We start from the raw sequence: 246,132 nt of genomic DNA, 5'->3' as shown, positions 1-246,132 counted from the left end.
CAGAGAAGGGCAACAAAGTTGGTAAGGGGTTTGAAACACAAGCCCTATGAGGAGAGGCTGAGGGAGCTGGGGTTGCTTAGCCTGGAGAGGAGGAGTCTCAGGGGTGACCTTATTGCTCTCTACAACTACCTGAAGGGAAGTTGTAGACAGGCGGATGTTGGTCTCTTCTCCCAGACAGCCAGTACCAGAACAAGAGGACACAGTCTCAGGCTGCACCAGGAGAGGTTTAGGTTGGCTGTTAGGAAGACGTTCTATACAGAGAGAGTGATTGCCCACTGGAATGTGCTGCCCAAGGAGGTGGTGGAGTCACCATCATTGGAGGTCTTAAGGAGGAGACTTGATGGGGTGCTTGGTGCCATGGTTTAGTTGTTTAGGTGGGTTGGATTGGTTGATGGGTTGGATGCAATGATCTTGAAGGTCTCTTCCAACCTGGATTATTATTATTATTATTATTATTATTATTATTATTATTATTATTATTACTACTACTACTACTATTACTATTATTACTATTATTACTATTATTATTATTATTGAATCTAATGGTGCTACTGATGGCATCAGAATGGTTATAGTGAAAATGTGTTGAGTTTCAGGCTGGCTTGTTTCTCTAATATTCCAATAGGCTGTAAGTAGTCTAGAATTTGATTTGTTAGCTTTATCTCATATCAGACAGCACATCTGTTGGTTCTGTCATACAATGGAAGGAATCTTCACTCACTAGTTTTGCCACAACTGCACTAAATTCTGCAAAGTGTTCATTATATAAACCAGATAAAAATACAACAAAATGTTTCAGCAACATCAAGATTGACATAAAAAATTATCCATAATGTAAAAACAAAAAAAAAAGCCTTTTTTGTTTTTCCTTTCTCTCTGCCTTTTTTCTGAAATGTTGCCTAGGAAAAATTTTATACCCTTGCAAAGCAGCTGTGAATATCTGCATTGCCAAACAGCATACACAGAGAATTATGATGACAGAAAAAAATCCATTACCTGTTTGTGCTGTTTTAAACATGTAAGTGCTTCATTTGTTAAGGAGGTTAAAGACTATGTCCCAAAGGACATCGTTCCATGCTAGCCATGGAGTGCTCTTGAGTTAAAAGGCATAAATTTAATTGTTGGACTTGATGATTTGAAGGTCTTTTCCAACCAAAACAATTCTATGATTCCAAATTATGAAAAATGTGAGCTGAAGTGAAAGGACAACTGTGGCTAAAGACAAATCAGACTGAGCTGTCAAGTAGTCATTGTTTTGCATGTACATGTGCAGAGTTGCAGACCCTGTCCATGGTGAGAGCTGTTTATAGCACTACATAGTAGCAGAAGTGTTGTAAGTTATGGCATCCATGTCAGCTTTAGTTCTGGCCCTATTTCCTCATGTAAAAATTATAAACTTTGATAGATCTTATAAAAAAATACAGTGATTTTCAGTCTGTTTTCCTCAGTCTGTGGAAGAATTTCATAGACAATAATGTCAGATTAGATATTTTTATAGTGTTTCTACATACAAGCTATGATATAAGCACAAACCGAGAGAGACAATAAGGTGTCTAGACATGGTCCCTCTCTCTCCCCTGCTTCCTGCAGAAAGTCAGGATAATGTGGCAAAAGGAACAAATGGTACAGAACCATGCATGTCTGGTAAATGGCCTGTATCTGGGGTGAGGGTATGTGTACTGAACACAGCCTGGCAGAACCCCTTCTCATTGGGTAGCTATGTGCTGGTTTCAGTTCCCCTACTGGCCCAATTAATCTTGGGCAAGATTTACATACACGCTGATTTCTAGTTGCCTGTACCTTGCTGAAGCCTTGCTTAGCCTTGCTCATGCATTGCTCAGCCTTGCTCATGTCTTGCGTGCTTGAACCTGCTTGGATCTTGTCCGGCTTGAAGTTGCCTTGAGTTGCCTAGCCTCGAGTTGCCCAGTCCAGCGCCTTGGATATAGCTGCAAGCCTACACACCGCAAGGAAATGCTATATCCTTTCACAGCATGAGATTTCAAAATCAAAATTATTAGAAAATGGGAAAAGAAGTTAACATGTATTATACCAAAGGAAGTAAAAATTGTGCAAGGAAGTGTACGTCTTTGCTTATTTTTGCCTTTAATTGTTTTGATATCTTAAAGTGGGACACCAAAGAGGGACAGGTCACAAACCTGATAAGCCAAATGATGTATTTCTTATCACAACAGTCATTCGAATTAATTAGAGAAGTTACCTTGGCTATAAAAAAGCTATTTTAAATCTGCTTTAAAAAAAAAAAAATTCTCTCAATCTGTCTTTTACCAAGCAGTATTCAAATAAAAAATTAAACAGACAGCAATATAGATAAGACTGATCACAGTCCCCATTATGTGTTGCAAACCATATAAAAATTATAGTCTTACAGGAAGTAGTGTGGTTTTGTTTTTAAAGAGAATGAATAGGCAGGTATATAACAAATTCCTAGTAGAGAAGTCTGCTTTTGATTCACTTAGGGGCTGTAAATTTTAGGAATGAAAGGCAACAGGAACATAAGTAGATAAGGGTTTATTATTTATATTGTCTTTAAAAAATATTGCAGATTTGTAGGAAGAGATGTACAAAATATATCTCAAATAATATTTATCTCTCTCTTTGTTACAGATTCTATCTGGAAAATTGGAACTTGAAGTTGCTAACACTGCACAATGCTATAGAGTCTGCACAAGTCATTAAAACTGAATGTCACCTTGCTAGCTTCCTGTTGTGCTGTGGAACGATGATCAGGTGTATCCTATCACTACATCATTTGCTCTTCAAATATCTTGATGTATTTTCCAGCAGTCTAGAAACTACAGTAAAGAAGAGAAACATGGAATTGATTCCCATTTACTGGCATAGGAGAAAAAAAAAAAAAAAGAAATCCCAGTGTCCCAAGACAGAGAGTGCTGGTTTCATATTCTTTCTCCTTGGGTGTATTAATTCAGCTCTAAATGCTAACTACAAGCACTTTCCATGCTTCCTATGGCACAGCTACTCTAAACATCATACCAGAACTGTAACCAAGTCCTTTCTGATATACATTGATTAGTGCTACATGTCAGCTGGATCACATGTCAGCATGTCAGATGGATACACACTTAGACAAGAATGCAAACATATGGCAAAAGCAGAAATGAGGGTTGGAATCACCTGTAACTCCGTACTGTCTGGTTACGAATCAGTCCGCACTAGGCCACTGAAAAACCTGCCTCATGGCACTGATTCATAGCACAGGACACATGAGGATGCCACTCTGCATTCCTTTCAAAATAATCTTCACATATATTTAATTATCAATTACAAAGCGCACACAAACATACACACGCAAAAGTACGTGCTGTGGGCTACATTTTTTGGATGAGACTGTCTTCTAGGAAAACAAATAGTGTTAAAAAAGAATTTTATTATTGCAACTAAACAGAGAATTAATATTGATGCTTACTTATGAAAAAATACAGTTTGCATGGAGCATATCTGAACTATCCATACCTTTCTCAAGTTGTTATCTTACCATGAAATTCATCCTTTCTAGCTCTGCAACAGTGCGGTATATCAAGCTTCAGAATTTGGTGTACAGGAACCTCTTTGATGTTCCATCTACTGAAATATCTCCTGCAGGAAAAGTATGTCCTGTGGTAAACTGCACACAATGATTTTCTCATTTATTGTCACAGCTTCTATTAATGTAGAGTTTATCTTCTCTTCAAGCAAAATGTTAGGTAGCCTATGAAAAAAACATTTAGCCATTTCCATTGCAGCATTTGAAGGATTTTCTAAAATCAAAGCTTTTAAATATAAGATTTTGTTTCATGTTTCCATTCTAAAATTGCTTAACGGGCTGAACAAAATATTTATTCATGAACAATTATTCTTCTTACAAACTTGCCATACATTCTTTTCTGTGAAGAATTATTCAGACAAGTCAGCTATAAAAACTGCCACAAATAAATGCAATATAGTTTTGTTTTGTGTAAGAACAAGTAGAACAGCCAACACACCTCACTCTCTTTAAAACTAAGGGGAAGTTTACATTTAAGAAGTAAATATGAAGCCTATAAAACTTTAGAGTTAAAAATTGATGGAAGATATATGTTTCTGAACCCTGCTCTGAAAGTCTAAAATTATGCATCAAAACATAAGCTAATGGAGAAATCTCCTTAATTCAGTCCTATATTATCATAGGCAACTGTATTATGCAGTCTCGCTATAGTAATTTTTTCCTTGTTCTAAACACTGTAAAATAACAATGTCTATATGCATACCTATAAATGCATAGCTGTTGGGACACTGTGGGCAGGCAAAAATATAAAAAGCAAAACTGAAATTTACTTCAAAATACAGGAATAAATTTTATTTGTTAATGAGGTATAGCATAATAATTTTTTAGACTAGAAATAAGTAAAGGTTCATGAATATGTTTTGATATTATTTCAGAATTAGAACAGAAATTTCATAACATCTTTGTAAGATAACTAGAATCACAACAAAGTTGCAGGCTTAAGCATAAAAGATATTTATTTGGGGGTGTAAACCATAATGTATCAGGAAATATTCATTAATTAGATGCTTTAAGTTATTAAGAGGCACATTTAAGAAAAAGTTTTAAGCAACTTTTCTCCCAAGATCTCACTTTTTACCACTGTTGTCAATCTTGGTTTTCCCTCTTAAGATTGTGAGTATTCAAGAGATCAGACCTTTGCTTTTTTGATCTTAATGGGGATATAATCATCTCAATGATGAAAATTCCCTCCTATTTTTTGTTAAAGTCTACCTTAGGTTTTCAGTAACAGCTCATGGCTGAATTGAGCAAAGATACTACACTCTGTCTAATCCCAGACTAATTTTATGATTGACACCATTGATATAGATGACAGCTTTAATTTTTGCTGTACAGTAATGGCTGTAAAAGGCAAGGACTGGGAATCAGAGGAGGATAAGCATAATGTGGGTAGTTTTATAAACACACTCAGCTCTGATGTAGAAGGAATATGTCCATCTTCATAAAATATTCACTGCATTTGATACATACCAGGGCGGAAAAATTGTCACATTGACGTATTTCTTACCAAAAGAAAAAGGTTTAAAACAGTCACCTGATGTGGTGACTAAGAAACTTCCTTTGATATAGTTATAGATGTTTTTATTAGAGAAACCTATACCACTCCTCCTGTATATGAATTTAGAATAACGGCTCTAGAATGCATCCAGCACTAGGTCTTTGCAATGACTAATTCTTGACAAGAAAAAAATAAAAGTCAAATAGTAAAAAACAAATCAAGTTATTTTCTACATTAGCTAACCAATTTCTTTGCCAGAAATTTCAGCAAAATCATATTTGGACATATTTTAACTAGCATTGTAAGTTAAAAGGTGGTGTCAGAGCCTTTTTCAACTTTCTCTCTTTTCTCCTATTTTTCACCCCTCCAATAATGAGAGGTATCCACTTTAATAAGACACAGATTAATTCAGAGTAGCAGTTCAAAACCACATTAATGCTTTTGCCAGGGTGTATTTCTACAGTTCACAGGCAGTGCCTTGACCACAAGACTCTCTCAGGTTCCTTATACCTTCTATTTTCCATGACTATGCCATCTCATAGGCTCACTGGAAAAGTGACATGTGATGCTGCTCACAGCATCCTATTAGAGTGGAAAAGCTGGACATCACTGCTTGGAGAATCTGGTTTCATTCAACCCAGATAGCAGTAATTGATGTTTCCTGTCAGTAAATCTTGCAGCAGCAAGTTAAGGGATGCTAATGAAATAGTTGTTTTAATGTGTCTTGGAGAACATTTTAATGTCCGGCTTCATTACTATCACACATGAAAACTTTGTTTTGATAAAAAATGGAAAGGAAATAACCATATTTCAGTTGATTCCTGTACATGTCTATTTCCAGCAATTCACGTTTCATTAGATATGCACTGAAAATCTCCACAAACATTGTCAATAGCTGAAGTTAGTTAGGTACTAAGTTTTTCCTCATTATAATGCCGTTAAGGATAGAAGTGTCCCTTAATGTGATTAATGGACTGATGAGAAATTTGTGATGAGTACTAATCCATTTCTGGTACTTGCACTTTTGGGTGGCCTTTACCTTTTTCTATCTTTCTGGGATCCTTGCCTTAAGAGTGAAAATAACATCACCTGGCCTCTGTAACTTGCAGCCTTGTAGAAGGAAGAATCAAGTACTGAACTGTCTGGCATCCCATTGAAAGCTTTTGTTAATGTTTAGTAAGCAAAGTTATCCCACTGATATGACTGCAAATCTATCACCTTACCTTGTGCCCATGGGAGGAAACTGTTTAATTAGGGGGAACAAAGTGCCTCTTTGCCTTGATTAACTGAGATCAAATTGATTGTGCAGATGCCAAAGACTAAGCAAAGGCCATGCTCAAAGAACTATATAGTAGAGGTTTCAACTTTTATTTTAAATCACCTCTGTGTTACTTCTTTCTCACTATGCAGTGGGTTTTCCAAGGTGTTTTTTAACCTCACATTAATTTAACACTCATTCTTATAGGTGCCTTTTCTTTTTTTTTTTTGTGCCTCTGGCTACTATTTTCTTTTTGCACTTGCAAGAGGCCTATTATAGCACAAAAAATGGACTCCAAAATGTGCAGTTCATATTGACAGCAAGATGCAGGTGGAGTTTCCAAAAATACCTCTTTGGTGAAATCTCACTGCCTCTAAGTAGGAACAGGATTGACACTGTGCCCTTTAGAAAATTCTGCATTATTTGTGATTACCATGGCAAATCTGACTCTTTACTCTCACAGCTGTAAACATGGGTCAGTCATGCTTGGGATGCTACTCAGAGTCTATGGGTACACAGGTGTGATTGCTGAAAGAGGCACTGTCAGAGACAATCCTCTAATTATTGAAATACTCTTTCATTACCCAGCAGAGTGTATATACTCTCAGCCTGATGCCTCCACTCAGATGCAGTTGCTTTGAATTGTTTTGCTTCTGTTTACTCAATTCATGAAGAGTTCTGAGTGTTTAGATTTTTAGAAGGATTTGTAAATGGATTTGTGTAAAGAAGAGCAAAGAAAGTATTCTGGCAATGGACAGTCATGGCCATTGGCAAAATTGATATTCATGCACTAGTTCTAGTTTCCAGAAAAGGTTTCCTTTTGTCACTATGCTGAAGATCTGGAACTGATTTGCATTCTCCTTTATGAGTAGCCTTAAAAATTGTCTAGCATTAGAAAGAAAAAAAGCTCAACATCACTTAGCAAAGTTAGCAAACATGACATTTTATAGACTGTTTCTAGACAATACCTCTGGGGAATCAGGACAGCAAAGATCTGTTCATAGAATCACAGAATCAACCAGGTTGAAAAAGACCTCAGAGATCATCGAGTCCAACCTGTCACCCAAGAGCTCATGACTACTAAACCATGGATTCAAGAGCCACATCCAATCCCTTTTTGAACACCTCCAGGGATGGTGACTCCACCACCTCCCTAGGCAGCCCATTCCAAGGGCTAACAACTTGCTCTATGAAGAATTTTCTCCTTACCTCGACCCTAAACTTCCCCTGGTGCAGTTTGAGACTGTGTCCTCTTGTTCTGTTTTCCTTTGAAAAGAAGACATTCACCAATGCAAAATCTTCAGTTTTACTTTTATGTATGATTCAACAGAAACTTTTATCTTTACCCTCAGTTATACCTCTAGTTCAGACAATATCTGTCACACATTAAAATAATTAAGGATTTAATTCTATAAGCCTGCCTCCTCCCTTTTTCTTGCCTCTTATGCTCACATCTACACACAAACATATACATATATGAGTGAATAAAAAGGGTACCATCAATTGCTGCATTATGCTCCAAGCATGGAACAAACTCAAGGTGACGTTTTCTGATCTGGGAATTAATGTCATCTTACTCAACTTCTAGACAGATAATGAATTTTATAGCATAAATTGAATGCCAGGCATTGTGCCTATACAGTACCTATTTATGTCAAGATGAGCCTTCTACTATAGCATATCAATGTTTCAACAGGAAAGAGGAGAAGAAACAATCCCTCCTTGCTTTCTCAAGATTGAGAGACAAGAGTTGAAAAGCAGATCAACCAAGAGTATTGAAAGAGCTAGGAGCAAGAAAAACATCTAAAGATGAATGGCTATAGAGAAATGTATGTCAGTGAAGGCAGACATTTGTATGATACCTTAGACCTTTCTTGGGGCTGAAAAATTTAGAATTTTTTACTCCTGTTTTCTAGTAAATAGTTATTTGGAAAAAAAATAATTAAATGTTCAGAATATGAACCACAGAAAAGAGATATTTCTGGCAACATTTAGTTGTACAAATAAAAGCTTAGGTGCAAGGCCTAGTTTTGCTAATTGTCTAAACCAATGACTACTTTTCCTGTGTAAGAAAGCTCTCTCTTTTTTCACATTTTTCTCCTAAACTTTTTACAGCAAATATAAAAACTGAATTTTTGCTATCACCAATATACCTGCAATTAAATTTGGTCATTAAAACTGAGCAGTCATGTGCAAAGATAAAGCTCTTGATGATAAGAGATGTTCTGCCTAGTGTTGATTTCTGTGGTTTATAAGAACAATAGTCCTACATATCAGAAGACTGGAGTTTTTTTATGGGCTACTTGCAACTTCCTTTAGAGTTTAACTTTTCCTCTGGTAAAGTCAGAAGCAACACTAACTGCAATCTCCTTTTGGTCTGAAGAAGGCAATTCCCCAAGTCTTCTACCCTGCCATGCATATTTCATGCACCGAAAGGCTGCAGATGTGTAAGGTAAGGAATCCATAAGGTATTATGTAATGTTTTTCAGGGCCATGCTACTATTCTTTTCTGTCACTGACTTACCACTGCTTGGGAAGTTCACCGAATGTTCTGCCCACCGCTCACAGATATCTTTGATTGCCTTCTAAAACATGTGAAATGAGCACTAGCCTGCTGAGAGACCAGGAACAGCTTTACAGAAAAGTAATTTTTCTTCAGAAAAGACACAGGGTATCCAGCAGTGGTCACATCAGCTGGTGCATCAGATATTTTCATTTAGTACTTTCTGTTCCTGAGATCTGAACCTACTTGATCTGAAATTCCAGCAAATATATAGGATAGAAAATCGCATCATTTAAGAAGGATTTTATTTACTTACCTGCAATAGCTTGAAATGATTTTAACTTGGGAAATATTTCTATGGGCAGGACCAGTTAATAATTTTTTCATTTTGTGTTTTGAATCTTGTTACATGATACTTAAAGGTATCAAATAAGATTCTGTCTCAAGAGCATTTGTACTGGTTTTCTCACACTGAGTAATCAGGTCTTGTTGACTTTTGGATGCTTGCTGTTAATTAAAAAAAAATAATTCCTCAGGTTTATCTTACAATGACAGATGGTTTGGTTAACAAATGTGGCAACAACACTAATGGTGTCATGTTCCTAGCACTTGGTACCCCAGGGCACACTGTACACAGCAATGTTGAGTGTTACAGATCTATGTGGCTGTAATCACATTTTCTCTATTTTTTCTGATTATGAGAACAACATGCCACAGTCCATTTTAAAAGGTCTATGGTTTCTGAGCACTCCCTGTTCACAGGGGAGTTTCCTTTTCTTCAGTGACACCACAAAACAAAAGCAGCAGAGAGTTACTGAAAATGGTGCTTTTATAAATCTGGAGAAAGAGTGCACAAGCATGTATCTTGCACTGTCTCTCCTCTAGTACAACACTTCAGGGTCTCTTCTCTCACTCCTTGCAAATTCATTCATCAGTCTCAATAGCACATCATTTCCCAAATAAGCAGTCTCTTCCTCAGACATGTCTACAGAATAAGTATAGGAAGTAGATAAAGAGAGAAAATGGCATGAAGTGATTCCCAACCATCCTAGGTTTACCAGAAAAGGCCAGGGAAAAAACAAAAACCTTTACAAAGTAAATGGTAAAAGGCTAAATAAGACTGTGAAAAGGTGAGTTTGAGGATAAACAGATGGGCAGTTACAATGAATTAATTACAAAACATGGATTTGAAAGACATTACATAACAGTTGATAGTTGCCCTTAGCCATTTTCAAATGGTTTGCTTTAAACAGATTTTGCTTAATAAAAGGAAAAAGAAGCCTGTAACACAGAAAAGGTTTTCTAGTCTAGATTCTTAAAGTCAGCTTTGAAAGGATTGCTTTGAGAAAAGCTCTAGTTTTCCCCCTTCCCTTCCTTTTCCCTTCTTCCCCTTCCCCTCTCCCTTCCCTTTCCAAACCACATTGTTATTTTTTACTTTTCAAGACTCAGTGACCAAGAGGCAAAAGACTGCAGAAGGCCTTATAAAAACAGAAACATAGACACCACTGCATTTTTGTTCATCTTTCCAAAGAATGCCTACTGGGTCTACTTACAAGACGGAATCAGTGACATGGGTAATACAAAACAACCTCCAGACTATGTAACACTGTACAAAAGAAGCTCTTTTTCTACTACCGGCTACCATCTCTTACATTTAATTCCATTTCATAATCCTGTGAATTGAAGAAGTGAGTGAGGTCAGGTGCTTTTATGCCAGTCTCCCTCAGACTGAGTTTTGGAATACGAAAAAATCTGATCCTAAGCTATAAAATATGTTTCTTCAGGTATCTTCTGCCTGGCTCTCTCATGACAGTTTTCTGCAAAAGTCCACTTTGAGGAGATGGACTAGTGGAGTAATTTATTAAATAGGTTTTCATTGCATCTAGGAAATATTGCCAGTGTCACTTAATCCCATATTTCCTAGTCTTGAACAAACTTTACCTGAGGTACATACCAGCAGTAGAAAAGTAATGAAAAGAATAATTCACTCATTGACATTTCAGATTCTCTATATTCACTGATTCCACAATGCCAAAGTATTGCCCTAGAAAATAAAAAGAAAAGAAAGTCATATATGGAGCTGGCTGTTGTTTTCTGAACTGTTGCTGTCCTCCCACTGTGTGCCTGAAGGAGGAATGGTTACCTGATAACCATTCCTGCAGCTGAAAGTGGTTAAAGTTCAAAACAGGCATATTGTACCACCACAGGAAGAAATGGTTCTCTCTGTTTACTGCCCTTCATCTTTCCATCCAAAGTGAAATCCTACAGATGCTATAAAGAAAAGTTTGATAAATTAAAATTCATTTGAGCCATTTGCTAAAGTAGAACAGAAATCTAAATCTACCCTGGTTCATAGGAAAATGCAGGGAAATATCTCGGGAACTGAGCCCATACGTCTACAATGGCATACATTTCTCTCATTTTGACTAATATTAGCCTCTCTCTGTCCTCTCTAACTCAAAGCTACTTAAGTAAAAGTCCAACACTTCATATTTCTCATTTAGTAAGAAACAGGAAATATCTTAGCATATTGACAACCAATTTTCTTTCACACAAGAGAACATATGGTAAAATACGCAAAGAAATGTCCTACAGTGTTTGCCAGTAAGCTGCAATTCCAATAGTATTTGCTAGTTTTGTTTCTAAAACTAGTCTGCCAAACACTTAACAGTTTGATAGAATGTCTATTGTTATCTTTGTTTTCATCTGTTGAATGGTATTAAAAGATGCTAAATGAGGTATTGAGGGATTTCATAATATTACTCTTCAAATTGCTGCAAAGGCTACAGTAATTCATTTGGCGGTAAACAGTGGGGCTGGTTCATGAGACAGGCATTTTAGCTTGTCAGGGACAAAAGTTCTGCTGTTCCTCATCCCTTTTACTTTCTCAACAACACTGAGCTGCATGTACTAAATTTACAATTGCACCTTCCAAAACATTTGGATTCTAACAGATCAAATTTTCTTGGAAGCAATTTAAAGAAAGAACTATAAATACCCCCATCACAGTCTCTTCCAATGTTACTCATTGAAACATTTTGGTTGGAAAAGATCTTTAAGATCATCAAATTCGACCACTATATAACTCTGCCAAGCCTGGTACTAATCCATGTCCTTAGTACCACATCTCTTCAGTTTTTAAAACCTTCAGGGATGGTGATTCAACCACCTCCTTGGTGAACCTATTCTAGTGTTTGATAACCCTTCAATTTCTAATATCCAATCTAACCCTCTTCTGGTGCAATTTAAGGCCATTTTCTCTTACATTAGCACTTGTTATTAGGGTAAAGAGAGCAACACCCACCTCACTACAACTTTGTTTTGGGTAGTTGTAAAGAGTGATAAAGTCTTCCGGAGCCTCCTCTTCTCCAGACTTAACAACCACAACTGCAGGATCCAGAACTTGGCCTTGTCTGAATATCATAAAATTGGCCTCAGCCCATCAAACCAGCCTGTCCAGACCCCTCTGTAAAGCCTTCCTATCCTCAAGTAGATCAACAATCTATCCCTGTTTAGTGTTGGGAATACTTTTTTCCCTCCCAAGAGACCTACTAGCTCTAGCAAATCTTTCAGGTTACAGAAAATGTTATTCTGTTCTCTTAAAAATAAAACAAACAAGGAAAGAAAGGTAGGGGTTAAGGACATTTTTGCCATTTACTTGTTATTTCAGGAGCTAGAGGTTCATGAAAGGATCTGAAAGTTCTAGAGTCTTCTTTCTTAAAAAAAAAAGTGTTTCATCACCATAGAGCCATGAAACATATTTTTCTTTCTTTCACTCAGAAAACGGAATTTCTGCCATGGAAAAAAGCCACAGTTTAAATCCAGATGTTGGCAGGTGAAAAGGAAGGGGCATTTCTTTCCCCTTTGTTACCCTTGGCAAAGAAATTAAATTACTATTTGAGCAGCATCGCAGCAGCGTGTTGCATCTTTCACACTTACCAGAGCCATAAACCTTGTGGCTGAAGAGAGTCACTTTTTTCTTCATAAAACATCTGACTTTCTCTGACAAAGATCATGACAGATCAGTGACTGAAATGGGATTGTAAATAAGCCCTGCTATGCATGTTGGGTTATATTTCTATTTTGTAACATTCAACACTAAGCAATGTCTTCCTTTTGTTGCATGCAGCTGTGAGATAGTTTCTCAGAAGAGTTTTTCCTGACTAAATATCTGAAATAAACAGTAAATACTGTTGTACCATTATGCAAAGACATGCAAAGTGGTCAGGTACTCAAAAGTACAACAGCATAGCCCTTTAAAAACCTTTTAGAGAGCTTACTTTCATCTATACAACATGAAAACAAAATCAATTCTGCTTAAAATAGCATAAGTGATCTAGTAATTGAAGCAATTTTTACAATACAGCTTGTGCAGTGACAGGAGAAAATGCAAGATATTTTTTATTTTCTAGAAAATGGCTCAAAGGCAGAGAGAGCATAGCCCTTTGAGACTTGCAATAATGTGCCACAAGGGCAATAGCCATGTTACAGAAAATATAACAGATGGTTGTATGGTTGCCTTATTCTTAGGTACAGGTTACTGAGCAGTTGCCTTTAGGGATTAATATTATCCCCACCCCTCCCACCCCGCCCCAGCCTTCTTCTAGACCATGGTGTAGCTTTGTGCATATGACATTTATAAAACAAATGTAAAACAACATAGGGAAATAAATAAAATTTGAAACAGCAAATTTGAGTTTGATGTGATTTCAGTGTTGCTGGTATAGACTGAAACAGCCTTATGCAATAAAGTACCCTATATCTATCCCACATTACTTTGAGCTTATACTATTATAGTTCAAAAAGCAGGTATGTAAAACCTGTTATAAACCCTCCATTTGCTTTGCCAGAAAGTTCAGATGTGTTTTGTAGGTTGTCACCAAACTGGAATGTGATGATTGCATAAAAGTACTGGCACATACATTTTGTAGGAAAAAGATTAAATAATATCATCTATACAAGTTTATATTTCAACTTTCTCAATTTATTATGATTATTATCTAAATCAATTTTTTCATCTAATGGCTTGGAGGTGTTTTGTTTGTTTGTTTCCTAGCAGAAGGCAACTGTGTTATGTTAAAAAAAAACCACCCCAAACCCAAACAGAGCAGAAGTGAGATTAACGGATTTTTTTAAGTCCAAAGGGGTCTGTATAAACCTTTAATCTTAACTGAATAAAACAGATTCCTTGAATCTCTGCCTGAAGTTCAAATCCCCTCCGATCTACTCAAGCATGCAGCAGCCTGCCTTGTCTACAAGTAGCTGCGTGGAGGGAATCATTTGCAGTCTGTGGCAACCCATTTCAGCAGCCACCTCCTCGCAACTATTAACATTAAGCAAGACAGAGTTCATATTGCTGGAGCTTCTGGTCATCAATCCTTACAGTTTTAACTAATTATTTACAGAACCTAACACTTGTATTTCCCCAGGGGCAAACTTGTGAAGTGTGATCCTTCTCAACCTATGAGTTGCTGCAAGTGCTGATGGAACACGTTATGGAGGAGTTCAGGCTCATTCATTCTACAGATCACTGTATGCTTGGGCTGACAGTACAGCAAGGCCCACAATGTCCTGAAGTTCATGGTTGGATATCTCAGACACATTGCTGTAGTCATCTTAATATTTCACTCTCTGTACAATCATAATTTATATACGTGGGTTGTTCGGCCAAAATACCACTCTGAGACTGTGAGCCACTAACTATTCTTCAAAATCCCCTTCAGAAACAGAATCACAGAATCACCAAGGTTGGAAGAGACCTTAAAGATCATCAAGTCCAAACTCATCTGCTTATGACACAAGATTCCATCCAGCCTGTATATCACAGCCATTCTTGTTTGTTCCCCACAGCTGTACATTTGCTTATATTAAAATTCTTTAACATTTTGGGTCTGGCTAAGCAGGGGACTGTGGCCTGCCTACTTCACTATTTACCATTCCAGCAGTCTTTGTGTCATTTGCAGAACTTCAGTGTTCTTTGCAAAAACATAACAAAGTACATAAACCCCAAAAATAATTAATAAGGGTCTTCAATAACAAAGAATTATTAGAGGGTAAAATAATAGATGCCCACAAGTTTGAGACTATACTAAATATTCATCTGTGATCCATAAAAACTAATTTGTAATCTCATCAGTTATGAATGCTACATTGAGAAAGTCACTCCATAATCAGTCACAGGATTCTTCATGTTCCCCTCAACAAAAATCAATATTTGACTGACCTGTCTATAATCAGGTTATGGTATTATCTTTCTGAAATGTTGTTTCAAAAGTGTTTTCTTTTAGTAAAAACATTATGAGTTGTCTAAAGTTCATAAAGCTGTTTTCTTAAACTGCAGACTTTATTGTTAACTTATACAGATATTGATACAATTCCTTCTGAAGACTGAATCTTTAAAAAATTTACTGTCTCTCAAGGTTCAAGAAGAACAAAGTGTTTAGTATCTTTTATACAGATGAATACATGAACCATTGTGAGAGGAATGATAGACCCACACAGAGGGTGATGTGGGACTGGAGTGGAAACTGTCAGCAACTGCAGTCCTGAAAAAAACCACCATGTACTTCTCTATACATTTTGTTATTTGCAGGTGCTTCAAGTCCTCATGGAATGATCCTCACACACCAGATTGAGTAAATCAGTATCTGTCTCATTGTTTAGCTTGGGGCTGAATCCAGAAACCAGAAAATTATCTTAAAACGCTAAATATAAAAGACCTAAACTTCCCCAGAAACTGCCATATTCCCCCTGAAAATTCTGTTCCGTGGGTGAAACCTGTAGAAATGCGAGTCTTCTCACACTAAGAATTACCCTTAAATGACAGATGCTATGACAGAGCTGGGAACTGAAAAGGAATTTCTGGTTTCCAGGTAATTTTTATTACTGCATAACTGTATCTTTCCCCTGTATAACTCAAATTGTTAGTGGATGCTTTGTGCAGGCTTCCAAAGTGTGCTGTGGGCTTTCATTCTATGCTGCTGTTTTTTCTCCCTCTTATTGGTGACCATTTTCTAAGTAGCTTTTTTGTTTGTTTGTTTTTTAATTGGAGGTCTTCCAAAAAACTATCTTTACTTGTGTCTTTGTTTGTTTCCATATGAATTAGTTACTGCTTGGGATTTTTTTGCACCTGCTGAAGTGAAAAACACAAACAGGTGCAAGGAGAAGGTGAGTTGTCTGAAGGTTAGTTCAAGTATGTTATGGAAACACCATAAACAAAATTCTCTGCTGTCTTTACATCCTGTATAAGCTCAGAGACCATCTTTACTGATTTTCCTGAAGCTGCCCAACCAAACAGTAATACATTCTGTGCTTTTATAAGTTGTGTCATTGAAAAGCACTTCAGGGCAGCAGGTGTACTAATGTAACAGAGAAGAGCGTTGCTCATTAACTTCAGTGGTTTAAGTCAGGATAAGATTTAGCCCTAGAGCATTATCTTCTAATCTTTAGATGAAAGCAGGAAAAGCTACTTATGATAACACCAGTATACAGAAACAGATGCCAGCTGCTGACCACAAAATAAGTCTTTGATATATCAAAAAAAGGGACTACTTTCCAGAAATTCCTAACAACTATCACTTTTGAGCACTTATCTTATGTCCAGCTACTGGCATGAGCCCAAATACACAATTTCCCCCCCCCCCCATTCTGTGTTATGTCTAAACTCTAACCTTTCTCACTTCAGACTGCACACAGATAAATAATTTCCTGCACTGACAGATTATTTTTCAAACTGATCTTATTTAAGAAGTGTCATTGAACTTCAGAAGGTGAATATAGCTTCAGTATCAAGAATTTCAACAGCCTATTCTGCAGACACTACTGTTGATTCTTTACAGCTTGTGTTTGAGCTAACAAATCCCAAAAAGAAAGTAAGCAGAGGAAAAGTACATTTCTTCTTCAGACACTCTCTCACATACAAGCCCTTCTTTTGTGTTTTTCCTTCAGTATTTTGGTGAAAGAGATGGAGAATAAAAAACACAATCCAGCAACCATTATAAATATTTCATCTGTATTTATGGGAAAAAATACCAACTTCCTGTGCACACAAACCCCTGAGAAGCTACTTTGAGGTACTTTGTCAAACAGTATATTGATGGAAACATAGAGGTGAAGTGCACCTACACAAGAAGTTTAGTTCATACTGTCCTGGGACACACACGAGCAGAATTACTAATAGCTGAATGCATATCACCATATTCCTTTTAATGTTATGAACTTTGCAGCTGTCATAGACTGTGGTGTTTCCTTACCAAATTCAGAAAAAGCAGCCATTCATTTCAGTACATGTTTTATTTCCAGACTACAATTTTAATTTTTCCTTTCCACAAACCCAGAGGCTGTCAGCATATGAAAAAGCTACCATGCTAGAAGCAGCAGATGAAACTCTCCACTCTGTGGAGACTCAACACAAGTAGGGCTGTTCTGACTTAGCACAAGAGTGAAACCCACTATTTTGTTTTTTCAGTTACTGTTGAAAAACAAGCAATTAAAACCTCATGCTTGTTGGCTTGGCATGTTTACAAGGAAGCTCATAAAGACCTTCTAGCAAGAGCACATTCAGAAGAGCACCAAGCAAGTTACTCACTATAAACAAATAGAGTCAGGGATGAGATTTGAAGTGCTCATGTATCTTGTAAGTTAAGGACAGAGATTTCAATCACATTTACAATTATTCTGCTTTCCTTTAATATGTCTATGTACTAGAAGGTAATAGGATGGTGACAAAACAGACTAAATGCTTTCCTGTACTTCTCAAGTAAGACACTAAAACTGGCAAAAATACATTTGCTAGAGGTTCTGTTTTCAAAAACCACCCCTTAGATAGCCTGTGCAATTACTGACTGTTAATGGCAGCCAAGCAATTACTTTTGTATATTTAAATACAACACAGTTGTCAAGGATTTTCATCAGCAATACAGTAACCTGTAAAGACAAGAGCCACAACAGGAGTAAGGTTCAGTGTGACATAGACATGTATTTCTCTGTGTTTTTCTATATGTCTCCCAGGCAAGTACTGCCTCATGTATGCACCAAGACAAAGTAGAATTTGAGAAGAGGCAGAGCCCTGGAGAACCATGCCATCAATAGTGAGCAACTGCTATCAGTAACAAATTAATTACATAAAACATGGATCCAGGGGAAACAGCTTCTGAATACTAGGACAAAACCTGCTTGGCAAAATTAAGTTTTATGCCTGTCATATTTGGGAAAGTAAGCCTCAGACTATCTAGATAGATGCCATCTTTCCTGTTACTACAAGGAACCATACAGACCACCAGCTCTGACATTTCTGCTGAGAACTATTTTTTCCCAGTACACCATGGTTAAGTTGGCCTTTAAAATGAGTTACAAGTATCTAAGCCAGAAATATGCCAAAATGGCAGTTAAGGAAGTTCAGAGGAAAAGAAAAAGTTGTTATGCCTGTCAGTCTCAGACAGAGGAGTGTTATGAATGCAGGTACCTAGCAAATCAGTCATGGGAGAAAGTTAAGCACAAAGCAGCACTCTGTTTGAACTTCACAGTAAATCTGAATGTAGAGTATTGACTGTCCACTAGAAAAAAAAATTAGAAACTTTTTACTGAGAATATCAAAGAAATCATTACATGGTAAGCCCCAAAATGACAAGCTCAGGTAATTCTTCTGAAAACAAATTCTGGTAAAATTGTTCCTATGCATTTATAAATTTGTTGAAACAGAGTAAAATTTACAGCTACACCATGACTCCACCTTAAAATGTAACTGAGAAGCGAGGGATACAGCTTCAAAGTTTAAGTCTGAATAACTGAACAAAAAGTTCAGAAAACACCTATGATTTGTATTCCTTCACATTTATATCTGGACACACAATCTCTTTCAGATATTCTATTATCTCTGATTGGAAACAGAGGAGGTCAGAGCAATTAGTGATCATTTTTTATTGTTAGTTCATTATCTGTATAAAATGAGTTGAAGGTTTTATGTTAAACTAATGTAAATAGATGACCACAGAAAATTTAATTCAAGCAATCACATTGCTACTGACCTCAGTAAACCTTTCCAAATCCTTGTAACGACAGAGAATACAAAATCCTTTTACCCTGATGGTGTTTTTTCCAGATAAACACATTTGTACATCACATTTGGGATAGTAGGCCTCAGCCTATTAATCCCTTAGTGTCCGGGGGCTTTATACTTCATTTGCTACAAAACAGTTGGAGGAAAGGCCAGTTAACACTCCAAGGGGAAAACATCCAGAACCCCAGCAAGTCAGTATCTAGTAGATGTTCAGAGATAACTCATGTCAGATCTCCTAAAGAGATCTTCTCCATTAGAGAAGGTCAGTTAACTAGTCTCAAGAGTCCAGCCATGCATGAAGTTTGACTTGATGAGGCTTTCTTCCTTGTTTAAAAACAGAAAACTAAACAGAAGTGTAACTTACGTGGCAGTAACAGGAGGCACCCAGCCTAAACTGCCACAACAGGTCAGGGCCACTGCAGTAATCCATACCCACTTTGTATTGCAAGGAGAGAGAGAGAAAAAACAGTATAAATCTACATGTTTTAAAAGAGGGTGGCTAAGGAGATTTTGCTCTCCTAATGGCTTCTCTCTAGCGTCAGGAATGCACAAGTAGGCAATCATGTCCAGCTTATTACTATAACAGCAAGATGCTGGCAGTTCTTTTCGGTTCTCACTTCACACCCACACTGTAAAATTCTGAGCATGAAATAAACTGCCCTCCCACCTTTCTGTAAAACTTAAAATGGTAAAATGAGCATCAGGCCCTTTCAAAATGTTCAAATCAAAGTGCTTTAAATGATAAACAAATTAGACCATCTGGCTAAGGGAATTTAAATGATTTCCCACTCGCATTTGGCATTTAACTATAATTAGACCAATATATATGAAAGTTTTCACTAGATCAACAAAAATGCCATTACCCTCTTTGTCCTGCATGCCTGTCCTTGTGCACCACTGTACAGTCCCAAGGTACTTCTCCGCTGCTCCTTTACTGGCCACACTGTATTTTCACAAGAAGATGGAAAACTGAAATGAAAAATATTTTCTAAACCTGCTATTTGCTCCAAAGAGGAGTAGTATCAAGTTTCCAATGCAATGCAACTCCATCACCCCGCAAACAGAACTGTGTGGGGGATAAAAAAAACAGAGTACTCTTAGCAGTGGACAGTTAAGAACATCTGTAGTGTTGATTTATAGCTGAAGGGACACATGCAGCCCAGAAATAGCAACAGATAACAAATGTGGACCAAGCGTATTAATGTCAATTCTTTATTGGGTTTTATAGTGCAGCTACCTTGTCACAGTGGAAATGAATATAAATCCTGGAAGGTATATTCACTGCTTGGCTGTATGTATATTCTAGACATTGTACAGACTCACTGGTAACTTCATCACAGATTATTTATAAATTAACAAACAGTGATTTGTTATTTTTTTTAATCTCTTTTTAGGCCAGGTACTGTACTTTTTTTCCACCAATACAGGGGTAAAAATGTGAGAATTTGCTAATTATTATGTGTTTAGAGGATTAACTAGACAATAAAAGAACTAAGAAGTTTGCTCTCTTACCAGTCCAATAGCCACTCACCAAGCTACCATAGGCAGACCGAAGTTCAAGAATGGCATTTAAAACTCCCAATGTGAAAGAATTTGACCTTAAGATACATGCAGCACTTACCACACAAGGAACTTTACTGTTTGCAATATTTAGTCAATATGGCAAGACTTTTACTTCAGTTCTTTGCCAGACAAAAAATATCATTTATCAGATGATTAATTACTTGCAAATTGTGTAAAGGCTTCTGCATTTTGCTTCTGAATAAAAAAAACTGTAGAGAATAGGTAATAAAAACTGTAACATCCCATAGATCATTCTTTCCATTGGAAATAATACAAAGTTCTTTTATCCTTAAGCTGACACATCACATTGTAACTACAGACTTAATCAGAGATCTCGCAGCATGCTGACAGTCTCTCAGCCCCTGCTGTCACTAACAAACATGCCTGTTTCTGTCAAAAGCACTGAGCTACTCAAAGCATGATTCTCTTCATTGCTTAGCCATAATAACCTTTCTTTCCTGACAGCCAACATACAATAAATATTTAAGCTAATAATACAGACAGCAGCAAAATACCTCAGATGAAACCAAACCACAACAAAAAACACAAATGCTTTTCTTTGTACTAGCTAAGAATCTGCTATTGAGAGTCCCAGTGTCAAAAAAAAATGTGGAGAGGACTCCACTATTAATTGAAGTCTAAATATGGTCAGAGAACAGTTAACTGGGCAGTTAGTGCTTATGGTGTAAGTCAAGTCTATGACTCATAGGAGCAAACTGTAAAGTGTTTGGCCTTAGGATGTACCTTGTGCCAGCACTGACATTTCATTTATCCTTAGAAAACTGATAAAGAAAGCTTAGAAGGCAATGCTTTTTCTGCCAGTATTGCCAATATAAATGAAAGTTACCAAACCAGATATAAAATAGTAATGCAATTTCTACTACATAAAATTCAAGCTATCTGTAATGGTTTAAAGCAAAACAATTGGTTAACCTGCCTGCTCCCCCAACACAGAAGTGAGGGAAAAGTAACACACAAAAACTCAGGTTGAGATAAAGAGATAGGAACTTACTGAATAAATAACATAAATGCACAATTAGCTTAGCTAATAATCTAATTAATAACACAATGCAGGACTGCCTTAGCTTGGCCTATTTGCAAAAGAAGCACAGAGAAATACAGGCAAAAGAAAGCATAAAAGAAAACCAGTGAGCTAATCCACTCCCACTTGTCTTGCCACCGTCCAACACCCAAAAACCCAAGAACCCAAAAGCAGCAACCGGAGGAAAAAACTTCCATGTGACAATCTGAACTTCAAGCCCCATAATACTTTGCTCCAGCCAGCATTTTCATTTTTGAAGCTGGCATGAGGCAGAATGGTATGAATGTTCTCAGATTCGGTAAGAGCAGCAGAAACTAAAACTTGTTTGTTTCATTGAATCTTGCCAGGCAAGATCATGGAACAGGTCATCCTGAGTTCAATAACACAACACTTACAGGATGGCCAAGGGATCAGGCCTAGCCAGCATGGATTTAGGAAGGGCAGGTCCTGCCTGACCAACCTGATCTCCTTCTATGATCAGGTGACCCGCCTGGTGGATGTGGGGAGGCCTGTTGATGTAGTCTACCTGGACCTCAGCAAGGCCTTTGACACCGTCCCCCATAGCAAACTGCTGGCCAAGCTGTCAGCCCATGGCTTGGACGGGAGCACACTGCGATGGGTTAGGAACTGGCTGGAGGGCCGAGCCCAGAGAGTGGTGGTGAATGGTGCCACATCCAGCTGGCAACCAGTCACTAGTGGTGTGCCCCAAGGATCAGTGCTGGGCCCTGTGCTCTTTAACATCTTTATTGATGATCTGGATGAGGGCATTGAGTCCATCATCAGTAAATTTGCTGACGACACCAAGCTGGGGGCAAGAGTTGATCTGCTGGAGGGTAGAGAGGCTCTGCAGAGAGACCTGGACAGGCTGGACAGATGGGCAGAATCCAACGGCATGAGATTTAACACATCCAAATGCCGGGTTCTGCACATTGGCCACAACAACCCCATGCAGTGCTACAGGCTGGGGTCAGAGTGGCTAGAGAGCAGCCAGGCAGAGAGGGATCTGGGGGTGCTGGTTGATGGTAGGCTTAACATGAGCCTGCAGTGTGCCCAGGCAGCCAAGAGGGCCAATGGCATCCTGGCCTGCATCAAGAACAGTGTGGCCAGCAGGAGCAGGGAGGTCATTCTGCCCCTGTACACTGCACTGGTTAGGCCACACCTTGAGTACTGTGTCCAGTTCTGGGCCCCTCAGTTTAGGAAGGATGTTGACTTGCTGGAACGAGTCCAGAGAAGAGCAACAAAGTTGGTGAGGGGTTTGGAACACAAGCCCTATGAGGAGAGGCTGAGGGAGCTGGGGCTGCTTAGCCTGGAGAAGAGGAGACTTAGGGGTGACCTTATCACTCTCTACAACTACCTGAAGGGAGGTTGTAGACAGGCTGATGATGGTCTCTTCTCCCAGGCACCCAGTACCAGAACAAGAGGACACAGTCTCAGGCTGCGCCAGGGGAGGTTCAGGTTGGATGTTAGGAAGAAGTTCTATACAGAAAGAGTGATTGCGCTATGGAATGGGTTGCCCGGGGAGGTGGTGGAGTCGCCGTCATTGAAGGTGTTCAGAAGGAGACTTGACGGGGTGCTTGGTGCCATGGGTTAGCTGTTTGGGTGGGTTGGATTGGTTGATGGGTTGGACACGATGATCTTGAAGGTCTCTTCCAACCTGGTTTGGTTTATTCTAATAAAGGTTTATTCTAATAAAGGAATTACTCCTTAATTTTCAGTAAATCTGAGCATTGCAATTCCATATAATTTTTGGAAAGGCTCAACAATTAATCGGTGTCTGAAAATCTCCAAATTTACATCAGTATCTTTGTGTATTTTTAAGCATGTACATACATACATATATATGCACAATTATAATGAAAAAAACCAAGTGACAGTGGCACTACAGAAATGACTTTTTCAAATCAAGGGCTTCCTGCTGTAGTCACGTAAGGACATACCTTTGTGAAAATTTGTTGACATGACAGAAAGAAGGGAAGAGTTTCTAAATGGTTTAGTTAGTGATTTTATTACCAGCTTTTACCTTTATTTATTCTACCTGCTCCTGATTTCATGCATTTCTGCAATGCTGCAGTGGTTTTCAGTTTATTTGGTATCACGAAAAAAATCAGCACCATAACATTAATCCATAGACAAACATCTAATTTTTTTTTTAAAGGAAGCTTCAATTTCTTGCCTGGCTGTCCTTGTGAATGAGAAACAGTTCAAGCTTTTGTTGTGGCTGTTTTGCTTTTGGATCACAAAAATTCTCAAAAATTACCTGAATCTCCAATGTCACATTCTTCAGTATATTTACCTACCTTAACTCTTTCCAGAATTTATGATGGGTAACTTTACCACTCAGGGACTAAAGACAGTGAAATACTACAGTCGTCCAATGGAAGGCTATGAGGATGGTTAAGGGACTGGAGCATCTGTCTTACAGGGAAAGGCTGAGAGACCCTGGGGCTGTTTAGTCTGGAGAAGATAAGACTGAGAGGGGATCTTATTAATGTTTACAAAAATCTGAAGAGTATGTGTCAAGAAGAAGGGGGCAGGCACTTTTTAGTGGTGCTCTGTAATAGGATGAGGTGCAATGAGTAAAAACCGGAACACAGGAAGTTCCACCTTAACATGAGTTAAAATGTTTTTACCCTAAGGGTGATGGAGCACTGAAACAGGCTGCCCAGAGAGGTTGCAGAGTCTTCTCCTCTAAAGACATTCAAAATACCTGCATGCATTCCTGTATGGCCTGCTCTAGGTGATCTTGCTTTGGCAGAGGGGTTGGACTAAATGATCTCCAGAGGTCCTTTCCAACCTCTACTATTCTATGATTCCCTCCTCTTTCTGTGTAGTGGGAAATTTCCAGGGAAGAAAGAATATAAATTTCTTTTGTACTATTCTGCATGACCATTCATTTTAGAATGATCTCCACACTGCGATTCCATTAGGCTACACACATTATGAATTCTTTTTCTGTTTTTTAATTCTTCTAATAACACAAGTTTTAATGAATTTTTTCCTTTGTCATCTAATGACCATTTATCACATCAGAAAAAAATCTCACAACAGTACTTGCTACATCAGCCAATACAGACAACATTTTTTCTTTAGCTTCTTTATTTAAAATCAATCTTTATATCAGCTTATTTCAGTCATATGAAACTGTTCTTTGATAAAATTCCACTATATTAGAATGGTAAATTCTTAACTACTTTTATTTAAGAAAATAACACAAATATGCCCCACAAATTATGGCAGAGTTGGACAAGAAATCTCTTTCTTTACTGTGTAATGAAGACAATGTCATAAAAGTACATAGCAAAGCTATCAAAAATGCAAGAAAAAAAATACCAAAAAATAAAAGCTCCCTATGGATTTTTCACTAGTCAAAAATTCTTTACTGGAAATAAAACATTAATAATTGGCTTTATACAAATCAATACATATTTTAATAGGTGAAATATATCTGAAACGTGAATTCTTCCTGTTTCAAAATTTCAAACTATGCAAAAAGTCAAAATGATAGGCTATAATGTTCAAAGGTCAGTTACAAGAATCTTTATTTTGCAAACTATACAGAAACAGTAAAAAACAAAATGCATTTTACTTTTAAATATTATATAGGATAAATATTAAATTTAGTTTTTAAGGTGTAAAAATTAGTTAAAAGAAGAAACTGAGTTTTTCCTTATAATTAATGATGGGGAACCATGATCCAAATTTGAAACTATACAACCTCCAGTATTACATTATAACAGGTCATGTCAGTTTATTGTGGACAGTAAGCAGTAGATATGATATGAACAAAGACGGTGGAGTCCCAAAATGTCTACACAATTAATTAACATGCTAACATAAAGTGATTAAAGTAATTTTCTCTACAGTTAAATCTGAAGTGCTACTCTACACAATTAATTATAATCCAGTTCACATGGTAATTACATAACAATGAGGGGTGGGGGAATCAAAATAACCCATTTTTTTCATTCCAGCAGCAGTACCTATACTGGTATTAATTTGGTAACTGGGTGTGCTTAGCTATTGCCTAACATCTTATACTGATATACATGCTAAAACCTCTCTATATCTATTTTGCAAGGCACCTTTACAATACGTTCTCTAAGTTCCTGCACTAGTAGCAGAAAACATGAATTAAGATGCAAAACTGTTCCTGAATTAATTAAAGTATCATTTTACAGTTACTTAAAACTACTTTGGGGCAAGTGCCAATACTCTGAAAGATACTCATGTACAAAGGTAAATCGTAAGCAAGTTTTTTTCCCCATGTAAAATATTTCACGCTAATCTGATTAGAGGGAGATACAGAGAAACAACAAAGGGTGAAGCAGTTTTTGTGTAAATTCTATATACTGATATGAAACAAACAAACAGAAAAATAAGGTAGGACAAGAAAACCTTAAAATTACAGAACTCATGCTTGTCCACACTACTGCTTTTGAAAAAAAACCTTCCAATAACATAGCCATTTCCTAATAAAAACCAACTAAAAATGCATACACAATGGAGGACTTAGCTTTACTTTTCCTTCCTGACAGTTTTCCTCCATGCCTTTGCTTAATTAAAGATGGCGAGACTCTACTCATGCTCCAAGTTATTTCTTCTGTAACACACTTTTGATTAAATGGACAATTTTTAAAGCCCACAGGGCCTAAAGCACTGACAGAACTAAAGTTAAGCTACAGTATGTGCTCCGAACAGGATATGCACAGTTTCCAGTAAGGGCAAATAGAATTTTGTTGGAGTTTTAAAGAGCCTGGTTGTTTTTACAGTGCATTTGTACATTTATATGTTCAGTAACACATTAACATTATTTTCTTCAGGCTAGACTTCCAATGTGTTTTCTTCAGTGCAGAGGAATTTAAAAACTCAAAAGCACATAATATAATTATTCTTATTTAACAAAAAAAAATAATCTACGACTCCACTTGCAATGTTTGAAATAATCATAGAAAATATACTTGTTTGCTAGAATCTTTTTGATCCTGGAGAGCAAAGGGATTTTATGAAATGTCACCTTGTTGATTTAGAAAGGTACCATTTATGAGCCATCTAATATCATCAAATATATCCATCATCATCATCAATGTCATCATCTCCTTCATCTTCATCATCATCTTCAACTTCCTCTTCATCATTTATTATTTCATCTTCATCATCTTCCTCATCTGCCCATGCATGGAAATCGCCAGAGGCAAAATCACCTGAAGCCTCTACATCAATAGCTACAAAGGTATGATGACAGTTACAGAAAAGAAACGTAAGAGGCTATTTATAGCACAATATACATAAAGCATAAAAATAGCACACTGGAACATATAGTTTCAGGACAATTACTTATTTTAAACTACACACTGTGTTATAGAAATAAAACAAATACCACAAAACTTCTTTGTTGATATTTCTCAATATGAACAAAAGGAGATAAATTTTATGGATTTGAAGAACTCCAATAAGTGCCAGGAACAAAAGAAAGAGATTTAGGCCCAGAGATGATAATAAACACTACTAATAAAATACAGTCTGTTGTTCAATTCATATACATTATCTTGAACTAGCTAAAACTGTCCAATTATCTAGTAAGGATCTTGAATTAGGTGCACAACAGGCCTCAGCCTATTGTCAAATATTGTGTTCGGGCTATGTTCTTTTTGTTGCAGACAAACTGGAAAGGATTAATACAAGACTATTCTTTAAAAAATAGGAAAAGTGTTTTATTGCTAGTCTGTGTATTTGGGACATTAAATATGGGTGATGTGGGAATTCTTGGAAGAACTTGTACAGTTCTGCAGGGAAGGGGAAAAAAAAGAAGAGATTTAGTGTGCTAGGAATTTTTGGCAATCCCCTCAATATAAACTGAAAAAAATGTCAAACTGAAATCACTAGCATGCTGATTACCCAAAAGGATTTCATCAAACATTTTGGAGCTTTGTCTAATGCTCCTCTAGCTACTTAATTTTACTTAAGTTTATATACACTATGCCAAGCACATATATGAGGTCTATTAACAGCTGACAGTGACACAAGTTGCAAAAATATGATGCAACAGCTAGATCTAATTATGTATTTTTTTGTTTTGTTTCAAAATCTACGTAGTTGGGTCCTACATCTGCTCTGACTGAAGAAATTTAATCCAACAGGTCATCAAAGGGAACAGCACCTCTAAACTAAGTGCAAGAAAGGGTTCTTAACTTACCACATTCTGCTGCACCATTTGTTCTGGACCCTGTGACCTCATTGCCGTATCTGTCCACACACCAGCACTGCCCTAGGCTTCCGTGGCACTGACTTGGTTTGTAGTACCCATCTTCATCACATAATGGCACGTACTGTCCTGTGATATATAAACATTGAAAAAGAATATTAAAATCTGCCTCTTGGCCAATGGAACAACTATAGCACAATGTGATCACCTTTTGCTTTTTTCTCATCTGGATTCTACATCGACCGGTTTAAAGTTACTCAATTCGGTTAAGCAGAAATCGAGTGAACCAAATGCAGAAGGGAAAATAACACATCTTGGACTGACTTCAAGAAACGAAGTGACTAATCTACCTTTAAATTTTTAATTGATCCTGATACATATTCCTTTCTCCCTGGATGTCTCAGTCCAGATCTTTGCTGCATTCTGGAGAATGCACCCACCTCTGAATGGGATGTTCAATAATCAGCGGAGTACAAACAAGACTGAATAACAAGGGCCCAGGCTTCTACGACAAATGCAGTATCTGCTATAAGCCTTAGAGTCTACATTTATTTACTACATATTTTACAATCCATTTAGGTACCTATTAATATTTAATTACCCCACCACAGAAAACAACTGCAGTGTAACAGACCAATTTTATCAACAAAATACCTAGGCAAATTAATTCTCTAGCCAAAAGGGTTCCTCCTCACCAAGAATACAAAAGACACAATCAGGGACTTATTTTGTGAGGCAGTGATTTGGCTGAAGCAGAATAATCCATTGTTTTTCATTTGGAATGAAACGTTTGGAAAGAAAAATAAAATGCAGACAAACCACAGTGAACAGAAGATCCACATGAAAGTATTTTGAAGTGTACAGCAGTGGAAAGAAAACCTGCTTAGCAGAAATACAGTTTTGACTACTTTGAGCATTCCATTGCAGCTTCTATACAATGGCTAGTGGTAAAATGAAGATTTTACATTTCAGTAATATTGATACAATATAAACTGATTTACAACAAAGATTTCAATTATTTAAAGACTATTACAGGTAAAGGCTCAGCAGAGGTACTAATTTAGGAATGCCTTCGATTGTTCCCTCTATAACTGTAAAAAATGTACCTTCTATTAGGGTAATAAAAGAGACATAATATCTTTTGGTAGGTAAGGTAATATAGCTAAGTTTAATAGCTTTCCAAAATTTCATAAATTTTGTTGCTCAAATTTACTGCAGTCTATCTTTGTTGGATTAATATTGATTTTATGTTGCTGTTTCACTAGGGTTATTTATGTTAAGCAATAAAACCATCAAAAGAATGATCTATGGCTCACCTAGGAGTTTCCTTCCTCCTTGCTGCTTCTGAATGTTGCTGAGTTCTGTTTGGCAAGGTGGGTCTAAAAGCACATAAAAATGTTAAACAGATTACACTGTATCTGGGAAAGTAAGTATATGACTACATTTTCACAGTTTCCTACATTTTCAGGTCACTCTTAACTACTGATCTTAGCAAACACACACATCCTACATTAGCAGTCATAATATAAGCTCTGACATGAAAGAACTACAGCACCTTCCTTCAGCTTCAGAATGATGAATTAGAGCACTACCATGGATTTGTGGAAAGGCCACTCCCAGGTAACTGAACTGTAAGTGAGCATCTAGTCACTGGTTTGGAGTATTGAGGAATGCTAGACTCTATCACACTCTGTCAGTCTACAGAAACAGGAGTGTGACTGTGAAGCTTGACTTACTGATTTGTTAGAAACAGAACAGTTTTTTTAATTCTTTCCCTTTTGTCCTATTAGAAGACATGTTCATGTTTAGTATTTCATGTACTACAGTACTAAAATAAGAATTTTCTCCACTGAAGCCTGTAAGATTGATTCAACAGCAACAACTTAAGACTGAATCCCATGGTAAAAAGCCCCATGTTCAAACTGAGTTAAAAAACAATGGCCACTTTTTAGATGGCTCTAAGAGGAAGAATCATAGAATTGTTTTGGTTGGAAGAGACCTTTAAGATCATCGAGTCTAACTGTTATAGGTATTAAAATTCACTTCTCCATTCTTCAAAGTTATAGCTTACTCCAGTTCTGCATAACTTACTATTCTACTGTCTATAAAAGCAAGTCACAGTTTGTCCCATCCATGGGAAAGAAATAAGATATGGTTGTTTATACACTACTGCTGAATAAGTGAAAGAATCAAAGACAGTAATGTTCTTATCTCTGAACACTGATATTGTGTGCTACATTGGACTATTAGCACACAGGCATTTCTCATTCTGCATCAGGGTAGTATTACTCAGTTTACTCACATGTGTCCTTAGTTGATACTATTCCAAGGCAATATTCCAATAACATCTTGCTAAAATCACACCTTCTATTAATATTACATACATTTTCATTTTTAGCTGACTGATTATTTAGAATATCTTTTTGCTATGCAATTAACTCTGACTCCCTTCTGAAATATTGTGGAAACCATACTTTTCCCATACAGACAGACAGAAAATACCTTCTGAGCTAGTTTAAAGATAAACAAAATTGTTCTGGCTTACTGATGAAGCATACACATAGTCTATAAACCAGGCACTATGTAAGGTAAGGGGTAGCCAAAGATCACCATTTGAGTGGTGATACTCCAGAACACTCTTTCCTGAATTCTTTCTAAAAGAAACCAAGAGCGCTCATCCTTTCAGCCAGTTGGGAGCAGTCCAAGACAAACAAACGAACATAGTCAGGAAGACCTAGTATGTGGAGGTGCATTCCTCATGGAAATGTTCAAACTCTGGTGACAAATGCCTAGACAAACTGAGGATCAAAAACACATTTCTGGTAAACTCAGACTCCTGTCTGGCATAGTCTTGATATACCAATAGGCCTTGATATTATTGATGAGCTCTTAGCTAACAGTGTAAATAGAAACCAAAAGAAACCTTCCAAAGAGTATGTTGAAAAAGAAGAACTAGTCAGATAGGAAAAATACATTAATTTTGTTCTATGACAAAGCATCCTAAATTGGAAACACAGAGTTGTGCACAGGAGCACTACAAGAAAAAAAAAACAACATACAAAAACCAACACACAAACCCAAACAAATCACACTTCATTTACAGATCTTTGTCGATATAATTAGAAAAAGGAATACCATGAACCAAATGTTAATAAGGCAATATGAGAAAGTTACTTACCCCAAACTCTTGTCAGAAGCTAGGTCTTCAAGACTCATACTTAAATTTTTCTTCTCAGGATAAATGCAGCAAAAACTCTTAACGATAATAAATTACTCTGGTACTTAAAACTGTCAAAGAGAATGGCAGGCTAGAAGTTCAACCAACTCCTTTTGATCCACAGCATATCCTTTTTCCTCTCTTTCCAAATTATAATGCTTTCCTCCCTTTTCCAGTTAGTTCTTGAGTCTGGAAAAGCTTCCTTTGAAGCTTTTTTTTTAACTGGCCAACTTTTGGGAGTCTTGAGCCAAGGAGAAAAAATTCCTTTATGAAAAAAATCAGTGTAATGGCTTTCTTTGAAATAGAAATGAATCTGACATCAGTCTTTCTAATAATCTGAATGTAAGTAAGAGACTTAATTGCCCTCATCCTTAGTCTATTTCTGAAGATGTGTCAGGAATTTCTTTCTAACAATATCACTGCATTGTTATGAGTGATTATTCAACCACTTAGCAGCAGCCATCCATAGCTCTTCAGTGCTCAAAGCACTGATGTACACCAGAATACTGCACATATTGCATGTTATTAATACTGGCCCTTGAGACATCAATATTCAGTCATGTTAAGAGATGCTGCAAGGCTAGTACATTTAAGCTTTGTTTTATCAAAAAGAGGTATATGAACTGAGCAATAGGAGTAAAACTGGTAGATTTGACAAAGAGAATCCATGATTTGTTTAAGAGGCACAACTCAAGGAGCTGCTACCACACAGTAATCCTCCATATTTCACAGATTCTCCATTCCATCCAATAACAAAACAGTGATTTTTCCCATCTATAAAGTAGATAATATTTGGTAGAACCTCTAGATTCTGGCATATGGTCCACTGAAGATTAGTGGCTACCTGTGCTATTACAATTTTCTTGGACAACCAAGGCTTGGATGTGAGGGATTTGAAGCATTAATCAAATCATCTTGTCTAAGATGGTCTGATTTTAGCATCATAAGGATGTCTTCCAGCTTTGACAGACAGAAAATCCTGTAAGAAAATGGCATCTATAGAGTGCTGGACTAATGGGTCCATGCAGAGGCCTGCAGTAAATACTTAGGTGTTAAACATTAATATTTCCAGCATAATTGGGAATACTCTCCAAAGGCATGATGAAACAAAACCAAGACAGTAATAATAATGAAGTACTGGCAGAAAACCATTCAAACTATACCAAGTGTGAGACTGCAAGTGCTCCAGCATTTAGATCAGTACTTAAGTGCTAAACTACAGTTAAACAAACAAGAAAATTAATTCTGAAGATGGGCACTGAGGCACTTGCATGAATTATAGTTGAAACTAGAGGGCGATAGTGACCAAAGCATACAGGAAGACTTACGTAAGAGCACTGGCAAAGTGAAGATTTTGAAGTATAGCAGAAATGCATTCTATTATCTTGGATTTATCTCAGAAATATTAAACCACACCTAAAGCAGAATAAGGCCAAGGAAAACCATGCAGTAAACACCACTGAGCCCTGCATAAGCATTTAACAATTAGTCAAGGTGGACAACTACTACAAGATCATTATTTTGAGCACAAAAAGATCTGACGAGAATTCATAAGTTGCTTATACTGGCTAGTTTTGAGTAATGTGCAGTAAGAGGACTAGTTTACTGAAATGCATCAACAGAGACCTCAAGCAGAAAGAAGAAGAGTTGCACGTATTTGTCCCCTCCTGACAGTCTTGAACTATGAAGCTAAGACCAAAGAGCAAGACAGGCATCTCAGATAATGGCTCGAGTAAATACTATGTGTTTTTCAAAAGCACAATAGAATTTCTATCTAAGTATGATAAATACTGGTCACTAAATTTTGTAATCACATTGAACATAATAAAGCAACAGCAGTGCTACATGGCTTGAAGCATTGTTAACATCAACTTACTTAAGTAAAAAAAGAAAAAAAAGAAGCCACTGCATTTCTCTACTTAGTCATCTTTTTGCTATTAATAGAAAAAGACTTGTTAAAGCTCTCACTTAGATTCTTCAATCAGGTAAAACATAATGAAACAAAAACATGCTACATGGTTTAGCATAACACTGAAAATTATGAATAGAGAATGCAGCGGGTCACTAATAACTAGGGAATTAGGACTCAGTTGTGCAAGAGCTAATACTAAGATGTGACAAAAGAAGGCTATAAGTTTTTTTTTTCTTCCTTATACCTTCAAAAAGAAGACTACAAATTTTGCTGACAGCACTAATTTGGGTGGACTGCATATTTAACACGTAAGGATTGAGAAAAAACAACTGAGATTTCACCTCATACAACCAAAAAGGACATATCCTTTTTACTATCTGCTCTGTGGTATTGCACACTATCTAATCTGTTTTAAATCATCACCTTATCACAACAACATCATAAAGTCAGTGAGAGAAGAGTGAAGAGAAGTTTGATGATGTTGGATTTTTTCGTGCAGAGAATTAGTATCACAGAAAGCTGGATGTCAGATTTTGAGATTTTTGGGTACCATTAATATAATTCAGTAGGTTTAGATCAGTCTTCATACTACCCTTTAGACAAACAGTATTTATAGCACACAGAATAAAGAACTACTTGAAACTAATCCGTGGAAGTGCTTTCTTAATGCCCTGGTTATGCTGTACACACATAATATGGAACTGGTAGAAGAGGCAATTAATAGAAGAACCTTGGACCACACAGGCTGTACTTTCTCTACCAATTGAAAAGAATTGTGCTACCCTCCAAAGAGTAAGGGTATTTATATATTAAGCTGAAATTATTGTGGTGGCAGGTTTCTTTAAAGACAATTAAACAAAACATGTTATGTTCTTCTACTTTACTTCTGGGATGAGTAATTTGTCATTTACTAATTTTGTTATCAGCACACTCTGAGAGAAATATTGTTCTACTATAAAACAAACGGTGTCTTGAAAGATTAAATGTTAACTTTTAAACTATGAAGTTACAAAGACAAGAAGTATTCTATTTAATATCTATCTACAGCAGTACAGCTTTATTTTTGTTCCAATTTACAACTGGCAGATGTGAAATAATAAACTTTTATTTCCACAGAAGTCAGTCAAATGAACAATAATGGAAATTTATTACAGGAGTTTTAGGGGCACAAGTGAGATTTTCAGAAACACTGAATTGACTTTGCAAGCTTTCCACTAAATCAGGCTTTGCTTCTCTAGAGCAGTAGAAATTCGGGCCCTGTTTGCCATTTATTGTCCCTTTGAAAATCTCCCTCATGTTAAGAAAAATGAGGGGGCAATTCAGTCCAGTGCCGCCAATATTTAATGAGTAAGTTCTTTGATTCATTGAGACTAGTTTGATTACATAATTTATGTCTCTCTTAAATCAAAAACTGTTACATGATCCTCAGGGAAATAATGCTTATAGGTTCTGTTTGTTTATTTAACCAAATCACACCAGGGCATTAGAGGAGATTTATCTAGGTAGTAAAAATCAAATGGTTCTAGGTCCAAATGACCAGAAATGTCATCCATAATGTTCATTCAGTTATTTTAATAGGCTTGCAAAAAAGAATATTAAGATGCTCTACTTTAGCAATAAAAAAAATAAAATTCTATATTTTAGCCAAAGTAGATGGGGAAAGAAATAATTTACACAATTTCTTTTTCTTTATTTTGGTCTCTCTTCCCTGCATACATGGAAGTTGGTATGAGAAACAATATTGCTGTAAAAGCATTAGCTGCTGTTTTGCACACTCTTTAGAATCCTTGAATTTCTAGCAAGCCTTTCATTGATCATTTTTAAAAATCTTTTTCTTTTTTCTTCATTTTAGGTATTCACAACAGGTCAAAAACCTTAACACAAATTAAAGGTACAGCATTTAAGAGCTTGTAGTTCACTGTAATCCTAGCACAGTAAAAAAAATAATATTATAAAGCACTACAAAAAGGTCAGTCATATACATGCATATGCAGGTTGTTCTCGTCTTTTACCTTGCTGTCTTTGGAAGCAGTAGCACCACTCATTGTTAGATATCAAACTGTCCTTGTACGTGTCACAAGAGTTGAAGAACGCCCTAGTGCACGGCTCATTCTTGTCAAGGTAAATGCTTCCAAGCTCTGACTGGTCCAACAGCAGGTCATAGTTTGTATCAAGCCTGTTAAACATCCAGCCAAGGGAGTCTTTGCAAATTGGCAAAATGCTGGTATCAAATCCTAGGAGGAAAAAAAAAATAAAAATCATATAGCAGGAAAGATACAGCAGCTGCTGAGCTCAGCCACCACAACAAAATGCTGCATCATGGAAATTGCTCCAGTGGGTACAGTACCCATGCTATTAAAGTATTACTTAGAAGTTATTGTCAACTTCATTTTACAAATCATTAAATTAACCTGCTAAAAACCCACATCCCACTGTCAGTCTCAAAGCATTTAGAGATAGGAGTTTTCTTGTAAAACATTATACCTACAGCACATACATTATTTAGGCCAATAAATCCTTTACAGTGATTGCCAGGAAATATTTCTGCTGAGGAATTTTAATGATATTATAAATCAAAAGAATAAAGCTGAAGTGGTCTGCAATGTTTATACAACCAAGAAGTGACTAGATTCCAGATAAGTTGTTCAAATTAATTTTTTAATTCCTATAGCATACATTCAATTCTAGGAAAAAGGAACACAATACTCAGCTTCAGCAATGCCTTGAAAGTCATGATATTTTATCTTTATCTGATAACTTTACATCCTGGACAACAACATTGAAAAGATGATTGCTAAAAACAGCTGCCTGTATCAGGCCTACTAATACAGTTTGTATCTTCCTAAATTGTTACTTGGAAAAAGGGTTATCAATTATAGGCTGAGTTGATTATTCCTGTAGCCAGAGCTCAGACCTCACATTAGTTTCCCCTGTAAAGTATATGCAGACTTGCATATGGACATGGATGGGAAATTCAGAAACTGACGCGCCTCCTGGCTATGCTGAAGATGGGAATTGCATTCAGCAACCACATTTTTTCCTGCTCATCTGCTATGGGTCACACCACAGGCTTATGATGTATGTGGCCAGGCAGTTGGGCATACTTCTTAATATGAAACGAGACTTAGTGCTATTAAGTACTGTTCTTCAAAAAAAATTAAAGCTGAAACTGAGCACTGAAAAAAAAAAAGTTGATGAATATGGCTATAGAAAAGCTGACTTGAGAGCACAAAGGAATTTTCAATTTCTACTGCTCTTAAAAATCTAGCCTTCCTGCTGCTGTTCTGAAAAAAACTAAAAAAAAAAATAAAAAAAATGTTTCTATACTGCTAAAACAGATCATCATGGATGACTCAGCAATCAGACTTAGAAATCAGTGGCTTTTCCTTTAAATATATGTATAGGGATTTATTTAACATATGTTTCAATTTGAAACATTCAGGAAGGTTCAGCCACCTTAAAACATTCAGTCTAATGACAAAGTTTCATTGCAAAATTATTTACCCCTAAGGCTCTGTTCCTGAAGACATCTTAACACTTCCCAGATACTTTTCTTTTCTCTCCTAGTCGTGCTTTTAGATCCTCCACGAGACCTTTGATTTAAAAATGGGCTGATGTGGAACACTGTTTCTTATCCTGCCTTTTGTGTACTTTCATGAAGGTAGGAATTATGCTTGAGCTCACAAAATTTTCCTGAATTTGGCATTCTGGTCAGCTCACCAAACTGTAGGGTAAGTTGTAGAAAAAGAGTAACTATGAAGAGACAGATTTTAATCAATAGGATCCCATCTAGAATGGAATAGAAGATAAAAGCCACTTTTAAAGGTCTATTCAGAGATGGATCTTTTGGGGCAAAGTAGGCGATTGCAGGTAATGCATCTACATGTGGAATTTTAAGTGTTGATGGAGACATAATCACATTTGTAAGAACTAAAATGGAGCAGTCTGCTTTCTCCAGAACTACTACGCCACATAAAGGTCAACACCTCAGTTCTATGTCCACGTTTTAAACCCGTAAGAGGTTACCTTGGTAAAGTTCTTGGTTCAATTTTAAAGAACCTTAAAGGAACTGTTTAAACTTTGGATCATCAGAAATGCTTTCCCTCTGCAATAACTTTCTTCTTCTGCTATAATACTGGGTAAATAATACAGGTGTCACTCTTGAATGTATACTTGAGACATACTTGAGAAATGGAGTCAGTAAAGCACTTGAGTGCTTTTCACCTTTTCACAACTGTGACACAAAACAAAAAGCAGAAACTCAAGGGGGAAAATCAGTATAGTTGAGGGACAGTAATTTGTTCATGACAATTAAGTAGCAAGACATTATACCAAGGAGAGGAAAATTGCTGCTCTAAAAATCTGATATCTAAATTACAAAAGATTTTCTCTTTCTCTCATTTTAACCACTTACTTGAAATCTATTTCAACACACTATAATGAAATGAGCTCTTATGCAGCTATTTCTGAACACTGTCTAGAAAAATGTGACATACTAGTTTAAGCTTTTCCCCAGCCAAAACAATCACAAGGGAAATAATATTGCAAAATACACCCCTCCTCCATAGCTTACACATTAACATTCAAAACATTCCTCCAGAAGGCACCAGCAGAAATGTTTCTGTTTCTGATTATTTCTCAGGGGAGAATTTCAACTCTTAATAAATATAATCTGCTTTTCAAGTGAAACTGTTGTTTGGCTGCTTATTAAACTCCTAATAAATCCTGTACATTGAGGAAGCTAGCTTTTGACACTATGTGGCAGCCAATAGCATACATATGAGCCATACGTATGGGTCATATACTGCATTATATAAAAAAATGTTTATCTAATATTGCAGGAGACATCAACTGCACGACTCTTTCCAATACCAGTACATTGTCTGGTACAATAAAAGACAGTGACAAATCATACATGTGAATAAACAAAGGTGCACTCTGCTACAGTCCTGACTGCCTTCTAGATAGTAGCTTTTACTTGTTTAGCGTGCAAGATGCATAGCAACAAGGTTTCCACTTCTGATGGATTTGTCTAATATTTTGGCTATCAGAAATTTTTCTAACAGCATCTTACAGCTAAGGCCTCCTGTGCACAAGTTGGGAACAAGTTTTCCTTCCTCATGTACTTTTATTAGGACAGAGCTGAGCAGGAAAGACTAAAGAAAGGACTAAGCAGATGTGAATTCTTTGTGTCATATTTGCTGTTTACAAAAGTGCTGATCTAAGTGGACTCATCTGGCTGCATACTAGCTCATGAAAGAGACAGCACTAGACTTAACATTCTCTAAGTTGTAGTACATTCCTGCTTCCTGCTTGCTATTACTGCACACATAGGAGTGGAGCCTGGTAGGCCACGGGGAAGGCACCAAAGGTCATATGATCAACCTAGGATAACTGACTCTCATTCAAAACAAGATGTAGAACATTAAAATACAAAGCATGGCTGTAACATCCCTTCAACTCCTGTGGATATTTTAATCTTGGAAGTTCTGTTCCTTTCTGGAAGTGTTTGAGAGAATTTTAAATGGCATAAAAATAAAATAAAACAAAGATTAATCATATTGTTAGAGCCTATCAGTCTGCTAATACATTGATAGTTTAGATGAAATGTGTTCTGTGAGACATGAGACTGACAATATTATCAATAGGAATGGCTGTTATGGAAGATACCTGAGGAGGGAGAAATAAAAAAAACCACTACAGTAAACATGTTATGTCTTTGATTTTGTATAAGGATAATTACGTTAAAAAAAAATATGGGCTGCATCAAAAGAAGCATGGCCAGCAAGTTGAGGGAGGCAACTCTGCTGCTCTGCCCTGCTCTGGTGAGACCTCGCCGTAAGTACTCCAGCTCTGGAGTACTCAGCACAAGACACACATGAACATGTTGGAGTGGGTCCAGGAGGGCTGGAACACCTCTTCTATGAAGAAAAGCTGAGGTGGGGTTCTTCAGCCTGAAATAAAAAAGAAGCTGTGGGGAGATATTTTTAAGGCCTTTCAGTATGTGAAGGGGGCATATCAGAAAGATGGGGACAGCCTATTTATAACAGGACCTGTTGTGACAAAACAAGGGGTAATGGTTTTAACATAAAAGAGGGTAGGTTCAGACTGGATATAAGGAAGAATTTTCTTTCACAGTGAGGGTGGTGAAACACCAAAACAGTTTGCTGAGACAGGTGATTGGTGCTCTATCCTTTGAAATATTTCATACCAGGTTGGCCAAGGCTCTGAGAAACCTGCTCTAGTTGAAGGTCATGGCAGGAGAGTTGGACTAGATAATATTTAAAGGTCCCTTCCAACCCAAACTATTCTATAAGCCATAAGGAGATTCTCTATTACCCTTGACTTCTGGTCTTTCATATTCTAACATGACCAGGCACACAAATAATCTTCAGAAATGGACTGCCTGTTAGCTGAAATATTAGTGGGACTACAGTAGTTTTTGTGCTTTCCATTTGATGCACTACATCCCTAAACTTTAACAAAATTAATAGAGAAATACAGTAAGTGTTTTAAAAGATTTAAAAGAGGTATTTAAAAGTCTCGTTTAATCTTTCAGCTCTTTCCTTCTCCATTCACAAGGGAATAGTAATGGAAGTACTATTGTAGTGGGGGTGAATTATCCTTGCCCCTCTGTGTCATCTATTTAAAGCATAAATAACCTGAGAACAAGATTTAACTGTTCATATAGCATTCATAGCAATGATACTTCTAGATGTATGGAATCTGAATAGATCTTACCAAAAAGGGGATTTTGGAAACAAACCCCGATTAATTAACTGAAATATTCTGTTTGCAATACTAGTAAGACTCAGCTCTACAAAGAAGTATTAAGCAAAAATACATAACTCTTATAAAAGCACCTTACAGGCACCTATACAGGCACCTTACATTTTTTACTTGCTCTCAGCATATAGATGGCTCTAGCAAAACAACTTAAGCACTGTTGTTTAGTTTGCTTAGAAATAAATATTAATGATTGTATGAGTAAACATGTAGTATTTAATAGCTGAAACATCTATGAAAAGCATGAGCAAAGCACTTTATAAACTTGCACCACATCCACCCTGGTCAGAAGGACTGTGTCCAAGCCTTTTAATAAATCCTGGCCCAAGTACCACCAGCAAGACTGAAATATAAAAAATCCCAAATGCAAACAGACAACCAGAAAGGATGTCACAAATTGCTTTTTAAATTCAGACTGTTTTTTTCACTGAGGAAGGGACCCTATGACATGCATAAAGGACAGCCTGAGGGAAAGGGTGCCAGAAGAGATTTTTAACTCCCCAACCACAATGAACAACTCCAGGAACCTGCTAGAATAATTAGGACTCTGAAAAGGGAAGTTGCATTTAGGTGGCTTTTTGTTGTAGATGTTCTGTAGAGATTAGGTTTCATGCTCTAAGAATAAAGTTGTCATACAGGATTAAGAAGTTCTTGGCAAGATTAATTTCTAGGTACTCCTCCCAGACACCCCCCAAATAGGTACTGAACTCCTTGGTATAATTCAAAATTAGTGCACCTGATGGATCTTATGACTATGATTTTGATGACCAACTTGGAGGGACTTCAGAGTTACTTACCTCTTGAAGAACAGTTTAAAGGATTTTTTAATGGTATTAGAAAGGGTCAATAATCATGTTGAATGGTTATCACTACTTTTGTATCTTTGTGTGCTTAGACAGTGACCTAATATTTTATTCTAAACCACAGATGTGTTAATTTCTCATAAGATGCTCTGTTTTTTGTTGCTTCAAAGGAGAAATTTTGTATTTCACAAATGCACAGACCAGAAAAATACAGGTGCATTGATGAAACCAGTTCTTAAACAGTTTTTTGCATCAAATGAAAGAAAACTAAACCAGATTGTATATTTATTTGATCGCTTTCTGTCTATGGATTGATTGCCTTTTTGCAGTAGCATGCTAAAGTAATTCCATCACATAAATATTGGCAATTTATAAAAATGAGTAAATACTGCACAAGTAGGATCTTTTATATGTGAAAGCAAAGTTTTTCTCCACAATGAAGACCATATGTAATTTGAGCAACTGACCACAGCACTAAAACACAAGACCCTAAAGAGTTAGCATTCAAACGTTTTTGTGAAACACTGTGGGTTTTGCCAAGAAACTCTTTTTGAAGAGAAAAAGAAAATAACAAAATAGGACAAAAATATTATAGATAGGACAAGCTGACTGTCTCACATGTAACCATTTTCTACAGTTTCATCTGCTTTGTTTTAAAGAAAATAAACATGCCAAAGCCTTACATACGATCCTCATAAGACATGTTCTCCAGACCCTTCACCAGCTTTCAGCCAGCACATCAATGTCTGTCTTGTAGTGAGGACCCCAACACTGAACACAGCACACAAGGTGTGGCCTTACCAGTGCTGAGTACAGAGGCAGGCTAAAATAAATCCCAGATACTTAAAAATAATGAAGGAACTAAGGAAAGCAGTCAGTGGTGGCCAAGTTGTGTGAAACATATTCTGGAGGAATTAGTAGCTTTATGGCTTATGAAATCTAATTTGGCTCTCCTTCACAGTGGGATATCACTCTAGAAACTATTATTGTACACTTCAACCGATATTTTAAATAAGTCCTTTGATAATTACACTTTAAAACTAAAAAATTTTGCCCCCTAATGCTCCCACTTAATTAGCACTCCCAAGTCTTTACCAATTTGATGTATAACCTTGGAAGTTCCTTTTTTATTTACAAGTTTCTTTTAAATATGCTTTTCTGTACCAGTACCAATAGCAGTATCAACTAGCAAACATAGGTCAGATAATTACAGCACCTGTACATTATTTCTTAGGGCTACCCATTCAGCAACTCACTTTTCTCTGTGGAAAAATTGCTCAACTTGTTTCTTCCATTTTGTCTGCTTACACAGAAGCTCATTATCAAGCTGTATCAAATAATCAATTTGGCAGCATGAACAAATGAAAGAATTGTGAAGAGTAGCTGCCTCAAATTCTTATGTGCAAGACTCCGGTCAAATAACACTGAAAGTTCCAAGTCAATATGTTATACCAATACTAAGGCACAAATAAGAAATTAACTTCAGAAAAGCACACAAGTTTTTGTACACAGGCCTATTCGAAGCACATGAGAACAAGGTAAGTTTTAGCAACAGAAATTTAAAAGTACAGAAAAGTATCAAAAAGAACATCAAGTAAGACAAATGGAAATCTCTTACTGGTTCTTTCAGGCCTTTGAACAATTCTGGTCTTCTTGTTCTGAATTCCACTTTCATGAAGTGCCTTAAACCAGTCTCTCAACCTGTTTGCAACCTCCCTGAATTCCAAGTCACTGCACACTGAAAAATAAAACGTAGAGCTTTTTAATGCTTTTCTCCTGGGTGCTAAATAGTATTTTTCAAACCATGCTAAAAAAAAAGTAAAATACAATATAAAACAATATAACATATATAGTTCATAACTTTCTTTAAATTCATAAACATTATTTTCATTACTTAGTTATGCCTTCAAAACCCACTAGAAGTCCTCAGGAATTACACTTTGATGTAGAAAACAATTATGAAATTATATATATATATAAAAATTAAAAACATCCCTTGCAAGCTACTGCAAGCCACTATAAACAAGCTCTAGCACAGATATTTTCGTATCACATTATAGGTGAGGCTGTATGGCAGAGACACCTACAACAGTGTTTTTGACTTTCATTTCTATATTCACTAAGCCAATAGTAACAAAATCTCCACCAGAACAGGTCAGATGATGTGGTTTAGGCAGATAATGCAGGAACACCCAATTTGCTTTCCTATGCTGAAGCATGAGAAGAGGAAATAGGATTGACAGAGGAAGTAATTCAAGAATGTCCTGAAGTCTTATTTGATTAAATGTAGTTTTACAAGCCAACATTCATGAGCACCTTACTGCAAACAGGGCACCACACAGTCACTTGGCGATGGAAAGGATGGCTTCTTGGACCAGAAACAGCAAAACAACAGCATCTGTACATTAAGAGCAGCACAGAAGCTAATAATCTCCTAAAATCCTGAAAGTGTAAAAGCACTAAGAAAAAAAGATAGTGTCTCTTTGCTAATATGTATAAGAATAAACCAGATATTGCTGTTTCAGCATCTACTACTAGCCACCACCATGCCCAACAGCACTTAAATGACATTTTCTGTGCTCCTGTGTATTGCATTCCTTTCAAAATGGAAGGTACGTATGGCATAGCTTGGGCATGAGACATTTCATATCAGACCTCAGGTCTGGGACTTTCATCTGAATTGAACTTCTTACAATCTTTTTCCCAAACTTCACCTGGCAATTTAAATTATGTTGGTTTTTTTTTTCTGTCAAAACTAAGAATAATAATATTGTAATAATTTTAAGTTAATTTATTGATTTGTATGGCTTTATAATGGGAATAGATCCCATTTCAAAATCAAAGCAATGCAAAACAAATTAAAACTGTCATTCGCCTGTTTTGCATTCCTTAGCTGCTCAGGTTATGGAGTCAGCTCTTATATATGGCAGGTTAACTGTGGCAATGCATGTAAAACCCCTTCCTCCACTGTGGAGTAACTACATTTACTGTATTATTCATTTAAATAAACAGTGCATTTTCAGTTCATGACATTTGCAATATGCCAAGTAAAAGTAGATGTCTTTTATATGTGACATAGTAGAAGTGCACAAGAACTACGATAATCCAGACACTTAATAATTTACATGGACAAACTGTGCTCTCACCAAGGATTTAAAACATGAGTGTGTAACAATGTCTTGTATTTCAATATTTGAGTATCACAGGTTTTCTTTACCAAAGAAGCATCATAGAAAAAGATTTAAATGGTAGAAGCAGTGAGCAAATTAGAAATTCTTGCCATGAAAGTTCCCATCAATTATTTCATTTCCACAGGATACTTAAAATATGCTATAATTTTCAGTTGGTTAAATAACAACTAATCACCTAATTTGACTGCTGGAAAGTAAAAATATAGACTTTTTTTTTTTTTTTTTCCCCTGGTTGTCACTCTCCTAGCCCAACCCTCCCCCCCTTCCACTGTTTTGGAAAGTTCCATTGAGAAATTTAAGCTTCAGATTTTAGTATACTTACTATTTTCCATAATTATTTTCAATATATATCCATCTTAATAGTAAAATATCAGAATAATAATTAAAACCCCCATATGAATTTATTTTTCATTTTATGGCTCCTGTTAAGTGTTTTTGGCTGGAACTAATAAAGGTTAATTCCTCATCATCTGGTGTCAGTATTCATTCACTTCCATAGTTAGTGTTGCATATGGTCCTCTCTAAATATTGTCACATAATATTGTTTGAAACTTTTCAGAAACATAAAACAACCTGATGAAAATAATTCATTTTTTATATTATGATTGCTAGGGAAAAAAAGCCAGGACTATCTTGACATGAGAAATAAACTAATTTTTAGAAGAGCTTATTAGGACATGGTGTTTTACACTGGAGATTAACAAAGGAGAAAGCAGATTTACATTAAGTATGTACGAACACAGGGTATTGATATTAGCAGGGGCAAACAGATCCTTAATTAGTATAGCTATGTCTACAGTTAGAGATTAGCGTTTGAGCACCTTTGGTCCTAAACCTCCCATTTCCTACATTATGAGGTGCTTGGGACTACTTAAGCCAGACAGTTGCAGAAAAGCTACACACTCATTACCCCATCAGGGAAGACAGAGAATCAAAGCTTGACAGAGAGATTTTCTCAAAGGAAAAGACTGAATATTTTCGTAATGCCTAAAGACAGAACAGGTAGTAAACTCCCAATTTAGTCCAATCTCAACACAGACACATGTGCCGAAGTTTGACAGAAAAGAAGAACCACATGCACTTTCTCATACTCAGATAGAGCTTAGGGGGAAAGTTTGCCTTAAGAACTTAAGACATGTAGTGCAAACTTCCAGTAGACTACTGAATAATAAATATGGTGATAAAAGGGAAAAAAAAGGTTGTGATAGAGGAGAAGTAGTTCTGGAAACTTTTAGGAGGTGGTGATGGGCCTATTGGCTTTAATCTTAAGCAAGGTTAAATGAGATGTGGGTAGTGCTCACTGCTTTTAGACCTTTGGATAAACTACTCTCTCCTTTCCTCGCCCTTCCTAAAAAAATTCCGTGCTTTCTGCTTATTCTCTCAATTTCCCATGCTTCCTGCCCTAGAAAAGGCAGGGGCCCATGTCTGGATAACACACAGCCATTCTAACAAGCAAGTATGTGACTAGAAGTAGCAGCTTTCTGTTCTTGTTCCCATTCATATCTCAGGTTCACACAGGTAATTATTTCAAGAAATTAGCTGTTACTGGCACTACTTCTGGTTCACTGACTTAGTTCTTTCACTAGAATAGCAGAGATGTCTGTAGAGAAACTGTGGAATGGGATAGTCAGGCTAGAATCTGGCTTCCACTGCAACCTGCTGCCCCAGTATCTTCCTTCTTTCACCAATACAGAAAGCATAAAGGAATCAGAGTTGTTCAAAAGTTCGAGAAATTAACGGGGTTTTTAAATCTTTTTTTTTCATGATGTTTTAGTTAGTAAATTCATTTATGAAAAAAGCCAAAACACGTACCTAGAGGATAGCCAGCAATGACTTCATTATACCTAAGTCACTATAGACAGGAAAACTTTTGATAACAAGAGGGAGTTCTGCCCAGACAAAGTCAGAGTTTACACTAATTGCTCACACATTCAGTCCAGGAAAAACAAACAAACAAACCAAAACCAACCCAACAAACACAACAATTTGCATATATAGAAGTAATGCTAGAAAGTGCACTGATTTTTGCCACATATGTTGGTGCCCATGAACATACCTGATTAACATTGCTGGAAAGATAACAGAATTCATAAGGTCATTAAAAAAAATAGTAGTGCTTAGATATTAGCTTTATATCTTAACAGCTCTTTGAGCATTTTATATCAAATTAATACCCAGATTCCAATTTGCTTATTAATAAAAGAATATATTACTATGGAATTTCCCCCTCCTTTTTGTTACATAATGAATCACATTTCCATTCTATGGCCAAAAAAACTAAGGCAAGTATTTATACATTCTGCGTAAACTGATGGCCTCAGACTAGAGAAAGAATCCCATTTAATGTTCCATATATTGAGTCAGCCATACACAGAGACAAACTGAAGATTCTTAGCAGCTAAGTTTTAATTATACAATTCTTTCTAACACCTCCTCAATATTGAAGACATGATCCTGAAGGTCAAACAACTTCAATAAAAACAAACTTTCAATAAAAGCAATTAAAACACTTCAGACTTTTATTTCTGCTCTGAAGTAGCAAAATAACCCTTAAAATAGTAAAATAAACAATTTAATTCCACCCACACAGCAACCTATCAATAAATTTTGTTCAACTTTCCAAGAACACTCAAACAAACGCAGAACAGATGTAAAAGTCTATGAACAAGCTTTCAGAATGCTTCAAGAAGCACAGAACAATATTCAGACATCACAGTTACTAACAATTTTTTTGTCAGAGGAGATGGGCTGTACAACCTAACTGGGTTAATGCTTCAGTAAAATCTATAAGTCACAGAAAAAAACACAACAGGTGTTATTTATTGAACATGTTTACATTTGGCTTTGTTTCTTATCTGTACCCTGTCTCAGTACAGGACCTGTCTCAGCATTCCATCTTAACGCTCACAGATTTCTCTAAGCAAACCTTATACTCTGTAAAACAGAGGATCAGCCTAACACTCCATTCTCTAGAATGCTATTTACCACTGAAATGTGCTTGCTCAAGGTTATATGATGAAAAATTACACTAATTAATAGATTGATGCACTCTAGAATACATTCAGGGACTTTTCATTCCAGTGATCAGCTTCTAAAGATACATGCTGCTGAAATTATTGTATGCATTGGTCTGTACTGATTTAAAATAGGTCAAGATGTGATAATTTACGCTATTATTTCACCTGATAGACTGGGAGATGAATCTTTAATGGTGAAAGACAGACAGTAAAGGTTGCAGAAGGTTAGGCAGTAATCAAAAAATGCATATTAAATCACATGAATCCACTCAGGAGCCTGCCAAGAAGTATTTCTGGTTTTGTGTAATGCTAATGCAAAGCATTCCTGCTATTACAATCAATCCTAGGAGCCACTAAGAGAATTAGTATAGGGCAAAATGAAGTCACTATCTCAAAGGTTACTGGCTCTTTAAGTAATAAAAACTCTTTAAAAAACAACATATATGCCTATGCAAAAAATGAAGGGATCTGAAAAATGAGAGGTACCTAATCTAGATATGTCTTTACAACAAGTATTATTTAAATGTTAGGTGGAACCAATTGTTCAATTTGTTTTCACATACAGTAATGTTACAATTTGTGTTGGCATTTGAATATAATTTAGTGATTGGAATATTGAAAATGCTAATCAGTATGTGTTCTTTCAGTGCCTTTCAACTCAAGCTAATTGAAGAAGTAGTAAAAATAGTGCTACTAAAAGCTATAAAGAGAGAATGTATTTTGGGACCAGCATAATGGAATAAATTCCTAATATATATTTAAACCAGTCTGTGCTTTCTGACATAGCAGCAAGTTATTTTAACAGTGTATACAGAGACACAAACAAAAAATTATCTGTAGTTTTATAAGTATAAATCATTACCATATTGACATAATAAGCATACTGAAATGATGTTGTACTAAAGAGTAGCTTCTGATAAGGGTCAAAAACTGAAGTAAAAAGAAAAAAGCATCAACAAACACACCCTACACTATGCAGCATCATTCACAATTATGTATGGGATCATAAGGTTGCAGACAGAACCCATGCCTGTTTACTTCAGGAAGAGATATTTTCACCTACTGTCATCAGCAGACCTCACGTCAATATTCAATTCCTGAGCAGAAAGCCTGACAATTGTGAAGGAAGCTATATAAACCTACAGAAATTATGAGCACAATTTAACAGCAATTTAAGCATATAATTCACTCATTGATCTGTCTTCTTTTGTGTCTCACAGCTTGAATATTCCTGAAGTGTTTATACAGCATAACATGACACTTCTATTCCCTAATCCATCAACGGCCAGTTAGCCTGAAAACTGTGATTTACTGATGATGTGGCCACTGGGAATAAGTTGATGGAGAAAGATTAAGGCTGTGTTTTTGAATGAGATGTTAAGTACCTCGCCCTGCCACAAGCTACACTTCCAAGACATGATGTGATACTCCACTATTGCATCATGTGACTGTGTTTGCCACACAACTCTGTCATGCGTTTGAAGATACACACCCCCTGCAACCATACAACCTCATGCCACAGCACATACAACCTCATGAAATCAGGCAGATCCATATTTATTGTCATGTATAAAATAACATAACCAAGAAGCAATATACAGAGAGGATGGGGACAATTTGAAGAACAGGGTACACAAGAACCACCACCTATTGCAAAATAGGAATTAGTCTACAAAAGATGGGTAACTTATCAGTGTGTGCTGAAGCAAGACTTTTGATAATTATACCATGCATTAGAGTCACTGTATATAATGACAGTATAATTTCTTGCAAGGGAACTCCAGGAGTCATTCAGCCTTACCCTTTGCTAAAAGAATGTCTAATTACACGCTTGCTAAAACCAGTGGGCAGTCATTCATGCCTTGTGATCATTGTGCCATTCACACAAAGGCTCCTCACTATATGAAAAACTACCACCTTTGAAAGGAACTACCTACCATCTTGTGATTCTATACCATTTTCCCAGTGAAGTACAAGACCGTTTTCTTACGCTGTAACTTGACTTCACCCATCTGTCAAGAATTGCTAGGTATCCAGAAATCTGGTTACAGCAGCAATTCCAAGTCAGCTGTGAGAAGGATTATTTAAAGCAGTCCAGAGCTCATGCTTATGCAATCCAATGCCCTTTCATTGCATTACCTACCATTCATGTACTACTATATGGCTGCACAATAGATCTTGCACGTCTAAGATGATCTGATTAACAGCATATCCAGAATGTGCATTTAAATGCATTTCTTTTCCAGAGAAACCAGTGTGAAAATATGGTAAGCCTAATACTGCCAATAGTGCTGCTTTAAACACAATATCTATTGAAGTGAAACATTATATAAGCACACCTACTCAGTGTCTGTACTCTGTAAGGTTGTCCTTCTGCATAGGTTTATGAATTTATCCCTGAGGAAATGACTGCTCAAACTGAAAATTCCTGGCTCTAGACGAAAGGCTAGTTTGAAATTGGCTAATTCTAAATGTCCAAGAACACCAGAACTAAAATGGTATTCAAATAGTCTTGCAGTTCCTGAAACACACAGCAGCATTTCTAGCTCTGTATAGATACAGACACAGATCTCTGTCACATATGGAGGAATAACATATGGTAAAAAGAAAGGTGGTCACAAAACCCAACAAATTTGACAGAAGGACAAAAAGTCCTTCAAACTTTTAACTAAAGAAAAGGACAGTTGGTTTAGTTATCTTTTACAGTCCTATAAATATAATGAGAAATGTTGTTTCTTGAAAGCATGCAAACTGAAAAACTTCAAATATATTTCTATTTTTATAAGCCCATGAAGTTTATTAGCCATCTGTTACTGTTAGGTCCAATGATTTACAGAATATACCATGAAATTAGCAAATAAAAGCATTCTGATTTTCTTACTATTTAACTAAACACAATGAATTTTCTACTTCAGTTAGTCTATGTTACAAGATAATTAATATAAATGCTGTAGATGCCATACCAGGGAATTGCAGCTGCTTATTCTTACTGCTTCCAAATAATGTTCCACATGGGCATCCTGATCATGATTAATGTCTCATAAAATTTAAAATTATTTCAATGAAATTCATATCCATAAAACAAATCTGATCTTTTTCTGTCCTAACAGTTTTAAAGACTTTATATTTAAATATAAAGACCATTTGGGAGTGCAGGAGAACAGCATACAGAATTTATGTCCTAAGACACTATCTTCAACTTAAAACATGTAAAAAACAGGTAAGATTTTTACAATATTGCCGTTAAATAAGATAGTAACTCTTTAATTTGTCAGAAGTATCATAGAACTATTGTGAAATTTGTCTATTTGTTTTCTAGAAGACAGTCAACATATATCGATTCCTCTCCTAAATGCTGCTAACCCTTAGTGTTGGTTACCTTTTCTCATCATGCTCTGTTATTTTAAACTATTAATAGAATGAAAATGGTGTTATTAATTTGCAAACTGCATACAACTGAATGCAATATTTCACATAACAGAAGATATGGAGAGTATCAAACTGGGATACACCAGCAGTTTTTTCTGGTGCAAGCTTTCCAGTCAAGCATACCCCAAGGTGAGGTAGTTTTCCAAATTCATTTTCACAGATTCCTGAAAGCACTGCTGCAGTGCTCTGGTACAGTCAGGACATTTTCTTCATTTCAAGGACAAAGTTCCCACAATAACTTCTTTGCATCTGACAGAAACCTCTTGAAACAAGGACAAAAAGACCACTGAGTAATGCTCTTTATAAAAAACCCCAACCCTTAAACAGAAACATATTATTCAGACATTTCAAGCAAAACCTTTTCAGAAATCAGAGCTGTTCAAAGGTCTATCACATCAGGTAAGTCTATGTGCAGAATCTGGAAGTGACTGATGGACCTTTCTAATCTGAGAGAAAAATTAACATTGTGGCTTGCCTACCAGTTTGTGCCTTTTTTCTTGTAAGGAAGGACATCAGAATTGAACATTAGGCTGATCACCAACTAACAGAAATTTACTAGACACTGTTTTGCAAATGTCTGGCTTAGAGAAATAATATCCCACTGAAATCTGACACACTTAAGGCTGGCATTGCAGTAGTTCTCTTCTTTTTGTATTTAGATTGTGATCTGCTGCTTTTAACCACACAGTACTGGCTCTAACCACTCTCTAGTCTGTCATTCTTGACAGTGCTCTTAAGCACTTTAAATGGTGCATTAAAGAGCACAGTTGCCTGTAGACCTCTCAGTGAGGACTGAGGGAGTGGAATCATTCCAATTTAGCTAATTATTTGTGTCTTTCCTAAAGTGAGGCCATCAGAGGGAGACAAGATCTTTTGCTACTACTGAAGAAAACTTTGGCAGTCAATTCACTAGCAATAAACCAGCAGGGCCCACTCCCAAGGAACAGGAATCATATTCACCGAGATCCAAACTCTGCTACACTGTACCACCACCTCAATGAAATCAGAACTCTAGTTAAGTAAATGCAATCTGTGGCTGTGTTTCCACACAAATTCAGTAATCAAAAGTTGAAGTAGAAATTAAGAAAATAATGATTTTTGAAGATATGATTAGGGTACAAATACCTGAAATGTTTACATATGCATACAAGAAATATGTTAGCAAAATACAATTAGGTTTTCCTAGTCTATGCACTGAACATCAAACGGTCTACTTATGAATGTCTGATGCAGATCTGAGAATTTTTATGAGAAGTGTATGAATATTCATAGAGAGAAGAATTTATTTAGCCTTGGTAATTTCTAATGTGCCTATTCTTACATATCTTTTAAATAATAAAACAAAAAGAAGTGCATTACCAACAGTGACCCTACTGAATTACAATTGGTGGGGAAATTTGTTCAAGGTGCTGTCTTACAAATCAAGTCCCATGAGGGATCAATCTTGGTATCATGACGTACTTTAGGAAACAGTTCTTTTAAAGTTTCAGGCTGCTGCTTATAGAAAGCAAAATCAGCACCATTTGTATGTAGAACAAAGCTAACATTGCTAAGAAAAACCACAGTATCTTTAAGCAAACTTCTTATGCTATTAGCTAAAGATGCTTGCATATTTTCTGACATTAAGAGAAATTGTCATCTCACTGAAATTAGTAGTAAAATTCTTGCTGACTTCAGTACAGACAGAATTTAATTATTTTGGTGCTGTCTAGATGAACTACTTGGTCATCTGAAGCGGAAGGGAATGCTAACACTGATCAAGAGACATCTTGGTAGTTGTTTAAACCATTTTGTTGAAGTTTTTCACAATGAAAAATGACATTGCATAAGTTACAACACTGAAAGAAAAAAAAAGTATTTTTGCCTCAGAAAATTATTATTTAAAAAAAAAAATCTATACAGTAAGGTGTACTATACTGGAGATGAAATCTGTACTATAAGAATGTACACTGCTTTTCCATAGGATCATTAAGGAACTTCCAAGGCAAAAAGAGTGTGGTCAATTTGAGATGGCAAGCAGTAATCTATTCAGTTATAATTTTGCTTGTTAATCATAAAAGATATTTGAACTGGATGTGCTGATTATCAGCATCATTAACCACAGCTGAGAACTGCCAAATGTGAACCTCTTCACCACTGCTTCTGAGACTTCTGACCAACTATTATCCCTAATAATGACATCACTGTTTTATACTGTTTGTAAAATTCATGGAACAGTTTAAATTGTAACTGACATCAGCACTTTGTCAGAAAGATGTGCAAATAATGCATCAGTAGCCAAGGCTTTAAAAGTAGAAAAAAAATTAAACCAGCTTTTAATTATTTTTAGGAAGTAATCAAATTATAATGGTTTTGAAGAGATCCTAGTAAGAACAGTAAGAAATATTTATATTGTGAAATGTCCATTTTTCAATCAAAAGATTTTTAACATAATTTTCTAGTTATTTTTCAGATAGCACTCTGTTTTATGCTACTGAATTTCAATTTCATTAATGTTTCTCTTCTGCCTGGGCTGTGATATAAAAAGTATTCTGTATTTGTGAAAACAAATCAACTACAGAGCAACATGCAGAAATATAGCACAGTGATATATGAATTTCAGTGGTCACACAAAAGTAGTAAACACGACACTCTCAAGTCTTCCTTCAACAGTGACATACTGCACAGAATACAGAGTACCTCTGCTAAAATTTAAAGTCAATTCCGGAAGACTATTTTATGGTTTTATTGGTTTATGTAGACTGGATGCAGTGAGTTCATTAAAAAGCTTGTTAAGTATAGAGAATAACTGTATTTAAAATAATACTATATAGTCATTACTGAATTGTAGTATTAGATCAGCAGGAAATTACTTTAAGTAGTATTTGACAACTAAAATGTGAGCACTGTGGAATTTTTTTTGATGTAGCTTGCTTTAAGATCTGTGCAAATATCACTTATAAGCTTGGTTCTTTCCTATAATGTTAAGACATTTGTAGCTTTGGGTATTGTAGTGTGTTTTTTTAAACATTTCCTCCTGTAGCCCCTAGAATACAAATATAAAGTGGATTAAAGATTTGCTTTTAAGCACAGAGACAGAACACAGCAGACCTTGTATATACTCCTTTGCCACATATCCACAGAGCAGCATATCAGCACATAACACTCTGAGTGTTCCTGGTCCTCCTCAATGAAAACATCTGATTAGTTCACATTTATTGATACTTTATGTTTAAATCTTTTAAAATAAATCTGACTGTGCAGAACCAACAGCTCCTCTGTCACTCATAAATAATAACAAGAAGAATAAATTTCCTGAGGATACAGGCAGTGATAATGGCCCACAGTGGATACATTCACACAGACTCTCCAAAATATCTGACAGGTGGTAAACTAGGTAAATTAGGCATCTAGATGTTGTGTGTCTCATTTATGGCCTCCCCCGCCCCCCCCCCCCCCCCCAAACAGAAAGGTATCCTTTTCAGCAGAAGGAATGTAAATATGTGGCTGAATCTAGACATAAAAAAACCCCAGGCAGCTTGTCTCCTCTCTTATTTTCACAGGAGGCAGCCAAGCAGTAGCCTGGTAGGCACAAAACTGCACTCTCATGCCAATGACATATTTGGAGAATCACCATCTCATTGCTATTCTCATCCTTTCTTCTTTTAGTCCCTCACATTCTAGAGTGTCAAGAGCTAATGTGCCACATGTTTTTTTGTATTTTCTTGTATGCAACAAGATATAGAGGTGTCCCACTTCATCACTTGGGTCTCAAAAAGTTTTCCATGAATTTAAGTATTTGTCAGTGTGCACATATGTCTGTATCAAAATACCTTTTAGAATTATCACACTGAGTAAAGTTTGCTCTGGAGCAAGAAAAAAATAAAATTAAATATATATAATTATTAAACATTCTTTAGAAAGAAATGTAAGATTCTGAGCATTTTAACCCAACTCTCCAGCCTGTCTAGGTCTTGCTGAATAACCTGCAGGAATGTCAGCCACTCCTCTCTATTTCCTGACAGTGCACTCTGTTCCCTCATCCAGGTCATCAATGAATATGTTGGATAGTACATATATATATATGTTTATATACAAAACATTACGGACTTCTACATTTTGTGTGCATATACAAACACAATGTTTTTTGTGGGGGTGGGGTTGGTTTGTTTGTTTTTTAACATTACCCCCAATTAGGAGCTCTGACTTAAGATATAAATGGAAAATTATGAAAGGCATGGATTTGCATCACCTTTTTAAATTGAAAAATAATTTTCATCATAATTGTATTTTGTGCTATAAATAACATTTTCACAATTACATTTCATGTTATATGCTAAGCTACACATTTCTCAATTTGGTCCTTAAAATCATGTATTTCTTTCTCTAAGTTTTTACTAAAAGAGGAATCACAGAATAGAATCATATATACACCTGCACACAGAAGCACGCCTAGTACAAATATTTATGTGAAAGATTGAAGTACCTTGAAATAATATCAAGCATCCCAACTGACCTGGATATACTTACACCATCTCCATGTTGGTTTTTGTTTGTTGGTTGTTTTTTTTTTTCTCTTGGTAAATTCAAATGAGACATAACAGAGTAACTAAGATCCTAATTTTGTAACTATCCTTTTCCCTATTATTTCATTTGACAGGTGATAAAAACAAAGCCTGTTGTCCCTGCTTCATTTCAAGAGAAAAGCACAGAATACTTGTATTTTGTTTTGCTCAGCTGCTGCAATATTCTGTCGTCTTTATTTAAACTACATACTTTTCTCATACTCTTGTTTCTGAAGTTAAACCTTTAGTAAGAAGATAACTAAATAACGCAGTGTTATTAGTGGCCTCTCAGGTATCTTTTAATCCTTTTAAATTGTACATATATAAATACTAGAGAGAGTATACTGACCTTAGAAAACTCTAGACACACATTCCTAGAGGATGCAGAGTTTAAACTAGGCTATAGACTGGTTTCAACTACACCTACATTCAGATAAGGAGACAATCCTGCTGAAAAGACAAAACAGGACAAAACCCTCTTAATTACTTAGTTTCCTCTAAAGCCGGTTTACAACACTCTTTTTAAATGTTTCATGCTCTCCTGCTATTATGCATCTCAGGAAATCACAATAGACCTCTATTATAAATAGGATAAATAATGTAAACAGTTTTAACAAGTATTATAATGCAGTATGTATCAATCTACTATTTCTTCTTACTTGCCTTGCACTCATCAATGGTAAATATTTTTTTCTCCTAAAATAATACTATTAAACCTGTTTTACAAAGCCAGTTAATTTTAAGGGGTAATCATGTTTTAAAGCTGACTACTTCAGTATTCAGACTATTATAAATGTGCCACCATGTTAACGAGCCAGCTTACAACCTGATACAACTGAACAACTGCTTGATGCTGGCACAAGGTGGCTATAGCATTTATTTTGCAGTATCAGCAGGAACAGTTAAAACAGATGCCACAGTTAATTTCATGGGTCATGGTGCCTTCAGGGGAGAAGTTTGGTTTTTCCTTTTCCTTGAACACTTTGATGTTTTATTTAGAAGATTTCTGATGTGTCAAGTAGCCTGCATCTGGGATAGAAAATTCAAATACCAAGAAAAGTATATAATCTAAAATAGATTTAGATTACACTGATACTAATGCATGTTTATTGAACTTTTCTTCACAAGACTCTGGGTAAAACTATAGTGACCTACATGAAGACTCAAAGCTAGCAGAACTTGGGAGAAAATTGTAAAATGACAATTAAGCATAAACAATAAGGCTAGAGTTTTTTTATGCAAGAAGAAGATGTATTTTCACAGAGAAACTCAGAAGCATGTAAGGATTTCCCAGGAGAAAAGACATATTATATTCTTTGTAGCACTGCATCATCTTTTCAAACTTTTAGAAGTGACGAGAGCTTGGAATTAGTAGGATAATCAAGATGATGTGAACAATGGTTCTCAACTGCAGAAGAGTTCAAACATTTACACAAATAAAGTAAAGGTGGAACATTAAATCAATATTTTCTGTCTATATGCTCAAGAGAGCAAAGGGGTTTAGTAAAATCTGTACTTTAAAGCACAAGGACTGACTGTATTTTAATTATTGGAAGAAATATGAAATTGTGTACCCAAGTAAGGATGTGGTGATATGAAGTGAAATTATTTCAACGGACAATATGTTATTGGTATATTTGCTTAAAGTTAGCTTAAGTAGAAATTAATTTTCATGACAGAGGTCAGCCCCAAGAAATGAACATTTATAGTTTTTCATGAGCAAAAAAAAATGCAGGAAGTGACATCATATCACTAATAACTGTAATTAGCACATTTATTTGTCAATTTTTATGTAGTAACTAGAGAAACATTAACAACAGCTGAAGACACTGTTCAATCTGTCTTTTAAAGGATTTTGATATTTTAAAGAGAATATCAAAGTTCTGCTAGCTATTAAAACAATCACTTCAGAAAGGTGATACTACTTAATACTACCTAACAGCACAGCCAGCAGCTGAAGTTGTCAAATAAAGAGGAGATTAAACTACTAATTATTCAATTACTGCGACTGAGAACTGGTAACAAAAAAGGTATCACTTGTTCTTTAAATACCACTGGGTCTTTATCTTGCTTGAAGACAACACAGTGAAACTCACTGATTCAACATTCCTTCTGAACACTACTGAACCATCATTAGTCCATTCCTGAGTTTCCTAAGGATCTCAAGTAGCTTCACCATCCAATAAATTGTGACATAATTACAGCACAAGATAACTTGGCAGCAGTTTATACAATTGGCACCACATGGAAATATAAATAAACTAGTTTAAAATAATTACCAGATAAAGACAGCATTTTTTTCTAGCAGTTGCATCCCATGAATGACTTTTAAATATAATTGTATCCTGCTAGATTATTCATACACTGCATAAACAGGAAGCTAATGCTGATCCAGATACTTATCATACACATCTCTTTGGTTATTTATTCTCAATAGAATGACAGTGACACACTTCTAAAGCTTTTAATGTGCCATAAGATTGGCAAGGCCCCTTAATTTACATAATTAAGGCAATTATAGCCATTTTAATCGAATGCAACACCATTTTAATGGTCTGAACTATATTTAAACTTCCAGCTTTATAATCCATAAAACCTGGATGGCAACAAGCTAAAGATAACGAATATATCCTAAAAAACCCATGCCCTCATGACTATCTAAAATAGTTTGACAGTTTGTTCTGCCACACAGACTATACTTTCCAAATAATTTGGCTGTTTTACGGACTCTAGGATTGAAATTTTTCATACATTGTTTTACAATCTAGGTTAAGACTACTGATTATCAAACAAAATTAAACAGCATCTAGAGCCTCCCTGACGTACAGGACCACCCTTTTCCCTCACCTATCTCTCCTAAAGAGCCTCTAGCCATCAATTACAGTGCTCCAGAACTCCTGTCCTGGAGTTAATCCTACAGAAGAGAAAAAGGGAATCACAAAACAGTACTATCTGTCCTTGAAAAGCAGTAATACAAAGATACTAAGAAGTTAACGCAAATGTTATTTTTTGTCCTAATATTCTTTATTTGTGAAGTCTGGAAATCATTCAGTGTTCTCTTTGAATGCAAACAAAACAAAAGCTCATTTTAGGCATCTATGCCTGTGCTACATCAAGTGCCTTGAGGCCATGTATTGAGAAGACGCTGCTATGTAAATAAAATAAGAGGATTTGAGAGAATAATGTTTTGCTATTTGTTTAAAAATAGTCCTTCTATTTGTTTTTCAAGCACTGATACACACAGAACTGAACAGAATCCACAGTGTCCTACTGTTATTTATCCTCGTCTCTCCATAGCAATTAATAATTTGGCAGTATTCAGTATAAAATAGGATGCAACTGAAAGAGCAGCTATGTTCTATGATTGAAGTCTTTCATATGCTAACTGAAAATACTTTCAGTATGCAATGTTGCCTTTTCACTTCCTTCTGGCAAAAGCTTAGACTCAAAGAGTATGCCATTTATAGCAGTTTCCTATGGTATCTATATACAGTTATCCTCAGTTGATCAGATAAAGAGAAGCCTTTGCTATTTTAATGAATATAAGTCCACCTCTGTTATTTCAGTGAAACTATCAAGTGAGCTCTCTCCACACAGTTTATTAGAAATTAACAAAAAAAATGAAGAGCAACTTCTCTTTCAGTACCTATCATAAATAAGTATTCAATGTTTTACCCACACTGTAACAGCTTTTTCTATATAATCTACAGGACATTCAACCAATTCTGAGCGATCTGGTATAACTGCATTTTCCAGCTGCATCTGACCTGGCGTCAGGGCAGAATCTCAACCTTGCTTCCATGAAGAGGATCTCTAAAGACATAATCCTGGAGGGTGCTGCAGCACATACCAGCCAAATCTTTGCCAGAGATTGCTTAGGAGACCAAGATCCTGAGCATATCATAGTACACATTTATCACAGTGTTAGCATAGCTTCACAGGGACATAAAACATAGGCACTCAGTCAAGCTTTACGAATTTAAGGATAATTAAACTTTCCCAGTGCAGGTACTCTAGAGTAGAGCAAATTTAAGCCACATCGCAATCCATGCTTTACTAGAGATACCTTTGGGGGGTCTTTAACCACAGAGTTGTCAGCTATATGCTCATACGCTGCCTTGGCAATCAAAACCTACAGAAAGGCCATTATGTCTTTATTGAGACTAGTCCTTTAGACTGACATACTTAGTGGGATTTTGTCACCTCCAGTGATGAATGTCTCATATTAGGGAGATGTTTCAATGAAGAGAGACATGCCCAAGGTATTTGGTTCAGGAAAGACAAAACTTCAAACAAAACAGTCCAATAATACCACCTTGTTTCTTGAACAAAAACCTCAAGGCTGTAGCATTTTGGCAGTGGGATTATAGCACAGTGAATATTTCATTACACACATTCAGAGAGTATTTAATTACACAATATTGCTGAGGACCAGGAAATTGACCCAAAGCAGTTTAGAGCAGTTTTCTAATTGACTTGTATGCCTGTACACAACTTAGTGTTTGCAGTAGCCATCTCTGTTCATTGTTAAAAAAACATTCACTCATTTTTTGAACTAGGAAAAAAACAAACAAACCAGTTTTGGCAGTGGCAATAGCTACAATTTATCATGGAAACACTAAGATTTCTTGCACAATAAATTTGTAACAGTACATCAAACCAGAACAAGATTCCGCCATTAACATACTGCATACTTTTATCTTTATAAAGTTGCTATAGCAAAAACCAAAACCCCCCTTTAAAATCTAATTTTAGTGTACTTCCAATGTAGATATAGGATATTTCTACATAAAGATTTTAGCTTACTCATCAGAACTGTGACTATACGGAAAGAAGAAAGAAATACATCTAACAGAACAGTTTAAAGAAATACAAAAAATGGAGACCTCCAGGCACCCTTGGCAACTTCAGGTCCACTGAGGCCTAAAACCTCATGCTATGAAGGCTCTCTTCTCAGGAATACCAAAGACTGTATTATGTTTCATTTAAGAACAACCTTCCAAAGTCACCTGGGAGTCACTGAAATACAAATATGCTTACCTACATTTTTTTTTTTTCCGCCCATTGCACAAATGGCTAAGAAGCAATGCAAATAAACTGCATTTTCCAGCAGCCTAACCGTATGACTGGTCCAAAGGGAAGCTGATTTATTCCTATCAAATGGTTTTCAAAAAGAGAACACACGTTTATATGACAGCCTTTACCAGTAGCTGCACAGTTTAAATGCCAGCTGCTTACTCCTATACACAGTAACATGGATTTTTTAAGTGTTGGGTTCTTATATCACACTTCTTTTGAATATTTAATTGGAAACACTGAGGAACAAGGAATGAAATAAAGCTGTAAACATCTTGAGGAGTGCTAAAGAGTACAAAATTGAGTAACAATAACTCATACTACTATTTAAAAGCTACAGCAGTATTCTACTGTAGGCACAATTGCAAAACTCACATCAAAGAAAACAACTTTGAATACAATATACCTATTTTAATTCTAGAATAATCAGTATTTGTTATAACTGTACTCTTCTGTGAGCAAAATCTTTTCTTTCTAGAAAAAACCTGTTTATAATAGAAATTACCACTCACCTCTCCTATCATTTCTGCCTACATTTGTGGATTTGTCAGAAGGGCAAGGGCAACGTCCTTCGCATTTCACCGAGATGTGTTTTCCTGAGACACAGGCTTGATAGTCTAATTTGCACTGTAAAGAGAGAGAATGACTATCATTAATATAAACATATTTTTTAATAAAAATTATAGCTCTTTAAATATTTTGAAGTAATCTTTCATGAAGTGCTGAAGTCTTTGCAGACATAAAAAGCAGGAAAAATTTTCTGCAGTACATGCTACCTTTGTACTAAGAATTAGATTCGAAAAAGGTACATGCAGAGTGTTTTGTTCCCTAACCTGGCTCCAGTTTCAGACTTAATTCAAGCACGATTGCACTTGAACTGGTAGATTAATTTGAATGTGCATATTAAATGGGAGTAGTCTGCATTGGTTTAATTTATGTTATCTGAGTAAATACACAAGGCAACAATATCAACTATTTATAGGAAGCAAACAACAGTAACTGTTATGGAATTTATCATTTAATTACTACCTTTAAGATGACAGTATCTTAGTAAAGAGTAATAACAAATGAAATGAAAAGCTGTGCCTAATGCAGTTCTGAAGTGACACTCTTTTACAATACAGATAATGGTTAATACGTGTGGTTATGATCTGTACACTTACAGCTCCAATTCAGAAACCATAAAAATTAAGTAAATCTAACCAGAAAATTGAATTGTTGTTTCAAGTATACAAAAATAACATAGCTGAAGGCCACATACATAGAAAAAAAATTATTATAAACATTCTTATTGATACTGAAAAGCTGAACTTTTATTCCAAAAGAAAAATTCTTGATACGGACCTTTCTGGATGTTTTGACAATGTAGTATCAGAAAAATATCCCCAAACCAAAAAGAGGGAAAAACAAGAATCTACAAAGTGGTTTTATACATAAGGAAAGGAGAAGGATGGTTATGGAGAACACTTCATCCTTGAACAAAGTATACAAGAGGTATCCTTAGTCAGGGAAGAGTACAGGTAAGAGTACAGTTGAGATTTTCACTAGTACGCACACAGCACTGTGAATTTACACAACTTTATCAACCTTTTACAGTTTTCTACCTAACACAAGCTGAACCGCACCACTGTCATGAAATACCTTTTTTCACCACAGTCAAGACTAAAAAGAAGACGTATTACAAGAGGAGGGAATATATCAAATTTAGTATATTTACATAAAATTGTCATTATAGTTCTGTTCTGAATATGCTACCTTTTGCCACGGCATGGTTAATAAAGAACCAACCAACTTCTAACAAAAAGGAAAATCTGGTCCATTTGATCGTTACACAAATAGCACTAATGCCTCACAAAGGACCAGAAAAACTGAAGCAAACACCTCTGCCTGTGCTCACTATGAAACAACTGAATACCTTTTGTATCCCTGCATAATTACCCTGGCTATGCAGGACAGTGCTTGTGTTAGTCATAATGTCCACCAGACCTCCTTCCAGACAGCACATGATCTAATTCATACTTTAATACTTGAAAGAATCTTCAGAGTTAGTAGAATAGATAACAGCACAAATTTAATGTGTTCTTACTGAAAGGGTGTATTTTTTTTTTTTTTTAAGATTTGAAACTTTTTACTATTCAATCTCAGTAGCTTAATAACTGTTCTTTATAGGCTTTGACTATTCCTTTTGGTGACTGAAATTAATGAGACTGCCATTTAAAACTGGACACAGTAACCCATTTCAGGTTCATTTTACTGAGAAACAGAATATGAAGAGTACAAAACAAAGAAGTAGTGTTGTTTTTTTGTTTCTTAAGGTTTGTTTAATCTTTTCCTCAAAAGACTGGGGTTTTTTTTACACACTGCACAGCTTCTATTCTGTTACACTAAAATGTTGGAAAATAAATAAATAAATCAGTAAATCCTTCAAAGCTGCTCCAGCTAACATGAGCTGTGAATCTAGTCTTTTTGATTTATTTTCTTTCAAAGCTGTTTACTCAGTCCTATTTGCAAATAATATTGCCCTTTCAAACACTACAAAAACATTAATGCCTGCTACCCACACTGCTACGTGAGTGAGTGCAAGGCCACAACATAACACTTCCAAATTACCCTCATTCACACTTATGCTAGAATTTTACACTCACTAAACTCATTTTATGGATGTGCAGATCAGCAGTTAATGACAGCAGGAGTATGACTGGTTCAAAACTCTTGTCCTTGTTCCCAAAGCAAACAATGCACTGGAATACTGCAAAGGCAGCTCAGCTAAATAAAGGTGAGTCAGACTTCACTCAGTTACTCTCAAACTGGTAGAAAGCAAGTAACACACTTGAGATGCTCCACAGGAGAAAAAAACAAAAGCAAACCACACTTGTGGTATACAAAATACGAGGACACTACTGAGAACTAGTGGTACAAAGGAAAAGTAGTATTTGGAATAGCAAATTTTCTGTTTTATTGAGAAAATATCTGAACAGTTTTAATAGCGTAAAATACCTGAATTAGTATGCTATACACAGCAATAAAATAATTCCAACTTATTTAGCTCTTTTGGTGGACTTTCTATACAGGGAAAACATGTTATGACAATTTCAAGACACTCATCTTTTGGATTTCATAACACTCCTTATTTATATTGGTTTTATAAACAGTTAACTGCTTGTGCTGCTTTCATCACAACCTCTTTTATCCATGAAAAAAAACAGTTTTATTTCTGATTATAGAGAATCATTTCCGTTCAAAGAGTCCAGTTGTTAACCCAGCACTACCTGGTCATAAACCACAGCACTCAGCACCATATCTAAATATGTTTTAAATACCTCCAGGGATAGTGGCTCAACCACTTCCCTGGGCAGCCCACTACAGTGCCTCAGAACCCGTTCAGTGATTCTTTTTTCCCTAATACAGTCTAAACCTCCCCCAGTGCAATACAAGGATGTTTCTTCTTGTCCTATCACCTCTTACTTGGGAGAAGAGACCGAAACCCACTTCACCACAACCTCCTTTTGTGTAGTTCTAAAGAGCGAGAATGTCTCCCCATCAGCCTCCTTTTCTCCAAGCTAAACAACCTCAGGTCCCTCAGCTGCTCCTCATAAGACCTGTGCACTAGACCCTTCATCAGCTTCACTGCCCTTCATTTGACACGCTCCAGCACCTCGGTGTCTTTCATGTAATAAGGGACCTGAAACTGAACATGATATTCATCAGTGCTGAGTACAGGGGCATGATCACTTCCCTGGTCCTGATGGCCACATAATTCCTGATACAAGCCAGGAGGCTGTTGGCCTTTTTGGTCACCTGGGCACACTGCTGGCTCATGTTCAGCTGGATATCGGCCAGCACCCCCAGGTACATCTCTGCTGAGCAACCTTATAGTCACTTTCTCCATGAACGGGTTTGTTGTGACCCAAGTGCAGGTCCCAGTACCAGACCTTGCTGAAGTGTCAAAAGATTTACTAAGGTCTAGGTAGACAAAATCCACAGCTTCTCCTTCATTCACTGAGCAGTTCACCCTGTCAGTGTATGCTACTTTGATATACTTGAGCTCTTCTCTTAGAATAGAGATGGAAAAATGAAATGTAAGCAATATATTTCATTAAGCTCTACCACCTTCCATTCCAAAATAACTACCTGCCAAAGGCTGCCAAGTGGACTTCTGTATATAGTATACATCTGTTCTGTCCCAGAGTAGAAAACACCACCTACTTCTTTATGGAAAAATAATGAAAATATAAGGACGAAACGACCTTCTGCATTTGCATGAATAAAAGGCCAGGATATATTAATTTCCAAACAACCCCAACTTCCCTTGTATTTGTAAACCAAGATTCAGGTAAATATGATACATTTGTATATATGCATTTACCTTCATAAAACATTCAGATTGTCCTCCAGAGACCAAATGACCTAATTCTTCAACTGTGAATGACAGTAATGACATTAATATATGGGAGAGGACATGGATAAAACATCTGACTTGGGAAAGATTTTTGATGATGTCAAATTCAAGAGAAACCTCTACAAACAGGAGTAATGTCACACGTATAGTGGTAAAATCTCAATGCTGAGCAAAAAAGAATGTTCACAGTATTTATACAATCTAAAAGTTTTCATGTTAGTTGAATTAGGTATTTACACATCCTTGAACACTTACAGTAGCCTGAGCCACTGACAAATTGTGAAGGACAGAAAATGTACTACTATAATGGAAATTATCACTAAGAAAAAAAGTAATAAAGAAAAATATTAATTCAGTAATTACAGAAATAGTAGCTTATACATTTGATTTCTGGGCACTTAGAAGAAATGAGAGGGACCACGCTATAGATTTTTATCAGGAAATCATAATAGATTCTATAGAAGAACTTCTAGAAAACAGATATATTAGAGTGTAAGTACCTTGATTTTATCAGGGCTTGCCACACACTTTTGCATTGTAAGCTGGTAAGCTATATTGGGAATTACATTATTTATGTGCTCATATGGTAAGACAAATACAAAACTAATTGAAAGTGATCCTCACACAGCAGCAATCAGTACTAAAGCTTGCTGTTAAAATGGAAGACTGTACTGAGTGGACTTTCGTAAGCATAAGTCACAATCCTGGAACTATTATTTTCATTAATGGCTTAGAAAATGAATTAAAAGATATCCATGTAAGATGTTGTAATAACTTTAGATATTACAAATACAGTCGTATTATTGAATTAATCCAAAAATATAATGTAATTTAATATATTAGGACAGCTGTTTTACTCTTACGTAGGCATTAGAATCATGTTTAAAACACAAGCTATAGAAAAACTGGCTAGTCATTCCAAAGGAAAAATAAAGTCATCATTATGAATAATTGAATGGTGTTTAAAAATGTTATTATATCAGGATATATAAACAGGACTGTAAACTACAAAACATGTTAAATAATTGCACATAGCTATGGCAGTCCTCAAAATAGAGAGCTCTGTCCAGGTTTGTCACGTTTCAAACAAAACATCAATTAACTGGAAAAAGTCTTAAAAAATAAGAGTAACAGGAATGATCAGAGACCTAGAAAATGGAGCCAAGAGAGTCAAGGACTGGGAATGTTCAGTCTTGAGAAACTAGGATTTACGTAATAGCTACCATACAGATAAAAGGCATGTGAAGGATACCTGAAAAGAATACAGTGATGAATGTTACAAGAAATAACTGGCTAAAATTGTCAGATTAGACACTAGGAACACTTCTTAATAATAAGGGTAATGATGTATTAAAATAAAATTGTTGAAGAAATGTTTCTGCATCTTAATCATTGTCTTTGCAATCAGGATTAGGTAAAACTGTCAGGAATGACACTCTGTAGCTTATCTTGCTTTGACAAAATGGGTAAACCAGATGATACCAAGGTAATTCAGTGCAGAAGTACAGGAGCAACGTGCTCTGGTGGAAGGTGTCCCTGACTGTGGCGGGAACTAGGTGATTTTTAGGGTCCCTTTCAACTCAAACCATTCTGTAATTCTCTGATTTGGTTGGGAGCAGTGCAAGACAGAGTTAACACCCTGGTCTCTACCTGCTTTTGTTGATCTGAATGCCACATAGTGGGACATTGCTGTCCTGGGGGTACCATATGCAGCTTCAAAAGCATCTGTTCTGTTGTGCTGAAAACAAGCTGTTCCAGCCTCTACTGAAGGCAGAAGAATTATGTTTGTACTTATAAATTTGCCTTTTATCTTCCAAATTTATCTTCACAATCCTGTCCTTCTGTCACCTTCTCAAGCCTTCAGTTGCAGACTGGCATCGGGGAGCTTAGTCCCAAGTTGCTGGATCTCCCAGCCCCTGGTCTGCAGGCTTTTGGAGGTGGAAACTGCCTTTTTTTACCTGTTACAAGGGAAATGTCAATTAATTTAATTCTTAGGTTGAAAGTTGGACTTTATGATCTTAAAGGTCTATTCCAACCAAAACAATTCTACGGTTTCTATGGTTTTTATGACAGACCTGCTCTGGGAACGAACCAATGTCAAGAGACTAGTTATTGCATAAATCTTGTTCATTTGCTGGAGAGATTGAAAGATGTGTAATAAATGAACTAGGGAGACTGCATGGAAGAAAATGAAAACAATGCTTATGTTGGTCCATGGGTCTTACATGACTTAGTTCAATGAAATTCTTTTTGGTACTGAGTGTATTTGCACTCTCCTGAGCTCTTGAAAACATGAGATCTGATTTGGGAACGTGCTAAATATTTTTAGGTAAATTAAAACCAAAATTAATTGAAAGCATAAATGCTTTGCAATATGAAACATGAAAAAAAAATCCTTTAATTTGATATCCAAATTGGATAACTTTTTTTGCTCTCATCTATCTGCATAATCATCTTCTATCTGCAAAGCAACACCCACATATCACAGAGAGTGACTGCGTGAGACAGTGTAAATTAGTTACTATTTGAGGACTTCTCAAAACTTACAAAGACATGTTAAAAGCAGATGAGGAATTTAGTTTTGGCTACTGCATAATAAAAAGCACAGGTTGTACTAAATAGTGTAAAGAAAATTAATTACTGATTAGATATAAGAGAGGTGTCTATTGTGTGTATTGAGTGAAGACCACTGTGGAAGAAGTGGTACCACAGGGGCAGAGTGGGAAGACTTGAGTGTTGATCGGGCTATGTTCCACGCCTGGCTCAACACAGAGCATTACTCACAGGGCACTGGTTTCAGGCAATGGGTGTTACAACAGAGGTGAAAATATGTGTGGAGTTAGTGATGTTAATGCAGTAAATCTAATTTGGAAATTATTATGCCATTTTGTATTTCTTTACAGATACCAGCCAAGAAGATACAAGCAGTTGCAATAAAGAATTTAAAAATAAAACCAAGATAATGCCAAGATAGCACATTTCCAACTAATTCAAGCTTTACAAATTAAAAAATCAGTATGTAAATGTATGAAATATCATCCAGATCTACAAATGTTTTTTTGTCCTGCTGGTAACCTGTTTATTATATGTATTATTTACCTGAACAATAGGTCTTTGGGTAAAAAACTTTTCAGAAAACAAGTACTACTATACAAAATGTAAATAATATGTAAAAAATATTATTCATAAAGAACATAACTAGTATTTTTACAAGAGAACAAAAGGAAATGAACCTATTGAACCAAGTCTCTGAGTTAAGAAAATATCAGTTCTCTTTCAGCCACAAAATGAGACATAGTTTATGAAGCTATGAACTAGATAAAGTAATTTACATGACAAAAATGGAAGTCTGTCTGCAGCTTTCTTCCTGTTCACCATTACAGCTCTTGCCTGGTTTTTTTACAGCACTCTGAAGTGCAAAGGCATAAAAAGTCTGAAATCAGGTCAGCTAGCTTATTCAATCCTTTTTGGACACCCTAGGAAACATATTAAGTCCCAGAAACATGCAGATAGATGCCTACTGGGATTATTTAAATCAAGCATCTACCTGTTTGCTTTCATATTTAGAGGCTTGCAGAGGCATACGATGCTTTGAGCTTCTGAAAATCTGTCTGAAGACCTATCTGCTTTTTAAATTAGCCATTTGAAATTTCAGGAAGCTATGCAGTTTACTAAGTATATTCCTCACCATTTTATTTATACATTTTGCAAATAGACAAACTAACATTTTATATCAGTACATGTGAATAGTAAGTGTAATTAATGCTGAAGAATGAAATCTTATGATATTCCTAAATGAAACATACCATTTTTGGTGAATTAAGAAGTATTAATAACTTTTGTAGCTTTTTTTTTTTTAAGCAATATATTACCTTCTATTTCCTTCACTGATGACAACAAATGATGCAAACCCCCAGATATTTCCAACAAAAACATACTTTAAAAACACTTCACGGGTGTTTTAAAAAACCTGATTAACAAAAGCAGTAAGAACATACCATATACTCCTACCCATATTTTCCTTCTGATCTTGGCTTATTCCAAAATTTTATACACTGGTGCAGTTTGAAAATAAACTGTTTCTTGTCAGCATGCATAATATGTAAAAAGAAAATATCCTTCTGACATGTACATGCCTATACTTCAGTCTAAAAACTCTCATTCTTTTTCAGAGCTCTTGTTCAGAGAGTCCGAATTTCTGCACTTCATCAGGCTCCTTGTTTCAGACTCCTTCATTTTTAGCTCATCTAACTTTGAGATGCACAGAATGTCACTCAGTGGCATTGGTGCAACTTTTGCTGGCTGTCCTTCATAGTTTTGCATTTCAAGAAAATTTACTGAGTGATAGGAAAAGGAATAACATTTGTGAAAAACATCTTTCAATTTCCCAGTTCAAATTTGAAAATACACAAAGAAAAAGAAATAGATCTAAAACATGAGCAAAAGCTTGTGATTCTCCTAAACCATTATCTTAAAAACTGCTGGCAATTTTGGGTCACAATCAGCGAAGAAAGATCTTCATTGATTTTCAGGTAACACACAAATTTCTGAGCAATGGTAAAATGAAAGAAACGGTAAGGCTTATAAAGCCTCATTATAGACACAAATGGCTTGTAAAAGCACAGAAATTTTTTTTAGAAGAATCTGCTTATTGCCTTTTAATATGCCTTATTTCTGTATTTTTAATGTGATATGGATTCCTTAGCCATGCTGGCTGATTGCATTACTAATTACACAAGTTCAATTTATCTAATTATACCTAAACTCAAATATTTATAGAGTTATGTATGACTTAAAATAGCATCTTAAAAGTGTGCTCATTAGTCTTCAATTACAGGGAAAATAATGGCAGTAATAAAAGCAATGTGCATGGACCTAGTTAGCCCTTGCTGCATTATCCTGTCCAAGTTTCCAAGCTGTTTAAACTATATTATGTCAATCTGGAAAAAAAAATAAAGGCAAAAAAAGATTTAGGCATAGTTGCTTCCATTAGGTGAAACCTTCATCAGTGTACTACAGAAGCATTACTGGGATCAGAATTCAGATGTACCCTAGGCATTCTCTTTTCTTACCCTTACATTGGCTCTGCGAAAAACGTATCCTAAAATTGATTTAAGCTGAAAATACTAGACTTATTAAATAGTCCAAACCACAAGGCTGCATGTGCTATCTGTGAAGAATTGAAGACAATGTTTCTGAAATTCCATGTTCATTACATTTTTCACCCTCTGAAGGAAGAAATGAGTAGTTGTGCAAGTGGGAATGAATATTCCAAAGTATGGTTATTTTTCCCTAGATTACATATATATTTTCTTGAACACATATCTTGTGCAAAGAGACATGTAAGTACTTCTACTTTTTGCTGTTAGCATTTGATTTCTAAAATATACAAAATATTTCCCTGTTCATTGTCAAAAAATATGGATTAAAAACAGAACACCACAAAGAGAAGTCTTCATATGTCATGTTCAATTTAAAGGTTTCACGTAAAATTTCAGGAATTACTGACAAAAGCCACTGATGACAGAAGCTGGAAAACCAGACACTTTTAACTACCCAATTTCTTCTTTTAGCTTTTAAAAAGGCAATTAAACAATGAGCTGCCAGTATTTCTGTAGAGATTAGTTTAGCATGATAAAGTATACTGCATGGATCTAATACGCAAGACATTTTATCTCACTGACCACAAGTAAGTCTCATTCAAGAATGGTTTGCTACAGCTCTGAGGGATTTTTTGATGGAGTGTGGGGAAAGTAGGGTGGAAGGAGTGTTAGTCATGGTTTGTTGGTAGTTCTTTTTATTTTTTATTTGCCAACTCAGACACAGTCCTTTCATTTTAACAGTCCAAAGTAGATGTGGTCTGTAGAAGTCTTTAAGGATATCCACTTGAAAAGGGTGATTTTGGCTGGGTCTTGCTTGAAAACTGGATAAAGACACGAAGCTCGAGAGGCCCCTTTGGACAAAATCTGCTGTTATTAACCAAACAAACTGATGCTAGCAGAGCCCCCTGGAAGATACTGCTTCTTCCAGCTGGAAAAATATGGAGCAGCATGCTGTCAAATAATGTATTTCTAATGAGAAAGGAATAATAATTTCCAAGGCTGAATAAGTACTTCAATATTAAAAAAATCTTTACATTCACATACCCAGTTATCTATAAAGTGTATCGAGAATTCATACCCTCTTTTCTAACTCTTTGCTTTTCTATATTTTGGCTATCTTAGCCTGAGAAGCTACTTTAGACCCATTAATATTGCAAAATATGATTTTTATTGCTATTTATACCTATAGGGAAGTTATAGATCTCATGAAGTTTTCATAGCTAGGAGAATAAAATATTTCATAAAAAAATTCACCCTGTCATCCCCATGTTACAACACTACTCAAGAATTGCTAGAGTTAAAATGAATAATGCACTTTCAAGTACCAAAGTTTAGAGAAACGCAGAACTGAAACCTAGACTAATTAAGTGGAAACAACATGAAGTATTATTTAAAGGCTATTAACTTGAAAATTATCACCCTGGTGGTGAAATAGCAGGATCTCCTTCTACTGTATTTCTTCTCACATAATAACGTTAACTTTGATTATGCAACATTTCAGCATGTAATACTTTTAGCTCCCAAACAGAGAGGGACCTGGGGGTGCTGATCGACAGCCACCTGAATATGAGCCAGCAGTGTGCCCAGGGGCATTAGGAATAGTGTGGCCAGCAGGAGCAGGGAAGTCATTGTGCCCCTGTACTCTGCATTGGTTAGGCCGCACCTTGAGTACTGTGTCCAGTTCTGGGCCCCTCAGTTTAAGAAGGACATTGAAACACTTGAACGTGTCCAGAGAAGGGCAACAAGGCTGGGGAGAGGCCTTGAGCACAAGCCCTATGAGGAGAGGCTGAGGGAGCTGGGATTGTTTAGCCTGGAGAAGAGGAGGCTCAGGGGTGACCTCATTGCCCTCTACAACTACCTGAAAGGTGGTTGTAGCTGGGAAGGGGTTGGTCTCTTCTCCCAGGCAACCAGCACCAGAACAAGGGGACACAGTCTCAAGCTGCACCAGGGGAGGTTTAGACTCGAGGTGAGGAGGAAGTTCTTCACCGAGCGAGTCGTTCGTCATTGGAATGGGCTGCCCAGGGAGGTGGTTGAGTCACCATCCCTGGAGGCATTCAAGAGGAGATTGGATGTGGCACTTGGTGCCATGGTCTAGTCATGGTGTCTGTGTTGATAGGTTGGACTCGATGATCCTCGAGGTCCTTTCCAACCTAAGTTATACTGTGATACTGTAATGCTAATAATGAAAACTATACACCATCTTCAACACCAACTGCATGTGATTAATTGTAAGCGGAGAACACAGTAAACCTTGGCCTGAAAAGGACAGCATACACCCAATGCAGTGTCCATCCAGTAACTGCCACTGCCTGGCTGTATTCTGCAGTACTATTTAGTGACTTATTTATTCTATAATTTGCCCCAGTCATGGAGAAAAACATTCTAAATAAAAAGAAAATTGCTAGATAAACTCATACTGGAGCTTGATGACGCTGAAATGAAACTTTGCCTGGAGTAAACCAACAGAAATACTTGGTTTTATGTCAATTTTTAAAACCATTGTTCCTGAAATAATATTTAAAGGACTTCTATTTTGATGGAAATATAACATAAAATATGAAACCACATCTTCATTGAAAAGAAATAAATATATTTATAGACAAAACCAAGTCTTCTGTGGTCATTAAGATTCTTTTATTAGCATTTTGCTGCCATAAATGTAGTACCATTATGAAGTAGTGGAAGACAAAAGGAAAACCCTAGTCTTTGATGATATATTACTTCTACATAATATGAATGTAAGGGACAGAGGTATACACTGTTGCAATGACTGCAGTTCTGAAAATGCATTAAGTGGAAGCAGAATGTACTTATTTCATCCATTCATTTCTCATAGCTTCATCTTTAATAAATAATCTGATGTAAAAATACCTGCATTTCATTAATGTCTATAAACCTCTGTATATTCATTTCAGATCAGACCCTGACAGGCTATAAGAGTCCCTTCTTCCTGTAGGACAATTTAGAATACAGCATTCCTTTATGATAAAATAGGAAATAAACTATGAGGTTAAAACTGTGGTGTTTGCATTACATTAAGAAGGACAGAGACATTGTAATGGATAAAGTATACAGTATTCACAAAAAAAAAAAAAGTAGTTGCTTATTCAGTATTATCTACACACAGCATTATCTACCTTGTCTATTTAAATTGCAAAATCACAGAGACTACTGACAGTTTTTTTCTATGTGAGGCTAAGTTTGGGACTTAAAGACTAACTGAACTTTCACATGACACACGAAAGAAATGCTAAATGCCAGTATCAGTTATAACTAAGTCTAGTAAGATGCAAGCACATTCTGAGCTCCTGACAAAACCAAGATAGGGAAGTACCGTGTAGGAAAGTAAGAGTAATTTCAAAATATTTTCCTAAAGTAAAACTTTAAATCATATCATCACTGAAAAATAATTACTTTTTGCTAAGTCTGAGTCCAAAATTCATGTGAAGGGCCTAAGATATCCTAAGATAAAAGCTGGATTTTTTTTTTTTTCTTTTTTTTTAAAAAGGCAATTTAAGATTTGTGCCCAGTTCCCTAGAACTAAGTATTTCTTTCATAAGAAAAATGTTTTCTAATGTAAGATTTTGGATACAAGTGTAAGAATTGTGAAGGTTGAGGAAATACATGGTACATTCTGGTATTTTCATTATATCATGAAAACACCTTTGGAGACGATACTTAGCATTCAGTCCAATAGCCTGGAAACTCAGATCTGTTTTCGTACAACTCGGATGTAGTTGTGATTGCAGTTACAAAAACCAAAACCAACCAACAAACAACAACCACCATGAAAAATTCAATATAGCAAAGACTAACTCTGACATCTTTAATACTGGGAAATATCTTAAAACATTTTGCTTAAAACACTACATAGAATTTTTTCTTCACGAGTAATGAACACTGAGCTTCTCCATCTCCATAAATCTAACCTAGAAAAATCAGCATTATTACTACATTTCTCTTGAAGCACTGGATATGATCTACGATTAGAAGCATTTTGTTAGTGGAAGAACATGGTGTCAGCTGTGCAAGTCCTCTTGAACTACTCTCATGCCATCGCTGACAAAAATGGGTTCGAAAGAACACGTATTTCTCTTACAGAGGATTCAACTGTTAATACTGGCTGAACATTCTTCTACTGAAAATTTTAAGAGAGGATTTTAAACAAATTGTTTGCTTTCAGCACTATGAAGTCCCCCCATCTCACAGATTTCACCTCAACACTGTACTAATGTGTTTCCACAATTTCTGGATTTCAGCACAACCAGCACAAAAATCTTTTGTCCATAAAAGACTGAGTAAACTGACACTGACATTTTAAAATTACTTTTCTGCCCCTACGTAAGTATGGCAGAAATGATGGGAAGGTTCAGGAATACAAAAGGAAAATATGTTTATCATTTTAAAACACATAAAATGCTGTTGCAAGGAAGAAAGATATGCAACAACTATTTATTCTATTACACATTCTATCTGGGTATGTTACAGAAGTGCCAGGAATGTGAAGCACCCCTCAATGGCCAAACGGAAAATCTGACTTACTGCATTTATCATGCCCTAAACTGAGGAAATGTAACACTTTTTCCAATACCCTTCCATGGTGTCTGTTGCAGGTAGACTTAACCCAGATCTCTGGTAGACTGTGGGGCATGCTGTGTTCCTTTGGGTACTAATGACTCACACTGCTTGGGATTTGCAACCATTTGGGGTTTTCAGAATATACTGGCATCGCAATCAGAACAAATAAACGTGGATTTGTGCTATAATGCAGTATTTTCCAAGAGCTGGAACTGTCTGGAACAATAAAAGAGTAATTTAGTTCTTTATTTAATTCTTACCTGAGAAGAATATGTGTGACCATCTGATCCACACACGGGATTGGTATAAACTACTGGACACTGCTTGCAGTTTGATGAAATGGGACCACCCCTCCACTGTTTATGGCCTAAACCAGCCTCTTTCATACTGTAAGTAAACAAAAAGTATGTAATTCTGATAAGCAGTAGTAAAAATAGAATATATTCAGGGTATTTTAATGCACCTTTACAAACAGTAAGCCATACATAATTCAAGTTATAAAGTTTTCTTCTAAGTAAAGAGTTGCCACAGTCCTTGGTATACACTTGCTCACCTTTGTACATTACTCACTGTAGTAATATACTGACACCTGTGTATTATTTAACTTTCTAAGACACTTTATTAGAAAAAGATTATGCTTTGATGATTTATTTAAATTTTGATGACTTTCACACTTATTGATCAATGAAAGCTGACTTGTAGAGTATTCACTTTTTAAATTGTTATTAAATAGTATGAATGGAGCTGTTGTATTAGTACTGGTATTTAAGGAGGTAACATTTAAGTTATCAGAAAATTGTATCATAAATACTTCTACAGAAACAGGTAGGTGGTCTTTGGGAGTGTTGTTTGCCACACTTGGACCACTGCCTTTCACAGCTTGCATTTTGAAAAATTCAGACTCCAGTGCTCTATATAAAATTCAAATAAAATAATAAAAAAAGACAAATCCACTGGAGCGCAGAACTGACCTGCAAAAGCTATGTGTGTGCTAATACAAACATATAATCATGTAAGTTATAAAAGTTTACCCTTAGGTTATGTTGTGTGGTGAAATTTTGAGTTACAGAGCTTTTTACATTTTAAACAGGAACATGAAACATTGTACACAGAAATTACTAAGTACTGCTGAAAAAGCTGGCAAAAGCTTCAGTTACATGTAGCATAATGAGGGGTAAGATATGCATATAGGACGTCTTTATGTTCATCAGGAAGTATAAAAAAGGAAATGAATCAGGCATACCACTCTAATATTAAATAGAAATATTTTCTGCTGAGTTGCACCATTTGAAGACTAAATACAAATTATTCCATTTCTATTATAGAAAAAAAAAAAAAAAAGCAAATTTGAAACGTATCTTTGCTGACTATTGCTGCTTCTCTCACTTGACTTAGAGTTTTCCAATCGTTCTCCAGTGTAATTAAACTATTTAGCTGGCTGTATCTTTCTCTTCTTGTTATTTTTATAGCTCAGAATTTTCCAGAAGTGTCCCAGTTGCCTGAGGTTCCCCACAGGACCAGAATCCCAACTATTAACCTAATGCAATTGCTGTTTATCTGAGATACAGTAACTTTAAAATGCTGCATAAATCAATTGTAAAAGTTCCACACATCAACAGCAAGAACCTCATTGCTAACAGCAAAACCCAGAAACCGGAAGCAGCATCTGTGAGACACACAGGGGCTGTCAGGTGCAGATGCTCAAAACATAACAAAGAAAAGAGTAGGGGTGATTATAGGGTTTTAGCATATCTGCACCCTTGTGCATGCCCTGTATGAAGTTTAAACAGAAGACAGAGGAAGAAATGGAAGAAAATGGGTAATTAAATCCCCTAAAGGAAGGAAAAGTGAACAACATGTCTGAGGAAGGAGCACAAGAGGGGTGGACACCAGAACAAACTCAGGACATGAAAAGCACATGCATGTCACAGCTAGTGGAGAGGTATGAAGAAATATTTTATGTAGTCAGATATATTACCTTCTCCCAAATAAGCTCTGCTTCATTATGCTGTCCCAGGGTACTCATTTAAGGTGAAGATAACTCATCTGACACCTTAAGCAGATTAGTTTTCTTAAAATCTTTGTTTCTATATAACTAGACAAAAATATCTGCATTTTTCCAAACTTGCGAAGGAAGGTATCATAATAATGATATGGAAGGTATAATAATAAATTATAAATAATGATGCTTCAAAGGTTTCCAGAGTCATGTAAATGCTGTGGATGGACATGTGTACAGAAGCTTTAATACAATAATGCAGAAATTACATTCTCTATTATGAGAGCTGTTAAAGAGCTATTTTTTGATTGTCAGTCATTGAGACCACATGCAAGTTAATTAAAAGCATTTTTCAAATATTAGTTATACTGGTAGGTATATGGATTTCATTTCCTTTTGCCCTTATTTGATTGCATTAATTTGTTCCTTCATCTCTTATGTCCTCCTCCTATGTTCCTCCTTTGTCTCCTATGACTACGACTTTGTCCCTTTTTTGACTGTTTTCTTGTTACCAGGTGGTGTCTTTATGTTTATTTTTTTGCAGCTAGGCAGTGAGTGTACATACAAACTATCGACATAGAAATAACCAAAAACTAATGTGACGATATAAACCATCCTGAATTGAGATCATTGGTGTATATGTACAATACCATAAGATACAGAAAAAAAGACTTCACCACAATACAAGTAATTTGTAATCATTCACTTAAGACACACAGATAAAGCAACATATTTTTACATTTTAAAGAATTTGACAGGAAAACAAATAGTAAACAAAGAGATCAGTTACTTCTGTATAAGAAATTACTTTTCTTTTTCTCTTACTTGTATTTACTAATTTTGTTTAATATGCAAGAAGAAAATCCAGATCGCCACAAGTTGCAGTTACTACAGTTCGGCCATTTAATTTTGTGATTCTACTGCAATAGCTATAAACATTATTCCATTTGTTACCATTTTGCCACAATACATATAGGATGCCACACAGAAGTCAACCTCTTCCACTTTATACAGTTTTCTACTTCTAAATTTCCTCAGAAGAGCTATAGGATCTGTACAGCAACAAAATGGCTATTTCTGAATACACAAGCTCCACTTTATTTGACATTGTTGATACCTAAAGGGTAAAATTAAATATCTGGGCTTAATTTATCAGCAACACTTATGATTGCATTGATTTGCTTATACCAAGTTTCGCATATGTTTTTAGACTGCATATGCAACTGCATGTCAGGAACATAATTAGCCAATTGGCCCAATTACTCTAGCCTATGTACCTGTTTGCACACAGAAACTTACCTTCCCATGTACACAGTGATCGTGCCTGCAAATACTTTCTGAGAATGCTTAATGTAACCCATTGTAAATTTAGCTACAAGAAACTCTTTGGCAATGGGACTTAATTGTAACTTATAAAGTGTGTTAAGTGCCCAATTCACTTGAAAAATAACATTTTTATAGCTTGATTAGAGAATCTTCAAACACGAACCAATAGAAAAAATACAACCTACTAAAACCTTAATCTTTCAAAGAATTTGTACAACTATCTGAACACTCTATTTGCACTTTTAAGAGATTTTAGAATTACTCAATTTTATTTAACATGGCCTTTGGGGGATGCAACCAGGATGCATCAGATGGACATAATCAAGAAAAACTACTTGTATTGCTAAATCAAATTTTATTTTCATTAGAGTTGACCGCATTTCCTTCAATTACCTTTTAATGTGGAAGCATTATGGAAGAAAACTGTGACTGCAGGTATATTATTGAACTGTTTTTTTCAAATGACAAACGAAACCAAAACATTATTAGCATTCTCTGTGTATTACATAGTCACACAATGGCTGGGGTTGGAAGGGACCTCTGGAGATCATCTAGTCCAATCTCCCTGTTAAAATTGGTTCACATTGAGCAGGTTGCACAGGAACATGACCAGGTTAGTTTTGAGTATGTCCAGGAGACTCCACAATCCCTCTGGGCAGGCTGTTCCAATGCACTAATGTCCTGAAGGGTCAAACCCCCAAATATGCCCTAGCCCAGACAATGGACTAAGCACCTGCAAATGTGCTAACCTGGACAGTTCCTGGGGTCCAGATGGCCAACGCAAACATATAGTACATGTGACTAACACTGATAGCACCTGTGAGTGTGCAAACCTGGACACTTCCTGGGGTCCAGATGAACATATACCATGTGTAATTCACATTGTAACACAGCTGTGAATTGTGTGTGCCCCTGGCTGTGTTTGGATATGCCCCATCCGACAAGTCCAGTTATCAGGGTTCTGTGTTACCAAAGGGCATTAATTGTCTTGGGACAGTATTTAAACCAGCCAAGAAGGCAGGCAGCTTGCCTTGTCCTCACCCAGACAGCAACAAGAGCCAAATGCTGCCCGAGTAGCAGCTGAGGGCCTGCTTACCACAAAAAGCCAAATGATGCCCAAGTGGCAGCTGAAAAACCTGCTCTAGCAGACCAACAACTTCATCCAGGCCTTGCACCTGGACCAAGGCAGAAAGGGGAAAAGCTCCAAGGAAACCAAATCCCAGAAGAGGCTGCAACCCAGCAATGGAGCACACAAGAGAGAGCCCCCTCCCCAGCCCTCTCCAAGCTAAGGACAAGCTCCAGACCATGAACTGGGCACGTCAAGAATGGGCACTCAGGTTCAGTCTTAGCAGCAAAAGCTGAAGCAAAGAGCAGTCACCAGGGCCTGGACTTCATTGAGAAGCAGGCCTACATTTTCCTTAGTCTTCCTTTTGCTACTTATGCACCTGAAGAAGCCTTACACCTCCTTGACATGTCTTGCCAGATTTAACTCCAAGTAACATTAGCCTTTCTCATTGCATGTATGTTGTTATTATTTTGACTTGTTTCCTTATTTTTTGCACTATTCCTTATAAATACAAGAAAAATCTGTTTTAAGAAAATAAAACTAATTGAATAAATCTGAAAGAAATAAAGCAAAGGTCAATGAAGTTAATATGTGACTCAAACCACAACACATTTTAGCAACTTTAACGGTGATGGCAAGATATTTGTATTTACTAATGAACCATAATAATGTTTAGCAGGTGCATGTGTGATTATATAAATTCAGTTTTATTTTTCCCCAACACCTGCCTCCAAGGTAACAGATTAGAAAATTATGTATAATCTATCATTTTTGCTAGGATCACTAAGCATACATACTCAGCACTGTTTTAGAATTTAGAAGAGTATTTCTTTCTGTGCATGTATAAAGAATATGCTATTTCACTCATTTGTAGCAGAGTAGGAAAAAAAGTGGACATCTTAAAGGCACAAATCCTTACTACCTTCTTCCACCCACATGTATTATTACAAAAAGAAGTTTACACTTTAAGATACTTTCTTGCCTTCTTTTTATACAGCCCATTATTTTCAGTACCATTCTTCCTACTTTTGCCAGGCAAAGTAACCCACATTTTATTCTAAATATCTATACTGTAAAGTAAAATCTAAACAAAGGAGCCTTATACATTTTTCAAAAATCAGTTTTATGTAATGCCGCTGAAATTTCCTGGAAAAGTGTTTGCCTCACTTTGAATAGATGAAGTTATCTACTGCAGCATTTTAATGAGATAGAAAAGCAAAAAACACACAGCAACACAGAAAAGAGTTTTTATTCAACTTATCTGTAGTTGCTTGAGAGGTGAGAGAGACCTAATACATTAACAGCTGAATTCAGTGCTCATGCCAATCTTCTTTTCCATTAGGCTGACAAATGATACAGGCATTTCAAGGAGTAATTTGATAGAAATTACTGCATAAATCACCAGAGAGGTCAAAATTTGAGATTTTAAAGTATAAAAAGTGCTTATTAGAGATAGAAACACGCTAAGATATTTTGTTTCAAAAAAGTTTACCAGCACAAAATAGACTGAAGATTTTTCTTAGGATGTCTCAAATTGCTCCACTTGTAATTTGCATTGTTAGGCACTGACAAGCACCTATTTTTCTAACACACTCGAAATACAACTTACAAAGAAGGAATAGCATTTAAAAAAGCTTGATGCAAAACCATTACAGGTTATGACGTTATGATAATTTTCTGATCAGAACTATGTGGTCAGTCACATCTTTAAGACATACAGCTACAGAAAAAAACCACAAAGAAAAATCAAGTTAACTAAATGAAAGAAAAAAAAAAAAACACAACAAAAAAAACCCCACAGACGAGACAGGGTTGGTAATTGGCAAATAAAGGGAAAGAAAACCTGTGTTAGATATTCAGAATTGAAAAAAAAAAAAAAAAAAGAAAAAGAAAAAAGCATTCAGTGATGTTTTTACCAAGGTCTTTAACTTCCAGGCAGTAGTTAATCTGACTCTGAAATCCGAAAGAAAAAACTCTGTAGAAAAGGTTCCAAATATCTTTCCAAACAAGAGAAAGTAGCTCTTTTGAGCTCAACATCTTGGAATCCCCCACACTCAACTGCAGCTATATCTTAAAGAGTGCTGCTCAAAAACTTATGGTATAGTTTAAGACAAAACAAAAAAAAAGGGTGTTCAAACATCGCCTAGAGACAAAGACAGAATACAGACTTCGAAGGATTAAGAAGGTTGCTGCATTAGAAGAGATAGCAAGTAACTGCATCAGAATCCTTTCTTGCCTTGTAAATTTATTTCCTTCCCATCAAACATGGTTCTTCAACAGCTTAGGAAAATTAACAAAATCTAGATAGCAAAAATGAGCAGATTCTTCATATCATTCTGTCTTTTTTTTCTCCTTCCAGCATAGATGCCAGAGTAGAGAGACAGCACTCTCCAAGTCCCAGTTCTAGAGAGCATGATTTGTCCACCGCTACCTAACACAGGCATTGTAAAGTCAGAAATATATTTCCAGCACGGTCCAGCATTATTTATGGATTTGCCTACTGTATTCCAATGAAATTATGTGACACAGTTTCATGCATTTCCTATATATTTAGCTAGAAATGGTCACATACACTTATCTGAAGTGGATTTTGCTTGACCAATACTGGAGATGTGGAAAGCACTCATGCATATTGCAGACTTCATTTTCTGTCACCAGTGCACTCCAACTTTGCTAAAGATAGATGTAAGCTGATCCTTAGTAAGAATATCTGTAATTACTATTCCGGTCCTTGTTTAAGTTAGCATATACATAATGTTATGTCAATAAAAACAAGTGAGACACGAGTACAAACATCTAAACTATGTGACCTTCAAACAAATGAGTAAGAACTGGAATAGAACATTATTGAACAAGACTGCATCTCCCCATAGAATATTAATATTGCAGATGTTATATGATTTCAGTATCAAAAATATATAATTTCTTGAAATCTGCTCAAGAGAAAAACCATACCCTCATCTAGTGATACTGAAAACACACTTCAACCTTATTTTTATTGCTTCAGAAGACATACTGAATCTAGGGTATTTTGTTTGTTTTAATATGAAAATCACAGATTTAACTCATTCTGTATTACTTTTGTGATCTTTTTAGTAACATTTTGCCTTGTATTCCTACTGCACAAATCCCACTGGGATGCCATGAACCACAGAAGCTGTCAAAATTTTAAATTCACTCACTAAGGGTTGAGAGTTGAGCATAAACATCTCTCTTTAAGAAAGAAATCTGGACATGCAGGTCAATGAAGCATTACCACATCAGTATCTGCAAGTCAGACCATCAGAATAAAGAGGAATGGCACATGTTAGACATTAAGAAGAGTTTCAACAAAAGTGTTTTTAAGCATTGGAACACGTTGCTCAGGGAAGTGTTCAGCATGCCTGGAAGTATTTAGAAGACATACAGATGTGGTACTGAGGGCTATGATTTAATGGTGGACTTGGAAGTGCTAGGCTAATGATTGGACTCAATGATCTTAAAAACCTTTTCCAGCCTAAATAATTCTACGATTTTATATTTCATGGAGTTACCTCACACCTAACTGTCTAACCTTCCTCTTAAGGGCTAAGGGTTTGATAGGGCATGGCTGAATAACCTTGGCTTAAACTTCTGAAGAAACTACTAGACTATGAAAAAGAGCCATAGGAAATTATGTAGAGTGGAACCATGAAATATAAGATAGGTAAAACTGCAGACAGAACTATGATTGCTGAGACAAGGTCAGTCAAGGATTGGGGGAAACAAGCCACAAGTAAGTGAAATTATAAAATAAAAGACAATCAGAAGTTTAAGCTGATCCTCAGCTTATTTCAAGAAGCAATGGAAGTCAACATCTGTTATACTTGATTGAAGTGTCTGATCAGTAAGGACTGCTTGGGTATCCTGCAAAAGGTGGTGAACACCTTCTCATTATTGGTTATCTTTAGTACATTCATGTATTTTTCAGTTCTTTTAGTGCTGGCTTTGTTACAGCTCTAGTTTCATTCAACAGAACAGCAGAAAACACCAGACTATGGTAGCATCCATTTAAACTCATATGAACATACAAGACTTCCAAATCACTATGACATTTAGAGATCACACTGGGAAATCTTATCACTCATTTTTTAGCAAAGATAATTACATAATAGGTATATGCAATGTAAGACAGTAAAACCCCAACATATTCCAGGAGACAAGCTGATTTCCTACACACTTCAAAGCTGATATAACTGAATAAAAACATCATTCTTATAATTCATAGAGATAGGGGTATTACTATACTAAAAAAAGAAAACACCCAAACATTTTATAACAAACCCCTGCTAGTTTCGTTAGTATCTATAAACTGAACTATTTTTGAAGATGAGATGAAAAAAAAATCAAGTGTATTAAATGTGCAAAAATAATTTTAAAGATGAAAATTTAACATAAAACAGAGATATCCATAATGAAATATCTGTGCTAGGATATGAAAGAGAAACCAATTGTAAGACTGACAAAGGAAGGTTTACTAACTACTGTAATTTTGACTCACATTTAGTCTAGCATGACAGAAGTTCTCTTTCCCCTATGTCAACATTATACTTCCCCTTGTCTTTAAAAAAGACTTCAAGTTAATTCCACAAAATAGCTTGTTAGCAAAAAAGCTCAATATAATTTCTCCTTATGTCGTTAAGAAACTCAGCAAGCATCCTTAGTCTAGCCTCTTCCATTCTTTTTCTTTCATCCTTCCTTACATTAATGCCAATTCCATAAAATGGTACCTACAGGTTAATACAGGTTATGGAAAATTCCATAAATTTGAAATAGCTTAAAACAAAGTGTTCAGAAAAAAAAACAAAAATGAAAAATAAGGTACTTCAGGCCTCAGTTATTGTTCTGCTCAGTTGCAGCTAGAGAGGCCCAGATGTCCACCCCTGGTATTCTGCATACCGAACCACAATATTTATCTTAATTTAGTTGCCTAATTACATTTTGAAACTCATGACTCTGCAAAACAACAAATTCATCATTCTTAGCCTCAGAACCTAACATGTTTTCCAATACTTTGCTTTACAAGACCAACCACAAATCCAGCTTTCAAGTCCCCAAATTATAATGTAGGGTGACAAAGGCCATGGATACACAGGAGAAGAAAAAAGTAATCTATTGAGAGATTACATAAATGGAAGCAGGTATTTTCTGCCCTCATTGTGGAGCACAAAAAGCATTTCACAATGTTTGGGAAAGCATCTGTTTGCACAAAAGCACAATTAAAAAATAAAATACACTGAAAGGAGACAGTGCTAGGTTTTTTCCAGTGGTATTTTTCTCTCTAAAATTAATTTTTTCACTCAATTTTATTTTTATTGCAGTCTTTATAGGTCTAAGCATGTATGACTAGTTGCATCTTTTGATATCTGAGTGTCATTAGTAAGAAAGTAAACTGTGGTACCTAATTCGACTAGTGTCCAGTCTGTTAATTGAATACAGCATCTCATTTCAAACAGGAGCCAGACTAAAAAACATTAACAAGAAAGTGTCCACAGGCAAAACAATGACTTCATTCCCAAGAACAGGTTTGCCATGTCAGAAAAAGTAGCTGTCTTAGCTGTAGTATTAGCTTAGAGGACTTCAAACACATTTATAAACCTTTCTTTTAACCACAACACTGCCCCGTCAAAATTAAACAGGTTCCTAAAAATTGTTTTGAATCTGATGCCTCATCTGTTCTCCCTGCTCCTTCATTCTGAGATGGTAAATGAAAATAACTGAACAGAAATTTCAGAAATAAAATCCTGTCATAGTCTTTCTTACTCAGCTTTAATCTTAGTGCCTACTTTTCAGTGTTTTTTTGCATCTAAAACTCTCACTAGGTCTTTGATCATATTAAACACCTCTGCAGTGTTTCTGTTTCTGTGATGTGTCATTTATCAAGGTGAACAGAGACAACAGGGCTATTAAGACAAGTAAATTGAGACTTCACTCATCATTATTTCTTAACATTTACAAACTCTTTACCATTCCTTACAAATCTCAATGTTTTGCTTGCTTTTATAACAGTTACATTTGCATATTTTTTTTAAACAGCACTTTGTGCTTGCTTTACAGTAGAACATGTAGACAATACTGTATCTAACATAAATAATCTTATTTTACATTTTGAAGATCAAAAAAGTGAATTAGCACATGACAAAAGTATTTAAGTGTACTTTGAAGTAAATTGATATATGATTTCAGTATACTTCCTAGAATATGATAGTAAATTCAGTTTTCCAGAGGCCTCAAATCTGTGAGATACAAGAATGAAGCGTTGCTATTGTTGGTTCCCCAAGAAAGAGAAATTTACGGGTAAAAGTGTCAGCGGTACATGGATCTCTCATGTTAGCTCTAATAATGAATAAAGGGGCATCAACCTCTCACACGACTGTGTAACACGCATGGGTTTTTTATGATATCTAAGAGCATGGGATATAATTCTGATCCATATCATCTTAGTTGTGCATTCATACATTTTCTAGACTCCATCAGCATGGCTCCAAAGTAAAAAAAAAAAAAAAAAAATTCAATCATATCCTCTTCCTGTAGTTGTAAATATATTGCTCTACTCCCGAGCTTAAACTTCCTCTCAGACAGTCCTTCCTATTCTTTGCCTGTTCCTTGCACCAATTGAGTTTGGGGCTGGAGAAGAGATGATGTTTGGGGTTTTCTTTAAAAAGGCCCAAGAGCAAAATTTTAGTGTTGAATTTAAGGATCAAAACTTAACAAGTATGCAAATCTTAGAATTACAAATACTCATTGGAAATACATGTGCAATTGGTGAAGGCAAAATCAAGGGGAATTCATTCTTCCAAGACATGCAAATATTTTCAAAGATATTTATGTGTCCAAATCTTCAGCTGATCAACAAATGAATTAAACCTTCAATTACAATTAGCTACTTTAGTTTTTTTCTGATATGAAACTCAGACAAGAAAAAGCTCATCCAGGTATAGTCCTCTGAGAATTATCTTTCCCAGAGGAATTAATGTATTTTTCACCAATGGGAACTTTAAATGTGTTGCTTTGCACAAATGGAAATTAATAATTTCTGTTCCCTGAACACTAACCCTAATCAATTTCACACACTTACTGTTTTCTCACCACTGGTATGTAAGCAAAACAGATGTATTCTGTAAACACAACTTATGAAGCAATGTCTGTACGTAAACCAAAATGCATTAGAATTGATTCTAGCTACTAATAAAAGCACTTGATTGTAATCATGTCCAGATGAAAATTTTAAAACATAAAATAAGCCCTCACATGCAAGCATCCTGAATTTTATTCTGCTCCATAATCCAGCATTAAGAGCATTTTAATAACACTGAAAGACAAAAGGGAAAAAAAAATCTGAACACACAATCCACCAACAAATCACAAATTAAGCACTAAGTGATTGCAAATTCTTGCATCAGCTATTTTACAACTGCTAATGTATTCTAATAAAGTACACTGAAAAAGCATAGTGACAGCTAATTTTTAAAGCACTACAAAGAAAAATAACAAACCGGCAAACTTTGTAAGAAGGTGTACTGAACTGCTCCTGGATTCCTTCTGCATAATTATTCTGATAAAGGAATATTCAAAGATTTCACTCTTGCTGTTTTGTATTATTTAAATGTTTACACAATAGTCCACAGATTATTTTTTTGCTAGCAAAAAGGCAGTCTTTTTCACTAGTAGATTCTCACTAATTCTGTAAGGAAAAATACCCATTTTAAAACAACAGCAACAAAATAATCCCCTAGGGTTAGCCAGAAATTCACACAGTAATAATTCCTTAATTCAGCCTTCACACTTCCTAATTCTTTCCTGTCCTGAGCAGAATTGCCCAAACTTTCTGTCTTTTAAGATGTGGTTCAACTGAGTCTGCCTTCAATCACTGTCAGCAAGACAGAAAGAAACATCTGAAGATGGGATTCATTTTCCTGAAAAAAAAAATCATCCCAGGCCTAATTTATAATCTCATTGCAGAAATGGGAAGCAGGATAATAACAACCACTAGAAAACTCATCATGACAGATGATTCAACTGATTGTCCAGTGCACCCTTTCATCCCTCTGCAAGGCACTGAGAATCTGAAGATTATTACTGGAACAGGCAAAATATGAGTAGTCCTAGGACTTACTAAGTTAACTGATGTCAGACTGCAATAATCTATAGAGTTGGACTCTGTGTTTTTTTATTAAAACAGGTCTATCACAGATTTTGAATGGGAAAAGTATACCGAAAACTACTTCTGCTAATGAACAGAACAGGAGAGTTCTGTTTTGGTCTCTTATTTCAAGTTTGCTTTGATCTCCTACAAACATACATTACATTAAAAAAAAAAAAAATTAAAAACTAGTAACTTTCCATTTTAGAGGTCTAGATACATGAGAAGAGGGTTTTGTTTGGTTGATTGGTTGGTTGTTTTTTTTCCTTGGGGACAGTAAATTTCCAGTTTGGCTGCAAAAAGTGTAAATATTTATGGTTAAGCTACAACCTTAACAGTATGGGTACTATCAGCAGTGTTGGTAGTGCAATGCATATTCTTCCAATCTACATATATATCTGCCACCAGTATTTGCAGAAGTTCCTTATTGGAGAGAGAATTAATTCCATTAGAGGATCTTGTTTTCCTCTAGCTGTGTATACTTAACTGCCACTATAATGAATGGAAAACACACATGCACACTAGGTTTTCACAACATAAGTACAACATATGATTTATAGGCTTAGCCACCTTTTTTCCTTCCCAGTGCAATGAAACAGCTAATAAAAGAGAGCTCCATATTGTTCATTTAATAAATTAAATTGCATAGCATATAAAAATTCCCCAAATAGTCACATTTTCACCTCTCCTTTAAACACATAAAAGTTCACATCATTTTCTCAACAAGTTCAATTAAGCAATAGCTAAGCCAACATCCTTTTCAGTACTTTGTAGAGCGTAAGTATGAGCAGAATGGCAGTTACAGCATAATTGGACTAATCAAAGCTATATAATGTTAGTATTGTGAGTGAAGCAGTGTTGCTTGTTAGCCTACTACAAAAGAATTACTGTAAATTCAGCCTACGTGCAGCATCACTTCCTGTGCAAACACACAGATAATGCAACAAGCTTGAAACACTGCCAAGCTGGCAGACTGGCAGCACAAATTATGCAAAGAACTAGAAAGCCTTCAGCAGATTCAATAGAGCATAAGAATGATTAAGTGTTGCTGTGTACAACTACAAATCACAGTAATGAATCAGACTAAAATTTCCAATAAGGGACTTAAACTGCACCAGCTGGCCTTCTTCAGCAGTGTTGTAACTTGAAATGATGACATCCTAAATAGTGGTGTTTCCAACTTTCACACAATCTGGCCAAAGCAAACCCTTTGTTTTTCTTCCATTTTTTGAAGTCTTTTTTTTTTTTTTTGAAAACAACATAAAATGTGGCAGCACCTAAAGACAAGGAAAAATACCAATCTATACTCTTCCTTTTACACTTCTTTCCTTTTTTCTAATCAAATTAGAGCACTGCTATATTTGACTCTAATTAAAGCGAGCATCTTCAGATCAGTTCTTAACTGACTTTCTTCCAAAACTACTGTGACTTACTTAACACAACTATAGATTTGTAATTACAGCTTTGGGGTTCTTTGGGGTTTTTTGTGTGGTAACAAGTCCAAATTGAAAACCTTCCTTTTATGATGAAGTAAGAGTGATAGTTAAATACCTTGAATTGTAAAGTATGATATTTTAGAAATCCAGGACTCATGTCTGTATGATATGAAAAGAAAAAATATAATTGATACAGACACATGTACACCTATGTGTTTGCATGTGTACATATGTAGGTGCGTGCATTCTTCTTAGCAAATGGATCTCTCACATACTTGGACTTGGTCACTTTTTATGCCCGGGACACAACCTCAGCCATACATGGGAACAGAAGAGATTTCAGTTTGCTTTCACAGTGGAATTAGTGTTATGGTTCTGCAAGACTCAAAATTTACTCTGGGTTTCTGTTACATCATCCATAATAGGAAAAAGATTAATCCATATCTTGCTTCAGGACCCAACACTCATCACTTTAAACACTTCAAAGCTGAGATTGAACATTTTCCTCATGTTATACATAACACTAAGGTGAACATACCCAGGGAAGAACCACTGACAATTTGCCTCAAGAAGTAATTAGACACTACAAAAGAGCAGGAGTCCAAGGCAACATAGTGGACTACATGACCAATGGTTTGAATCAAATCAGCAATTGGAAATGTTATTTAACACTAAAGCATAAAGGAAGTTGCAATAAGATTAAGTGCTAGCACAAAATCTATCAAACAGTTCAACTACTCTACCTGCTCATCTCCTACCCTGTTTCAAATTTTGTAAAGGTCCAGTCTGTATACTTCTCTGGGAACATGCCTTGTGGAGCTTTAATACAAAATGAACAATAATGAGTTTTTGTTTCTTCATTACTAGTTATGACTCTCTATTTGTGACTAATAAATTCCTGTAATTTTCCAGGCAAATCACAATCTGTAACTGCCTTTTGTTTTTTTAACATGGATGTAACATGGCAGACTCAAGTGCAGTCTGTTTCTCTCATAGCAGGGAACTGTGGTGTTGCTCTGAACATTTTATATAAACCATAGAAAGCATAGCAGGACCTTTACAATGTGGGCAGGGGGCATGACATAGAGTGGGAAACTCATAAAAGAGACCTACATTTATCTAGAAAAATGGTACGTGCACTTAATGTACTGAATAATTTAATGCATCCAAGCATTGACTGACTTGATGTGTCTAATCAATTTTATGAGCACACTTCTTTTACTTATGGAAGAAGAAAATGAAACTATTCTGTCAGATTCCATGAAGATCAATCAGTAAACACAACGTTAATCACTAGGGTTCTAATATGTCAAAGACACTTAAGATATACTTTGAATATTACTTTTGGCCAAAAACTGATTTGCAATTTCCTAGTTTTCAGAGCTTGTACATAAAACATATTTGTATATGTTCTTGGGCAAGTCATCACTTCACCAGTTCCTTGCAGTAAGCAGTTCAATCTGGGAATGGACTGCAATGATTTGAATTATTGTGTCTCATTCGTAAATTGTCTCCTGCAGCTGGACAGAGATAAAAACAAACAGAAACCTCTGAAGCAGATAGATACTTCCCTCCCACTTCTTTTCTTTCACCTTTAAGCATTAAGCTTACCTTTTTATTTTTTTTTTTTTTTAAACAAACATGCAGTACCAATAAAAGAATCCTAGTCTAAGTAATCCAGCTTAAATGACAGGCACTATCTCATATGTAGTGATACATGAAAATTGTGTGCTGGGTGGCAACCCTGCCTCATTTTCTAGAATCCTGCTCTTCATCAGCAGCTAACCCACTTGCTCAGAAACTCACTTTTAAACTGCTGAGTTTGGTACATCAGCTTATGATTCACCGAATTTTTTTCTTAGAGCAAACTAACATGATGTGCCACTTCATATTAAAACTGTCTGAAGTCTCAGATGAAGTTAACAGACTATTTATCAGGACCTACAAATCCACAATAGCTTGTTCCTCAACTAACTTTTTATTTTGTCTGAGATTATTTAGTTAACAACATCCCATGGCCTTAAAAAGTTCCTTTATGTTGTGGCGTCACCATAAATTCTTTTTTTGTTCGAAGTGGCAACTGCAAGTATGTGAAGATTTATCTTTATCACCTGCTGCAGTGCAGATACAATGAGCACAGATCCCACTGTAGGCTACTAAAATATCTATCACCATCTACAGCCCTCCTTATCCTCTTTTATTTTTCTCTCCAGTTTTCTCCTGACTGAACATTCATGTAACTTTTACACTTTTCCTCAAACTCACAGGGGTGAACTCAGCTCCCAGAGATTCTCAGCACCACGTAATTAAATTTCTGAAAGTAAAGTGACTGAAAACTAAAACAAGTGTATGTATTTGTTTTAGTGACTGTTAAAGTGAGAAGCAGGATGCATCACTGTATCACAGTATTGGCAATACTGCATTCCATTACTCTACAAGTTGTATTTGTAACTCAATGAGGTATAGCTTTAAAGATTTTCATTATTGCATGTACAGACACTTTACAGGGTTTTTTCCCCTCCATAAAGCCCATCACTTAACCAATAACTATAACTGGGAAAGCACAAAGGGGTGGTAAAACACCATTTAGGCAAAATCAAAAGTTAATGTCAATCTCCAGAGTTTCAAAGAATCAATGAAAAATTCTGTTTTACACTGAACTCTGAATTACTGGTTTATCATGTGTTCTAGTGCTGGCAGCTACTCCCTTTCCACAGCAATGCAGAAGGAACTACTTGGATAAATAGTATTAATATATATCCTGCGAGCTATAAACAAAAATCTGGCATCTCTAACCATGACCTCACACTTTCTAAAGCTCTAGTACTCTAAAATACTCCAATAATAAATTATCTATGACACTCATTTCACCTTTCTGTCAAATACTGTTCAGTCTTTTCAGGACACTTCTGGCATTAGGCATGCCAGAAGAGGAGTTGCCATCTTGGCAGTCTCCCAGAAATAAGCCTTGTGTGCAGTACCTCAGGACTGAGGGGAAAGCATTGCCTCTGCTGCCATGGAAACTGAAGAAAGAGCAAAACTATAGAATTGCCTAACCCAAAACACCATGAAAAGGGCAGTGAGATACACGGGTTTGAAAACGCGCAAAGACAAGCAACATTGCAGCCAGAGCACAGTGCTGAAATCCTGAAGCTAATACAAATTTTAATACTTCTGAAAGCACAGGCAGAGTCATAACATTAGCTGAGTGCACTATCATGGCAATTAATCCTGCTAGTATCATGTCGTCTTATGTCACTAACGATCTTGAGATGGCCAGGATATCCACTGATCGCATGCTTTTATTGAATAGTACTGAGCACTCTATGCAGGGCTCAGTAATTCAGAGAGCACTACATAATTTGGAAATTTTACTGTACAAGTAAGAACACTTAGGACAATGGACTGAACAACAGACTGTCCATGCTTAAGCCTAGCCTTTTTTCTGCAAGTCTGTTTCTAGCAAAATAAGAAAGGAAACCATTAATGTGATTTCTCCTCTGAAACAATTATCGGCCTTCACTGATTAACAACCTCTGTCTATGCTACTACTTCCAACAATGACCAAATTCATGTAGAGAAATTTATGAAGCATGTAATAGGGCTACTTGGAAATGTTGCTTCTAATAACAGAGAATTTAAATAAATCCAGTAATTTCAACTTGATGACAGTACAGAATAATCTTTCAGCTATAACTGTATTTCATGCTTCTTTTCCTGAGGTACTCTAAAAATGCCCATAAATGTTTTATTTATCTCAGAGATATGCAGAGTCTTCTCTTTCCTGACTGTGTCTTGAGGATAGTCTTTGCCACTGTATCAGTTTACACACTTAAAAAATTTTCAGGGCAATTTCCATGCAAATCATCTCAGGAACATACAGGGATCTATAAAGCAAATACGGCCAACGGGAAATCTACTGGCAAGTTCGAAGGGCCATGAGGATGATCAGAGGGCTGGAGAACCTCTCCTATGGGGACAGACTGAAGGAGTTGGAGCTGTTCAGTCTGGAGAAGAGAAGGCTCCAAGGTGACCTAATTGTGGCCTTCCAGTATCTAAAGGGGGCCTACAAGAAGGCTGGGGAAGGACTTCTCAGGATATCATGCAGCAATAGGACTAGGGGGAATGGAATGAAGCTGGAGGTGGGGAGATTCAGGCTGGATGTGAGGAGGAAGTTCTTCACCATGAGAGTGGTGAAGCCCTGGAATAGGTTGTCCAGGGAGGTGGTTGGGGCCCCATCCCTGGAGGTGTTTAAGACCAGGCTGGATGAGGCTCTGGCCAGCCTGATCTAGTGTGGGGTGTCCCTGCCCATGGCAGGGGGATTGGAACTAGATGATCCTTGTGGTCCCTTTCAACCCTGACTGATACTATGATACTATAAGTAACACCCCATCACTAACCAACTACCCACCAACAGCAAAAACAAACAAAACAAAACCAAAAACCACCACCACAAACAAACCAAAAAACCCAACAATCAAAAAGGTAACAAGAAAAAAAAGAGAATTCAAATTATCTATTCTTTCAAGAACACCACACAGACAAAGTGGAAAGGGAAAATTATTGGAATTAAATTTTGTAAAGTTTTATTCCCAGCAGACTAAATACAGACAGCTGATATATAAGAAATGGATACAGATAGGTTATATTATCAATTGTCAGCTTATATTATCTTTCTCATATAACTTTTAACAGGAGCTAAAAATGAGTGGAATCTTTAGGGAACTTGGAAAAACAGATGGTTCACAGGAAAAAAAAAAAACAACTTGCAAATTGTAGATATCAGTGAAGGAATAAAATCTTGGGCTAAAGAAATTAAGAGTGACAAAAAGACCATTAGTCATGACTGTGAATAGGCTATTCATACCCTTATCTCACCATACTACAAGAAAGATCACAGACTGCATGAAGGTTAACTCTTTTAGAAAAAAAAAAGCCAAAACACAAGGAAACTGATTTCTCCTTGAATCTGGTAATGTTAGGGAATCTGACATCGAGACACTTGAACGTGTCCAGAGAATGGCAACAAGGCTGGTGAGAGGCCTTGAGCACAAGCCCTATGAGGAGAGGCTGAGGGGAGCTGGGGTTGCTCAGCCTGGAGAAGAGGAGGCTCAAGGGAGACCTCATTGCTCTCTACGGCTACCCGAAAGGTTGTGGTAGCCAGGAAGGGGTCAGTCTCTTCTCTCTAGCAACCAGCACCAGAACAAGAGGACGCAGTCTCAAGCTGCACCAGGGGAAGTTTAGGCTCGAGGTGAGGAGAAAGTTCTTCACTGAGAGAGTCATTCGTCATTGGAATGTGCTGCCCAGGGAGGTGGGAGTCACCGTCCCTGGAGGTGTTCAAGAGGGGGTTGGACGTGGCACTTGGTTGAGTATTGAGTATTCCTAAGGTTGGAAGGGACCTCAAAGATCATCGAGTCCAACCTGTTACCACCGACCTCATGACTAGAGTAGGTAGGACACTACTGCCCACCGCAGGCTTTGAACTCATGACCTTCCCATTATGGGTCTGATGCACTATGGTCCAGTCATGAGGTCTGTTGTGACAGGTTGGACTTGATGATCTTTGAGGTCTCTTCCAACCTTGGTGATACTGTGACACTGCTGTGGCTCAGGACAGCTAAGCAGATTACTGCTTCATCTAGTGCTTGCTATAAACCACCAAGCTGCTGCCATTTCAAAGTTTTCCATTATGAGATGGATTGTATTGTATTCACGTAAGCTTTGTCTCTTAAATTACCTTTCTGAAAGAGTGCCAGTGGCTCTGGGAGGAATAATATAGGTGTAAAGGCAGGTGTCAGTATATTTGTGAATTCAGCCACTGTACAGAGTTTCATCTAGCCTAAAAAGTTTTCAGTCCTTACCTGCAGCATGTATGTTTAATTTGAAGATATAATTTCTTCCACTGTTTTCAATAATGTGTGTACTACCTCTCAGAAACATCAAATGATTGTGTTGTCTTTTCACAGCTGACAAACTCCCCAACACTTCCTATGCAGCTGAAATTAGACTACCTAGCTTTGTCTGATAATTCTTACTCATATAATACCTTAGTAAATCAAAATGTATAGCTTTACACTGAGATTGTTTGATATAAACAGTTTAGCTGTACAAATTATGCAGAGGTTTTTTGCTAATTAACTGCAGCTGCAGATCAAGAATAGTATAAACTTTTCCTTTAACTATGTACTATCTTGGTTGTTTAAGAAGCTACAGATGGGTGTATTTAACAACTACACACTTGGAAAAACACTGCTTATGCAATTTATGAAACTGTACTGACTCTCTACTAAGCTTGAAATACCCCATGTACATCAGAAAAGAAAGTTTTATTTTCCCTATTTTTTTCAGGCCCTACTACACAAAGCACATTAAGACACATTCCATTAAATTTACTAAGTTCAGACTTTCTATTATGCTCTGTGTCATATAATCAAGTGCAAAAACCCCTGAATAATCCCAAGTCAAAAAAATATAACTTGACTCCATCTCCTCAGCAAACAGCAATCTCAGGACTCCACTAAATGCATGGTTCAGGCCCCCAGTTAAAAGTCACAGAAGTACATCAATATTTTTCCACTCCAAGACCTACATAAATTAAGCACCTGGAACTCTTCTCCCCAAAAAAAATAAGACTACAAATCATCAACATCTGGATTCCAGAGTAAGTTTATCATATATTTGTTCCTTATATTTAACAAGTCCAGAGTGCAAATAAAATTGGCATGCACAGAAGAAAAAATATAAACAACAAAAAAAGAAAAACAACCCCAAACACTTACACTGTAACACTCTGAGGCAAAGTTTTGAATTCGCTACCTTCGTACAAGAAGTGATGAAGTCAAAGTACTGTACAGCAGCAGGACACTCAATTGTTATATTCATTTGGTATCAGACCACCAGAAGCTATTTCCTTATATGTATTTATATCAGCAACTTGGACTATTTAAATATGTATACCCTCTAGTTTACCACCCTATCAAAAGAAGCAAGTCTTAAATATTCTAATCAAATTATGCATACATAATTACTTCTAAAGTCCCCTCCTACTCTGCTCATGTGTTGCTAAATAACTCAGCTAATTATAGTGTGTTTATGGTTTACAGTCATGAACACTATAAAAAAAACTCTATAGGATTACTTTTAAAGTATTTACCTGTGTGTAAGCCTTCGGTGACTAATGCAAACAGCAGTTTGTTGATCCTGTGCAACACAGACCTTATGGCGACTACATTTCATCTTTAAACATGGATCTTTAGCCGGATCTAAAGCTAAAAATAATTTTAGAAAATTGTTAACAATTATCTAGAAAGATGCAATTAAGCAAAGAAACACACCACACAAAATCCACCAAATATGTGGAGGGGGGCTGGCCTGCTGCTTGTATAGCATACCAGACTGAAAGACTGATTTCACCAGGAGAAAATGCAGCACACTCAATGATAATGCAAAATGAAGTGGTGAGAAACTTCTTGCCAAGGAAAACAAAACATAGATAGTCTGTATATTCTCATACAACATCACTGGGTTTTATTTCTGTAAGTACTAAGTACCCTATCCAACTCTCTCCTGGTCAATGCTTATAACAAGGCAAAAAAATGGTTGTTCTTTACTGTAGCTGAAATGGTATTTTTGGTATTAGAATTTGCTTAGAAATTTTAAGAAATTTGCATAGTCATTATCTCATTCAGAACAACAAAGTCCCAGAGAAGCCAATTTTGAGGTGGATATCATTGCCTACAGTTCTCTGTTTCAGTCATGCAATTTCTAAACAGAATTAGGTTTGTGAATTTTATGGCTTAGACGCCACCACATTTCTGAAATCACAATACAGCCATAAAGCAAAAAATAAAAAAAAAGTCAGAAAGGCAAGTGACATCTGATCAGGAGTTTGGAATTCACATGTTCGCTGCCATACCTCCCGCAAAATACGAGATCATTTAAAAATACGAAAGCCAAGATGCTAATAAAAATACTTTCAGTCCATTTCTTTTCACTCCTACTATGACCAAGAGATAAAGCATCCATCTTCTAAATTTTGCTGTTGCTTAGCTAAGAAAGTACTCACCATTACATTCCTTAAACAATTGCTACTTACTGTAGACCCCAAATACTGTTACTTCTACCTTGAAAGTAATTGCCTGTTCCCGCCTAGTAAGATACAATTGCATTCTTCTGATTCAACATGAAGTAGTAAAGGATGACACTGAATGCCTCCACCCCTGGAGGTGTTCAAGGCCAGGCTAGACGATGCCTTGACCAAACCGGTCTAGTGGATGTTGTCCCTGCCCATGGCATGGGGGTTGGAATTAGATGATCCTCAAGGTATCTTCCAAACTAAACCTAATTCTGTCCTGCGAATTTACTAACAAATTGTAACTCAGATGATACTTCATTAAAAGTATACCAAACACTAAGGTGAGTGATTTGTATGAATCCAACATAAATTCCACCTGCAGTATTCTAGGTAGCTTATTTCTGTATTCCGGATTTTTTTTTATTTTTTTGCAACTGGTCCTTTAGTTGTTAATCCATACTCATCTTTGAACTACACTTTAAACTACAAACATTAATGTCTGGTTGTAACCTCAGAAGATCCAAACAATTTGTGTGTTACTTATTAAATCTGAATGGCCTATTTCTTGAGCAACCATGCTAGGTGACAATAATAGAGTAACATTTCTGCCAACTTACACTTTCAAGTAACAATTAACTTCTCCCTTCTTTGAACTCCATGGTGTCTTTCAGGTAGATCTTTAGGCATCATTTAAGTTTAATACCACTCAAAAAAAGACCCCAAACAACCCACCCTAATACATTAAACACTGACGTTTATCTTAAAGAGAGAACACTAAACATTCTGAAACAAAATCAAGGCACGGGGGGAAAGCTACAAACAACTTGAACTCAGTTCATCTTGACTTTAGCATATTACTGTCCAGTCTTTTTTAGTACAGACATTCTTTGTCTGTTCTTCATATTTGCTTATAAAATATATATCTGTGTACATGTTTTCTGAAAGTTATGTTCCTTCTGTTCTACATGATCAAAAGTAAACTTTTAACCACACCTCTATTTTAGCTGACAGAAGGTATTAAAATATGGCTGACTAATCACAAACCCAGGACACAAGAACCAGGCTGATCATTAATTGAAGATTTAACACACAACTTTGTGCTGCTAAGTACGATTACATACAGTCTAAGCAGTGACTTTTTCAGTTTTACTTCCTCTGTCCAAAATATATAAATCATATAACCAACAAAGCAGAAAAGTGATGGAGTATTTAATGCAATAATTCAATGCAGATGGAAAATAAGTATTTTAAATACATTATCAGACACATGCATTTCCTTTCTAGATACTTTTATTTCTACAGCAAAGCAGTCATAAAACCAGTCAACCACAATAAGTATGATTACAACAACTCTAAAGAAGGGGGATGCAAAAGCATGAAAAAAGGACTGAACTACAGTAACAGAGTTGAAGATACAATTAATGAAAGTATATTCAGTATCCTTGTCCAATATACTTTAGATTTAGATTTTAGAATCCATGCCAAATACTTTCTCTGTTTTAAGTCAGGCAAAATGTGATGTCAGCCCCTAGCATACATGAATAAATAATCAATTAATATATTGTTCCAAATACCTCTTCCCAGAATGTTCCTTGATGGAGACACTAAGGTAATAACACTGCAATATGATATTGTCATATCTCCAATAACTGTTTTTTCCCAAACTAAACAGGTTAATGGAATAAAAGTACATACAGAGAAATTTGGAATCAGATTAAGGATGCCAAGTTCAATATCAAACAGAAAACGTGTTTTGAGGAGAAGTGTTGAAAGGAGGAGATCATGTAACTTTCCACTGACATGATTCTTTTCCCAAATTCTTGGAACACTGATGGTATTTTTGACAATTTCATCCAATGTTGGCAAGCCGTAACACATCTTTTTGCCGATGTTACACACAGAATACAACTTTACAACCACGAGATGGTACTACCACATCTTGCTTTTATTACAATATAAAGTTGGTATCAATCCAAGGATGACATCTTGTTTATTCTGGTTCCATTAAAAAAACAAAGCACAAAAAACCAAACAAAAATACCCCCCAAAACACTGCCACGTGTGCAAGTAAATGAAAACACTAAGGTTTATAAATAGATAAGCAAATAAACAGAACTCCAAAAGACCTAACTAGAAAGTGCTGGGTTTCAGCAGTCCTCTTTAGAGACTGTATAAATTGCATTGAATAGTGATGCACCATTAAGTGTCTTATGTATTTACGCATGCTTTTTCTACCAAAGATAAGATTGTTTAACATTCTGTGTTAAAAATACATCTCTAAGCAGCACCCATACACAACTTGCATCTTTTAAATGACAAACAATGACACATGTTCATTGGTAAGTAGAAAGTAGTTGTGCAAGACAGTATCTGGAAGGCAATCCCTTCCTGGCTCTATGCTAGCATCAGACTCAGCTGTGCTCTGTCCGTTTTTTCTCCCCTAAGAAGTTTCTTTGAAGAAAATCTAACACCTTACAAAAAGGAAAGGCTTATTCTTAACTGTGGCTAAATTATAATACATTCTGTGCATGCACACAGTGTTTCAATAGAAGAAGCTATGATTAATTGTTTCTTTTAGGGTCATTTTATAAACCAAAGTGAAGTACTGAACTTGCAAATGTATGCATACACCTCTGTATTTAAGACATAAGACTCCCTTAGTAGCTCTGTCCAGGTGCAGAGAAATGAAGAATTTTAAGGATTTTTTATATTATCTCTAATAATTGAACATCGAACAATACATCAGTTGAGTTCATTAAGCTATCAGAGGTATTTCTTTGTAGCTAACAGTTTACAGGAGAGTCTGAGTGTGGTGGGTTGAAGTTTCCCAGCAGCATTAACTTTGCCAGACCAACTCAGTTAGAAGCAAATGGATCTGTATTTACCAGCAAAAAAAATACACCCTACAATGGAATCTAATGAATACATACAAAATATACAGTATTTACAATAAGATACAGATATTTACAATTAGCAAACAAAATTAAACTCCACCTAGTCAGAGACTGCCTCCCATCCCACAAGAGAGAGAGAGACCAAGAGAAGCAGAGAGAAAGCAGTGGGGTAGACTTAACTAAACAGCTCAGCCAAGGCCAGCCCACAAGCAGGTTAATCTCTCCGGAGCAAAGCAAACCAGCAGAGATCAGAAAAGAAAAAAAAAAAAAAATAATGTTTAGGTACAGCCCTTACTATTCTAGATATTTATCCAATTAATTTGTTTAGAATAATCTTTTGTTTTCCTTTTTACACTCACTAGTGAATTATTTATATTTTTCTACTTTTCTGCTCCAAATGTGTAACTAAATTTTAAAGGCATAGCCTAAAACCACCACAATCCACCCCTTCTAAACAATTTCATTGGCTGCTAATACTACCCATCTAATCTAAAACAATATCTACAGTCATGAGCGAATAAAGTTCATAGTCCATTTTTGGCTATCTCGGATGTAGATACACTGAATTTCACCATTTTCTTGCATTACCCAGTAAGTGTGACCAGGACCTTCAGCAGAAACCATCCCTCAGACAGGTTTGGCCTCTCCAGAAGGAGAAAATACCCAGTTTTGCCCAACAAATTCTTTTCTCTACCAACAGGAACTCTATCACCTTCTACCTTTCATAGCAAATCTGAGAGAGCAGGTCCAGCTCTATTCACTGAACCTCTACTATTTACCAGCCAGGTTGCTTGTGCTAGATGTTTCTCCCAGTTTTTCAAAGATCCACTCCCCCATGGCTTTACGAGTGTTCTTCAGCAAACTGTTGTATCATTCCACCTTCCCTGCAGCTGGTGCATAGTAGGGAATGTGGAATATCCGCTCGACGCTGTGCTCTTTGGCCCCGTTTTTTTTACAAGATTTTTTTTTAAATGAGTTCCGTTGTCTGACTCAATCCTCTCTGGAGTTCCGTGTCTCCACAGGATTTGTCTCTCCAGACAAAGAATGGTGTTACATGCAGTTGCATGTGGAACTGGATAAGTTTCCAACCACCCAGTGTTCACTTCTACCATAGTAAGCACATACTGTTTGCCAGATCGAGAACAAGATAGAGTAATGTAGTCAATCTGCCACACTTCACCGTACTTATACTTGGACCATCTGTCACCATACCACAAGGGCTTAATTCACTTTGCCTGCTTAATAGCAGCACAAATGTCACAGTCATAGATGACTTGTGTGATAGCATCCATGGAAACGTCTATGGATCTGTCACGAGCCCATTGGTATGTCGCATCTCTGCTTTGATGTCCTGACGAATCGTGAGCCCACCGAGCTAATAACATCTCACCTCAGTGCTGCCGGTGAAGATCAAGATGAGAGTTCGTGTTTACTTCAGAAACTCCCACAGCTAGACCTGCCTGATGGTTGTGCTGTTGTTCCTCGGTAGCTTTGCTCTTAGGAATGTGAGCAATGTGTCTCACCTTCACTGGAATTCTCTCAATTCGAGCAGCAATGTCCTGCCACAGTTCAGCAGCCCAAATAGGCTTCCCTTTTCTTTGCCAATCATTCTTTTTTCCAGTCCTTTAGCCAACCCCACAGAGCACTGACTATCATCCATAAGTCAGTGTGGAGATAAAGCTTTGGCCATCTCTCACGTTCAGCTATGTCAAGAGCTAGCTGGACAGCTTTTACCTCTGCAAATTGACTGGATTCTCCTTCTCCATCTTTTGCCTCTGCAACTCGATGTGTTGGACTCCACACAGCAGACTTCTACCTTTGCTTGTTTCCAACAAGACAACAGGAACTGTCTGTGAACAAAGCATATTTCTTTTCATCATCAGAAAGGTCATTGTCAGGAGGAGCTTCTTTGGGATGAGTTACTCTCTCCTCTGGAGGTTTTGTACAGTCAGTGCCTTCAGGCCAGTTTGTGATCACCTCCACCAGACCAGGTCTTTCAGGATTTCCCATTTGAGCTCTGTGTTATCAGAGCCATCCATTTAGACCATGTAGCCTGCGGCATGATGTGGTGTAGAATTCAAAACCATCAATCTAGGATCTAGAAGAAGCTGTGACTCAGTTCCAATTACTTCAGAAGCAGCTTTTACTCTTTCATAGGCAGCTAGAATCTCTTTCTCTGTTGGAGTATAATTTGCCTCTGAACCTCTGTAGCCTCAATTCCAGAAACCAAGTGGATGTCCACAGGTCTCATCTGGAGCTCTTTGCCACAAGCACCAGGTTGGACCATTGTCACTTGCAGCCATGTACAAAATGTTCTTAATGTCTGGACCAGTTTGGACAGGTCCCAGACCCATTGCTTGGACTACTTCTTGCTTTATCTGGTCATAGGCTGCTTGTTGCTCAGGACCCCACTGGAAGCTGTTTCTCCTTCGAGTCACATCATAGAAAGGTTTCATAATCTGACTGTATCCAGGAATGTGCAGTCTCCAAAATCCCACTGTACCTAAGAAACATAGAGTTTCTTTCTTGCTCATGGGATTTGCCATGGTAGAGACTCTGTTTAACACATCCACTAGAATGTGACGGCAACCATCCTGCCACCCAATGCCCACAAACTGGATCTCTCTGGCAGGTCCTTTCACCTTGTCTCACTTAATGGCGAAACCTCCATTCAGGAGAACGTCAATGGTTTTGTTACCTTTCTCGAAGGCTTCTTCAGCAGTTTTACACCAGACGATAATATTGTCAATGAACTAAAACCACCACACTGAGTTAGAGAACACTTTTTTGGACAAAGGGAACAACTGTCAGCCTGACCTCAGTGCCAGGCAAGATCATGGAACAGGTCATCCTGAGTGCAATAACACAACACTTACAGGATGGCCAAGGGATCAGGCTCAGCCAACATGGATTTAGGAAGGGCAGGTCCTGCCTGACCAACCTGATCTCCTTCTATGATCAGGTGACCCGCCTGGTGGATGTGGGGAGGCCTGTGGATGTAGTTTACCTGGACCTCAGCAAGGCCTTTGACACCGTCCCCCATAGCAAACTCCTGGCCAAGCTGTCAGCCCATGGCTTGGACAGCAGCACTCTGAGCTGGGTTAGGAACTGGCTGGATGGCCGAACCCAGAGAGTGGTGGTGAATGGTGTCACATCCAGCTGGCAGCCAGTCAGTAGCGGAGTCCCCCAGGGATCAGTGCTGGGCCCCATGCTCTTTAACATCTTTATTGATGATCTGGATGAGGGCATTGAGTCTATCATCAGTAAATTTGCTGATGACACCAAGCTGGGGACAGGAGTTGATCTGCTAGAGGGTAGAGAGGCTCTGCAGAGAGACCTCGACAGGCTGGACAGATGGGCAGAGTCCAACGGCATGAGATTTAACGCATCCAAGTGCCGGGTTCTGCACATTGGCCACAACAACCCCATGCAGTGCTACAGGCTGGGATCAGAGTGGCTGGAGAGCAGCCAGGCAGAGAGGGACCTGGGGGTGCTGGTTGATGGTAGGATGAACATGAGCCTGCAGTGTGCCCAGGCAGCCAAGAGGGCCAATGGCATCCTGGCCTGCATTAAGAACAGTGTGGCCAGCAGGAGCAGGGAGGTCATTCTGCCCCTGTACACTGCACTGGTTAGGCCACACCTCGAGTACTGTGTCCAGTTCTGGGCCCCTCAGTTTAGGAAGGATGTTGACTTGCTGGAGCGAGTCCAGAGAAGGGCAACGAAGTTAGTGAGGGGCTTGGAACACAAGCCCTATGAGGAGAGACTGAGGGAGCTGGGGCTGCTTAGCCTGGAGAGGAGGAGACTCAGGGGTGACCTTATTGCTCTCTACAACTACCTGAAGGGAGGTTGTAAACAGGCAGAGGTTGGTCTCTTCTCCCAGGCAGCCAGCACCAGAACAAGAGGACACAGTCTCAGGCTGCGCCAGGGGAAGTTCAGGCTGGAGGTCAGGAGGAAGTTTTACACGGAGAGAGTGATTGCCCATTGGAATGGGCTGCCTGGGGAGGTGGTGGAGTCGCCGTCACTGGAGGTGTTCAGGAGGAGACTTGACAGGGTGCTTGGTTACATGGGTTAGTTGATTGGGTGGTGTTGGGTGATAGGTTGGACGCGATGATCTTGAAGGTCTCTTCCAACCTGGTTTATTCTATTCTATTCTATTCTAACTTCCTGAGCGAGACCGGGCTCTCCTACCAAAGAGGTTTATGTATACACACAGTCAGTTCTAGACTATTACTCAATCTTTCAGTATTGACGTAATCCCCCCATACTTGCTGACTCAGTGGTTATCATGTCCTACATGAAGCTCTTGATCAACTCAATTGTGGCATACATTCATTATACAGCAAAAATTACCATGGGACTGTCTTAGTACAGGGGCTCCTATGCAAGCAGACGGAGTAAACCAGCAGAGCTTCAGGTGCCAAAGTCACAAGACCATCTTGAGATTCAAAGGCATGTTCAATACGCAGGGTCTTGCCACTGATATGAACTCACATTATTATTCAGTGACCAGCTATGAGCCTCTTACAGAAGCCTTTTTTCTGTATCTTACATATGTTATGTGAAAACTTTCATAGTTACTCAAGCAGTTTTAGTGATGCAGCAGAAGTCACAGAAGAATGTATGCCTTTGGACACATTTTTTTGCAGTATCTCACGGTAGCAAGACAGCAAGCATATGAATCACTGACATAAAAGCATGGATTTTTGGAACGTGAAAAAGTCAATTACCTGAAGGGTCCATGTCTGCCTGGATTAACAACATAGCTTAGAATGCCAGAGGACAAAATACAGAAAGAAACGTTGCTAGAAACTGTAAAGTATTGCAAGATTTTTTTTTTATTTTTTTTTTTTTTAATAACACATGCTGTAGATCAACCTCTATAATGAAATACTTTGCAGCTAAATTTTATGAATCTGTTTTGTGCAATCTCACATTTTAACTTGCCTTTTTAAAATGTCAGACAGAGATTGCATTAGTGATTTTCTCAACTTTGAAAGGACTGAAAAACCTTAGATATTTATGAAAGCATGGATATGGCTTGCCTTTTTTTTTTTTAAACCTCTTTTACTACATGCCTGGAACAGACAAATGAACAATTTTCACAGGAAATGAAGGCTGAATTACAAGAAAAACATTTTCAAAACCAGAGTCTGAAGTTTTTCAGGCTGCAAAAGAACTCAATTCACCTTATCATTGTGACATATCTGACTATATACAGATTCTCCATGAAGTCATCCTAAATATCTTAAAACTACCATGAAAATGTATAATTTTATTCCAGGAAAAATATAATTGATCTCACCTAACCATAAAAACTTGGTAAACTCAGGAAATAAGCCTTTAATTCTTCACTGTTTTCTTATGTCAAACCCTAATAAAACATGCCTGCTTTGCCCCAGCTGAAGAGTTTGCAGATCTAGACTAACAACAACACACAATCCTCTCCATTTCTGCAGCTATGAAACAGTACCAATGTTCACATTGAAAATATCCCAAGTGTCAAAATCTACTGTGCAGCCATTTATGTATCCTTCAGAGCTATTTCTTCAGCATGAAACACGTGTCATTCTGAGGTTTTACCACTTCACATCTACTAAAATATCTTCCCAATTATGAAGGCTAAAAATGAAAATGTGGCTTGCACAGCACAATTATATTGTCATTAAAAATAGGTGATGGTTTCCACTATGTTGAGGAAACTCTTGGAGTAATTAGTATGTCTAATTAAGTTTTAACAGAAATTATTTGTTAGTGGCTACAATGTATCAGCTAACTTCCTTAAAAGGTTTGATACAATCAGCTTCTATAGATTTTAAAGATTCATTAACTCTATAATACTCAGCTTTATTTCAAAGAATCACCAAATGATAAGGGGTTGGAAGGACTTCTGAAGATCATCTAGTCCAATCCCCCTGCTAGAGCAGGATCCCGTAGAGTAAATCACACAGGAACACATGCAGGCTGGTTCAGAATGCCTCCAGAGGAGACTTCACAACCATACTGGGTATCCTGTTTCAGTGCTCTGCCACCCTCAAACTGAAGATTTTTTTTCTTCCCCCCTTATGTTTACATGGAATCTGTTGTGTTCCAGTTTGTATTCATTGCCCCTTGTCCTATCACTGGATACTACTGACAAGAGTCCATTCTCATGACACTCACCTTTTATTTATAGGCATATATTGAGCTCATAACATCCAGAAAAATGTGTTTCCTCTGGGTTGTTTGCCTACATGCCCAGTTTACGTTTGTCCATACACATGTCTCCAATAATACTATACGCTGTACAAGTAGAAAAACATCACAGCCACAAAAACTATTACCAAAAAATACTTGGTGACATCTATGATTTCTCTAAGAATTTATGTTGCAAATGAAAAATATTTTTCTACTGAAAAATTATGGAGCAGAATAAGGATCACCTGGTAACTTTCATAGATGGGTATATGCTAGTTATTCTCACATGCTAAGAAAGCAATATTTTAAAATTTATTCAATTATGAGTAATGGGTCTATTTATAATTCAAATTTGGAAGAGGATTTCAGCAAAGCTTCCCATCATCTCTCCTCTAAGTTAATTTATAGCTAGTGCTCCCAGAATTAGCCAAAACACCATTTTTATTTGGAATATAATAAGAAATCAAGATTATCAAGATGCCATACAGGAATCCTCTTCATAGGAGTTATGTGGTAGAAACAACAGTAAATTCCATTATTTCACAATCTGCTGAGTGCATTCTGATATATTCCTGATTTTCCATTCATAGTAAAATGAAGGGGTAGGGGGTGGGGGGGAAGGTTAAGGACAAAAGTTTTATATGTAAATTCTGTGTCTCTCTTTCAAAGTTTGTGATTAATTTCTGATAAGCAAAACAAGACCCAGACAGACATTCTGCTTTACTACACTTACCAAGATTAAAGCTATGTTTGGAATATCTTGTGAGTGGTTTAATTCCTCTGGTTTAAAAAGAAGGTCTGCCTAATTTGTCTACAAACAATGAGTGAAGAAAAACCTAAATTATCAAAAAATTTTAATTAAAATATTAACAATTATGTCAAATGTCTAGGTTACAACCATCCACTACTGTGGATTTACAGTAAAACATGCCTACCCTGCTATGCAGCATACCTACTGAGAATAAATATTTAATTTCAAGAAGAAAATGAATCATTGTGCAGCTAGCAATCTGAGATTTGTGAATAAAAATGAGATAATAATAAAAAATAGCCTACCTCAGTAATCTGGTGGAGATGTTCTGAAAAAGATGAACCTCAAACTTTTGTTTCTTCTCCCAGGGACTGTATCTGTCATTTAAGAATCCCTACATAACATGAAAAGCAGAATGGGTAGCTACTATTGGCAGCTTCAGAAGAGCAATCTTCTTGCACATTTGTTGTATCTGGCCACATGAATCTCCAACTTCAGTAAGAAGGACAGAAAGAAAGTCTGTCTGTAGGTGGCCAAGCGAGCACTTAGGAGTTTAGATTCGAATCTCTGAATGTTACAGGCTGTCTTAGAAGTCTGGTTTCTAACTTGTGAGCAAATTCTTCAACAATTAAGGTGGTGCATGCATGGAGGCACCTTCCAAGAAAGCACCTATTCTCATGAGTGCTCAGAATTGTCCCCACTGATGAATCAAGGACAATTGCATAAAGCCTCCTATCAAGCTTCTGTCAGATGCATCACTGTTTCTAGCATTTTATGTTGCTAAGCTCTGGTATACTAGCACTGAGTGTCAACTTGCCCTGCAACAGCTAAAGTTTTGCTATTTACATGCAAAGAAACATCTAATATTAAGTTAGAAACATCTGAAAAATAAAGTACTGCACAAATTCCTTTTTTCTTGCTGCTGCAATTACAGTTTTTTAAAAACTTACGTTAAAAAAATCATTTCTATTGAATCATGATACCTGTTATTTAATTAAATTATTGCTCAAAAAATGAAGTAAATGCTTGCCGTCTCTATTCCTCCTCTTGAACAAACCCAGTGAAACTTGATCTTTTTCATATTTTTTAAGTACTTCATTCTTTCTCCACTCTTTTTAATAATCTTCATTGAGTCATACATTTTTAGTCACTTGTCTAGAAATGTAAACCTTATTTGTATGTCCTAATCCATCTGCTCTATTCTAGCTAACAGAAGAGTAAACATTTGTCTCCTGAAGAAAGGAAACGGCACAAGACGTTATTCCAATGGTTTCTTTCCTGCTGTAGTCTCCAGTTAAGAAATTTTACTCTTAGGCATCTCAAAACCATGATATGAGGGGTAAGCAAGTTTTTTCAAGTGGGTAGATTATAGGATGAACTGGTAGGACAAGTAATTTATATAATAAAAATGTATCTGGGGGCATGTGTGTGCATGACTAAATGTGTGTAAAACAGCTAGTAAACCTCTGCGTCCCACTTGTTGTTTGTTGTGGGGTAATTGTTGTTCAGTTTTTTTAAACATTAGAGTTTACTGCTGATTGCCAAACAACATTTAAAGCCCTCCTAATTTTCTTCTGAATTTCTATTTTCTAAATGTTTAAAATCATCAATAACATAATTTCTGGTGAAATTCTGCATTTCTGGCCCACACAATCTCAAATTCAAACTTGTGTGCTTAGCAACATACAGTAATACACTCCACCCCACTGAATTTAAAAAAGAACAGAACTGAAAAGATGTTAAAAATAATTCATGCTTTTTTTACTATTAAGGATAAACTATATTTAAAGTAACATTTTAATTGCTGAATACTGCACTTCATCTTGAAAGGAGTAGATATATAGCATGTTTAAAAACATCAATAGCTTTGCTATAAAAGCTAGATCATGAGTGCACACATCAAATGTAGTAAAGTTAAATGTACATGACTTTCCATTCACAGTCTTCAACCCATAAATCTTCACTGAACTCCCTTAAAGCTTCCCAAAGCTTGCAAATGAGTTAATGAAAAGATATTATTGAATATGACTAAATTATTTCAGTTCACAGTACAGAAATGGATTCACAAATTATAGATATGTGTTTGTACGTATTTACTACAGAACTAGAGAGATGAAAAATAGTTAAAATGCAAAGGCTCAACTAAGAATTGTTTGCTATCTACAATATTTCTGCCATTAAACAGGCACCTAGTATAACCTGATACCATAACAGCAAAAATAGTTCAGGGAATGGTCTACAAGAAATGTTATAAATAGGGCTACAAACCAACCATACACCTTCAGGGTGTTCATCCTCCATGGAAATGTCATTTCATATCTTTTCCATTACAAGAAAATACTCCACTGTTCCTCTAAGGTATTTCAATTGAGCAAAGCTAAACATCATTTCCACTTTAAAATATTATACCAGTGTCTTTGTTTATACAACTTTATTCAATAGCTGCATCCTGCAATCTCTCCCACCATGTGTAGTCTAAAAGATACCAAAAGAATGATGTATATTTCTACCTGCTGTTAAAAAGATATATGATAAGAATGTGTTAGCAAGTATTGTTGGTAAAACATACATTAAACCAAAACATTCAACTTGGAATAATCCAGAACACAGACCATCTTAAACACTTGATTCTAAAACCACTGAAAGGACAAAGTGTAATTAATAGAATGGTCAGATTTATTCCAATGATAACATCTGCCCCACACAATAAGAATTTACATTATTATACTTATAGAAATATATAAACATTTATTTGTGTATATATATATCACATACAGTGAAAACATTGATTAAAATATGGGTTCATATGAATATAAGCAAATGAGTTCAATGTCAACAAGAAGTCTTTGGACAAATGTCAGATCTTGCTCTAAGGGATAGTATTAGTGGATTGCAATGCAAGCTGCAACATTTTTCCATCTTTTAAAATAGTTTTTGCAGCCCAGGAGTAACTATCACTTATACATTTCATAGCCAGGGTTAACCTTCTGGAATGCTTGGAAATGTATTTCCATATAATCACTGTCCAACCACTAATACCAATGGATACACAGATATGTCTACCTGAGCAATTCTGACATGCTGACATGCTTAACCTCACAAACATAAGCACGCCTTTCAGAACACACAGAAGTATAGGAGAGTGAAGGAACACACTATTAAGACACTCATTTTATGACCAACTATTGATTTCTTGAACCACAGACTTTACAAATATTAGTGGTAATATTTGAATTCAGATTAATTATGCATAGTGAAAAAATATAAATAAATATTATCCATATAGAGTAAATCTATTAAAATCTTGGAAAAGGCTTTAATAGCCATGCAGATCTTTGGAAAGTAACAGCTATGTGTAGACTGTTGTTTTATAGATGTTTGAAAGATGTCTGCAAATTAATATGGATGTCGGCTAAAAAGAATTTGGAAAAGGCCTCCATATTTGGTATCCATTGACTTCAAGTAGAATATTCATACACAAAATAATAAATGTAAATAATGGGAACTCATTTGTCTGACTACTAGTGATACCAACAAGTTACATATGTACCAGGTACCAACACTCCAGCCTAAAAGACAAAGGGGAGTAACAGATTTAAATGCCAACTAAAAATTTGAATACACAAAACTAAATATTCTACCACCATCTCTATGACATATAACCAGCTGGGGTTTATGCATTTTAGTCTTCATGTTCGTCCACACACAAATTTTAAAGCTTCCAAATATCTATTTGTAATTTGACCATGTAAAGTTGCTATAAGTTAAATCATCAAAGAAAAAACCCCAAAACTTCCATGAAAGCACTAGTAATTTCTGTGATCTATTCTTTACTTAGGAAATAGAAAAAAAAAAGTCCACTCTAGTAAACCAGGACTTGAGATCTTTCAGCATCAAAGATTCCTTATTTACTCCATACTTTCACAGATTTATGGGCAAGTTTCTGAAAAGCTAAATATTGATAAAACAAATGAAACAAAAGTAAATGTCTGTAGATATTACGGACACTATATATTTCTGTCCTGAAAGAAATTACCTGCCTGTAACTTCAGCAGTATTATTACAACCTTTAGCATGACATGCGAAGTTGCTACTACTCCTGTTTAAACATCATCTTCACTTAACTTTAGTCTCTTACTACAAGTTTACCTCTATATTTAAAAGACTTTTACTTCACCTAAGAGTTTCATGGTTTTGTTTGGAATAACTAATTTGAGAGAGTAGCTGCTGCACAAACCAGAATGGCAGTAACAGGAACAAGCCCCCATAGAGATCCTCCAACAGCTTGATAGGTTTGCAACAAGCCCAAACAGTTCACAGTACTTTACATTTTTTACATCCCCATGTATTGTTTTGAACAGCTCCATTTAGTAAAAGAAGAAAAAATGATGAAAAACCCTTAACTCTATTTAGTTGTTTTTCAGTTCTAAATTACACAGTAAAATGTAGACAAAACTACTCAGCAAATGCATTTCACTCTTCAGGGTTAATATTCAGGTAACAAGGATATGAGAATGAAAGTTGAATTCCATAGGCATGTTTTTAAAATGTTCACTACCCAGTGCATTTTACAAACAAGATAGGACAGATAAGCATAACATGTTTTCATAGGTGGGTAGTTGGTAAACTCAGAAAAGCATTCTACAAACATCAACAGGATCCTCAAAGAAGTCAGAGAACAGTGTCTACCTGGTGAAAAAAATAATACTTCAGACTATCTTTTGAAAAAACTAGCAGCCAAGTGAAAAAAAACAAACACAAAACCATCAAACCAAACCAAACAACACACACAACCAACCACATCAAAACAAACAACAAAACATGGACACAACCCCCCCACAGCCAAAAAATAATGCCCAAACATATTATCTATGTGATAACAAAAATAAATTAGCAAAAAATCAATGTCTTCTGATGAAATAATTTGCCATCAGTAAGTCATTAAAGTATAAACTATTCCAGTTCTCATACTAAAAACATCTTTTCAGAACATGCCCCTCTATCAACAAACAGAGTAAAGGTACTTTCTAGTGAAGTGATAAACCTTCTTCTTAGATGATGTATTTCACCAAAAGAAAATAAACTTTTGCCTTTTCAGAGTCAGAGTACTAGAGGCCAAGCACTTTTTCCTGGCATATAATGAAGAGAGACACATAGTCTGTGAAAATGGCAGGTTCTAAAATATTTAGGTTACAATGGATCTAAATTAAAATCTATACATTTCCACCAAACCAGCAGCAAATTGCCACAATTCACAGAGTAGTGATAACACAAACGGGACTTTTTCCCTCCCTCTACTCCGCTCTCTGACAAACTGGCAAAACAAACCAAGTGAATTCATTTAAGAAATTAAAGCATTACCTTTCCCAGGCTTACCACAGCAATTTGATTGATGTGATGAAGGCAAACAACACAGTGGAAAGTCCATCTCTAAGAGATGTGGTTTAAACAAAATACAATCCATATAAATTTCCCCTAAAAGTCAGTATCCATTATGGAGAAAGGTCTTTGAATTGAGTAAACATGAATTTTGCAACACATTTTTGTATTAGTCTCTTGTGCACAAACCCCTACACTATTTCTTCACTGTACTTGTTCCATTGGTATCATCACAAAGGGCAAAGTCTCTGAAGCACCCCTTAGAGCAATTTTTTAAATAAAAATAAGTATCAAGATTCCCAGTTTCACAAAGGCACTCATACACTTTGAAACATACATAACATGGATCATATTGACAGTAATTACCAAGTTCCAAAGCCTGGGAAGAGAATATTTAATGAAAAAATTTGCCATGTTTGCTTAAATTATTTTAAGGCTGAATTTGTACTGTAGAATTCATAAGCTGCATCAGTGTTTTGCCTCAAGACAGATCCCTTGCACATGACAGGGACTTCCAAAATTGTGGGTTTTTTTTTTTTAAGATCTTCTTTTATCAGCCAGATTTAAAGAGACTTTCAACATTTTAATGGACAAATACCAGCCTGCATGCATTTCTGGCCCTCTTTAAATCAATCATTTGAAGAGGGACAAAATTACACAAATTCACAAAATTCTCTAGGTATTCTAGAATGGGAGTACAACTCTAAATACTTAAATTTCATCCCACACAAATAACTAGCTGCAGCATCTTACCTTGATCAAATGGTTTACCCGGACTCCATGTACGAAAATAATCATCCTGGAGAGGGAGAAACAACCTACATTTAGTAAAACGTAAGGAATCAATGTATATGCATCATACAATGATGAAAGACAGAAGATATATACCAACCTCTACTTCCTAGAAAAGGCAAGCAGTAAAAAACAAATGAGAAAAAGATTACAGTCATCATAATGTGACAGTTTAATCATATAGAACTAAGTGTAATTCAGAGGCTCTTTGCGCTCATTACGTAAAAATGCTATTCAGACAATATTGCTTACTAGCGTTTAAAACAGAAAAAGTATTTCTCACAGTATTTTTACAGGTAATGTTTCTAACACTTCTTTTAAAAGAAGTTTTCCTGTACTTTAAGTATTATGATATTGAAAATATGGATTTTATTTTCCATTAATGATTTCTCAAAATCAAAGCTCCAAAGTCACCATCACTAAAACATAGCTACATTTGAAAGTATCATACATGACTTTTAGAAAAGAAATATATTCTACCATGTATTTTTCAACTGCAACATTACGATCTGTCATTAAGTATAATTAGCTGTATTTCCTAAAAATCACTTTCCTAAACACAAAATATATTCCTAATTATGCCATTAGCCATATTAGGCTACAATTTCAAGATGAAAAAACTTGATTTAATTCACTAGTTTCAATACAAAAAATAAAAGGACTGCTCAACGTGTTAATGTCTGCATAAAACAAGGTTCACAAACAACAGTAGGTGTATTGCAACATCCAACAGCTCTGTTCTACTTGTTAAAAGATCACCAAGACCACCATAAAGTAAACTCAGTTTATGAAATACTGGGAAAATATGAGCCTCATGAGTTGTCTAAGTCACATAACCACTACTCAACATGATCAAGTATCAAACATCGTCACATGAACAAATCATTCTTTGGGCTTTAATAGTTCAACAGTTTTACCTCAGCATGGTGAGGGTGAAGGGGAAGTGTTTGCAACCTAAGCTGTATTTCATTGATGGTGTTTTACCAGTAAAAATATTAAGGGAACATATGATTTAAGAAAGAAATGAGCAGAATCTGGAAATTCAGAACAGAACAATAGCTCTGCATCAATACTTACGCATTCATTTCCCCTGATGTTGCACAGATTAACATTCTGTGAATCAGTTTACATATTTTGCTTTTCAATTACTTTCTTTTTTTTTTTTTTTTAAAGTAAATAATAAGGCCTAAGGAATGTGTTGGTTTTTTGTAATTGTGAAAACACTAAACAACAATTACTATTATGATAGTGGTTTCCCACTATATCACTCCTAATAGTAACTATGGAGATGTTATTCCTACAGTAGTGTTCTGCAGAGGTTTTATCCAGCTTTAATGCAATGCTATTCCATGAATCATACCACAATGGCAAAACTTTCAGTTCCCGAAAAAAAAACATGAAAAATGGTAGATGCCCTTTCCAGTTCTGCTGTATCAGACGATAAGTTTGTTATTAAAATGGTGACATGTTACAGTAACTAGAATGCAAGGCTATTAGAACAAAGGAGTAGTCATCCAGAGCAAGACCAAAATCCCTTCTAAAGCAAAGCATTCTACATTAAGTTTAAGGAAAAAAATAGAAGTGGGACTTATATAATATATGCATTCTCAAGTTGGCCCCAAACCAGATAGAAAATGTATCAATTCTTGCTCATCTCTACACTGCAAATAATTTCACAGATCCCAAACAGCCCTCAGGCATTTCCAGAAGTCATAGCTGTCTTACTCCTGCCTATAGAGCCACTGCATACCCTTTATTGTTGCTCTTCTCTGAATCTTTTTCAAGACTGTTTCTCTGATATGGTGTCACTAAAACTGTGCAGAGCATTCAGGATGAAGCAGAACCATGCAAATATACTCAACACTACTACTATTTTACTTTGGATTCTTTTTATTATGTCTACCTCTCCACTTTCTTTTCAGGTGGGGGGTGGGGGAGGACTACAGTTCAAACATCCTTTCCAACCCAAAGCACTTGATGATTCTAAGGTTATGGTTTGTATGACATTTTCTATCTTAAATATAAAAATATATATACACCCAGACTTATTTTCCCAAAAGAGTCAATTTACTTATCTCTCCTTTGCAACAATTTCTGTAGATGCTTCCATTTTGCTGACATCACTAGAATTATTATCCAGAAATCTATATTGTTAAAGAATATAATGATACATGGTAGATATGATGAGCCTGACCCAGTGGACAGCAGGCACGCTGGAGCAAGGAGGGATGTTTCCTGACAAGTATTTTCAGACCAAGATTCACTTTAAAAAAAAAAAACCACACAGAACAAAAAACAAACAAACAAACAAAAATAATCAAAAATCAATGAGGAAACTCCAGCACTTGTTTTATGTTCACATTTAACTGCAGTGTGGCCTATATGTTAAAAGGTTATCTATTAAAATAAAAGTTTATGTCAGAGAATCCACTGAAACTGAAGAAGCTTTCTGAATGTGTAATTAACCCTCTATGTTATCCAAGTATAACTTCACTGCTACAACCCAGGTAGCACAACAGGGACACTGTTAATTGCATAACTACCAATTGTAACATGTAATAAGCAATTCATGCGAGATACTGTTTCATAAACAATGTCTCTTCAAGAAACAGTATTTCTAACAGTCACCAGAGCAAGGAAGAGACAAGATTTCCTGAAAAGCAAATTAAACAGTGCCCATACAAAACTCCACTCAAATTTTATACAATTGATTACAATGCAAAAAAAATTTTACTGCTCACCTTCCTATTTGTACATAGAGGTTTGTTTGCTGTTATCTCAGAGCTGCATATCCTGATTTGTAGATGGGCATGAAATCATATTTCAGAAACAAATACAACTTAAAACCTGAAATACTAGATTCAGATTTTTTCATTGCTGCAGCTATGAAGCTGTTTTGCTTGTTTTAATCTCAAGGAGTTCTTAATGGCTTTTCTATTCTATTTCTTATATCTGCATCTCAAGTACATACATCTGCTTCTCATCTAATCTGAAAGCTCTTTGCCTCTTTTAGGCCAGGTCTGTGCTATTTGGCAGATACGCTATTTTCAGACTCCTTTTCAACCATCAACTGAATTGAGCAGTAGTCCCACATCACAGCCCTCCCACTCGCCTCAAGCTCACTTCTGCAGCAGACTTGAGCTCACCAAGTAGCTCCCCAAACATCTTTACCTATCTCCATTACCAGAGGGTTTACTCCTCTGTACCAAACATTTCCAGTGACTCTAACACATTTATATCCTAAATCTCACTGAAAGGGCTGAGGAAGGGCTGCCACCCAATAATTTGTCCTAGTCTCTTTCCAGTGCCAGAAAAAGCACCAGCAGCACTGGGAAAATTTTTCCACTTACATTTTGGTCCAGGACCTCCAGCCTAATGTCAGCAAGATTGCCATTGCCCTGTAGAAGCTTAACTTGGTAGTCACATGGAGAATTATTATAGCAGTAAAAGGCAGAGACACCACCAACCTCCCATCATATGGAAAATCTACTGCTCCTAAACACTGCAGTTTCCACAAATAAATGAGCAGCATGAAGTGTTAGCTTAGCCAGTTCACTGCAGCATAGCACACCTAAGGGAATAAGGTAGATAGCTACCACACTCCCCACTGACATATTTATTATCCTAACATCTTATGTGTCTCAGAACATTTGTGAGGCCAAGAATCCTGGATGGACCATATGCTCCTGCATTTATTTTTTTTTCTAATCATCCCAGATACTTTCAACAGGTTATTTCATTTGTAGGACATTATGTGCATACCTTATATTATGCCATATAGCTAAAGACCTGCAGGAGAACTAGTATCAAAACTAGTTCCAGAGTGCAGGGACTATTTGTCTAATGTGTTTTTTTTTAACCCTAAACTTTTCTCTCAACAGGATCCACCTTTCCTCAGCAGCTGAGGTACCTCTTCTGCTTCCCATGAAGCCACTTTGAAGATTCCTCTCCAACACTTCAAAGAAGCACAAACCAGGAATCCTTCTTTAGTAAATGGCATTTTAAAGAAAGAAAAAAAAATAAACACACAAAACCACCACAAAATGAAAAAACACCATCACACACCACAGATTTACCATTTAGGCTTAAAAAATATGAAAAAACACAACCTACAAAATCTTTAAAGGGTAACACAGAAAGGTGGCAACTGCCAGATTTGAATCCTTTTTCCCACATTAAGTTTCCCATTAGAAATATAATCAGTTTAGCCAAAACAACTAGAAGTGGCTCACTGTGTAAGGCATCTCAGACAGACAAAAGCAGTGGCACTTCACATCCAGAACCGCTGATCATCATGTAATGTTAAAGTCAGTTTAGTAAGTCAAAGAATCAATGTGAGAAAAACTCCAAAACAATGAACCACTACAGAGGTAGTATCTGAAGGATCTGAACACCTGTAGATGAGATTGAACCTTGTGGCAGAACTCCTTTCCTATTTCATTGGCACCTGGCCTCCTTGAATGGGATGCTGGAGTGACAGGTGAAAGGATGTTAGTTCTGTGGCCAGTGCGAGCCTCTGGGGAGCCTGATGTTAGCCTCCTCTACTGCTCCAGACTCCTGTGTCATGCCTTCCCCATGGCCTGTATTCATCCATGGAGCTGGCAAAGCACAATCAAAATCAACAGCTGCTTCCAGCAACTCTGGCACTCACCTTCCCATACTCAATGTTTATTTCCGCTCCCTTTCTTTGACTCTTTGCTTCTAGTACTGTTAATGATGCTGGGCAAAGAGCCACTGCTTTTCAGCCCTCGCTCTCATTTCACAGATCTCATTCAGTAACATTCCTGTGGAGGCTGTCTCTTTAGTACTAGCAACATTACTAACAGCAGGTTTGAATAGCACAGCATCAAAATCATTTGCCAAGAAATGCCAAATGCTCACTAAAGCTTATATTCAGAAAATGCTGAGAAAATACTGAAGAACATTCCAAAAACAAAGGAACTAGTATTGAAGTACAAACAGTATATGCTTCTAAATCCCAATAAAATTTAAAACATTGTTTCTTTAAGAGTGCATCTCATATTTATTGCCATGAATAAAAAAGAACCCATTTTTTCACTAAAAACACATTAAAAAGGTTTTGGCCATGCTCCTATTACGCTGTCAATATTCAACTTGTGAGGAATGCCTAAAAACAGGTTTGTTAGACTACAGGAGCTGTAGTCAAATGTTAAAGTTGAAAGAAGAGTGGAAGACAGATGACATACGGGAGGTAGAAGGCCATCTGTGGGACTTTCAAACGCCTGTTCAGGAGAGTCACTGTATAATTTCATAGAATCATAGAATCAATAAGGTTCCTCAGGTGCCTTTTCAAGCCCTTGGCAAAAAGTGCAAAAGTTAGTTCTTGACATCTGCATACAATGCTACAGTTCAGAGAAGGACAATCAATGAGTGACAAAGCCACAATAAATTATAGATAGAGATGAGACCACATCTATGGGGCTGGAGCAAATACACCCAAGTGTGTGGAAAGCAATGACCAATATAATTGTGAGGCTACCGTTTCTATCTATGAAGAATGGTAGGAGCTTATTAGGGAAATCTCTGGGCACTAGGGGAAAAAAAAAAAAAAAAAAGCTAACATATTAAAATCTAAGAAGGCAGATACAGGGAACTACAGGCCAGGCAGCCTTACCTCAGCCTCTATAAAGATAAATGGAAAATGTCCCACGAGGAGAGGCTGAGGGAGCTGGGATTGTTTAGCCTGGAGAAGAGGAGGCTCAGGGGAGACCTTATTGCTCTCTACAACTACCTGAAGGGTGGTGGTAGCCAGGAGGAAGTTGGTCTCTTCTTCCAGGCAACCAGCACCAGAACAAGAGGACAGAGTCTCAAGCTGCACCAGGGGAAGTTTAGGCTCGAGGTGAGGAGAAAGTTCTTCCCAGAGAGAGTTGTCAGCCATCAGAATGGGCTGCCCAGGGAGGTGGTGAAGTCACCATCCCTGGAGGTATTCAAGAGGGGATTGGAGGTGGCACTTGGTGCCATGGTTTAGTCATGAGGTCTGTGGTGACAGGTTGGACTTGATCTTTGAGGTCTCTTCCAACCTTGGTGATTCTGTGTGATTCTGAGATCTTTCCCATGCACATAACAGAAAAGAATAAATACACAGTGCAGCCCCACCAAGGATTTACAGTGTATGACCAGCCAGAATCTCTCCTATAGCGAAATAATAGGTTTGTGCACAAGGAAAGAATGCTTCACTTTCCTAGTCACTTTACTAAGACTTTTGACGTAGTCTCCCACTGCACAGTCACTTGGAAGCCAAGAAAGTAAAGGCTGTACTGGTAAGTGTGCTAAAAACTGATTACATTGGTCAACAGCTGAACACCTAAATGGCGTCCCACTTCAGAGTAACAGATGCCATCCCTTCAATACCTCAAATGTTATAAAAATCCTGCATAGGCTGCTAAATGCTCACATCAAAGGTTGTGACTCTAGAGAACGTGTAGTCACTATAGTTATCTCATCCCTTCTACTATTAAAGAGAATAGAACCTTATTTTCTTTACCTTTCTTCTTATTCTGAACCTAAGTTATTTTTAAAGCACTTTGTTCTGAAGTTTATTTTAAAAATAAATTATCATTGTCTTCAGATGTTTTGAGTAAGAAAATCAACATTTTGGGTCACAAACTGAACAAGCTGGATAGAAAGAAATAACGGGAACTGTTTCATTTTGATATATACAGTGAATGGTACAGGGATCTTATGAATAAACAATACAAAAATTAAGTATCATCCAATTAATGATTATAGAGCATGCATGACAGAAACTCAGCCTAGAGAGTTTTTAGTTTTTAATTTCCAAACTTCTAAGAGCCAGATCATACAATATCTATGTTATTTCATTAGCAATTTTACAGACTATATGTATAAAATTCAAAATTTGAAAACAGATGCATTTACTGATTGGGCTTGTATACTGAATCCAAAAACTGAAGATGCTATCCGAAACACAAATAAGAAATACATTAAAAACAGTCTTCTGCTTTTGAAATAGGGAAAAGTCTTCAGCACAAAAATGATTCAAACTATGTATGAATTTATGTAGCCTGCCACTAACTTGTGAAGAATCTACAAATCTAGTAGTAAAGTGTGCAAAATACATTACACATCTGGATGAATTACTGGAGTAGATTAGAATAAAATAGAATAGAATAAACCAGGTTGGAAGAGACCTTCAAGATCATCGCATCCAACCTATCATCCAACACCACCCAATCAACTAACCCATGCAACCAAGCACCCTGTCAAGTCTCCTCCTGAACACCTCCAGTGATGGCGATTCCACCACCTCCCCAGGCACTCCATTCCAATGGGCAATCACTCTATGTAAAACTTCCTCCTGACCTCCAGCCTGAACTTCCCCTGGCGCAGCCTGAGACTGTGTCCTCTTGTTCTGGTGCTGGCTGCCTGGGAGAAGAGACCAACCTCTGCCTGTTTACAACCCCCCTTCAGGGTTTTTGTTAGTCTTTCATAGAAATAGAAGCAAAGGCTTCCTAACCACTGTCCACAAAGTAAGAAAACATTAGACTAAAAATATTATTAGTTTACATAAAACCATTAAATACTTTGAATTAAAAATACTACTAATATATGGAAGTGTTGAAAATGTCATCACAAAACTAAGGAAAGATGTCAGGAGTTACCTTCCATGCTGTCAGCATGCAAAGCACTTTGTAACACAAGCAGTTAAATAGCTACAAAATCTGTAACTTGAAAAATGTCCTGCAAGATTTCTTGGGATGTGCTGGGAAAGTCTTAAACCAATTTCCTGTAACTTCTGTGACTCCCTTCTACAGTCACTCTAATCTCAGTAAAATCTTCTGCTCCATCAGTTTGGCAGAAACCCAGAAGTCAGTAGCAGGTAACACACAACATAATAGGACAGGAAACGTACTTTTCTTTCCTCAGTGTAAAATACGTGAGCAAGATACTTAAATATTTGTCTATATTAAATATAGCCACTTATATATACTAGTGATGCAAATATATTTTTCTCAACTCAGATCTAATTATACATATCTCTGCTGGTACTGACTTTTTCAAAACAGGGTATTTATGGTCTTCTTACAGTAACTAATCTATTCACAGAACAGTATTATTTACATTTTTACCTCTATTTTTTTGCTGTTTCTAGAAGTATTCTAATTGTATCTGCATGTACCTCACAGCACAAAAATTTGACTGTATATTGTAGAAGGGATATCTTAAGTTCCAGCAAAACTACTAGTGTAATACCTAGCAACAGAGCAAGAATTACAGCAACACAATCTCTGTACTAAAACTTTAAATTGCCTTTCACATTTAGACAAAATCAAAATGATGAACACGAACATTTTTCAACCGAATTAATTTAGCTATAAGATCAAAAATGCAGCTCTTCCTATCTTTACAAAAAGTTATTAATGAAAATTTAAAATCTCCCTCAAAACTGATTTGTCAGTATCTGATCATGTGGAAGAACTAGTTTTCCTTGATGGAACCTGATTTGTGTTTCCTGGTGGGTTCATCTGTGGATTTAATTATATGAAAAGAAGCATTTCCAGTCACAAGAGACAATGATCTTAGGTCTCATCCTATAAATGAAAAAAAGATACAGTATTCTGCAATACAAAGAAAAAAAAAAGTCATGAGTTAAACATACTGAATATATTGATAACCACAGAACAGAATGAAAAAGGCCATCTCCTCAGTTCTTATCAATTATTGGAGTTGAGATGGAAAATAAATTGAAAGACTGAGCTAATTTTGCTGGAATTGACTCTGCAATTGCTAGCCAACTGCATCTTGTCAACAGTTCAGAAGGTTGATGGTGACAGTTCAGATAGAAGCAAGTTCACAGGGGAACATTTAAAAGACAGACTGAAATGTTTTAGTGTTAAGAAATTGAAATTTATTTTACTGCTGCAGAACCCAAATCAACTGTTACATTCGGTATTTCTCAAAGATCAGGTCTTGGATCTCTGAGTCTGAAAGTACTGCTTTGAAGACAACAACAGCCTGGGGTTTTAATAACCAGTCATTTCTTTTAAGATCCCTCCATAGTGACAAAAATCACTAGAAATTAGAAGGACTTATCATCTTGGGTTATAATGCTCAAGTAAGCTAATGGATCTTGTACTCCTGAGTATGAAGCAGAAAAACTGACATATGGACACTGATCCTTCCAAATCTGAGCCATTCAGAGAGTTGCATGCATTTGATTAGAGTAGGACTAAATTCTGAACAGTTACTGAACATCTATTTTCTTCTGGGCTGAAAAGTAGTTTTTCTCTGAGAAGCAGAATGGTGTTACCAAAAAAAGGCTAGGATAAGGACAGCTCCTGTAGTCTAACAAACCTGTTTTCAGTCCTTTCTCACAAGTTGAATCTTGATAGCATAATAGAGGCATGGCCAAATTTTTTTTATGTGTTTGTAGTGAGTCAAGGTTTAATGTGACACCCAGTTATATTCATTTGATAACAGCTACTGTTCCCAGATGATCCAGAAGATTAAACACATTAAGTGGAAGGAATGCCCTAAACAGGCTGGAAAATGGTCTAAAGCATATACCTGTGTAAGTAACTGGAGTCAGCATTGCAATCTCCCCTCAGTCATTTATATTATTAAGTACACCACCTCAAAGAGTGTATTCTATTAAATTCTCAGCAAAGACCAAGACTGCCTTCAAGGCACACAGCCCTGTACTATACTTAGGAACTGGGGGGGATTTTTAAGTCATTATGGTATCATCTTTACGTGTCTATAGATATGTTTTCTAATGGAGTATTCCTTTGGTAGCGTGAAATAATCAATGACTGTAGGATGAAATTACACACATGACAAGCCTGTATCAGTAAACACTGGTTCTATTATCAGAAAATCACAACTTGAAGACCATTGAAGAAACCCCAGAGGTGCCTTCAAAAGGATGTGAATACAAGATGTCTTCGAAGTACAAGAACATAATTGTATCAATTAATATAAAATGAAATAAAAACAGTTACTGATCACTAAAGAAATTCAAAGTGAGAGATGGGCAGAACTGATTTTAAAAGTAAAGCTGAACATATATGGAATAGAACAGCATAGACCAGGTTGGAGGAGACCTTCAAGATCGTGTCCAACCTATCATTCAACACCACTTAATCAACTAAACCATGCAACCAAGCACCCTGTCAAGTCTCCTCCTGAACACCCCCAGTGATGGTGACTCCACCACCTCCTCGGGCAGCCCATTCCAACGATCCACACAAGCCAGGATGTTTTTTGATAGCAAGTAAAAACTAGTTGCAGTGCCACCAGACAGCAGAACTGAGAATGCAAAATTGATCTCGGATGTGTAGCAGTATACTATAGAACACAATCATTAAAGTGAAATCTAGATATCCTGACTGCTTATAACAGTATTCCATCCTTGAGATTCAGTTGCAATTTGGGCACAATACATTAAAACTTCATCCACTTCTTTCTACACTTTCAACCACAGCCCTTATATGACCTCAGCACTGTTATTCTAACTAGCCAGACAATTACAGGTTCTTATAATTTATAAGCAGCAAACTGAGAATTTGCACAATGAAGTATTTGAAATAACATACACCTGTAACACAAAACTGTTTCATCAAGAATGTCATTTAAATCTTGACACATTTTCTTGTAAAATTAACTGACAGAAGGGATGCTGTCTTGATTCAAAGCCTTATTTAACTGTACCACTGAAATGACAGCAGTTACAGCCACAGCCAAAACCAAAGTTACTTAGTTAGACAAATCCAGCTCCTAACCAAAAGTCTTTTGATAAGGTGAAATTCCTTGACACCAAGTAAGTTTTCAGATACCTTTTTAGCAGCACTTCTGAAACATTTTTTCTTCACATGATTTTCAGTCAGTTTAGCAGAGCAGTGTAACCTAGTAAATTTTATTCCACCAAAATGCAGTGGTTTCTATTTGTAACTTTTAAAACCATTGCAACTATTGTTTTCTAAATTATGGCCTTTTAGACTCACTTACTGTCAATTGTCATCCAAAAATCTGATTTATTTGAAGTTTATAATTAATTCCATGGGGTTTATATAAAAGCATAAAATTACACATGCACACCACAGAAGAAACAAAGCTAATTTAGGTGAAGTTGAAGCATGCAGCTACCTCGTTCTCTTCAAATGAAGACATGCACAGTGAAACAGAAATACAGGATGAGGCCTAGAGAGCACAGCGAGCCCCCTGGCCTAATCAATAAACAGTGCCCTGAGTGTTACTATGCCAAAATCATTACAGTGTAAATCTGTAAAAAAATATTGGTCTAAGCCTAGATCCTTCAGGATTTCTCCATACCTCAAGGGCATCAGCAAAAATATTTTCACTGACTCCAGTAAGACATGGTAAATTTTCAAATGCCTGAATCCCATTCATTGATTTTTAAATTAAAATTAAAAACAAGATTTATGCCAAAGCTTGGTTCTTACCTGCAAACTGCCAATACCAAATTTCTACTAACAACTTCAAACTATTAAAATAAAACACTAGAATCCACATATATGGTTATTCAACAGTTAAAGAAATTATGTTGTCCTACTTTTCACAACCTTATTGCACCCCTAACATCCTCCCCTCCTTTCCAATCCACAAAAGCATTCTCTTATCTCAGCCCCTCAGGTCCCATGTCAGGTTATTATTGCCTTTAATCTCAAACTGAGCAGATTCGGACCTTGCCAGGATGACTGACAAAGGATAATCTCAGTTGCTGCAGAAAACTCTGCTGATGCTTCAGTACATGACACACAAAGTCAGCACTGAACTCAAAGAGGAGCAGTGTATTAGAAAGGACTGTGCTGCTAGAAGCACTTTTTCTTCTACGGTATTTAAGGCTGGAGACTTGACTAAATTCTTGGCAGCCATAATTACAAGTGACATGACTACACAGACACCCCAAACAAAAAAGAGGAAGATTAGCCTTTCTAATGTCCAATTAGAAAATCGCATTCTGCATTTTTGAGATTTCCCTATGCTTCAAAACCAGTGAAAGTCTTCAATTTGCCTTAAAATAGAACTACATTGCTGAGCACTAAAATTTGCTACATCCTGCCCCAGGATGAGATTAATTTTAGCGTTACCAAATGTTAATCATTTGTACAGCATACAGTGAAATGTATTTTGGGTTCTTTCCAAATAGAAGACAGTTTGTGAGCTTCAGCCTCTTCCCACTATTTCTTTTGTTCTCTTGGTTTCTGAATTAAGCCCTGATACAGCGCTCTACACTAAGAATGAAAAAACAACCTATAACTACCTATTCTTCCTCATCAAATAGTGCTATCATTTCTGTTCAGAAATTTTTTGTAGCACTTAACTGAAGCTTATATTTGTTAAAAGCCTAAAATGATCTAAAAGGATGCAAAAATCAAATTAAACATACTTTTAACAGTATCTAAAGAATCCAGCCTCAATACTCACCTCTATTCAATTCCTGTAAGAACCTCCACAGCATTATGCCTAAAAATTCTGTCAAAAATCACCTCACTCCACTTTTCATTTTACTGTATCAGTTTTCTAAGCCTAGCTTTCAGGAACATTTCCCTGCAGACTTGACCCAAAATCCACATAAAGCAAATAAATGTTTTTCCAATGATTTTCTTCACTCTGAGACTAAGCTTCACTATTAATTTAATCACAATTAGAGGGAATAAATGAGTAAGAATATGACACAATTTATGCAGGAAAAGAGACTTTGAAAGTACAATTAATTATAAGCATTGTATTAAATGCTTGTATTCACACTTCCAGCATATATCTAGTTGCATTTTTCATACTGTCCTGAATTGTAACACAATAAAAGAATTACTGATCTTTTAAAAGCAGAAATAGGGTAAGTAAATAAAAGGTATTGGTAAATATTAACACAGACTGTTTGTGCTGTTTCCTTCATTACGAAATATCGAATAGCATAATCTGTCTTGTGAAAAGACTACCATTAAATTATACTTACATCACTAATTAAACACATCCTCTTCTTTCCATTTTACAGTGATGTCAATATGGAATTGAAGTATTTTTCTAACCAAAGTTTGTTAAATATGGCATATCACATTCAGTAAGATATTGTATGTGCCTGTCAGCACAAACCTAGATTTTTCCCTGCCCAAGTAAACCTTAGTGCAGAGGAGACTATTCTCATAGAAAGCAGTTGTGATCCCCCATTTCCAAAACGGGGACAAAGACTGAAAAAAAATCATGGATAGTGCATTATTAGTTCAATTCTACTTTGATTCAAAAAGTATATTATATAAATGAAGGACTTTCAGTCTCTGTCTCCTCTTTGCCTGATTTTTTCCTTGAAATGTTGACATTAATATTTGATTCCGATTTATCCTGTGAAGAATACAAGTTTTTGCAGCTATAAAATAAATTGAAAGAACATTAAAAAGAAACCAAAAGGCAACACAACGGAAGAACTTCAGCAGTAAAACTAGCTATACTTATAGAGAATGATGGCTCAGTGCAGCAGATTCAATGCTAACATTTTAGAAAATCTTGATCTACTATAAAACTATCCTCTAAAATAAAGTACATATTTCCTTTTCCTGACACTGAAGCTTGCAATAAAAGCCAATCACATATCAACGCTGGGGATTGTGTCCTTAGTGCCTTTAAGGTGCTTCTACCTACAAGCACTGTGTGTCACACTGTTTTAGTTATGGTGACAAACATGCAGTAGCAGAAGGTCATGGCTTTCAATGTGCTAGCTATAAAATGAAAACAAAGCAACACACCAAATCTTTCCAAATCAAATCCTAACAAGAGCTACAGTTAACATTTCAGACTAGATTCCAACTCCCTTCTTCAGCCTACTGGAAATGTTCAGTAACAATGCACTTCATTATATATATATTTTTTGCAATCATAGCTGAAGACTCTTAATTTATTATCTCTAATGCCTTATACATGCCACCTTCCTTCTACTGAAAAGAGCCTAAAAGGGCACTTGAGTACATTAACATTTGAGTTCATTTCTTCTCAGTAATACTTTAAAGACAGACTGGAGTTTCCACTTTCAAATACTGATGATTTTGCCAGATCAGTTGTAGTTTGCTACAGTGATAAAATCAAAAAAGTATTTTCCAGATCATCAGCTACAACCTACCACACTGGAACAGCAATCTTCTCTGTAATCATAGAATCATGGAATAGTTTGAGTTGGAAGGGTCATTTAAGATTTATCTAGTCCAAACCTCCTGAAGTAAGCAGGAACATCTTTAATGACATCAGGTTGCTCAGAGCCCAGTCCAACCTGACCTGGAATGTTTCCATCTACCACCTCTCTGGGTAACCTGTTTCAGTGTTTCACTGCCCCCATTAAAAAATTTTAATTCAAAACCACTATTCCTTGTCCTGTCACAACAGGCCTCAGTTAAAAGATTGTGCCCATCTTTCTTACAGGCCCCTCCTTAAGTATAGAAAGGCTGCAATAAGGTCTCCCCAGAGCCTTCTCACATCCACACTGAACAACCTCAACACTCTCAGCTTCTCTTCACAGGGAAGGTGTTCCAGACCTCTGATTATTTTTGTGGCTCTCCTCTGGACTTATTGCAACAGGTCCATGTCTCCACTGTGCTGAAGACTCCACAGGTTGAAAAAATATTCCAGGCGAGGTCTCACCAGAGTAAAAGCAGAATCACGTAATTACCCCTTCTTAACCTGCTGACCATGCTTCTTTTTGATGGATCCCAGCATGTAGCTGACCTTCTGGATTGCCAGCACACATTGTTGGCTCATGTCTAGCTTTTCACCTACCAGTACTCCCAGGGTCCTTCTCCACTGAGCTGCTCTCAATCCCATCCTCTTCCAGCCTGTACTGATACTGAGGGTTGCCCCAAACCAGGTGAAGGCCCTTGCACTTGGCCCTGCTGAATCTCATGAGGTTCATTTGGGCCCACTTCTCAACCTTGTCCAGGTCCCTCTTGATGGTATCCTGTCCCTCTGGTGTCTCAACTGCACCACTCAGGTTGGTGTCATCTGCAAACTTGCTGAGAGTTCACCTGAACTGATTGTAGCTTGATCAGAACTGGTAAAATAGTTTTGCTAATACATAACAAAATCCAATCAAGCAATGTAAATGACAACTACAATTTAAGAACACCATTGATTTCAAAGTAGCAGTAAATCCACAGTTATTCCTAACAGTTAAAAACCCCATTTAGCATAAAAGAAAGAGATGAGAATTTCCATGGCTTTTTTTGTTCATTTAGTCCCTTATTAGAAAATTTCTGTTTGTCAAAACAGATGTTTTCTAGCTGGCAAAGAACGACAGGTACATTTTATGATAAACATATTGTCCATGTTATCACTGTCTTGCAAAGAGAGCCAAAATTCACATAAGGGTTAATAAACCCAAAATTTCTGCAAAATCAAAATTAATTTATTAATTAACCTGTCAAAGCATTTATTTCTACCCTGCAGGACTTCACCTACCTTCACAGTTATTTGATTGAGACCATATTGAAGTTTTGATGAAACAGAATTGACCATGGCCAAGCTTTAATTCCAACAGAAACATACAAAATCACAGACTGATATCAATGAATGCTGGGAAGAAGTGCACTCACTTGTATTCTAAGATCAGCATTAAAATAGCACTATATCAAATCACTAACTTTCCACTCCAGGAAAAAAGACATTTCATTATGTATATTAATTTTTCTGACAGCCATAATATTATGTCAAATAGGAAAGATATTCTTTAAAGGAAAGTCAAATCAAATATATCTATCTGTACACAATGACATAAGATGATCTCAATTTAAGCTACTAAATTTAGTGGCTATAATCAATTCCCTTCTTGTTAAGCAGGTAGGTTATTATGGCATAGATTTCTGCACTTATTCTTAATACAGTTTGATTTTAAATATAATTATTTAAATAAAAGTATTTCTTCTATTACTACTGGCATAAAAACACATAAACATTGAGATATGTCAGCTTTTGTAAGTAAACTGAGAACCAATTCAGTATATGACTCAGCCAAAACTTTACTGAAGTTCTGTCTAATAAATGGGTTTGATCTAAAAGAAATGCAAATAAAGTTCTATTCAAATGTAATAGGAAACTCCTGGAACTATTTGGAATTACATAACATTAACATTTTACCTTGCCTCAATCATATAGGAAGTCCCCTTTGAATGTCAGTGTTTGTAGTACTCGGTAAAGGGGCTTCAGAATAGTTTATTCCAATCTTACACAACAAAAAACTTCTTATTGTATACAGAATAACCCTCTTTGATAGCTTCATAACGATTAATAGTCTTTCAGATAGCAAAGAGAAGTAAAATACTCACAAATTATATTCTAATTATAGAGGCTATCAAAATTCATCCAGCAGTAAGATGTGTAGCTGGCTTATGTTTTATACAATTCCTACCAAACAGATACTCACTGTTTCAGAGTTTTTAACTTTATTGTTGCCACACAATAAGCCAAGACAATACAAACTCTTCAGTGAAAAAGAACATTTTCTTGAAAAAGCGTTTACACTTACTGCAAAGAAAAAGTAAATCATACTGAGATGAACCATTGTAGCTGATTTTCCAACACATATCGAAGGGGGTGCATGTATGTTTAGTTTGCCCTCTGGTGGCAATTTCCAGCCTTGGCTACATTTAGAGGAGAGAACAAGAAGGTGTATTAGAGGTCAGTATAATTAAGGCAATAGCTATGTTACAGTCATATGTTTTAGCACACAACTGTAGCTGTTACCTTGGTATTCCTCCCACAGTTTCTGGCTGCAAACCTTTAAGTGTCTACCAATACAATGGTACAGATCCAGACTTTTGGCCACAATTAAGATATTTTTAAACATGAAAGAATGTACTAGTTTATCCTCCAGGAAAAATATGCAGAAGGAAGACAAACAATTTTGGAGTATAGAAATAACAGGCACTAGACTTCAGCAAATCAGAGGATAAAAACAGTTTCTCAAAAATACTTCTGAAACTGTCTGTATAGGGAAACAACAAATACTACCCAAAAGTAGATTGTTGCCACTGTAGATCTCTAAGTGTAGAGAATTCAATTCAGTAGTATTTGGGAAATGTTTCTTGGCAGAATTTGATGAAGAAATTCACAGTAAGACGGAAATAAAATCTAAGTACCAGTGGCTACTGAACAATAAAATGAGAAGTCTTTTCATATCTCCGTAGGGGATCAGATCTGCACAGAAATATCATGCTGAAAACCTCAATTTTCAGTTGTAGACACTTAGTCAGGTAAGAGTTATTTAAGAATCTGTGATTGTGATTCTGAACATCAATACAACAAATTGTTCGGCACACAACAGGACACTAGTTGTTTAACAAACAAACAGACAAGCTCCTTACCGTTTTCTTCTCCCCAAACTGCAACACAAATATACGCATAGTCAGTACTACGGTCACCCTTTTTTGAAACAAATTAGCTTGGTAGATTCTCGAAGGGGCTTTCTTTTACACAAAAACTTATATGTGTAGGAAAGCTTAAAGGACCAAAGGCTTCAAGAGTTGGCAAATTAAGCCTGTATTTTCAGCAAACACTGACATTAGCACTTTATCCCAATGAAAATTCTAAGCAGTCCTGCAGTCCATTATTGCCATATCCAACAAAAGTATTCTGATTGCAAACTTCCAATAAGCTGCCAATTCTGCCTTACATGCCAAGCAAATGCAGAGAGGCAGCTGTCCAAACTTCTGGAAAGACTAAAAGCAAGATGAAAATGTGTGTTACCACCTAATGACTGCCCATCAGCTGAAGCTAAATATTTGCTTGCTGTACTCTGTATAATACAGCCAAGAAAAAGGGACTCTAATGTGCAACTAAATAAAATAAAATAACAAGAGGTCTATTGACATATGCATAACAAACATTAGTGCACATGAGACAATTGCTCAGTTTAAAACAGCCTGCAAAGAGGATAGTGCCAAAATTTCAAACTCTTTCTGAATATGTTTTATAGATGAATATGGAAATTGTGGATGGAGTGATTAAATAATTATCTCCTTTAGTTACAGTCCTTTTTAACTATACTGGAGATGAGTAGCATCTTTTGCCTTAACTTTATCAAATCCCCACTTATCTTGATTTGTATAGTAAAGGAGATTATGGAGGAAAGAACTGACGCAATGCTGGTATCACAGTACATTAAAGGTTGGAAGGGACCTCAAGAGATCGTGTCCAACCCCCCTGCCAAAGCAGTATCACTTAGGATAGTCCACACAGGAATGCATCCAGGTGGGCTTTGAAAGTAAGGAGACCCCACAACCTCTCTGGGTAGCCTGTTCCAGTGCTCTATCACCCTCACTGTATAGAAGTTTCTCCTCATGCTGAGGTGAAATCTTCTATGTTCAAGCTTAAACCCATTGTTTCTTATTACTGTGCACCACCAAAAAGAGCTTGGCCTCCTCCACTTGACACCCACCCCTCAGATATTTATACACATTGATGAGACTCCCCCTCAGTCTTCTCAAGATTAAACAGCCCCAGGGATCTCAGTGTCTCTTCATAAGGGAGATGTAGTCCCCTAATCACCCTCATGGCTCTCCATTGGATTCTCTCTAGCATTTCTCTGTCTGTCTTGAACGGGGCAGCCCAAAACTGGACACAATAATCCAGGGGTGGTCTGAGCAGGGGAGAGTAGAGGGGTAGAAGACCTTCCCTAGACCTACTGGACACACATTTCTTGATGCACCACAGGATATCATTGGCTTTCTTGGCCACAAGGGCACATTGTTGTTCCATGGAGAACCTGCTATCCACCAGCACTTCAAGGTCTTTCTCCATGAAGCAGCTTTCCAGCAGGGCAGCCCCTAACCTGTACTGGTGCATGTATTATTCCTGTCCAGATGTAGGGCCCTGCACTTGTCGTTATTGAACTGTATGAGGTTTGCCTGCACCCAGCTCTCCAGCCTGTCCAGATCTCGTCAGGCTGTGCAGCCATCCAATAAGGTGCCAGCCAATGCCCCAGTTTTGTATCCAGTGAACTTGCTGAGGGTACTCCCAACCCCCTCATCCAGGTTGTTGATAAAGTTATTGAACAAAACTGGACCCAGTATGGATCCCTGGGGAATACCACTGGCCACAGGCCTCCAAGTTGACTCTGTGCCACTGATGACAATCCTCTGACTTCTGTTGTCGAGCTAGTTTGCAATCCACCTCACAGACCAGCTGTCTATGCTGCGTTTCCTGAGCTGTTCTATGAGGAAGTTATGGGAGACAGTATCAAAAGCTTTACTGAAGTCAAGGTATAGGACATCCACTGCTCTTCCCTCATTTACCCATTTGGTCACAGTTTCATAGAAGGCAATCAGATTAGTCAGACAGGATCTCCCCATGGTAAATCCATATTGGCTACTCCTGATAACCTTGTCTTCCACGTGATTACAGATAACCTCCAGGATGAGCTGCTCCATCATCTTTCCAGGGATGGAAGTTATGCCAACTGGTCTGTAGTTACCTGGGTCGTCCTTCTTGCCTTTTTTGAAGACTAGAGTGACATTTGCTTTCTTCCAGTCAAAAAGTCTGTTATTATTTGCTGCACTGAAGTGCCTTTGTATCATTTTGAAATGACAGCACTATGCCTTTGTGACTTTTGCATTTCTATCTTAAGTAGTTTTGATACTTGAGTATATGGTGGAGTAAATGGACACCCTTCTGTCATAAACCAGATTTTTTGACACAAGTACACAAAACATGCCTTCTTGCTTCTCCCTTATCTCTTTATTACATGCAAAAAAAGACTGAAAGACAGACACTTGCAAGAAATATAAGCTGCTTAAAAGGAGGGAAAAAAGCAGCTAAGAATATCTGCCTAGTCTGTAGCAAAAAGATTTAACTGGTTATCAGTGGATAAAAGACATTTTACTAGTCCCAATTCATGGTTTCTTTACCAGTGACATTAATTCTGGCATCATATTTTTGTTTGATTTTTGAAACTACATTCTGAAATTGCACAAAAATTTCTTTCCTTTCAGGAGTAAATTATCATTGTTCTTCCTTTCTGTAGGACTTTTGTGACATTCTTAAAAAAAACAAACATTTGCTTCTTGAACACAATTTTCAATAAAAACATACCACATGCATAGCTAAAAGCAATCTTTTCTTTGAAATTCAGATTCACTTATAATAATTCACAATAAAAAAACAGGTCACTGACAATAACATGATATGAATCATAATACATCATGTAACATGAAACACAAAAGTAGTACCGGACTTCATCTTAGCAATACTGATCATATTTTAAAGATCAATTGCCAATAAATTTGCCAAAACCAGACAGAAAGCTTGCCCTGTTCACCAGCTTGACAATCCTAGTACCAACAATGCTCTTCCTCTGACAGATAGAGTCCATTGGGCACCAGCAGAGACATTTCTCAAAGCAGGTCCCGCAGTCTAAGCAGCCAAACCCCTGGCTGTGGCACTAGTCTTGGAACCAACTGTCGATCTGTCTAATTCAACTGGCCCTTTCAAATCCCCTCCCTCTGATCAGAACAACTGATTGAAAAACTGCAGAATCCCTTACCACCACTCTCAAGACTCTGTATTCCTTCTTGATACTCCTCAGACTGCTCCTGGATTTGTCACTGGTGCCCACAGTGGGCACAACAGCAGGAGACAGCAGTCAGTGGACTGTACAAGACTTGGTAGTCTCTCGTGGACATTCCTGATACAAGCCGTGGGTAAGCAGCACACCTCTCTAGAGTGCATAAGGTCAGCAGACCTCTCAGGAGAGTCACCTATTATTAACACTCATGTCTGTACTGCAGCCTCTCCATTCAGAAGCTCTGTCTGAGCAGCGGCATCAGCCACCACTGGGGTATCATAGTATCAGTCAGGGTTGGAAGGGACCACAAGGATCATCTAGTCCCAACCCCCCTGCCATGGGCAGGGACACCCCACACTAGATCAGGATGGCCAGAGCCTCGTCCAGCCTGGTCTTAAACACCTCCAGGGACGGGGCCTCAACCACACCTCCCACCACCACTCTCATGGTGAAGAACTTCCTACTCACATCCAGCTTGAATCTCCCCACCTCCAGCTTCATTGCATTCCCCTTAGTCCCCAGTTGGAGCTGCAGCCTTTGCTCTCAGACAAGGAGCATTCTAAGTAAAAAAGACTGCAAGGGCTCTTCAGAACAAGAGATAATTACTTTCAAAGGGATTAGAGAATTAGGTTCAGTGGACAAAGTATACTTCCAGAAGGAGAAATACAACATCTACCACCAGATGGTCACAGTTCTATGTACAGAAAACAACCACCAACCAAACAAACAACAAACCAAACCAACCCGTTTGCAAAGGGAGCTCAGGGCTTGCCAAAACCTTGAGAGCTCATCTTTAGGCTATGCCAATACAAGTGAAGTCACAAGTCTATGGTCAGAGGGTACATGCAATTTGACTTACATCAGAATTAAGATTTAAACTACTTAGCAATAAAGCTACTTTGTCATATGGTATTAGAAAAATGCATACACACAAGAACTATTTTCCCATTAGGGTGCCCTATAAGGGCACCTGTGAAGGCAACTGTATCTGTAAGGGCAACTGTAAAGTTCACTATTTTAAATTTCTACTATGAAACTTCTCTGGAAGTTTTAAACAAAATACAACTGCTGAAAGAAATCAGCCATAAAAACACCACACTTTTTTCCAGTTTTAATGGTAAAAAAAATAAGAAGATGGGATTAAACATATCCTCCGCTACACTTGTTCACAACAAGTGATGTTTTATGAGCACTGAAAAACAAACTGCAAGACTATCAGCTTTAACTGAACCCCATACAGGCTCAAGGATCTGGAGACAACACTTTCCATTTTTTTCAGAGGTTGGTGCAACACTCAAAAAGATATGTAGCTGGGGGTGGGGGGAGGGGGAGCAGGCAAGGCAGCAAACTACAATTTTCTCCAAGTGTACAATACCACTTAGCATTTGCTTTTAAAATCAAGGATGAACATGTCATCATTACCTTTATTCCTATGTACAACACAGGGCAGTATTGTTAATTTGGAAATATTTCTAAAAGCATCTGTATTCAACACCAGTACGCACTTATTCCCAGCTGCTCAAAAGTTCTTTGCTCACTTTACTCCATTAAAGCTTCCATTTAACACACTCGAAGTGCATTAAAAAAAAACCCAAGTGGTTTGTATTGCACATTCATTTAGAACACTCTACTTTTGATTCTTTCTTTCTGAATGTTTTCCTTAGTATATCCAGTGGCCCAAAATCATTTTGATTTTTATAAGCTGAAGGCAAGAGCTCTCATAGTCCACAATAATATACTTTTTGACTAGCCAGAAAAAAGCCAAACTCAATCAACGAATGTTTTCAAAATACCTACTTGCAAAGACCTATTGCCAGTGAGCCCCCTCTTCTCTTCAGCTTCTCCTTTAGCTGAAGGAGAAATGCTTTTAGTCAAACTATTTCAGGTGTTAACAAGTCACCAAAATTCTTTCTTAGCCTGATGCGCCCTTGCCTCTACCTCCCCCATATCCCCCCCTTCTAAAACCAAAGCCTTAGGTGGGACCTGACATTCACAGTATTTTTCCTTTGAACTCTCACTGCCTCTCCAGCTAAAAAATATTGTCCTACTTATCTTTAAAAATGTTTACAATGGAAGTTATTTCATTTCATAAAACACACTGAAAATAGTCATCACATCCATTTTTGCAGTGTTTTTGGCATTTCTTGGCAAAGTCCCAAGCTTTTATCTGTGCATAGGTAACTGAATACATTATGCAATTTTTTTTTATTTTTTTTTTCTACTTCAGGCTCAAAACCAAACAGCTGCAGTGCACACAACTTACAAGCTTCACAACTTTTCTTTGTAGGTATAGAAGTAATAAATATTATATATTTGCAGATAACCAGGGTGTGACATCTATCTGGTATACACAAAGGTTGTTTGCTTCATTTCTTGTTTTCATATTTTTACCATTTTTTTCTGAAAATTATTTTCTACACTTGGATATGTGTACAAATTACACCTCATATTTGTGTCATTCCCACTTTACTTATGAAATCAAGGGGTTTCTGGAACATTGACCTTATCTGCCTTCATTTCCCGATTCTTCTACAGAATTTACTACCAATCCTTCCACTTGTTATTCTGATCTGCCACTTTCGAATGTTCTCCCTGAAACTACTGAAAATAAATGGCCATGGTTAGTTGAGAGACAGAAGAACAATTCACAGCTATACAGCTACACTTCCTTAAACTATACCACACAAGAATGTTCTTTCTCTATCTCCCAGAAGAGAGCAACACCTGCTCTGCAGATTGCAGCAGTACTGGAAAAACAGAATTCTTCATAAAACATATGTCTACACCTACTTCACAGAAAGTACTCTAGCATATCACAAGCCAGGCAGGGAAAGCAACTTGTTATGAGATATTCATAGCTACCAAGTGCATTAATCAGCACTTTGCCACAGCACGCTGAAGTATGCTAACAACTTCCAGGAATTTTAGGACATGCTTTTTTCCCCTTGATCCTGCACTATACAGAAAATACAACTACAACTACAATATTTCCCATTTAAACAAGTTAATCTGAAAATCAGCCATTATGTATCTTCTTTAACATAGGTGTGGTCATAAAAGGGCATCCACTCATCAACAATTTAACTGAAATTAAAGGATAGAAAATAAATAAAAATCCTGAAAAGACCCCGTAGGGAATAACTCTGAAAGTCTGTCTTATTCTTAAGGAACAACCTTAACCTGGTTGGAAATGGGTGAATAGTGAGACAAAAAAAATAAATTAATTCTTATGCACAGTAGATGTTTGGTCTTGTCTAATACAGTTTATATGTCTCTTATTTTAGCAATTTAAAAACTAGCTATTTAATGTCCAGGGAGGTGGTTGAGGCCCCGTCCCTGGAGGTGTTTAAAACCAGGCTGGATGAGGCTCTGGCCAGCCTGATCTAGTGTGGGGTGTCCCTGCCCATGGCAGGGGGATTGGAACTAGATCATCCTTGTGGTCCCTTCCAACCCTGACTGATACTATGATACTATGATCTACTCAGAGATCCAGGACAACTAGCCTTCTTAACAGAAAAAGGTGACCACTTGGAAAGAGCAATACACCACACATTACAAAAAAAACAAAACAACCTGTTTAAAGCAGACATCTGTCTTCATTTACTACAGAGGAAGTCTGCAGAAAATTAGCTTATGCTAACTTTCTGAACTGTTCCCAGATAGGCAAGATGAGTCTGTTTACCTTCTGAATACCTAGGTTTCATTTTCCCAACAAGCATGGAAAGCCTAATTATCACAAGACACACAACTCCAATAGTTCTTTACCTAGGATAATGAGGTATCCACTATTTAGGGCAAAAGAGGGGAGAAGGGACAGACATATAGCAAAGCTTTTCTTGATAGACTTTTTTCTCTTCCAGATGCAGCACTGTGGCATTTTAAATCTACGCAGCACTTTCAGGTTGTAACATCAGGTAACTCCAAACAAAAAAAAAGCAATACATTATTATCACAGTTAACTCAGCCTTCATCAGCTTTCTGCAGGCTAGTAAAAATAGTTCATGTACATTTGTTCTTTATTCCCTGAAACAAAAATTTTGAACTATTTTTACTCCCTATACAACATTGTTAGCAAAGGAATAAATATCTCCACTTGCAATACGGCAATATCTGATTTAGACTCTCCACTACTCCATAGGAAAGACAATTTATATGTCTAGCCTCAAGTCTTGGTGGAAAGAGCATTCATAATTTGGAAGACTTGAAAAAGAGAAATGGCAGAAATCTAATGACAGAAATTAGGTAACAGAAGTAAGGGAAGAAAATTCTAATTCTTTAAGGAACCATGCTAGGTGTCCTGACAGTGAATGCTTTCCTATTTCAACACAAGCCATGGAAATCATATTATTTCTTGCTCAGTAACAATTTTTAACAGGAAAATAAATACATAAAGGTATATGAACTGTACAAAGTAAGTCCCTCCAAGTCTCAGCTTAAATTTTTCCCTCTACCAGATATTTAATTTTCAGGGTGACAGATGTATAGAGGAACTATATGACTGACATATTTGAGAAGTAGCATTTTTGATATAAAAACTTTTTATGACGTGGTTCTTTGAGTTTTCTAAGATTCTAGTTATTTGTATCCCAACAGCTTAGAAAGAGGGATGATGGATTACAGAGAACATAAGCTTTTTCTTCACTTTTATTTCCAGTACCAAAGCTTTTCTGAAATAGAAATTAAAATCACCTCTTGCCCTATCACAGAATACCTTCTCTCCTTCTAGCACAGAGAAAGGCAATGATGTTTTTAAGATACTTGATGTGTGGATTAAAGTAGAAGTCCTCCATGAAGTCTATGTTCATAGCTAAACAGAAAGACAACAAACACTAGTAGCGCCATAACTGTTTACAGTGGAGCTGTATTACTTTAAGCTGACTGGCACCATTAGGAGAGATGAGGGATGGGGGACACATCTACTCCCACCAGTGGCAAACAGCAACAGAGCAAGCTGGATTGTATATTCTACACCATGCTTATGTTATGCTAACTGTATGACACAAAAGAGATTGTTCAGAGTTTATGGGCCTTGTAATATATTCTGTATTTTGTAAAGTTTCCTGTTCTGGGTTTTTATATGTTTCCTTCCCAGTTTCCAAGCTGAGGTTCATCCCTTTTTTTCCAGTTTTGGTTTGCACACAGCAGCTGCAATTTGCAGTTTCTTCTGCTGAGTACACTAGTATCTTTTCTCCTGGTCTTTATTCACAGTATCACAGTATAACTAAGATTGGAAGAGACCTCGAGGATCATCGAGTCCAACCTATCAACACAGACACCATGACTAGACCATGGCACCAAGTGCCACGTCCAATACCCTCTTGAACGCCTCCAGGGATGGTGACTCAACCACCTCCCTGGGCAGCACATTCCAATGACGAACGACTCCCTTGGTGAAGAACTTTCTCCTCACCTCGAGTCTAAACCTCCCCTGGTGCAGCTTGAGACTGTGTCCCCTTGTTCTGGTGCTGGTTGCCTGGGAGAAGAGACCAACCCCTTCCCGGCTACAACCACCTTTCAGGTAGTTGTAGAGGGCAATGAGGTCACCCCTGAGCCTCCTCTTCTCCAGGCTAAACAATCCCAGCTCCTTCAGCTTCTCCTCATAGGGCTTGTGTTCAAGGCCTCTCACCACCCTTGTTGCCCTTCTCTGGACGCGTTCAAGTGTCTCAATGTCCTTCTTAAACTGAGGGGCCCAGAACTGGACACAGTACTCAAGGTGCGGCCTAACCAAAGCAGAGTACAGGGGCAGAATGACCTCCCTGCTCCTGCTGGCCACACTATTCCTAATGCAGGCCAGGATGCCATTGGCTTCCTTGGCCACCTGGGCACACTGTTTTGTCTGTTTTGTTTTCCCTTTATGTAATCTGATATCCCTGCAGTAGAGCAGTAAATTGTCCTTATCTCAACTGAAATTTTGGCTTTCCCAAGTACTTTTCTCCGTGCCCACCCAGACGATACCTTCCCTTGTAGATTAAGGGCCCTCTTCTCCCCTTGTACCTATTGTAGTTGCCACAACAAAAGGAATCAAAGACACATGCTCAGAAAGGTCTTGAATTGAGTCTCAGTTGAAATATGAGAGATGTTACAGCAGGCTAGTTGATTTATGAATAGTGTTTGTAAACAAAGCCACTGATCTCCATGGGGTACTCATAAGTATTTGGACAACTCTTATTGAAAGAGCAGGCAAAATTTCTCAAATGTGTCAAATCAGTGATACGGAGGCAACAGGAAAAGAATACATACTGACAGAATCAACCAAGATATACACAGACTACAAATAAATCTTAGCATTGCTAAACAATTGAAAGTCCGTAATACCACTGTCTTGTAAATAGCAATAATGACAGTTTTCATGCAAGTTTTCATTATCTGTGTTACAGTATTTTTTAATTAGTCTGACAGTGTACATAATTTTCAGTCCTAGGTCAGAGTTCTACCTTGAACTCTCCACAACCCATTAGAAACTTTCATGTATAAACAGCACATCTGGTAATTTTTTTTACAGATGGTGTCATGTAGTAATTAATATCACAAGTTCTTTGAGCTTGCCACTTTTCATACCAAGATTCTCAAATGTCATTGTTTCCTACAAAGCAAGTATTAATGAAGACAAATTGACTGTTTAGAGTTTCAAACATTTCAGTGCAAATTATCAGATCTAATGAAAATAATTACTTTCACCCAAAAAACCCAATCCCTCTGGGTACTGTCATTATTCATCTAAAACCCAACTGCTTTCTACATATGTTCAATTTAAAATTACTTTCACCTTCTGCTGAATTTATTAATAGTCCTACAGAATCTGAAACAATCTTTTACCAAGATAAAAATTTCCCAAGGAAGCCAAAAAACAGTTCAGAGCAGTGTCTTCACCAGCATAGCAGGCCTAGCTAGAAGGAAAGTACAAAAACTATGGGATTTGGTGGCTGAAGAAAATATGGCCCATAGCTCATGATACTCACACTACACTTGAAATAGTAATTGCTCCCCCCTAGGATATAAAAAATGGAGGCCATGTCTTTCTTTCATTTTGTCTATATTTTGTTAGTTATTGCTTATTCTTAAATTATTATGGAGGATCTAGAACAAAAATACTCACAGTAAGTAAGTTTATAAACAGGGCAAGTTTCTAAAAATCCATGTCCTGCAAATCAATTAACCGTCAATTTACGTATTACCAAAATGCTTAACTTCAGAACAGGTAAGTCACAGGTAGGAATAGGGGGGGATGTGTCCAGACAAAGGAAATAACAGTTTTCAGGCACAGAAAAAGCACACTAAAAAGATGAGCTACATAGCTTCATTTGCAAGAACTGAGTGACATCTTAAATTCAAACACTTTCCGCCTTCCAATTTTACTGTTAAAGTAAAAACAAATGTCAAGGTGTCCCAAGTATGATAATTTCTGTAAACCACTGAAGTTTCTTGATTTATATTCCTCTTGAATAAAGTACTGAAAAGAATATTGTTTCCTCAATATAGTTATAACCCCAAGTAACTATCCAGAAATTAATCTACAAGTGCCTACGCGTCTGATCTGATATTAACTGATGCCAGTATGATTCACTCCTGCACAGATCTCTCCACAAATTGTTTTGGATACTTACATTGCACCGTAATGATAGAATCATAGGATAATTTGAGTAGGAAGAGACCTTAAAGATCACCCAGCTTCAACTTCCCTGCCAGGGAAAGGAACATCTCCTACTAGATTAGGCTGCTCAAAGCCATATTTAACCTGCCTTTGAACACTTCCAGGCTCAGTGCCTCCACAACATCTCCAGGAAACCTGTTCCAGTGCCACACCACCCTCATGGGGAAGAATTTCTTATGTATACTCTAACCCTCGCTTCTTCCAATTTGAAGCCAATATCCCCTTGTCCTGTCACTAAATGCCTTTGTAAAAATGTCCATCTCCAGCTATCCCAAGGGCCTCCCTCAAATACCAGAAGGCTGCTCCAAGATGTCCCTGGAGCCTTCTCTTCTCCAGGCTGAACAATCTCAACTCTCTCAGTGTATCTTCATAGGAGAGGTGCTCTAACCCCCTGGACCACCTTCATGGCCCTCCTCCGAACCCACTCTAACAGTTCCACATCCTTCTTATATTGGAGGCTCTATAGCTGGCCACAGTGCTACAGATGAAGAATTTATTTTAAAAGAAGTTTTCAAGCTTCATTGATCCACAAACACTGTCTAAAAATAGAACAGAAAAATTTGGTCACTACATTTCAAGGAGTTTGACTTTTGTGTCTAAAACGTGAACTAGACTGTTTTCAAAGAAACTGATGCTATAGTTACTCTTTCCAAAGCAATAGAGTTTTACTTTCTAAAGTGTCAAAAGTAAGCTTGTATGAAGATTTTTTTACAGAGCAAAAAAATACTACACATACACATCAAGCAGTGCAGAAAAACTGTTAGCTGCAGAATCAGAATAAAAACTTAAAATGTTGGTGTTGGCTCCATGAAATTTAAGATCTATTTTCCCACATAACTAAAATTTATGGGTAGAAGTCACCGTTTTTCCAACATAGAAACAGCTTTTTAAAGTCAAAAGAAGAAATGAAAGCTTTTCTTTTAAATGCTAGTAAAAAACTATCTCAGAAAAGTGGATTTAAAAAAAAAATAAATCATGGATGCCACATCATAACAGTAGCATAATTGAACAGGTAGAACAATATAGGTTTTCTTCCACCAAAACATAACAAGTTTGACCACCTTAGAATTAATGCGTGCAACTTTTGTTGTCTTTCTGCTCTAAAATTAATGGACTGATGTTTCCATTTTGCTATTTAAGAAATTTATCAAAAATATATGAATAATCCAACCAAGTCCCTCAATTTTAAAATTGTAGTGTTCCATTCTCACAACAAAAATCATGATACAATTCTTGGTTCTTCTCATGTGATCACAAAATTGTGGTATTTTTCTTTAAAAACCATCAAAATTATTCCTAAGCTTTCTCCTTAGTATGCTGATTTAATTACTATGTGTAACAAACAAAATAGACTGGAAACAATATAAACTGAATATGGACACCAAATTAAGAGAGAAACAGTAAATCAAAGGAGAACATGGAATAATTCTTTCATATTGGTATTACTTATTTTTACCTTTAACACAATGGCTATTGGGTTGGGGTTGTAATATTCTATATTTCACAAATAAAATGGTTAGACTATTTTGGTTTTCCATAAAATTTCACATATTTTCTCAAAGTTTTCTTAGAAAGCTAATACCTAGCATTTGAAGAAGAATTTGGGATTCTCCCATCCTAGAAATCTATTTGGCAGCAGAGGTACCAGGCAGTCATTAAAGCTACCTGTTCCCAACAGCTCAAGCCAAAAATCACTTAAGAGCAGCAATGCACAACTAAATTACAGTATTAGGTCTCTAACTAATTTTATGTCACTGAAGTGAAGCCCTTGACCTCCCTCATCATATACAACATATAACTGGATCATTTCTTAAACCCTTTCCCCAGTGAACAACCTGCACTATCTACAGGATGTTTTCCCTGCAAAATTGTTCTGATTTGTAATAGAAATTAAGCACATGGTTAGTCCTAAATAGAAATATTTAAAAAAACAAACACTCAACCACACAATACAACAGTAACTTTCTTGAAAAGTAGAAATCATTATCTAAAAGTCACAGCAATATACCACAGAATACACACACTCATAAACCAGACATTTGTTACAGATGTTTAAGTAAGAACACCATTCAAATTTTTAAGATACAGACTTGCAGGCAGCAAGGACAAAGACTTACAGATTCATACAGTCTACCATCAAGAAGGATAAAAACAGTCTAATCCTGACTCAAAATATAAATCTCAAACAGAGTATCAAAAAAGTCTCCAAAATTTGTAGTGTAAATGAAAGTAAGATCTGGAATTCTGATCTGAATCAGTACTCATGTTTTGTCATATTAGCTAGTAAGTTCTATTTCTGATATAATGCAACTATCTCAGCAGCTTTCTACTAATTAATGTAGGGGATTGGATGTGGCACTTGGTGCCATGGTTTAGTAGTCAGGAGGTCTTGAGTGACAGGTTGGACTTGATGATCTTTGAGGTGTCTTCCAACCTTATTGATTCTATGATTCTATGCTCCAAGAGGGCAGGGAGTTATATGTTTAATAACACTGCCCCCCAAAAATGTTCAATGGTTGATGCTGTTGACCTTCAGTTTCTGATTTTATAGTCTAATGAGTTTAACTGATTAAAACACAAGAGATCTTGACTATCTGGATCCAGGCTGAAAAAGAAAGCACTTCTTCCTTTAACATTGTTTTTCTAGTTCCTTCATATGAGATACATAAAAATAATTTCAACTCATGTAAAGAAACTATAAAAATCACCAGTCCTTGTATGGAGCCTCTGAAGAATGCTGACATTAAATGTTTATGAGAATGATCAGGGAAGTTACCAGATGTAAAGGCTGGATAGACAGGGACATTTATTAGCATGACTGGTATCAATGAAATCTCAATACAAAGCATGTACATGATTCAAATCCCCATAATTGACATAACTGGCCATACAATTTTGATTTTCATTTCATCATCCCCTTGTTTCTAATTTCCTGGTGAACTTCATGTAAGTGAGGTACAATGTTTGGGGGTTACAGAAAATATTTAAACATATACAACAAAATTTCTGTGTTGCCTAGGCAGAGGAAGGATGCAATTATTAGTATGAATAAAGATGAGTAAAAACATAAATATTGGAAACATCAAGAAAATAAAGCTGAGACGGGCATAACAGAACTCCAGATCTCTTAAGACAAGTGAACTAAGTAGAACATATTGCAAGAACAACACAGAATAAACTACAGACTGAAAAAGTTGGCTTGACTTATACTATGATACACTTAAGATTTTCATTTGCTCTAGATCTCTGCTTTCTTGGCATGTTGCAGTTTGCTCTTATGAGATTTCTAAACAAAAGGATTATATACTTGTCAAATCAAGCTAAAGCAACACCTGCAGATTTGCACCTTACTTTGGACAGCTAAAAAATTACTACACCAGATGATCAATCGATTCCAGCATAAGATCTCAGAGAGGAGGGAAGAATAGAACAGTTTCAGATAAAAGAAGCAAACACTAAGTAAACTCATCCCAGTGCTTAGCTTTACTATAATCTCTTTAATTTCCCACAGAATTAAGCCATGCAGCAGATGCTGCAATATGTCTCACAAAATAGGTTATTCAGCTCTAGTTTTTAATAGTATTATTTATATAAATAGCCTTTCTGATACAGGATGAAAATCTTGCCTCAATAATATTGTCTCAATATGCACAGCATAGCTTTTTTATGATTGTTCAATTGTTTTTTTCTAATTAATAATGGCCACCCTTCCATTTAATTGGATGACTGCACTGTTTTGCACAGTGCAACACAGGATTCAGCTAGAGAGGAAAGCAGAGTGCTTCTCACAATACGCAGTTCATCACAGAAGTCTGGTATGCAAGGCAGCATAAAAGCACCTAGCTACATGAAGCAATGCAGCAAGTGAATCAGACACAGACTGCGTGTATACAAACAGAAATCCTCTCAGATGAGCTAGGCAAGATGAAATACTTCGATTCATGTCAGTGAAACTGCTAGATTGTTTTCTACTATAGCCTCACAAATCAGAAGTGGGGTAGACAGAATAAAAAACAAGCAACAACTCACTAAGCAAAATAGTTAATTTAAAAAGATAAATAAAATCCCCAATGAAATGGGGTACCTTAAGGAAATAAAGAAATAGTACTTCAAGAAATAGCAATGAACTAAGATTACAGAATAACAGCATCAACCAGGTTGAAAAAGACCTTCAAGATCATCCAGTCCAAACTATCAACCAACACCACCTAATCAATTACATCATGGCACTAAGTATCTCATCCAGTGTTTTTTTAAACACTTCCAGGGACAGTGACTCCACCACTTCCCCGGGCAGGCCATTCCAATTGTAAATCATTCTTTCTGTGAAGAATTTCTTCCTAACATCCAGCCTAAACTTCCCCTGACACAGCTTGAGACTCTTATACATAATAAAGAAAAACAAACAAACAACAACCACCACCAAAAAAACCCACAAACCAAAACTGACAGCAAATAACAGTCTTGATATGTTTTCCATTTAGATCCCAAGACAAGATTCTCTAATGAGAATTAGCTATCATTGCATGGACAAGTTAGCTTCATCTCCAGTTCAAGTTTGCTTTCTTCCAGTTTTTCAAAGATGTAAAATATATTCAGAAGCCTGTTTTGTAGATTAAATGATCAAATAATCATTTCAAATAAGTAGACTGGCTTAATTAAAGATTTACTCAGCCTCTCACATAAATCAGTGAATATATTCTTAGTAACCTCAATTAGACAAGGAAAGATTCCACACAAACTGGATTGAGTCTTATACAACATTATCCCAGTGAAATCCACAGTGAAGACTTGAAGGAGAGGGGGGACACAGGATGGGGAATGAGAATAACTTCAGAAGTGATTCACTTCCTGCAAACTACTTAAAATACACTACTTGAAAGAATTTCTGTAACAATTCATGCATTACAGAATTAGTTGACTATACATCACTGAGGTTTTTCAAATTTTATGATGCTAATTAATTCAGCATGAAGAGTTCTTTTCTTTTATCCTTTTTCCCTCGAGCACTTCTCTTGATAAACACTAAGCATTAAATGGTCAGCCACAATGTGTTCTATTTCATCCCTGTGCCTGATTATTCGTGGCATTTTTTTTTTTGGTCTAAAGAGCAAGGTGTTTGGCCGAAGTTACCTAAGGTAAGCAAATTAAGTCAGTTGTTGAAGCTGAAAATACATCTGCTTGATTTTCAAGCTTCATTTTCTTTTAATGCCATACAAGTGACTGATAAACACTGATATATTTTAAATCAGTTGTATAAATAATCTCTGTAATTTTACAGCTATAGAAATTTCAGCTTGAACAACTTCATTGAATCAGTAAAAATTTTCTCTTTAATAAAAACCAAGCAAGAGTAGGATCTGCATATCACTGAATGTTAGGGGTTGGAAGGGACCTCAAAAGATCGTCTAGTCCAAGCCCCCTGCTAGACCAGGATCACCTAGAACAGGTCACACTGGAACACATCCAGGCGAATGCAGGAATTAAGCACGTGCAAATTACTAACCTTTACTTGCATTTGAATAAAGATTGAAAAGCAGATATATCCGTGGAGGAAAACCAGTATTATACAGATATTATTAATCAATTCAATATGTTACTAGTATTAGTTTCCAATATTTTCTGAAAAAAAGATTCCTAGTATTCATGCTGTTGAATAATCCAACTGGCTGGAAAATCACAGTCCAACTCTAAAAACATTCAAAAGATTCCCTTACTTCTGAACTAAAGGAGTATCAGCCTGACAAGAATAATTATTTAAAACATAAATTATGTAAAATACTACCACATTTTACAATCAAACAGGCACTGCTAGATTCTAACTTCAGTTCTTCTTCCCAGAATAATTTCAAGCATTTTACTGAAATATTTTTCCTATGTTCTCCTAGCTCTCTTGGGGAAACTGGAGTTCAACACAAACTTTTTATTGTAAAGTTCTGGATGTTTGTAGTCATACTTACATTGTTCTTCTGTGATACCTTAAAGTTATATAAAAATACCCCAGGCATTTCTTCCATCTAATGAACTGAAACTATTTGAGATTAAAAATTATTATTTTCTTCTGCACTCCAGAAAGATTGTTAACTTCATGTCACACTCAATACACACCCAGAAGTGGCCTGCAGTCAATGAAGTATCAAAATCTGACAGCAAGATAAACCTGCAGACATCATAAGGTTGGATCTATGAAATACTTGTAATATTCCATGTAGTATTCTTTACTTAGAATAAACCAAACCAGGTTGGAAGAGACCTTCAAGATCATCGCGTCCAACCCATCCAACCAATCCAACCCACGCAAACAGCTAACCCATGGCACCAAGTACCCCATCAAGTCTCCTCCTGAACACCTCCAATGGCGTCGACTCCACCACCTCCTTGGGCAGCCCATTCCAATGGGCAGTCACTCATGACAGATGGATAGAGTAAAATCTGTTTAAATTGTTATTGATCTGAGGCACCAGTTAGTCTATGCATGTGTACATGCACGCACTCACAAGCACATGGTGTGCAATCATATTTATCATAAAAACACAAGAACTCAACTTTTCAGTGTGTTCAACATCAAATATTCCATCACATTAGTACTTTAAAACCTCATGGGGAAAGATATTATACATGGCTTCAACTCACAGAACCTATGCTACAATCAATAACTAGGAAACAGGAGGTAAAAAGTGGGTTTCATACACCCTGAGTACTATCATTTTTATGCAGGAAAGGAAAAATAGAATTATATACATTCAACATATGTAAAAAGTAAGCAAAGACAGAATGATATGGTAGCTTTTGTCCAAACCAGACACAAAGGTCTCTGAAGATGAAGGCTGTCTATAATCTAGTCCTAGTGAGGATGTCCCTGCTTACTGCACAGGAGATGGACTAGATGACCTTTAGAGGTCCCTTCTAACCTGGGTGATTCTATGACAGAAAGATAGCATATACAGGTAAGCATATTATCAAATCCAATGGCCTATTATGGCCCTAACTTTTATTCATACAGTCATATTGGCTTCTTATCTCTGATCAAAGTGGTTAACTTATTCTTCTGTGAATGGTTGGAATGTGTTTTACACAATGGATTGCTGTTTTACACACCAGCCAATTGATTCTGCTTATAAGAATCACTGTTTCAGTTTTCTGCAAAAGTGATGTTTCAATCACCAACACAACCAAATGGCTTGCAGATAAATGCATCCATAAACAGATACTCAGAGTCTTCATATCAACAACTTCTCTCTATTTTAACAGACAGCTGATAAAACATAGGCCACAGGAAAATCCACACTCAGGATATATAGAGGACTACGTTTTTTATTTCTCATTGCTATGCCATACAGATTTAATAACTGCAATTAATTTTATCATTGATGCAAACACAAAAATGTCAAAGGAGTTTGCTTTCAATTGTATTCATGCCTGCCCCAGTGTAAGTGCACAACAAAATTATTTGATCACTTGCAGACTCTTTCACAGAGATGCTGAACAAGCTGCAAACTGACACGTCTCCTTTGAGCCTGTGACTGCATACCATTTGAGAAAATATGAACGAGTTCATAAGAATATTCTGCAGAAGAACGTCAAGCACTGCACAGTCTTTAATGACAATGTATTAAGATAAAACTCTCTGGAAGTTGCACAATACGAAGAAGCTTGGATTATTTACATCTTTTAAACCCATTCTTTTATCCTATTCTCTTAAAGCAGCGATTTCTGAAGATAGTGAAGCAGTGAAACCACACCCTCACTGTAATGTGAAAGCTTTGTCATGGGTTAGACTTGCACACCATCTCTCCTTGTGCCCTGTCTGAGGCTGCTCCCTTACACTGCACCACCTTTCTTAGGTAAATCATTCATTCCTACAGCAGTTTTTGCTACTGTAATCTATCAGTGCGATATGAGGTGAGATGGGAAAGCAGAAGTGAAAAAAATCTTCATATACTGTTATGAAAAAGAATTCCTTTGATTAAAGTTTTCTTTATGCTTAAAAGCTTAGAAGTTGTTTTAAAGCTAGATATGCAAAAAATAACTGTTCAAAGTTTTCCTTATTTTGCTCAGCATATCTTGCTGGAGATACACCACATGGGACAAAAAGGACACAAACATACTTAAACATAAGTACCTACTTAAAGAAAAGAGTTATGCTTGAAAACTGGCCAAGACGTGCAGACTTTAAGCCAAGCTATTCCTCCTTTCTGTAGCTAGAGTTGCTGCTAATGCTTCAATGATTATGAAGTAATAGAGATGGGGAAATAAATTGATGGTGTGGTCTATAAACACAGACATTCTAGTTCCACTCATATCCTATTTTTTTCTACATTTGGCTTCCCTGTGTAACACACCTTCTGCTCCAGACATCGTTGCCTTCTGATTATAAAACCAAGATAGCTATGCAGTTTCTGTTACTGTTACTATCTATTAGTGTATTACAAAGCTATTTATACTACACTATGATAAGCACAGATGGCTAGAGTCAATCCCAGCAAGATTTAACATTAAGACATGAGACAACTGGGTATCCATATCCAATAAGAAACCTATAGCAAATAAAATAATTATTCTTCAAAGAAAGGAGATAAAGAAAAGATGCAATAATGTTAGCAGCATTACTTTAGATTATGAGGGCAATCTAAGGAAAAGCACATTACAGCTTACTTAAATCCTAAATATTAGCTATATAAAGCGCTTCCAAGCTGATGCCTTCCAAGAGACAATTAAGGGTTCATTGTTAACAATAGTTTGAGATTAGTAGACTCCGCCTTTGTAGACAAAAAGTACTTGTCATTAGAAATGAACAGCAAAAAATAGACCAAAGGAAAAGTAACCAAGTGAAAGAAAAAAGGAATTCATACTTGAGAACAAACTGAAAACACATTAAAAAAAAATAAAATCAAAAGCCTTCTTTCTCTATAATGCAAAAGAAATTAAAATGTAACATTTGCATTATTTCTTGCCATTAGAGTCTGCCATGTTCAGTTTAGAAGGCCTGAAAAATTAAAGTTTCTTAAATTTCCTTCATTAAAATTAATGCAAATTCCTACTATTTTTTGTATATTTCACAGTTTAAAAAGAAGGCCACATCTTACTTTATTAGTTTCATTTCAAAGGTAGTAATTGTAGGTGTAGATATAAGAATTCTCATTCTTTGTCAGATTTCCTAGGTTTCAAAATTCTTCCTCCTTCAGCATAGTACTAAAGCTAAGATCACATGAAACAGATTATTAGACAAAGACTGATACCACTTCAGAATAGCTAATAACAACTTTCAAACTGGTAAGTAAAAAAACAGATTCAATTCCCTAACTGAAAAAGTAACTTACTATCAAGCTCTTGCTTTAATTTAGTTCAAGCACAACCTAAAAGAGAAGTTCATCTCTCTTGCTCTAAAATTCCTTTTTTTTTCTGATGTCACAATCAGAACTTCCTATGAAAACATATGCACACAGTAAAAGAGCTCCTCTACCTATTAATAAGGAAAGAGGTATATTTTATTTACCCTGAACCATAAAATGGATAGGACAACAAAGCCTACTGTACTTATTTTCATAGCCAACGAGTTAACATTAGTAAGAATGCTGCACTATCAAATCCTAAATACTGACTTCCTCTAAAGTACATCCATAGTCCTCCATAAACAAACCCAATGCAAAAATTAAAAATGTACAGAAGTCTCTCTCCTCTTCAAGTAAGGTTACCAGTATTTCACTCTGGAAACACAGAAACTTTCCAAATACTTTCATGCTATCATACAATAAAGTGCAAAAAAACTTGGGATAAATCCTTTTAAAACAGCCTTTGACTTTCTAGTTACAGAGAGATACAGTTGCGTGGATATACAGCTGGGCAGAGATGTTCTTCTCACAACAGTAAGAAACACAGGTCTCTAGTTGGTGGGAAGCTTAGGCAGTGGCACTTGATTTTGAAAAGCCTTAGAAGAAGGCAATATATCTTACAGTCAATATGAGAATGTAGTGCATCAAAATAAAAGTTAGTATTTGTATTATCAATGCAAACTTACCCTTCATTGCAGACAGACCTTAAACCCTATCTCCTTTACCTTTCATAACAGCATTAATGTGGCAGTATGATAGCAATACTGTAGTATGATGCAATGAATTAATAGAATCAGTTAATCAATATAATCAATGACAACACTATGCCATACTTGAGTTGCGCATCTTAAATTTGGAAATGCAGGAACTGCTTAAATTACGATCACTTCAGAAAGAAAAAGTAAAAATCACTAGCAAGTGAAATATAAATAGTTCTCCTTAAGTAACAAGTAAACATGAAACATATTTATTATGCAGTCCTCTCAATGAACGCAAATGGACAGGATACCATTTGCAAATATTAGTGATTAAAATGAGTTACTCTAAAAAATGTCAATTCATGGAATTTTATAGAAATAAAAATCAAAGCCTTTGAAAAGCTTTCAGACAGCAATACAATAGACAATTACAGTTGTATGAAACTTTGTCCAACTGGCTGTGAAGAACACATAAAAAGACAAAGTGATTATCTATGATATATATATATGATGTTTTCTTCTAGGATTAATACCATTATTGGGAATCAAGTCAATAAGAGTAGAGAATTATTCCTATGTATTGAGGAGTTTCCACACATTTACAGCATTTTGAGTAATGAAGGTCTGGTACCTAAGATTTACAATGTTCAAAATAGGGCAGTATAAATGTAATGCCACTACCCAAATACACTTTTTTAGAGGAATAATCTTAATTTTAGACAAACCATGCAACCATTATAGACAAGACCATTAGTACAAAGCACTATAATGAAATGTGAACGAAGATTCCTCTAACTTGCCATCTACTAAAGAACCTCAACTCCCAAGCATTAAAAATATCAGCAGTTATGTACACACAGGCTAGGACTTCACAGCTTTGTGACACCTTTGACTGCTGAAGTAGCCCATTGCGACAACTTGAAAAACCTTGACAACTCTGTTTTGGTGACAGACATAAGAGCCGCAGCTACTTAGCAACTGGACTGCAGTAACGCTAAGACTGGGTTAAAAACTCTTCCTTCTCAGGCACCAGAAGCAAAAAGTAAACATATCCTCATAAGTAACCCAAAATTGTTACCTCACACATACAAGTTGAAGTAATTGATGTTACATATATGAACAATATCATTTCCCCCCCACCTCCATCTTTAAGATCAAAGTCTCAAATTTAAGAGTCCATTCTCAAATTTTGTGCATGAAAGATATGAGAAGATGGCATCTAACATGTCCCCAGCCTCCCACCGTTACACATAAAGGTGCAGTTCTCATCTAGACCTATTTCATTATTTTCAACAAAGTTCTCAGAGTGAGCAATATCTTTCAAGAGAACTAAAGTCAGTTATGGTTTTGCTGGTACAAAGTACTGAAAAGATCTTAGCTAATATTATCATGTTAAATAATAACCTTCACTGAGAAATGTGACATTTTGGAAGATTTTAAGAGAGCTATGTTTAGGAGTTTGGGGGTTGTTTTCATTATCTTGGTTTTGTTTGTTCATTTTAACAGAAGACCATGTCCTGGTTTATTAGGTTTTGAAAAGGTTGCCTCTCTGAATGACTATGTTCTTTCTCACTGTGATCTAAAACTCTTAAGAAACTGAGCCAATGAGCCAGAAGTCAGGGTCATTATCTTCCCCATTAATCAGTCCTGTCAGTTAAGTCTTAAGTTAAGGCTTTAAATACTTCACTTCACACCAGAATTTCATCTTACCTTTACATCTGCAGGGTATTTAAAGTCCCCAAAACACCCAAGCTGCTCTCTGATCAGAGAATTAATTACAAATACAGGCCTTGCATACCTTGATTCTGAATTTAACTCTGCGAGACAGTTACGCCTACACGTTTAAAATGCAGTTTTCCTGCTCCTTAACAGGAGGCAATATTTGAATCACTAATTAAATTCCTAATCACAATTTCCGAACGAAAATTTACTTGTTTGACTGTAAATTGTTATCACTTACACAGAACTGTAGGATGTTAATAAAGCTTCTCCACCAAATCATATTTAAGGATAAAAATTGATCAGTGTATCTTACAAGCAAGATCTATTTCTAATGCATCTCGTGCAGGTAGATTAACTCAAAGTATTTCATTATTTTACAACTGTATCTTTGGAAATACTGAAAATCCTCAATGCTTTAAAGGAAGAGCCTTGTGAAATATTAGGACTATCAATAAATATTCCCGCTCGAGTATCAATTAATAGGATATAAGCATTCTTCGCAATAAATAAAAGCATATTCCTCACTGAAGTACCAGTCTTCTTAAATAGTGTAAAAATACATAAACCAGCATATATATAAAATTCCTCAGAGGAATCAGTATGCAGTACTTCCTCAAAGCAGTCATTCTTAAAACCTTTGGGGAGACCTACTTGTCACAGAATAAATTATCTGGCTAATATCTGATATTACAGTATATGTTAGCGGACACCCAGGAGACAGGCATTAGAGAGCACTTAGCTTCTTCAACCTTACTGGGTAGTCCAGTCCAATGACTGCCAATTATAAAACGTAACTGATACACTTATTTTGGAGTTTCTAGCAGCAGCCTTTCATACTAAAACATTTAGATTGTACCACATGATCTTTTTTCTAAAACCACAGGTCTCAAAGTACAGAACACTGAACATTTATTATTTTTTTTTTCAAACACACAAATTTTAAAGATATTCAGAGCAAACAAAAGTATCTGAATATTAATCTGAGTGTTCCCAAACGTTAAAATTATGCTGTTTAATAGAACTACTGGGGAAATAAATTCTCCTACAACTCTTTTAACAGCAGCTTCTTCTTTGCTAGTTACTTAAATAGCCAAGTTTGCATTCCGCATGCAACATATATATATATATAAAGCTAGAAAACACATATATCCCAAGTACACTACACCTCTCAGAAAAACAGAAGACATTCCTTGGAGATATTTACTGCACTTTGCAACAGCAAACCATAGTCACTATGAAGCTATAGCATAAGAAACCTGTTGATTCTGAAGCTGCAAACTAAATCAATGCTTTACACCAAACCAAATCAATCCACTAAGCAATACACTAAAGCTAAACAGAGTATTATTTTACATGCTTGGAATTCAGGTTTCTTTTATAAATGACACAAATAAGTTCGAATAACGAAAGAGCAAGGAAAATGTTTTTCATCGAGAGAAATGTGAAGGACTTCTGAAAATTGATTGGGTTTTACTCAACTTGCAACAAAACTGAACAAACTAAGCACAAAAGGAAGGAACTCTAGAGGACGAGGGCCACCTTACAGTAACAGGTTTCGTAACTGACGGTATTCGGGTCAGCAGGGGTCTAATGCTAATGTACTCGGTGACAGGCACTCCGGACGCACCATCTATACAACTTACCGCCCCATTTAGCGGCTCGTCCTGTCACTGTAGCTGCTACAACACCCCCTACAAAGCCGCCCCCTACTTCCAACTCCATCTGTGTCTCTTCTCCCCCAGCCCGCCCTCTCGGCTCTTCCGACAGCGGCAAGGTAAGACGGGGCAGTCCTTCCCGGTGCACGCTTCCAGATGGTAGGGGAGGCTCTGCCCCATGCGGCACTCGCTCAGTAATGACGGGGCGAGCATCCTCTCACTCCACTACCCCAGACCGGCCTCGCTCCCGCTTCCGAGGGGAGCGGGAACGAACAGCCGCAGCGCGCCCCCACCGCCGTCCTTCCCACAACCACAGCTTCCACTGCTGCTCTGGGGCGGGAAACGGGGAGGAGAAAAAGCAAACACAACTCCCACTGCACCCACCACCGCCACCTTTTCAAGCCTGGCGACCCACAGAACGGGAACAAGCTTCCTGCGGCCCGGACCGCTGGGCGCCCGAGGCACCCGCTTGGGCGCCCAGCGCGGCCCGGGGTATACCGGTCAGCCCTCACCGCTCACGGGCGGCAGCGTACCAGAAACTGCCCAGTGGGACCTCCCTACTCCTGACGAGGCGCCACTGGGAATTGGAAAAAAATAATTAAATTTCGAGAAGAACGGAGGAAGTTGAGGCAGCACTCCAGCCCTGGCTGCCCAAGAGATACTCTCAGCAAACAGAACCGTCCGCGGCGCTGCCGGGGGAGCGGACCGGTCGCAGCTGCCAGCCAGCAGAGTGGATCGAACTTACGTCTCGAAATTTGTTCCACTGTCCAACCTCCTTGTCGTACTGGGAGATGGTCGTGAGCCATTGTTTATCATCCAGAAAATTGCCGCTGTCCGGTCTGCCCCCGGCCGCCGCCAGCGCTGGGTTGCACCAGGCTGCTGCACACACACAAACGAAGGCTGCTACCTTGAGCATCTGGACGAGAAGAGAGACGGTAGGGGGGGAGGTTACCCACACCAGAGCCGAACCCCAGGCAGGAGCAGCTCGCAGGGGATCCGGGACAACCGCCTGCAGCAGGCTCCCTCGCCCACCCTTAAAGGACAAGCAGCGAGGGAAAGGGAAGAAGGAGAAGGTTGACCAGCTCGTCACCTTGCTGCAAGTCCCGCAACCGCGCTCCTCGCCGCGGCCCGCTACCCTCCCGCACGCGCGGCTGCCTGCAGCCGCCCGCCCAACTCGCCGCGCAACGCTGTTCGCCCGCCCCTCGCTCCGCCTCCGCGCCGCCCTGCGCGCCGCCGGCGGCAACGCTGCGCCGGGGCTAACGGTCTGGGAGCGGGCGGGGCCTTCTCTAGCGGCGCGCCTCGTGCTGGGTGAGGATGGCACCGCCGCGCTGAGCGCAGCGTCCTGAGGTGAGCGTGGCAGCCAGCGCTCAGGCCGGGCCTCTGCTCTCTTGTCTACCCCGTGGCCCACCGCCGGATCGGCTGCGGGACTAGTCGCACGGGCTACCTTCGTCATGCACCGCAGGAGCTGTGCAGTGCCACCGGCACCTCCAGGTGAGGGTGGAAACCGCTGGAACTTTCCTGCAGCTGTGTTGGTATTCGTACACCAATTTGAGTCTGTGAAAATTGTTAGGTGGATAGTCTTTAAAAACTACCCGTAATGTCGAGGTAAAGCTGCCCGTACTTCAGGCGAGGAGCCACAAGCTGTCACATTACCTCTGAATGCTTATTTAGGTATAAACTGGCATTGTTCCCTCTTCTTATGGCTTTTTGTCTTTTAAACTGCAGCTAGATGTTAACTTAAAGCTTTTGATGACATCCAGTTACTTTCCCGAATTAGTTAAATTTGATTGAGAAATGAACAAGGTGCATAAATAGTTCAATTACCTTTCCAGCATAGCTGACTTCATACGTAATTTGGGTGCCATCTGCCATCCTGTTGACCTAATTCATCTAATTTTATGATGTTAGGTTTTTTCCCTAGACTTAGTAACGCTCTGCATTTTAGGTTGGTATGGCTGCATGTCACAAGGTTTCAGTAGCAGAAGGGGGACAAGGACTGGTTGGACTTGATGATCTTTGAGGTCTCTTCCAACCTTGGTGATTCTGTGAGAGGATTGGACGTGGCACATGGTGCCATGGTTGTGTAGTTATGAGGTCTTGGGTGACAGGTTGGACTTGATGATCCTTGAGGTCTTTTCCAACCTTATTGATGCCATGATTCTATGTCATGACTACAGGAGTGGCATCTGTGGGAGAAGGTATGGGGCTGCCCCATGTTTGGACAGCTGGCTCGAGCCATTTCTGCCTTGGAGGCACTGTGGGCTACAGCTGAGCTATGAAAGCATAAACACGAAAGGGCAAAAATGCTGTGTGGAGAAAGGGGGAGAAGGAGGAGTAGGAGGGAGGGGGGAAAGGAAAAAAAAAAAAAACCACCACCACAACCAAATATGTAAGGAGGGGACAGCAAGGTCAGAAAGAGAGAAAGAGAGGAGAAATGGGCAATGTACTTCAGCCCCTGGAAGACCCACACCAGAGCAAATGGATATAGGCAAAGGAACTGTAGCAAGCCTGTATGGAATACACTCTCCTGAAAGGCTGCAACCCACGAGGCAAGCTATGCCTAACTAACCAGAGCAAAAGCATGAGGAGGAAGTAGTGAAGAGAAACCATACATACTATCACCCCTCCCAACAAATACACCTTGTGCTGGTCTAGATGAAGAGTCTGTAATGAAGTCGATGCTGGGAAAGATAGGAGAAAAGTTACAGTTTTGATGTGTCTTCTTATTTCCTACTATCCAAATGAGCAATTACAATTTTATTTTGATTTGCAATAAATTAATCTTCTCCAGAAAAGTCCATTTGAGTTTTTGTCAGCAAATAATTAGAGACAGGATCCTTGCTTTCATCTTAACCCATGAGCTTTCTCACTCCTGTTCTTCCTGTTCTCCCTATCCTACCCCATCCCATCCTACTGCTGGGGCTTGCTGTGAGCAGCTGGGTAAAAGTCTGGCTGTTAGCTGAGACTAACCCACAATAGAAGTGTGCTAAGTGTGTTAAGAGAGCACAACTCTTCTAGTACAATATCTGAAAATATTTTCTATGGTAAGAACCGAGAGTTACTTTCAGACTTTAAACTAGGGCCAAGTGCATCAAGAGATTCCCAGGTCTAATAAGCAGAAAAATACCACTTCACACTAAAGGAGGACTGAATATGAGATTTTGATTGTTCTTAGCAGGTTTTGAGTTTGGTCATAAACTGTAACTACAGGCAGATAGTAAAGTATGAATTAAATCTGCTAACCTGTGGCATACACTATATAATACATGTCATTTTGTTCCTAAGCCTGTATTGCTAAAATCAATGAGAATCTTGTCACCACTCTGACAGATATAGAGGATGATTGCCAGATTAGGATTTATGTGCCCAACTCTGAAAATGCTACCTATCCAGAATGATATTATATCCTGTAATAAATGAATCATAAAATTCAAAGCAAAGGGATAGAGCAACTGCACAGAGGCTAAATAAGAATCAATAGAACAGTCGTTCTCTGGGTGGGTGATAGAAGCAGTCCCTTATAAAATAATTTCCTGACATCTAGTTTGTCAGTCTTAATGTTAATTTCCTACAAATCACTTTGCCCTTTGGCAAAAGAAAAATTTCTCTCTAAAGGTAATGGGTTTTTACCTTTTTTTTTTTTTTTTTAAATCACTTAAATGTTGTTTTTTTTTAAAAAGCCCAAACCTTCCAATCCCCAAACCTGTGGCTTCCACTTACCTAGCGATCAAGGGTAATCTCTTTTGGTTTTACTTCACCTATGTTTCACATTTCATCCAGATAATATTGTTCAATGCTTTTAACTTATCATGCATCTTTCCATACTTGGAGAAGAAGAACAAAAGTGGCTGGGTTACACAGGCAGTAAAATCCTTCAGAAAAGGAAGCACTGGTACATTTTGTGTTTTACAAAACTTGCACTGCAATTTGTCAAAAAAAGTGGTCTTCCATACCTATGACTGCAGCTTCTACTGACAACACAGACTAAATGATCAATTATATGTAATTTTGCCTGAGCCACACTATTTGAAGTCTTTAATAATTCTAAATTTATTCCTTATAATTTTAAGCACTCTGATCTCCACATAATTGGTTTAAGAGCCTCATTCTGATCAAGGACTTTACAGACGTTGGTAATTCCATTTGTTCAAGAACACAAAAGAAAGGATACTTGATTGAAATGGCATTTTGAAGATGCAATACTAAGAAGTTTTTTTCCCCTCAATAATTTCAGTGTTCTTCAAAGATTGAATTTGCATATCTTGAGAATTATTCTTCCTTTATTTTAAATATACATACACTTCTCACAGTAAGTATGTCTGCATTGCTACATACTGCTTTGCCCCACAATAGCATCTTTAAGATGTATCTGGGAATCCAGTACTACAGTAGTAATAAATTAATAATACTAATGGTAACAACTCTTTTCATCGTTGTTTGGTTAAGAAATATTACTGTTACTAATTAAAAGTTGTCCTCTCAAAATATGATACATTTTACAAGTGTTCAGTAATAGGGATTTTTCAAGTATTAAGACATACTAGTTTAAAATTATAACTTTTGAGGTTACTTTGACTAGCTGATGGAGCATGCAGTGAGATAGCAAAGAAGATGGCGTAGCTGGTAATAACATTTGTAGAAGATTACAAGATCATTGCTAATGATACGGATGTTTTGTAAGGAGTACACATAGGAGTAAATATAATAGATAGGGACTAAATACATATCTTGTATACACATCTGTGTGTTATATGGAAAGGTGCTGAAATTATGCAATAGAGCCCCCAAGAAGTATCTTGGAAGAAAAGTTTGTGTGTCTAGGTTAATGATGAAATGAAATTTACGCCCCGAGTGCTTTACCCACTTCCTGCAACTAAGGAACGTGTTCATTTAAGGCACTAAATCATGGAGTTAAGTTTATTCAAATATAAACTTAACCCTTAATTTTTTTTTTCTTTTTTTAAATTACGCTGAAGAGAGTCCTAAGGAACCATCGAGCTATCACATTACCCACAGGCAAAAACAGATATCCCTTGTCATTCCTGGCAGATGTCAATGTAAATCTGTTTTTAGACCACAGAGTCGCTATCAGTGGAGTCTCTGTCAGTGATGGAAAACTCCATATTAATCAATGTCAGTGACTTTTACTAGTCTAAGATGTTTCCATTACCTGAAAGAAGATTTTTTTTCATTTTGTTGTTGTTGCAATTCAAGCTTGTAACAACATGAATAACAGTCTACTATCTTCTTCTGTGTGATATTTTTTCTATACTATACCTCATTCATCCCTGTGATATATTTATTAACATATTTTATGCTGTTACAAACTTACACTGTGGTTTTGGGACCTCTAATTACTTATTATGCTGTTGAATCTTTCAGAGCAGGCTACCTGGTTTTTATATCACTGCCTAGAACACTAGAATACCATGTTTATGCCTTCTCACCGTTGAGCAGAGCAGAAGGACTACCACATGCAATGAAATTATTTGAGCTTGATATGATTTGTTCTGTCAAAAACATGCTGGCTGCTCTGCATCTTTTTGGTATCTTCTCAGACACTTAGAAATAGTGTACTGAATTAACTGAGCCCATATTTGCAAAAAACGGAGAACAGAACAACAGGAGTTTCATTTTGTGGCCCTTTTTTCCAAACCACTCTTTTGAAGGTGTCTTTTTAAAGAAACTCATTTTATTTGCTTTGTTTTACAGTGACCTGGGTACTTCACTTGTTCTCTTTATACAAAAATTACAAAATGGAGTTATTAGGGTTGTTAAAAGTCTTATCTAATCCCTCTTCTCTTGTCATTGTGATGTGGCTGAGCTAGCCACCACTAACATTCAGTACATGGGTTTTAAATTCTTGTTTCTTCTGTTCTTCCTTCACAACAGGTACTTCCCTCAGATTTACCCTCTTTATGCAAATATATTCTGTGTTCACGACGATTTCTCATTAACCAGGGTATCTTTTGCTAGCTGCATCTCAACTTCCCCTTTTTTTTTGTACTTGTGTATTGAATTGCTTTGAAATAATCATCTTTCAATCCTCCTTGACTTTCATTTTCTACTTTAGACTGCTGCAGACTTCAAGATTTGATATAGTTGGTCTTCTATGACTTTCCCTATTCTTCTCCTATCATTGCAATTTAGTCCTTAATAATTTACCTGTGAGATAAGTGCTCCAAGGTGCTCATAGTTCTGTCATTCTTCATTAGAATGATTAGATTGATAAACACCCATGGATCTCTGCTCACATGACTACTGTGAAAAAGCCGGACACAACTAACGTCCAGAGATGATGAGAACTCATGATCGGCACTAACCATTCCATCTATCTGTGTTTATTGACAGCTTATATACTGGTCAGAATAAGGCATTGATGAATGTGCTTGTCCAAGATCAGAGGCAGCAAGCCATCTCAAGAAAAGGTCTGAGCAAAGTCCTCACAAGCTTAGAACTGAAAAAGATATCATCTTAGTGGTGTGACATCTCTGCCTGATGTTGTCTAATTTTTCTGCCATTCTGTATAGCCCCAACAACCACAGCAAATGCAAGAGGACTTCCAACAGGTAAATCTTGGAACTCAAGCCTTCAAAAATAGGGGAATTTCATGGGGCTTGAGTTTTTCTTCATCCAAAACTTTTAAGCACAAAAGAATCTGAAATTTTCATATAATACAAGCTGCATTGGACTCAACTGTCACTGTATTCCCTGATTCTAGTCTTTTACTTATTCAAGACATGCTTTGAAAATTGTTACTTTTGATTTCAAGCGATTTTTGTACCTTCAGGCCCCACAAGGATAAAAGCTATTTACTTCACAATTTTCTGTAAGTATCCTAGAAGTTTAAGGAAGATGTCAGTACTTCTCCAAGTCATACTCCCCACAGTTTCTGTTCTCTACAGTCTATGACACATTTTTCATCCTAAGACAAAAATGAAAAATAAGGGTAAGCAAAGAGAATTTGATACTTCTGCTACTTTTACCCACTGAAGTTTCCTATTATCCCAAATCTATTGTTCAGAAATGCAGAGGTACAATTTGAGTTGTGCTTAAGAAAAGATACTGTGGATGATACTGTGATGGGAAAAGCGCTTTATTGCTGGGTAACCTTATTTAATTACAGATTCTCAATCATTTTGCAAATCCACTTGTATAATTTATCTCTGCAAGTGTTTCTAATACAGGTAAAGCTAGAGGATGAAGTATGTAATAAAACTGGTTTTTACAAATACCAACCCAGATAGTTACTATACAGGCTAGGTCTTCATTCTTTTGCACATGAAAATGACATTAAAAAAAAAAAAAAGAGAAAAAAAAAAAGAGAAAAAAAAAAAGAGAAAAAAAAAAAGAGAAAAAAAAAAAAAAGAGAAAAAAAAAAAAAGAGAAAAAAAAAAGAAGCCTTGCTAGCTGTCTTCAGAAAAGTTTTTTTTTTTCTCTGAAACAAGCTCTCCTGTTTCTCCTTACTGAAGAGATCATCAGCATCTCTTGAGAAATGTCTGTTCATCATACAGTTCAAAAAAATCCATGAATTATTCTAATCATTGCAGTTGATTAAACAGGTGGGGGTTCTTTTTGATTCTTCATTTACCACTTTTTCCTCCTTCATAGTTCTGCACAGCTGGATATTCCCAGCCTTGCTGTAGCCTCCTTATCTTAGTAAAGTTCTTTTGGCATGCTAATTAATCTGCTTTCTAATATTTCTAATATCCCTGACCACAAGCCTTTGTTTACATTTTTATTTTGAAGAGATAGGGATCTTAAAATTCTTAAATGTCTCTCTTAACAATAGTTGCAGCCTGTACATAATGTGACAATCAAGACAATTATTTACTGACAAATCTAATATTAAGACATTTTAAATTTCTGACATTAAGATTTTTTCATTTTCTTCGACATTCTACATGGTTCTAGCTTTGTTTTGTGCAAAACCTAGGTGTAGTATTTCCTGCTTTACAAAAGTATTAATAAAATTGCAAAGTTTGGTCAAATAATTGAACCATTTTAAGATCAAATGTATCAAATACAGAAATACTTTCCTTTGCATCAGTTAACAGTTTATTTGTTTTTAATCTGATCACAAACCACATCTGTTCTTTGGCTCTGTTTCTATACCTATGTGAGACATTTCAAAATTACATAGGTTGACTTTACTGGCATATTTTTCTTCTTCAAAACCACATCTGTTGGAGCCAAGTCCATTTCTAATTAAATATGTAATTTGATGAGAGTACACATTTGTGCTCATTTCATTAATTTGATTTGATCCTGTAGATGCTATTGCACATGCTGTGTGGCTTACCTTGTTACCAAATCATACAGAAGTAAGGAAAGCTACACAATTATGTACAATTTCTTTAGAAAGAACCTTAATATGCACTCTAGGTCTGTGAATCTCTCTGTTTTTTAATATAATATCACTGTTGCTGTAATCATTGCACTTTCCATATAATTTAAAAGTAAATTAATCTTAAATCTTGCAAAAAATAAGGTAGAATTTTTAGGGTGTAACTCACCCTAAAACCACCTTTGCTTATCTTTTCTCACCTTCCTGCCAATGACTGTCTTTCAAAATCACTTCCTTCTTAATAATTTCATTTTCCATGATTTTCAGAGTACATACTGAGTTTCACTTTTACATATTCCTTTTCATCTCACTTTTTCAGATGACCACTTAGGCTATTTTTTTTTAACTTAATCACATATGTGGTCTATTTCAGAGGTAAAAAAATTGATGTGGAACGAGAACACAACACAACACTGCTATAGCGTACAGTTGGCCTTTCAGATCACTGTGGCTGCTGAAGCTATTTGGAGTAGATTTGTACAAATCTATATTTTATTGCAATATGCGGCCAAATAATCCTATACTAGGCTGCTGATTTTTCATTGGCAACAGTGTTTCAAAACTGGCAGCTTGTCTTAATCAGAACATCTAGGAACTAAATATTTTGCTATGTGATCATTTTTGTTACTATTTTAATTTCCATGGTACTCTAGTTAACAGATAATCCCATTTAAAATGTGTTTCATTTTGTCAAAAAGTAACTGAATGGTAAGTTTCCAAATTGTTCAGAATTTCTTGCCTGCTTCTTGTAGTTGCTGTCTTTTGAAGACTAACCTGTTCAGAGTCACAGTCACTGTAAGAGAGAGGTGTGTCTAAACCTTAAAAGAGACCATGAGGGATTGTAGATTGTGTAGTTCTGAAACAGAGACTGGTCAGAGCTTAGGACGTTTCTAACCATCTGGCTTATTAGGTAGACCATAAGAGAAAATAGCAACACAAAGTATTTAGACAATTACTTTCACCATTTTTGAACAGACATTAGTTCTCAGATTAAAACAGAAACTGTAGTTTTAGTTAGTGTCATAGAACTCATGCACATAAAATTTTCATCTTAATGCCATCTCGGAGATTGTTCTGAAAATGGTGCATAGATTTAGAACTACAGAAGCAAACTATCTTCCACATGTAGCATTTAATGGATAGATTCCATTGATCAATTGATCCAGGTCATTTTATGCATGCTGGAAGTCTGCATTAGTCACTCAAGACTTGGAATTATGTTTGAATCTGTTTATCCCTGAACCTAGGCCATATGCACTGGGAATATAAAAAAAGACAGGCAGTTACAGAGCATGCAGGTTATACCAAACTGAAATGAAAAGCGAATACTGAAACCTGTGAAGTTTGATTTATAATACTGTTCCATGCTTTACAGTGCTGCTACTCTTTTTTTTTTAATGGCTGATTCCTTTTTTTAAAAAAACCTTCGTTTTCCTGATCTTATTTATTTCTATTCACTTACAGCCTTCTTTATGTAGCTGGAAATAAAATCATTTACACAGTGAAAATGTACACACAAGGAATCACATACTTGGGCTACAGGTCTGAAGAAAGCTAACAATTAGCAATTTACGTACACTGAACAGTTGGAAAGCATTTATATTTTGTTCCTTTAAGTAAAAGGCTATTCAGTTACAAATCTCTTCAAAAGTATATGGATAATGAATAGGGAAGTATTAACTAGTGTAAAATTAATGATTACTAACTAACAGTGAAGGTTAAGAACATGACAGTCTAGTGAGAGTACCTCTGAATTCTAGGTGGGAATAAGTTATTTAATAACAGTCATCATTAACTGACATGAATTAAGGAGATGCCATTTCATCAAGGCATCTTTTAAAATTAGTCACCAATCACTCTAATTATTTTTAAATTAATTTAGACAAAATATTCACAAATTCAAAGAATGTTACAAGAAATTAATTACCAACATATTCTTACCTTTAGCATTTACTTCTAGAAACACAGAAAATTCTTTAAATAGACCCATGTGCATTTTCAAAACATCCCACCAAGAAACGTAAGCGTCGTTCGTGTCTTTTCCTTAATGTGTTTAGGAGAGGAGTGCCCCCTAGTGATAACTGACAATGACATTAATCGTTTTGAACGTCAGTCGTGAAGTGTGAGACATGCAAGTTATTACAATTTTGTACTTACACACTGTTCTAGCAATATTTTTTTCCACTCCTTCGTTTATTTTTACATGTTAGAAGCTTATTTCCTTTTTAATTTATTTAAATAATTTGGATATTAAATTATAATGGGAGTGTTTCTCTTTGTTCCTTACACTTTACCTAGTTATATCCATAAAAATTCTTGATCTTGGAAATGCTGCTTGAAGATACTAGAACTTATGCCATTACAGTTATCCTAAGGTTTTTTTGGCACCCCAGTATGATTGCACATGTGTTTTAAGACTGCTGTTAAGAGCCATGAACCCTTGCAATTGTTCTAATGACTAGCACTTTAATGTTGTTAGAAGTTATTTGTGTAGATCTGTCTTTAGAATCACTTGTATTTCCTCTCAGCAGGTCATTTCCTGCTACAACACAGCAGTAAGAAGGAAAGTAGTATTGCACTAACACTATTTTAGATGTGCAAATCCCATAGTCTTCCTTGCAAATTCATGCTTCTTTAGAAGATAACAGAAGCTGGAATTTGTGACATGGGCACCTGGTTGTCTTAGGATGCTTACAAGACACCTGCAATTATTCCATGGATACCAAGAAACTATGACAATTTTTCAAAGTGTAATCCTGTCACAAATTAACAAATCTCTTAACGTGCGTGTAGTAAGACAGAGAATTTGTCAAGGGGAAGGACACCTCTTGTTAATTGACAAAACACATGGGCCATACTATTAGACACTACTACTGATGTTGTCGGCAATTTCATGCAAAATGGCTGAATGTTTTTTACTGTTATTTCCTACAGATAATATTTTCTACAAAATATTTCAGCAAAACCAAATTAATTGCTCATCATAAATCCACTTTCAGGAAAACAAAATGAAAATTCACGCACAAGTTATAATTCTGACATAGCAAAGGAGGAAAGATCAAAAGAAAGCTTCCTAGACAAAATAGCTGAGCCCAAGGATGTTTTAAGAAGTGCAAGAGAATACTATATACCTTTCAGACAGCAAACAAATGCTGCAGAAATACCAGGAACTGTATTTCTAAGCAGCAAAGTCATTCTCCGAAGCCAATGCAACAATCATACCAGTATCTCTACCGCTTAGAGAACAGCACTAAAGTTCACACAGTGAAAGGTTAAACAGAAAGCTCATGCTCAACTTTTTTAAAATATGAAATTCAGTTATGACTACTATTTACAAGCTTTGAATGTTAGTGCTAATGTGTTCAGTTTTTGTTAAACGTAGGCTTAATACTACACTGCATCAAAGGCTTATTTTAAAATGAGCTTTTGCCGATCACTTACTGTGTGTACCTGAGATAGCAAATAGTTACAATACATACCCAATACTCTGCTAGAGCTGCATCACAATATGCAATGTATGCCTGGTACTCTGAGGCATTCTTTTGAATCTCCCTCAGCCAAGAACACCCAATGAAGTGTTTGCAACTTCTGCCTACCTGGTGAAAAAACAGCTTGCCTCTCTTTCCCACTTAATATTTACTCTTTCCTCTTGACATGTTCAATTTTATTATTTTTTTTTTAATCAGTGCCCTATTCCAGAATTGAGGAACAGCAGACAAATTCCATGAAAACAATATTGCTACCAGAGAAATCTCCTGGTGATTCACTAGTACTCCCAAAATACTTTGCACAAGCTAACAGCATTAGAGAAGGACACATCATACAGTTTTGGTATCTTGGGATGTTTTTTCTCTTGTTTTCTACGTTGTTTAGAATCACCTTTCTGTAAGATTCTGTTACCTCCATCTGCATAACTATCATCCCTGTTGTAAACTGCTTGGACACTGACACATATTAGTAGGGAGCTGCATATTTCCTTTATACTTAATATTTCCATGCTGAGAGCCTCAGAGGAAGCAAGCTCACTATCTAGAACTTTTGCACATACACAGCTAATTATATTGAATCTGTATGAGAATACAGCCAAACTGTTTTTCAGAAATTTAGAAGCACCAGCTGACAGGGTGCAGAGCTAGTTGGCAAGTGTTTGATAGACCATGAAACAATTGTCTGTTTTCATTACCCTCAGGTTTCTTATTGTCAAGGTAACATATAATGGTTTAGTAGCTGAAATGCTATAGAAGCTATGAATATTGTTTCCAAAATAGAAATGAGGATTAGATGCACAGCATATACCTTTGAGAGAAGGATAAGAGTGAAGAGCAACCTTGGAGGATCACAGGATGAAGGGATAAGACATAGATGATATGGAATAAGATCATACAGGAAAAGGAACTGTGACTCCCTGGATTTGGGTGCCCCAAGTCCTCCAAGTTAAGTGTATCTACTATAAAACGAGTTAGATGAATATGTAGGAGACACAGGACTACCCACATATCTGCTGAGAGACTTTCCCAGGAAGGACATTTTTAAGGGGAAGAGATAAAAAGCATCTGTATCAGCATATCCTGTTGTTACCTGTTTACTGGCAGAATTCCCTAGTGTAGATGGGGCTGTAAAATTTTAGAACCTGAGGGGTCTTTCCAAGATTCCTATTTGATTTTCTCTAGCTGAAGAACATAGGTTTGGACAGAGATAATAGCAAGCTTGCTCTATGTACTCTGTTCTGTAATACTGCATGTGTGGCATTTTTTTAAAAGCTAGGGACTCTTATCACAAGAAGCAGTGAATATAACCTGGATTTTGCTTAAATGTGAAATGTCAGCCTAAAGCACTTTGTATTTATTCTTCTTGTATCAGTATTTTACTCTGTCCTTCAGGCTGCCAGAAGAGTACAAGACTTTTAAAAGTGTATCTTAATGTGAGAAAGAATTCTATCAATCTGTCAATCTCCTTACACTAGGTAAAGTCATGCCTCTTCCAGCTATCCTTATGACTAGGGCATACTTTGCCCAAGCATCACCAGACAGTGCAAAAAAAGGCAACATGTTTGTCTCTTCCCTCTCCTTGTTTGCCTCAAGTATAGCATGCCTCACAGCGTCTGTAAGATTGTAGTAAAACATTCAAGAAGTTTGAATAGTCCTTGAGTAATAACTCTTCCTTCAAAGCATTCATAAAATGTAAAACATTTACTACAAGTGTGCAATTTATTTTTTGCTACATAATATACAATTTGCCTTTGGAGATGTACATAACATTTTCAAGAAGTTCCACTAAATTGTTTCTAAAATATACTCTAATTCTAAAAAAATGAATAAGCAAAAAACAACAAAGTAAACAAACCCCAAACCACCAAAACCACCACCAAAATCAAAACCTATTTTTAAAGTATGTATTTTTAACCCTATGCATTTTTTTTTCCTGATATTAAAAGCTACTGAACAACCCAAACCTGAGAGTTCAAATGAGCAATGATAAATTTAGTACCCCCATATTCTGGATGCAGTACTAAGCATGTAAATACCAAGCCACATCCTCCCAGAACACAGTACAGCTACTGTAAGCAGTCTATAACAGACTGGGAGTGTCTTGTAGAAACCATTTGCAATGCAATCCAATAGAGTGGACCTAGGTTTCTCCCCTGAGAAAAAGTGTTGGCTCCTTGAATTTCTTTCCATAGTTATTGGTCTGAAGCAACTTTTGGAGAGCGAGAAAAACACACCAGCAGAACCAAGACGGCTTTTTTGTCTCCCAGACAAGCTGTGCTATACATAGTCCTTTCTGTTCCCCTAGTTCCTTTGGTGTCCCACCTAACGCAGACTTGACTGAATTTTGTGGACATTCCTTGCAAATGAATATCAACAAAACTATGCAGGGCATAATCGTTTATGAACACTAAGACCTTATGCCAGTCACCTTTCTTGAAACAAAAGTAGGTGAATTAAAAATGTATGTAGAAATGTTATTAAAGCATGTTTGTGCCAATGTACCAGATCTTCAAAAGTCCTTCAGCTGACACCCTGCTCAATGTTGCTTCTCAAGGCAGAGAAACCTTTTAACAACGGCAGATCTTTGGTAAGTGAATGATAACATGCTGCATTAATACTAGTGAAATATTAGTAATCCAAGTAGCTACTCACAATTAATATATACTTTGTATAGATACTACCATTAGCTATAAACCATTGTGAAGTCTAAGACTGGATATGACTGCACTTAAGCTCTGCTAGAAGTTTAGAAGACAAAGAGGGGCTCTCTGAATCTTGTGACTCAACAGGAGGTGTTTTGTGGGTTTGGTCTCTATATGAATTATTCTAACTTGATTCTAAATCAACCTTAATTTGCACATTTCATCTTTTCGTAACTAATAATGTCAGCCTTGCCATCAAAAATATTGAACCTTGATAAACCACTGTTAAATTTCGTTAAATTCTATTGAACTTACTGAGCTACCAACATATTGCTGCCTCTCTCTTTTATGTGAGGTGCATTCCACTCATTTTTGACAGTGTCATTGTTGGCAGGATGGTAACTAGTATCACTGATTACTTACAGAAACAGTAAGGTAGAAGTTTGAATCCCAAATTCTCAGAAGAATGAGCTTGTGATAATTGGCATGATTGGAAACCTGTGGAAGAATAGCTAAAGGTGGCCTGTAAAGGATGGAAAAGGGAAAGGAATTACTGACAGAATGCTAAGTACCTATTTATAAGCGGCTTATCAGGATAGAAAGAATAACAAAAGAGAAAGACCTAAAGGAAGAAACAGAAGGCAGAAAGGCATTTGAATTAATATTGTCTTTAGAAATTGGGCAGCTGCAGAAACAGTTACAGTAAGAAAATTTCAAGGAAATGCTTGCGTGGGCTTCTCATCCTTCTGACACTGTACAGAAATTGTAGTATCCCCTAACGAATGAGATGGAGAAACATGGGGTGACTGCAATGATCATGCACTCACAGAATTTCTGGCATCAAGGTTTGCATTATCTGAAAAGAATTTATCCCAGAAGTTCCCATAAAATTTGCTCTATCTTGCTTGCAGATTTCCATCTCTGAAAGGAAAGGTTTTGAACCATAATCCTAAAAACATTAGTTTTCCCTCTCTTCCTCATTTTTTTAAAATTTAATTCTCCATTATTTTAAAGTGTTCTTTATTTAGTTACTTGATAAGTGGTTATTCTACCCAAATGATTTTTATGTCTTCAATTTATTTTGGTGTAGTTAAGAGAGTGATATTGGTGTTCACTACATGAATTAATTACACCGCTTAAGAGATTCTTCTCTTTTATCAGTGATGATCAGGCATTTAAGGACAGATGAAAGTCTTAATACTAAATTGGATTACATTGGATTAGATTCAGTTGTAAATTTCCAAATTATATAAGGATATTTGGACCTTAGTTTTTATTCTAAACATTCGTAACTTAAAGACATAAACAGTTATGATATACCTGTTAGACATGCAGACTACAGAGATTCTTTAAACTAATATCCACCATCTCCCAAATGCTGAGGGAAAAATGAGTCCATACCTCTGTTTCCTCATCCTCATGCATACACAGACACCAACTTTTACATGGTTAAAATTCTCATCCTGTTTTGGTTTTTATTTTCCAATTTATCTGAAAAAGGAGCTTAATACCTTTATGCCGCAGAGAGAGTAAAAAGTAATATTTTTTTTTTTTTAGATAGATTAAAGAAACTTCAATGACCCTCATGCAGAAAACAGCCTAGCTTCACTATTTCACTTTTACAGAATCACAGAATGGTAGGGGTCAGAAGGGACATCTGGAGATCAACCAGTCCAACTCCCCTGCTAATGCCCGGATCAGGTTTTATTTGTTAATCATTCATATCAACCACTGCACTCCTCCTACCTACTTCAGTTCCCTGGGGAGCAGTTCATACATTTTTCACTCTGATGTAGCAATATGTTATTCTCCAGGGAAAGACTCCTTCTCATTTAATCCAATTCACCTACTAAAGAGGCTGGAAAACACTGTATAACCCTTGTGAAGGTTATCCTGTGGAAAGAGCTACTTTTTAATGCAACACAGTATCATGAAGTACTAAAGCAACTAGAAGGTAGTAGGAAGGAAGGAATATAACTGGATAGAGAAGACATGAAACTTTCCCTTATCTGCTTCCTGCAGGCATTAGAAATGGAAAAGATGGTCTTTCAGATTTTATTGCTGAGTTTGGAAGATGTTGTTCTAAATAACATGCTCTTGCTCTCTGTTGATTTATGTAATAGATGCAGAAATTTTAATGGACTTACCAATGATGTCCCAAATACATTTAGTCTTCTAGTGATCCAGCTGAATCTACTTCCCAACTCTTGAGGTAGATGAAAAAATCAATTATGATATTTCTTTTAGTTCTATCAGTGTTTGATGAGTTCTTATTTGTTCTCTCAAACTACTTGGGAAACAAGTAGGACAGCAGCCTTTCTCCCATCGGGGTAGAGAAGGAGAAATTTCTAATCAAAATGCTTTCATTTGTGGATTTCTTCTTTATTTCCTGGAGCATCTGGCTAGAATTAAGTACCACCATTTAAAAAGCATTGGACATGGTTCAGGGAACAAGCGATGCATTCAGAAATCACATACACACTCTTCTCAATATCTTGTCTTAGAAACTTGGTTTCTACACCCAATGTGATGGCAGATGAATACTGCCAACAGTATGGCAGCATCAGACCACTTACAGCAGTTGTCAACACTAGTAAAATTATGGAGGGAAAAAATCATATTACCTATCAAACTCAAAGAAAATTTACGAGTAGCTCAACTGCTGAATACAATACTGAAAAAATAAAATCACAGAGTGATATGGACATCTCTTTGCAAAATGGGATTTTAAAGATAAAGCAAAAATGGGTTCTTAAGAACCCAAAGAGTAATAAAATGTCAAAACCTTAGTATTTCTGCTCTCTTCAGTTTTGGAGGACTGAAGGAATTTTCACTTTGTTTTCACTTCAAACTACATCTAGTATGAATTCTGTAACATAGTGAACTGTATTGGTGATAAATCAGATTGCCTAGAATTGTACAGGGGATGCTCTTCTCTAGGTATACAATCCTCAAATCCAATAGCAAATCTAGCTTCATAGAAATACAATAAAATAAAAAGTATTTTATCTTAGTCCAGATACTCCTAATCCTAAATATGTATCTCATTTGGTTTATGAATCAATTAATTAAGATGCCAGAGGAACCCAGAGAGGAAAATTAGAGAGTCATGAAACTCTTCTGATGATTAGTACTCTTGCAGAGCTCTAAACTCTTAGATAATATCTCCAGAAGTCTTGCTATAAGAAATTTAATTATAAATAACTGCTTCCTTCAAAATTATTTGCTGGATTATATTATCAGGGATAAATTATTGCATCAGTTTTAAGTCACTGTGTAGTGCTCAAGATCTTCTCTCTGAAAGAGGAAACTCTGTTCTTAAAAAAGTGCCCTTGAAATATAAACTAAGTTGGATTACCATGGTCATACTAACATATAAATACATCAGTCAGCGAACTGTTTTCACATATAACTGCTCACATTTCTGCAAATAAAAATTTGAGTATAAAAAAGATTCCATTCTGCATCTTGTGTTTTCAGAATGTTGAACAAAACCAAGAGCTTATAACAGTTTGTAAGACTTAGCCCAGATGTAATTTCTTTTTTCCTTCACACATTAGAAGGTTTTGAGCACAAAGAATCTCCTGCTGTGGTTGTTACTTCATGCCGTTGATAAGTTTCCATGCTGAGCAAAGAAATCTCTATCAATCAGGCTTGATGAAAAGTATGTAAATCATTATTCTGTACTGCATTTGTCATCATCATCATTTTTGTTTGCTGTGGTCTGTTTTTTTTAAGCCTCCTGTTGCTGCTCATTTCCTCATTGTGCTGCATAACTCCATTTCTAGACAGGCAACATCAGTTATAAAAACTTCAAGAGCCTGTTGAATGGCTAAGCTTACCCTTCTGCAGGGTGAGATCCAATCCAATCCAAGAATCCAATGGGATGTCATTTAACAAGTCCAAGTGCCGAGTGCTGCACTTTGGCTACAGCAATCCCATGCAGAGCTATAGGCTGGGGTCGGAGTGGCTGGAGAGCTCCCAAACAGAGAGGGATCTGGGGGTGCTGATTGACAGCCGCCTGAGTATGAGCCAGCAGTGTGCCCAGGTGGCCAAGAGGGCCAATGGCATCCTGGCCTGCATTAGGAATAGTGTGGCCACCAGGAGCAGGGAAGTCATTGTGCCCCTGTACTCTGCTTTGGTTAGGCCACACCTTGAGTACTGTGTCCAGTTCTGGGCCCCTCAGTTTAAGGACATCAAAACACTTGAACGTGTCCAGAGAAGGGCAACAAGGCTGGTGAGAGGCCTTGAGCACAAGCCCTATGAGGAGAGGCTGAAGGAGCTGGGATTGTTTAGCCTGGAGAAGAGAAGGCTCAGGGGAGACCTCATTGCCCTCTACAACTACCTGAAAGGTGGTTGTAGCCGGGAAGGGGTTGGTCTCTTCTCCCAGGCAACCAGCACCAGAACAAGGGGACACAGTCTCAAGCTGCACCAGGGGAGGTTTAGACTCGAGGTGAGGAGGAAGTTCTTCACCAAGCGAGTCATTCGTCATTGGAACGGGCTGCCCACGGAGGTGGTTGAGTCACCATCCCTGGAGGTGTTCAAGATGAGATTGGACGTGGCACTTGGTGCCATGGTCTAGTCATGGTGTCTGTGTTGATAGGTTGGACTCTATGATCCTCGAGGTCTCTTCCAACCTTAGTTATACTGTGATACTGTGATCCTGAAATCAGTGAGCACAAAGCAAAGCAGGCAGAGTGTCTTCTCTATTTCAGGTCACATGTACTATCCCTGTTATGCGTTGACCAAATTCAAGGAGATCATTTCAGGACACACCAACATATTAATTGTCTTCATATTTCTGAGAAAAACACTCTGCCAAACAATTTATTATTTTCCTGTATTTCATTTGAATCACACAATGAAATTATTGCTTTGCAGAACATGGAGAAAAAACAAATCAAATTGAAAACAATAAAAACCAAACAAAAAGCAGAATACAAACCCTGATGCAGACTGTATTCTTGCAGAGGCTGGATGCATCCCTGAGTAATGAATTTATGTTTACACATGCTTCCTGTATTACATGTAATATTTAGACATATCTCAATTGAATCAGCCACTCACTGTCACTAACCAAGACTCTGCCAGTAAGCAGGGATACCATAAGTTATCAAGATACCACTAGAGCAGAATGGATCAGACAGGTGTTCACTGGGAAGAGATGGCATGCAAGTTAAGGCACAGAGGTAAGCCATGATGCCTGACTTGATCGTGGACTCTAGCTAGGCTTTCTGCACAGCATTCAGGCAGAGGAATTCTCAGCACTTCCCCCAGACAGGCTCACACATCTGAAGTCTTGCTATAAAACTCGTTTTGTTAACTTGCCTTTAAGCAGTAGGCTGATACTGTTAAAAATTATTTTGAATGTTGTTTTTGTAAATAAAAATTTAAAATTAATGAAGATTTCAATATAGAAGATCAGGCCTGGATTCAGACTTCACTCATATAGCTATCATTATGGAAGAAATCTGATGTAATGAGTTAGCCCAGAGTTATGCTAATGACAGATCTGAATCTCACCCTCTGGAAGTGAAAGGTTCTTTTATATGCTATGTTATACTTGCACCCAGCAGCATTGGCAGAAAAATCTTCATGTCTTAAAAAAAAAAAAATCAAATTAGGTAAGTACACTTAACTGTGAAGACACTAAGATACTCTCAACCCCATAACATGAAATAAATTGTAAAATGTGAAATATATCTCAACCCAGAGGCTTTTTTTGTGTTACTTTCCCTCCCATCTCTATGGGGGTAGGGGGCTTTTGAGAGCAGGCTGTGTTAACCCAGGACATACAGATACATGCCTTGGTATACATAGGTAGTCTGACTTGCCTTTTTTAACTCCATTAAGACATTTAGGAAACACTAACCACTTAAACAGAAGTTTGGGAGAACTATAGCTCTGGAACATGGAGATAGTTCTAAGGACATTCACAAGAAGCCTCAATCATCCTCTTAAGTAATTCAGAATTGCTGCCATTGACTTTTGAAAGGAGTGTCATTGAACCCTTTGGTTTTCTCATGAAACCCCATTTTCTTTTAATGTAAGTATCTTTGAAAGAATGCAAAACACTCTGAGGAAATTTGACAATAATCAGTATTTGACAGCATAAAAGAAATCTAGCAAAGGAGGGCACAAAAAGATGAGGAGATGACTGAAACTTCACCAGGCTGAAGCTAAAAGGAAATAGGGCATCAGAGACTGATTTTATCAAGTATGATTGAATAAATAACAATATATACAATAAGAATATTTTTTTTAATTGAGTGAGCTGGAAAATGGAAAGGAATTTGAGATCCCCACATCAATCAGAAAGAGTCTGTTCCTCTGTTAGAGGAGAGGAGAAATGGGAAATATACACACACAGCAAACTCACTACACTAAGATCTTTGATCATAGTTTACATATTTAGTTCTCTAAAAGTCCATAAATTTACTGGATGTGGCGATCCTACCTTTCAACCAGCAAATTTTCCATGAGTCTGGATTGATTGTTCTTGTAACTACTTCTGAAGATCTACAATCTCAGAGTCTGTCTTTGCTCTGTATATAATACATTTCTGTCTCGCTGTGCTTGTCTGTCAACAGCAAAATATTTTCTTTAAAGATCCAAGGTAGTCTTCCAACTTATATCCAGCTTGTGTTGGACTACATGCCACAGGAAGTGTGATTCATTTCACATAGTTGCTGTTGGGCTCATTTTGTGTCTGAAAAAGATTACATTATGCTATTCCATGGAGAAATACTTGTTCAGCTTAAATAAGAAAGCTTTTCCCTTTTTATTTTCCCATAAAGCAGTAATTCTTCTACTATATACTCCTTTATGTACCTCTGCTCCTCTAGAAAGGAAATTTTTTCATAGTTTCTCTGAAGCATAAGACTGGAGTTGGCTGTTCTATCATTGTTTACTTTCCCCAAATCACTTATTCCTCTTGCTTTGGCACTCAATTCAAAATAAATGAGGGATTTTATGTGACTCCTGGATTTTTATGTAGATTGTAATAGTAGCAAGCAATAATGCATTTTGACAGTTCCATGGAAGTCCTCCACAGGTTGCTTTTAATACATTCTGTATGTTTATTTAAGCAAAATAACTAAATGTCAGCCATGTGTTTTCATTTATTAGCAGTCACTCAGGAGCATAGGTAATGTCTTGATTTGATAGTTGGTAAGTTTTCAGTGTTGTTTTCTTCTGTCTAATGCTTTGTGGCAGAGTTTAATGAGAAGAGAAGCTTTTGTCCCTCATCCCAGTTTAGTCCATGATCTTAAGCACAGCTTTAGAAGTTTTAACATCATCAGAAATGGGACTTAATCTTACAATGGAAAGTGCATTATACTACTTTTCAACAACAGGCTCTATGCTCAGGCTTCTTAAGATCTTCTAGTTATCTGAGGACTCATACTATGGAGTTTCCTCAAGATGAATAAAGGGATCTTGAATTTACTTTGATGTTCTCACCTAGCCCTTAGGAGTGGGAGACATAGGATAGGTAAAATACATTCATAAAGGGCAGTTTTGGTCATGATATATATACATATCTCTGTATGCATTCCTATGTGACCTGCCCTAGGTGATCCTGCGTTTGCAGGTGGCTTGGACTGGAGGTCCCTTCCAACCCCTACTATTCTGTGATATACTTTAGGAGTCTGCTGTGGCTTCATAAATCATTTCACATCTGAAGATCTTTTCAACACAAACTCCAGTTCAGAAACAGCAAGAAGTACAGACAAGCAACACCAGTGATACATGCATTCTTGCAAATCCTCACTGTCACACAGCTCAGACAGCAAAGAAAGCAACGAATAGAAAACTTAACTTCAGTTAAGTAATGGAGTATTCTTACGCTTCTGCAGCATGGAAACAATTCTTCTCAAGATACATAACTAACTAGTATCACTATTAGTTCTAGCTGCTTCCAGATCTTGTAACAACGCAGTATGTGTACTAATATAGCAGAAAAAGTATGATCACATCTAGTCAATTTGTCATTGCTTAAAAAACAAAACAAAACCCAAACAAAAAAGAAATCCCTGTACTAACAATAAGCCACTGAAGAGTTACTGAAAATATGGTAAATTTTTCAACAAATCCAAGTTGCTGAACTTGCTGAAATGCAGCCCCGAGTCTGTTGCTGAATTATGTCAAAATACACAAGTTGCCTCCTGGGGTTACAGCCCTGAGGCAAATGGCGGTGTCCAAGACAAGTTCTGCAGTGGTTGGAGCTATGCAATTCCATAAAGATTCAGTACCCATTATTAATAAACATTTATAAAAAATATTATTAATTCACTATGGGATCCTATTGGTTTCTGTGCTGTAAAAGTTAACTATTGTCCTGTCTCAGTTAGATGACCAGCCAGCCCTGAAGATAAAACTACTTGAAATGCAAATGGGGAATTGAAGACTGAGAAAAAGAAATGGCAGATTTATTAAGCAATTACTATATATTTTCTGCCTTTATATGAAGAAAGAGAATTGATGGACTGCTGCATACCATATAATACAGTTAGCAATTTTGGTGCACAGATAGCAATGGAAATGGGTCTGAAAAGATTAGTCATGTATTAAAATAGACAAAGTACTATGTCTAGCAATATAGCACTAAGAGACTGAAAGGAAATGAAGATGGAAATGAAGAAAGTTTTTTGTCACACCAGTCAAAAGATTGAAATATATTAGAAGATTACAACTATTCAGAAAATAGCCATAAAAAAGACTCCAGTCACTTTATGCAGTCTTGCACAAAACTACCAATGAAGACCTCTCAATTTCTGTCAGGGAAAAAGAAAAAACCTTTTGGAGAACAATCCTCCTAAGTACTGCCTGAAATAGCACAGTAGATGTGCATTTGCAATATACCTGATAGAGGAGTGCAAAAATCAGAAGCCTTCCATGCTACTATGACATAGGTTAACTGAGGAAAACTCAGGCAGGTTTTGGTACATCCACTGATCTACAGCCTACAGAAACAAAACTTCTGGCTTCTTAAAGTCCCATGACTACAGAGCAGACACATTCAAACCATAGTCTGGCTTAAAGCAAAAACAGAACAAGGAAAGCTATGTAGCTAGATTTTGTTTTGTCTTGAACCTTCAATATTGATTTCTCCATACTACCACTTTGTAAAGTCAAGGGAGGTTTGAGGCATTTAGTAGTACAAGTTCACATCATGTAAGTTCATATTCTGTTTGTAAAAAGAAAATAATACCTCTCAAATACTAGAAGATAAAGTTTTAAAAAAGTGTTCTTAGAAGTATCATCATTTCAGAGTTTGAGTTAAATCTAGTTGGAAGTCAATGGTGTTCCCCAGGGCTCAGTCTTGTGGCCATTTTGGCTTAATATCTTTATCAATGATCTGATGAGGGGATTGACTGCACCCTCAGTAAATTGACAACGCATTCAGGGAAGAAATTTTTCCTAGTATACAATTTAAAACTCCGCTGGTGTAACTGGAGGCCACTTCCTTTTGTCCTGTCATTTGTCACTTGGGAGAAGAGGATGTTATCCACCTTGCTACAATCTCCATTCAGGTAGTTGTAGAGAGTGAGAAGGTCTCCCCTCAGTTTCCTTTTCTCCAGGCTGCACAACCCCAGTTCCCTCCTTGTAAGACTTCAATAGCTTTGTTGTCCTTCATTGGACATTCTAACACATCAATGTCTTTCTTGTAGTGAGTGGCCCAAAACTGAACACAGTATTCAAGGTGCAGCCTTACCAGTGCTGAGTACAAGTAGAAAGTCACCTAGTCCTGCTGGCCATACTATTTCTGATAGAACCTGATGTGATGTTAGAATAATTGAAATTAAATTCCAGAGTTGGTTCCCTACATATGTATATACTACTTACAAACACTGATCATGATACTGAGGGGTTTGAGTCACAGAAGAGTCACAATTGTGTCTTAAAGTGATTAGAACTGCACTTTTAAAGTATAAAATTTGCAATGCTAGGTATTGCAAAGAAGCCAGAACCCATTCCTGTATCAGTGCTATTTGGTGCCCCAGGTCTTCTCCCTGGGAAATGGAAATAATAGGAAAAATATCCATTTTCTCAGTCTCATGAAAATTAATTTAAGCCCTCAGATAGTATAATGATGATTTATAGAAAAGCCTATGGGGAGAAATAACTTTACAGTGGTACTAGGGTTAGAATAATAAAGAATAGATAAAGTGCTATATAATAAGCAATAAGATTGAAGGTAGTAAATTATGGTTGCAAGCATTGCACCTTCTTCACATTGAACAAGCCAGGGGTCTGGTGGGCCTAACAGCAGTGTTATAATTGTTGCAGCTCACATGCTCAAAATGGCAATGTTGAAATAATCCTGGAAATAATCACTTGTGGTTATTTGACTTTGCAATACCAGTAATGTTAAATTCTTTAAGAAAACTCCAAGTTAAGCCTTAACTATTGCAAAGAAACCAGTCTGTGTCTTTATACGTTTTTTGACTCTGTTTCTCCTCCTTCACCCTTGCATTTTTCCCAAAGGGCACAGATTTCCCCTCAAATCCAGGATATGTAAATAACCCAAATGTAAGCCATGTTCCAGACATGCAAAAATCTGAAAAGATGCACCACAGGGCTAATGCAGTAGTATGTCTGTGGCTGACAGGAAAGAAAAATGAAGCTTATATCATGATAAGGCACAGTTGTTCTTATCTCAGGGTCTAATTTTCCCTTTTCTTCATTCAACTTCCAATGTAAGAATAAGTAAATCCACTGCCATTCACAGTGATAACAGAACAAATTAATACTTTTCTTCCTGCCCCTCACATTGCTGCTATAGGCTTCTCCTTATAAGTCAAAGCCATGGAAAAACAAAAAATAGAGAGATTCTGTTGTTATGTGAGATCCAGCTTCCTCGTGGACTAGCCCTTAGGTAGTTTTACTACAACTGCTTGAAAACAGCAGTCATTATTATAAGCACTACCTTTATATGTTTGGGAGTCTGTTAAAAAGACAAATCAATATCTATCAAACTTTAATTCCAATGGATTCTGACTATGAACAAATAAAAATGCAATTATACTATGACAGTCAAATGAGTAGATGACCATCACTCAATTATGTCAGGCTACCCTTACTCACTAAGAGATGACACTACTTTTACAATCATTTTAATCATAAGAAAATTATGTCATTACCCATCAGTATTGATTGTGCCTGGTGTCAGATCAGTTTGAAGAAATAGTTTCTGTACTGGAATTCCCCAGGTAGAGCATATTTACACACATCTACATAGTTTTCACTTGTACACAAGCTGTGTAAAATAATAAACACGTAGGAGTGGAACTAAAGTACACAAGATACAGAAATAATTGAGCAGATTTGTATACCCAGATGTTTTTGTTACCCTCCTGGCACTCTAGCACAGAAAATACACGCTTTCTTCTAATTAATTCATAGAAAATTTACTACAGAAAGCACCAAAAGCATTATTTTGTTTTATCCCCTCCCCCCACCCCTGGGAAGCACCTATATTATCATCTAACTTTTATTTCAGGATATGAAATCTTTGTAGACTTGCATGTGCTTTGTGAGAACACAGACTAAGCTGCAGGACAGGTTCCTAGGCATAACTCTAGATACACAAGGAAGCTGTTTTCTAATGTTGCAGGATGTTGATGCTCTTCCCAGTCCTCCATTTAAAATATCAGAATCATGCCTTAGAGAATAAATAGCTTTTCAGCACACTAACTTACTGCTGTGAGTCCCAAGACATGGAACTTAGATGTGCTATTAATGAACATGTGTTTATCTCTAAACACTTTCTATCTCACTGCAATATTAAAGAGAAGCAGCATTTAAAAACTTCTAAAAATCACGGTTCAGGATGAAGTCCTTTGCAAGTGTAAGTTAATGAAGCAGTGTAATTGATGTAAATTAATGATTTTTCTGGTTTTCAAAGAAAGAATAGGTTCCTATATTGTGAATTGACACCAAATAATAAGTTTTATATTTACTAAATTTCTATCAGGGTATCCTTTAGAAAGGGTTCAGGGAGACTTGAAGGGCCCATAGATGGCAGCTGGTAAGTCATTGGTGTAGCATACCTTTGTTTCTTCACTGTTCCAAGCCAGAGAAGGCATATGAAGTTTTTACCCTGAGGTGCTCAGTCCCAAAGGCAGCTTTCTGATAGGGGAGGAAATAAAGAAAGAAAGAAAGCTGTCTTACTTCCAACATCAAAATGTTACTATACTAAACAAAAAGCAAGGCTGTTATGCTCAGCCACTGTTTGAGTGCATGAAAGGGGAGACATGGCTTATGAGTGCTTCTCCAAAAGCACAGATATTCTTTGTAGGGAAGTGTGCAGGCTCTATATCTCTGTAGTCTTTGGGGGAAAAAATATATTAATATACTTGCGGGGGGGGGGGGGGGGGGGGGGGAGGATCATAATTTGTATACAGATTTCTTTAAAAATTAAGAAAAAAAGAAAAAATAATAAAAATTTCATTGGCCCATCTATTCTATTCATCCAGATGCCTGTAGGACTATCCTGTTATTTGGGCAACTGCTCTGAGTACAAGGGCATGATGTAACCAACAAGTAACACCACAATCTTTTCCTCTGCATCCTGTCATAATGGAGGAAGGAAGAAGGTCACCACAGGTGACATTTCGAAGGGCATTCCTAGAGCACAAGTGCCAGAGAGGTCCTCTGAATGATTTAAGCATCACTTGACCTAATTTATACACACTAGGTAAGAGTCAGCTGATCAGGCTGGGGCAGCTATGTGGCTATATCAAACCAGAACCTATGGAAATGCCAAATCAGCTGAGGAGATACTGGTCAATGTATGCAGTTTTAAGGGAAAACAGCTGTTCAGTGGGTCTTTTTGAAGTATCAGGTTGAAGTCTGTTTAAATTGCATTTTAATACTCAGTATTCTTCTGTATGACTTGATAAGACATTTTAGACACCTTTGTATTATTGAAAGTCAATGAGAAGGAAGTCCTGAGTCACCAAAGTCCTTTTTTCTTTATTGTCCTTTTCATTAGTCAGTGTGATGTAATTATTTGTATCAAATATCATAATCACAGAAATGTTCAGGTTGGAAAAGACCCTCGGGATCACCAAGTCCAACCCGCAACCCTACCCTGCAAGGTTCACCTCTAAACCATATCCCCAAGCACCACATCCAAATGGCCTTTAAACACATCCAGGGTTGGTGTCTCAACCACCTCCCTGGGCAGCTCATTTCCATGCCTGACCACTCTGTGAAATTTTTTTCCCTACTGTCCAGTCTTTTACAACAGAGAGCTCCAATGCTTTCATACTGACATTATGTGAGTAAAAACACAATATTACATGAGTCTTATAATCCTAGTGGAAAGAAGAGTTAAGTATTCTTCTGGACCCTTGCAGCCATCTCAGCTAAATGAGAATGTTAAATTCAATGATTAGTTTGCATTGCCTCTTCCTTCATCTGCGTACATAATTACTTTTTGAAAGCAACAGAAGGGATTCTTTTTTTTCAATAATTTTTTGCTATGCATCTTTTGTTCATTATTATTCAACTGTACTTATGAAAAAAGGATTTGTAAACCACAATTGTTCTTTGAAGTGGATCCAAGTTAATTACACAAGCAATATAAAAATAACAATTCAAGTGATTCTTAAAACACACACACATGTTCTTTTTTTATTTATAAAAACTTTCTTATTTGTATTCAGAGGGCATAATAGCAGTTTCTTTTCACCTGCAGACTTGATCTTATATTGTACGTAGGTATTGGCAGTACACAGTTTGGATGCAAACCAAGATGCGAACCTAGCAACTGACAGCACCCAGAGTGACTCCTGTTCTGTGTGCTCTTCACAGGTCAGAGCTACCGCTTAAACGCTATAGCCCCAGTATTGCTAAATGCAGGACTGTAGGTTATTATGCTTAGAGATCTTACCTTTCAATAATTTATTATTTTTCTTTCTTACTTCAGTTTGCTACTAGAGAAGAACTGAAGCTTTGAATTTTCAGACTCTATTCCCAAAATTGAATCCAAAACAGAAGGCCACCTTTATTCTGCAATCATCCATGGACTTTTAGAATCAGCAGAGGTTCAGCAGCAGAAAGAGGAAATGTAAAGGCCCTAGCATAGGGAATTTTTTTTAGCATAGTGCAGAAAACAAAGTGAGGTCTGCTCTGGTAAACTTAGTACATATGAAATAATATAGGGGCAGGGATAATAGGAAAGGGAGAAAGATAAAGTCGTTGGGTAAATTGCTCAACTCAAATACCCTGTCTCTCTGAACCCAGCCAGTGCATGTTCAACTTTTATTCTGCACTGAAAACATCAAGGGTGCTTTTCCACATCAAGTACTTCACAAAGCATAAGATCAGCTGCATCACACTATAGTCTCTTTGGGGATGATGTCATTACACTAATTTACAGGTGAACATGTACTTGGAAGTAGCTTCCTTGAAGTTTATCAAGGTTTTTTTAAAGTGGTTTCACCTGAATCTGTAGACATTTACTTCAAGAAGTTTTGAGACAAATTCCAAAATAGAAGTATTTTATTAATTTGAAAGTATAAAAATTCTATAATCCTACTTTGTTTCCAAATACTTAGACCTCTTCAAATGTGATATCTTACATACAGGGGTTAACATTTGGTTATATGAATCTGAATACACTTCTCTTACTGACTTTACTGCAGCCTAATGGTTTCAGCAGTCATCCATTCTATAGGTTTTACATATAGAAATTAAATTCTACATTGCTCAAGCCAAAAACATATGGACAACCCACCCTATGGTTAACAGCTCTACTATTTCCTCAAGAGTTCAAACCTTTGCTTGGCATAGTAATCCTCAGAGGAGAAGTCTACATGATTGAATGTACAAGAAACATGGATACTTATACTAAAAGGAAGCCACATGTGCATGTTTGATCCCAGCCCTATGGAATACCATCTGTATGCGCTAGAGATAAAAATGTAACAGGGCAAAGGATGAGAAACAAAAAGTCATTCATTTAAAATAGTTCAACACAGCCTTTTCTCATGATACATTAAATATGATAGGCAGAAGTGGCAGGGTGCTAATTACTCTAGTGAGGTGATCCATTTTCTAAATACTGAGCACATCAATAATTCATCAGAAGTGGCTGTTAAAAAATTTAATGTCTGACAATCCAAGCTTGGCAAATAGGAAGATAATCTTTTGTGTCTAGTGGTTGGCATTCAGAGGCTCTCCTTTCATTATAAAATATAAATGCATTGTTCCTACTTGAGGCAGTTTAGATTATGAAAGATGGCAGATGTATGATGTGTCCAGTTTTGATTGTTTCAGGTAGGAAGGTGGAACCCAGCAGACAAATGCAGATGCCACATACTTAATGAAAATGAGTTTTACAAATGTATTTAATAAAGTCTGAATGGTTTCTGCTAATAGCAGCAGCCCAATTACATAGCTATATAAACATAAAAATGTGGAGTAATCAGGTGGTTCTGCTGGCTGAATATTGCAGTTGTAGTTAAGAAAAATCCCCTGCTTATTCAGAAGAGCTTAATTTGGCTGTTAATGTTGGCAGCAACATTTCATGTAGAGTGCACTAATGTCTGTGAAGTCAAAGTATTGCAGAAATAGCCTGGTAAAGCATCATTTTTGCTTATGCAATTTTCTGGTATTTTGCAGTGTGCATCATAATGCAGACCAAACCAGTAAATGATAAAAGACTTTCTATTTAGCTCTGGCAATGTAATTTGCAGATGTGCATTGTTTGAATAGGAAAGGTTAAAAGGGTGTTGCTGTGTCTCTCAAGAAATGAGAAGATAAGTACTTGTCTAAGCTACAGCTCCAAAGAAAAAGCACTACGGCTCAGCTATTCAAAGGTATTTAAGCACTTAACTTCTGTTCTGGCAAGCACACTCTCTTGAAATCAGTGACAATTAAGTGTTCAAATAAGAATTAGGTTCTCAAATGGCTTTGCGGATATGGTCGCAGGTCCCAGAATAAAACAGGTTAAAAACTTCAATTAGAATATAAGTGGATCATAATCCAATAGCCCAGCTATAAGAAAATGGGTTTAGTGATGCTATTTCCCTCCTTAGCCACTCAAACAAAATTTTAATGATGGTCTTATAAAACAATCTTACCATACACAAACCACTTAAACCCTCAAATCCTTGAATCATCAATATTTCGGTCCTCATGACTTTTCTTACCGTAGACCAATAGAGAGAGATTTTTTACATTGTTTTTGAAGTCCCAGATGTGATCCTTCATTAAAATTTAGATTGATCCCTAAAGAAGATATTTCACCAATTCTTGCCTCTGATAAAATTCAATTATCATTTCTTAGTTATAAGAATAAGGTAGATGTTTGACTGTTCAACTGTTTGATGCATAATGTATGCACGTGGCATTTTTGCTTTCATTGGAAAGTTTCTGTCATGTTAGCTGCAACTCTTCTTTTCTGCAAGCTCAAAGTAATACATTTCATCTTGGCATCAGATTAATTCCTCTCACAAGTGTAAGCTTCCCATAAGGAAAAAGAGTAGCATAAGCCCAGGACTAAGTAGTGCTTACAGATACTGATGATCTTAAATCATTGCATTTTAGGCTGTTGGAAGGGAATTTTTTTTTTTCTGGGTGTAAATAGGAGACATTGTATAAGTAGTCATTTCTCAAAAATTCTGAAAATTAGTCCATGTAAGCCCAGAAATATTTTCTCAAAACATGTCTCTAAACAGCTTATGTGCAAAAATAGATATAAGGGGTCCACTGTAGGGCCAAGACATAAATGGGCTGCATGCCCATCAAAAAACTGTGCCTGTGAACTCTGCTGAAAGAATAAATCCCCAAGTAACTTCAAACTGGCAGAAAACCATGCCAGGAAAACTGTAGAAGAGATCATTCTGAAGTCATCTTGTATAATGAGAATATTAAAAAAGAACAAACAAAAAAACAAACCCAAACCCCCACACAAAATCCTTTTAAAATCCCACTAAATCTACCTAAATTATTCCAAACAAACCATTCTCAGAGTCTTACACTGTATCTGAAATACTGAAATGAATCCATGCCATTTGTGCAGAGCTGATAGTTTGCATTAACTCTTACCAGATGTGCCCAGCTCCTATAATTTAAAGCTAACTTTAATGTTATATCTTCTGGGTAGATCATTTAGGTTTTATTAAATACTTTGGTTAGCAGTGAACCAGCTTTTCTAATTGCTTTTTTCTGAAAACAAAAAGAAAAAGCCAAAACACAAAACATGACAGTTTTAATTTTTTCACTATGAATAAAAAAATGTCCAACTTGATGTTTTATGTGATTCTGTGATTTTTCTGCTTTTAGAGTTATTACTTATTTTAATTTTTGTTAACTAGGGGCATCTTGTCCACATTGGTGGACAAGACTGGACTGTTGACAGTATTGTACCTCTTCACTAGGAAATCAGTTCCATCTGAATGGGAAATAGAGAGGAGAAAACAATAACAAGAAGCAAAAAATCCACCGGGCTATGTGCTGTGCTGTAACCCAATCACTTGTGACAACACATGCAAGGTCATAAAAGGAAAGGTTACCCAAATGTGTAATTCAGCGTGTGGTATCTTTTGATACTTTACTTTTGGCTCACCAGGTTTATGATGTGAAATTAATCAATGTCTCAGATAGCATTGGGAGAAATGCATTTCTGGAGGTGCAAACTTCTTCACTGAAAGAAAAAACTCCATGAGTTCTAGTTTGAGTGCTGATTTTTTAGATGATGTCCAGTATTTCAGAAATCAAAGATGAAAAGCAATTGAAAGCGTAATTCAGTAGCAAAATAGAACTAAATTTCACAATTTAAAAAGTTTCCATTATGATAAATTTGTACCACATTTTATGTGGATATATTACACAGAATTATATGGATATATGTGCATAATATTACCAATGACTATATAACTGGATTCTAATAGAAAATACATCATCCTTAAAGAGAAATGCTTTTATTTTTTTCCTCTTGAAAAAATGGTACTGATATAGACTCAAAGCTTATTAAGCCATTGTTCTGAATATTAGGAAGGCCAAACTCCATTCTGCATGGCAAACTTCTGCATACTCAGGCTAGAAAATTTTTCAGAAGATATTTGCTAGTTTACATCAGCCCAAATCACCATTAAGTAATGTACTGACAGCTGTTTTCCTGAAGCTACTTCAGGACAGATTCCTTTGGTCCACACTGCAGTCATTACTGTACATTGCTTACCAAAGTCTTAGTAAACTTTTCTTTAATATTTAATAAAGTTTTCTTTAATATTGTTCTTCTCTCAATTTTCAGATGAAACACTGTGTATGCATGTTCAAAATCCTGTATAACTAGTGGGTTTTTTTGAGGTATTCCTCTCTGTTATTACCTAATAAATGTGAACATAAAATGTAACAAGTAAATTTTAAAGAAGTTCCTAGTGCCCAGTTTCCTACAATCATTAAAAAAACTACAGAAGGAATGTTAAAATTATTTCCCCCTGAAACAGTTAAAACATTTACTGTGTAAATATCTGTCTTGTATTCCTCAGAAGGTGTCTAAATCTTTGCTTTTGTGATAAGTGGTAAGACTATCTTCATCAGGCAGCATTAGAGGAAATAATTTTTCACAGCTGTTCGTTTCCACAGCAGACTACAGAGAAGACATTAGAATGTTCCTGTGATTTTGTTACCATGGGGGAATGTTTATTATTTAGCTGTCATCATAAAAAAATCAAAGCAGCGGATTGGCAAGGCAATCTTAAATACTCCCCCACATTTATGTCTAAACAATTGTGAAAAGAGCAATTTAAAAAATGTCTGAAGAGAGGATATGTTGCCCTTAGAAACAATAACTTTAAGCACCCTAACAACTGCAAAATTTGATTTAGAAGAAGTCACAGATTATAGTGATTTTTTTTCCAGAAACTTTACCCAACATAAACCTAGGTAATTATAAGAAATAGCACCAAGGCAGTGATTTGAACATCATATTAATTTTAACAGAAGCACTGAGATTTGGGGATAGTAAATTCTTTTGTTTTTTCACATTAGAAGAGGTCCATGAAGTCACCATCAAACTCTTTGCATTGATGTTTCTCTTTGGTGTGGTATAAGATATCCTATTTGGCATGAACAAACCTTTCCTTTGCCTACATAAGTCCTCTAGGAATGGGTTAGGTACTTCAAAGGGCTTTCATTCATTTGAACCTGAGATCACATTCTGGAGATACAAAGAATATGACCTGTAAGATCTGTCCTTTTGCCAATATCCGCAGATGCTCAAAGAAACAAGGCTGCTCCAACTGTGCTTCCATCATTGCCACATTTCCAGGAGGGATTATACAGCTCTGAACGTGACCTTCATGTAGCACACTTCTTTTATTTGTTTATTTATTTATTTTTCAAACCTGAATTTGAAATTAATTTCCTATAATATACAAAATTTTAGTAGGAATCTGTCTAAAGTGGCCAGTGAAAAACACCAAAACGAGGGGGATACCTGAATTCTTACCCTTTCCCAGGTTTAGACACTGATTTATAGAATGTAGAGTGGGCTTCTCTATGAGGTCAGGCTTACCAGCACATACCTTCTGATTAACATATCCAACAGCATTCCATATTAATAAAAAAAATAAAGCAAAAAAGGAAAAAAAAACCCCACAGCAAACAGTTCTACTCACCTACCTCCCTGCTTTGTGTTCAGTGGTGAAAGAAGTCACAGAAAAGGCAAAAAACCTAAACTGTCGCAGAACTGAAACTTATTGCTGAAGTCCTCAGCCCAAATAACCAGCTATTCAAATATGCAGGCACATTTCCTGCTGAAGCCATGATGCAATACACAAGAAAGAGTTTAACACCTGTAAATTTAAATTAGTCTTACCTGTTAACCACTTAGCATTTAGCTAATAATTTCCAACCCACATCTAATTAAGTCTTCTGAGCTGAGTGTAGCAAATCAGCCAAAGGAGCACAACCAGCACCTGCTTCCACAGGTCCTGAGGCCCCTTCTCTGCATCACCACAGCACACAGAAAGAGCAGAAGGAGGACGAGTTCCATCTCAAATATTTCCATTAGATATCTAAAATTTGTAGGGATGAAACTGAGTTATAGGATCAGTATGCATACAAAAAGATGAAGTGGTGTTGATCTGGCAGAGCCAGCACCACTTCTCTTACATTATCCAGAACCATGCCTAAATAGCAGGCTGAGTTACAACCCTTTCTGAGGAATTTGATGGTGAAAATTAATTTCCCTGTGAGAAAGCTAATTTATTTTTCCATCTAGTGAAAACTAGTGAATGTCCTAATATAAATACATGTATGGCATGCATCCTTGACTGTTTTTTATAATATGCCTGCTAGTCATGCACAGTATATTATAAAACACTCAAAACCAAACATCCGTTCTTTGTGTGAAGGATAAGGGACAACACCACAATCTATATCTGCCTCAGGATTCATCAAGAAACATGAAACCTATAAAACCTTTTTGTTAAATTTGAGGGTAGAATCAGTTCACAGGCAATTGACAAACAAATTAGAGTGTTATGCATATTCAAAGGAGAAGTGTGTGATGTTTGAAAGCTTGAGGGTTCTTTTGATTAGGCTTGGTATACACTGTTAAAATCTTGGAGCTGCTAATGATCAAAGTCTATTGCAGAGACAAGAAATGTTCCCTCTGACAAAATATACTGAATATTAATACATATATTTCTGGTGGGTATTAGATGGTCAGCTTGATAGGTAGAAAATAAACCCTCTTATAGTCTGCATCATATGTTCCATTTCTTAGAAGTTGTTCCATTTTTCACACCATTATTGAATGCTCTTTCTCAATTCAGTAGTCACAAGGGCACATTATTCTGACAGGCTACTTTCCACCTGCGAAGTTTGAGAGCCCTTCCCTTTTCATTCTGCAATCAGCTCTGCTGCAGGCTTATGCAGAGATACTCTGAAGTCAATCAGGTTTCATGCAGGTCTCCCAACAGGCAGCAGTAACACATTACTTAGCACTTGAACATATTTGCAGGCACACAAGGCAATGGTGCAAGGCAATGGTGTGTCTGAAACTTTACACACATTTAACATGAAGATCTCTCATAATAGGGACTTTAATTTCTCCTTGCTAATTCCAGGCTTTTATCAAGTTTAGAGATGGTTCATGGCTCCTACCATCTGCCAAGAGAAAGGCTGTGAAGGAAGCAACATAGTTCACCTGGGATCAAAAATACCCTCTGAAGGTGCATATTTTCCTCTTTTCTCTCTAGACACAGAGTCTGAAGCAATTCCTAATTTAAGCAGCACAGTCAAGTGCTTAACATCTGTGACGATCAGCCACATCAATTATCCTCTTTGCAAGTTGTTATGAACTATAGCCATATACATTTGCTGAAATAACTGTGGGTCATACCTGACAGATTGCCCTAAAGCTAAAAAAATGTCCAAAGTAATGGCCCTACAGAGCACAGCCATTTGAGATGATTGTATTCTTTAATTCCAGTAATGGTATTTTTAAATGAATACTGAAACAGCAGTTTAAAAATATCTGGTTTTATATTCCTTCCTGTGACTGCCCATGTTGTTGTAATCATTCTCTGGAAATAATCTTCAAAAAACTACAGAACACTGGAAAAATTAACTATTATTTTCAACAAGTTTTGATGAGAGAATACTCACTCTTTGCTAGAAAAACACAATTTCTAACCTTGTGGCTTTATATGTGAAATATGCAGAAGAGAATAACACAGTTAAAATCTACCTTGTTAACTCTTCTTTTATTGCTAAACATCCTCTTGGAAAGCATTTTGAAACACACAAAGGACAAGAAATGATTTACAGTAGTTATCATGCATTCAGAAAGGGGAAGTCATGCTTAACCAACCTAATAATCTGTTACATTGAGGAGGACACCTTAGTTGATAAAGGGAGAGCCATAGATGTAGTTTACCTTAACTTTAGTAAGGTCTTTGACAGTATCTCCTGTGTGATCAGTGGCACAAAGTCCATTCTGAAGCAAATAATGAGTGCTGTATTTCAGGGCTCACTACTGGGCCCAGCAGTGTTCAACATCTGCATTAGTGACCTGGACAATGGAACAGTAATTTCACAGATGACGCAAAACAGGGAAAAGTCACTGATATACCAGATGTGTCTTTCAGAGGGACCTGGATGATCTGGAGAATGGCTGACAGGAACCTCATGCAGTTCAACAAGGGGAATTGCAAAGTCCTACACCTGGGTTGGAAAAAACCCATGCATCAGTACGTGCTGGAGGCTGACAAGCTGGAAAGTAGCTCTGTTGAGAAGGACCTTGGTGTCCTGGGGACAAAAAGCTGAGCCAGCAGCACACCCATGAAGCAAATATAGGCCACCAGTACCTCCAGCTGCATAAGGAAGACTACTGACAGCAGGTGGAAGTATATGACCTTTTCTCTTTGCTCAGCATAGATGAGGCCACATCTGCAGTGCTGAGTTCAGTCAGCTTCTCAGTACAAGCAGAATGTGGATTTATTTAGATGAGCCCAACACAAGAGACTGGAGCACCTCCCATATGGCACGAGAGAGCTAGGACTGTTTATCCTGGAGAACAGAAAGCTCATGGGTGATTTCATCAATGTGTACCTGATGAGAGAACATGAAGAAGAGGAAGCTAGAATCTTTTCACTAATGGCCACTGACAACACATGAGGCACTGAGAACAAACTGGAACACCTGCAATGCCATCTGAAAATAAGAAAACACTTCTTGACTGTGAGGGTAGTCAAACACTGGCACAGGTTGCCCAAAAACGTTGTGGAATCTCCATCTGTAGAGACAGTCAAAATCCAACAGGACACAATCCTGAACAACCTGCTATGGCTGACCCTGCTTACACAGGGAGGTTGGTCTAGACAATCTCAAGAGGTTTCTTCCAACATAAATGATTCTGTATTCCTATGAAAAATTAGAGTCAAGAAATTGACTAATTCTGACATTACAGAAGCCATTCCTAAGATACATATATTTTATTTTAAAAGAAAATGGAGTTTAGATATTCAATTTACTACAAATTTCCCTTGTGAGTGCAGAAATGTTTATTCTCTCCCTATTTAAGTGGTTTGAGCCTTAAGTGGGATTTAAGAGCTCAGATGGGGGGCAAGACTGAGAATCTCTCCCTCTTCCCACCCCCCAACCCCACCCCAGTCAAGAGGAAAAAGGGGAAATAACAGGGAAAGATAAGGGAAGAAAAAGAAAGGAAAGAAAGGGGGATAAGGAAGGAAAGGGGGATAAGGAAAAAAGGAGGAGGTAAATCTACCAAGAAATAATTTGGAGTCAGTTTGGAAGTAGAGAGGTAAAATTTTCTTTAAACAATACATATAACAATAACAGGAAGGGTTCACAAGGTTAAAGAACAAGGATGGACAGGGAGAATATACAAAACCAACAGTCCTTTGAAGATGCAGCAGGGAGAAAGACTAGGCCCGACCTCGTGGCAGAGAACCAGGAAGCCAGCAGCAACTTTCTTGGTCCTTTCGTCCCTGCGAGGAAGAAGCAAAAGAGAACAAATGGCTGCAGTGTCTTCCTTTTTATAGGCTTGCTGGACAGGGAGGGGAAGTGGAACAGACTAACTTAGTTTCCCAGGGGGAAAACTCCCCCTCCGGGGAGAGTAGGACTCTCACAACGTCTCTCCCCACCCCTGCTTTCAGGATGGGTGTAACCCATCACACTGTTTTTGACTATATGAAATATTAATAATAAAGGTTATCTAACAATTAATGTAGTATATTTGTGGTTCTTTTTACCTGAAAAACTTAAAGATGCATCTCCAGAAGATATACAATGGACAGAATGAAACAATCTCGAGGCAAGCAGATGAGGTAGGGCAGAGGAATTGAATAAGATAAGCAACAATAGTCCATGCTAGCTAAGGATCTTCTGCCTATCTTAGACAACTTCCTTTACCTTACATTGGTATTCTTGTAAGAATTTACTTAATGCATTCTTAACAACTTCAGTATTGCCCTGGAATTCACACATAGGGCTCCCTCTTTCTCTGACTCAGTTTCTCACTTTTGACATGGAAAAAATCACATTTTCAAAATTAACAGGAGTGTTTCCACTCCAATGCAATAAAGGCTGAGAGTGTTAGATATTTTATTGATACAGACTGCAAACGTGATAAGTAGTTCTACCATCTGCATTTGCAAAACCAAAATTATCTTTGAATTCCACTTTCAGAAAAACACAGTGGTATTCATAATTTATTTGCTTTATTTCCATAGTGAAAATTGGAGCCATAGTGCAAACTACAAGAAAATAAAATGCTTCCTGCCCTGTAGCACCTTCTCTCTTATCTGCTCATACACTGTATTTTTAAGTTCCATTTAGCCTCTTCGCATTTTTTTCAAATTAATCTTCATCCTACCAGGTCTTCCAGTTCCATTTTTAAATAAATAATGAAATATTTGAAGTTTTAGGGTTAGGAGTACTGGGAGGTTCTGCCTGCTACTGATATCACTGCTCTGTATTAACATGTGCTCCCAAAAATGTGGAAGCAGGACTTGAAGAACTCAAAAAAGCACTCCTCAAAAAAAATGCTACAAACCTAAAGCTGAGCCATCTGGAGCAAGAGCAATGCCTGCCATGAACTTATATACTTCAAACTCTGAAAGGTTTTCAAGCTGAATAAATTCACATCTGTCAGAGAAACAGGCAGACTTTTATGCAGTAGAATGCAACACAGTAATTAAGATGCAATTAAAATTATAATTAGAGAGCCATATCTAGAGTGCTCACAGTAATCTGGTACAGACAGAAATGAAGGCCCCATCTAGAGTAGAAACTGATCTAATATCTGCTGATATCTTCTCCTGGGGAACTTGTCCCTTCTCCAAGAATGGCTGCCCTGTGGAAAAGGACTTGGGGGTGCTGATGAATGAGAAGCTGGACATGAGCAGACAGTACTCATGAGCAGACAGTGCAGCCCAGAAGGCAAATCACACCTGTGGCCGCATTAAAAGAAGTGTGGACAGCAGATCCAGAGAGGTGATTCTGCCACTTTATTCTGCTCTGATGAGACCTCACCTGTAGTACTGCATCCCGCTCTGGAGCCCTCAAAACAGAAAGGACATAGACCTGATGGAGTGGGTCCAGAGGAGGGCCATGAAAAAGATCAGGGGATTGGAACACCTCTGCTACAAGAATAGGGAGCTGGGGTTGTTCAGTCTGGAGAAGAGAAGGCTCCAAGGACACCTAATAACAACCTCCCAGTACCTGAAGGGTGGCTACAAGAAGGATGAAGAGAGACTGTTTACAAAGGCCTGTAGCAATAGGATGAGGGGTAATGGCTTCAAACTAGAGGAGAGTAGATTTAGATTGGATGTTAGGAACAAGTTCTTTACCCTGAGGGCAGAAGAACACTGGAAGAGGTTGCCCAGGGAGGTGGTTGGGGCCCCATCCCTGAAAATATTCAAGGTGAGGCTTGACAGGGCTCTGGGTAACCTGATCTAGTTGAGGATGCCCCTACTTACTGCAGAGGGGGTTGGACTAGATGACCTTTGGAGGTCCCTTACAACCCAGATTCCATGTGGTCCATGACTGCTTTGATTCAGACTTTAGGCAGCTACTGCAGGCAGTGTCACCAAAACTTCAGTCTAGGAGTCTGAATCAAGATCTCACTTGAGTGAGGCAAAGCTGCGTAGTGCATGTGCACTCAGCACGTGGACAGATTTGTCATGGAAGAAGCAGCAAGGTGAAAGGGACTCTAATATCCCCCAGAAGCATGAGCTGATGTGCTCATCACTCAGTAAGGAGGCAAGGGACTGCATGGTTAATGATGCTATGGGGGCCGTACACCCTTTACACTGACTCCACGTCCAAACATCCTTATTGAAGAATGACTTTATTTCTGTATATTTTATCATGTATGATACTGTTTCTTCATTCCCTTCCTCAGAATTGTGATTTGCTGTGTTTAAAAACTAAACCACAGCTATTAAGGGATATTTTACCTGTTGTCTTTTCACAGTAATGAAAATTGTTGTGTATTTATGCCAGTCTGAAAGTAAGAGGTTTCCTTTAGGAGCTTTTAGAAATTATAACAGCTGTTTCTAATATTTAGATTTTTAATTAATCAGTGATCATTAACTATTTCAAAGAACCTGATAAAAATGTCTGTGCAACATAATCAGTGTCTTTGTGAGAGCTTTTGCTTTAAATATATGAATGTCTTTCTAGAAGAGCATAACACAGCCTTACTCATCTTGACAGGTTCAAGGCAATGATGGATGATTTCTAAGAGAAACTTCTGTTGCTATGGTTTATGTAGTTTGAAAGGGAAGTGCCAGTAAACAAGCTACTGAGTAAGTGTTCAGAAACACAGTGGTATTGTTTGCATGTGTTACATACAATAACTTGTAATAACAATCATCAAAGAACACTATGGTCTGCAGCTGTCATAACAGAATGACAATGTATTATGCACAAAGGTGTAGTCTTATAATTTTAACACTGAGTCTTTAGTAGGATAAAAGCAGGAAATTAAAAGCAAACATCTCTTCTGAATTCCCTTTTTGTTCCCAGGAAGACCTGCATGAGACAATTGCATGCACCTTATGAAGAAAGGCTGAGAAACCTGGGGCTTTTTAGTGTGGAGAAGAGAAGACTGTGATGGGATTTAATAAATGTATAAATATAGGAGTCCTGGGTGTCAGGAAGGGAGGGACATCCTCTTCTCACTTGTGGCCTGTGATAGGACAAGGGGCAATGGATATAAACTAAAGCACGAGAAGTTCCACCTCAACATGAAGAAGAACTTCTTTACTGTAAGGATCACAGAGCACTGTAACAGGCTCCCTAGAGAGGTTGTGGAATCCCCTTCTCTGGAGACTTTTAAGACCCATCCAGATGTGTTCCTGTACAACTTGCACTAGATTCTATGGTCCTGCTCTGGCAGGTGAGTTGGGTCCCTTCCAACCCCTAACATCCTGAGATCCTGTGATAATACCACCAGTATGCTACATAATACCTCTAACAGTTTAGACATGAAGACATGGCAAATTAGGAGTTTAGAATGGTTATTGGTTTACGATCAATGTGCTTCAGTGCATAGCTGTTGTGCAACTGTCATCATAAAGGATTTTCAGAAGCATCTTTGGAAGCAACTCCATTAAGAACATGTGATGCTTTTAATTTATTTGCTTCTTACTTCTGACATGAATTCTTGACTGCTTGAAGCCCTGGATACTTCAGAGGGGCCACAATTTCACTCCTGACATGAGTAAGCCTTTCTAGTTTTAATAACAATACAAACATTTGCTATTAGAATACTATATTTTTCTGCATTTCTTTCCTTGAATCATCACTAAGTTTAAAGACATGGTTACACAATGAATGTGGATTTTATGCCTCTATTTTAAGAATATAATCATTCAGCCAAGTGTACTGCCTATGGTGAAGAACCTAGTAGTGACCTAAATTACGTACATAAGTGCAAAGAGAACAATCTTAGAGCTGAAAAAGCAAAGCTAAAAATGTATTGCAAAAATACATTGACTTAATGATAAATATAATTCATCATAGAGTCACAAATTGATTTATAAAATGGGCATAATGATGAGACACCTCAAATCAAAGTTAGTTATCAATGTGGTTGAAAAGCATATTTTAGAATATAGTGTTCAACTCACCATAATAAAGCCTTAAAATGGTTATTTTCACTGACATGCAGCTAAAGCAGACTATGATTCCAGCAACCTGATCTAGTTGGGGATGTCCCTGCTTACTGTAGGGCAGTTGGATGAGATAACCTCTAAAGGTCCCTTCCAACCTTGTCCATTCTACTACTCTCTGAAACACATCTTCTGTGTTGTTTTATTGAATATAATTTTATGCTCTTCTAATCTATGCTACTTACCACAATAACTCCCACCAACATATTAGAAACAAATTGAACTATTACTCTGCTGTTAGGGAAAAAATCACTAACAGGCATAATACCTAGTTCACACAAATTTAAAGATCAAAGTTTGTCTTCAGTGCAAGCATGGGGATATTTTGGCCAAAGGCTATAAAACTTGTGTACTAACAATAAAAATGTTACCACCAATATTAAGTCTTTGTTATGCTGCTGAAACATGCTTGGTTTTGTATCAATTGAACAGAAAATAACCATGAGAAAAGAGATTATTGAATTGCATGTGGAAAAAAAATCATGTAGAAAGAACTCACATTTAAAAATCTATTTTAAACTGCTGCACAGACATAGTTGAAATGCAGGACATATGATAATTTATATAATAACCATATTCAAAATACAAGTATGGTAAATGGTGTACACATACTAAAATCAGGTACACAGATTATCTGCTTCCACTGAAGTCCTGTTTTGGTAAACCCTTAATCCTTGTTTCTGCCACTGTCTCTTCTAGTGGTAAGAGAAAACTTCCACAAAATATGCTACAAGGTTTTTACTGAGCTCAGACATGATGGTAACCAGAAAAATCTGAGGTGAGTATGGACCTGGAGACAATAATTCAAGGCCCTGTCTTTGAGAAGTACAATGACAGATGTTTAAACATAACTGTTGGGTTTGGGTTTTATAAAGATGATGCATGCCTGGGGAAGTACACAGGCTGCAAGGAGAAAAATAAATCTGATTTTTTTGTTTATTTAATTGAAATTTAAGAAAACATATTATTTAGAGGGGAAGTTACATTGTATTTATGTGGAGGATTTTAATTAAAAAAAGAACACTCCTTGGGTTCTAATTCTTGTGTACTCAATAAAGATGTTGTGTGTTAACCTAGAAATACATCAAGCACCTTGCACATTTTAATAACGCAGCATAAGTTTCCTATGGAGTGTTATAGAGTGATGCATCTCTTTCTAGAAAATTTTTATGTGGACTAGTCACCCAAAATTTTTCAAGCTAAAGCTTATTCCATCAGAGTTTAAGCTTCAGCAAGTCTACAGACCAGACTCACAAAACACAGTAACAGATCATATAAATAATTTGAAAAGATCAGCTTTTGAAATACTTCATTGGCTATTCAGCTGAGCCAATTTTCATTATCCATTTCCCTGTAGCTTAAGCAATTTTTATTATTACCATTCCCCAGTGATTCTATTAAAATAAATTGGTCTTGTCTTTCAAACAAAAAATGTTCACACCTGAGAAAATAACATGATTTTTTCTTTCTTTTACCTAACCAATTTTCACAATAGTTTCAGTCCCAGGGAGGTGGTGGAGTCACCATCCCAGGAGGTGTTCAAGAGGGGACTGGATGTGGCACTTGGTGCCATGTTTTAGTCATGAGGTCTGTAGTGAGAGGTTGGACTTGATGATCTTTGAGGTCTCTTCCAACCTTGGTGATTCTGTGATTCAGTATTGCCCTTATATTTTTTTCTGTAGCACCACGAGAGAAAAGCATTGACAAGTGTCACAAAGCTGTACAGCTCACTGTATCTTCAGAAAAGATCTTGTAACCCACGCTCAAAGATATCCACGCACACCAGTGAGGTGAATGTGATCTGTAATTAAAATTGGGACTGTAAGAAGATTGCTCCAACTACAGATCTGTTTTCACTCTGCCACAGTTACAAGTTAATACTCCCCAATGAAAAAAACAAAACAAAAAAAAAAAAACAACCAAAACCCACCCAGCCATTACCCATGTATTCATTTAAGCTGCTGGTGTAAGGCACTGCTCTTTGGATAGCAGACGCTTTAATCAGCTGCTTGTTCATTTTCTAATGAAACTGTCTGGAAGTGTCTGAAAGGTGATGTGCTTGAATTACTGCATAATCTTTGGCAGTGCTTTATGGACATTCTGCTATTTATTTTCCATTTCCTCAAACTGTAAGCACTCCTTAATTTCCATTTTGTAATACATGTGTCTATCACAAGATCGGAGCTATTTAGCTATTCAACAACATTATGAAATCAATAGGCTTTGCATAAGCTTCTGAATATATCATGGAAATTCAAGAGGATGCTTCGTTGTAAGCTTTGTGAAAGCAGAAACAGAAAAAAATTGAAGTCCTCAGGGCGACAGAGGGTGCTTTTTAATGTGATGAAATGTTAATATTTTTTTAAAAACCCCAATATTGTAGGAGACTATTTCCATGGTTATGTTAAATCCCACTTTTCTAAGTTACAATTCCATTTTATTGTGAAGGTAATAGTCCCAGAAATCTTTTGAAGACTATTACTGTGAACTCATTTAGTACAGAGAATTGTTACCTTTCCTGTTTGGAGGGATAGATTATGAGCTCCTGAAATAAATAATATTTTTTATTATTGTTAATGATAGATTACTGCTGGGGATTCTCAATTGTCTCAATGCATCTCAACTGCTTTAGAAAAAAAGTCAAAACTGATAGGAAGTAATTGCTGCAGTGGTAAGTTTAAGGGAGGTTGTAGACAGGTGGATGATGGTCTCTTCTCCCAGGCAGCCAGTACCAGAACAAGAGGACACAGTCTCAGGCTGCACCAGGGGAGGTTCAGGTTGGATATTAGGAAGAAGTTCTATACAGAAAGAGTGATTGCCCATTGGAATGGGCTGCCCAGGGAGGTGGTGGAGTTGCTGTCATTGGAGGTGTTCAGGAGGAGACTTGATGGGGTACTTGGTGCCATGGGTTAGCTATTTGGGTGGGTTGGATTGGTTGATGGGTTGGACACGATGATCTTGAAGGTCTCTTCCAACCTGGTTTGGTTTATTCTAAATAAAGTTTATTCTAAATAAAGTTTAATTGGGCACCATCAGAATAAAACACAGCTAACATGTGAGGAAATAGTATAACTAAAAATAAGTAACAAAATAATGAGAGTATAAATAGAAAATACACATTGAGCAAGCTGGGCAGCTACCTCATAGTTTGTGTCAGCACCATGAGAAATTGTTGCAGCAGCACTTTTCTGTTTACAGATGTTTTCCTTGACCTTATTAGTATGGCTGTCACAAAGACACAGCTGTCAAATTCACAGCAAAAAAAAATGGGAAAAGTGTTGATCTTATATTAATCACTACTGCAGGTTCTTCCTTTCTGATTTTTTTCCCATGTCAGCACTATTTTATATTAAATTAATCATTTGGAATGATTTTTAGGACAACAGAAGAATTACTGAAGGGGATAAAATCAATACAATAATGTAACTTGGCTTTTAATTCACTGTTGAGCTACAAAATACCATTTTTCTCATTCCCACTTGTCTTCAAGATTTCCTACAAGATGACAGAATTACTTCACATGTATTTTTATTTCATTTAGTTTTAAATACTACTATCAAGTCACTACACAGCTCCAAATACCCTGTCTTTACCTCAATTTATCCAAATGAATGCTAACAATTGTTATTAATAATAATTTTGAAGTGAGTCAATCCATGGACAAATAACAGTAATCTTGTACAGACTCAAATTTGGCCTGTAGATTGTGTGTGTGTGTGTAGTCAGCTCACATTCCATTCCGACTTTAAGTTAATGTCTTCTTTTCTTTAAAAAAATGCACATCTCTGTATTAGTATAATCAGATTCTTTCTAGTTACCATCAGCTATTGCTCTGAAGGAAAAACCTTTGAAGCATTATCCTTAATACTTCTCCAGGAATAAATTTGTAATCAGGTTGCTTGATAGTTTAAATTCACTTACCCATGTCCAATGTAGACATTTTGATTATGATTAAGTTGCTCATCTTCTCTGAAATGTCCTCGATGAACAATGACCCACATGGAGTTTGTGAATAGGACAGAGGAAACCCACATTGTTCTGTGGTTGCTGGAGAGCAGGCAGGATGCTTTAATATGTCTAAGCTGTCACCAGATGCCAATGTTTAGGGCAACTGAATTTCACCCTTAGTAATGAAAGCAAAGATGGAAGAATAAAGGAGCTTGACCTGCTTGCTCACCTTTTAAAATGATCTATTCCAAATGAGGTTAAGGAAGACAGAGTCCCTACTATGGAAAATGAAAGTCTTGGCTGTGCATTTCTGACAATAGCTGACAAAACATAAGAAAGAGCCTGCAAGTATCTAGAGGCTGATGTGCATCAAGGGCATGTGTAATACAGTGTAAAACCCAAAAAATAAAATCTAGTGTAATGCAGGGAGGGTAACCAAATACTGTTAAGACAGGAGATAGTTAGAAGCTATATTAGAAATACCTTCTTAACCTTCTTAAATCAAATTTTTAAACAGTCTTTGAAAAGTTGCCTTTTGTTCTTAACTGTTGACACCTGACTAGACAGAACAAGGGAGATTTTCAATGAATGTGTTATGCAAAGAGCAAGTCTGCACTAGAAGGTGTGACCCAACAGACCTTTTTCCATTCCTACCCACTGTGTTATATATAAGAACATCCACAGTCAGACTTTTTTCCAACACCATACTTCATTAAGAACATGACTCACCATCTTCTGTTTAAATTGTCCTCTAAGTTTTGTTCACAGATACTAAGAACAATGGGCTGTACATAGAGTGCTACTTTTCGAGGGGTAAGAGAGCTTGTGGGAGGAAAGTCATCAAAAAGCACTCAGTTTGGAAGTGATTTAGTACATTTTCCTGTATTCACGTAAAAGGTTTCTAGGGGGGGAGAATGGTATCTCACAGGACTGAAATGTTGTGTAGTCAGTATCTTCTTGACAGATAAACAGGTTCATATACTCTCAACTTACTGAAATTGTAGCATATAAAGACAGGCTAGACAGTGAATTCTGCTTCTGATACTCACCTCAGCTTGTCATTAAGCAGTATTTACTAGGTGGAAGTCAAGAATTCCCCACCTCTGAGGCACAGCATCAGGTGAAATATGAAGTACACTGAGTTGCAGGTGTTAGGGTTCAGCTCCTTATATAGGGGCAATCTGACTAAGAATCTATAGGTTTTAGCAAGATACTTACCGCCCTAAAACAGTCAGATGCATAGCCCATGCAAGGGCCCTAGCATGCAAAAGCTGATGTGTGGATGGATGACCACTTGTCCTGTGATGTCTCTTAACTCTTGCTGAATTTGTGCAAGAAGCATGGAGTTGCTACCACTCATGCAAGTAATCATTTATCACAAAATTGCCTCCAAAATTAGTGGCAAAGTATGGCTTTAAAAATGGCTGTATTTAAAACTAGTAAACTACGCAGTCCTGAGGTATACAATGATCACACATTTTGGCTTCTTTGGTGTGCAACTCATTCCAATAATGCTTAGGCAAGATAACATTGGCTACCTCCTGGCTGAGTATGCCAGGCAAATGCACATCACGATGAAGAAAAGATAGGTTACCTGTAAATATGCAGGTCATACTCCACTACTTTGTCTCAGCTACCTCTGTTCACTAACACGTGTAGCAGACAGGATTGAAAGGAGCTGAAGGAACAGTGTCTCAGTCTTCCAAAGCTCAGTAGTGATATTTCAGTACATGTGACTTTAAATAGTCCTAGATGATGATTCTCTGTTGTGTCACCATAAACGATTTACAGATTTAAGCATGAAGAATTCACCCTCAGTAACAGCAGATCTTGAGCTAACAAGGTTAATTAGGAGCGAGTGGTTTAGATATGCAAGAAGATAAAAACTGAAGATCAACATTTCAGGTAGATACTGTACCTTCACTAACAGAACACAGTCATCTGACAGAAACTCTGTTCTCTAGCAGAACTTAAACAGGAACTAATTAGTATAAAAATCACACAGGTTTGGGCACAGGTGATAGAAATGATTTAGGGATTCCTTTTCACATTTGTGTCACTTTCTATTTGGTATAAACTCAGAAATTTCACTGCAAAACTCAGCAACAATTGCAACATTTAAAAAAAATTCCTACTAGAAAGGAAATAAAAATTCCAGGGGAAAAATCCAATAAAAATGGGCATAATGAGCAAGAGAAAAAGGAAATTGCAGAAATAGATAACAGGAATTTAATAATTAGGACAAGTGAATGTAAATTCATGTAAACTGTCAATTTTCAATTAATCTTGTGGCCATTCACTTAGCTCCTGCCCAAGTTTTGGCCTAATAGAATGTTCATGCTGAGGCCTGATATTTGCAAGGAGCTGCACTAGATAAAGTCAGATTGACTAGGTATGTTGTTCTGTAAATGTGAGAGATCAAAATGAGTAAATATTCAAAGCAAGGCAGAAATGCACGTGAGCGTGGTGGTTGAGAATATATTGACAAATCTGAACTAATATTTCTAAGATGCTATTATGAGGTCTTCATAATCCTCTAAACTAGATGCTAACTGAGATAGTGTGTTGCAGATGAATACTTTTTATGTTTCTGGGAATTATAGCTATGGATTTGGTTCATTTGAGATTTTAAATGTTTGGTGTTCAGTCTACCTATACTTAATGCAGCTTAACTGTGTCTAGAAGAACAAGTAAAATTTGTGAAAAATAACAAAAGTTGTATTTTGTTGAATCTGTTTACATATTTCATCTTATACATTATCTTACTTATTTAGCTATGTGAAAGCTATTGTGTATCTAAGTATATCCCACTTACTTGTACTGAAGATTTTGCCAGTTGTGAATGAAAAAGTCTCCTCTAAATTTGTAGAATTGAAGAGATTTACTGACTACCTTTTTTTTTGTCTATGTAAACTCCCGGGATGGCTGAAAGAAATATTTGTAACATAAAAGGAAATCCAGAACTGTCAAACATATATTAAAGAAGTTAGTAATGTAAATAACAGCAGCCCATTAGACAGATGATATTATGTCTATAAACATGCACAAGGCCCAGCAAAATATATTTATGTTTATTTAAAAGAACACTTCAGTCTGCTGGTACAAAGGAAGTAGAGCATATTCAGCACTCCTTAGTAAAAGTTGATAGGGGTTTGCTGAGATACTAGAAATGCTTCTCATTCAGTATTGCACCATCTATTTTAACATGAATTTGTATTAAAAAGTTTCAAACTATAGCAACAACATACTGTTAGACAAAAAAAATAATGATAAAAAGGCAATACAAGTCGAAGTTCACAGACAGACATTCCTAGGAAGGTTTTGAATCATATAATGTAAACTAACATTTCTGTAAATAATAGTAAAAGCATTATTATTTTCACCATTTTCTCTTCCAGTTGTCTGCTAACACTAGTTTAGCACAAAGTTTCTCATAATCTCAGCACTGTGAACTGAAAAAATGGGAATGCCATATTCAGAATTTAAAGTGATGGCTTACAGAAAACTGTACGCATAAATGAACTTCAGGTTTGTAGGTTTGTGCCTGAGATTTGAACCTGATCCTATTCCAGAGTGTACATAAACAATCGTAGCTGAGTAGAACTGAAAGCAGAATCTGGCCTTCCACCACCTGAGTACTGTAACTTAATGACTTCACAATATTTTTCACAGGACATTACATCATTATCAGCACTTCAGTTTGTAGAGCAGTACCGGATCTCAAGCTTTGGAGCTTACACTATTGCAAACCTAACCCAAGTCTACTGCTTTCCTATGATGCTGGTCCAGGTAATTGATTGTCTGTTTCTAATCTAAGTATTTACTTTTTCAAAAGTACACTTCCTAAATTAAATTGCTTGATAGTTTCATCTGGAGTACACTGTTCAGTGTAACCGTGATTCAAAACTGGATTTAATCCATAAACTATCATATGCCACTTCTGCTGCAGCCAGCTTTTATATTACTCAATATAAGAAAAACACTCTCTGTATAGCCAAGCAATTATCTCTATGAATAACTGATCAACCTTCCTTCTGTAGTTTAATTTGTGTAAACATTTTAATCACCTTTAAGGTGGTAGCCCCTATCTACACACTGGTTTTGTACCATGAATTTTCAATTTCCTTTTCTTAATTTACATACTTTTTAATTGTCTCATTTAAATGCACTTTTTTTTTTCATTAAAAATGGCTTGAGTAATGATGTAGGAACTATATTCTTCAGGGCCTTTTTATTTCCAATTCTAGCCACCTGTGAATTATATCTTCTTTAATACTTGAGGGAAGACCTGCCATTAGGAAGACCATAATAAATATGACTCCTTTTCAGAATACAAATGAAAAATAAACCTATACTTGAAAAATTACTAGGCCTCTTGAGAGAACTCAGATCATGATTTATTTTAAGTCCCTGAAGACTATGAGACTGTGACAAACAGTTCTCATTACCTATGCTCTGTCTACATTTTATCTGTTACAGACTTCAGCGCAGACAGTTATATATTTATAATATATTCATTACAAACCAAGAAATTTATGAAATTCCAATAAATAGTTACACAGACTTATCCATATTCAAATAAGAATTTGACTGGTCAAACCTCTTACAGAAATTATTATAAAACTGCTGATAATATTTTGGTTGAATTTGCAAACATCCCCCAGGACAAAAGCACCTCTGATTTGAAGTTAAGTGACTGAGTCTAAGAGGTTTCTCACCTGAAAATATAAATTTAGCACAGTTAAATTTACATTTTCTAAAGAAAATATTACCCAAACATTTTGTTATCACATTCACCTTCCCTCTTTAGCAAAATTTTGCATCACAACCTATCTAGAAAACACTTCTTAGACTGAAATCGAGGATTTCCACTTACTTTTTCAATAGTAATTCATTCTTATGGGACTATTTTGCTCTCACTGAACTGCATCTCGATCAGCAGCCAATTCAGTGAAGAGACTCAGTTTGAATTCTTGCTTCATTTAGTCCCATTCAACTGAACAATAGTGCTGGTGATCACTAAAGACCATGGCTTTCTTCTGACAGTTTTGTGTAAGTTGTCCAAAATCTACACAGTGTTTGAATTTCACGTTCCCCTGAAATTAAATGTGTGCACTGCAGAGAGATGACCTTTTTCTGTAGCGCTCTTCCCAATACACTCACACTTGAGATCTGAGAGCTTCAGAACTATCTTTCCAAAATTATAAGTTACAGGATTCATTAAACAATAAAAGACATCTGTTATACAGAACCTATTTAGGAGCTCTTATATGCTACATATATGTTGGGGAAAATGTTTGCACCTGAAGGAAAGCAGAGAAGCTGCCTGTTGCTGAAGTCTTTTGGCATGGCTAAGAAGTGAGTTAAAGCCCATAAAAGATCTTTTCTTCCAACTTTTAATAAAAAGGTCAATGCAATCCTTAAAATTTAAATCAGTACCCCAAAACTCAACTGAAGAAAGAAACAAAACATCAACTCTCCCTGTGTAAGTCATCAGAAAACTCTAAAGACAGTTTTTTATCTCTCCATTGTCTGCAGCTGTAGCAGGACTAAGTAAGATTCACAGAGTGATTACATCTTCTCCTGACAGCTGCTGGAAGCTGTTTCCTGCACATAGTGTCTAGGGCTTATGCCTATATACTTGCACATAGGTGGGAGCTATGTAAACAAGTTTTTTGATTGATTATGCCATAGATACCGTGACTTATGAACTGAGACCTAAAGGGCTGAGTAATCCTGTCAGGGGTACCTGTTAATTTCCTGGTACCATAAGTGACACAGTTGAAATGTGTGGAGTCACCAGGTCAGAAGTTGCAATCCCCAAAGTGGATGTAGGTAAATTTGAGTTCTACCCTCAGTGAGTTTTCATCATAAGTTTAAAGATGATCCAATGCAGGATGGAAGTTATGTATGTTTATATGCCTGGGACACAATAATATAAATTTCTCCTTTGTGTCTTGACCATTCTCAAAAGACCTCAACCATTTCTCTCATCCATATCTTTAAGCCAGCTTTAGAACATGTCCATCAATGAAAAGTATTGCTTTCCATGTATTAAAATTATTACATAAAGCTCCATGATATTGCATAGTTTCACCTTTAAAATGGATATTAAAGATGTCAGAAGGGCTCAGAATCATCATTTACATATGAAGAGTATTCAGACATTACCTTCTCATCTCACTTTAGCAAAAATAATAAACTGAATCTTGACACAACAGAAGTCTAAATAAGAAAAAATTACTTAATTTCTACTCTAAAAGAATGACAGAAATGTATTGGAGCTTGGATATTTTTGTGTTGACCTCAGAGAAGAAACTAGGCATGCTTTATCTCGAAAAAAGGGGGAAAAGTAACAAAGCAGCAATTTCTGTACTTCCTAGTGATTCCAACAGAAATAATTCATAGACACTAAAAATAGAAAATATACACTTGGTCACGTGATCCATCTCCTTCCCAGACCAAGACATTTTGACTTACCTGCAAGTCACTTGGGAAAAAAACATAAATCTAATTTTTCATGGTTAATAGTATAAGTTGTTTAAATAGCTTCAAAATAAAAGGAATATTGAAGCATAAGGTAAAAAAAGGTCAACCCTTCATCATTCTGTTGTTTGGATGACAGAGATACTGTGTAAAGGCAATTTAACAAGAAAGTGGTACATCAGCTTGGGTTATGAGGATTTCCCCCTGCTTCTACAATGCAGAAAGTCTGCTTATTTATTTATAAGTGACAGCTTAGATTCTATCAGCTGCATTAACATCAGGCAGCAACAACCAGCTGACTTGCAGATGTCTGGGACCAGAGTACATCCTGGAAGAAAATTCTGCCCACACAGCCTGTGACCAAGACAGAAATTAGGTTAAATCCAACCCTTACAATGCCAGATCAGGTTTAAAAATGCACCTTTTTGGCAAAGCCCTCTTCCAGAATCACTGCTCTTAAAATCACGTACATACGCACTCACAGATTTCTTCCTCTTGGCATTACAAGGATAGAGAAGAGTAAACATCATGTTTTGCTCTAGGATTTTCTAATCTCTGAGGCTTTTACTGAGGACTCTACCCTCAAGCACCAGTTGCCAATCTTTAATGTAAACAGCTAAGTCCACTAACAGGACTTACTCTAGTGTACAGTGAGATAGTAAGATGCCAGATCACAGTGCATTAACCAGGAAAAGAGCCTGCTTATGCTACACTTGCTCTGCTTGCTGTTCACGAGGGGTTGTTAAGGGAGGCAAAACCATGGCATCACAAACAAAGCATACACAAAACTGAACTCATTAGATGAAATACTCTCTGTACTTTTGGACTGCATATACAACCATTATTTACCTAGTTTACCTTCCTCTGTCTCCTCTCTGGAAAGACTGGGGTGGGTGATGGAACCAGTCACTCAAGACAAGGAAAAAGTTCTTCACAGAAAGAGTTATTGGCCATTGGAATGTACTGCCCAGGGAGGTGGTGGAGTCATTGTCCCTGGAAGTGTTCAAAAAACGATTGGATATGGCACTTAGAGCCACAGTTTAATTGTCATGAGGTGTTAGGTATTAACTCATAGGTTGGACTTGATGATCTCAGGTCTTTTCCAACCTGGCTGATTCTGAGATTATAGCAGACAGTATATTTTCATAGTCATGGATATTGGGCAGATATTTTAATTAATGAGAAAGAGAGCTAACTAGCAGGAACTTAACTTAAACAAGCAGGTTATTAAATCTGCTTACAACAGTATCTAATAATCCTCATATAGGTAATGCATCCAAATAGCATCACTGCAACTGCTTATAATTTGCTCTCCCTTTTTTTTCTATGTACACGTAATAACATTTGTTTCCAGCTGTCAAACAAACCTTCCACATCCCATATAAACAACTATCATTCTGTGAACTAAGCAGAACAAAAAATGCATGAAACCCTAAAAATCACAGAATGGATGTTAATATATATCAATTTTGTTGTAGGATTATAGAATGTGAAAAAATATTTATTACCCTTTGTATAATGCTCAAATAGGGTAGTCTGTATAGATTGAGACTGTGGAATTGTACAGAACATGCTGCTTGTATCTGTAGCTATTCTATTCACAGAACAGTGTCATTTTCCACAGGTTATTTATACAATACACAGAAAAGAATTTGAGGTGATTGAAGAGGCTGCCAAACACCATACTCTGCCTTCAGGATATAAATGATACCTTTAAAACTGGTAAAAGGCTAATTAATCTTGAACTGTTCATGGATGATATATAAAATAATATGCCTTAGCCTGACAGTGTTTTGTGAAGGCAAGCAATTAAAAACTAAGCCACGATTTTCTTGGCAAGACAGCACACACACAAAAATAAGACAAGAGAGTTTAATATACAGGTGCATGAGAATTTAAATGCCACTTGAAATATGACTTGAAACTCAGTCTCGACTGCACACATTATAGGCAGCTACAGGGTAGACAGTTTGAGTTTGACAGAACACAGCTTCAGCCTTCTGGATAAATATTTTCCTGAGGGAAAAGGGTGATACATGCATTTTATCATACTATCACTTTAAGGCAATAAACAAACTACTGCCTTCTAAGAGATGCAAGTTTCAGGGCAAATTTTCTTAAAGATAAGAATCAAGATGTATGCATCCCATAATGGAACAACAGTTTTACTGTTCAATATATGTACACTTGCTCTTATTCCTTAACATGTCTGAAATTTGATGACAAGCTCCCTAAACCAAAGATATCAACACAGAAATCATGACTCTGTCTTGAGCGAAAGATTAAGATCCTTTGTCAAAGTAGCACAGACCCAGAAGGAGCAGCATCCAGCCAGAAAGCTCTGTCACGGAGCACAGTCAAAGTACTCAGCAACTTTTGTAGTTATGAGTTATAGACATGTAATGGGTTAACTGCCTGTTTCCCTCCAACACAGAAGTGAGGGAAAGTAAGGCCAGAAAAACCCTTCCAGATTGAGATAAAGAGTGTCAATGAGAGCAAAATTAGATAATACAATGTACAATTACCTTAGCCTATTTGCAGAAAAAGCACAGCAAATTGCAAAATCAGCAGCAGAAGCCAGTGACCTTCCTCCCCATCCCTCCCTCTCCTGGTGCCATCTCAGCAGAAAGAACCAACACCCAACCCTGGAACCCAAAACCAGCACCTGGCACAGGAAGCTGCTCATGTTGAAATCTGAACTTCAAGCCCCATAATACTTTGCTCTAGCCAGCACTCTCATTTTGAAGCTGGGATGATGTGAGCACGGGATGAAGAGCAGCAGATTCAGCTCAACCCATGACAAGACAGCAATGGCAATAGGGAATGTTTCGGGGAGTTTGTGTATATTGGTAGGCTCCTCGATCCTTGTTTAGGTACTGAACTCTTAGGCATAACACTGGACATAACAAACAGTATTATAAGCATCCAACTTTTTTCCAATGACTTTGATGGAAAGATAGCACATTAAAAGTTTTGATTAAACTTATTTGCCAGAAATTTTGTTATAACTTCCCTTATGGAATGTGGAGGAGAGCAAAACAAAGATGACCTGTCTTAAGCATCCAAGAGAGCAGGATTGTTGAACAAATAATTCAGCCCTTGTACATATTCTTTTGTCACATTCCCCTGGCTTGCACTATTTTACTTTGCATAAGAACACAACATAAAGCGCAGTCAAAAGCAAGGTTACATTTGCATTGACATTTAGAAGAAATATTTTCTCTTTTGCTCATGACATCAAGAATGGTACCTATCTCCTAGTTAAGCCATTGGAAATCTGATTACTTGCAGCCATCCACATGTGTGGTTCCTGGCAGCAGATGTCTCATGTGGCTCACCCTTGCTTACGCTACCGAAAGTACTCTTTTCAATGTTTTCTTTAATTATAACTTCTTTGAAATGAGCTAGCATTACTTACACACTAGAAAACAGACCTACTCTCAGAAGTTTTGGCTTTGATCATTACTTTCTGTGTTATTTTGTTTTTCTTTTAAATCCAAACCTACACTAGCATGACATCACGTCCCAACTACCTCATTTTCTCCTGCTCAGCATGACAGAAAGTAGTAAGAACACTGCTGCTAAACTAGACAAAAATATTTTATTTATCATTCACAAATCTCCAGAGTTTCAGTACCACTGAGGTTAACATACTTCTCATACGAATTATTTAACACTTAGCTGTTTGAAGGATTTACAATGAAAGCAGACATCAGATATTTCTCAAGGCAATTCACCGCTGTTGAATAAATCACTTTTCTTCAGTTCTTGCTTGTATAATTTTTTATATCTATTTGTCTAGATACTGGCATCTATATGTGAGAGCTTTACCACCAATGTTTCTGGGACATAAAATGAGAATTAAACAAGTGTTTAATTCTGGAAATGTCAGCCTAGGACAAATTAACATCACTCACCCAAGGATGCAAAGACAACAGATGTGATATCACTCTTCCATTACTACCACTACCCTTTGAAAATGCCTCTCTTTTAATTTCCTAACTTTTTCAGCCATGTATCTTATTCTAGAGATATGGAATGGAATGGAATGGAATGGAATGGAATGGAATGGAATGGAATGGAATGGAATGGAATGGAATAGGCCAGACCAGGTTGGAAGAGACCTTCGAGATCATCTCGTCCAACCTATCATCCAACACCATCTAATCAACTAAACCATGCAACAAAGCACCCCATCAAGTCTCCTCCTGAACACCTCAAATGATGGTGACTCCACCACCTCCCCAGGCAGCCCATTCCAAAGGGCAATCACTCTTTCTGTGTAGAATTTCTTCCTAACCTCCAGCCTAAACCTCCCCTGGCGCAGCCTGAGACTGTGTCCTCTTGTTCTGGTGCTGGTTGCCTGGGAGAACAGACCAACCTCCGCCTGTCTACAACCTTCCTTCAGGTAGTTGTAGAGAGCAATAAGGTCACCACTGAGCCTCCTCTTCTCCAGGCTAAGCAACCCCAGCTGCCTCAGTCTCTCCTCATAGGCCTTGTGTTCCAGACTCCTCACCAACTTTCTTGCCCTTCTCTGATGCTTTACAAATTTAGTCTGTAGAAATCTTGAGTTCTTGTACAATAAGAGAATATTTCTCTAATATTTTGGAGCAAAGCTGTACTAATGTTTTCTTTACAAAACCTTGCTATGTGAAAGAGCCACAAATACAGTACCGTATACTAAAAATATGCCTATGTTGTTACTTTCCAGTAAGTGCAAACAGAATTCTCATAGCATGACAGGAGGGTTCTTTTTGCAGTTCTGTTATTGATTTGATAAATATCTGCACAAGTTGTATGTCACAGTTTAATTACTGCTGCTAAAATACTTAGTTTCTAAACAAGACTATATAACATTCTAAGGGCTGGGGATTAATGGAAATAGCACATAACCCCCAATTTAAGTACGGTGATCAGGTTTCTGCTGTAATGGAAGTAGCTGGCACTTTCAAAACTCAGAAGAGTCTGTAAGTTTTAAGATTTGAGGACACTGAAGTTTTGGAAAAAAAACCCAACAAATAAAACACAAACAGATATCTGGCAGAGAAGAAAAAGGGACCTTGCTGATCACAGATGTCATTATAAGAAAAACTGAAAATCTGAGAACTGGAAAGTTCCTCAAGGGTTATGAAGCTTAGCTTCCTGCTATGAGAAACATTGTAGATAATTAATCCCTTCTTTTAAGTAATTCCAAGAAGGGCAATTAATTTTGGGGACTTGCTTCACCATTGCTTCATTTTCAAGGCTGTTCCAGAATATAATTTCTACAGTATTTATACAACCTTTTCCTTAGAATTGTTATCTAGGTTTACTCAGGCTCATTATTATTATGTCTTTTAAACTTTGCTTTACCTTTCATCTTAAGTAGTAACTTTCTATGTCAAACCACCTACCCCAGTGAAGACATCAATGTGATGTCTACCTAGTAAAGACAATCCTATCCTCCTGTGGACTCGAGTTTTCTAAGCTAAGCAGAGATCTTTCAGTCATCTTTATCATCTCACACACTCTTTCATTAATCTGTTTCACTTTAGAAATCTGCTTTTAAAAAAAATCCTTATAATTGGTACCTATTTTCAAGTACAAGCACATATAAAATAACAAATGAGATGAAATCAGAGGTGGGATTGGATCAGGAGTTCCTACTCCTGTCTGCAATTTTAAAGGGCTGGGGCTGTAAAATGGTTAGGGGAGAGAAGCACCTGCAGTGAAGAAAGATGGATCTGATGTCATCAGGTTGTGATATTACGACCTCTCATAAGAGCAAACATATCATTTGTCATGTTATTTTTGCTGTTTTTTGTATTTCTCTTTAACCAGATAACTCTTGAGTTATATGTATGAAAGTATGCTCATTTCCTTGGAATACGATCAGCCTTTCTTTCACCAAGATGATTTACAATAGCCCAAATACTTTCCCTACCTCTGAACTTAGACATTCTAGAAAGGCTTTTGTCTTTGTCAGAGTTGCACCATTTAATTAATCTATGATTAACTATGTCTCTGTCTTTATCACTCATTTCCAATTTGCAGGAGACTTCTTATTAATAGTTCTTAAGTACCTGACCTTGTACTGGAACATTTAATTCCATTTCTATTAATGCTGTTTTAAGGTCACCCTGATCTTCCTATGTATTATTCTCATCTCAGTGTTATGAGATTGATTACTGTATTTTTCTCTCTGGACCATGACATTTCAGTAGTACTTTATTATTTCACATTGTTCAGAATAATATGAACTACAGGTAAGCAGTGGAAAGAACAGATGGATGTAATAAATGAAACTGATGAGAAGTATTGTTTTCATTGGCCACTGTAAACTCAAGTGCAAAGAGAAAGACTGCTGGTGGAGGCTTCAGGGTAAGCAAAACTAGCAGTAGCTTTTGCATGCAAATACAGAAAGGAGAGGCTTGCCTTTGAGAACCAGTCACAGTATCACAGTATCACAGTATCACTTAGGTTGGAAAGGACCTCGAGGATCTTCGAGTCCAACCTATCAACACAGACCCCATGACTAGACCAGTGCCATGTCCAATCTCCCCTTGAATGCCTTGAATGCCTCCAGGGACGGTGACTCCTCCTTCAAGCAGACACACAGCCTAGAAGGTTGCAGGCAATTCCTACTGAAGCAGGCTCTCTCTTTCACCATCTTCATCTCCCACATACTATTTCTGCAGCACTTCCTTTTTTTTCAAGGCCAGTCCAGTGCTGTTCAATGCACATATATTTCTCTGTTATGCATCACTCTGTATAAAGGAGATGAACAACATCCTTCAAGAAAAAGCTTAAAGCCGAATCTCATAGGCAATAGATCTGAATAAGAAATATAGTATTTTCCTTTCATGAGAAAATGAAAGCCACCATTCTTCCACAGAACACCCACAGAATCGACTGAAACATTAATGAGCAAACGGAACACACACCAGATCCTTTGCCTGCTTTATTGGCTCTGCTTTTCCACGAATGGCAGAAGATATAAATATTATTGTTACCCTTAGGGCTCTCTTCAAAAATGCTTGTCTGTATCAACTCATATTGTGAAAAAGTGTCAGTAGCTTGTTAAACCACTGCAGGCTGAAACTGAAAAATGGCACAATGAATTTTCCAACCAGTGCATACAAGATCAAAGCAGTTAAGAGGGAATGACAGGTGGCATACACATCCCAAGGCCCTAACTCACTAGAGGCATAACAGCATCCACTATAACTCTAATAAAAATAGTCCCAGTAAAAACACCATAAAAAGCAGCAAGTAGCCTGTTATATCTTTGACCTCAGGGTCATTCCACCACAGATCATCTGGCAGCCCAGTGAGAAAAGTGTAATTGTATTTTATTCCCACACACAAGGCTAAAAGTGTCAGATATTAAAATATCAGAAAGTGGTTTGAAAAGACACATTTATATCGATTGCAACAATAAAATCAGTGCCAAAGGACAATCTCTTTATGGATGTATCTTCAGAGAAATTGCATAATTTTACATAACTCTGGTTTTGTTCTGTAAAAGAGCAATTATGTTAATGTTCTGGTGTTCAGGCTTGTAGCTCTTAAGTTTAAATAATTTAGTTATAGTTCATAGTTAATGAAGACTCTAATGCATAATCTATTTGTAATGACTAACAATATTTTGTAGTAGACAGCAGAATATGTTGGAGCAAGACTTCCAGTAAACCATGTTAATAGTTGTAATTTACAAATTAAACAGAACTACACTTACTCTTGAAGAAAGTTATGAAAAGAAATACTTTCCTCCCTGTATTCTACCTCCCCCCCCCCCCCCCATTTTTTTGTTACAGATCTAAAACCATAATTGAAAGAAACCTAAGTTTTTATTCAATTTGGAATACAGCATCTTGAAATACATACCAAAGTAGATAGACCAAGGGTAGTTAGGCATCTAATTTGGAATGAAATTGAATCATGATAGAAATTAACAGAAGAAAATATGCCAAATATCAGCACTACACAGAATAGATTTGGGTGTTAGTTTATTCAGGTTGGAAGAAAACTTGTCTTTCCCAATGTGGTAAATAAAATTCTAGCAGTATTCATTGTGACAACTCAAAGGCCTTATGAGGCCCCCAAAAAATGCAACATTCAAAAAGGAAAAAATGAGGCTAAAGAATTATTTATAGGGATGTACTTGGGCCCTTAACCTGTAAATAAATCATACCAAGATTTTTTATGTGAGTGAAGCCTCACATTTATTCCTGTAGAAGATGACACAAAAGCCTGCACTGCTTTGTGAAGCAGACCTCGTAAAACAGTAGCTTAGAGGCTGAACAGAACTCATTTGAATGTTATTTAAACACCAACTCTGCAGAGTTTAAAGTGATCTTATATCAACCTGCAAAGAGCTCTAAACCACAGCCCAGCTAAGCTTTGAAGAAAAGATATGACAGCTGCAGGAGAAAGGGCTGTGCTCTGTAGGAAATAAGGGCATGTGCTCCCTACTTGCTCACAACACAAATGCAATGTAGCCACTGGTTAATGGGCATTCTCAGACATACACGGTATGTAAATGGTTACCTGTTATTTTAGAAGTATCACAGAGTATTACCTAGCTCACTGATATTACACAAGTTCAAGTACTACTCATTGAGTATGACCAGCTGATCTAGGTGAAGTTGCTTTGCACTGCCTTACATCTAAACATCACCACTATGTGTTACTTACTCCAGTCATAGAGACCTGCTTCTAAGTCATGGAAAAAACCTTGTGCCAGGGCTGCTGTGTCACTGCCATCTGTGCCTGCTTGAAAATGCCTGCTTGAAAATGTGAATATCAATATGAAAAAAATTACACAAAGGGAATATAAAGACTTCCCCCCCACAATTATTAGCATAGAGCTATTTGCCTTTTGAAGCAGTAAAATTCATTGGTGAATATTGTTACAACAAACTTAAATTAGTAAAGCATTGATCTTACAGGGGAGCATGTAGGGCGGGCTTGAAAGAAGATCACTTGTAAAGTGATCTGAATTATAAGTAAGTTTTATTGCTACTTTTACTACACATACATTATGAATAGAGTTGCCCAGATACCAAGGCATTCAGCCAGATGGAATAAGGAGAAGGGGAGGAGCTACAATGATTTTTTTCCCCCTTAATAAATATTTTGTTTAATAAGCATTTCTATTATCATCCTCTCTGGAGGGATTTTAAAGAGAGTGCTGGGAGGTGAAGTGTTGTACATTGGCTATATGCAGTGTGGCTCAGGAATTCCCCCTGCTACTTGGTCTTGAGTCTCTGGGTAGCCAAACCTGAAGGTGGCAAAAGGGAGGAGAGGACAGCATGAGCTGCAGCCCAAGTGGTGAATGAGGAGGTGAGGACTGAACAGGGAGCACCAGCCATAATCAGTATCAGTGTCACTAAGGTTGGAAGAGACCTCAAAGATCATCAAATCCAACCTGTCACCACAGACCTCATGACTAGAGTAGGGAGGACACTACTGCCCACTTCAGGCTTGAACTCACAACCTTCCCATGAAGGGTCTTATGTGCTACCAACTGAGCCACATGTGTGTATGCTGATAGAGGGAGGAGGGAGAGACTTATGTGACAGAGAAGGGAGTTGCACATATCCTGGAGGGGTGGCTCTGTAACTAGCATGTCAGGGGAGAAGAGCCTCTGTGGAGAGTGTTCAAGAAGGAACAACGAGGAAGGCAAGACCTAATTTTTCGTTTAAAAATCAAGACTTAAGACAGATGATGCAGTGCTTCTGTGACACTAATTACAGCTGATATCAAAGAACCAGAAAATCAGATGGCTGTCACAATGTTATAAAGTAACACTTGGAGCCCCTACAAGACCATTGTCTGTGGGTTTGAAAAGGCATCCTGCCAAGGCACACATGGGGCAAGTGCAGCAGTCCCACATGCTGGAGGAGCACCAGGGGACATGCATACAGAGAATAGACTGCTAAGCCCTCATACATCAGTTATGCACCTACGCACCACACACTGGGGATGTGATGGGACACTAGCACTCTGGAGAGCTGTCAGGAGGTGACCAGCAGCTATTTCATCACCTAGAAAGTCTGTGGATTCCCACATTTCTGGATTAGAATGGAAAACAATATAAAATCAAGCTGTTTTGATGCCAAACCTTTAGAGAAAATAAATGCAAATACAGCTATGCTAGCACATTGATATTAGTGACGCTGCCATTACAGACCTGACATAAATGAGTAACCTGTGCAGATTTGGCCATTCTAGTATGAAGGGCAGCACTGACTACAGCAGCATCTTTTTCTCTGATTTTCACATGAAAGGAATGCTTCCTCATGTCTGAGTTCCTGCTGTAGTAAAACTGTGGCCCTTCCCACTACAAGTACCCAGAAGCAAATCAACATAATGTGTTGGATAGGTCCTGTCCAATTTCATTCTACTATGACAACTGACATAGCTTTCCTGTGATGCATTTATGAGTAATAATTTATAACTAATGAATAATTAATTGTTCTATTAATTTTCTTAATTTTAACTCATCATTGTGACAAAACTGCCTAATTGAAATCAGCAATGGAATAAGATTCAAGATTCCTTGGCAGAATGTTTGGATTAATATGAGAAACATATTCTGAGTTGCCAGACTTGAACATTAGAGAAAGCTGATTAATTACTGTAAGTCATTATGACATAAGCCAAAGTATAAACTGAAGTGGATTGAACCCTGTAATCATTGATATGCCCAGGAAGTCTGGTAACTAGGCTTGTCATCATTATAAAATACATGCTGCAATATCTCTACTCAAAGCTGGCAGTACAGAGAAGATATAAGACTGAATTAAATGAACTGAAAAAACCCAAACCACTAGAAATATTTCGTAGCTGTCATCTCTGTTTGTCCAGATAGACATTTTTATCCCCAAATCTAGCTAAAATTCTGAGAAGGAAAAATCAGAGTCATCACAATCTCAAAGTCAGTGAAGGGAGCTAAGACCCATCAGTTCATACCAGTGAAATGTTTCGGTTCTACACTGGGACTGCTGTAAGTATAACTATTTTTGTTCTTAATTATTAATCTGCTGAACTTTAAAACTTTACCTTAAGCTATACACACACACACACACACACAAAAAGAAACCCAAACAAACAAAACACCAAAAAACCACCAGCAAATAACCCAAAATACCAGAAGAAAGCAAGTTCAATTAAAGGAGTATGTCCCTTCACTTACTGTTTGAATGAAAGCACTCATATGAGTGAAAGGATAGGGAAAATGGACAGAGACAGATTTAAGAAGAAACCTGGACACAAAGTGGATGATCATTGTTCTCAATTGAATTAAAGTGACTGTGAGATATATAAAGCATTACGGGAAGAAAAGGAAGAAAATATTGAGCCTTGAGATAAAAATTCAGAGAGCAATTCTGAAGTAAATTTGCCTACTAAATGGGCTCTGAGACTGGGAATAAGAGCAACCAAAATGTTGTTTGGAATTGATCAACAGTACTGATCAGACTACCTTCCTTTGTCCCTATCGTTATTATTTCAATGTTAACAAGCAACAATGTCTATTAACTTATTACATACCACACATCAAACTTGTAACCTAGCACCTAGTCTCAGGCCAAGGAAGTGCTTTCCCATACTAACTCAGACAGTTATTTATTCTCTACAAACCACCTAAGTAGCTGATTACTTGTTAGGCCTAATGCTACTTGTTACATCTCAGTCACTGACTAAGGCTACTACAGTATTATCTGGAAATAAGACAGAGTACTCTCAGAGATCTTGAGTAATCCTCTTCTGTGCAAGCATATATGTCTATTGCAGAGAATAGCAGCACTCTTTCCTTCCCTTCTCTCCACCCCCCTCCTCCCCCCTGCCACATTCAGTTGAAACCAAATATCAGACTCCCCCATATCCCATTGCTAAAGAAGTGCCCCGTCAGTTCTGTGTGGTGCATTCTGTCCCTCCTCAGCCTGATTAAGGTTTCATTGAGATCAAGGTACTTTTCTAAGCCATTCTTTTCAGACATTGAAAACATAAATAAAAAAGACACAATGCTAGAAAATTCACAGGTTTGCTTCATTGCCAGTTAAGATGTCGACAAACCAGCTTGCCTGAAGTGAGAGTCTTTCACAGTTACCTACTAGCTACCAGTGGGAAAAGAGTACTGCTGTCATGTTTGAGTGGTTTAAACTTACTTCTGCCTTTAAATTAAGCAGATAAACATGATGTTTCATACATTGCTTGAGAGAGAAGTATGAAAATTAAAGGATTAACATCATTGCCACATTGAATGCCTCTCTCTGTCCCATTTGCAAATATAGATATATAGATGTTTTTGTCAGTTCACATGGAAACTGTGCAAAATTGATTCTCAAGAATTTCAACAGGCACAGAATGTTGTTGCCCCTGGAGCCTTTTTAATGCCCACATCAGATGGTTTCCAAAACTAATAGATTTAATATGATCTCCCTTTCCCTGATCAATTTGCATCTTTGAAATTTCATGCAATTCAATTTCACCTAAATTCTAACATGTTAAAGATGATGAGTTATCAACTGCAGAATCATATAAATACATAAATACACTGAGACCAGCATCAGTACATGGACAAGTATACATCTTAGATAGTTCCATTGTTATTTTCCTGGTAGCAGGCAAAATTTTCAGAGAATTTTGAGATAATAAATGTGATGCCTGGTGGTCCTGCAACAACACTACATTATAATATCCAGCTCAATTCAGGTAACTTTGATATAAAGTTGATATTACAGTAATGGAAAAAAGAAAGCAAAATGAACACTGAATGATGCATAAATCTGGGGAATACAGAAAGGCCAGTGAAATTAGGCCTCTTCCCTTTAAAAATGGAGAGACAAGAAAAATGTGATATTGAAATATGTGAAGACAATAGAAAATACAAGTGTGATTTCTAACACAAGTTCCTTTAACTTAATCATTACCTTCTAATTGGCACAAAATCCACTTCTGGTCCATCCAAAACTCTCATCTTTACTAACCCAGTAAGTGTTGGAGCCAGTCATGACATGGACCGTGAGGGGAGCTACGGTTTGGAGGACTGCTGCTCTGACACTGGCTGCATACATTTAAGCATTTCCTGAGCAGCCTGGGTAGCTTCCACAAAGCAGAAGAGTAGAAAATAGGAAGGGTGAAGCCACCTGAAAAAAGGAGACACTACTGGCAAGGCTGACACTACAGATAGCTCCCTGGAAAACCTCTGCTTCATTTTTCTCCTCTCCAAGAAGATCTTCATATCTTTTCTGCATCATTCTGTGTCACCTTCTTTATTAACTCAGAGCTATTTATCATCTAAAAGATGTAGGTTTTTTATTTAGATTCACTCTCTATTAAAGTAATGACTGTAAAGTTACAAGGCACAACATTAAATTAGCATCTAACAAGCACAGAGCTGGAGAGACAACCACCAACATAAACAGAGTTTATTTACTTTTTATTATAGACCCAGAATTTCCTACCAGTTGAGATGAGTATGGGGTTTGTGGTGAGTGGGGACACATAAAAGAGTATCCTAGGAACAACCATACGGTTCTTCTCATTGGGGGAAAACTGAATAATTTAGCCATTCTTTGCCAATTCTCTGCCAACAGGCCTATGTCAAGTCACAAAAAACCCAACCCAGTAAAGTTAGGAATAAAATTTAAGTACCCTCAATCAGTACTTCAACTACTGTATCTTTCCTTCTCTTTAATGATATACTTAAATATTTAAAATTATTAGCTCAGCCATATATTTTTAATTAAGAGATTACAGTTATTTGTGATGGGGAACATTTACTGAGAAGACCACCAGGTTAACTGAATTTGCTTACTTTATGTGTAAACTTGACAAAAGGAGTTTATTTAAATTATTTTTCTTTATGGCTTTTTTAAAAGCACACAGAGTTTACACCATTTGAGGATCTGAGTTCTAAAAATTGCCAGAAAATGACACATTTGAAAAGACCATGCCAGTGATTCTTGCAAGTGTTGTCAGGTCAGGTAACTCTTTCAGTCCCACATTTCAGCTGTGCTTTTTTGCAGTGATATGTTTCAGATGTTGTGCTGGTAAAATATCTGACTTTTTCAAATCTAAAGTACTGGTTTTTTTCATTCCATTTTCAGATGACACAATATTGGCAGATTACTCCAGATGAATGTGTTGCAAATCAGAGGGACCTGAACAGGCTGGGGTAATGGGCTGTCAGGAACCTCATGCAGTTCAACAAAGAGAAATGCAGTCTTGCACCTGAGGGACAACCTCATGCACCAATACATGCTGGGAACTGACCAGCTGGAAATCACCTAGGCAGAAAAGGCCCTGCAATCTGTTCCACTTAAACATAAAAAACTTTTTACTCCGGGGGTGATCAAAAAATAGAACAGGCTGACCAGAGAGGTTGTGGAGTTTCCATCCTTGCTGATACTCAAAACACCACTAGACACTGTCCTGAGCAACATGCTCTAGGTAACCCAGCTCTGAGCAAGAGGTTTGGACTACACAATCCTCAGAAGTAGATTTAAGGCTCATCTATTTTGTGGCATTCAGTTTGGAAACTTAAGAAAAATACATGCTTGAGGCTAAAGTTCTTAATTCTGTCAAAGTGAGCTACAGATTTTCATTCTCCTGGACAATGTGTGCAAGATCAGCTGAGTAAAGACCACAATTACAAGATAAATCATTCAGCCACTTCAGGATTACATGACAAGTAGCTACACAGACAAAAGGGCAGTGTTGTAGTTAAACATAAAGTCTGAAAACTCAGAGAACATACTCAGGGACAAGTTCTTCATCATACAACTAGATAGTGTGCTATGAATAATTGCAAAATCTTGTTTGTTGGGTTTTTTTTTTTTCCAATTTTCCTTCAGGAAATTTGGTTACATTCACTATATTTTCATTGTTATAGACATGCACCTCTTTTATTCATAACCAGTCAAGGTCAATATCTGACAAACTCAAATGCTAATTTCAGTTCAAAGTTGGGCAAGTTCATAAATTCTATTTCTTATTATCATCATCCATACCTTTCAAAAGATCAGTCTTCAGAAATCATCTAACAGTTAAACCAATACTGATCACTCAGCTATCTTTCCACACTGAGCAGAGAAACTCTTAGCTGATATTGCTGCTTCTGGAGCTAGAGCTGAAATTCAAAAAGGAGTCAAAAGCTTTGAACTTCTTTGCTCTTTATCTAATGGTTGTTAGGTCCTTGTAAGATGAAGAAAAGGAAATCTATATTCTTGATGCTGTAAAGAAAAGGGAGTTTCTCTTGGTCTGAACTGGAAAGCAAGGCCTGCATTAGTTCAGTGGTACATTGCAAAAAAAATCATAGAGCAGAAAAGTTTTAGGCAGCTCAGCACATACCTCAAGTGACAAATGAAAGTTTGTTAACTGCATTTATTACACATTTCTATAAGTGTAACAAGCATAACACATGTTATGCTAAGAGGCAACTTCACATATCTTGAGGTTCACCCTTTAAAAAAAAAATTGATTAACAAAACACTGCAATGAAACTTTCCAAAAGGACTACAGCTGTCCGCCATGTTGCTCGTACAGTTTTTGACAGAGCACAACGGGAAGGAGAAGCACATGCCTGCAGCAGTGACTTATGTCACGGAATCTCAGAAGAGCACAAATCCCTTGCTTCACAAATCCCTGGAGGAGCTGCTGTCAGCTGGGCACAGGCCAGCCTAGGAGGAGAAACTTTGTAAGTGTAGAGCATCTTTTACCAGAAGCAGGATGTTTCACTATGGTTCAAAAGTGTATCTTAAAGTAGGAAAATGTTTGTAAAGAAACCCTGTTATTTTTCAGTTTAGAGCACCTCTTGTTAGTTTTCCCTGGCAACCCATTTGAGGAGTGAGGAAAGTGACTATAACAGAGGTACCTGGTATGGAGATGATTGAACAGCAACACAGTTTACACAATACAACATATTTCTCTCCAAGTTATAGTAATTCTGATTAAGGAGAGAAACATATTAATTTAAGGAAGAAATATGGGTACAGTCAACCAGAATGAAAAATAACATGTGCCTCAATCTCCTGGCCAAACTGAGTTCCACTTCTTGTGTTGTTTTTGAGATGATGAAAATGTACTTAGTTGAGAAAATAAGAATGGAATTGGACATCACATTCAACTTCATCAGACAGCTTCTGCACCAGCTGGAAGCATATATAGTGAGACTCCTTCTAAAGTTTCCTCAAATTAAATACATCTAATTCTCTACTTGTCCCTACTTAATTAAACCTATTTTTCATATAATTCCCAGGGCTCCTTTCATTTCAAAACACAGAAATACTTATGCTGTCTCCAGGCAACTGGCCTTGATACTGTTAATTTGCAGAACACAAACAACAAACCATATATTACCAAGCAATAAGAATGTTAATAAAACACATCAGTAATGAAGTTTGTTATTCAAGCTTCTACCAATACAAGAAAAAAACCAAAACACCCTGTATTCCAAGATACTTTTTTTAAAATATTGTCTCTTAATTTACATATTACTATGGAGGAAAGTGAGTCAAAACCCTCTGTGACTATATGTCGTATACCTGAAAGTCCTTATTTACTGTTGGATTTATGTCCATTATATGAATATCTGTAGTTTGTAGGAGAGATACAAAGGTGTCATTTACTCACCACTCTTCTAGCTGGCAGTAAGTGCACTACTTGGTGTAAGCTAATTGGAAATTACAGGGAAATAGAATAAGAAAAGAGGCAATTTAACATATACAAATCTGAACAAGCTGCTACACAGGCAGATTAAGTCAGCTCATATTTTCTTAAGAGAGTAAGAAGTTAGACAACAGAGAAAAATCTGAGATCTTAGATACAGGTGGGTCTGTGAGACAGAGCTCTTTACATAGGCAAAAATCAGGCAAATGAGATTGCTCACATAGTAGCCTGTACTTGCAAACCTAAGATCACGTGGATGAAAATAAAGTGGTAATGTGTCCAATCACCTCATATAGTTTAAGATCATTGTATCATTATAGAAGTCAGTAAAATCAGGATTCAGCATCAGGATGTAGTCCCCAAGTGCTGAGTATGCATACATGCAGGGGTTTCTATCTCCAGTCTCAAAAAGCTTCTTTAAACACAGATTAAATACAGATTTTCTGCACTAGTAAGTTAATGACTTATTAATGCTCCTCAAAATATTCTTAATTATTGTATTTAAAATCTTTTTTCATCATTTATATGCTCACCAACTGCATCTATGATATATTAATACATGACACAGATTTTCTGTGTCCTATCTAAATTGCTTTTCTTCAATTACTCATATAATAGTCTGTTTCACTTTTGAACTAAAATTATTTCTTCTTTATTGTTGTGAGAATCTAGTCTGTTTGAATGTATTTGTACTCCCTTATATTTCATCTAACATCTAGTAATCTGCAAAGAACTGCAGATTTGTGGCCCTGTGTTAATAAACCTTAATTATAGATACATTCTAATTATAGTACACATGAAAGAAAAGAGGGGGGAAGAGAAGCGGGGGGGCGGGGGGAGGGATGAGAAATGAAAAAAACAAGCCACAAAATCATGTGGCAGAATTTAGCAGAAAAATCTAAGATAAAATGAAATGACAAATTCAGTTGTAGAATATCAGCTAACCATGTTTATTCCCCACCCTCAACTAGCAAGTGCTCTTGAAAGGCTCTTCATAAAAAGTCCCAAGCAGTATGTTTGATTAATTAAGGTTACATCACCACCTGTCAGAAGAGCATTGTGCTCTTTTGTTTGTTGAGCATCTTATCTTTGTGAATGCACTGGCTGGAAGAAGTGCCTTGAGAGTGTGAGGGACAGAGATATTCATTCCAGAAATAAGGGCTAGAATCTTGATAGGAGAGGGGTCAGGTAACTTGTGGTTATAAAGCGGCTTAAAATGACATTTCAGTTGTTTAAGAGGTTGGCATATATAAATTTTATAACATGGATTCACAAACTGTAGGACCAGAAAGGCATATTTATCTGGTATTATTTTGTTCAACCTACTGTGTATCACAGTTCTTCCTGCAGGAGGATCAGGAATTTATGCTTAGCTGGATTTTGTCTTCTAGGAAGAGCTTCAGTCTTGATCTGAGGACATCAAGAAATGAAAAATTCTTCTCTTCCAAAAAAGCTAATTCCAAAAATTATTAATTCTTCTCTTCCAAAAAAGCTAATTCCAAAAATTATTAATTTCCAATATTAAAAAAAAAAAAAAAAAAAGTGTTGCTATCACCAATATATTTTTTTTCTATCTTCCAGCATACTTTTTAGGCCACAGTAATCTTCTTGAAGATTATTATTCACAGTAATCAAACTTTAAAAAAACAAACACACACACTCACTCCACCATTTTACAGATGTGTCTTGTTCCAAGACAGCTTTTTGAATCAGTTTCATAATTCATGATTGTGCATTTCTAGTCCTTTGAAACTGTGGATGCCAGAACTGTATGCGATATCCTGGTCACATAACCATAAATAAATCCTCACCTGTTTGCATGATGGTCTTTTATTCTACAGACTGCATTTACACATCAAGGGCAGTGCTGATCAACCCTTTTGCTATCATGTCACAAGAGAACTCTTATACATCTGCATGGCCACATGGCACAATTTTCCTTTGAACTATAACCATCCTGGTCTCTCAGACTGGATGCTCCACAAAACAAACTAAAGGATAATGGGATCATTGGGAAACTGGTTTTGAAAGCACGCTTCCCATGCAAACTATGGCATCAACACAGCCACCTTATGGAACCTAGGTGGTTTTAAAGTAATTGTTTTCATGGACACCATCTCTAAATTTGTAGATACAGACTGAATTCCTTGTCATTTAGTATATGGTTCCTTAAGTACATGGTTCCAGTAATATACCCAGACACAAATTCACATTAACCACCTGCTTCTTTCTGGCATTTTTGTATCTTTCATTAATTTCATCAGTACTCACTTTATAATTATTTTTTTGTTTATTGATGCAAATCTTGCATATCATCAAGAGGAGTACTAATTCTGTAAGAACCACACTTCAAATATTGTTGATAAAGGAGAATGTGTTGTTACATCTTGTACTTCAATTGCAACAACTATTAAGACGAGTGACCGCTCATTAGAAGGGTGCTGCAGCTCGTTCAGTCTGCCTGGATCCATCTAGCAGGCTGCTGGAATGGCCTTGAGGGATCTCAAATAAGACCAGCTTGGTGTGACAGAGGAGAGCTGGCAGGATCACCAGGGAGTTAATTATAACCATCTCCATGTTAGGAAATCCTGAGCTGCCTCAAGACAGAACCATTATGTTTCAGCTGGCAACGGACTCTGAGGGATTTGTCACTGAGACAAAGTGGCAAACTCCTGTTTTGGCCTTGTTTCCTTGGGCTGCCCACATAAAAGGATAGGGTGACAGAATGATCCTCATAGCTGAGGAAGAGATGTTGCAAAAATGTCTTTGCTGTGGAATGGTACTCAGTAAGGCAAAGAAGTTAATGCCCTTACCTCACATTTGTATTATGAAGGAGTTTTAAAAGAATAGATAATTTATTCAAATAAGCAAACACATTTATTCTTTCTAAGGATGAAAGAATGGCTAATTTGTCTTCATACTTTATGAAATACCAGATTTCTACCAGTGACTCCAACCCTTTGAAGAATAAAGGTAGAATAGTCATGTTCAAATTAATTCTACAGGTATTTATGGGTTTGACCTTAACCTATGAATATCAGGTGTGGGGTGCATTTATTTCCCTTGAGCCATGTAAATAGTTAAGTACTCCATCTCTCCCATAAGGCTCGCATGCCTTTCCTCTCAGAATCAAAGGCTTTTATACCACACAGACCATCTGCCAGGCTCTGTCAGTAGAAATAAAGAGCTGTGACCAGCAGTGGGATGAGAACAACTAAAAGGGATAGCAGGCACAAGGAAATGTTTGCAAATGGCTCCTTGGTAAAAGGGTCCATGAGAAAGCAGCAGCAGCAAAGTGAAATAGCAGCAAGCAAAATATGAGTTCAGAGGAAGGTTGCATGAATGCCAGCAGTACAAGAATGCTTTTCTACATCACAAAAATTTGGGCATCTTTCTTAAAAAGAGTAAAACATTGCACAGATTCACACCCCACCAAAAAAATTCTGAGATCACTGAGTTCCTCCCTGTACTTTTCCAATGTACAGAAGATATTAAGTTATTTTAGAAATCATTCTCTGTTTTCTCACAAAAATACTTTTGTATTTCATGGGACCACCCTGCTAAGACATATTTTTCATCCAAAACTAATTTTTAAAGGGAGTTGGACTTAGAAGCAACAGAAAATTACTTATGCTGACAAATTGCTGTAGGAGTTAAAAAGCTCTGAAACCTTCTAGAACTGCTTCTTACCTTACCAGCAGGGGAAAGAAAAGACACTAAGCTCAGATCAGTTCCTCCTACCACCTCTGCTGGAAAGGAAATTAAGGACTTCAAATATCTTGCACTTGGTGAAATAGCAAGCATATGTTATGGACCAAGACTAAGACTGTAATGTAAAATACCAATTCTTCACTTCTCCTTTCTTATTTATTTGTTGGCTGTTATTTAACCTTTATGTCAATGAATTATTAAAATACATTGGAAAAATTCTCTGTCAAAGGTGGCTTATAAAATTCAGCTATACTGGTAAGCACTCATATTTAGAATCAAACTAGGAAAATAGATGTATTTGGTATGGCCAGATGTGTCAATAATTCCATTTTATTCAAAATGAAACTTCGTTCAATGGTTTACAAACATACTCTGAAAGCAGGCAGGAGTATTTCCAATAAAACATACAGAAAGAAATCTCATGTTTGCATAGCCTCCTATTTAACAGGGGATGATGATCCAAGGCATATTCCTTTCCTCCTTCCTCTTTGATAGCTTTGTTTCACATCTTCATGGTGCCTGTATCATGTGAATTACTGCTTTCTGTTATTTAAAATAATAAAGCTGGTTTATCAGGCAAAAGCAGATGCTCAAACTAGATTCTCTAATTATCACATAAAATAGATCCATACATATGTATGTATTTATCAGGTAATAACAGGTACTGAATATTTATCCTCCCAGCCACAATAGCTACACATTACAAATTTATGACTGCACAAAGTACCTGCTGTGCTGCCTCCTTTCAGCAGTCTCAAAGGGATAAATCTCACTTATCTCTTCTGGGGCTATGATATTTTTTGGATTTGTTTTGTTTTCACTGCCTTCAGCTTGTGTAACCACATCTGATCATGCCATTTTGGTGCCCACCAAATTTCAGATTTTGTTGCTGTAGACCTGTGTACATTGGGAGGTTAATAAACACAGAGATTAAAAGTATTAAACACACAAGCGATGCTTCCAAATCAAATGGAGACATTTTCCAAGTCATCTTGAGATATAGCACTTTAAGCATCTTATGAATTTCCCATGATGGTGGCCTGAGATGAAATCCCTATAGCACATTATCCAGATCTTTCTGTCCTTAGGTAAGTATGGGGTGTTTCAGTGAACTTAAAAATAGTTTTTTTACTGAGAGAAGAAACATCAGAATATGAAGCTATATAAATGTGTAAGGCAACCTGGTCACTATATAAAGACCCAAAAGTATGGTATGCATATACTTTCTCATTTTATCTTAATGACAAACTTTATCATAATCAGCACGTCTATAATACAAACAGTTCAAGTTTCTGTTACCATGTCCTTACATAGTACACTGCCCTTGCTAGCACAACATGTATGAGGCTAGTGAAAAATCTGGTAACAAAACTCAAAAGTCAGAAAATTGCTCAAGTAGGAGACTGATGGGGCAAAGACAGAAAGCATTTAGGTAAAGTACTTGAGGTTGGCATCCTGCCCTCAGTGCCTCCACAGTCTGACTTCCCCCCAGTACAAACCAAGACCAAGGGTCTTCTAACCAGTTGAATAAGTTGTTTGTAGTATAGTGACCTTAATAAACCCTAGTTTCCCATAGGCTTGTACCCTTTGATCTTTTGTTTCTTACCTTCAGCTCCCTTTTCCTTTCCCTTTACCTCCTTATATCACTTCAATGAAGAAAAATGTTGCAGCTGAGGGCAGTAAATCTCCTAAGTGAATAGCTGACACATCTGTGCTGTTAGGCAGCCAGCTGCAATAAAACAATATACAATAGCTGAATTTCATCGGCCTTCCTTTTGTTACTAGTAGATGTGGTTTTACCAAATAAGCATTCAGGCTAAAGTTCCCATGAGAGTGAAATTGTCTGTGTGTCTGCTCTGATATTTCACCTGCACAGTACCACTTGAAGACACAGGAGCTGGGCTTTGGGCTTCCCCAAAACATTTAGTACAAGACAAGGGAAGATAAGGCCTACATTTCTCAAACTGTTCAGCCACAATTTTAATGGATCCTTTTGACTGAATAGTTTCACATCCATAAAATGCCAGAAACCCTGTATATTTCACAAAATGCTACATAAATTATATTATTTTTGTGAAGAGGACAGATCAGTGACAGAAAAAGCAAGAAACTCCCTCTTCTGTCTTCAAAGCAGAGTTTGGACACAACACCTAATAAATCAGGAAAGGGTCATTTACAGAACTATGAGACACGAAGCTGATGATTAAATGAGTGCCAAGTATTAGTGTTCTTGTAAGCAAAGAGGCTTGGAAAAATAATACATGAGCAAGTAATTAAAGACTAAATTATGTTAGCATAAACTACTTGTTTCCTGTTCCTAATGGAAACATTTTCCACATCACTTCAATGAAGGCTGGCAATATCTGAAAACAGGCAAGCTAAACTGGCAGGCAATAAATAGCCTCAGCCTCCAGAGAGAAACAAAAGGAAATCATTAACACTTGCAGCCACCTTCAGAATTTTCTTAATGCATTCATTCTCACTTGGCACTCTCAGCCATGAGCTGTCTTTCTCAATGCAAAGAATAGGTGAGTCATAATGAGAGGGAAAGAATCAGAATCAAAGATGAACAACACCTTTCTATGCCTACATGCTGAATGCAAAACCAAAGCCCTCAATTAATTAAATATACATGAAAGCATCCATAAAGAGGCCTCTTCTCACGGTATCCATTCCTCTAAAGCACTGCATTATTTTCTCTAGAACTGTATACAAGTGAGAAGGAAAAAAAAAAAAAGTTATCTCAGCTTTAAAATTCTTGGGAATACCTAGGAATATGCTTAAAATACACCCATATAGCCAGTCATTCCTCTGCCTTAAAGCTTTCAGTTATTCTCTTTTAGTTAAGAAGACAGCATTCCAGATTTTTTAAGCCAGGGATTACCGGATCAGGATTCTCCCTTCTGAAAATTAAAAGGACATTCTGGTCTGAGGGGTGTTTGTTGATTCTCACCCTTTATCCTAATCTCTCTGCTCAAAACCCACCCTCTTGCACTATGTTACAGTATGGAAGTGATTGTTTTTCTTTCATGAATGTGACCTCTCAGATTTTGGAAGATTTATTTTGGAAGTGATCATGCATGCATAATTAGTTGCCAGGAGTGAGATCAGACAGTAACCATCAGCTCTATAGTAGTCCCAGGCCCTGGCCAGTAGTCCCAGTCACTGGGATGGACAAGGTATCTTTTTGTATTGGACAAGGTAATCCTGTGAATGACCTCTCCAAAATACCAAACCATCTGCTTCTCCTACATATTTTGATTGCATTTAGCAAAGTGAAATGTGACAATTTTGCAGGGAATTAGCTGTCATGAAAAAGAAATTACAATACATTTTCTATCTATTCATGACACTAGTGCACTTGAATATAGGTATGGAGAAAGAGATATTCCAGCTGAAAACTGGAAACTTAACTTGAGCCAACAGCATGCTCATGCAGCCCAGAAGACAAATCATATCCTGAGATGCATCAGGAGTGAGGCCAGCAGATGCAGAGAGGTGATTCTCCCCTTTTACTCTGCTCTTGTGAGACCTCACCTCAAATACTGCATCCAGTTCTGGTGTCCCCACCGTAAGAGGGACAGATCTCTTGGAACAAGTCCATAGGAGGGCCACAAAGATGATCCAGGGGCTGGTTTTAGTTTTAATGAAGAGTGGGCAAATGATAGCAAATAAGTGACTGTCCCACTGCCAGGTAGATGCAAGGGTTTTTTTTATTTTGTATGGCTGTTCCTATTCTATATTACAAAACATGGTGCAGGTAAAGAGAAGAATGTTTGTTCATATGTGAATAACCAAACTTTTAAGTTGAGAGATTAACCTTTTTTTTTTTTTTTTTTTTTTTCTGAATGTAGAAGTTATTTCTTCAAAGAGCAACGAAGTTGGTGAGGGGTTTGGAACATGGGCCCTATGAGGAAAGATTGAGGGAGCTGGGGCTGCTCGGCCTGGAGAGGAGGAGACTCAGGTGTGACCTTGTCGCTCTCTACAACTACCTGAAGGGAGGTTGTAAACAGGCAGAGGTTGGTCTCTTCTCCCAGGCGGCCCGCACCAGAACAGGAGGACACAGTCTCGGGCTGCGCCAGGGGAAGTTCGGGCTGGAGGTCAGGAGGAAGTTCTATACAGAGCGAGTGATTGCCCATTGGAATGGGCTGCCCAGGGAGGTGGTGGAGTCGCCGTCATTGGAGGTGTTCAGGAGGAGATTTGATGGGGTACTTGGTGCCATGGGTTAGCTGTTTGGGTGGGTTGGATTGGTTGATGGGCTGGACGCCATGATCTTGAAGGTCTCTTCCAACTTGGTTTGGTCTATTCTATTCTATTCTATTCTATTCTATTCTATTCTATTCTATTCTATTCTATTCTATTCTATTCTATTCACAATGCTTAAAGGTTTATTCTAAAAAACCTGAAGGGAAGAAGAAAAGATGTGAGTCTGTTTCTTTTAGGCTTGAAAAGCCCCTTCTGAACTTAATGAATCCTAATTCTGTGTTTATTAGCTCTCTCCAGGTCCTGTGTGGGAAGATATAAATCTAATTCTGAGCTATGAATCCCACTATGTGCCCAGGTAGAGAAGTTAAAGTGCAAATGTATCAAACCCATCAATTTTTTTGTCTAGCTTGGTTTTTCACTTTCTGTGACTCAATACACTCTAAATTATTCCTTATAACAGCATCAACAGAAGACAATCATTGCCAGTGCTGACTGAGTCATGTAAACATTTACTCCCATCATGTAAGAATATGAGATGCTAAGGTAATCCAGAAGATGCTTCTATTCCTAGTCAGGTTTCCCTAAAATTGAGTAATGAAGTGGATGTCCTTGACAGTAGATCCCAAGTGTTTGATTTATGTAGAATGATGTAAATTAAAAAATCTATCTGATGTGTTAGTTTGTGGGTTGTTTGCTGTATTGTTGGGTTTCATTCAGTTTTGTTTTGTTTTCTCAGAAAGGACTTGTGGTGGGTTGAAAATTCCCCCCAACATAAACTTGCCACAACAGCTCAGTGGAAGAGAATGAAGCTGTATTTACAAGCAAAACTACAATCTAGAAATTAAATGAAATGAATATGTACAAAATATACAGTATTTACATATATTTACAAATTATAAACAACATAAGAACCCCTCCTGGAGAAACCAGGGTGGGTACTAATAGCTTCCCCACTCCCTGCTCCCTTCCCTCTCCCCAGTTCACAGAGAGAGTTGTTAGCCATTGGAATGTGCTGCCCAGGGAGAGGGTGGAGTCACCATCCCTGGATGTGTTCAAGAGGTGATTGGACGTGGCACTTGTTGCCATGGTTTAGTAGTCATGAGGTCTTGGGTGCCAGGTTGGACTTGATGATCTTTGAGGTCGTTTCCAACCTTGTTGATTCTATGATTCTATGAAAGTAAAGCTAATAAAAAATGTCATCTACATAATAGGGCAGTAATAAACAAACAAATATAATAAATTAAGCTAGCATTACCTTATTATCAGCCAGTAGCAACAGCCATTTTACTACAAAGTAGTACAGCACTGCTTTGAAAATTTATGCAATGTAAAAAGGATGAGACTTGTTTCAGTCAATGGGTGCCAAATCTTTTCTTAGAAAGATAGTTTGGGGAGCTCATTGTTTGCATTTCATGCATAATAACCTTCTCTATAACTAGGGCACGTAGGAAGTCTAGGACGTTCCTCCAACTCTCATCTCAGCCTTAAACCTACAAATGCAGTAAAAATATCTTGCAAAAGAAATCCTCCCCAAAGCCAAACGCTAGTTTTCAAGAAAGCCATATCCTCAGTGTCACAGAAAGTGAAGGAAATTTGACTCTCTACCCAACCAGGCATGTTCTGAGAGGTGTACTCTGTTACAGAGACTGCACATTTTTCAGTAAGCAGTCATTTAATAAAATACATGACAGGAAGAGCTTTATAATCTGCACAACCTGTTCTGATGTTGATACTGGGCACTTTGTAACACATAACAATGCACCATCATGTCAAGTGCCTTTTAAAATTCTGCAGTAATCATTTTCTTATTCATGCGCATAACTCACTGTTTTTATTATTAATGGCCACATTAAAATGCTAATAACTGAAGCTTAGTAATGAAATATGCATGTTGGTACATGAAGATATCATTAAAACCAATCCAGTCATAATATGTCATATAATTTGTGGCTTCGTGTTTTGTACCAGCTCTTAGCAGAGTAATTAAAGAACAATCAAGCCTTTCTCACTAATTAACATTGTCAGCATGTCTGTATGATATGTAAAATGTGATAATGACTTCAGAACTTCCAGCATTTTAGGATGACTCGTGGGGGATTTTTGGTGTGATTTTTTTTCTCTTCCCTGAAAGCAATTTAATAAAGAAATACCTGGTAGTGGGGGGCATCATTATATTTAGTGGAAATCAAAGAAGTATAATGAATGGAACAAGAGATTAGGAATCGGGAGGTATTAGTTTATCTTCCTTCTTATGCTCCCTTAAGCACATCCCTGTTATCAAATTAAAAAAAAAAAAAAAAAAAAAAAAAAAAAAAAGAGAAAAGAAAAAGAAAAAGAAGACTTTGAGCATCTGTGTAAAATTTTTCATTCCAGTTTGAAATTAGTAACTCTGAACATCTGAATTCACTTCCCAGCTCCAATATATTTGTGTCAATGGCCTGGATTTGTTGTCTTTTTAATTCAGTTTGGACTGAAACCCCAGAGAGTAGTTAATGTAAGGTAAGTACCTTTAATAAGACATTTAAGAACTTTCTAGTAAAAGTTTTCCATGCAATTAAGATACATCAGCAATAGCATTTTCATTGAAACATGAAGTTTTGACAAACTTGTGAAGTAACACTCAGGCATCAGCAGAGACTATCTTAAATTCTACTGACCTGCCATAAGCTATCCTGGTTCCCAGATTGGGGTTGTTACTTTAAAATAACTTCAGGAGACAGATTAATCAATTCTTGGGAATTTACGGGCTTTCAAGCTGCCTTCTTCCAAGAGAAGCAAATAGACTTTGAAATCCCAAGACTACCAATACCTTAAAGACTTTATGTGCAGTCTGCCTTTGGGATCCTGGCCATTTGGCATATCATTGGAAGTCTATGTCCTGGGTGTTTCAGCTCCAAGCAGAGCTTGGCTTCCAGCTTTACAGAGGCTGACCAATACAAGTATCTGAGGTTTATCAAACCCTCAAGATCAGAGCCCCAAACCAGGAATTCCTTCAATGAAAGAAGTAAGCAAACCCTTCAGGAAGAGAACAGAGATATTTTGTGATATTCTATAGCTAAATTTAATGAGGTTATAATTATAAATGTGATATCATACTGATAACCTTCATTTCTTTCAAAAGGTAAGTAATTTAAGTGCTTTGTTTTTTCATACAGATTTCTCTTGTATGCCCTATTCCAAAGTCTATTTATCATATTGCAGACCTGCTCTGGGCATGTGAACCATAACTAGAACACCAAAGTATATACCCATTGAAAGGAATGCTTAGGAGGAACAGGGCTGGCTCTAAGAAAAGGAATAACTGAGGGAGACGTTCTGGTAATACACGTTTGTACTAAACTATGTCATACAAACAATAATTAAAAAAGCAATGTTTAAAAAACAAAATCAGAAGAATAAGCCTGAAAACACACAAACTGAGCACGAAGAGACTGTAGTCTTTTAAATGCTCACCTGTTGGAAAAATATCTTTCCTTCTGGAATGGAAGAATGTGAAAAGTGCCGCCAGCAGCCTTTTACATTCTGAATCTTTTATTTCAGTTTCCAGTGTAAAGAAAAGTGTAAATGCTGTTCTTCCCTGTTCTTCTCCCTCACCAGAGGACGGACACTGCCATGTCAGAAAGAAAAAAATCAGGAATCTACGATCTCTCTTCCTTACAGTGTCTGAAAACTAAAATGACCCTAAATGTATGCATCTCCTCTGGAAGAATAAACAGTCTCTCCTATCCACTCTTACCAGACACTTCTGGGAGCTATTGAATTTCAGACTTCTTTTATTAGAAAGAAAATCTTGTGTGTAAGTGGTGAAACTCAACATATAAATTGCAATACTTTGGGCTTGAGTACACCACACAGAAAACACAGGTCTATAATTTTAACAGCAGTGCACTGAAGCAACATACGAGTCTCAAAGCAATCAGCAATTTGTGATGATGAAGGCAGCTTCATTCTCTAAACTCTCTCCATTTGTTATCTATGAGAAAAGGTTTCATGTTCTTCTTCATTCCTGCAGCTTGCATTATTGTTTTCTAGATGGATAATGTTTTATTTACTCTATTTATAGACCAGAGGCATGTTTTCAGCTTCTTCTTTCAAGTCCCTAGGATATGGGGTTTGTATTCCTGCCAATGGACACTGATTTTACTACCTTTGAAAATACCTTCCCACCCCCACCCCCACCCCCCCACTGGACACAAGCAGCTATAAAACCAGATAATCAAACATTTCTCCACTAGGGTTATGATTTTGCTTTGCTTAGGATGGTACACTCTGACTTTCTTTTACATTTGGATTGCACATGCAACCTAGTTTGGGTAACAGAGTTACAACAGTAATTACATCTTTCTAACAACTACTAGGATCTGAAATCAGGTAACAGAACACATGTTTTGAATTCAGTGTATTTCCTGATGCAACATTCTAGAATCCACAGTATTCAAATTGAACTCAAGTGCATTCTAGAATTTTTAGGGCATAAATTTTTTATTAGCCGCTTTTCCAAAGGAAAATCCCCAGTATTCTCTCAAGAAGATGAACAGCTAATCAACAAGCTAAATGGCAAATAGATGTTACAGCAGTATCAGAACAAGTCCTGGTAAAATCACTCTGTGACAGTAGTCATAAATCATTTCTCAAAGAAGCAGGTAAGTCTCATTGTAGGACCTAGCACCAATTCACTAAACTAAGTCTTTGTTAAGGAGTAGTGCTGCGAAGATCTGCATTGCACCTCCAGATTCAGAACACCTATATTGTAAGCTTCAAACACCAAATATCTAAAACAAACAAAAAAAAAAAACCAAAAACCTAAACCAAGTCAACCAGCCAAGCCCACCAACAATAATACCAAACAGCAATAAAATGAAAACCAACCAACAACAAACAAAACCCAACCAAGTGAAGCTTGTGTAACTTGTAAATTTTTGAGTATCTCCATTTGAGCGCATCTTGGCTGCTCAGTATTCTTGGATATGGATGTCATAACAAATAGTGCTCCTCAAATGGCGGTCCCTTATTTCACAATGTATATTATCTGAAACTCTGTCATAAAAAAACACTATAGATCTTTCTATGCAGTGTGCTACAAACCCCAGACTGTTAAAAGGAAAAGAAACCCTGACAATTGACCCATGTTACAATACTGAATGTGAGTCATACTTTTCCTAAGAGAGCCAGAGGACTGTCAGACAGATTCATGGTTTACGGCACTGCCACTATGCACTGAGGGCCTTGTAAAAGCACTGGAAATTGCAGCAGAAAAAAAGGCAGGGGGTTGGTTTTGCAGAATTAAGTCTTCCACCCAGGATTTATGCAGATAGGAACAAATGTGCATGCCTGTCAAAACTTTATGTCAAATTATACACCTGGTATAGAAAATTGTCAAATTCCTGAATTTTTGTTAATTTTAATATCAACCAAGCATTCCAGAAGGCAGTAGGATGCAATGTGGAAAGCTACTGACATGCTTTTGGAGAAGGATCATACCTAGTGAATGAGTCAAGCATCCAGAGAAGCTGAGACTGAATAACATGCAGGGAATGAGAAATGAATCCTCACAGTAAACAGATTACTTATAAAGAACCGAACTGTATTCTCTTTGGGAATTCTTTTCATACTGTTAATTGGCTTTAAAAATTTATTTGGGCTTAAATTGCTAGTGCCCATGTCCCTTCACTACACAAACCTTATGAGACTCTATCTGACACTATATTAATTTTCCTTACAATTCTACATTGATTTCCATGCAGGCTTCTGAAGAAGCTTTATCTTTTAGACGGACAGCAAACTCATTCTCCCAATATGCAAATGCTATAATAGCCATCAAAAAAGCAGAAACTCTTGCTTGTCAGTCAAAAATTTGGCATTAGGATGAGTAGTTATTCATTTGCAAGGTCTAAATTTTATTTCATAGAGGACTTCACTATTTGCCCAGAAAATGTATTGAAGCCTTGAAAACATTTGTTGTTTATCTACCAAAACCTGCAACTTGACAATTTTGAAATCTGAACATACTACTTTTTATAGCCGGCTGACAAGATAAGACTTTTCCTTTTCACGGTAATTAATATATACAAATGCAAGCACCGAAAAAGAGCACTTAAAACAGAAAAATAACAAAACTTCATGAAATCTGCCACTCTACAAAGCTATGGCACTGAATTTATTCTGACTATATTCCTTAAGAAAAATAAATGTCTGAATAGGTACTGCTGAATTCCTTGCTTTAAAACACTCTAACATTTGCTCTTTCATTACAAAGGCAGACACATGGTCAACTTAATCATGTAAGTAAAAGCAGTGTGCATTTTCATGCATAAAAAGAATAATTTAGATCATATCTTTTGGTGAACTCACTTTCTCATTGTTTCAGAAATGTTTCCGAATGCTAGATGTAAGCCCATAATATTCTACTCAAGTTGCCTTAAGCTGATTAGATGCTCAAAGATTACTTTCTCAAATGAGATAATGACTATGAGATTAATCTAAGGGGAGGCAATATACCATAGACCAAAAAGTAAAGGGCTGTGAGATGATTTCATGTTACCAGGGCATTAAAATCAAGAGGAAAAGGTATGTACCACTAGAGGATTGCCAATGGTAGTGAAAGTTAAATTAGAGATAATTTAATGAAATATTTATTACTGACTGCAAGATACGGCTTTTGCATTTTCCCAAATGAGGCTCCTTTGAGAGGTGTATTGATTAAACCATGTGCATTATCGTATTCATGCTCATTGCAAACTCCAATGGCTTATCAAAGTTTTTATATCATTATAAAGAGCCTATATATTTTTATATTTATGATACACTCTTGAATGTGTTTTATTTATCAATGTGAAGCTTTAGTGCCTTACATACAGAACAAAAAATATCACCAAGGAAAGGAAAATAAACCAATGCGTATTGAAATCATTTACAAAACAATTTAATTTGGTACCAATAAAACATTTGTTAAGTAATATTTTATGTGTATTTTGTGTATAATAAGAGCAATATTGACTCACTTACTGGAATTACTGCATCTTATTTTAGCAAAGCTCAAGTTCACTTTCCTAGGATACCCACAGACTGTTTTCTACTATAGACAGAGCTAGCTTCTGACACTATTTACTTATGTGAACAGGGCTGCATTTTCTGAGGACATGAGAAGGGCACAGTTTCATTAAGACACTCATCACTACAGTATTTGAGCATCACACTAGATATGTGTATATGCTCATAGGGCCTTCATGCTGGTCTTCCACATTTAAATGTGACCTGAGACACAGTAAACCGAAAGCAAATACCTCTTTCATGTTGACATTCTTGCCATGCATTTATGTTTTTAGAACTATCATCAATACAGGATTTAGTGGAATCCTTTTTTTTTTTTTCTTGTTTTTCTTGATCCATGATGCAAACATCCCTCTGTGTTTAAGATGCAGAACTTAAAAAAAAAAAAATGGTATAAGCTGAGCTGTGTTCAGAATATGTTCTCAGTTCAACTAAAAAGACTGTGAAGTTCCTTTGCTTCAGTTCAAGTCTTAGATACCTGACTTTGGTATGCAGGTCAGGGCATCCATCTACTCATTACTAGCTCACTCTTCTGTACAAACAGTAAGAGTATGGTTTTTTCCAACCCAGTGCATGATGGTGCCTATCTGCTGGGTAACACACTAAGAGATTAATAGACCTTGCTTTATGACTAGTGCATGACTACAAACTATCTGTTACACAATTTAAGGGGGCAGAGAGCCCTGGGATTGCTCATTTATTTCTATCAAACATAGATCAGAATCCAAACTCTCCATATTTCAGCAAACTATAGACACAAATTTACTTTTGCTTGCTTTTTTTCATATGTTTTCCTGCACTGTGATTAGGCAGCCCAACGAGCAGGAGTTTCTGGAATTCTGGAAGTCTAAAGAAGTCCTACTTAAAGATTTTTCAGTTCTTTTCAGATATGTCTGCCTAAATAACTTACCTTTTTCTCCCCCTCAGGGATTTAGCAGGGAAAAGAATAAAAATCTGGAGTGAACCCAAGGACGTAGTGCTTTCTGTGTCTTAGCCTTGTCTTTAACACATAGTCATTTTCTTGTTTTCACATTGAAGTCTGAAATCTCAAGGCCTTGAGTAAGGGAATTGTGGGGGAGGCTTTTTTAATGAGTTATTGTACAACACAATTCAGATTTGTACTTAATCAAGTACTTGCTGGCAAAATGAAGAACAGTTTGTAGCCACAAAGGGAGGTCTCAGGTTAGAACACTGTTGGTGACCTAAAGTAAAATTACTCAATTAACAAAGCATTAAAGAAAATGAACTCATGTTTAAACAACTGATATTCCTGAATATATCAGCAATGACAATAATATTGGCCTAGGAATCTTTCAGAGTAAATCCCTCAAGAAACATCAGCTAGAACAGTTATTTTGACTCATTAATAACAATAAAAAATTAGGACATATCAAGGGGCAGTGAGGATGCAGTGTTTTAATCACCTTCACTTGTGACAGCACTACTAATTCCCTAGTGTTGCTTGCATTTAAAGTAACACATGTAAGAACAATTCAGCCTTCTAATATTTGGGAAAAACACAAGCAGGTGGCCCCACATAGTGCCCAGTACATAGCTAAGTAGCTCACTTAAGGAAAAGTCCTTGGACACTTCAGGGCCACTGCTCAACACTATTTCAGCCAGCTCAGGCCTTTAGTCTTGGAGTCCTTGCCCTCAGTTGGTGTCTGTATCATCTGTCCTTACTGTAGCCAGGTAAACAGCATCAAGTCATTGTTGCTGGCCCACAGATACATATACGTATTTCTGTTCTAATTCTCAGACAATGCCATGGCTGTTCCTGAGAATGATGAGCAGACCTCCTATAACTTTCAGCAAAAAAGCAATGTTTTCACACTTTGAATTAATGTAGCAGTGCAAAGAGATACCTTTTCTCACCAGGGCCACTTTATCCTGGACCAGGAATTTGCCCACAGGCACTGCTACTGCCTGTTGTTGTTGACACATACTGGCTTTGTTTGCAAATAACTGTTTTGAGTGAGATTGCCTTTTTCCCCTTCCATGAATCTGCTTGTGACCTCCTTAAGAATAAGAACCCAATCTACTTACCAACTGGATTTTTCTAGATGGCTTTCTTCCCTTCCTAGTCTTCTGCCCTAACTGTATTCTGCAGATGGGTCCCTTCACAGGCCTACATTCCTATCTGCTGATGAAGTTAATTTCTTCCCTGTGATACAGGGCTTATAGACTCCACAAAATAGTAATTTTATTCTTGGCTATATTAGTCTACATTGGTTATGAAGATGTGAAGATATATAACATCTATTCTTTTTCTTGCTTTAATTAGATCAATTATTATATAAAGGAAGAAAAGCATATGAATTTTTCAAGAATGAATTGATCCTGCTTCCACTTATTTTTTAGATATTTATAGGCTGGTTAATAATTTGTCCAAGTATCTTTTAAGTGAGAAAAAAAAACTACCAAAAATCTTTGTACATCAGAGACCCCTAACACTCCCTCCATCTGACCGTCAATATCAGAGTGTTCTACACTACAGCTGCTTTAGTTTTCTAGGATCTCACGTATTCTCCACTAGCTCTCCAGAAGAACGACTAGAGTTTATGGCAAGTTCCTTAAGAGCTCCAGAGCGCATTTTATCAGGCCTTGCTCTCTTGAAGTCATATTATCTGTTCTTTCCCGATTTGAGACTATGTTTCTTCCTTATTGGAATGATCACACTAACCTACTGGCCATAGTTGGCTTTTTTAATGTATGCAGACAGATGCAAAAATAAATCTTCACAAATAAATATCAAAAAATATCACTACAGCCTTTCTTCTTCATTTCATTTTTTATTTTCTTTCTTTACTAACTAGTGGGACATTCCCTTTAGAGTATGGACTTCTTCCTTGCCTTTCAAATTCCTCAATATCTGTAATCTCTACATTCCCTACTTCCATAGGCTGCCCCTTTGTATTCACCCCTTATGTTATGCATTACTATTATTTAATGGCTTTGTCGTTCCTATTACTTTTATACATTAAATGACTGTTCCAGCTGTGAATATCATAGGACATATTTAGATATTATTTTCAGCTTAATAGAAAGATGAATTCCTTAAGAAGGTGAGCAAAAGATTCAAATCTATCCATAAGGTGACATTGCCTTTTATTACTGCCTGAGATCCTTGTGTGTTAAAACTCTTCAGGGAAAAGGCTCATACTGAGAATTACTAGATAAACACTTCCTTTTTTATCTACATTGAAACAGTTTACCTTGGTAAATGGTCTGGTATTGTTGATTTTGTTTTTTAGTATAGGTTCTTTTGATAATTACTCTGCATTCCTGAGCACATCTGACCTCCCTTAATATTTATTCCCTTAAGAACCTGCACAACAATTCCCTACATAATTAATACAGCCTATTGTCCTTATTCATTGTTCTTCCCTCCATGTGAAGACTGAGGTGTTTCTAAGAGATGGCTTTTGGATAAAGAGAAAATGAAGAAACTTTCATCCCATCTTACAAGGATGCATCAGATACCAAGTATTAAAGCGCAGCATGGCATCCTTCAAAAACTTATAGCCCTTGGCTTTCTAGAGGGGAAAAAAAAAAGTATAGCAGTAAATTAAATGTTTGTTGTCAAGATCTGTGTAGCAGTGTAAGTATTCTAATGATAACTTGAAATTGTTGGAGATAACATCTAAGAAAAAGGATTTTTCCACCTTTTTAGAGGGTCCTTCATGCTGTCCTACCCGTTCATCCATTACAGTTATAAATAATACAATACAACAATAAAAAGGACTGAAATTAAATGTTTCTTTTAAAGTAATTGTGCAATTCCATTTTGCAAATTCTGTTTACCTGGTTTCAAATGTTCTTTTAGTTTCCTTCCTATGTTATAAATACCTAAAACCTTCTTTTTCAGGTTATGCTGAAAAATGGGTAAACATTGCAACACACAGAGGATTTTTTCCCTTCCTTGCCTCAAAGCTTTTTATTACTCAAATGTCTGAAAGTTTCACCAAAATAATAATGTAATCTTATATTTTACTCTAAGAAATAGCTTAGAACAGCTGCTTGTAGTGTTTTCTTTAGTGAAATCTACAACTTCCACAGGCATCACAGATTTTGCGGTTTTATTTACTGGCAAGTTTTGGTAGACGGAACTTTCCTTTAGAAAAATTTGAAATTTGTTTGCCATTAGAAGATAAAGTGAGGTTCCTTAATAGAAACACACCTGTACGACCAACAAGTGTATCTGGAAACGTCTAATTGGTAAAAGACCTTTTGTGAGAACCGTGTGCTTTCAGGTACACCTATTTAAAACAATTCCTGCAATAAAGCAGTTGAAAACTTCAATAATTTACAAGCACATCTTGTTTCGGCACAGTATCAAATAATGTCTTTTGCTGGCTACAGAGTCATTTTATCATCCTTGGCAGCGGGAGTTGTTACATTGCCTTGATTAGTATTACTGAAGGTACCTTTGAGGAAAACAGAAGTAATTGATGCTGACTGGATTCGGAGTGGAGCTACAGACAGAACTTCTTTCAGCATAAATACTGTTCCTTTTTAACTTTCCTTCATTTTCACACAAAACTAAGCCACAGATGGGGTAAGCAAAGGGCTTACAACTGGTTTAAGACTTCAGAGCGTCTTCTGTTGGAAATATTTAACTTAGAGAAAACTTTAGAGAAGGCAGTAGTGTGGATATCTGCCTTGAAAAATCATTCTCTAGTTCTTTATTGCTGTTCTTTAATGGCAAGACCTTTTACTCCAGTCAACAATTTCAGTATCAAATAATCAGAATCACAGTCTGCAGTTGCCTGAGGTAGTAAAATTGCTATGTTAATTGGCATCTTCCCTAGTAATACTATTGCGAACACGTGAGGTATGCTTTGATAACATTACTTTCAGTACAGAAACAGATGGCTACATGAACACACCACCTTAGCTTAAAAATATTCTCTGCTTTTGATTGTGTGCAGCCTAAAGGTTCTTTTTGTGTTTATATGGCAAAATACAGTACAGTAAGCTCTAGGAAATAGGCTTCTTTGGGGATAGTTTCAAAAAATTCCTCAGGACAGATCTGCTTTTGTAAAACAGAAAGTATATCAATCCTCTCCAGCTAGACCATGCTAGTCCACAAGTGACAGAATGAGAATGTAGAGAAAAGCAAGCAAACAGAAATCTACTAAACTGGTAAATCTGTCAATACTCAAGAAATACATCTCTTTGCTATCTTTTTTATTATTTGTTTCAGTACAAAAGGATCGCTACTATTTTGGACCCTTACAAGCAAGAACTCCAGCACACCTCAGTATTTAAACTGACTGTGCAGCTTTGCTGTGTATACTAAGCTGTATCTTCTATCATGGACTCATCAAACTGGCAGAGGATTATGTGAAGGTAGCAGGTTAGTTATTATTCCAAGGGAACTAACATGCTACATGACACGTAAAATCTTCTGAAACAAGAGTAAAAAGAATCACAAATGTGCACATATCAGAATTCATTCACATATAGAAACTTTTTCTGCTCTGAGAATTTGGTCCTAGAATGATCACAGAATCACAGAACATTAGGGGTTGGAAGGGATCTTGAAAGATCATCTAGTACAATCCCCCTGTCAGAGCAGGATCCCCCAGAGTAGATCACACAGGAATGCATCCAGGCAGGTTTTGAATATCTTCAGAGAAGGAGATTCCACAACCCCGCTGGGCCATCTATTTCTTTGCTCTGTTACCCTCACAGTGAAAAAAAATTTTCCTCATGTTTCCATGGAACTTCCTGTGCCTCAGCTTCCAACCATTGCCCCTTGTCCTGTCATTGGGCATCACCAAGAAGAGCCTGGCTCCATCCTCTTGGAACTCATCCTTTACATATTTATAAACATGAATGAGGTCACCCCTTAGTCTCCTCTTCTTCAAGCTAAAGACCCCCAGCTCCCTCAATTTCTCTTCATAAGGAAGATGTTCCACTCCCTTAATCATAATCCACCATTAGGTTCTTGCTGGGAACTCTAGCTGGTTTCGGCATCAGTTCACCTCTATAGAGTGCAGGACAATACTTTAGAATTGAATAGAACTTTAGAATAGAACAAACAGTTGGCTGAAACCTCTGGTTTAAGAAAGTGAACATAGACAAATAAAGATAATGCAACCATGAAAACTATCACTTTAAAGTCTCAGTCATGACTTTACTGATTCAGACTGCTGAATCTATTGGGCAACCAATATCACTGAACTTGTCACTGGAACAAGCCAGGCTCTTGGCTGTGTCTGTGGTGCAAGAAACCAGTCATGAGGCACTGGCTGTGTAGTCTGTGCTAGTGGCATGTGGGGCTGCATAACTGGGCTCACCAGCAGAGCCCAACCAGCACTGCTCACCAAGCCTCTCATTCACACTGACATTCCTCTGAAAAGCTGTTTGGTTATGTTTTGTACTGTTGCTGCTTTTATAAGATGTAGGCAGACTGCATAATTGATCCTGACTATAACCTTAATTGAAATGTTTCTATACTTACAATTAAATATATATGAGTGCCTCTTTTTGACAGTGTTATAAAGCTCTGTACATTGCATGACTAAGTCCCAATCCCAGGATATTGGTTTTCAAAGACATTTTGCACATCCTGAAGAATCCAATAATATTATACTATGTTACTGACACCAGATATATACCATCCAATATTTCTCTTTCAACCTTATTTAATAAAACCACTTTTATGAAACTCATCCTTCTCACCCCACAACTACAAGTCACATTTAACTTCTTCCCTGTTATGAAAATAGAAAAGTATTGGTTTATGATCTGAAGGAATACCAATTTTATAGAAGTTTTTCTTAACAAATTTGCTTCTGAAGTCCACTGAAATGAATCAAATACCCAGATTCTTGCCAGTGATTTCAATGAGTATATTTATAACTATTCTATATAAAGAAGATAAAGTAGCTCCTTGCTTTCAGCCTACAAAAGTTACAACTTTATCTAGAGTGTACTACAATACAACATTACTATAATTTAATTAGCATTGCCGGTAGGATGACTTCATAGTGTGATTCTTCAAGGCATGAAAAACAAGCATATTTAAAAATTTTGGGTTTTTTCTCCTTTATAAAAAAATTAATAACCCTTCAGACTGATGCATATAAAGTTTTGAGATACAAAGTAGCAGTAAACTTAGTCTTTATGTTTTAATTCCAGTCTAACGTGTCCTTCAAAATTATGTGACAGCCAGTTTCTCATATAACAAATAAAATACGGGGGTTTCTGGTTTGTTTTTGCAAGAAAATGACCAGTGAAGAGCCATGCACTATGAATAAATAACTCCCAGATTCTCTAAGCACACAGAGAAACATGGGCTAATTCATTAACTATGTATGCTAATAAACATAGTGCCTCCACTGGCTGTGAAAACGAGGAATACACACCATTTACAGACCAATTCATGTATATATAGAGATAAAATGACCAGCTCAAAAACTGCATGAAAGAGGACTTTTAAAAAGAGTTCCAAGTATATTACTAATGCTCATCTATACAGATGATCATATTTGATATAAAATTGTTCCAATTTTGTGGCATAGTAAATAATGTCCTAGAAAAACAAATCTGCATAGCAAAAATATGTAATGCTTTTTATCAAAAGGGTCATTCATACTTTTAATAGAGGAAACATTTCCACTGTATCTGTTTGGGAAGCATAATGAATTGTTTGGCATATTTGTAAAAGCATTTTTGCAGTTTTCATTCTTTTAACAAAGACCACCATCGTTTTCTTTAAACAGTCTAATATGAAATGCATGAAAACTTAAATGTCTAAAACCTGAGAAGAGGGTTTTGTGGTGGTGTTTTTCTTAAAAAGCATGTTTTCCAGTCAAAGGGTATATTTATAAGTGAGCAAACATTTAGCTATCCTAATCCATTTGCATTCTGTTGAGATAAGTTATCAGTAGTTCAGTAATTGAATTTCTTTCTAATTCATACAGAGTCTGCCTGCAGGCAACACATTAACTGCTAGGCCCAAAACTGCATAAATTTTACAGTGTTCCACTAGAAATCAAATAACAGAAAGCCAAAACATGCCAGAGTTTTGAGACAAAAGAATTTTAAAGTGTTTTCGGGGTGGGTGAGGGGTGCAAGTGGCAAGTTTATTCTTGATATTTAACTTACCTATTTGTGATGGGTCTGGAATATGACCCTTTCTGTCATGGTTAGCTTGCCTAATGGCCAATAAAAGTGAGCAATCAAACATCTTGCATGGGGAATAGATATACAAAAGAAATACCCACACAGACAGTTCCACAGAAAATGCAGGTTTCTATAGTAATACAGCTTAAAGCCACTATTTCTTAAATGTAGCCATGTAAAACAAATTACTTAGTGTAAATTACAAACAAACCATGTTAGACTCTCAGCTCTGTTGATCACTGTTTAGGCATCTCCCCTCTTCAGTATGATTACATCATTTAATGCTATCTGTAGATCCTGTACTCTGACCATACTATCAGTGTAACTGTAAAAGAAGTATGAATCCAGCTCCTCCTCTTTTCTTTGCACACATACAGAGGATTCTGTCAGCAGTACACTGGACCAA

The 246,132-nt window shown here is 36.9% G+C and overlaps 1 protein-coding gene across 1 annotated transcript; it reads right to left on the bottom strand.

Annotated features, from left to right (window-relative positions):
- Window positions 1-24,650: 24,650 nt before the first annotated feature.
- On the bottom strand, window positions 24,651-154,565 carry SPOCK3 (SPARC (osteonectin), cwcv and kazal like domains proteoglycan 3). Its single transcript, XM_068137125.1, has 11 exons — window positions 154,482-154,565; window positions 154,137-154,307; window positions 111,753-111,798; window positions 94,881-94,995; window positions 74,000-74,126; window positions 60,173-60,287; window positions 42,022-42,141; window positions 34,827-35,048; window positions 29,002-29,064; window positions 27,677-27,814; window positions 24,651-26,705 (listed from the first exon to the last, which is right to left on the bottom strand). The coding sequence occupies exons 2-11, from the start codon at window positions 154,305-154,307 to the stop codon at window positions 26,542-26,544; spliced, it is 1,281 nt and encodes a 426-aa protein (XP_067993226.1). The 5' UTR covers window positions 154,482-154,565; the 3' UTR covers window positions 24,651-26,541.
- Window positions 154,566-246,132: the final 91,567 nt, after the last annotated feature.

Source organism: Melanerpes formicivorus, unplaced genomic scaffold (genome assembly GCF_026170545.1).
Source record: "Melanerpes formicivorus ecotype bairdi unplaced genomic scaffold, bMelFor1.0.p_v2 SCAF_4, whole genome shotgun sequence".
Lineage (NCBI taxonomy): Eukaryota > Metazoa > Chordata > Aves > Piciformes > Picidae > Melanerpes > Melanerpes formicivorus.
This window is presented reverse-complemented; position numbering and strand designations above follow the sequence as displayed.

Coding starts and splice junctions, on each gene's coding strand:
- SPOCK3 (XM_068137125.1), bottom strand. CDS start 154,307: ATGCTCAAGGTAGCAGCCTTCGTTTGTGTGTGTGCAGCAGCCTGGTGC. Junction 111,799..154,136: donor AGTGGAACAAATTTCGAGAC/GTAAGTTCGATC, acceptor CTCCCTCTCCAG/GATGATTATTTTCGTACATG. Junction 94,996..111,752: donor GGGTAAACCATTTGATCAAG/GTAAGATGCTGC, acceptor AATTATTTTTAG/CTTTAGATCCGGCTAAAGAT.